The following is a 288,358-nucleotide window of genomic DNA, read 5'->3' as shown; positions in this document are numbered from 1 at the left end:
GTCGGATAACCTTGTAGGGTCCGAAATAGCGTCGGAGTAGTTTCTCACTGAGTCCTCGTCGGCGTATCGGTGTCCAAACCCAAACACGGTCGCCGGGCTGGTACTCAACAAAGCGTCGTCGGAGGTTGTAGTGTCGGCTGTCGGTCCTCTGTTGGTTCTTGATCCATAGGCGGGCGAGCTGTCGGGCTTCTTCGGCGCGCTGGAGATAGGTAGCGACGTCTAGATTCTCTTCGTCAGTGACGTGGGGCAGCATGGCGTCGAGCGTCGTCGTCGGGTTCCTGCCGTAAACCAGCTTAAACGGCGTGATCTGTGTTGTTTCTTGCACCGCCGTGTTGTAAGCAAATGTTACGTACGGCAGGACGGCATCCCAGGTCTTGTGTTCGACGTCGACGTACATCGCTAGCATGTCGGCGAGGGTCTTATTCAGCCGCTCCGTAAGACCATTCGTCTGCGGGTGGTAGGCCGTGGTCCTCCTGTGCCTTGTCTGACTCTATTTCAGAATGGTTTGGGTGAGCTCCGCTGTAAAGGCCGTTCCTCTGTCGGTGATGAGGACTTCTGGGGCGCCATGTCGAAGCAGGATGTTTTCGACAAAAAATTTCGCCACTTCGGCTGCGCTACCTTTCGGCAGTGCTTTAGTTTCAGCGAAGCGGGTGAGGTAGTCTGTCGCCACGACGATCCACTTATTTCCGGTTGTTGACGTCGGAAAGGGTCCCAGCAAGTCCATCCCGATCTGCTGGAATGGTCGGCAAGGAGGCTCGATTGGCTGTAGTAATCCGGCTGGCCTTGTCGGCGGTGTCTTACGTCGCTGACAGTCTCGGCATGTTCTGACATAATGGGCGACGTCGGCGGTCAGGCGCGGCCAATAATACTTTTGTTGTATCCTCGAGAGTGTCCGGGAAAAACCGAGGTGTCCAGCAGTCGGATCGTCATGTAGGGCGTGCAATACTTCTGGACGAAGTCCTGACGGGACAACAAGAAGGTAGTTGGCGCGGACTGGTGAAAAGTTCTTCACGAGGAGATTGTTTTGAAGCGTGAAGGAAGATAGTCCGCGCTTAAATGCCCTGGGGACAACGTCGGTGTGCCCTTCCAAATATTCCACCAGGCCTTTTAGCTCCGGGTCTGCCCGTTGCTGTTCAGCGAAGTCTTCCGCGCTTATCATGCCAAGGAAGGCGTCGTCATCTTCGTCATCTTGCGGCGGCCGGCCAATGGGGGCGCGTGACAGGCAATCGGCATCGGAGTGTTTTCGTCCGGACTTGTAGGTTACAGTGATGTCGTATTCTTGTAGTCTGAGGCTCCACCGCGCCAGTCGTCCTGAAGGATCCTTTATACTCACTAGCCAACACAACGCGTGATGGTCAATGACGACTTTGAATGGCCTGCCATAAAGATAAGGGCGAAATTTAGCTGTAGCCCAAACGATGGCGAGGCATTCCTTTTCGGTCGTAGAATAGTTGCCTTCCGCTTTTGACAGCGACCGGCTAGCGTAAGATATCACCTGTTCGACTCCGTTTTTCCTCTGGACTAGAACGGCACCGAGGCCTAGGCTACTGGCGTCAGTATGGATTTCTGTATCGGCGTACTCGTCGAAGTGCGCAAGTACCGGCGGCGACTGCATGCGTCGTTTGAGTTCTTCAAATGCGTCGGCTTGCGGCGTTTCCCAGTTGAACTCAACATCACATTTACTTAGACGTGTCAACGGCTCGGCGATGCGTGAAAAGTCCTTGACAAAGCGCCTGTAGTAGGCACACATGCCAAGTAATCTACGCACTGCCTTCTTGTCGGTGGGCTGCGGGTACTTTGCGATGGCAGCTGTTTTCTGTGGGTCGGGGCGTACTCCGGATTAACTGATGACGTGGCCTAGGAACAGAAGCTCGTCGTAAGCGAAGCGGCATTTTTCTGGCTTCAGAGTGAGTCCTGATGACTTGATGGCCTCTAGTACTGTGGCAAGCCGCCTAAGGTGATCGTCGAAATTTCAGGCGAATACAACGACGTCATCCAAGTAAACGAGACAGGTCTTCCATTTCAATCCCGCTAAAACCATGTCCATCACGCGCTGGAACGTTGCAGGCGCCGAGCACAGTCCAAATGGCATAACCTTGAACTCGTAGAGGCCGTCTGGGGTGATGAAGGCGGTCTTTTCGCGATCTCTTTCGTCGACTTCTATTTCCCAATAGCCAGACTTGAGGTCCATCGAGGAGAAGTACTTAGCGTTGCAGAGCCGATCCAATGCATCGTCTATCCGTGGAAGGGGGTATACGTCCTTCTTCGTGATCTTGTTCAGACGACGATAATCGACGCAGAAACGTAGGGTTCCGTCCTTTTTCTTCACCAGGACAACAGGGGATGCCCACGGGCTTTTCGACGGCTGGATGATGTCGTCGCGCAGCATTTCGTCGACTTGTTTTCTTATAGCTTCGCGTTCTCGCGGCGAAACTCGGTAAGGGCTTTGGCGGAGTGGTCGAGCGTACTCTTCGGTGATTATGCGATGCTTGGCGACTGGTGTTTGTCGAATCCTCGATGTCGTCGAAAAGCAGCCTTTGTATCGTCGGAGCAGACTTCTGAGCTGCTGTTGCTTAATCACTGGGAGACTTGGATTAATGTCGTAGTCTGGTTCGGGAACCATGGTTGTCGGGGTAGATGCGGCGGAATCCGAGAGGACAAATGCATTACTGGTTTCCACAATTTCCTCGATGTACGCGATCGTCGTGCCCTTGTTGATGTGCTTGAACTCCGGGCTGAAGTTTGTCAGCAACACTTCAGTTTTCCCTCCATGCAGTCGAGCGATCCCTCTTGCGACGCAAATTTCACGGTCTAGCAGGAGACGTTGGTCGCCTTCGATGACACCTTCTACGTCAGCGGGTATTTCGGCGCCGACCGAAATAACAATGCTGGAGCGGGGAGGGATGCTTACTTGGTCTTCGAGCACACTCAAGGCGTGGTGACTACGAGGGCTCTCCGGCGGTATCGCTTTATCTTCCGACAGCGTTATTGACTTCGACTTCAGGTCGATGACTGCGCCGTATTGGTTCAGGAAGTCCATAGCGAGAATGACGTCTCGAGAACACTGTTGGAGGATAACGAAGGTGGCAGGGTAAGTCCGGTCATGAATGGTTATCCTTGCCGTGCAGATTCCAGTCGGCGTAATCAGGTGTCCTCCAGCGGTGCGAATTTGAGGGCCTTCCCATGCAGTCTTAACCTTCTTCAACTGGGCGGCGATGTGTCCACTCATGACGGAGTAATCAGCACCTGTGTCCACTAAGGCGGTAACCGCGTGGCCGTCGAGAAGCACATCGAGGTCGGTGGTTCTTTGTCTGGCATTGCAGTTAGGTCTTGGCGTCGGATCACGGCTGCGTCGTGTTGACCTGAAGCTGGAACGTCGCGTCGTCAAGTCGTCTTTCGTCGGTGTAGTCTTGGCTTGCTGACTTCGTCGGGACGGCGGCGTGTCGTCATTAGGTCGTCGAGATGGTTTCTTCGTCGACTTCGTCGGTGGCGGAGGATCTTCGTCAGTTCGACGAACAGCAACCGCACCTCCATCGGTTGCTGCTTTTAGTTTTCCGGATATGGCCTCGCTGACCGGCCCCGGGCTGGGCCAGTGTATGGTCGGCGCTGCGGCGACAGGTAGCGGCCTGGTGATGGCGAACGCGACGGTCGTCGAGAGCTCCATTGAGTAGCGGCGAGGTAGTCGGCGATGTCACGTGGGCGCTCTCCAAGCTGTGGACGCGGCGCGTTGACGGCGAAACCTCGCAGTCCCATCTCTCGGTATGGGCATCGTCGGTAGACGTGACCTTCTTCTCCGCAGTGGTAGCAGAGCGGGCGGTGGTCAGGAGCGCGCCAAACGTCTGTCTTCCTCGAGTAGCTGCGCTCGGCGACGGGTGGGCGTGCTGGCGGCGGCGGTGGTGGTCGACGGAATTGCGGCGTTACGTGGCCCTGGCGCGGTCATGGAAGGGGACCTTGACGGCGGGCGACGGCGGCGTAGCTCATCGCTTGCGGCTGAGGCTGCGGCGGTTCTGGTTGCACCTCAGGAACTCCAAGCGATCGGTGCACCTCTTCTTTTACGATGTCGGCGATCGAGGCCACTTGAGGCTGCGACGAAGGCAAGACCTTGCGCAGTTCTTCGCGCACAATGGCCCTGATGGTCTCGCGCAGATCGTCCGTGGCCAGTGATTGAATTCCTGCGTAGTGGGTAGAGCTTGTACGGCGGTTGAATTGCCGGTTCCGCATTTCGAGTGTCTTCTCGATGTTCGTCGCCTCACGAAGAAACTCTTCGACGGTCTTCGGTGGGCTTCTTACCATCCCGGCGAAAAGTTCCTCCTTTACACCACGCATCAGTAGGCGGACTTTCTTCTCCTCGGCCATATCCGGGTCGGCGTGGCGGAACAAACGGCTCATTTCTTCCGTAAAAATGGCAACGTTCTCGTTTTGTAGCTGCACTCGGGCGTCCAGCACAGCTTCGGCCCTTTCCTTGCGCACGACGCTTGTAAAGGTGCGTAGGAAGCCGCTACGGAACAGGTCCCACGTTGTCAAGGTCGATTCCCTGTTCTCAAACCACGTTCTGGCGGTGTCTTCTAAGGCGAAGTAGACATGCCGCAGCTTCTCGTCGGAGTCCCAGTTGTTGAATGTTGCGATTCGTTCGTAGGTCTCCAGCCATGATTCCGGGTCTTCGCTGCTCCATGGAAGGTTGGTGGGTCCCGAGGTTGTTGTAGGATAACAGGGGACGCTGGGGCAGCCATTGGGGTTGTCTTGACCACGATCTTCTTTGTCGTCTCAGGTAGAAGTCCGTGCTCTGGGGGCAGTCCTTGCAGTCTGCGGCTAGCACGTTGGTCTTGGGCGATGTTGGTTCTGTCCTCGGGCTTCGGGCTTGGATCGCGGCTTTGCGGGGGCGTTCGGTACATGAACGCACTAGCACCTCCACCAGATGTCACGTGGTAGTGACGGTGAAGAAAGAACACAGTAGCAGTACTGTGAAAGACAAAACTAGCTTTTATTGGGCGAACCTGTGCCCACAAAACAGGCTACACTTAAAGCACAACGATAGCGGCGAACACAGTCGGCGATCGTCGAAAATCTGATCAGCGGGTCAAGCGCGTCGGCTTTTATAGAGCAGTCGTCGAATGTTCCAGACTAATCGTTCGGACCCGTGTGCCTTCCACAAAGTTCTACACCATTCGCGTTACGCGATGAAATCAGATAACACAAGGTTCGGCGACAACGGACAGCCGGGTAGAAGCATCGATAACTTTCCAGAAACATCGGATACATTCAGGCGCGTCCCTCGCTGTGCGATTACAGTTGTTAAGCGGTGAAACGTGGTCGCCCGATAAAGATAAGTACCCGTGTCAATATATATATATATATATATATATGTGATCGCTAATATCGCAGCTCTTGACTCCCGATGGCGTCCCATCGATTTATTATGAAAGTGTCTAGTAAGGATGATGTAATGGCGGTTACAAGTGTCGGTGACCTTATGATGCTGCAGAAGTCATAGCACTCTAGGATAGACACTACTGCGGAGCTGAATTAGTCGTCATGTCAACGTTTAAGCGCCCACCTAGTTGAAGCAGACAGCCGTCTTGATTTACGTATAACAGTAAGTTATCTAAAAAATCAAAGAAAGCAGTATGGCTAACATTAGGGGGTCAATAAAAACCTGAAATAGTGTCTTTTCTTTCTTTATGCATAAAACTTTCTAATTTTCTGCAGCTATCCTCTATTCTGTGAGAATATCATACCCTGTTAGATAAGTTAGAATTGCACCGCCATCATCTGTGCTTCCCTTGCGGTTCACGAAGAAATACTCGTATCAGTTCCTCCTACCACCCTCTATCCCGTTGCCCCCTTCCCTTTAATAAGGTATAAATAAAGTTTTTCATCATCATCATCATCATCATCACATCAGTGAAGTACATAATGCTCTGAGTCACCATTGTACCATGTTGGGGTAAACATGCAAACGTCGAATTTCAGGTTAAGTGATTCGATCTGCATAGCGATTTTAATCCTTTTTGTTCAACAGTGATCTTGCGCGTAGGTGCATGAATGTCAGCAGATTTTCTTCGTTGATAATTTTGTGCCTGGTAATGATGTCTCCAGGAATCACACAGCCAGAAGGCGCCATCTATATTCCAGGTACGACTGTACGAATGCCCGCTAACTCGATCTCCTCAATTTTATCTCCTGTACTACCTGGTGTGCCCCAAAGCTCTGTCCTTGGGCCTCTCCTCTTTCTCATATATGATAATGACTTTACACTTATCCAACATATGCCTTTTCGCGGACGGTTGCGTTTTATACCAACAAATCAATTCTTTACACTGCTCCGCTCTTCAGAAAGACCTCCTCCAAATCCAGGCATGGTGCAGCAAATGGTGCATGTCCCTCAAGGCCAGTAAGTGTTTTCACGTGTGCTTTCATCGACGTCATAAATATGTAGTACCTTCCTACTCCCTTGAAAACTGCGCTTTAACACAGTGTGAAACATTTAAATACCTAGGAGTACACATATCAAGTGACTTATCTTGGACCCATCATATCAATCAGTTAACTAATTCCTGCAACCAATTACTAGGTTATCTACGCCATAACCTGTCTTCAGCATCTCTCTCAGTCAAACTCCTTGTATATGAAACCTTAATTTGATCTAAACTGGAATATGCTTGCGCTATTTATGACAAATCATCAGGTTAATACGAGTACCACCATTAAATCGGTTCAGAACCGAGCTGCCAGATTCATTCTTTCTGACTACTCCTGTCACACAAGTATTTCAGCCTTAAAATCCCCGTTGCGTCTTCCCTCGCTCACCTGCCACCGCAAAAGTACTCGTCTTTTTTTTTTAGGTTCTTTCATTCGCAGCCCACAGGCAACCAAATGATCATCCCAGCCCATCGCTTCTTCCGCCACATGCAACCATAATGCTGTGTATCTACCACCCGCCCATTCCACTACGTATCAACGTTCTTTTTTTCTACACACAGACCGTGAATGGAATACCCTCCCTTCTGACATCGCCCTCATCACTGACAACATTTCTTGTTTCAAAGCCGCCATCGAAGACCATCTTTCAAGTCACACTACCTAACCTGACACGCCGTTTTTTCAATATATGCCCACCCCTCATGTAATGTCCCGTTCAGGGGTTTTTGAGGTATAATAAATAAATAAATAAATAAATAAATAAATATTTAAATAAATAAATAAATAAATATAAAAGTTTCTGTTTTTTAAACGCTCGTGATTTTGCTCATGTTGCTTTCATGCCTGATGGGAACAACAGGTGAAGTCTCTTGCGGCGTGCATGAATAATGACATTTTTCGTAGACAAATTTGCAGCTGTGTCCACGTTTGCGTGCTACTGCAATTCCTTATATTTTCTTCGCTTCGGGACAAATGGGTTCATCTACAAACAGAGGAGATTCAGTAGGTAAGCCGAGGGGAGCGTTCGCTAGCTTTTTCTTGAGTCACTTCTGAAGCAAATTGCCTCGTTTGTCACGGCGTTCAAACTTAACAATTATATTACAGCGAAGCTGGTAAGAGCTACTTTTCCTACTATGGTGTCGGCGTGTATAGAAAAAAAAAAATCTCGAGAATAGTGCAATGCCGAGCCGACCCGCGGAGCAGGTGAAGCAGGCGTTAAGCACTCCCCATACGTGGGCTGATACTGAAGATAGTGCAATACCGGGCCGACCAGCGGCGGAGGGGCAGTTCGCCATTAAGGGGCACACGTACACAGCTTTGCAGGTCATCCTTCTTCACAGAGTGGAAGGGCACTGAGTTTTTGTCTGATTTTCCTGCTTTGTACGAACTCTGTTACGAACATCATGCATGTCCCCGTGTGCTACAGGCCCGCCAACTACTTGTGATTGTCGAAGATGAAATTAACTGTTTGCCGTTGTCAGTACACGGAAACCTTCGGACTGAAGATGCGGTAAATGTATTGAAAGTAGACTACAAAGTTCGAGGCTTCATGTTCCTGTGCAACCAGTTTTTTTTTTTTTGTCACAGTTGGCACCATAAAAACGCAAGAAGAAATGTTTTCCTCTTCGTTGCAGGTGTGGATGGCATAATGTAGATATAAATAAATAAATAAATAAATAAATAAATAAATAAATGTACTGTGATTGTTTTTTTGGCACATAAGCTGGATGAGGCCGAGCAAAGTCCGTAGCCGCAGTTTGTGTTTGGTAATGCTGTGGAAAAGCCTAAGCGCTTGTTCTAAGCCATTTCTTTTAAAAAGCCTCCCGCAACCCTTCAGAAAAAAAAAAATCTGCACATTTTGCTTGAGTTCCCTGCTCAGCGATTTTCCGTTCGTCAATGGAGCCAAACATTCAAGCTCGCTATACCCGCAGACGTAACGGCCTGAATGCGATGTGTATGTACATCGAGACAGAACCAACTAATCACGAGAGATTCCGTGGGAGCTTGCAAACACAGACGCCATAGTGTGGACTTTCGATTCGGCAGACGAGAAACGCAAAGATGAAAAATTGCGACCATGACGTATAGGACCACAAGGCGCTGTGAGAGATTGAGTAGGCGCGTGTGTGGAAAATGGCTAGCATGGAGCGCAGGTGTGCGGAGAAGACGCGAGAAAACCCTTACAAAAGTATAGTTACAAAAGTTCTGTGGTCTTTTTCTTGTATTCTTAACACTCTCGGTTAAAATACAATGGAGTAACAAGGAGTGATTGTTTTACAAGAAAAACGTGCGTGTGAGACTTAAAAGGAAGACATTATAAAGCTCCGAAAACTTTACCAGTCGTGCAGGCGCTTATCTGTCGATTGCACGAGCTTTATAAAGGGCCGCTCACCAGGCCCCATAGCAAATTTTTGTTATACGCTGGAAGCTGTTACGTGTCCAATGTGATACTTTGCAGACACGACTGTTATGGTGCAATGTACGTTGTCCGGTTGTCAGCTCAATATGGACAGACGTGGTGGGGGGCCCTTTAAGAGGATGCTTTAGCTCGGGCCCAGCTCCGACGCGGCCTATCCAAATACATGTAAAACGCAAAAACGCTTTTCTGAGATAACCCCTCGACCAATTTTAATGAAATTTGTTGCATTTGAGAGATAAATTTAAAATGAGAAGGTAAAGCTGTTGGGAGCGGATTTTCAATTTAGGGCATACATTTTGTTGAAACAATTTTCAAAAATTCGGAAGTTCGAAAGAAATACAAGCATGAAGTTTACAAACTAATAGCTTTCCATCAAGGACAGATATCGCGATTTTGTAAACGGCGTCCATTAAATCATTCAAAGTGGACAACTTCAGTTTTTCAATTTATATATTACATGAATATTTTACGTTGTGTACAAGGGCTCTGCAGTAGCTGTATTTCGATGTTACTACATTTTTTTAGACTCATGCGATCACATAAATTTTGTCCGTTTTAGATGTACTATTAGTTTCAATTGACAGAACAGTGATATCATTTTGCGTTGCTGAGTTACAGAGTTGTAAACTTAAGTATCGCTTTCTGAATATCTGCGATTTTTGCAAATTTCAGTAAGATATTGACGACTTAAATAAAAAATTCGAAACGAATAGCCACTAGATTTTAAGTTTTTCTTTTAAGTGAAGCAAACCTCGTCAAGTTTGGTAGAGTGGTTGCAAAAAAATAACGAATTCTCTTTTTACATGTGTTTGTATAGCGGCACCCGACCTAAAGCTTCCTCTTAAGACAGTTTTTGGTTTCCGTCAAGAATGCGGGCCCTTCATAGTGCGAACTAAATTCTGCGAGCTCAGCACGCTAAATTTGCAAAGTTTCCGAAATAGAATAGAAACTTTGAACATTCAAGCTCCATTACGGCGCATGCGTAGTTCATGCTATCTTGCAGTTCTTACACGAATGGGCCTAAAAAAATAGTTGGACGAGTCGAGCCGAATCGTATTAATATTGTATATACGCATGAACACGTTAGTGTCCTTCTAGCCTCTTCATGAAATTACAGCGGCCACATTTATTACCTTTACAAGAAACCGAGCATGCATTGAGCAACTTGAGCATGCTCAAGTTGGTGGCTTGAGCATGCTCAAACACGGTGGCTTGGTGTGGCGGTGTCTCCTCGCGGTTGCAAGAGAGGAAGGCGGGAAGTGCTGCCTTCTCACGCTCGCAAAGGTGGCAGCGGGTAGATGTGCGCGCGCAGGGAGGGGCGGGGGAGGGGGAACGTTAGGCATCTCCTGTTCAATCTTTAAGAAAAAAAAAAGTTTGGCTGCAGGTGACTGCATTCGAACCTACGGCCACGTTCTAAGGAGCCGCACACCATAGCCACTCAGCCACTCAGTCACCGCGGCGTAAGGTGGTGAATTGAACGACGAAACAAGAGCTCGACATAAAGTTCATTACCTGTCTTCCTCGGCCTCCGCGGCACTGGACGTTACCTCCGTTTACATCAATACAACGAGAGCGAGAAATCGGGCTCTAACAATAGCCCTTACCGAATGCGTATAGAGTGCGTCGCCTTACCGGAATGGGGCGTCGAGGCCAGATGGCGAAGCGCACGAACAGGGATACCGGAGGTGCTATTCTTGCCGAACTCCGGCATCTTGGCATTCTGACGCAGTAAAAGAGGTCGCAGCAGCTCTCTCAACCAATCACAAGTGACAAGGTGACGGACAAGACAATCACCCTGCGGCACAGACTTTGCAAGGGCACCTGGTTAACACCCAGAGTATTCACGCCTGTACAGAGTTGACACACTTCTGCAGTTTTCGCAGAACCCAAAAAATTGACCACATGTTAGGCACGCCCCTCTATCACTTGCGCTTAGACGGCCTACACGCCGCACCTCTTTCTTCTTCTTTTTTTTTAATTGAAGTGAATGTTAGGAGAGGTTGACGCCTTCATAGGGGCACCGGCTACTCGTTGTCACTTGGCAAACGAAACAAATTTGCGTAAAAAGGGAGAATAGCGATACGAAATATGGCACTTAGTAGAACACTAGATGAACAAAAAATATACAGTTCAACAGTACATGAGTCGCAAAGTTCTGTGCATCAGTTCAGTCCACGTACGCATATATAAAGTCAGATGTTTTGAATTGCCAAAACGCACAACACATGCATTACACTGCAAGTACAGAACACAATTATACATATTGCGAAAAAGTTGCGATCACCACATAAACCAATTATGAAAAGAACAACGTTTATGTAACTGATTTAGCGTATTCGGATCATCTGATACTTAATATTTTCCCAAAATGTTGGTGTCCTCTAAAAACTTTTCAGAGCAACCTCTTGTGTCGCATCAAAAGAAGAGCGTCCCCACTTTTAGTTAGTGTGATAACACCGACGCCTCGGCGCACTTTTGTCGTATTCAGGTACGCCCAGATTGTACTGGAACAGCATTCTGCCAAATAAGCCAGATAGAGGTTTCAGTGTTCAGAAAGTTTGGCCGGCTTTGCTATTTCATAAACCTTCCCTCTGAAGAGCCCCTGAAAGCTCTAAGAAGCCATTATTATGTACTTCAGGAACTCAAGATACGGTGTGTTCTATTTTACTTCCCACTTAAGAACACACGCAAGAAAGTTACCCGAATCGCGTTAATGTACCGAGCATTTATCTACCTAAGTGGACATCATTTGCAAGAGAAACCAAATAATTCGATTCACTAATTAAACAAGTTACAACAATTAACATCTTAGTCGCAAACTTTGCAGCGCATATTCCTATTCGAAAGTGGAAGGCAGTCGGCATACAAGTATAGTTCCGTGTATCTACATCTCAAAGTGGCCGTGCAAACCGATATAAGTGTCCTCGATCTACTCGCTCAATTTGCCCGATTGCGCACGCACCACTGCGAAGCGCGCCTCACAGGGAAACGGTGCAGTCAACCTGCGGCCAAAGATAGGGTGGTGCAGAAAAAAAAAAGAAAGCCTGCCTAACCGGCACGATAAGGTGGTCTGTCTCGCCCATACTGCTGAAGGGACCATGCTTGCAATCGGGAGTCGTGCAAAGTGTCAAACGGGATAAGATCCCAGGAAGAGGGCCGTGCGACGGCAGCTTTACTTTAAGCCGCCGTGATCTTACGTCACACGTGGGCTGGACAGAGGGCTGCGTTTCGCGGTGCCGCTTGTGTAATCAGGCAAAGTGAAGGATTAATTTGATGCCATTTAGACTGAAACAACTGGCAATAATAAACTTTAGAAACGTGGAACTAGACTTTTATGACCATGCCCTTCTAATTTGCAATATAAAATATGTGCCCTAAAATTAGCAACTGGAAGTTAATCGATGATATTAATTTAATTAGTTAATGAATTACTTTTTTTTGCACACAATGTCCACCTGGGCAGATAGTTCGTGTGTAGTGACGTAATTGGAGTAAATTTTGCAGGATATTATTAAAAAAGGAGGTGTTGGCAGTAAAAAAAGAAACACTGTATAGGCGAATGAAGTACTTTATACAACATCCCACTACGTAAAGAACAGGCGGAATATGCACACAGAAATAATTAAGATCAGTGTAATGGGATATCAACTTGCATGGCATCTTGCTCAGAGGCACTTGCTCAAAAGAGCGTATGAAAGAACTTTTCCCGCCAGAGAGAACTGAAATAACCTTACGCCCACCAAGGCGTTTTTCATCCCTTTATCTCACGATTGCTCAGTTACAGAAGGCTTCTTTTCTGGTACGCTTAATTAACGAAGCAGTACACATAAAAAACACAAAAATAAAGCGCTTCTTTAGGCAGGAAATTCTGTAAAGCAGAGTGGTTTTAGTGTCATCTTTTCATCCACAACAAAAGTGAGGCTTTGAAACTAGTCGCATGGCCTTCGGCGACTTCAGAAGACAGACTCTTCGAATTCTGTAGCCTTTGCGCGAAGAAAACAAAAGCTTGCGACCATGATCGATCATTCTCGTTCATTGGAACCAGAAACCGCGAAGCATTCGGTGTTGAGTCCGAAGCTTTGCCTGGAGGAGGAAAGGGAGTTCCGGCACTGACACAAAGGACAAACGAAGCTTAAATCGTCGTATGGCGTGGAAGCAGGTACCAAAAACAAAGAAACGAAAAACTGGCGAGTGAAATTTCCTGCTTCTAGGTAGAAGATGGAGGAAGCTCCGTCCCAACACTTCTGGCAGTTCGTAACTGGCTCGGTGAAGTTTGAATTAAACCAGACAATTGGGCTAGTTGGTGCTTATTGCAGACTTAAAACACCATTAACAAGCGCGAAAAAGACAACGGACCAAAGCGAGCAGCACACACAACAGAACGCTGTGTGCGTCTCTCTGTGGTCCATTGTCCTTTTTCGCGCTAGTTAATGGTGTCTCGAGTCTGTAAGAAGTTTGAATGTTCGTGCGATAACAGCATCGTGTTTATCCTATTCCAGAACCGCTATGCCGCGTTTGACGAGAAAAAAAAATTACCGACGATTACGTTACTTCCTAATGCGAAATTTGAGCGCAGCAAATAAGCTGTTTCACCTTTTCGATAGATTGAGGCAAAGAAATCGAGCAACACATGTATGCGCTATCACAGAATTTTTTTTTTCACACGTATTCCTTTAACAAAGACTCCACTAACAGTTCTTGACAGTCATGAAGGAAGCTTTGTGGTCGGAGAAATAGACTGATATATGTTCGACTTGGTACACCAATGCTTGATTCTCAAAGACGAGATCTATACAAGTGCCTCGCGAGGTTGTCACAGCCGTGGGACGCGTTACGAGCGAGAGGAACGGGATGTTCTCCCGCATAAGTGTTAGGAAATTGCTGTTTGTCTTTATGTCAACATTAAAGTCCCCCACTACTAACATCGGTGTGGATCGATGGACGGTTAATGCGAGTTGCAGGAAGTGCACTGTTTGCGAGCCTTTGTTTGCGTTTGGCCTCGGCCTCGGCCGCGCGAACGGTAGAGTCTTCTCGGCGGCGGCGATGAGCTTCTGCTTCAGTCTCGCTTACTGCTGGTTGCTCTCGACGGCGGCGATGAGCCTCCGCTTCGGCGGCGCGAACTGCAGGGTCTTCTCGGCGGCGGCGATGAGCTTCTGCTTCAGCCTCGCTTACTGCTGGTTGCTCTCGACGGCGGCGATGAGCCTCCGCTTCGGCGGCGCGAACGGCAGGGTCTTCTCGGCGGCGGCGCTTAGCCTCTGCTTCGGCGACGCGTACTCCTGGATCATCTCGACGGCGGCGACGGTAAGCTTCTGCTTCGGCGGCACGCACCTCTGGATTCTGACGGCGACGGCGCTGGGCCTCTGCTCTGGCAGCTCGTTTAGCAGCAGCAGCAGCAGCAGCAGACGGAGGACTTCCATCGGTCGTCTCGCTCATGGCTCAGAAAGAACTGGCAGATAATGTCGCAGTGGCGAACGGCAGCGGCAATTTCGGCTCGGGCGGTGCACATATACAGATCCGCCGCCACCGATCTGGCTCTCTGATTGCCACCGCACAGGGCGAACGGCAGCGGCAATTTCGGCTCGGGCGGTGCACATATACAGATCCGCCGCCACCGATCTGGCTCTCTGATTGCCACCGCACAGGGGTTGCATTGGAGGAGGAGCGAAGAAAGGAATTAAGTTCGAGCCGGCGCTTTGACAACCGGAGACTCGCAGGAAGAGGGGGGAGGGGGGCGACGTGTACACCCAGCGGCAAACGATGGGGGCAGAAGCGCGCGCAGCAAGCGGACAACACGATAAAGGGAGGAGGGAAGAGATAGCAGCGACTGACTGATGCCGCTGACGCCGATAGTGAGTCAACCCCAGCTGCGGAGTTGGTTTCATGGACAACGCCGCCGATGCCGACACAAACAATATGATACCCTCGCTTCCGCAGCGCTAAGAACCAGGTCTAGCCGTGGGAAGGTGGTCACGTATTCGTCGACGTGCCGGGGCCTACGTGAAATAACCGGCGCGTCGGCAACTGAAGAGCACCCTATCCGCCACACAAGAACAGGGGGGGGGGACCCTTTCCTCCTCTTTCTGCATGGCGGCGACGGTGTTCTATGCAGTCACGTTATCTGACTCTCTAGCGGCGTCAGCGGCATCCAGCGGTATCAGTCGGTCGCTGCTAGCGCTGGGGGGATGAAAGGGGGCGGAGCTGGTTACGAGGCCGACGACAACGCCGACGACGACGCGAAACCCAGGAACGGACGCCAAAGAGCTGCGCTCTAAAATCTCAATGAATACGCAAGATATTGTAGCTTATATTGAGGGCCTCGTGCAGGACACAGTGAACTGTTTCTTCCCCACTAACAAATTACTGCAGAAACTCTCTAGCAGGACTTGTCAGATAGCGCGTAAACATTGTTTCCAGTCACTCATATATAGTCACTGCATATCACTGCATATATGTATATAGTGATAATCATAAATATCAGCAGTCACACGTAGTCACTAGGCATTCTTACCTATACCCCCATAGCACCCCATGTGTGCCTAAGGCGCCTTTTGGGTCACGCGTTAGAGACAGCCGCACGGATGGACGGACAGATTTCCGAGGGAAATAGCCTAGAATGCTTACGCATTAAAAGTGAGCGATGTCTCAGAAGACGCAGTTTTCTTCTGGTCATCTCAAATACCTTCAATTTCATTTTCTCTGCCGTATGTTAATGGTGAAGCTGAGGGTCAGATGATGGCCTTAATACGGCTACTCGACAATGACGACGACAACGTAACCAAAGAGACTGATGAACGCAGAAAAGCTGGAATCGAGAATTTGGCTGCTACGGCAGTAAACATAATATACGACCTTCGTCATATTTATTATGCTCAGGCCCAATGAGTGGTGTTGCCAACGCGACACCAGCGGTTCGTGTCATTCCTTGACCCATGCCAGGATCTCAGGCTAGACAGCAACGACGACCCTTCGCATCAATATATGGGCGCACATTGGAGCCCTAAGGGCAACGCCACTGCCTCCACTGCTCACCCAGGCCGCTACATCGATCATTTACGAAGCGACTCCCGTACGTTTGGCATCAAATACACGTGCGGCGTTAGGGTGTGGGTAGTTTACCTTTAAAGTAACACGCGCTTGATATCAGTGCGATGTTCCGCACACCACTCTCCATCTGCTGCCGTACCACTTCTCCAACAACGTGTCCGGTCTCACCGCCGGGCCTTCACGACGGCTCGCCTTCGCAAGCCGCGCTGGCAGTGAAATAGCAGTGGACGAGAGGGCCAGCTGATTGAGACTGGGGCATGCGCGCGAGAAAAGAAAGGAAGTGACGGAGGAACCTCTACATCGCGAGGAACTAATCAATGCGATACGAACGCTCCGCCGCCTTATAATTCGTTGCGATCGATCCGCTGTACGCCCGCACTGCGAGGCCGTTCCCGTCGTTTGCTTCGAACGCAATCAACGGGCGGAAGAGAAATTCCGGGGTGACGACTTTCGACGCACGAAAGGACAAGAAGAGAAATGTATGTACAAAGCAGCCGTCGCAAAACAAGCGAGTGGGAGTAAGACTTAATGAGGGCGGAAACAAAGTCCGATGACGGCGACGTCGCTGCCTGTTAGGCTAATGCAAGCTCACTTCAGGGATCGCCGAGGCATTCGGACGAGCGAGACATGAGTTGGACAAGTGCAAACTGACATCGTGTATATACGCCACGTCGCCGACGTCATTTCTCCGGAAAAAAAGAGGAACAAATTACGCCTTGAAGAAGAAGAACCAGTAACGGACATCCGCCATTATGCCTGGTGCAGGCTGCTCGATTTCATTTAAAAGAAGAATGTTTGTGCCCTTACTTGAACATCGTGCACAACTTAAGCATGGCCAAAGGTAATAGAAGAAATGGAATAGTTTAACGAGGAGAAAGTAGGCGCATGAAATAGAATGGTTAAAATAGCAGGCCCATACAACAACTAATCAGGCCTGCCTCTGTTCGGAAATGGCACGTCCAGAAACCAAAGGAAACTACGTGCTCACAACGTAGCTCACGTCAGCGAAGCGGAGGCGGTGGAGACAGAAAGACGCGACGTGCGACGCGGCCGGGAAAACATCCGGCCCACAACTAAAGCAGCAGGAGCAGGAGTGTTGCCGGCTGCAGACATCCTTGTAAACGTTGCCGGTGCGGACGGACGAACGGATGTTATGAGCGTCCCCTTTGGAACGGAGCGGTGGGTTGCGCCAACAAGCTCTTGCTATTATACTGCCTAATGTCCCACCTAGGTTAAACAAGAAAAAAGGAAAAAGAAAACACTATGAACTACCACGCCCAAATTTTCTGATCCCCTATTGCGAACTGTGCTTTTGTACGTCTCCGTCTTTTGTCGTTTCCCTACTTTTCTTCCACCAATCCTCCAATCGCCTCTTACTAATGTCTATTGCGGACATGTTTGCTTTACCACTGCTCTCGCTGAACCCAACGGCTTCAAGGAGACCAGTGGCGCCTAAATCGACCGCTGGGCAGACCTCTTCGCAATCGAATGAAACATGCTCCATAGTTTCCCTAGCTTTACCACAGCAAGCACATGCTTCTTCTTCTTTCTTGTATCTGGCTTTATAGGTGCGTGTTCTAAGGTATACCTGATCTCGCTTCGAAAAGTAATGAGCTTCCCTTTGAGTTATCGTAAATTGTTTCTTTCCTGATTTCGGCTTTCCTCTTAAGTATTTACTCATGGCAGGATTTTTTCTATTGTCGCCACCCATGAGATTATTTCAGCCTCTCTGACTTTCCGCTTGGCGTTCTTTGTTGCTGTGTTGCCCACCCTACAGGCCGCATACTTGCTGGTAAGCTTCCTAGTTCTTTTCCTCCACTGTGAATCAATGTTTTGCCTGTACAGATACCTGAACACTCTCCCAGCCCATTTAATTTCTTCCATATTCCTCAGGCGTTCTTCATACTCAATTTTACTGCGAGCTTCCCTCACTTCAAAACTAGTCCAGCCCATATCCCCCTGCACAGCTTCATTTTCAGTCTTCCCGTGAGCGCCCAATGCGAGGCGTCCCACTGACCTTTGGTTCCCATCGAGTCCTGATTCTACCCCTGATTTAAAGCAAACAACCGCATTTCCAAAAGGAAGTCCTAAAACCATTACACATTTCTACATACCTCGGAGCAACTCGTACCTATTGTATCCCCATAGCGCTCTGTGCTTCATTATGGCTGCATTTCTCTTCCCCTTCACTGTTATTGTTTTTTCCTGTGTTTCCATATATCTATTGCCTTCGTTTATCCATATGCAAAGGTATTTATATTCTGTTAGCCGAAGTATTTCCTGGCCCTGTATTGCCACTGTCTGTTCACTGTTTTCATTGAATACCATAACACCTGATTTTCTAACACTAAATTTCATACCTAAATTGTTTCCTTCCTGTCCATGGATAATAGCCATACGTTGAAAATCACTTTGCTTGTTAGCTAGCAACATGACGTCGTCCGCATAAAATAAACCTAGAAGCTTCTGCTCTACTACTGTACCCGCCTGTTGTGTGAGAGATTAAACTCGATATTAGTTCCTTCTAGCGCCCTCTTCATCCTCACCATGTACATCATAAACAGCAGTGGGGATAAAAGGCACCCATGCCTTGGTTATCACCCAGTTCCTTGGTGATATCAACTTTATCCTCATTCCTCCTCCCTTCCCATTCAACGCAAACGCAAAACGCAACGTTTTCTTGGTAAGTCTCTCTCAAAAGTTGTAGACAACGTCACCTAAACCTTGCTCTTCCAGAATATTCTACAAAATGTTGCGGTCCACGTTGTCATAGGCTCCTGTAATGTCTAAAAAGCCCACATATAACGGTCTGCTTTCTACTTTTCATATTTCAATACACTGAGTAAGAACAAATGAGTTAGCATCTAAACGCGTACCTATTCTGAAGCCACCCTGAAGTTCTCCCAAAATGGCATAATTCTCTGCGCATGCTTGCACCTTTAATTTGATTGCCTGCATTGCTAGCCTCTATGTTACCGATGTAATGGTCAACGGCCTACAGGAGTGAATTCCATCTTTGTCCCCCTTACCTTTATAAATTAAATTAATTCTTCTTTGTCCCCAACTGTCTGGTATTCGTCTCTCTTTTAAAGTTTTTTTCCATTGCTTTCACCAGAGCTTCCTTACTTTTTCGTCCTAGTTCATTAATCAGCCTAACGGGAACCTCGTCTAGCCCTGTGGCTGTGCGCTTAGGAATTTTCTCTTCGGCTTTTTTCCAGTTGAAATTTGACAGCACGTGCTCCTTCTCCACCAGGGTCTCTCATACTCTTTTTTTCTGCAAATACAATTTCGTCATTGCCTTGGAAAAATTCGGCTGTTACTTTTTGGATGTAATTTAATGCCACTTCCCCTGCCAGTTTGTTTCTACCTTCGTCTAGGATATGTTGCTGTATTGTTGTTGACTTCCTGATAATTATTTAATGTGGTTACAAAATATTCTAGTTGTGGCCTTCTTTTTCTCATGTATTTCTGACAACCAACGTTCACTTTCACCTTTTATCTTTGCTTGTACCAGTATTTGAACCATAGACTTTTTCTCACGGTATATTTCCCATTTACTGGCTACTTCATCCTGTGGCAACTGCGCCTTCTTTGCCTGCCTCTGCTCTCGGGATGCTTTCTGTCGCTCGGCGATCGTTTCTCGCATCTCCCTGTTCCACCAGCTTTTCGGCTTCTTTTTTCCTTTCCAACGAACATGTTGGTTCTCTTTCCGTATTTCTGTCTTTATTACACTTATAAGCTCACCATATTCCCACTCTTTACTTGGCCATTTGCCAAGTTCTTCCTCAACTCTAGTGACTGTATTTGCTATTTGTTCAGCGTTTAAATTTGGACTGGCCATTTTGCTCTCCTTGCTCTCTTTCCCAACTATATATCCCATTTTCAAAATGATGCGTTTATGGTCACTCCCTATGCTGTTAAACCCTTCCTCATCGATGTCCATTTCTCTCAACTTATCATCAATTCCTTCTGTCATCAGACAGTAATCAATGGTTGATTGCCAGTTTCCCACTTCCCACGTGATCTGTCCTTCACACTTAGGCCCTGTATTCACAATAACGAGGTTATGTTGCTCACAGAGGTCTAGCACTGACTTCCCTTTGTTGTAGGTATAGCAATCTAAATCCTGTATGTGGGCATTCATGTCACCTAATAGGATAATTTCAGCACTATTCCCAAAACCCTTAATATTAGCGCTTATGCTTTCCACTAACTCTTTATTCTTGTCTTTGCAATTATTTTGGGTACACAAATACGTAGCGCCTAGCAAAGTCCCCCCCCCCCCCCCCCGCGCCATTGTACCTGATAACAAAAGATGCTCTTGACATTTTGAATTTATTCTTTTGCATTTGGCTCCCTGATGGATGAGCATTCCGACTCCCCCTCCCTTTCTTTCCGACTTAATTCCGTTGGACCCCTCGCAAACATAATTCTCAATCAGTGGTGACTCTTCAGAGTCTCTAAGGTGCGTTTCTGTAACCGCATACACCCCTATTTGTTCTCTATTTAACTGATCCTCCATCTCTGCCCACTTTTCCTTTCTTCGGCCACCCTGCATGTTTATGTAGCCTATTGCATGGCGAGCTCTCTTTCTTGCTTTCCACCTTTTTCTGTTATTAACCGCGATGCTATACTGTGGCTCCCTTTGGGGACCTTCCTCATTACTGCCTACTCTGGCCTCCTGAGCGCCCGTGGGCCCCCTAAAAGAGCAACACCGTGACCAGCAAGTCGCCAGCCCACTTCTCGTGCAAGCCAGTAATTTAAGTGGATCGCGTCTCATTGAAAACCACCACACCTTCTCACTTCCTTGTTTACTTCGACAACCTTGAAGCCTTTCTCTAGGCTCATTATCCATATCGCCTCATTAACAGCCACTACGGCTCCTTGTACTTGACTGTCACGTACAGGCACCTCCGGAACCATGCATATCACAATCTGCACCTGCACCTGCACATGCAGGTGCACGTGCTTTGCTGGCACTCCCTCTCCTGTAACGTCGGGGGACTGTGTTCCATTGTCACGACCATTCTCGTTCACAATGGCGGCCCTGTGCATCTTTTTCTCGGCTGCTTCAAGTCTTTTTTCCACTACCTTCCATGCATCACGCTCCCTATTTAGCTCATTTTTTGAGCTCTTCAACCTGTTTTACAAGCTCTTCCTAGAAAGCCTCTATTTTCTCCAGCCTAGCATCAACATCACAGTGTGTGCCGATTGACTTGGTTCTCTCTCCATTCTCATCAGTCCCTCATCTGCCTTCATGGACCCCCCGCACACTGCACGCTTTCGCGGCTTTCTTGCCACGTATTGCATTGCCTTTTCTAATGCAAATACTATAATACTATAATAATGTTTTTTGGCAAGAACCGATATGCACAAGATCTAAATATTTATATGTCACGTATCACCATTGTTTCAAAAGCAATGAATGCCGAAGAGACTTAAGGTACGACACGTTTTCGCACGTGTTCAACCACGCGGCCACGCTCTCACTTTCTTACCAACACACACACAGTATAACCACTACTAGCTATTAGTCTTGCCACTTCCAAGCTACTATTTAAAGGCTATAAAGACTCAACGTCCCATCCAGTTGCACGTGCTGAAGCACGTGGCGCGAAAGGGTGCTCTGACTATCATGCATAACTAAATGTACACGAAACACACCCGCACACACGAAAGAAAGCGAGAGAGACAAAAAGAAAGCAGAAAACTATCCAATTATTATTTAAAGGCTAAAAAATCAGCAAATCAAAAACAGAAGCAAGCTCAAATCATGCAGAAAAACTTATGATTTCGTCACCACCACGGAGCCCTAAAAAGCACATACATACGCCACAAAATCTCGACAAATCTCGAGTCATTGCTATCGATAGCGGTCTAGCAGAGGAATTATCAAACGCGACACAATACAATATATATTACCATCCTATATTATCAAAGCGCAGCAATATATCAAACGCGATAAGGTCACATCCCATCTGGTAACAAGAACACCCGATGTTACAAGGAACTTCACACACAGTGCAACACTTATGGTGTTATCCAAACCCCATCGGCCCGCTCCCCTCACTATTCACACTCCAACGCCGTATCACGGAGGAACCTTAAGAGGAGCCAAAGCACTTCACCTCCTAAATATCCAATGTCTGCCCGGTCAACAAAATGTCATTTCTGCTTGAGCGTGGGACTATCTTGCGCTTCTGTACATCTAATAATAATTTACGTTCTGCGTCTAATTCAAGAAACTCTGTGTATTATAGCCAACGTCACCAAGAGCTGACAATAATCCAAGACCTGTAATTATTAAGTTGCTTGATTTTAGAACTAAAGTTGCTATATTAAGAAACGCGAGAAAGTTGAAGGGCACAAACATATTTATAAATGAAGACTTCTCTGTTCGCGTGAGGCAGGTGCGCAGGGAGCTGTGGCAGAATTCCGCGGAGATAAGGAAAAATGCGCAAAAAGCCCGGTTGCACTATGATCATCTGTTGGTGGACAACGTTTGGTACTCTTGGGATGATAGCAAAAAAGCTATCGTTAGAGAAAGCCGTCGCTTGACCGCTATAGACAACGATTGACAGTTTCGAGAGCAATGCTTCACGCTTTTGAATTTAAATGCACGTAGCCTCATTACCAAAATTGAAAACTTTAACTGGCTAATAGAATGTCATATTCCATCAATTATATGTGTGACTGAGACTTGGCTAAACGAATCCATTCTTGACCATGAGTTCTTGCCTCCTAGTTACATGGTTCTGAGAAAAGACAGGCCTTCTGGCCGTGGTGGCGGAGTAGCACTTTTTATTAAAAGTGGTATTGAATTCTCTTTACTGCCTCAACTTCCAAATGTTGAATCAATATGGTGTAAATTAAAACTTGATGGTCTCGCTATTGTTATCGGTGCTATCTACCTTCCGCCAAATTCCGCCCCTGACATTTTTTCGGCTATCAGTGATTATATTGTCCGACATAAGCTTAACTGTTCTAAACTGGTACTAACGGGTGACTTTAACGCACCCGCTATTGATTGGCATTCGTTATCATCAACTGGCCGTGATAGGATAATTTGTGATTCGTTAATTGACATGTCAGTAGCTTTCGATCTATCGCAGCTGGTTGTCGATACAACGCGCGAAGATGCTGTCTTAGATCTTGTTTTTGTCAATGATGACCTGGTAAAGAATGGATATCAGTGCCGTGTTGTTGACGGAATTTCCGACCATAAGGCTGTTATTGTTCGTCTAAATGTTGCTTGTGTACCAGTACGACCAACGTTTAAAACTGCCCTGAATTTTGAGCGTGCTGACGACACTTCTATTATTGCTAAACTTGCATCATGTTTTGATGATTTTGTGTCTTGTAGCGAACACTACAGTGTTGATATGTTGACTAACCAATTTTATAGTATAGCTAATGAGTGTATAGCGCAATTTGTTCCTCAAAAAAGTATAAAACGGCATGTTACACACCCGTGGTATACCAGACCAATTATACAACTCAAACGTCGCATTAAGCGACTGCGAAAACGACGTAATGCACAAAATAATGACGGGGAGTCCCTAAATAAATTACTTAAATCTGAACTAAAATCCAAAATGAGTGAGGCTATAAAGTTCTATTTCAATACCACATTATCCTCTTTTATGAAAAATAATCCACTTAAGTTTTGGAAAACCATCAAGCCTGCTACCTCCTGCCCGTCATCCTTCGTAATAAATGATGTGTCCTGTTCGGACCCTTCGACAATCTCGGAGGCGTTTAATGGCTATTTCAAATCTGTGTTTGGAGATGACAATGGTACCACCCCCGACATTGGTATTATCCAGGAAATGCCTCCGTTTCCAGTAATTGAAATGAGCTATACCGGTATTTATAACCTTCTCTTGAACATCGACATTACTAAGGGTGCCGGACCGGATGGTATACCAAACATGTTTTTGAAGCGCTATGCAGAATGGAATGCTCATTACCTAACCATAATTTTTTGTAAGTCATTAGAGACATGTACTGTACCGGCCATTTGGAAAATCGTCAACGTAATTCCTGTGTTCAAATCGGGTAATAAGCAACTAATTTCCAACTACAGGCCTATCTCGTTAACAAGCACTTGTTGCAAACTCTTAGAGCACATAATTCGCAAACATGTCCTTCAGTATTTAACTACTAATAATATATTGTCGCAGAATCAACACGGTTTCCGCTCTGGTTTTTCTACAACTACTCAACTCATTGAATTCACTCATGACATCGCTTAGGCTATAAATAATCGAGGTCAGCTTGATGCCATATTCATAGATTATAGCAAAGCGTTTGATATGGTGTGCCACAGACAACTTCTTCTTAGGCTCAGTAAAATTATTAACGATGATAAAATACTTGGCTGGATAGCTGATTGGCTACATTTAAGATCTCAGTATGTTACTTTTAATCACGCGCAGTCATCGTCGGCCACAGTCCCTTCCGGGGTACCACAGGCAGGCACGTACCCAGGATTTTTTTTCGGGGGGGGCCCACCACCTCCATCATCATCATCATCATCATCATCATCATCATCATCCTGTTTTATGTCCACTGCAGGACAAAGGCCTCTCCCTGCGATCTCCAATTACCCCTGTCATGCGCCAACCGATTCCAACTAGCGCCCACGAATTTCCTAATTTCATCGCTCCACCTAGTGTTTTGTCGTCCTCGATTGCGTTTCCCTTCGCTTGTTACCCATTGGGTAACCCTAATGGTCCAACGGTTATCTAACCGGCGCTTTACATGACCTGCCCAGCTACATTTTTTCCTCTTGATGTCAATTAGAATCCCGTCTATACCCGTTCGCTGTTTGATCCAAACCACTCTCTTTCTCTCTTAACGTGATGCCTAGCAATCTTCGTTCGATCGCTCTTTGCGTGGTCCTCAACTTGCTCTTAAGTCTCTGCCCCATATGCACTGGCAAAATGCACTGGGAAATGCACTGGAAAATGCATTGGCACTGGACATATTGCACTGGCAAAATGCACTGATTGCAGACTTTATTTTTCAATAATAATGGTAAGCTTCCAGTCAGGAGTTGGCAATGTCTGCCGTATGCGATCCAACCTATTTTTATTCTTCTGTGAATTTCCTTCTCATGATCAGGGTTCCCTCTGATTAATTGACCTAGGTAAACGTACTCCTTCACAGTCTCTAGTGGCCAACTGGCCATCCTGCTCTCTTGTTCCTTTGCCCGGCTATTTATCATTATCTTCATCTTCTGCATAACAATATTTAACCCCACTCTTACACTCTCTCTGTTAAGGTCTCCAATCATTTGTTGTAACTCGTCTGCATTGTTGTTGAATAGAACAATGTCATCGGCAAACCGAAGGTTGCTCAGATATTTGCCGTCGATCTTTACTCCTAAGCATTCCCAGTTTAATAGCTTGAATTCTTCTAGGCACGCAGAAAATAGCTTTGGAGAAATTGTGTCTCCCTGTCTGACCCCTTTCTCTATAGGTATCTCCCTGCTTTTCTAGTGTAGAATTAAGGTATCTCTAGAACCTCGTAGATATTCTAACGCGAAATTAAGACGAGTCAGTAAGACGACAAACTATTTACAGATTATATTTACAACAACGGTTGCAGCGCTGACCAGTTAGATTCACAGCGCGAGCCCAGTTCGTTCTTCTTCCTCTTTTCTGGAGTGATGGCGCCTACGCGCCTCGTTCAAACAAACAAATTCCTCACGCATGTAGCAATATTTTCCAAGCTTTTTACGTAAGCGTTCTGTACTCCTTGATTACGTAGTGCCTCTACGATTGCTGGTATTTCTAATGAATCAAATGCCTTTTCGTAATCTATATAAGCCACACAGAGAGGCTTATTGTACTCTGCAGATTTCGCGATAACCTGGTTGATGACATGGATGTGATCCATTGTAAAGTATCTCTTCCTGAAGCCAGCCTGTTCCCTTGGTTGACAAAATCCAGGGTTAACCTCATTCTATTGGAGATTATTTTGGTAAATATTTTATATAATACTGGGAGCAAGCTAACGGTCCCTTAATTGTTCAATTCTTTAACGTCTCCTTTTTTTGTGGATTAGTATAATGTCTACATTCGTCCAGTTTTCTGGGACCCTTGCAGTCGATAGACACTTCGTATAAAGAGCCGCCAGTTTTCCAAGCATTATGTCTCCTCCATCTTTGAGTAAATCGACTGTTATTCAACCTTATCCTCCCGCTCTTCACCGTTTCATGTCTTGCAGGGCCCTTCTGACCTCATCGCTAGATATAGGAGGGTTTCTGTATCCTGTTCATTACTGTTTCTAAGTGAACTATCGTGACTCCTCTGGGTACTGTATACAGGTCAGCTTAGAATTTTTCCGCTGCTTTTACTATATCTTCGAGATTGCTGATGATATTATCCTTCGTATCTTTTAGTGCATACATCATGGTTTGTCCTACGCCAGGTTTCTTTTTTACTGATATCAGGCTGCATTCATTTTTTACGGCTTCTTCAGTCTTTTTCATGTTATAGTTTCGAATATCAGTTATTTTCGCCTTGTTGATCAGTTTTGACAGTTCCGCGAATTGCGTAACGCTGCGCGGCCGCCAGTCCCATACAACCGCGTAGAGCGCAGGACTCTGCGATTCTAGACGCACTGCGCTCACTGCGAAAGGTTAGAAAAACACCTACATAAGCACAGCAGAGAAGTGGCTACGTGAGGCGGTTCGACCGATAACTGTAGAAGCGTCATTCAAAACAAGTAATTGTTCTCCACTTCCGGCGGCGATTTCTCTACTTCCTTTTTAAATAAAAAGATGTTGATCCATAAATATTCTCATATACAACGGTTAACTTTTTTTATTATTCTCTTTTGCTTGCAGTTTGGTTGTTGCCTTGGCTCTCTCCCTTAGTAGATCGCTTAATATCTCAACTCCTTGCGATTTTTGTTTCCAGTTGCGAATTTTGCACGAGAAGTGCTATACAGTTAGGGAAAAACAGACGAGGTAACGGGCGACAGTCATCTTGCTTATGGGTTTAAGGGTTATTGCAGGGTTTCATGATGGACGCTCTTTCACATTATCTTATTGCCCACCTTATCTAACCCATATCACGTGTATATGGTTCCGGACATCTGTCAGCGTCGCGGCGAGCCGTAACTCAAGGAAACAATGAAGCAAAGGGATAAGTTAAACGCAATTGGCATTTTCTCCGGCCGCAACTCGTTCCACGAGAGTACAGACCAGCTGAGCAACAGCCGCATCCCTCTCCTGGTCCCAGGATCAGCCTGAACAAAAAAGGTTGAACTAACAAAAGCAACAGCTATGTTCGTGACGGTTAAAGAGATGGTGACACCTGAACGCATCTCGAGTTAATCGCGCGGGTGCGGAATCTACGAGAAAACTGTCCTTCACATTACAAGAGATGCCGATAACTACCGCCATCTAGAAGGAGTGAAAAAGGCAGCATAATGCTGACCGATGAACAGCTGCGAAGTCTCAACATTGATCTGGCGGCGCTTTACGAATGTGTGAGGAGTGGTGGCGTGGGTGGGGAGGGGGGGGAGGGGGGGGGTATGCCATTTGATTTCGGGGGGGGGGCCGGGCCCCCCCGGGCCCCCCCCCCTGGGTACGTGCCTGACCACAGGGCTCAGTCCTTGGGCCCCTGCGGTTTATTATTGATATTAACTATGTCACACAGGTCATTAGGGACACACCAGTGAAACTGCGATTGTACGCCGACGACTGCGTGCTCTATACCACAGTAACTAACAGACGAGATCAAGAGGTTCTCAACAATGTATTTTCGTCCTTTTGTGGTTGGAGCAATGCGTGGCAAATGAGTATTAATTACCAAAAAAACTGTACAAATGACATTCACTAATAAAAAGCAGCCGTTCAATTTCAGTTATAGCTGTAATGGGCACAACCTAAATTCTGTGAATACCTTCAAATATCTTGGAGTTACCTTCACTCAAAACTTAAAATGGCATCTTCATATTGAAACAAGTTGCGCTAGGGCACTTAGGAAACTGGGATATATAAAGCGAACCCTCAAATGCTCAACTAAGGACTGCAAATTAACAGCTTATAAATGCCTCGTCAGACCATTACTAGAGTACGCCTCAGTGGTTTGGGCACCATACACTGCACTTGACATTAGTAAGCTTGAAGCCATACAAAAGAAAGCAATACGGTTCATTTTTAGTCGATATGACCGCAACTTTTCTCCCTCATCTCACGCATGCGCATTATCAATAGAACCCTCGGCTCATCGACGCACACTTGAACGTATCACTTTGCTACACAAGATTGCACACGGCCAAAGTTGCATTGATGCCCCGATTTCCTTCAGTCATCCCACTGGGCGTGCCACGCGCCGTTCACACCCACTTAATATTGTTCCTTTCCAGTCTTTTGTAAATTGTTTTAAGTATTCGTTTTTTCCAAGCACTGTTGAAATTTCGAACAACCTAGCTGGTTCCTTGCGGGAAAAACCTAATGAAGAGTTTGTGAAAGAATTGTCTAACCATATTTTGTAATTACGTTTCAAGTTCATTGTATGTTGTGTTGATCTAATCTCTGGTGTATCCACTCCTGCTATGTCTCATGTATTGAGACAGCAGTATCTGTAAATAAATAAAAAAATGGCTGTGGCTTAGGTAAGGTTAAGCCCAGGATGCGAAGCATACTAGCCTTTATTTTAGTTGTTGAACCACTGTTTAGCTTGGTGAACTACTGTTGCTTGGCTATATTTGGTTCGGCTAGACGAAGAAACAACTCATGCGTTAGTTACTCTGCTTCGCCTTGGACGCCCCGCATTGGACGCGGTGAGCGTCGAGCAACGCAGCGTTCGGCGCGGCAACGAAATGTGCGCCTGAGCAAGCGACGCACGCCTGAGCCTTAGAAACAGCTCGTTTCTAAGGCAACACCACATTCACTAGAGGCGCTTTTGTACCGCTTTGAAGCATAGTACTCGTGGCTCAGTGGTAGCGTCTCCGTCTCACACTCCGGAGACCCTGGTTCGATTCCCACCCAGCCCATCTTGCAAGAGTTGAGCCAAAGCCACTTCTCCTCTGTCGTGACGTCATGGTGTCACGTGGTATTCAAGGCGACACCGCCGCGCCTGAGGAGCTGGGTTGAGCTCTCGTAATATGCTTCGCATAATAAAAATAAATAAATGCAGGCATGGCGATGATGGGATAACCTCTGTCTTGCACCGCCATGCTGGAGCTTGCGCTGGTCATGTGCGGATGAGATTAAGCAGAGCAGCTTCAGTTCTTTTAAGTTACTTAATCACACAAGGTTAGTGCGGTGGAGATCCCAACGAACTGAAGTTGCTTAAGGTCATCTGCTTCATGTCTCTTCTTGCGTCCTGAGGAGCCTTCTTCGTTGGCCTGAACTGCAACGTACCCTTCCCTGCTATACGCCGCTATGGGAAGGTACCCACTGGGAAACGATAGTAAATCCCACGTTCTCCGACTATCTAACAGCAAGTAACGTATTCTGGGTGCCTTCGTCAAGAGGAAACCGGCGCTGTAATAGTTGCAGCGTGACCTTACTGTCTGAAAAGAGAACAGCAGGCTGAGGCAAATAGGAACCTGTAGTTTCCGCAAGGCTGTTTCAATGGCGACACTGAAGCAGCCTTGCGAAAACTGAATGCGAAGTGACAGTTGTCACAGTAGTACGCTGATGCATGCTTGGTGCCGAAGTGCTCTCGTAATTCGAAGTGGTATATTAGCTCAGGTATTAATTAGCTGTACCCATCAACTAAACACAAAATTAAGTCGTGGGTGTTTCTGCTCTCCATACTCACAGGAATGCTGTCGCTGTGCCCGGGCAGCGAACTAGTGATGCAGTACTCAACAGAAGAACGCGGTACCCAGAATCGTTGCATACTGTACCATTCTGGTATATACAAAATGGATAGAGGTGCGTGTACGTGGATCGCGATATGTAGATATTTTGGGTAGGCATCTGCAGACCTAGCTAACGTGGCGTCATATCGGCCGCTTGTAGTGATGTAAAAAAATCGAATGCGGAGTATAACTAGGCTTCACTGCTACGCAGTACCTTTCGTCTGAGTGTGATATGACTTTCTTGCGAGTATTGTTCAAAGTGTGCAGTGTAGAATGTATGAAGGAAAAGTTTTCTGAAGTAGCACACGTGCTTTCATTAAAAAAAGAAAAGTAACTTTCTTACCACTTGGCGAAATAGGTTGGCGACATTCTAGCCAACGGTAAGGGCCGGATTATCCGCTTTTCGGGAGCGAAGCGCACGCATACGTCAATATCAGGACGAGGAGCTAGCTTCTATGTCACGTTCTGATGCCACATTTTAAAGATTGGGAACGTCATTTGGCTTTTTTAACTGCGATCGACAGCATTTACTGCAAGTTCGAAACTGGGCGTCTTTTTGTCTCCGTCCGTCCCGTTACGCCGACAATGACAGCCGTCGTCAGCTTTCTCGTGTTGTCGTGAGCCATTTCATCTTCATCTTCACCTTCGCCATTGGGAGAAGAAAAATAAACTAAAACGTTGCCCCCCCCCCCTCTCTCTCTCCGCGGCATCGCTCGCGCTGCAGACAATTCATGCCCCAGCAATTCGGCTCATACATAAATGAAATCAGCGCGGAAATTGAATGCAACACAAAATTAAAGTTCGTTTTCCGCTTGAAAAAGGTGCCAGGGAACACCAAAGACAGCCTTTCAACGTAAAGATGTTTAACATATATATGCCCCTCATTGCCTATTTTCTCTATTATATAGCATGCCTCATTTTCACCCACAATGTAATGCCAGTGAGCACACCTCTGTTTTGCGTTACTAAACAACAAATCTCGACACACTACGTCTATATATGTAATAATATAACAGGTATTCCTAAAGCACGAGAGCGCATTATAATCACCGGTTTTCATTATAAAGGTTTAGAACAATTAAGTTGTTGCAGCGCGTTGCACGTTACATAGAAACGTTTGCGAACGCGCGAAAGGCGGTTAAATAAACGCTCACGCATTTAGGTGAAACTTCGTCCACCAGTAATATTCGAACTCACATTCCCGCAGCTGTGAGCATTTAAGAGCAATGCGTTATCGTGCAACATTCGAACGCGGTAGTTTGCGCAATGTTTTGCGCGTTACACATACTCTAAGAGTAGTTGCGTATTGCCTACACTTCGAAGTCGACGACACGCAATACTGTAGCCGGGGCAAAGAGATTTAGGTGTATCGCAAAAAAAAAATGTCGTTCTTGAGAAGACGTCGCTTTGCATGCGAGAGCGTGTTGCTGTTGCAGTGGCGCCAGAGGAATTGCTGGAACATGCTTATTTATTTTTCTACAAGGCACACAGGAAGTGCACAGTTCAACCTTTGCGCGTCTCCGCCCTCCACTGGGCCCGACGTGATCGGGAGTCAGTAACGAGGTCACGAATATCAGGAGGCATGGGAACTGTTATCACACTATGATGCGTATGTAGCTGCGGAAAGTTCCCCAGGTTGTCCCAAAATTTTTGCAAGGTCTCAGTAGATTCAAGTTTTCCTGGTCTGCATTGATGTGCATATCAACACGGCGTTTTCTTCTATCCAAATATCATTTATGTCCAGCTATGAACACTTTCTTTTGAAAGATTTAGTTTAATGCCATCAACACTTCAAAACGGAGAATATGCCATATTAAGTTCCCGTCAAGAGATGAAGTGCATGCTGATGACCTTAGTTTATCCAAAAATAAGATAGTTTTGCATATCCCCCAGAATAGGCTCTAAGTCATCACTAATAAAGGCAGACACGATGTGAATTTACAATAACGTTATTACGGCACATAATAAATAGGTAAGGCAAACAGTGACGAAAAAGCCCGGAGTACCCTTCTCCCGGTGGCTCTTGAAGTTAATGCGATTAGCTTTCATGCAATGTAGGGACACTCCGTATTTCCGAAGACATCTTTATTCAGAATGTAGGCGTGAATCTAAGATTCCCATTGCTTCGGTTATATGCGACACTCAATGTATACGTGATCGGCCCACTTTGACACGGCACTGGCTCGCAAGGGCCATAACTACATGACGACGACTATGACGATGACGTAGCGACGATGATGAAATGACTAAAAATGAATGACGTCAATGTAACGACGGACGCAGCATGACGACAGCATGGAGACAATGAAATGAATATTCTGAAACGATGACAAAGGGGGCTAAACGACGACCACGTGAGGACGATGGTACGAGGACAATTGGATGACGACGACCCAATAACGACGATGGCGTGACAACAGCAGCATAATGCCGATTGAATGACGACCGCATGATTACGATTTAATGACGAATAAGGAATGACATCGATAGAACGACGAAGATGGTATGACGACAATGACATGACGATGACTGTATGACAACGACGGCGCGACGAGAGCTTGATGACGAAAAGGGAATGATGGCATTGGAGCTACCACAAACATTTACCTACTAGTCCAAACTAACAGACGATTTGTCTCATTTGGCGGATTGCTTGGGTCACTTGTACATGATAAGATCCCTATTGACGACAAGATGTACACTCGAAGGAAAAAATCAGTCAAAAAACACAAAGGATAAGAGAAGTTCAAACCAGAACGACTGGTACATACTTGAAAGAAAAAAAACCTGTCAAAAAACACGAAGCACAAGAGGAAAAGTTCACACCACAACAGTCGTTGTGGCGTGAACTTCTCCTCTTGTCCTTTGTGTTCTTTGAATGGTTTTTTTCCGTCAAGTATGTACCAACAGGCCCGGATTTTAACCCATGTACACTCGCCCACAAAATATTGCGGGGCGCGCGAGCGCGTGGCGGAACGGCCTTTCTCCCCTTCTAGCGGCGCACCCCGATACCGATGCCTGCGTGCATGCGCGTTTCTCCTAGTTACAAGCGTGCATGTTTCCGCGCTTCCTCCTTGCGCGCCGGCGTTTTCCGAATGCAGCAGCGAGGTGCCTTTTTTGCAATTGGCGTTGTGGCGGCTTCGACGGGCAAAACTATGCGAAGTGCGAGATGGCACGCGCTGCTGCGGCCGCTTTAAACGCGACAGCGTCAAGGAGCTCGTGTCGGAGAAAAGCCGGTATCGTCGGGGTTGGCGGCGTTGGCCATGAGTGAAAAATCCCGGAAGGCAATTCATAAATAAAAACAACTTGCAAAATGGGCTGGGTGGGATTCGAACCAGGGTATCCGGAGTATGAGACGGAGACGCTACCATTCAGCCATGAGTTCAATGGTTCAAAGGGGACAAAAGCGCCCCTAGTGAATGCGGTGTGCCTTAGAAACGGGCCGTAGAAAGTTATAATGCGGTGTATATCGGCAATTATGAGCATGTAAATTACAGAAGTCGCAATTAAACTAGTAGCGAAGTACGTTTCGACTACATTTCTTCTGCGCTTGGCGCACACGCAGAGCCATCTTGCGGCAAACACAGAAGACCCCCTCCTCGCAACGTACGGCGCTGCCCCGATAGGTGTAGCGCCACTCGCCCGCTTCTCCCCTTCGTCTCGTCACGAGCCTGCCGAGCGAACGAGTGGGCGGTGCGAACGGGGTGCGATAACGCTATCGCGTTCCACTCCCGAGAAGCTTAGGGCCAAACAATGAAATCTTCCTTACCTCAGTAAGGAAGCCTTCATTGCGGTTAGGCTACCTTATGCCACTCTGAAAGCTTCCTTACTGAGGGGCCCTCGGTGAAGGCTTTTTTGGTGCTTCCTCAGCATAAGGTAGCTCCAAAGCTACCTTCATGCGTCCTTACGCCGCTCCTGGCCCTGAACGAGCGCTTCACCTCACTGCTTAACCACGTGACGTTTGCTTGCGCATGCGCGCTGTCACCCACCTGCGGAGAAGCGCGAGCACGGTACGTCTAAAGCCCCTGCATCTACGCGCCACCGCCGCTCTCTTAAGTAGCGCCAACCTTTGTGTGCGCCGCCTTTTCCCCTCACACCAAATCCGGTTCCGGCATTTCCGCTTCCGGTATTTCCGGTTCCGGCGTTTCCGCTTCCTGGAGTTGCGCTGCGAGAATTTCCGCTCCCATTGCAGACGATGGTGAGGCGCCCGTGCTAAGCAACCGGTGCAAATCTGAGTTGCTCGCACTAGCCATTCCACCAAGCGTCATTCGCGTGCATCTACGCGCTTGTTTGCGTACGCTGCGCCCACACGCTTTGCCTGTCGTCCTCTTTCGCTGACAAAGTGCGGAGAGCCATGGACTGTGGCTGCATCATCGGCTGCTGCATGTGTCCGGCACGTTGGAAATCACCCGCCCCGGCGCCTCTCGGCGATAACGACCTGTATGAACTTTCTTTTTACTGCAAGGTGGAGGACAGTTGGCCTTTACAAACAGAATATATACAAAATGTAGGCATATGAAGTGTTGACAGAGTGGTACATGCAACGCACAGTATTTGTTCATACAATAGCAGTAGGTGTAAGCCAATTTCACATTTACTTCACAAAGCTTGAATAACTCTGAAAGCATTCAGCAAATCAACGCTGCTCCACTTCACCAAACAAGTAGGTGTCTTTTCTACCAATAACTAAACTGACGTACATCAAAATTTGGACGCTTTGAGTAAAGTTCTGTAAGTAAGGCTAAACAAAACCCCTCCATCCTCGCTTCTGCCGGCATAAAACTTCGGTGGCGCGTAGATGGAAGTGCTTTAGCGCTTAGGCCAGGGACGGATACAAGCGCGACAACAGAAGTATGACACACCTACCGCCCGAAATACTGCCGCGTTCGCCTCCTGAACACTCGCAATAAAAAAAAATAGCCATGGTAATTTCACGTTGCAACACACAATTCGCCGTACACCTTTGCTCACGCCACAACACACGAACATAATTCGCCGTACACGCGAGCAGATGCTCGCGTCACAACACACAATTCGCAGTGCGCATCTGCTCGCGTCATCCACACAATTCGCCGTCCACCTTTGCACGCGTTACAACACGCGCACACGCACCAATTCACTGCACACCTCCGCTCATATCGCACAAGAAAAGCACACTTGTTTTCACCATGTCACTGAATGCCCTCCACGCAAATTTGGACTTGTTATATTTCATAGCTTCACGTCATTGCAGTCCTTCACGTAGTGCACGCACTTGGGACGTTCGCTACCTTCGATCGTACGAGACAAGTTCAACCTCAGAATCAACAGCATAAACTCTATGCGTCTGCCGTACAAATTGGCGTCGCGAACTCCTTCACTAAAGTCCCTCCATACGTGCTGGCTGGAGGGGATGTATGCTTCAAAACAAGAAGAATTCAAAGGGGACAAGCTGTTGTATTCCGCTGAAGTTGTAGTTTGCGGTCGCTGTTTTCCAAATGCACGAAAAACGGGAGCGGTCTCCAAGCACCCAGGCACTACATTCCACTGTACGTTGTCTCTCGTGGCACAACTCGTCGCAGGTTGACGCGAAGCAGCGAACACGACCAGGTCGCCGATTACAATAGGCGGTGGTTCTTGGGTGGAATCGCATTCACAGTTTCAACCGCAGCTGGTGCAATTAAAGCCTCTCTATCGACGCGAAAGTAAACAACGCTAAAAACATAGCGTCACTTCCACTCGGAACAGGAAGTTGAAGCTACGTAAGTTCCGCTTCATGCCGGAAGCTAAGGGGGTGAGAGGAGAGGAGCGTGGAGGAGGGTAGGTTGGCGGTACTTAGCTTGGCCGGCGGTGGCGCGTAGATGCAGGGGCTTTAGGTACGTCTTGCCAGGCATGTTCGTTTCAGTCACGCGTGCGGCATGAAAGCGTTGCTAGGCGATGCACGACGCCGGCGTGCCAGCGTTGATGGAGCACATCAAGTTTTGCACTGTAATGCGCTACATTTTTAAACTTTAGTAAACAAAACTAGAAGAAAGCGTCCACGCTTCTCTATATTAGCTCTTCAATTTAAATATTGTGCGATGATACAAAATTTTCTTATTGAATAATGGTGTTCGCGTAATGATTTTAAGAGATAATCTCGAACCCAGGCACGCTGCAACCACTGCTTACGTGAGGGAGGGTGAAGGAAGCTTTCAGAGTACGCTTGCTTCCTCCATCGGTCCTTCGCTGTAAGGAGGCCTCACGTAAGGTTAGGAAGCGCTCGAAAGAAAGGAACGTTTCATTGTTTGGGCCTTAGGCTTCCTCCAATTTTTTTTGTCGAGTCACGAGCGCTGACGTAAAGGACCCGGCGGCGAACGCAACAAGTGAGTGAGTGAGTGAAGAAACTTTGTTGTGAATGCCTGCAGAACAGTTAGCCTTCCCCTGTTAGGGAGGCGTTACCGTGACGCGGCCATGACGTCTCCGCGGCGTGTGGCGCCTCTACTTCGGCCGCGGCCGCACTATTCCCTTTGGTCGAGCGCGCCTGCCCCTTTTTTGGGGTGGCAGCCTCCCTCCAGTTTCCCTCGGTCGATGCCTTTCGAGGGCCGCCGAGATCTGCTGGACGGCCTGGGTTTGGACATCTTGGTCGTAGCACCTCGTTGCGGCCTCGAGCTGCCGCGGGATCGTTGTTATCGTTGCAGCTTCGTGCGGATTCTTAGCACAGTCCCAAAGCATGTGAGCTGCAGTGGCTCTTTCCTTTCGGCACACACAACACAGAACACTTTCATAAACACTTGGACACACGTGCCTCATCAGCACCGGGGTGAATAACGTCCCCGTTTGAAGTTGTCGATATAAAACCGCCTAAAATAAATAATAAAATAGACGCAACAAGTCTATTTTTCTTTCTGCGCTGCACCTTTTCGTGGCCAATCTTCGTTTTTTTCTTTGCCCGAACGGGGCGTTCTCCCGCAGAAGAGCGTGGCAGAAAACGCGCTCCATATAAGGAGACAGGCTAGACGAAAATGAACTCCTGATTTCCGTTGTATAAACGAAGTTTTGCCCGTCGAAGCCGCCACAGTGCCAATCCCAAGAGGGGCACCTCGCGGTTACATTCGGATATCGCCGGCGCTCAAGGAGAAAGTGCAGAAACATGCCCGCTTGCCGCATCAGAGGGACGCGCTTGCGCGCAGGCATCGGTCTCAACACCAGGGGTGGGCCGCTAGAAGGGGAGGAGGGCTGTTTCGCCACGCGCTTGCGTGCCCCGCGATATTTTGTGGGCGAGTGTAGAAGTGGAACGACACTTCTAATTCCCGTAAACTGATATCAAAACCGAAAATATCACCACCCGAAACCTAGCAGTCAGAACTACATCATCTTCGTCTGCTCAGTTTTACCGCTCGGGGCATGGTTAACAAAGTAGACGATTTGAAAGCATCGCTTTTGTTACATGTTCCGCATTTCTGCATTATCACTGAGACATGGTTACACGTTTTGATTAGCGACGACGAAATTGTTCTCCCGGGTTACCAGTTGTTCCGAAGAGATGGAGGGTCTCGACGTGGGGGGTCTCGACGTGGGGGAGTAGCAACCGTTGTAAAACATTTATTTTATTTATTTTATTTATTTATCAATACTGTAAGCCTTGAGAGGCTCATACAGGAGTGGACATACAAACAGTACAGGCGCTTTGTTATACAGGGGGTTTGCAGCAAACTCAAACAAAAAAGCAATGGTTACAATCGACGCGCCAGGTCAGCAATAAGTAAATACAAGGAAACAAAAACAACCTATACAGTGCACACGCCATGTAAAGTCTAAGAAGCAGTTAATACAGGAAAAAATACATTTGGGTGTGCCGTGTAATGTACAAACAGTGTCACGTGTAATGTATATTATCAGACGTGCTCTAGAACCAAGCGCAGTGAAGTACGAAAGAGCATATGGACACCGGCGTGTGAAAGAAGTTGGGGCGTGGCAATACGTCATTGATAACTTTTGAGGATAGCTCAGCCAAGACGACCAGAATGCGGTCATCATTCCGATAATGACTCGAAGTGCAATTCGAGTGTCGACACGAATGAATGCACAGATTGTGAGCAAACGATGTCACTTGGCAGGGAATTCCACAGATGTATTGTTGAAGGGAAAAATGAGTATTTTAGTGTGTCGCAACGCGAAAAGAATGGTCTGATACATTTTTCATGGTTAGTTCGACTGGAGAGACGTCCCGGGGGCACCAAGTAGTCGGATTTTGTTAAGTTTATCAGGTCATGGTAAAGAAGGTAAAGGAACTTCAAACAGGCCAACCTCCTCCGACCAGCAAGTGTCGGTATGCCTGCTTGTGTGCGAAGCGCAGTTACGCTGTCGTACCTTGAATACTTTGTGTAAATGAATCGGAGCGCCCTGCTTTGGATCTTTTCTAATGCCAAGTTTAAATACTTTTGATGCGGGTTCCATACTATGCTGCCGTATTCTAATATCGGCCTAACCAGAGTTTTATAAGCAGTTAATTTCACCGAGGTGGGGGCTGTTGCTAGCTTTCTTCGTAAAAATCCGAGTTGTTTGAACGCACGTGCGCAAACATTATTGATATGTACGTCCCATTTCAGCGATCTTGTTATTGTGACACCTAGATATTTGAATGAGTCTACTCGTTCCAAGGAAGTATTACTTAGTTTATATGTGAAATTTAAGGGCTCTTTCTTACGTGTTACAGTCATACACCTGGTTTTCTGTGTGTTAATTTGCATGCCCCATTTTTCGCACCAGGCAACAATGTTTTGCAGAGACTTATTCAGTTTTGTCTGTTCATCGGCTGTTCTAACAGTTGTGTATATGACGCAGTCGTCCGCAAAAAGCCTTATTGTGACCCCTGGTTCCATACATGCATACAAGTCGTTAATATATAAAAGAAAAAGAGTGGGCCCCAGAACCGATCCCTGTGGCACACCAGAAAGAACATCAAGATAGTCCGATTCAGTATTTTTTACGCAAACAAACTGGGACCGATTCGAAAAGTAGGCTTCGATCCATGAAACAGTCTTGGGATTAATACCAATTGATTTAAGTTTGAAGATTAGTAAACTGTGTGGAACGCGGTCGAATGCCTTCGAAAAATCGACAAAAATTGCGTCAGCTTGCAGTCTTGCATCGATTGTTACAGCAAAGTCATGTATAATTTCTAAAAGTTGAGTTACAGTTGAAAGCCCTTGCCTGAAGCCGTGTTGTCTGAAGTATAATAGGTTATTTTCTTCCAGATAAGTTACGATAGCTTTATTTATTATATGTTCCATTAGTTTGCAACATGTGCTGGTTAGGGATATTGGCCTGTATGTGTCAAGAAGTTGCTTGTTCCCACCTTTATGAATTGGCACGACCTTTGCGCACAGCCAGTCCGCGGGAAGCACTGCCGTTTCAAGTGATGCACTGAAAATTTTATGCAGGAAGGGGGACAACTGACCCGCGTATCGCTTGAGGAAAGTGCTTGATAAATTATCAGGGCCAGGCGATTTTTTAACGTCTATCTGTAGCAGCAAATTCAAAATGCCGGACTCCGTTATCAGGATTTCAGGCATTGCAGAGTCATACTCTGATAAGGGCATATTAGGGGCGTGGGCACGGGAGAATACCGACTGAAAATATGTATTGAATGAGTTAGCGATGGTACGCGCATCCTCAACCACTATACCGGCAATTTCCAACTTCATTGGAGGACTTTCCGGTTTTGACAGATACCGCCAGAATTTCCGAGGCTGATTTGTCATGAACTCAAGTAAAGTATTGGAAAAAAAGTTGTCTCTCGCGCTTTTTAACCTTTCTTTCAGTTCTCGTGAAAGCTGACTAACCATAGTGGGATTATGTTTTTTCTTGCGCATCCTTTGAACCCTTCTTTTGAGGTGTATGATAGTTCTTGTAATCCACGGCGACCTCCGCTTTATCTTTTTAAGCTTGGTAGGAATGAAATTACTTTCACAGTGCGAAATCCCATTTTTTAATTTTAACCATAGGTCGTTGGCGTCCAACATACCATCGTCAAAATCATCTTCCATCATTCCTAAAAAATCAATGATGCTTTCATCATTAGCCCTCGTGTAATTCTTAACCAAAATTTTGGTGTCAGTACTAGAGGGCCTTGCACCCATGCCAAGATCGTCAACCGTCAGTAAAATCATTTTATGGTCGGATATACCCGGTTCTATGCTAACTTCAGGGGTTAAAGATGTGGACACAAAGACAAGGTCTAGCACTGAGCACACTTGCCCTTGGACGCGAGTTGGTTCATGCACAAGTTGAGCTAGCGAGAAAGTCTGCATGATATCAAGAAGAAGATCACAACTTTTGACTTCTTTGTTGCCGATTAACAAGGTATCCCAATCAATGCCCCCTAAGTTAAAGTCTCCAGCTAGAATTAATTTCGTTCTTTGGTTGGTGTGGTTATATAAGAAGTCGTACAGTTCTACAAGGTAACTGTCCGGCGCGCCTGGTCGCCTGTATACACCACCTATTAGTGAATTGACATCATTGACCTTTATTGTACACCAGACGCTCTCATGATTAGTAATGCCAGTTTCTCGGTGGACAAACAAATTCCGCTTAACAGCAACAGCAACGCCTCCACCGTGACCGTCCCGATCTGTGCGCAAAAATGCATAGGAGGGAGGAACCACCTCAGAATCGTGGATATCCGAGTTCAACCACGTTTCTGTAATTACGATTACATCTGGGCCATACAACAGCAGCAGTTCCTCAAGCTTTTCAAGTTTATTGACAATGCTTCTCGCATTAAAGCACAGCAACGTCAGCCGTGCAGTACTTTCTGTTTGTCATTCATTGGAAGTGCTAGCGTTCGCTGTCACGTGGGGCTTCGAGCGGTGCAATGGCTCCATTTTTTTCTGATCATTATTCCATACGTACAGGTCTTCATTAATCCTTAATTTGTCAAAATGTAGGCTGACTTTATCGCCGTTATTCCGACAACCTGCCGCGGCTTGCCATAGCTTTTTGCGTATTTCACGAATGTCAGCGGAAAAGTCTTCAGAAATTGAAATTTTGTTTCCTTTCAATTTGAAACAGTTCCGAAGTACTGTCATTTTTTCGGTAAAGTCATAAAAGCGTAGTATGATTGGTCGATCTCGACCCGGCTTTTTTAAGCCAATTCGGTGTACGCGTTCCACAGTTCTGACCTGAACGTCTAGAATATTATGCAGTATATCTTTTGTTACAAACGATTCCAAGGCTGCGGGATTTTCCTTATCGTGCTCTTTCACGCCATATATGACTAGGTTATTGCGGCGGCTCCTATTTTCCAGCTCATCAATTTTTCTAGTCATTTGGGCAACTTCACTGCGCATGGCGTGCACAGTTGCCTCACACTTATCAACTTTCTCGTGATATTGCCTGAGTGACGAGAGGGTCGCTTCCATTTGTGAAAGCCTCTGCTGCACATTTGCTAGACCAGTTTCTAAGGTCGAGTGCGAAGTTCGGATTTCAGTTACAGCCCGCAATATTTCATCTAGTTTATCGGGGCCGGGCTTTGCTCTACGTCACCACTCCGTTGCAATACCATGAGAATGACGCGAAATGATTCCAAACAACAAAGCAGTGCGCACTGTGGGCTCGGCAGCACTACCAGACAGACATCATTGCTCTTAACGCAAGCGCAAAAACGCCATTTGTTACCAACCTGTACGAAGAACAGTACGAAGTAAGTCATAGTGCTCCGGGCGATGCTACCGAGCCCACTGAGTTGCGCGCGGCTGCTGGGCTTCCTTTTAAGCTGGTCCACCGATGTTCCAGGGGTCGCTGGTGAGCCAAATGAGCGATCCAGGTGTGACTCAGCCGGTCCTAAATCCATGTGACGTGAGCATGTCGGTATCAATGCTGGCGATACGCTCAGTGCAGTGGAAATCGGTTGTCGTGTGATCGGCGCCGTTGACGCCATCGCCTTTGCCGAGGCAGGGAAGGAACCAGCGCTGCATCCACGTAACCCCAGCTGGATCTGTACGAAGAACAGTACGAAGTAAGTCATAGTGCTCCGGGCGATGCTACCGAGCCCACCATCCATGGTATTGGATAACGGTTACAGATCAAATCATTGAACATGAAAGTTCAATCTTTAAAAAAAATTATTAGGTTTTACGTGCCATAACCACTTTCTGATTATGAAGCACGCCGTAGTTGAGGACACCGGAAATTTTGACCACCTGGGGTTCTCTGACGTGCACCTAAATCTAAGTAAACGGGTGTTTTCGTCTCCATCGAAATGCGGCCGCCGTGGCCGGGATTCGATCCCGCGACCTCGTGCTCAGCAGCCCAACACCATAGCCACTGAGCAACCACGGCGGTTAAGTTTAATCTTAAGGGTGTCATTTCTGGGAATCACGTTTTTTTCTTGGCGTTGTTTATCGACCACCAGATACTAGCGATGCCTTTCTGCACAAATTGTACGACCACCTTCTAAAACTATCCGGTAGAAACCTGATTGTTACTGGAGTCTTTAAGCTACCCTCTATTAACTGGAACAGCTTAAAATATAGATATTCCACTACCAGTGACATTCTGGTGCATACACACTAAACATTTTAACACCCTTAAGGGTGTAAATCAGTTTGTCGCCAGACGAACACCCTAAGGATGCTGTTGTCTACACCCTACAGTTGGGGTGCCACTATAGCACCCTAAAGGAAGGGTGTCCAGCAAAATAAATTTAGGGTGTAAGGCTGCTCATCCAAATTAACACCCATCTGTGTGGGTGTTGGAAGGGTGTAGACCCTTTTATTTCTAGTGTGTATGGAAGGCAGATTCGGCAGTACACGCCTTCAATTACTACTATGTACAGCGATCCATGCGCAACTACTGCGTGTGCCAGAAGGTTCAAGTTCGGCTACAAAACGCACTGTCGAACAGCCGGCCTTGAAGCTTCGATGGGCATACACAACACCTATACGTGTGGATCACATTACATATTAGTAATTCATGGTGTATATTGGAAAACCTGTCTTCGCTGCACAAATACAACCTAGCAAACTTGGACACTTTTGAGCATGTATATCAACACCAAGGTTATCACGATTTCCATATCCAAATAACATGCAACACAGACTGGTAAGATATATGCTGCATTTTCAAGAAAATGCAAATATATTTATTGCATGCTGCAATACAGAGTACAACATATACATAAATCACATGAAATATAATCATGCACAATCACCAAACACATCGGTAAGTACAAGAACATGTACATTCCCCACAAAGGTACCTAAAATATATGTATTGATCAAATCTGTTATTAGAGAAGAAACTATGTATAGCGGCACTGAAAGAGCCTGGGTTGATTCGCAGTGTTTTGGGCCACATAAAGGAATAAATTTTTAGTATTAGGCTCCAGTGAACGAAAATTCAAGTTTTGATGCCTTAAAAAAAGGCATATTGCAAAGGTGAATTAGGGAAGCAATTGAAATGCAGAGCAAACGCACTAGAAAGACACCTGTTATTTTGTACACTAATGTAATCGCAAAGCATTATGAAAAGTTTGGAAAGTCGATGTAAAGCATAACTGGCCAACATTTTTCAGACTGAAAGAATACTTTCCAAGCATAGACATGCTTTAAGTGAGGTTTATGCCAGGAGCCTTATTGCTAATTTTCTATTTCCAACAAGATTACTTGAGCACAAAAAATACGTAGAATTTTTTAGCGCCTACATAGTTTGTCCTCTTTTGTGAAATGAGAGTTCTCTGGGCTAAAGGTGCTGTGTAGCGGTTTTTCTAACTACAATACCAGTTTCTATAAATTTTTGTTTTGTAACTCTAAGGCACTGGTACATATACAATATGTAGTTTGAAAATAGGTTCTTTGCTTACTATAAATCAAAAGAGTGCATATTCCACATCTACTAGTGCCTGGGTGCAAAGTGCAGCAGGAGGCCTGATAAAAACAAACCACTGTTGATTAAACGATTTTGCTGAGCACAAAATGTGGACAGTGTTTTAAAATACATAGTAAATTTCTAAATTATTTGCACTTAGATGCAGTAATTCAAGATTAAGGCATGCTATAGCATGTGAGCATGCAAATTAGCAAATATGGTTTAATAAATTAGCCATACTCTGGTTACTAAAAGAACACAGGCATAGGCAGTCATGCAAAAGTTCAAGTTAAATATCACACTGTTAACATTTGCCAGCAAATGGTCATATCAAACATTATAATTATACTGAACAAGGGTAGTTCCTTGGGATAGTTTGCAATTAATGAGATAAAATTACGTACAGCTTGAATGACAAGAACTGCGAGAGATGACAGACTGCGCTGACTTCAAACAATATTTAATTACGTTGCCACATCGAGTATATTTGCACAAAAGCGGGCATGCGCAGAATATGAGTCACAAGGGGTGTCTAACAGCAAGTGACTGTACTAAGAACATCGTCCTTTGAAAAAAATAAACATTAGAATTTCTATCTGTTGAGATACAAGACTTCACTAGGGGTCAGCACGATAGAGGGGTCACTAACGCACACACTAACCAGTTTTCTAGTGAAATCTGCTTCTATAGTTTCCTGGATGACCTGTCTCACTAAAGCTTCCGTACCTTCAAAGAGGGGCATGCAGCCGCAGTCCCAGCAATGGATGCCGAAGTGGCCTTGAACAGTGTTATGGACGTTGTTATCGTGCTCTCCTAAATGATTGTTTAGGCGCCTGCCTGTCTGTCCAACAAAGTCAAATGAGATATTGTGAAGCTTTGCCTCCTTAACAGCCTCAATAAATCTTGCTCACAAGAGATGCAACATAGTGTTGCTGCACAGGCTGATTGCCTTTCTTGGGTTGGCTACCCTTTGGCCTTAATTTCAGCCATAGCGGAACAGCTTCTGAAGCGCACAAAACATGATGAGCACGCCCGGTCAAGGAACCAGCCGGTTGAAAGACACAGGTTTGCAGTGCTACCGTATGTTCATGATGTCTCCCATAGGCTAAAAAAGATTAGGGGACCTGCAGAAATCACAGTCCTTTTCTCAGCCCCGGAAAAGCTGGCAAGGCTCTGTAAGTGTGTAAACGCGCCTAAATCACGTCAGAGTTGTTGCTCTGCCGAGCACAGAAAACGTTTTGCGATGTGTGCAATGAATGTGGTTTCCCAAATTCCCATTTTGAGGCAGTAAATATATTGGACAGATAGGCTTGCGCCTAAATGATCGTTTAAGAGAGCACTATAACAACGTCCATAACACTGTTCAAGGCCACTTGGGCATTCATTGCCGGGACTGCGGCTGCATGCCCCTCTTTAAGATACCGAAGTTTTAGCGAGACACAGCTCACCCGGTAAATTATTGAAGCTGATTTCACCAGAAAACTGGGTAGTGTGTGCGTTAGTGCCCCCTCTATCACGCTGACCCCTAGTGAAATTTTGTATCTAAACAGATAGAAATTGTGATGTTTTTTTTTTCAAGTGACCATGTTCTTTTTACAATGACTTGCTGTTAGAACACCCCTTGTGTCTGGCTTTCATTTTCTGCGCATGACCCCTCTGTGTATACACATACGATGTGGCAACGCAATAAAATATTGTTGAAAGTCAGTGGAGTGTGTCTCTCGCAGTCCTTGTCCTTCACGCTGTACGTCATTTTTTATACTGAATAGCCAATATTGATTCAAAATTAGAAAAATATAGTACACATCTGAGCTGCAAAAATGCAAGTGATGCAGCAAATGGCCTTTAGCTTTCCAAAAGAAAAAGAAATGTTCACGGTTAACCACGAGGTGCAGGGACTCCATTCTCTGAGCATCTTGACCAATAAATGCAGCGCATGGCATTGCTGGAATCTTGCAGCCTGCATTAGCAAAATAAGAAGAGAATCATGAGAATTCAGTCCGTGCAATTACACATGTACTTTGCGGAAAATTTGATAAAGCCACAAGCTGCTCAAAGTAACAAACTTAATGTGACTGGGCAGAATGCACCGCTCAGGCAACTGGGCAAGACAAGTGAAAGGTAGGAGAAGTTTCTATTTTGCAAATTAAGGAATTGCATGTTACTGTGAATGCTAAACCACTGTGTCATTGTGCACACAAGGCACATACAGCAGCAAAAACATAAATTTACAGTAGCCTTTTCACCATAGAAAATAAGAGTGAATAAAGTTTAAAGACTACCAATGACATCTCTCAACAACAGACATTTGTCCAAGAGTGTGTATGTTACCTTAATACAAAATTGACATTATGAAATCTGCAATATATCTGCATTACACTTTATAAGTACTGCAGGTGAGAAGCTTACGGGATATTGCACATTAAGAGTGAAATGCACAAGGCATTAAAAAATGACTGTTTTTACACAACATTATTACACTAGGAGACAAAGAGAACTGTTTTACAGAGAGTGCACACAAAATGAAAATGAGGGAATCCCCACTGGCATTCTCATTTGCCCTGCAATACATGCATCCAGCCCAACAATATCCAACTCTCCAATGCGGTTTATTAGACACTTTCTGAATCCTAAAATTTATCGTGTATTTCTTATTTACTAATTTAGTAAGAATGGGCATTTTGGCATACTTTCCTCGAAAACTTAGCATGTGTTGTCAACTATTTTTCTTAGAGCACGCCCCCTTCTTTCAATGGGTTAGCTTGGCAATGCACTGACAAGTAGTATTCCCTTATTTAAGCTTATGATCCTTCCTCATGCTCCCACTTCATGCTCTAAACTGTGATGCCACTCCGATGCAGCTTATGTTAATCTGTGACTATTTACATGGTCCTTCTTTCTGTAGCCTCTCAACTAGAGCCTGAAATTTCTTGTCTCCTAGAACAATCTTCTTTCTTGCCCAAAACATATTGCACGGTTACCCCTCATAGGGGGGAGGGTACTGTATATGAGTTTTCACATATTCAATGAACCTCAGAGACAACCATTTCTCATCCTGTGTTGCTACTATCCGCATGAGTCACAATGGTTGTAAATTGGCTACCTGCCCTCTCTCGCTTAAAAGTACATTTTGCATGTGAAAAATAACCACAAGCATCACATTTCATTGAATGAGTGCTCCTGTGCATGTTTTTTTTCCGTCTGTAATGGCTAAGTTCAACATGGTCAAGTTGTTTGAAAACTGTCTAGCCTCAACCAATACTTTGTGTAGTTTCAAAATTATGATACAATCATTTTTCAAAACTTGTCCCAAATTAAGCATGAGACATTTTCTTGATGCAAATGAGGTAAGGTTGTGCTCAGAGACTATGATAGGCCTGCTATATCCTGCAAAACTATGTGAAATGAAATATGCTTGCAATTTTCGTGAGCAGCTAGCTCAGTATAATTAGGCACATTACCTGCGGAAACGTTTTTTTAACGCTCCCGAGAGGTCCTGGTTTCTTGTAATTTCTTCAAATCCCGTGCAATCTAGATTGCAATCCGGTGCATTTTGATTTTGATATTGTATTCAAAATAAAAACAGCTGAAATTTTAAGGTTTTGATAATTGTATGGGAATAAATTAAAGGTAGAAGAGTGTAATGCGATGAGCAAATAACAAGCTCATTGCAGAGAGTAAACAAATATTCCTTTCCTGCAAATAAATTGGTAGCAGGAAGGTCATACGAAATTAGCAGTTAATGCACAATAAAGAATATGATGCTACAATGCCCCGGCATTCTGTGAATATTCTTGCACAAAGAAAATCCTCATTATGAAAGACCATCAAGAAAATGCAAATGTATACTTTGGATCAGCAGTCATACCTGCAGTATGCACTGTACCATCGGCAATATTTACAACCACCGACAACTGCACATCATATCAAGCTTAGGCGGCCAAGGAGCCCGAGTTTTAAATTATAACTTGACTTATTATATTACACTACACAACTATATCTACTTACAATGTTGTCTTCTCAACCGCTTTCAAGAAGACGTTAACCATCTGTCTGAAGGCGAAAGCAAGTGGCTTGCTCTTGATGGGGGGCGCCAAGGCTGGGCATTGTGAAATCGCTGCTACCATCTGCATGACCTGCGAGAAACAACGCTCTAAGTACAAGATAAACAAATGCTATTAGAGCAAAAGACAAGATCATTGGCAATGAGCCTCGTTTTGGTTTGCACGAGAAAAGCCAAGAATATGGACTTTGTGCTGCTTACTGAAGAAGCAAGCCTCCTTCCAGATGTTGCAGTCATGCATTAAGATTGTCACACAGCTGCATGCTTGTATGCTGCTGTCGCCAGTATGCTTTGAAGTTTATTATTTCAAGTTAAATTGATTATTGTGTTTTCTTCCAATTCTTGGCAAACAGACCAGCAATGAAATAGCTCACACACATACTCCCTTTTGAGGAGAGAATTCACACACACGCACGCATGCATGGGCGCACACACACACGCGCACACACACACACACGCACACATGCTTCTACCACATGAGCAGCTTCCTGTGCCTGACACACATACATTTTTTTTATCCTGTGTCACTCCTACTGCTAAGGCATAAAAAATCCTTTGTGTTACCAACCCCAAACTCCTCAACCTACACCTCCAGCTTAAACACTTTCTCGAGAGCCAGGGCAAGCCTTCTAGCTTCCCCAGTGCTCCAAACTGTAGTTACGAATTTCAATAGGGCTATAGGCGACAGCTCTTGAAGGGCATGCAAATTACCCGGAGACCTAAAGCTTATATATGATACCTCTAAAGCACAACACTTCAAATTTTCAATATTCATTAAAGCTCCTGAAGACAATTGCTATATACGTAGAACGTCTCGAATAACCTGCCGCTAACAATTTCAGCGGTTGTCTGCATCAAAAGAAATGTGGGCTAATGGGAAATCCACGTCTTTAAGATCGGAATTATTGTAATGGCGAAACACACTACCAGATTTCCTAATCATTTATTTATGCTCTGGATGTAACGTTCCTTTCACAATAAAAAACAAGGATATCGATTCATTAGGGCATGGGAGGAAAAAGGACGAAGCGTATACTTGGCGCCTTCCCACTGGTCCCCCCGAGAAACGGCGCCTCATACAGCAGTTGTCCAGGGTGGCTTGAAACCAAACTCGGCTTTCAGGCGGGAACACTCGCTGCACCAAATCGGAAGAGTTTTATTGCGAGTAAAACTCTACCGGCCTCATGCAATACATACGCACGCACACAAAACGCATCCACACGCACACACAAGTATACGCACTCTCAAAGCGCAGACACAAAAGCGCGCACGCGCACATTGATGAACACAAACAAGCACACATACATGCATGCAGGCAGACACGCTAACACGTGCACGCACACACATCGACCCACAGACAACACTCACAAAACACGTACGCACTAGACACGCGCAAACACGCCGGCCCATACAAACCGGCATGTACTGAACGCACGCACGCGCGCGCGCGCGCACACACACACACACACACACACACACAAAGCGAGCTGAGCTGAGCGCACACACGCACGCACGCACGCACACACAAAGCGAGCTGAGCTGAGCGCACACACAAATCAAGCCGAGCGCGAGCACGCGCACACGCAGACAAAGCGAGCCGATAAAATGCTGAAGGCGTCCGGCAAGCAGCAACAGCAGCACGCGACCGCATCAGGGAGAACCAATACCGCGCCGGTTCCTTCGAAAGGTGGCTAAGCCAGTCCTTTTCTACGCGACGCAAAAGTGGTCGACCACATTTAACTGAAGCGCGAACGACCGCATTACAAGCAGCCGCGCTGAACGCACAAGAGAATCACATCAATGAACATTCAAGCGCTGAGAAACAAAGCGTAACTATGCAGGCGCACCACGCCCGATGTAAATTTGACAAACATTAGTCACACGGAACGGGATCGAGGTAGTTAACTTGCCCTAGTAGGAGTGCAGCTGCTCTTGCTCTTACATTAGCGAATTATGAATTATGCTACGAGATCACAGTGAGATAATTCTAAAGCGAACAAAACAAATACCAAATAAACGGGCACTTGCCTGAAAGTTTCGATCATGCCAGTACCGGGCACGTTGCAACTTCTCGTTTCAGCCTTCGTGGATCCATCTTCCAGTGCGTACGAACGCTTTGCTTTGAAGTGCGGCACGAGTAATACACAAAGCATGGGCCACATCTTTTTCTACCCCGCGCGCAAAACTAATCACACGTTTAAAATTACTTCGCACAGCGCGCGACGCGAACGCACGCGAAAACGAGCATGATGGCGCAGCTTCCGCCTTCCCGTCCTGCTGCGCGCCGAAGTGATGGTACAGCGTCGGCCGTCACTTCCGGTCGCTTTTCATTGGGCATGGGGCGGCCGCGCAAATTGAACGTTTATTCTGACAGGTTTGCTTGCTCGCATGGCCGCCTGTTTGCTGCTGCTTCGTTGTGGTCTCTAACTAGAGCGGTGAGGCGGGTAGTTGCTACTACGTTTTGTGCCGGGCATTTTATTTTGGGGTGGGGGGCGCAGTCTGTGCTGCATCACTGAGGGTACAGTACACAAATCGGGACCGTGAGCGAGACGATCGGCGCTCTTCTGCTGGTGCAATTAGATTATTCGCTGCGTCCGAACGAAGCAACTTTGCGAGGTCACAGCGTAGTTTCAGCGATATCATGGCTCGATAAAGACGCTCACATCTTGGTCGTGTGACAGCGACGCGTAAACATTCATGAGGAGACTGAAGACTGCGTTTGCAAGTGCGTATGCTCTGGATAAGAAATTACAGCGTTGACGACACCAGCCCTTAATATATAGGCTCAGCCTTACAAGCTGTATTTGAGGGTGCACTTAGAAAGCAGATCAGTAGCTTAGTAAACCTCTGAATGAATTAGGCAAGGTACGTGGAAATTCGGGTTTGAGAACTTCCAACGTGATCTCGCCTCTATAAGTCTTCTTTATGGATTCACCATGCAAATTGTACGTTGATGCCATTGTACAGCAGAGGCTCGTCCAACAGCACGTCCCTGTTTGTTCAGCAATGTATCCAAACAGCTTCTTCCATTTCACCACTTTTTGTTGGGCTATTAAGGGCACCGAAATATTAGTGCAGAATTGCGCAAGTTGCTCTCGTGTTTTCGCTCTGCTACTGCAGTTTTTCTAGAAGTGTTTAATTGCATGTTAATATTCCTGTGAGCACGAAAAATAATGATAATGGAATTGTAAGTGAAAGGGCGTTGTTTTTCTGGATGATACATTTTTGGAGTGGCCGTCATGCCAGTAACATCACAATCCTTGAAGAAATATCGACAGTCACTTAGGAATGGGAAAACTTAATCGCTTCACGCATCTACACTTGCAATTGTCACGTGACCATGATACGTTAGTTCATACATTGTCACGTGTTCTTCACAATTCTACCTTAATCTCCCGTAATCCACCGTGCTATAGTTTGTACGAACCTTAATGCAATTTATTCCACCCTTATTCACATTATTTCACATTATTTACCCATAATTGCTCATACTTAAAGTTGTTGTATTTACTACCTTCTGTATCACTACTGACGTCATAAAAGACGGTGATGACTTCACATTTTATTTATTTATTATATACATTCAAGGCCTAGTAGGCACAACAGAAAGAAGTGGTGAAAATATGCAATAATTGCAATGCAGCGCAAAAATAGAAAATCAAACCATACGATAATTTGAACGGCGACCTTGAATTAGTGGTGTCACAAATTGAGACTGTGGAGGCGGGAAGGCGGTTGCGTTCAGTGGCTGTTCTTGGCAAAAAGGAAGAATGGCACATCAATTTTGTGTTGATGGTCGATGCGAGACGAGAACTTGGTGTGGTGAAAAGATTTTCTTTACGAGAAGGGTTAAATTAGCATATTCTATGAAAAAGACAGAGACGAAAGTATTTGCGACGTAACCAAAGATCAGGTTCACCTAGTGTTCTTTTCATGGACGTGACGCTTGAATGAAGTGAATAATTTGAGAGAATAAAGCGGGCGGCGCGGTTCTGAATGCTTTCAAGGGAAATGACAAGATTGGCATGAGCAGGGTCCCGTATGGATTGTTGTTGCGGAGAACGCCACCTTTCCTACCTGAAAGGCCATGAAACGCTTTCGCATTAAAAATGCAATACATACACACATTGCTTAATGCGTGGACGTGTACACGTTACTCAGATTTATGCATCAATACGTTCAACACCCTTCAGGCGTCGATTTAACACCCTTCTTTGAGCAAAGTCACACCTTATGTGTGGTATCCACCCTTGTGATAGGGTGCTTTGGCCGAAAAGGGTGCTAGAAGGGTGTGGGCATGGGTGTAAATGCCGAAAGCACCCCTATTCACACCCATAAGGGCGTAAAAAGGTTTAGTGTGTATGATGTACTCTCTTAATCTTGAGCACTCGCGGAAATTCAATTCTGTATCTCTCATCTCTTGCCGAAATGTTTAGCAATGAAACTGTTTCGTGGACCTGGAATTTCGAATGATCAAATAGTATCTTTTAACTGCACTAAAAAAGCTGTTGAAAATAGGAAGATGTTTTCTTCTACTGTAATTAGAGATTATAACAAGGCTGACGACACGGCCATAATTGATTATCGGCACGCATCTTGATTCTGGCAGTCATGATGTCGAGCGTTTGTGGCATATTTTTCGCTCAACTACAGAATATTGCATTGGTCATTTCATTCCTACAAAATGAGGCAAAAATAAAGTGCAAGCATCGCAGAAATCCTTGGATCAGTAGGGCTATAATAGGAACGAAAGGGAAAATAAAGCGCCTTAGAAAACAGCACAAAACTTCTACGTCTCAGTTCAGTGCATTAAAATTTAATGAAAACAGTTAGACATGCCAGGTACAATTTCTTTAGCAACACTTTGGCAGAATTTGTTAAGGATGACCCCTAAAAGTTTGGCGCCACATACGTGAATCTAATGAGGAGATACATAAAAGTAAATGGTCGAATCATACATGAACCAAGAGAAATCGCAGAAATTTTTAATCGGTATTTTCAGACTGCATTTTCTGAGCGAGACGAATATGGCTATCAAGGATCCCTGGCGATAACGGAGATAACACTAGTACTAATTACTCGTCAACGTGTCACTGCTATGCTTCTTAATCTGAATACTAAGAAGTCAGCAGGCTGAGTCTGACGGCATTGCAAACGCATTTCTTAGACGCTATACGCTGAGCAGATTTCTGTATTTTTGACCAGAATGTTTAACCTGTCAGTAGCTACAAGTGTCATCCCAAGTGATTGGCGGACTGCACGTGTTACACTCATCCACAAGAAAGGTGACCGGCTTTCTGTAAATAATTACCGTCCTGTCTCAGTCATAAGCACTTGTTGCAAGCTGTTGGAACATGCTGTTGCATGCTACATTCAAGAGTTTCTTGGCGATCTAAAAGTGTTGTCATCACACCAACATGGCTTCAGAAAAGTCACTCAGCTGGCTTCAACTGTGCATGAGACTTTGGGTGTATTTGGTATCGCTGGATAGGTTGATATTCCTTTCCTAGACCTTTCGAAGACTTTCGACATAGTGTCACATGGTAAGCTATTGTTTAAATTACAATGCCTCGACCTGCCTTCATTGTCCAATGAATTAGTGCATATCTTTCCAATAGAAGCCAATTTGAAGAAATAAAAAAAAATGCATCTGTGCTTCCTCTTACCTCGGGAGTACCCCAAGGTATAGTTTTAGGCACGTTGTTGTTTCATATTTGTGTAAATGATTTAGTTGAGGTGGTTCCCGGTACGGCATCTATTTGGTTGTTTGCCGATATTGTGTCGTATTCAAAGATATATCATCTGCTAATTATCACATCTTGCTAAAAAACAGTATCTGTGCAATTGGAGATTGGTGCAATCACCAGAGAATCGTTCTAAACTAAGAAAAAATCAGTACTGCTTCGTGCTACTAGGAAAAAGCTTGTTAACGCAGTTACATATTTAATTCACAACAATCCCATTTCAGAAGTTGACATGTTTAAATACCTTGACGTTACGCTAACAAACAAGTTCGTGCGGTCAACGCATTCTGGCGAATTCGGAATGTGTCTGAGAGGCTGAAGCACTTCTGGCAAACCGATTCACCGGCACTGAGGATTAGTGGACATTTCTTGTGGCGCCATTTATTATCAGAATTGAGAAACGCACTTTGCGGCTCAGCCTCACGATACTTTTTGACGCTAGGTCCTGCAGTACAAAGCCTTACTTTGTCTACATGCTCCAATATAGTTTTAACGTCCTCCAAATATCTCACAGAGATTGTACATTTTAAATCCTCCAAAGAAAAAACTTTGCCCATCACCACTACTTTCACCTCCATTTTGTCATCAATTTCGACAACCTTGGCAGCCACCAGAGAAGCAGCAGGGCAGATGCCGCCCCACGAGCACGTGGCTTCATTCATGTCTGATGCGGTCATGTCGCCCGCTGATGCAGTACGTGAGGTAAACGACCGCAACTGGCTGGCAGATCTCTTGGAGCGTTTTAGTTGAAGAAAGACAACACTTTTGACTTCGTCCATTTCGAGCCGGTGAAAACCCCAGCATTTAGACGGTAGGCACGAGAGTGGACGGTATTCGAACAAGCTTGCGAATGCTGAGATCGCCGCTGTTGTTGAGCTGCAATCGGATTCTTCTTCAACCGCTGTCACGTTGCACGCATCAGCGGTATTCGGAGAGGAGCGCATGCTAGCTTCTTCTGACACTTGTACACAAGGTTCGGCGGTCCTCATTTTTTTCGCTTCTAGCGGTTGCCTTCCGGTGGGTCATTTTTAGCTTCTTGAAGTCTTCGAAAGGTATGCAGGGCAGTCAGGGAACTTCGTTGGCACCGTGTCCTTTGCAAACAACGCGCGTCGCGGGACGCTTTGCAGCAGATGCCCATTGTACCCTGCCGTCCAGGTCTTGGACACCAAACTGGGCGCAAAATGTCTCTCGCAAACGTAATCGGTTGTTTGTAGAGCTCGGTCCTTTCTTGGTATGGCCCGCCGCCACTGCTGCAGTCGTTCATCGTCTTTCGGCGCCGAAAAAAGCGAAAACTTTTCTTTGCAGGATTTGTAGCCCGTATTGCAGCGCGGCACAAAACACTTCTTCCCCATCACGCGAACGCAAAATGCGCCAAAAACGAAGAAAATGATGGAGCGTGGATATCAGCGAAAGGCACCGTGCACGTGCAGGAGAGAAAAAAAATTACCGACGATTACGTTACTTCCTAATGCGAAATTTGAGCGCAGCAAATAAGCTGTTTCACCTTTTCAATAGATTGAGGCAAAGAAATCGAGCAACACATGTATGCGCTATCACAGAATTTTTTTTTTTCACACGTATTCCTTTAACAAAGACTCCACTAACAGTTCTTGACAGTCATGAAGGAAGCTTTGTGGTCGGAGAAATAGACTGATATATGCGACGGCGATGAGCTTCTGCTTCAGCCTCGCTTACTGCTGGTTGCTCTCGACGGCGGCGATGAGCCTCCGCTTCGGCGGCGCGAACGGCAGGGTCTTCTCGGCGGCGGCGCTTAGCCTCTGCTTCGGCGACGCGTACTCCTGGATCATCTCGACGGCGGCGACGGTAAGCTGCTGCTTCGGCGGCACGCACCTCTGGATTCTGACGGCGACGGCGCTGGGCCTCTGCTCTGGCAGCTCATTTAGCAGCAGCAGCAGCAGCAGCAGCAGCAGCAGACGGAGGACTTCCATCGGTCGTCTCGCTCATGGCTCAGAGAGAACTGGCAGATAATGTCGCAGTGGCGAACGGCAGCGGCAATTTCCGCTCGGGCGGTGCACATATACAGATCCGCCGCCACCGATCTGGCTCTCTGATTGCCACCGCACAGGGCGAACGGCAGCGGCAATTTCGGCTCGGGCGGTGCACAAATACAGATCCGCCGCCACCGATCTGGCTCTCTGATTGCCACCGCACAGGGGTTGCATTGGAGGAGGAGCGAAGAAAGGAATTAAGTTCGAGCCGGCGCTTTGACAACCGGAGACTCGCAGGAAGAGGGGGGAGGGGGGCGGCGTGTACACCCAGCGGCAAACGATGGGGGCAGAAGCGCGCGCAGCAAGCGGACAACACGATAAAGGGAGGAGGGAAGAGATAGCAGCGACTGACTGATGCCGCTGACGCCGATAGTGAGTCAACCCCAGCTGCGGAGTTGGTTTCAGGGACAACGCCGCCGATGCCGACACAAACAATATGATACCCTCGCTTCCGCAGCGCTAAGAACCAGGTCTAGCCGTGGGAAGGTGGTCACGTATTCGTCGACGTGCCGGGGCCTACGTGAAATAACCGGCGCGTCGGCAACTGAAGAGCACCCTATCCGCCACACAAGAACAGGGGGGGGGGACCCTTTCCTCCTCTTTCTGCATGGCGGCGAAGGTGTTCTATGCAGTCACGTTATCTTGACTCTCTAGCGGCGTCAGCGGCATCCAGCGGTATCAGTCGGTCACTGCTAGCGCTGGGGGGATGAAAGGGGGGCGGAGCTGGTTACGAGGCCGACGACAACGCCGACGACGACGCGAAACCCAGGAACGGACGGCAAAGAGCTGCGCTCTAAAACGACGCGCATGACAGAAGACAAGAACTGACACGTTTCTTACAGCAACACGTGGGCTCTCAGCCACCTAAAGCCCAGCCGCCCCTACAGCCCCCTACACTACAGAGCCCCTGAATCTCCCAAAGTAGCGCCATTCACTTCCCTCCTCCTCCGCTCGGCGCGGCCTCGACGGTGGCGCCGCCGGTGGTGGGCCTGCCGTAGCAGACGACGGCTAACACGCTACGGGAGGAAATCCGCAGAAAAGTTCGTTCGAGCCCTGCGGAGCAGTTTTCTTCGTCAGTCAGTAACTGGCCTTTAGAATTTCGTGTTCGAATTACGGAATAAATAGAGAAAAGGACCATTATTCAAGGCGTATTTAAAGCGTAAAGCGCGCGACGTTGAGAGTTCGTGTTGCTGAAACACGACGCAAGCTCGCGGTGTACTCAAACACGCGCGTAATTACCAAAGTTTCAGGTGTTGACAACGTGAAAGTATGTGTACGTGGTTTGGTAGGTTCATTTACGTACCTGCAGGATACTTTTGTTCGGCCGGTGCGTGAGAGATTGCTGACCGCACACAGCCGGAATGGCTGTGTGCGGCTGTGTGAACAAGTACTGCTCCATGAGGGCACATGTAATGGCTAACGGAGGCCTCTGAAGAGCACGTGACATTACGATAATGCAGGCGTCGCAGGGAGTGTTCACATGCAAAATTGGCTGTCCGCGATCTTATACCCCCTTGGCATGCACAGGCTTCGGCGAGCCCCATCCAGCCCTGGTTCTAGCTTTGGTGTTCCCGTTACCACTTTGGTGCCCTTGAGGCACCGTCAATAATACGAAATAATGACAAGGTGTTACAACTAGTAAATAAATTTTTTTGAAGAAATACAATCGCGCCGAGGCGCCAACTTCTAAAGCAGCGCTAGCGCGCCCGCGCGAGTATTAGTACGAAACGCCATCGAGGAATTTGCCGGCCCACGTAAGACTCTACGATCAAAGTGCAGGTTAAACATCCCCAGGCGAGCTAGATAAAGTTATCCGGAGCCATTTACTACGACCTGCATCCTAGCTTTAGTCGCTTCGGAACGTTAAAAACGTTAATCACCACAAACCCAATCAATACATACGGGCGTACATTCGAAGCTAAAAGACTGCATCGTAAGTCATACTGAGCCTTGCAAAAGCGTCGAGAATGTGATAACTTCTGGTGGAGCTCAAAACACACCCTGAATAAAGTCGCTTTTATGTCACAGGCCAGCTGTAGAAGCGTGCATTTCACCGCAAGACGGAACTACATGAAACAAAGAGAGCACATTCGAAAAAAAAAAGTGAAACAAAGCGCTAAAAACCACGCGGAGCATGAACACACACTTTTTCGAAGCGGAATTAAGGCGTGAACTAGGCACGAAATAAGAGGTTGTGAGTAGCCGTGGCCCTTACTTCACTAAGCCGTGCGATCTTCGCCACTTCCTCGAAGTCAGCCCGCCTGATCCTGCGAATCCACACTTCTTTTTGCGCTGCGCCCGCGGGACGGCAAAGCAAAATGCTTTTTGCCCTCGCTGTGTCTGTTGCGGCAACCGAAGGCGCAGCAGCATGGCATCGCAATTAAGTTCTCGGCCCTACACATTATATTATGCTAACGCACTCCGTCAGTCCGCCTGCCGTACTTTCGTCGCGCAGGCCCAACAATGGAGGTCGGCGCGCGCTGGAAAGAAAAAATATACAGAAGCACGGCGCCTGCTTCCACGTGACACAGATTGGCCAATGGGGGAGCGGTGGAGGCCAGGGCGACAGAAGTCGTGGAGGAGGAGGCGCCAGGGTGAGCGGGGTAGCGGAAAGATCTAAGAATGGCGCTACTTTTGAAAAATTGAGGGGCTTTACAGCCCCCAACCGCCCCGCGCCATCTCTCGGCGGCCGGCGGAAATTCGTTCCTCGCTCTCGCCACTTCCTCTCCGCCGCGGCACGGCGCGTTCACATACCTAACCTATTCTAACACCTATTCTAACACCATGGTACCCAGTATTTGCAGGAACAGGGAGTGTGTACACTCTAAAAACTAGGAAGGGTATCGCAAGAGTGAAGCGGCCGGTTCACTCTTCAAAGCGTCGTTTTACTCTCGCAAAATGTCGAGGAGAGTGAAATGCATGGTTCACTCTCTCACCAAGGAGAGAGTGAAATGTGCTTTTCACTCTCCCCTTCAGAGAGAGAGAGTAGTTCTACTCTTGCGGCAATAGAGAACGAAACGTAGCGTAATCTTCTGCTTCAACTGTAGGTGGCTGGCCCCGAACGTGGCAATGTATCATTCATGCACGCTCGCTGAGCAAAGAACACATCGTTTTACTTCTAATGCCTGTTTCACATGCTGCGACTGGAACGACGAAAATCGGTGCTGTCGCACGCGTCGCAGAGCGATTTTTAGAGGGCCCATTTCACATGATTGCGATTTTAACAATGCGACTGGTGCGATTCCCAGGGTTGCTTACTGCCAGGTTTCATGGCACACGTTGCACAATTATTTTATTGTAATGAATAAAACGTTTAACTTATAATATCCCGCCGCGTTTGCTTAGTGGCTATGGTGTTGGGCTGCTAAGCACGAGGTCGCGGGATCGAATCCCGGCCACGGCGGCCGCATTTCGATGGGGGCGAAATGCGAAAACACCCGTGTACTTAGATTTAGGTGCACGTTAAAGAACCCCAGGTGGTCAAAATTTCCGGAGTCCTCCACTACGGCGTGCCTCATAATCAGAAAGTGGTTTTGGCACGTAAAACCACATGATTATTATTATTATTATTATTATTAACTTATAATATTGTTGACTTTTCTTTATTAGGAGCAAATAATATGCTTGTTTTGTAATTTAAAAACGTGTTGAAGTTAACATTTGTTTCGGAGTGCGCGACGGCGGTTTCTGTAGTTCAGTGCGACATCGCGCACGTAAACAATGGTAAACAGCTGTTCGCAGGTGGTTCAGCGATTCTTTATTCTATGGTTCAGCGCTGTGTGTTATTTTATCTACCTTCTATGACCGTTTCGTTCTGCCTGCGCTACAACAATATACAAGATGACCTATCGACAAGTTCATATAGCTACCCTCACCGTATATGCAGTATTCGGAATTCGGCTGCCACGAAGTTGTGTCAGCCCAACAAGATCCTCGCGCTACCCGTGCTCGGCGTCAGCTTCTGGAGAAATGATGCGTGTATATTGCCCGTCATTGCGCATATGTGGTGCCTGCTCCTAGCCATATTCTTACGCCAAACGCAACAAGAAGCACCAACCCGAACGCCCGCGTGTGCCCCTGAACGAAGCCTCAAACGATCTGTGTGATTACGACGTGGAATGAAAATTGTGTTGTGAAATTCAACCTTAGCGCTAGCCTGGTTCGTCCGTCGCCGCGCTCGCGCTGCGAATGTATATATGGGAGCCCTCTCTAAATATTTCTAAAGGCGCAAAAGCCGACGCATCAAATGTTTCGAGCAGTTACCGTCACTTTTGTAAAAACCTGTACGTTGTAACATAGCATTCTAAAAGACACGCTTCTCGTCCACTTTGTTGTCCCGTGTCTCGCGCTGGTAGTATACTAGGAACTTCTAACAAGAAGACCATATCAATACGCGCTATTCATAACGCAGGATCGTAGGCCCACGGCAGGCGGACTTGCCGTAGAATTTTTCAGCTTTCTGCTCAGCCTCGCACGCCTCTCAAGGTTAGCCTGTTTTGTGGAAATAAATATTATTATTATATTATGAATGTTATTAGATATTATAGCTTCTTCACTGTAATTTATAGCAATCATCCGGATTTCTTAAGCTAGTCATGCATTTAACCTGTATTAGATCAACATTGTTACGACGTGTTTACGGGAGTCATTTAAAACTAGATTGCTCAGCCAGAGAAAGAACAAATGCAAGCCTCAGTGTTTATTCCAATTTGGTATTCCTAAACAGATTGTATTGGCAGAATTTTATGCCTGCTTGCATTTCCTGCAATTCAATGTTCAGAGCTGGAGAAACTTATTCCTTTTCTTGCTGTCGAAAGGCTGCTTCAATGTCGATAGCAAGCTATAATTATTCATTTCGAAAGTGTTAAGCAATGACTATATGTCTAAGCTTATCAATGCATTTTTGTTCTACGAACACAATTAAGTTTTCTCTCTCCCTCTCATTGACAGCCATGGAGTGAAACTGTTCACTTTCATAAGTATCCGGATGCAAACATTCTGGAGTTTGTCCTGAGCATTTATCTGCATCCTATACTGTGCATGTATGTATCAAGTTTTTGTGTTACAATCGCAGTGATCTACACATATTGTTATATTGCAACAAACAAATTTATTTCACTTTGTTTTCAAATCTACAATGTGGCCATGCAGTAACGACTGCATTAATAAGCAAAGAAGAAAACTGCAGATTCAGTGTACGTGTTGGAATCTATGCGAAGTGAAGTTTTTGTCAAGTGGTCAATTAAATACTGTTAAAGTAACTGCGATATATACAATTTGTCTTATTTTCAACAATCCAACATGTCATCTTTTGCAAGGTTTGCTTATGCACCGCATAGGTCACAACCTTAATGTAATGTAATTTTTATGCATTACACTGTTCACAAACCATACCGAAACGCAAATGGCAGTTAATGTAGATGCACGCTGCGAGACATCAATGCAGTGACGTTTGTTGAGCAAGAAATGATGCGAGGTATATGCAGATAAATGAATGACATGTGCTTATATACATATTTATTTATATACGTCGCAGGCTGCAAGGTTGGAGTATTATGCGAGGGGGAATAGAAAAGTAGCTACAGAAGGAAGAAGGGCACAACATAAAAAAAACATCAAAAAAAGCAGTGCCAATACATTGCACCAACTAGTCCGTGTTTTACTGGCACAACATTATACAATACTTAACAAACAATAACAGAAAAAGTTACTGCCCGTGCACCCTGTACAGACAGTAAACCAGCAAAGCTGAAATGTGCAGCCCCGGTGTTTATCACTGGGTTAATTTCAATGGTTTATTCAAGTCTTTCTATATTATTGGTTATGTCTGTGTTTCTTAATGAGGTTATGCACATGTTTGGCTTGGGTTTATCACATTGTTTATTTGGAATGCCACACATTGCACTTTGCAAGATCACTATCATGGAAAGTGCAATGAGTGGTTCATTGTGGTATTCCAGCGGGTCCATCAAAGTCTTTCTGAATTATGTTACACACTTGTGTTTTTTAATGCATTAATCATAATGTTTATGACTCAGTTATGCACTGCAGTTACGAAGTGACACACCGGGGCTGCACATTTCATTTAATTAAATACAGGGACACATTTTCGAACCTATTGGGAAGTCGGAGAGAGACTGCTGCACGCGTGCTCTGCTGCTAGAGAGAAACGACGTCACTATCGGTCTAGCCAATGGCCCACCACACCTTTGCTGTGAGATAATAATGACATCATGATCTTGTCTTAACCCCGTCCCCCTCTGTGTCCCTTCCCTGCAATAATACGCAGATAAATGTATGTTTGAAATGCATAAGCATTTCTGTCTACCCAAAAAGAAATGTCGCCGTCCATCATGCAAGACGAATGCAATGGCTCACACCCCCTTAAACAATGGCTCATACCCCTACACTAGGGTTTTTGGGATCGGACCATGAGTGTTTCGCCTAGGCATATACAGCTTCACTGTAAAAAGAATGAACACCTTTCTGCTAGAAACCAAGGCAATCATGAGGTGTATTAATATATGAAAGTTTATTGAACATGCCGAGTAAATGCTGTTCGACAAGCAATAAACCGAATTTACACAAAAAGCAGAAGCAAGATCTGATGTGTGTCCATACAGATTCCAACAGGAAACGCATCCATCTCTGAAAGTGTAACAGTGGCCATGCTGACACAAGATTCTCCCAGTGTGTTTGCATCTACAACATCCATAATTTCTCTAGGCAGCCGATCTCCACAGAATGCTAGCTTCTTCCTCTACAATGCACTCTCCACATCTGAGCGTGCATTGTAGAGGAAGAAGCTAGCATTCTGTGCAGATCAGCTGCCTAGAGAAATTACGCAAGCTGTAGATCTAAAAATGCTGGGTTAATCCTGTCAGCACGGCCTCCGTTAGAAATGGATGCATTTCCTCTCGGGAAACACACATGAATTTTTGATTCTCCTTTTTGTGCATGTTCAGTCTATTGCTTGTCAGCGAGCATTTACTCGGTGTGTACATTAAACTTTTGGTTGTTAGATCATCTCGGTTTTCTTGTTTGTCCTATGTGTTCTCTGGTGCCATCTGCAGCCAGGCTATTCGTTTTTTTTTTTTTTAGACTGCAACAAGTCACTTTAATGGCCCTCATGATACCTTATAAAATCTTTTATTTGGCCAATGTAGCAAGAATGTACAGTGTGAAGCAGTAAGAACAGGGTATGCTAACTTCTGATTAAAAGGTTTATTGTGAAAATGCAGTGATCTATAAAGGTTACCACAAAGTAGTACAGCAATAAAACCTGATAAAGACTAGTGCTTGATGAAACCAAACATAAAAGCAGGAAAGGGAGAAAATACATATAGATATACAAGTCCAGGGAAAAAAAAACATTGTGATCATCAAGTGTGCATGTGGCTACCTTCCAGGAAACTCATTTTTTTCCCAGTGGCATGGAACTGGAAGTATGTGCTTGCATAAACAAGCTGTCAGTCCGTCTATTGGAATAACAACAAAGTTTCTTGAAAGGTGCTGGCATGCAGGATTGGCAATTGTAATGATTTTTTTCTTCTTGCACTTGGAATTTTTCTATATTTTCTTTCTGTAGCATCTTTATTTATGTTTGCCTGTATCAAGCACCAATTTTTATCTATCCTTCAAAGATGTCTTTCTTTTTCTGGGGAAAACTCGGGGAAGACAGGAGATGGAAATTCAAGACGATGAGCAACATGAGAACAAGGTGAAAGTAGGAGCCAACGTTTTCACACGTGGACCTTGAAGAAGACAAGTCCACTTGTCGAAACGTTGGCTCCTGCTTTCACCTTGTTCTCGTTTTGCTCATCGTCCTTTTTTTTTGTGCTAATTTATATAACTCGCCACATTTTTACAAATGAACCTCAGTTGAAAGTTCGTCCTCATCCATATCTAGTGTCATCCTGTTGATACTGCTTCATGCTATCCACTCTTGCAACATTTGTGTGTGTGTGTGCACACGCGTGGATTTGGATGTGAGATCGGGCCCTTGGGCAGAGGTATCATTCTTCTCCTGTGCAGCCTTATGAATTCATTAACTATACTGCAACAGAAATTCGATGGACAGGAACGAAGTGAACACACCGAGTACTTCTTTCTTGTCTGTTGTCTATCTGTAGCACTTTAGTTAATAATGAATATACACAAACTCATCTAGTTCTCAGTTATTATGTCAGGCTTATAAGCCCGCTTGTTTCCTGAAATATCTGCATGGCTATGTATTCTGTAATTTAATTTCTGGCTATGTGCTTGCAAGTCGCGTGTCAATCTCCTGATTTTCCCGACAATCTTGTGTGATGTGCAGGCCCAGACAGTTTCTGGTGAATCCATGCAGGGTGTAATCTGCACTACAAGTGCTGCTTTGATTGCCTTCAGTTCAGCTTTTCTAGGTGTAGGATGACCTGGAATGGTACTCACTTATATGGCGTTTAGTTTTATGTAGTGTCATACTACTGTTACACTGGTATTGCCAGATGAGTGTACTATATGTGCCTTATGTTTGCTTGCATTTTCATGATTAGCAACCTCCTCTGTGTGTTTGGCAGTTGCATATAGTCTCCTGCCCTAATTGTTTGCCCCCATATTCCACGGTATGGGCCTGTTGTGTTTCAAGTTCAGGTACTCCCGAGGTTGTGTTTCTGAAGGGAGGGGTAGTCATCTTTGCATCTCGTATGCTAGCTGGCATAGTATCTTGGGACGAGGTTCTGAGCTCTTGAGACAAAGAATTTGTGCTGCAGGCTGCAACTCTACTCCGTCTAGGAGCTTGTTCGTCAGCTCTTTTTCATAGAGGTCATCAAGCATGGTACAGTTGGAAAGACCTGTTATTACTACCCGATGCCTGTATTCGATGAGTTGTCTTTTTTGTGTGCTGCTGGTAATTCATACCGTGCCATACCTTGGAAACAAGCACAGCATCTGCGATTTTCTATAGTATGCACTAGTCCACCCCCATTATTTCGAGATTATTCTGTTCACCAGGTGTGGAAGTTGCGTCCAGGCATTGCATAATTGTTTCACCCACGTGCTGGCTCTGCCGTCACGGGCTTACACTAGCTGAGGATTTGTGGATGTTGACTTGCGGGCATATTTGTCCAGCTATGTGGATCACAATGTGCAATCTTGGGTAGTTCTTGATTCTAGTCTTTCTTTTTTTTTCCGACGTCCATATGAGCTGACTTATCAGAAAGCGAGAGGCCAGACTGGCCAAGAAAGTCTGCAGTGTTGTCGAGGGCTTGTTGCATCATTCTTGATTTCTGTATAAGATAGCTTTCCCATGGACTGTAATACACCATAGGCTGTAGTGTTTCTTGTAGTATGCCCGTGTTGTTGGTGTGTGTGCGCCAAATGTACCTCCAACTCTCACCTGAAATTTTCTGTCTTTCAGAAAGTTGCTGTTTAAGTGCTCTACCAGAAATGTTTTTGCTTATCGTTCCTCTTATTAGAGCAGCATGAGGTACTGCTGTTAAAAGCCTTTTCACTCTCTTCACTCTTTCATAAGCAGTATTACACAATGTCCTGCAATAAAGTTTCTGCTGCTTATGTCCCACTCATATCTGCCAGAAGGGACAACTCTCGAAAAAGGTTTTCTTTGTGCTATGTGTGCGACGTAGTATGAGCATTCATGCCTTTTATACATCTGTAGAACCAGCTTCCTGACAGAGTACTTGCTACACCTGCTCATGCTTATTTGTGCAGTGCTGTTGAACAATACATATCGATGCAATGAATATTTACACACTCGAATTATCACGAAAGATGGTTGGTTTACAATTCTGCCCTTTGCTTTCTATTGGTGTTAGATTTTGCATAAGCATGCCCCCCTATGCAATAGTATTTTGAAGTGTAAGGGTTCAATAAAAGGTGATGAACTAAATCTAAGTGCAAGAGCTTTTTTTCTCACCTACAACTCCCATCGAAATGCGACTTCCATGGCTGGCAAATCAACCCCTCGCCTTGTGTTGGCAGCAGAATGCTATAGCCACAGTGGCAGGTGAACAAATTGAAGAACAATATTTCTGTCTATAATTTTTTTTCTTGCCTGTATGTAAGTAAAGTTTGGAATAAATTTGTCATGGCAAAAAAGCCCAGTTTATGGTCTTTTATTGAATAAGCCACATATTGTGTATAGTTGAAATGCAGAAATTTGTTCTGAAATCCTTGGGTGATATATGTTCTTGCAAGTAGCATGGTATTTCATTACTTATAAAAATAATAATCGCAGCGGATATCGTTATATGGATTTACACACTAATATATGTGATCACAAACTTATTAGAAACTTACTAGAAACATGGAAGGCATGTTTCTGCACACTTGATCCGCTGTGAATGTGCAAGAACTGCTTGTACTGGCTGACTTCACTGCACAGTTTTGATTTACTTTTCTTCAGCGTGTCGTTTTGTACTGTTTTATCCCCACAAGAACAGGCCGTTTGCCTGCTTTTCGCATTGTTGCACGAGTTCTACATAATTGTGCTGGAGGGTACGTTGTCACTTTGCCTCTATAGCAAGCAATTTAATTAATCTGCTAGCTGTACAGTTGATTACCTTGCAGAGCAAGTGTTCATACAGATGCAGTAAGGATACAAAGTCCGCAACATAGCCTATGTTTATTGGTTTCTGTGCAAGAAAAAAAAAAATTTCCAGAGAAGAGGTGCAACTTAGCGTGCATGTAATATTTTATTCAAGCCACGGATTTAATACTACCGTAGCAAATTCATTACGATAGCCTACACTTTTGCTCTGTCAAATTTAATAAGAGGCAAGATAAGCTTTCAAGATGAATCGGTAAATTCATGCTTGAAAACCGACAAGAAAATGCAGCTGAACGGTACCGCGTTCAGCGCAACGTAGAAACTTCGGGTACTTTGCTGTCTTGTCATTTGCCCTTGCCGAGGTTGAAATAATTCAAGCTGCTCCGTAAGCGCGATTTTTGCATGCTACTCAACAAAAGAAAATTGTGACGACCTCGTCGTCTGCTGGGGATCGAACACCTCCTAGGACTGACAACTCGCAAAGGCGCACGAAGCAAAGGTGAAAATGCACTTCATTTGCTGTGTAGCGTGTCAACAAACGCATAGCAATAGGAGAATGCAATCTGTACAAGTTTTTTATTCTCCCTTAATTCGCGCACGTACCTAATTCGACGATCCACGTCTCCGCGATTGCACTGCTCGTGCGAGACGCCATCAAAACAAACCGGCGCAATAGCTCCGTTGACAGCTCTCCGCGCAATTTCGACGGAAAATCGCAGCGATCGGTGCGACGGTGCGACTGTGCGACCAACCGGTTGGTCGCAGCCGAAAATCGGGGGGTCGGCACTGCGACTGCGATTTTCATCGCAAACGACGGAAATCGCACTTCCGGTGCGACGAAAATCGCATCATGTGAAACAGGCTTAAGAGAACAGGCCGCCGCAGTTCAAAGGAATGCGTAGCGAGCGCTCTACTTTTTCACTCGGAGTTGTTCACCGCGCGCGCGCGCGCTCAAGACCGCGGAACAACACAGCAACGGAGAAAGGTGATCGGTACAGCGAGCAGCGTCGCAGGCCTGCAGCCAGGGGAGATCGTGTATCAGCGATCTCGCGTTGCCACGAAATCATGTCAGTCGTTCGTCATGCCTTGGATATAACAACAAATCCTCCACGGTAAGTGAATTCTAACTTAGGTGCACATTCTCCGTATATGTCATGTTATCGCCAGGAAGTCGTCGCTGCGCTTAGCCGACGCGATTGACAAAGGACTAGGCATACGCGCTGTGTCTCTCGATGTCAATCGAAAAAGCCAGTCGTGGCGATAACTGCATGTTATTTTATCACTTTGCCGTTGTCCGTAAGAGCTTTAAAGATCGCAAACGCTGCCAGAACTATGGTATGTTCAATAAGACGCCAGGCGAGAGGACGCTTAAAATGGTTCGTTCACCAGCCCGTGATTCCGAGCCTATGCGGAGCGTGATTAGCGTGCGTTTTGTGTGTTTGAATTTATTCAGTTTGGCAGTCTACTGTGTACGGAACGCTGTTGAACTAAGGACTCACATAACAGAAGGCGTCGTTTTGCTGGCAGCGTGCTTTTTTTATAAATAAACCGCGCGCTTGACGGTGTTTCGCGCAGGGGGAATCTGCGACCACTGAAGTTACGTGCAGCACCAGTGCTAGTTAGAAACTTTGCCGCAGGCATTCAGCTGCATGCTGCAAGAGGTCAGTTAGGCGCGTTATCTTGAACTTTCTGAAAACGCATGAGGAATCCATGTTTTATTCTGAAAAAAGTATAAACCCCATATATAAGCGATCTTGCGCGCGGCAGCTACAAGCGACGCGATGGAGATGGCTGTCGCGTTCGCTCGTCGCCTACAAGTCGTACTCCGTGCGAGCGACGATATTGAGCGACGCCTCCCCGGTGTTGCCGGCATGAGGGCTGCAATCACGCGTGACGCGTGCTTTAGTAATTTACGTTGATGTATTTTACTATAAAAAGTAGCATAAAATATTTGCGGAGGTCTTGCCGTAGGTTCTTATCCTTGCACGTATAAAAATGGAATTATTCGCTCGTTCCGCGCGACAATCGGTAGTATTTGAGCGATGTACAATCGCCCAATTTTTTAACCTGAACGCGCGAGCATCGACCGGCCAGTCGATAAGCGCCGTATAACGGAGTACAGCGGCGAAGTGTGCGAGAATACGCGCGTGCGCGCAATGCACAGTCCAATGCAGCTTCCCTCTGCCAGGCTGTTCCGGCAACCGGACCCCACTGTACTCCGTTATACGGCGCTTATCGACTGGCCGGTCGATGCTCGCGCGTTCAGGTTAAAAAATTGGGCGATTGTACATACATACATCCAGTTCCGGCTTCGCGCTATTGGCTAGTCGCTCATAGCACTTTCGGGCGACGAGCGACGATTTCTAGATTTCCAGAACCGAGCAATCTGTTCAAGCGACGGCCCGTTTTGTCGCTCGAAGCCGTCGCTCGTCGCCGTCGCGCACTAAATCGCTCTCACAGTGTTTATCCCTAAGACTGAACTGTTTTTGCTCATGTATTGAAATGGTGTGATTATAGGTAGGTCTGGTTTTGTCTCCTGTTGCGGTTTTCGTGCACGGTGCGAAACTGAAAGGATGCTTATGTCTACGAACTCGGTGAATTGTCGAGCAGCTAGTTATGCATCGGCATTGAATATAACGGCTGCTGTGTGGAATTACAATTGCAAGGGCGCTTTGCATACGCTTGTTGTTTTGGACATGCCTGTACATTTGCTAATATGAGTTGGCGTGTCAGAGTTATGTCATATGAATAGCTAAATGAGCCTTCCTCTGGGGGTTACAAGTGTAATGTGTGTATTTTGCTATTGCATGGCAGATCAAAATGTGTTTATCGCTTGAATATTTTTAGTAGAGAAATAATATCAAAATAAAATGTTGCTTTGATTCCGTGTTACCAGTCTGTCGTACACAGAACAACAGGTTGGTGTAATAAACTAATAACTGCGGTTTAACTGCAACTTTTACATGCTTTCAAGAATCTAAAATGCTAAATTTCAAACTGCAGCAGTAGTCGGGTCTGTCAAAAATGAACTCCATTGCGCACCTCATACATGAAAATAAGTTCATGCCTTTTAGTAAGCTTAGATGCCGGCTGCAGTGAGCTTTTTTGTTAGTATTGAAATGTGGGTAAGCTTGCCATAATAAGCCTTGTTTCCCTTTTTTATAGGCACATCCATATATCCATTGAACTGAAGGACAATATTTTCATCCCTACTGAGCATCATGTTTGCAGCTATAATCCTCAAATTATGGCTTCAGCAGTGGCACAACCAGGGATGGTGCGGGGGGCACACTGGGCACGTGCTTAAGATGTGTCACAAGTGGTGTTTGCGATACACCAGACTCGTGACAGACCTATGATGTCTGAGAATGACCAATATTCTATTCATTAGCAGGAGTATTCTAACATTCGTGCCAAACGAGGATGAACTGTCCGTTATTGTTTGTTTAAATCTAAAATTTAAGTTAATTTAGCAGTTGACTGTTGCAGTCATTTGGATGTTTTGCATGCATTTCACTAAGAAGACTAAGAGCTAAGACTTTCTTTTATTGCCATGGCCTTGACTGTCTTGATGTTGTTTTGCACCATGCCCTTGTGTTGACTTTTGCATACAATATTTTTCAGGCACCCGCTTTATATAACGCAAGAAAGCAGCTGCAAGGACACGAGGATGTGAAAGAGCCAGTGCAGAGGAGCCAATGCCAAAAAATCAAAACACATTGGCGTGCAATTTGGACAAGAAAACTAGTATGTGGGTATATTGGGTGTACCATTTGACCAAATGTAAACAAAATCAAGATACAGTATGTTACACCAAGATGAAAATTCTTACGTGCTCCAGGCAGTCATCTTAACATGGTATATTTATGTAATGTCTCCGATTGGAAAGTCAAATCAAGTATGCTCTCTGGAGACAAACACATAGCAGAAAGTGTCATTGAAAGGTTAGAAATGTGTTTTAAAAAAGCTGATTAGTTCTGAGAAGTGACTGCTTTTTGTCTTGCCTCTCAACAGATACATCCATATGATAAAAAAATAGTGGTACAATGAAATTGCATATTTGCTTAGTGACATGATACATACTTGCAATGAGCACGGTGCCTGTGTTTACTATAAAAAACAACAGCCCATGCTTGGTTAGGTTAGGCCCACTACAACATGCAGGCATGGGTGATTGGCACTTTTTTTTTATTTCTGTGTCGTGAGGTTTATTTACGTGCATATAGGTGCAATGGCACGCAGTATGGCTAGTACAAAAAAAGGGGGGGGGGGCTCAGATATATGTAGCTCACTGTACACGACACAGGGCAAAGGAAATCCGTGTTCAGCAACTATGTTAAATGCCATGTACGTAAATTTTACAACGCTACTCATTCGAAGCGCGCACAGGTGCATATTGAAGAAAAGTTTTCCAGGGTACATAATTTAGTGCGTCATTTACACTAATTTTGCTCTAACCACAAGACATAATGATTTGAATATACTGCACGGAAAAACCTAGAGCGAATTAAATTGTGTGTCAGCTTCGTGTGTATACATAAAGTCATTCCTATGCATTAGGTTTTTCGCGTAATGCATTACCTGTTGACAGCCTATCTTATCATGTGTACTCCGTTTACATTACAGTTGTTTATTAGTTTACTCATTTGTTTTGCAATTTATGAAATGCCGGTGTATGTATATTTTCAACATTTGACATAACCCTGTATGTTTTGTAGGGACAACCCAGGACGTGCATTTCTCAGCACCCAGTCAACTGCCAGAAGTGACTCGAACACAGGCCACCAGTAAGTGGACATCAGTTGCAATTTCACATTATGAAGTTGGCTGCTGCCTTGTACTGAGGCTTTTTTTTAATGAGATAGTGATGTCGTTCTAATGTACATTTTGACCACAAAGGTGCGATCATGTCTCACAGAGGTATATATGGTTGCTATTCTCTGCGAGGGACGTGTTCTCGTGTTCGTGAAGCATTTGTGTTTGGCAGTATTGTCGCCCAATGAGTCAGATATAAACACTGTAACTCGCCACTGCCGGCAAGAAGTTGCGAGAAACACAATATATTATGACGCTGTAAAGTTATTTCATTAATTCGAAGGAAAATTTTGCAGCGGGAAAAAAGGTTGCTATTCCAGGTAAACATGTCTTTTTCTCACAAGGTATTTAACCAAACTGTGGATGCGCGAAATTCGTGACTTATGAATAGATTTTATTTCATCCTTTAGTAATGCTTCAAAAAGAGACTAGAAATAGCATGTGACTACCTCTCCAATCAGCAGATCATACACTTACAGGCAGTCTCGCACTCTATATAACCTTTCCTTTTAGCACCATTGGAACTGGCGGCTGCGTTTTCAGAAGGAGGAGTGCACTTGGCACTGTATATGTATGTGTGAAGTCGGTTTTCTTTGTATGTGTTGGCTCACTGATACAAACAGTGCAAAAATCAGTTGTACCATGAGGCTGATGACGCCTTCTGCTGCTAGAAATGCGGCACTTCATATTTTATAGTACTGCATGACATTTAAATCAAAGCTAGCACATAAAATGATCAAAAAAAACTAACCGCTGTTATAGCTATTTTCCTCAAAGAAAGCTTGTCCTTTACGGGCTGTGTTAATCTGAGCTCTCCACCGATGTTTCAGTAGTGAATCCCTTAATGAGTGAGAGATTGGGGGCAATTAATTGTGTTAGTCTTTAAATGGTGTCCTAATTATGTGTATTTGTTCCAACAAAGTTGTCTAGATTACTTTATTGTGTAGTGTAAAGCTTATGAAACCATAAGCAACTAGTGAGTTACTAACATGCATATGCATTTGTCACTATACAGGTGGCACTCGGCTGTACCACTGCAGTGCTGTGGAAATTGCCAGCACCAGCGGCTTTGCAACAGCTGTTTCACAGCATGTCGGTATGTGCTAATTTATAGTTATGTTGGGATGGGTTAGTATTATGGACTACTGCTACTCTGTATTGTGACAGATCCATATGATAAGTGATGTAATGGGCACAGTGAAAACCTGTGAATGTTTTACTATGGTAAATAAAAAGGCTCTCCTTTTCGTCACTGGAGCAGGGGAGAAGAGCATGCAGGCACTCCTGAATGTACATATATTTCAAAACATGAGAGAGACACATACATACATATATATATATATATATATATATATATATATATATATATATATATATATATATGTACACATAAAATTAAACTAAAGGCAGGGACATTCCATCTTTCATTTTGAATTGACTTGTACAGCGCAAAAATACAACACTGACCACAGAGAAGCCCACATGTTAACAGGCTTGATACACACAATAATTCAACAGATTTGATACTTCAGGTGTGCTATTTTACGCCAGGGGAAGGGAAAGGGGACAAAACTAGAAAAAAGTGGAGTGGAAAAGAAAGGAATCGTGCCAAAAAGCATGAGAAACATCGTGCAGCCAGGATCGCCAGCAGGACATCTGAAAAGCACTCTGATAAAATTACATACAGGGCAACCTTACGTATTGTTTGTTTCAATCAACTCAGATCACATGCAGCCATTACTGCAATCAAGTTTCCTTATGTCATGAGGGAATTATGTGGGCCCAAAAAACTGTTTAGAGCTGAAGGATTATGTTCCATGTTTCCATGATTATGTTCCATGGATTATGTTCCTCATTACCTGCTTTTTATCATATTGTTATCAGCTGCTTATGTTAGGGACAAAAAGTAAGAGTACGAGGTCTTTCCTGATTCGCCATTCCACACAACATGTCTTTGTGACTATATGTACATGCAGATGATCCATAGATGAAAAATATTCAGTACCGTAGAATTACAAGATACACTTGGTTGTAAGAGACATATGAAAATGTTTTGGTTGGTTTTTCGATGTTTGCCACGTTAACAACACTGTACACAAGAGACACCTTTGTTACTAACGACTTTTTAAGTATTCACTACTTCGAAGGGACACAACCCAGACACATTCACTTCATGCACCTTGTGTGCTCTGAAGGGCATAAAGATCACGCAATCCTCACACAAGTCAATTGCGCATGTCTCTTTAGCATGGTCTAGAAAAGGAAGGCAACGAGGACAGTGCAGGGCAGAAAGTGTCGACAGTTGAAGCTGACGAGCGTCTAAGAGCACCTCAAAGGCACTGCGAGCAACAAGGCTTGCAAAGTGAAGTGTTTAACTTCCAGAAGTTAGGAAGGAAGCTAACACAATCTACAGTCACTAAAAAGCTGTGAATGTCTTCTTTAAAGGGCCCCTAAGCCACCGAGGTTGAAATTTATTTGCGGTGTTGCAGTTGTACATGTTAAGGCAACGAACACGTAGCCATGAGAGTTTTTCGAAACGGTGCAGTAATAGTGGAGCTACGTGTTTGATTATCAAAAAGTAGTCCCCGCTCATTTTACTCTTTCATCTGGTACACGCCATCTGGATAGTATCGTCTTTTCCTCGCCTAGTACACCTCCAAATGTTACGGGACAGGCCATCACCAACGAGCTCTGTTGCTGCCGCGCAGGCCCGTCATCCTGCGAGGGGTGGCGCTAATGACCTCGCCAATACAATGGAACTGTATGGTGACTCTAATTGAAGAGCCTCATAGGGAGACCCTTCTGTTGGCGTTTCTGTTCTTTGCCCCCATTGGCTGCCCACAATGGCATCGCGAGCAACGCGACGAGGAAGGAGTGTGTATTTGCTTGCAGGCCTTGCCGGCAGTCGTACACTTTCGTTCGACCAATCGACAGCACCGGAAACTGGTGAATCATCAGAGACAGCCTGGTGATGTCAGGACAAACTGGGGGGTGCAGGATAGGTCCAGAGAGGCGCACGGAGTCGTTTTCTTCATATTGTGGTGCTCCCACAGTGCTACGCACTGTGGCGTTTGGCATCGTCAATTGTGACGGCATTCTGATTTTGATGCGCGTGTTTACTTGAAATGTTCAAAAAATGTCGAGAAGTGGTTTAGGGGCCCTTTAAGCCACCCTGAGCAATTATTCCTTCAGATATATCTAAACATACTTTAGTGATGATGCATAATAAAGTGATCTAGTCTGGCTCCTCAGTGTTTTAAAATTTTTGGTATTGAGAGACATGTTTCCCGTGCCTCTTGAGTATCTCTTCTAATGAGGCTTTACTGTAATGTACATACAATTGTGTAACTCCTCCTGCAAGTATTATTCATTAAGCCTGGTCACTGATGTGCAAAGCTTGTGGTTAAGTTTTGATGTCCGTACTTTTTAGAGCTATGTTTATTAATTCACGCTGTTTATTGGTTCTTCGATGCAGGAGACAATGCCTACGAAATTATTGGCCCTGATGACGAGAGCCCTCAAGGGGCAAACGACATCTCTGTTGCAGAAGTGAGCCCGATACCACCTGAAGTTACCATGACAGGTGGCACGGCAGCAATAGATACAGAGACGGCCATGCCTACTGCAGCTGCAACAGTGTACGAGGCAAGCAGCAGTGTGTCAGCATCAGCAGCAGTGTCAGAAGGAACCGCACCAGGCCTGGTAGAGCAACATGTGTACTATCACTGTGACTTTTTTTGTAGTGCATACAACTCATTTGCTCAACATACGAAAGCTTTTCACCACGACTGTGAGCCATTGTTCTTGTGCAGCAAGTGCAAAGTGTGCAACAAGCATCACTTTAAGATATGAAAACATATTACGGTTGTTGCCTCCCCAGCCAGCCCACATAGCGACAACAATGTGGAACACATGGTGGGACACACCTCTTCCCCATTAGAAGATAGTAGAGACTGTCAGTGTTGTTGTTAGATTAACTGGTCTTTGTAGGCAACTAGAAGGACAACACAGGTGTCATAAGATTGTTCTTTATGTTGTTGTTGAAGAGGTAAAAAAGAAGTTTGATGCAGCTGAAGTGCCAACTGATATTGAGCAAATCGAGAACAAGCACCTGAAAAAGCAACACTATCGAAATTTGCGTATCTGTGTGCCGCCAACTCTGGTAAGGATGGCATTAGGACAGAAGTGTGATGAAAATCACATAGACACTGCTGTTCCATCACTGGTCACAGTGAGCAGTGACTTGTAGGGCAAGAGAGTCAACTGAAATGAACATTATGGCATAGTGTCATGCTCCCATGTGACCACTTTCCATGTTATTTTGCATGATACAGCTCAACCTCCAGAAATGAGACTGCAACTTGTCTGTAAAAAGCTTTCACAAAAAATTATAACACTATTAACACAGCAGTATCTTCTTTTTTTGTGGGTTCAAGGTTCCCGAGTGTCCATTAATGCAAAAATTGCGGAAAAAAGAACATGTGTCGTACTTGCACCTTTTTAACACGTACGAGGGGGACAGAACTTTTCTAGTCATGCATCTTCATCATACTATCAAGTTTTTAAATGCCTTTTATAATTATTATTACCAGTTATATCTGAGTGCATTGTATGCATTTAGCAGGTGTAAAATCAGGTCAGTTTGATCAGATGCCTTATCTGCAAGGGAGCCCTATATTCAAGAAATTTGAATTAATATAGGTACGTTAGAGACGCAGTCTTTCAGCACTTTATTGCGTGTGGTTTAAGCATTGCTCAATACTTTTGTGGATGGCAGTTTCAACCGGCACAGCACTGCGCTTTGTCACGGTCATGTATCTTCAAAGCGGTGTTTACCATTTGTGTTGATCTGTTTGTGTATTCATAGAGCAAGTTCTTAATTTAATTTTTTCCGCATTCTTGTGCTTGCACTAAGCTTGTATAAGGCAGGTACAAAATGGGCGTCACTATAACGAACTGTTCTGTTGAGCTTACACTTGCAAATTATAGTGTTCAGATGGCCGCACTTCTATGCAGGTGCACCGATAGCTTTGTGTATGTTCTCATGTTTGTATAAAGCTTATATAAGCTAGTTACAAAATGTATGTCACTAAACATTGTGATATTCTTTAAAGAACTGTTTGGTTGGTTTTACACTTGTGAATTAGTATTGAGGCGGTGGTATTTCCATGTAGGCCCACTGCTAGCTTTCTGTGTGCTCACGTGTTCGTATTAAGCTTTTACAAGGGAGTTACAGCATGTACGTCACTAAGCGCTGTGATATTTTTAAAGAACTGCTTTGTTGGTTTTACACCTGTGAGTAATAGTACTCGGGTGGCACTAGTCATGTGTAGGTACACAGGGACCATTTGTATACATTATGCTCATGTAAAGCAGTTACAAAGTGTATGTCACTAATCACTGTGATATTTGTTGAAGAATTGCTGTGATGGTTTTACACTTGTGAATAATAGTGGTCAGGATACAGTACTTGCGATGTATAGTTGAATTTATACAGTGCCAAGACATGGGCTGTATACGTACCAAAAGAAATGTATGTCATTATATTGTTGTGATTATTACTGCTTGGATTTTATTAAACTCTAATAACATTTTTTCTTGTATCTATTGAGGTATGGCAATTTGTCATGCAACCAAACTGAGGACCTGAACTTGTGCATACAAATAAACAGCTAATTTAAGAGTATACTGCTCATATTCTGCGAAACCAGTTTAACAAATCTTGTACTACAATGCTAAAAAAATGACAGAGCTGACAGGGATGTACAGAAAGAGTTCTGCACTGGCTGAAGGACTGCCCCACACTGGAGTTGGTAATGTTGCGTTTATTGGAGTAGAACAGTAAGTGAGCTTCTGTTAAAAATGTGACAGTCAATGCAGAAACATAAGGCAGACGAGCAGATGTGGCACATTTTTTTCAGGGCCCTCCATGCCTACTACTGCATTTCTAGTCTTCCTGTGCTCTTCGTATAAGCCACTGTTCAGCCAAGGTTTTTACTCCATGACAGTTGTTCTACTGGGTTCGTAGCAATATTGAAGAAAAAAATGCAATGGTTTTCAAGAACTTTCGAGGCCCCGACACAGTAACTTCAAGGACATCGTGTGATTTTATTAGTAGTTTGGACAGGCGATAACTTGTTCAACAACATCGTTAATTTTAATGCAAACAAAAGAATACAAAACAAATCGCAATTCACTGATTTCAAAAATTTGAAAGACTGCTAATTTGCCTTTCACCGCCCATCACTAAATGCACACAAGGAAGCATTTCAAGAAAGCGCTCAGTTTTTCTGCAATAGCACAATTAACTACTTGGACCTGCAACATTTGCAGTTTTTGAATACTGTTTGGTTTGACAGTGTATGGGATGTCATCTGTTGCCTCAGCTTTTCACCACCAAATAAGCAATAGTCATTTGTAATTTCCTTTTATTGTGTCTGTAGCTCTCAATTTACTCATCACGGCTTTTCTTTGAATGCCTCAACTGTTGAGCTTCCTGCTTCTGCTCCTCCAAGTACATTTGTCGCCGGTTCCATGTGCCTAAAACTGGTATCTGCAGCTCCTTTGTAATTTCAACTTTAAGGATGTCGCTTTCCTTCTATTACCTCCACAGACTATTTATTCTCTGTGACATGCGAAGAGTGTCACAGAAGGGAAAAAATAACACTTGGCAATGTCTGCTATGTCTAGCCAAGTGTACAAATTTAAGGACTTTCCAGTACTTCTAAAAATTCCAGGGTTTTCAATGCCTTGAAAATGGCATTTTAGAAATAAAGGGTTTTCAAGGATCGCTACAAACGCTGGTTTCTAGCACCTAAATAATTTTACAAGCTTATTTTGGCATGGAGTTAGGAAATTCATGCTTTTTAGCTAACGCTGCACTATCTCTGTACATTGAAGCCACGAGAGCGCAACCATTTTGGAGTAAAGAAAAATACTGAAAGCTTTTAATACCACTCTTTTTCTATGGAGCTTCGTATTGCCTAGTTAGGTTTACGAATGTGCCTGGTTTTGGTGGGCGTTTCTTCGACATTTTCGGTGAGAAGTAGATGACTAACTCCCGTATTCAGAAATGTATATTAATACAAAGCTCATGCTTGACTATATAAACGACGCCTGGTGCGAACGTCCCCCAGACGCTCACTGCCTTTCTTTTGGTGCGTTCACGACTTGCGTCATTTAGATCAAGTCAAGCATGGGCTTCAAGTTATGATGCATTTCTGAATATGGGGGTAAGCGTGCGCAATTCCGGGCAGCGCATTGTGCCATTGACACTGAGAGGAAACGGGGAAAACAAAGTTAACGCCCTATACTCCTAAACTTTCGCCTACCTGTGGTGTGCGTGTATCGTGGAAGAAAAAACAGCGCAAACACCAGGACGAAAAAAAGCATCGACCACACCAGCGCTTCGTGGTGTTGTCCATGTTTTTGCGTCGTCCTTGTGTTGCGCTGTTTCTTCTAAAATGCTCAACCAACTAGCCGGCAAGTCTATCCTGTGCATATATATTGAACACACGTATGAATGTAGATGGTCTTCGAAGCTTTTAGAACGAGCACTGCCACAGGATACGAGCAGCGCACGCGTAACAAGTGGACACATTAGTCCTTTAAACATGCGTGCCAATGCATGTGACGCGGCTATCGGCATAAGCAGTCTCCAAATGCTGGAATACATGCTCTTCAAAACGCTAACGATCCGCTGCTAATGCAGGACAACAGCTCACAGCGGACAGAACCAAACTCTAAACTAATGCACTTGAAAAGAACGCCTACACGGCAGCGTGAGGCACGTCGAAATGCCTGGTACTGGCGTCGCAGTTGACCACATACGAATGGAACTGGCGGAAAAAAACAGAAATGCTCACCAGTATACGCGCGACTTAAATTCACATACGTGGATGGTTGGCACGATACTTTGTATCCGCGTATTTTCGGAGAACATATAATGCATGAACTGGAAAAGCACTCGATCGTGAGCTGAACGGCACATTTGTTATTTTCCTGGGGTGATGACAAGCCGTGAATAGTTCTCACGTCGTCATCTACGTTGTATTCCTCCGTTAGTCGTAGCAAGGAATGGAAATGATGCAAACGCAAACGTATTCCAGTACACAACAGCACAGCACACTGCAGAGAAACTCCACCCACTGCAGCCGATTCCTCAAATACATTTGTTGTGTATATAAGATCTAAAACAACACGACTGAGCGTGGTGGCTCTGTGGTGTAATGGTTAGGATGTGTGCTTTGAATTGTATCGATGCGAGTGTACGCGGGTTCGAATCCACGTGATGTATAGAGCAATATGGTTCTCCAGATAAGTGTGTGATTCCCTCGACTACTGTGGTCTAATTAGACTATGTGTCTCCTGATTGTGAAATATGCAAAGATATTTGCGGATTGAATGTGCATTGGCTTTTTTTTTCTCCGCAGTGGCGTTCGGGAGACGCATAGGCCGATTCCGAGCAGTCACGACTCATGGTAGGCAGCAAATAGCCAGGAAAAATGACTTTGAAATCCTGCATAACATTGCTCACGCCTATTCTGAAGGCCGCTTGGAATTGGGCCACTGAGTCTGAGGAGCCGCCTAGGGAACGGTGTATCAGCGACCCTAATTTGATCTGATTTCCTGCCTGCATGCGTGGCCAGGACTTCGCTAAGAGGGTATTGGGAAGAGTACTAGCACTCTGTTTGGGGGAGTAGAAGTACTCGCTCTGGTGGAGTGCCATTACACCTACGGTGAGAGTATTACCACTCTGCGGAAGAGTACTAGCACTCCCTGTGGGAAGAGTATTATCACTCTGCAGAAGAGTACTAGCAATCCCTTGCGGTGGAGTAACAAAACTCTGTCAACAGGAGTTGACCTACTCTCTCTCAAAGAGGGTCGATCTACTCTCGAAAAGAGAGTGAAATATGGGACAAGCCGCTACTCCCTCAAAGTGAGTGCCCGGCACAATCTTAGTTTTTAGAGTGTATAGGTTCTTGCCTCTAGCGCCAGTGCTAAGTAGTCTGCTCTCAGCCAAACTGGACAAATACCTGTGAAAGCGCCTTCACGAATTTAAGGTTCTAAAAGTTTGTAGATATGTTGATGACTTTTTAGTTCTTGTTGATTGTACATCCTATTGTTTTACTAATCAACGTGCTCTCATTTTTACCACTATCTGTGACTGTCTTAACCATCTGGAAGTGACCTTTGAAATGCCATTTGACGCATGGATTAGAGTCCTTGAGATCAAGTTTGTGATCACCGATAACAAAGCCTGCTGGTGTTACGAACCCGGAGCAAGTAAGCCACTTTTACCATTTCATTTCGCGCGTACGAACCTTGTGTAGAGGGCAATCGCGAATCGTGTTTCAGCGAAGCACTGAAGTCATGCCAGCACCTAATGCACGATAGCTTCGGACGGCAAGCCTCACGTTTAAGTGGCGCTGGTTAGCCGAGCCATGCGCTTGTGTCAGTCGCACAAGGATTGTTAAAGAAGGCACACGAAAGCGGTTCGGAGCAGGCGCATGGTATAGGCACTGGCATAAACAAAAGGAAGGTTGCGGTCATACCCTACATACATAGGTTCTCCCACAGATTAAAAAACGATTGCTGGAAGGAGCAGTACCAACGCTGTATTTTGGGCGCCTAATAAATTGGTCAGCCTGTGTAGAAACACAAGGCCAGAAAGAACCACACGTACCTCATGCGAAAAGGAACATAAAAACAAACTGGGTTGATTGCATCGCGGGTGTGGTATACCGCATTCCTCTTGGGTGTGAACGATCCTACATTGGTCAAACAAGTAGATGCATAAATTAAAGGCTACGAGAACACAATTACAAAGTAAACAACATGGCTGCCGACAGCTTTCTTGCCATACATAGCCAGAGATGCAAATGCAAACCCAGATTTAGAGAAACAGTCATCATGAGTAGAACTTCGTGTGAAATGACGCGCTTCAAAATAGAAGCTATAGACACATACCAACATTTGGTGACACATGCGTCAGTAAGCCTTCCATTTCATTATCCACAAAAGAGCTCTATTATCTTTGTTCGCATTGAACCTGTGCATGTCTGTCAATCTGTGTGGCAAAAAAAGAAAAGTGCTTGCGTGTGGCTCCCTGTTTTTTGTTCATGTTTACCGAGATTTTGCACCTGTTGTATCACGTTTCGAGGGTGTATATATAGCGACGAGAACTGGAAATAAATCTATTGTTGAAAGTTAGCGCTGTGTGCATCAGATGTGCCTTTCTGTTGTCCTTGTCGTTCAGCTTGCTCACCAACAAAAGATATGCCGTACCGACAAGCCCGTATAGCTATCCTCATCATCGGAGAAGAACGCCTCGCCTTACCCCCGTGTTATGGTGTCTAGATAGGGGAGGTGTGATGACCGGCCAGGACAACCTGACCCCCGTTCGCGTGAATGCCGCGGGGCGGCGCTGTTGTCTGGGGCGCCGACAGCACGCGCGGCCGTCCGCTGCGTGTTTAGAGGGAATGCTGCAGTGGAAACGCATTTGACTGAGTTTTAGAAATTTTAGCTAATACTGCAGACCCCTAGACATCGCAAAGATGGCATTGCGCTACGGTTATCATGCGGTTTTCGAATACAGGCTAACACAACCGAGTTTTCTGCTGGCAGAAAGCGAGCACGCATTTTAGAAATTCCATATTAAAGCCACTAAATCAGCGGGGAGCTTATCTATCGTAGAATGCTCTTTGCACGATTTATATGCAATCGTATTCTTTCTTCTCCGAGGTCAACGCGATAACTGCTAGGATCCCCCGGAATGTTCATTCTCGCCACCCGTTTTTTTTTAGTTGTGGGCGTTATTACGTACGAAAGCGTTTAAGTTCGTTTACACCTGCCAAATCAGCATTAAACCATGACGTACTTTGTAGTGCAACGTCCAGGAGTCATATCATTCTCACTGCAATTCAAAAACCAGATAAACAAAAGCAACATGTTTCTGGACGAGCAAACTTTATTGCATACAGCAGAATGTAGTTCCACTACGGCGCAGCGACTACGCGCCCCGCATCGGACGCGGTGAGCGTCGAGCAACGCAGCGTTCGGCGCGACAACGAAATGTGCGCCTGAGCTTTAGAAACAGCTCGTTTCTAAGGCAACACCGCGTTCACTAGAGGCGCTTTTGTACCGCTTTGAAGCATCGAACTCGTGGCTCAGTGGTAACGTCTCCGGTGTCGCAGAAAAGCAGGTAACACCGGCTTTTCTGCGACACGAGCTCCTTAATTTAACGCTGTCGCGTTAAAATAAAGGCTAGTATGCTTCGCATCCTGGGCTTAACCTTAGCTAAGCCACAGCCATTTTTTCTCATCCATTTCCTGGTTGAGGCTCTTCAAATGAAAGTGGATTCTGGTAAGGAAGAAAAACCTGACCAGCGATTCTGTAAGTGCCAGGCAATGCTCCACACAACCAATTTGTGGCACATTTGTACTCGCTTTCTTGAGTATGCTGAAGGCAGCTTTAGAATGCAGACGCGTTCTGCTAAGCTGGAATCAGACGATACAATGAAGCCGACGGGTAGAAAGCCCACCCAAGTCCCACTCTTTGGAGGCATCAGCTGGGAGTTCTTTTGGGACACAGTCCCTCGGCACAAGGCAGGCATCCCTGCATGCTGCACAGCTAGTTGAGAGCACACGCTTCCTGGCCACGTAGCGTGCAATGTAGTATACCAAGCGAGCATCGCTTCGTTTTTCAACATAGTCCACATGGTCCACGGCCACTTCAACAGCTTCCATGGGTAATACATCATCTTGTTTCTCATTTTCCAGGAGTGCCTCTTCCGCAGAAAGAAGGGAGTCCAGAAGTCCTAGCGAGACGCTTCCACCTCTAGGGCTCTTTGCAAGACTAAAAGCTGAAGCACCTGCAAATGTTGAAATTACAGGAAGCAGTTCAGCAAAATTATTTTTACAGGCAAAGATATACAAGTACCTGATGATAAGGATGGACTGAGCCGGGATGGGGTGATCATTTGCACCGCTTGCCTGCCGTACTATCCCAAACGAGCGCTCAAGGCAGTCTTGGCTCAAGTGCGACGTCATCAGGTATCTGAAGCCGACCTTTTCGGTTAAGTACTTCAGGAGGGCCTTTGTGGAATGTATTGAAACACGTAGCGGTTTGTCGGCCCTTGGAATGGCACGCGCCCACTTCAAAAACAGTTCTTGGCAAGTCGGCGCACGGAAAAGGGACACTTTTTCCGAACAAGATTTATAATCGGAATCGCAACCTGGCACGAAGCACCACCTCTGAGTTTTTTTTTCTTTGAAGTTGAAGGCATCTTCGTCAGCCCACAGCAGTTATAAATAAGCAGCACACGCAACAATCTGCAGCAAAACACACCGTGAACATCCGGCGCCCAGGCGCTGTCTAGCCGGACTCGCTGCCTTCTCTGCGCAGTCTCCGCGGAAATGCACACGGCGCCCCGGGCCGCAGCGCTCTGTATTGCCCTAGCGGCAGTCACGCGCAAGGGGATCACCCCTCTCTATGGGAAGGGCGCCGCGGTCATCACACCTCCCCTATCTAGACACCCTACCCGTGTCTCGCGCGCGACAGAAGACGCGCGCTTCCACCCCGCCTTCCGCGCTCGCAGCCGCGTTCGCTGGCTCACCCTCGTACATACGGCGTGCGGCGACCATTTTCTCGCCCTTGGACTTTTTATGCAGAACCTGACGGCGACGGTACACATGCGTCTGGAGTGTCTATATAATTGCTACCGCAACAAAACGACAGATGAGTCGTCGATCAGGCGAACGCTCACATTCGCAGCCGGCCTCGGTAGCTTCGGTGGCGTGGCTGGTACATGGTGCATGCATCTGGCGCGTCTGGTGTGTCACTGGCTGCTCACTAATAACGCAAGAAAAATGAGTTGCAAACTATAAGTTCATTTATACGCAAGACTTCTCAGTTTTAGCGGGAAAGAATAAAAAATAGAACACTGTATGTTAACTTCATTTCACATCCTTTTCATATTATGTCAACTTCATTTTACTTCATCATTACCTGTGTGCATTAGCTCGAGAAGCGGCTAATCACTTTTAACATGCTAAAGTAAGGGAAAAGTCAGGGCGCGCTATAGTGTCGAAGCAGGGCCATGATAGAGCGTATGTTGTATGCGTATGCGTATGTATGTATGATAGAGCGAATACCGAGTCGAGTCGCACTCGCAGACTCTATTGAATGAATAGGTCAAGGCTTAACTTCATATACGACGTGGCGAAGTACGAAAAAATAATTTTGTGTGTTTCCATAACTTCAGATGTCGCTATTGCCGCACAGACAGGCACACACACGCACCCCCCCACACACACACACGCACGCACACATACACACACGCACACACACACACACACACACACACACACACACAAAGATATGTTCATTCACGCCGAGAACGTGTCCAGTAGCGTGCAACATTTGTCGTATATGAATATGAATACTTTTGCTATTGTCTTAAAGTAACAAAGCAAGAGTTCGGAAGCATGTTTCACTACAGTAACACGTGAATGCGAAAGCCTGCTGCACAGTTGGCGATGCGTTACACTATACGATCTGAGGAGTCAGTCTTCTTGCAATAAATAACGAGCCGCAGTGTGAAGTACACGCGTGGCACTTTAGGCCGACCTCATGAACGACACATGCGAACAATTAGTGCTCTACCTAAAGGTGTAGCATGCTTGTCGCCAGTAAGTGTTAAAAATGCGTAACACAAGCCGAACACAATTGCGCTGCATCCTCTCAGCAGGGGTGTGAAGTGTGAAGTGATTTTCGAAAAGGAGACGGAAGAGATGAGTGCTGTGCCGTAACTGTCTCTCACATGAGGACACCTCAACAGCACTGCACGGGGAAGGGGGAATGGGGAGAAAAATAGGAAGGAGAGAAAGACAGGAGGAACGTGGCAAGGGCAAAAAAAAAATTACCGACGATTACGTTACTTCCTAATGCGAAATTTGAGCGCAGCAAATAAGCTGTTTCACCTTTTCGATAGATTGAGGCAAAGAAATCGAGCAACACATGCATGCGCTATCACAGAAATTTTTTTTTTATTTTTCACACGTATTCCTTTAACAAAGACTCCACTAACAGTTCTTGACAGTCATGAAGGAAGCTTTGTGGTCGGAGAAATAGACTGATATATGTTCGATTTGGTACACCAATGCTTGATTCTCAAAGACGAGATCTATACAAGTGCCTCGCGAGGTTGTCACAGCCGTGGGACGCGTTACGAGCGAGAGGAACGGGATGTTCTCCCGCATAACTGTTAGGAAATTGCTGTTTGTCTTTATGTCAACATTAAAGTCCCCCACTACTAACATCGGTGTGGATCGATGGACGGTTAATGCGAGTTGCAGGAAGTGCACGACGTCTTTCGTGAGTGCGGTAGGGGCGAAGTAGGCAGCTACTACCAGCAAGCCGTTGGGCAACTTTGCGGCGCACAGTTCGCCAACTTCAAAGTTCGAGCCGGCGCTTTGACAACCGGAGACTCGCAGGAAGGGGTGGGAGGGGGGCGGCGTGTACACCCAGCGGCAAACGATGGGGGCAGAAGCGCGTGCAGCAAGCGGACAACACGATAAAGGGAGGAGGGAAGAGATAGCAGCGACTGACTGATGCCGCTGACGCCGATAGTGAGTCAACCCCAGCTGCGGAGTTGGTTTCAGGGACAACGCCGCCGATGCCGACACAAACAATATGATACCCTCGCTTCCGCAGCGCTAAGAACCAGGGGGGGGGGGACCCTTTCCTCCTCTTTCTGCATGGCGGCGACGGTGTTCTATGCAGTCACGTTATCTTGACTCTCTAGCGGCGTCAGCGGCATCCAGCGGTATCAGTCGGTCGCTGCTAGCGCTGGGGGGATGAAAGGGGGGCGGAGCTGGTTACGAGGCCGACGACAACGCCGACGCGAAACCCAGGAACGGACGCCAAAGAGCTGCGCTCTAAAAAACAGGAGAATGCGAGTGCGGGTCTCAGAGCCGCGCTCTCAAGTGCGTCGCAGTGCAGTAATATAGCACTGCCGAAAGTGCTTGCTTTACGATGGACGAGTGGGCTGCAGGGAATAGCAGCGCGGTCGCCGTATCGCAAGTTAGTCCCAGTCGTCGATACACTGTACACAAGTCCGTGCGCTCCATACCGAAGGCAGGGCAGTAAAGTAACAAGTGGTCGAGCGTCTCCAAATCGCCACAGTTGCTGCATGCGGGGCGGCCGATTCCCTGAAGCCTGTGCGTTCTCGCAGCTGTCTTGTAGCAGCCGACGCGGAGGCGAAGCAGGAAAGAGCGGTCCGCCCGGGAGAAGCCCACGCGGGGGAGGAAGCGAAGGGACGCACCTGCTGCGACGCGCTGGTCAGGGTGCTGCGCGCGGAGCGAGCGTCGAAACCGCTGACCCACATCGCCACTCCGCCACGCCACTCCGACACGTCGAAACCGCTGACCGAGATGGCGAGGGGGAAGCGACAGGAATGCGCCTGCTTTGCGAGAGCGTCGGCGGCTTCGTTTCCTTGCAGGCATAGAGTTAGTACAACTCTAGAGGAAAAGCTGGGCCGGAAAAGTGGGAACACGGAGGAAGGAAGAGGCCCTACCCCCTCCGCGCGCTAGGAGAAAAGTGTGGCGGAAATGACGTATACGTTCTCATTTTTTTTGCTGCTTTTTTACTTTTTTTGCTGCATGGCCACGCCTTTTGGGCCACAATGGCGGCGTTACTCTGATTTTTTGAGCGCTCACACGTGTTGCTCTGGTAGGTTTCGTGCCGTGGCAAAGGCGCTGTGTGGGCGGGTTTGCGTTAGTCACCGTGTCTTGTTGCGCTGTTACCTGCACCGTGCTCTGCCGGATGATGCGCGAGCGCAAGCGCCCCGCGCGCGAAACCACGCGCAGCGCGGCGTGGTTTCGCGAAAGAGGTAAACAAGAGAGGAGGGTGGCACAAAAGGCGGAGCATCGCCATGAGCAACGCCAATTTCCGGCTTCACTTTTGCTTCACAAAGAGAGACGTCAGGGCCTCTCCTTAGTTTCCTTCCTCCGTGAGTGGGAACCTTTAGGGCGCCGCAACTAAGGAGAGGCCCTACCCCCTCCGCGCGCTAGGAGAAAAGTGTGGCGGAAATGACGTATACGTTCTCATTTTTTTTTTGCTGCTTTTTTACTTTTTTTGCTGCATGGCCACGCCTTTTGGGCCACAATGGCGGCGTTGCTCTGATTTTTTGAGCGCTCACGCGTGTTGCTCTGGTAGGTTTCGTGCCGTGGCAAAGGCGCTGTGTGGGCGGGTTTGCGTTAGTCACCGTGTCTTGTCGCGCTGTGTTACCTGCACCGTGCTCTGCCGGATGTTGCGCGAGCGCGCGCGAAACCACGCGCAGCGCGGCGTGGTTTCGCGAAAGATGTAAACAAGAGAGGAGGGTGGCACAAAAGGCGGAGCATCGCCATGAGCAACGCCAACTTCCGGCTTCACTTTTGCTTCACAAAGAGTGACGTCAGGGCCTCTCCTTAGTTTCCTTCCTCCGTGGGCGCCGCCCTGTTGCTACTGGTCAATGTGGCCAGCGCAATTACTATTGAAAGAGCTGAAAACAAGTACAGTCACCTTATGCTTTGTCATCTAAAAACGCATACCTGATGGCTTTATGAAGGTGGTACGTTAATATTAAGTTTGCAGAAAGCGATCGCTAAGTCCGTGATTAGGTAAATCACGATGTACGCATTCATGCAATAAAGGATGACGTGAATTTCGGTTTCGAATCTGTTTTTTGGCGTAGTAGTTTCGTACAGTTTAGGTTTGACATGCGATCGCGCGTCGACATCAAACGCTATGGCACACTCGTGCCTTATGTGCCACCGAAGCCCCGAAGTGGTGTGGCATATACCTTCACATGTAATTAAACGAATGTATCTCTTTGTTGAGAATATCACGCGAGTAGGCAGCTCTCGTGGTGCATCACACTCGTTTGAGAAGCGTCACAGTAGAGCGTTTTTCTGCATGCGGAGCGGTGTTTTTATTTGCAGGTTTCCCTTCAGTAGGAAATTGCTGGACAGGCGGACCAGCGCACCGGAATTGTACTGGCGAAGCCACAAGCAACTCAAAGAATCTGTTTAATTGTTGCACTTTGAACAATCATGCTTCTACAAAGGCCACAGCAGAAAAACAGCCTGATGCCGAGTATTTCTGTGCCACGAAGTAATCAAGAGGCGAGTGCCTAATGCGGACGAAATCAAGTGCATCGAGACTTGGAACGACAGAGAGCTGAGCTAGTTGGTAAGGATTCATTATGCAAAACAGAGGTGAGGCGTGCAGACAGGACACAAGAGTAGAGAAGTGGGCGGCGCTCGTGTTGTTTGCTTGTAAATACTCTACTCTTGTGTCCTGTCTGCACGCCTCACCTCCGTTTTGCATAACGAGTGCATCAACCCACATATTAATAGCATAGGCGTTTTATTAACTGTGCAATATTTTCAACACTTCTTTCCATGCCATTTCATGTGGAATATCTTTCCTGGTCACAAATTTGTGCAGCGAATCTATTTGCATGATCGACTCCGGGCCTGTGGGACCGTTCACTTGCACTTGATGCCGAGTCTTTTACATGTATCCATAAACTGCAGATATGCACATCAGATCCCTGCGAGCATTTTCAAAATTCAATTATTTTCGACAACAGGCACATATGCAATACTGACATAATCCCGAATACCACTAAGCAGCTGGGACACATTTTTGTTGACCATACTCGCAGGTAAAATAAGTACATCATGTGGACAGCTCCAGCTCATTTTCTTTAAGTCAGTGTGTACAAGGGTTATGCAAAAATAATTTTTTTCTCGCTCACCGATTATTTTGCTGTATAAGCAAGAGAACCCACCACGTTAGTGTAACATATCTTGTGCATCACACTAATATGTGCTTTCATTTACCAAGTGAGATGAGTTACTTTTATGGCTCATTCAGTCATATCACACTGCAAGCTGCATTCATCAATCTTCAATTGGATTTTGCAAATGTTTTATGAAACATGTTTCCCTCTTATGCAGATATGCAATGGCAAGTGTTCATGTGTTCCAAAAGTAAAATTTAAGCTCTAAATTAAAGAAGACATTTCTAGTCAGAAACAAGCAAAAATGGTGACTGCAGAGTATCAGAAGCCCAAGGTACAGAAATTATGAGAAGTGACGAATGATTTTAAGGAAAGAGTCGTATTTGAAAATGCAAGACTCTTTAGTGTAGGTCAAGCAAGTCAATATAGGTAGAATACTCTGCAAAATTATGCGAGTGAGGGGATGTCAAACAATGGGTCAGGAAATGCATTGTTTTTCTGCAAAACAAAAGCTGATTTCCATTACATAAGTCACTTTAGCATCATGATAAATTCAGAAATAAACCAAAAAACAAGACGCGCAAAAATAAAAAAAAACATTTAATGATGCTCTCTGCACACTGGGATAAATAAAAACAAACACATCACATCTAATGTGGACATATCAGATACCTTGTGAAACACTAAAGGAACAATTCAGTTTCGAGCTATGGCACTTGCCGCATAGATGTGGGGGGGCCTTGCACCAATAGTGATAGTTACCACTGCATTTAGAAATTGAAAGCATTCGTGCAGACAAGGATGATTCTTTATATTTTTGGCTACCACTTAAAATGCCTCCACCAAGTGTTACAATGCTGCACGCAGCCATACTAAGGATCTCGCAGCAACACCTGCAGGTAAAAAGCAGAAGCAGTCAAAGTGCTGGTGTGTTCTGGACACTATGTTTGAAAACTTTTAGGCAAGAAGAGTGCAAGAAGCAGACATAACAACTGCATTTATTTCCATAATTCCCCATTTGAATGGCCTTTTCTTTTTGCTTAGACAATGCCTACGCCTAGCCACAGCAGCTCCCTCATACAGACTCCGCAAGCCAAGACGTCGTGGAGGCAAATGCAGGTAAGAGGCAATAAGCAATAGCGCTGGTATCAACATTCATCTAATTTCTTTTTATTTCGTTTAGGCAGCCAGCACACCTCGAACAGCCACCTTGACTGCGGGTGTGTCAGTAGATTCCTGTTGTACATATGCTTATAATAAACTTCAGTAAACTTGAACTTCATAATAAACTTTAAGGCAAATGGGACATTGATACATTGTATTTTTGAACATTTATTGTACACATACAATGTATGTTATACTTTGCAGTGCTACAGAGCGTATTTTGAAGCTTCCCCCTATATTTTGCACCTTTAATTACGTATGTGTTGTGTGGCCCTCAATGCAGTTCAGGTTATAGCAGCTGCTTTGTCTGTGTATCGCACATTGGCTTAAGCTCGTGTTATCCACATACTTCTCTCACATATAACAATTAAAGTTCTATGTAGTCCTCAGTGTTACAACAAAAAATAAAAGTAAACAATCCGATCGTGGAATTGTGTTTATTACAGTGATTCCTATGACAGTTACTGACAAGTTGACAACTTGAACTGGTCAATAGGTCCGTAGCCTCCTTTATTTTTCAAAAATAAAGGAGGCTATGATCCGTCATGGCAAGGAATTGTATGTATACATAAAAAAAGGGGGTATGTGTGTGTTTGTAGTGGGGGTATAGGATTAGGGCGGTATGAAAAAATGTACCAACACCGTCCTCTAGACCCATTCCGTTAAGGTACCGTAACAAAGCGTATTATGCATAAAGTTCATACAACCAACTCTGATATTACTACAGACGCCAGGCGACGCGAGCTACATTTGTCATGATGCATTCGCGACTGCACCGGATGCCCTCCACATTATTCTCGTTAATCGTGCTCACTGCGCCGAGGCAAAAGAAAGATCATGGGCGCAGGTGCCTTTAAAGTATCTCGACCTTGCGAGGCACCGCTGAGCGTGCCAGGGGAGCTGTCCGTGCGAACACTCCCTGGCACACACCTGCCTCGGCGGCCCCAACCTACGTACCGTTCTACTTCGAGCTTTGATCCCCCCACTGTCCCTCGGGTGCCCTGGAGTTCCTGCGCCGCCTGCTCTACTATCATCTCAGGTGCTCTCCTGAGACTTCCGTTTGTCGGTTACATGTGCCCTACAGCTGGATCATTACTTATAATAATAAAAAACCCGATCTATCGTCGCGACGATAGATCGCGAAAGCGGCTTTTGCAACATACCGCGCCCGTGCGAAGAGAATTACGGAACGCCAACGAGGAATCTAACCACAGCTTTAACGTCGTCGAGTGACACTCCTGCAACAGGCGTGACCGCTGAAAACCGCATACCGCCGGAAACTTGAACAGGATCATCCCTCGGTTGCATAACTGCCAGCTGTACGGCCAACGTGGACCACACCCACACCGTCCCGCAACATAGAATAAAGAACCAACTTATAAAGCCCAAACAAACGGCTGCACGCACACATCACAACACTACAAGCCAGACGCCATGCTGCTACGCTGCTACTGTTGCCGGATTAAAACTGACTACTGTCACCAAGTCTCAGGCGTCTCAGGAGCTGGCTAAAGCCCCTGCATCTACGCGCCACCGCCGGCCAAGCTAAGTACCGCCAACCTACCCTCCTCCTCACGCTCCTCTCCTCTCACCCCCTTAGCTTCCGGCGTGAAGCGGAACTTACGTAGCTTCAACTTCCTGTTCCGAGTGGAATTGACGCTATGTTTTTTAGCGTTGTTTACTTTCGCGTCGATAGAGAGGCTTTAATTGCACCAGCTGCGGTTGAAACTGTGAATGCGATTCCATCCAAGAACCACCGCCTATTGTAATCGACGATCTGGTCGTCTTCGCTGCTTCGCGTCAACCTGCGACGGGTTGTGCCACGAGAGACAACGTACAGTGGAATGTAGTGCCTGGGCGCTTGGAGACCGCTCCCGTTTTTCGTGCATTTGGAAAACAGCGGCCGCAAACTACTACTTCAGCGGAATACAACAGCTTGTCCCCTTTGAATTCTTCTTGTTTTGAAGCATACATCCCCTCCAGCCAGCACGTATGGAGGGACTTTAGTGAAGGAGTTCGCGACGCCAATTTGTACGGCAGACGCATAGAGTTTATGCTGTTGATTCTGAGGTTGAACTTGTCTCGTACGATCGAAGGTAGCGAACGTCCCAAGTGCGTGCACTACGTGAAGGACTGCAATGACGTGAAGCTATGAAATATAACAAGTCCAAATTTGCGTGGAGGGCATTCAGTGACATGGTGAAAACAAGTGTGCTTTTCTTGTGCGATATGAGCGGAGGTCTGCAGTGAATTGGTGCGTGTGCGCGTGTTGTAACGCGTGCAAAAGTGGACGGCGAATTGTGTGGATGACGCGAGCAGATGCGCACTGCGAATTGTGTTAGTGTTGTGACGCGAGCATCTGCTCGCGTGTACGGCGTGTACGGCGCGTAGATGCACGCGAATGACGCTTGGTGGAATGGCTAGTGCGAGCAACTCAGATTTGCACCGGTTGCTTAGCACGGGCGTCTCACCATCGTCTGCAATGGGAGCGGAAATTCTCGCAGCGCAACTCCAGGAAGCGGAAACGCCGGAACCGGAAATACCGGAAGCGGAAAGGCCGGAACCGGATTTGGTGTGAGGGGAAAAGGCGGCGGACACAAAGGTTGGCGCTACTTAAAGGGACACTAAAGGTTACCAGAAAGTCAAGTTAAAGTGGTAGAGCAATGTTCTAGAACGTCTAAGGCGTCAATATAATCGCGAACAGAGCTTTAGTAACCGAGAAATTGAGGTAAATGCATGACACGATTTGAGACCCCCCAGCGACATTCCGGTACTAAACCGATGACGAAAGGTCTCCCCGTAATTTATGTTACTAATACTCAACTACTCGTATTAAAAATATCATTTCATTCGATTATAAGACGGAAGAAAATGCTACTTGTCTACGTCTACTCGATTCTAACAAAAACTAAGATTTTGACGTTGCCCTTCAGTAGTATGGGTGGTCGAAAGGTTTCGTTTTCGCTCGACTCTGCGCGCACGACTCTGCGCCGCGCACGCTTTGGACTTTCAGTACTTTCGTTATCGCGTCGTGCTGTGAGGGTTCTGCTGGCTCGCGAAACTTTCATTTGGAACAAGCAGCGAGAATGCCACGTCCATGTGATGTCGTGGGAAGCCCTCGTTGCTTTCCCGCTCCGGAGAGCCGGTGTCGAGGCCGCCGTCGTAGTACGCAACGACGCCGGCAGTGCGAGCCCTCAGCAGCAGGTCGCGCTCGTCGGTGCTCAAATCGCTGAAGTTGAGCCCACCATCGCGAGCCAATCTGTCGGTGTCAGGGTCCATTGCGACGAGCGTCGAAGTTTGCGTCACAGAATGAAGTACCAGCTTATGGGCGTCTTGCGCTGGAGCTTGAGGTATAGTAGCGGCGCCTGGTGGCGGTGCGGGAAGCGACATCTGGGTCGGCTGTGGCGAAGCACGTTTCTAGGCCGAGTTTTGCGGCGATTCGCACTTTTTTATGCCCTGTTGCGAGTGCGGAAAGGCTCGTCACTTCTCACAGACCACGCCGACCACACTGCGAGCTCGCCGCAGCCTATAGTTTAACGAAAACGGACTTTCCGTGTGCCGTGGGACGTAATGTGGGGCGTAATTAGTTTCTCCTTCCGCTAGCCACCATACTCCCGCTTTCGCTCTGCTGTCGGCTCTGTCTTGGCCCTGTTTCTGGCCGCGCGTTTGCGTTTTGCGCAGAAAAGCCGTAGCGCCGTCTGCGGACGCCGTTCTACTCGCCGATGGCGCAACGTCACTATGAGACCATGATGTCAGTTCTCCTCGATCGGAGGGCGGGCGATTTGAACTGCGCTAGAGGTACGCGGACGTTTCAGAACGCATTTTCTCTTAAAATAAGTCTCTCCTTGCCACGAAACAAGCGTTTCGAGGTTTCTGTGATGGTATTTCAACAGTCCACGTTGACTTAATAGTAACCTTTAGTGTCCCTTTAAGAGAGCGGCGGTGGCGCGTAGATGCAGGGGCTTTAGAGCTGGCAACGTCGGCGCGTAGCAACATGGCGGCGCTCTTGCGGTTCCCGATTTTAATGCATGGGCCCTATGGGTAGCTTGTCCTCTAAAGTCAGTATAGTAACTCTATGTTCACAACAAATCCGTGCAGGGGCGGGGCCTCGCCTCGATGACGTTACCACGACCTACTGGAACTCCAGACCTGCACAGATATCCGGCTTCTATGGGAGCAGCTTGCGCCCACTTTCGTTCAACCGACGGCCGTAGGTGGCGCTTTTATAACCTGTTCGTCGGCTACGCGGTGGGTGGCTGTGCGGCCATGTAATTAGTACGGCAGCTGTTGTGTTGTGACGTACTGCTTGTCTAGTTGATGATTTTTGCTAACACAGTGACAGTGATGTCACAAGGCTTTGATCGGTCACTTTGCTCCAAAAGTTGACTGCCCGAACCCAAAAAATGTCGGAGCGTGTAGTCCGCTGCTCTCTAAAATAGCGTTAAATAGCCGCTCATATTGCCTTTTCAAGCAGATTATTATAAATCACATTGTGTATAGAGTTCGCAAAGTACACAACAGTTTTATTCTACACGTTGTAAAATTCGCTTCTGCGCTCTTTAGAAACTTGAAACCACCGTAATGTTCGACGACAGAACGATTACCACTCATTTTAACTCTTAAAAGTTGTCCGTGAATGCGTCGTGAGTTCAAAAAGTGAATTACACACACAGCTTCACTGCGTACGTATCTTAATCACCACCGTTATGCTGCCGCCGTACCACGCAGAAAAGCTAGCTTTACAGTTTGAAAAGAGTCCCGTGAGATGACACTGGGATCGCTTTATTTTTTGTGAGCTTTCTACTGAGCTAGGCAACCAACGACAGTAAAAACAAGGTATGCTCACCTTTCCTTGTAACAGAATCGATCAACCTATTGCACATATCGGGCGGAGGACTTATACTCGTGAATACTTTTACTATATAGTGTTACCAGGTCATATGCCTTTCATTACGGCACACAGCAGTAAATTCTCATGTCATCTACGACACTAGGCTATCTGTAAACAACTAAAAAAACTAGATTATCCTATGAATCTTTTTAAGACAATTTTTCCAGTCTCTTATGGAGGCTAGGAAAGGGAAATTCATGCCGTCGATCTAGCATTGCAGCTGCCACCTATGCTCGTTCTTTACATTTCTTGCTCCGCTCCTCCTCTTGTAGTTTCACTCTTCAAACGCGAAGCATTCGCAAATATCTTTTATTTATTTATTTATTTATTTATTTATTCAAAATACCTTACAGGCCCGAAGAATGGGCATTGGGTAAGGGGGGGAAAATTGACACAGTATAAAGAGCAGCAAACAATTATACAAAATTATACAGTTATACAATGCTTTGTTATTAAAAACACAACGAAGAGTCAAGCTTACACCAAGTACATAATTCTAAATAACAAGAAAAAAAAACATACAAGAAGCAACACAGACAAGTTTTTTTTTTTTTTAAAGTAAGAAATGAATGTTTATGTCGTGACGGAATTTTTCTTTGTTAGCTTCAGCTACCAGGATATCGGGAAGGTCGTTCCACAAGCGGATGACACGTGGAAGCGCAGATGAGTTAAAAGCGTCTGTTTTGCCGTAGATGCGCGTGAAAGAAAGATGATTATGCAATCTGCGTGAGGTGAAAGGAGAAACTTGCAGAGCTATTGGTGATGGCCTCGGTCCGTGAACGTACTTGTGAAAAAGCAATATAAGTGCTACATCACGACGAGTGGTCAAAGAAGGAATTGATAGATTGTTTTTAATTTGCGTTGCACTTTCGCTCCAGTTGTAATTTTGTGAAATAAATCTAGCGGCTCTATTCTGAACTGATTCTAGCATAGTGGTTAAATAAATGTAATGAGGGGACCATACTGAAGAAGCAAATTCAAGTTTAGGGCGAACAAATGTAAGGTAGGCTAATTTGCGGATATTTGTCGGCGTCTTACGGAGGTTCCGGCGTAAATATCCCAAGGATCGGGAGGCATTTCCGCAGATATTGTTTATATTGGTAGTCCAGGAAAGGTTTGTTGTCAGGGTTACGCCTAGGTATTTGTAAGAAGTAACTACAGACACAGGATTGTTATTAATATAGTATGGAAAGCTGGAAAGGAAATGTTTGCGAGTGAAAGACATTATTTTACATTTATCTGGATTAAGCGACATTAGCCAGGTCCTACACCAGCTGCTAATAAGGTCAAGATCATTTTGAATTTTTACGTGGTCATCAGTACTAGTAATTTCTCGGTAAACTATACAATCGTCAGCAAAGATCCGCACATGAGAAGAAATGTTATTCGGTAAGTCGTTAATATATATAAGGAAAAGAAGTGGACCGAGGACACTACCCTGTGGCACACCAGAAGACACGTACGAGAGCGGGGAAGAAAAATTATTAACCACCGTGAACTGCTGCCGATTGGTAAGAAAGTTCCGAATCCAAGATAGCGTTAGTGAATCTAAGGACAACGAAGACAGTTTAGAAATTAGTCGGCAGTGAGCTACGCGATCAAAGGCTTTCGAAAAATCTAAAAACATGCAGTCAGTTTGCAGGTTTTTGTCCAGATTAAAATGTAATTCAGTCGTGAACTCAAATAGTTGCGTGTCGCACGATAAACCCTTTCTAAATCCATGCTGGTTTGTGAAGAAAAAGTTATTATTCTCTAAATGATTGTAAATATGGGAGGTGATTATATGCTCTAGCATCTTACAGCAGATAGAAGTAAGTGAAATGGGTCTGTAGTTTAGTGGTGAATTTCTATTGCCAGATTTAAAGATGGGAATGACCTTCGCGATTTTCCAGTCTTGGGGAAGCATTCCTGTCGATAGCGATTGTATATTTTGTATATTGTATTTGTATTTCTTTTCGTATTTCGATTGTATTTCTTTTGTATATTTGTGAATTTATACATTTACCGCCAATACAAGAGCTTTGTGCCTGCCGAAATGGCAAGACAAACGCTGAACAGATCGCAGAAGCAGACGACAGCGAACAGGTTATAACTAGCGCCACTTCGCTTGTACGTCCTTTCCCTAGCGGCGAAAAGGGCGAACTAGACCAGGCGTGCTGGAGGAGGAAGATCTGTGCAGGTCTGGAGTTCAGTAGGTCGTGGACGTTACCATTTTCGTTTTTTCATAGATATGGTTTTTTCTTCCCCCCCCCCCCCTCCTCTTTGGCGGCGCGGTCGGTGTGCGGCGCGTCAGTTCGGATCAGCTCACTCCACGGGAGCGAGAAGTTGGCGTGCGTATCAAATTCGCGGCGTGCATTGTTTTGTTTCACACGGAATGCAACGATGAGCGAGCCTCCTGACCGACAGAAGGTAATCAAAAAGTACCGCCGAGGTTTACATCATCATGAAGACGGCTACTCCCATGGCTACCTGAAGTCAGACGATGAGCTTGAGGTCCGTGGCTGCCGTCAGCGAGAGGTATGCTGTGCGGACATCAAGACACCTGAACAAGCCGTCTAAATGTAAAGATGTATCGACTGCTTCTTAATGTTTCACTCTGCGTGTAGATTTATCCTTTTAAAACGCAGTAGTAATTCTAACCAGGGACTCAACCTGGCAGAACGACTTGTTTTCAGTTGCGGTTAGTGCGCAACACTTGACAATTGATTCATCTTGATTCGGTTTTTTGAAGATCGGGTTGTATATTGTTCTGGTTACCGGTTCAGAGTTCCCCTAGCACCTATTTAATTCGGTTTGAGTTAAGTATTCTACCGGTGCAGCGGTGGCGTAGAGGTAGAACACCCGCCTCGCGTGCAAGAGGTCCGTGGTTCGAATCCCGGTGCCGGCAATTTTCCACCGGAATTAAAAAAAAAAAATCCGCGTGTTGATGAAATTGCATAAACAGGCCTGGAGTGTGGCCTGATCCCGGTGACCAGAACCGGTAACGCACTCCCTCACCAGAGCAGGATTGGCCACCCTGGTGCAGTACTTGGCCACAACCTCCTATATGAACAACACAATCAAACCCCGGCCCTCAGTCCCCAGCAGCTGCGAAGCAACTGACGACGGCGGTGGTCAGACCTGCAACGCAGCAGAGGGTGCTGAGACTCCCTGGCTTCCGACAGGCCGCCATTGGAATATGAACCTGGCAATGATTAACGCTAGAACGTTATCTAGTGAAGCGAGTCTAGCAGTGCTATCGGAGGATTTAGAGGGCACTAAATGGGATAAAATAAGGCTCAGTGAAGTTAGGAGGCCAAAAGAAGCATATACAGTGCTAAAATGCGGGCACGTCCTGTGCTACCGGGGCTTAGCAGAGAGAAGGGAACTAGGCGTCGGATTCCTGATTAATAAGAATGTAGCTGGTATCATACAGGAATTCTATAGCATTAACGAGAGGGTGGCAGGTCTTGTTGTGAAACTTCATAAGAGGTACAAAATGAAGATTGTACAGGTCTACGCCCCTACATCCAGTCATGATGAACAGGAAGTCGAAAGCTTCTATGAAGACGTGGAATCGGCGATGGGTAGAGTGAAAACTAAATACACTATACTAATGGGTGACCTTAATGCCAAGGTAGGCAAAAAGCAGGCTGGAGACAAGGCAGTGGGGGAATATGGCATAGGCACTAGGAATATCAGGGGGGAGTTATTAGTAGAGTTTGCGGAACAGAATAATATGAGGATAATGAATACCTTCTTCCGCAAGCGGGATAGCCGAAAGTGGACGTGGAGGGGCCCGAACGGCGAGACTAGAAATGAAATAGACCTCATACTCTGCGCTAACCCTGGCATCATACAAGATGTGGACGTGCTCGGCAAGGTGCGCTGCAGTGACCACAGGATGGTAAGAACTCGAATTAGCCTAGACCTGAGAAGGGAACGGAAGAAACTGGTACATAAGAAGCCGATCAATGAGTTAGCGGTAAGCGGGAAAATAGAGGAATTCCAGATCAAGCTTCAGAACAGGTATTCGGCTTTAACTCAGGGAGAGGACCTTAGTGTTGAAGCAATGAACGACAATCTTGTGGACATCATTAAGGAGTGTGCAATGGAAGTCGGTGGTAACTCCGTTAGGCAGGATACTAGTAAACTATCGCAGGAGACGAAAGATCTCATCAAGAAACGCCAATGTATGAAAGCCGCTAACCCTACAGCTAGAATTGAACTGGCAGAACTTTCGAAGTTAATCAACAAGCGTAAGACAGCTGACATAAGGAAGTATAATATGGATAGAATTGAACATGCTCTCAGGAACGGAGGAAGCCTAAAAACAGTGAAGAAAAAACTAGGAATTGGCAAGAATCAGATGTATGCGTTAAGAGACAAAGCCGGCAATATCATTACTAATATGGATGAGATAGTACAAGTGGCTGAGGAGTTCTATAGAGATTTATACAGTACCAGTGGCACCCACGACAATAATGAAAGAGAAAATAGTCTAGAGGAATTCGAAATCCCACAGGTAACACCGGAAGAAGTAAAGAAAGCCTTGGGAGATATGCAAAGGGGGAAAGCAGCTGGGGAGGATCAGATAACAGCAGATTTACTGAAGGATGGTGGGCAGATTGTTCTAGAGAAACTGGCCACCCTGTATACGCAATGCCTCATAACGTCGAGCGTACCAGAATCTTGGAAAAACGCTAACATAATCCTAATCCATAAGAAAGGGGACGCCAAAGACTTGAAAAATTATAGACCGATCAGCTTACTGTCCGTTGCCTACAAACTATTTACTAAGGTAATCGCAAATAGAATCAGGAACACCTTAGACTTCTGTCAAGCAAAGGACCAGGCAGGATTCCGTAAAGGCTACTCAACAATAGATCATATTCACACTATCAATCAGGTGATAGAGAAATGTGCGGAATACAACCAACCCTTATATATAGCCTTCATTGATTACGAGAAAGCATTTGATTCTGTCGAAACCTCAGCAGTCATGGAGGCATTACGGAATCAGGGTGTAGACGAGCCATATGTAAAAATACTGAAAAATATCTATAGCGGCTCCACAGCCACCGTAGTCCTCCATAAAGAAAGCAACAAAATCCCAATAAAGAAAGGCGTCAGGCAGGGAGATACGATCTCTCCAATGCTATTCACAGCGTGTTTACAGGAGGTATTCAGAGACCTGGATTGGGAAGAAATGGGGATAAAAGTTAATGGAGAATACCTTAGTAACTTGCGATTCGCTGATGATATTGCCTTGCTTAGTAACTCAGGGGACCAACTGCAATGCATGCTCACTGACCTGGAGAGGCAAAGCAGAAGAGTGGGTCTAAAAATTAATCTGCAGAAAACTAAAGTAATGTTTAACAGTCTCGGAAGAGAACAGCAGTTTACAATAGGCAGCGAGGCACTGGAAGTCGTAAGGGAATACATCTACTTAGGGCAGGTAGTGACTGCGGATCCGGATCATGAGACAGAAATAATCAGAAGAATAAGAATGGGCTGGGGTGTGTTTGGCAGGCATTCTCAGATCATGAACAGCAGGTTGCCATTATCCCTCAAAAGAAAAGTGTATAATAGCTGTGTCTCACCAGTACTCACCTACGGGGAAGAAACCTGGAGGCTTACGAAAAGGGTTCTACTCAAATTGAGGACGACGCAACGAGCTATGGAAAGAAGAATGATAGGTGTAACGTTAAGGGATAAGAAAAGAGCAGATTGGGTGAGGGAACAAACGCGAGTTAATGACATCTTAGTTGAAATCAAGAAAAAGAAATGGGCATGGGCAGGACATGTAATGAGGAGGGAAGATAACCGATGGTCATTAAGGGTTACGGACTGGATTCCAAGGGAAGGGAACCGTAGCAGGGGACGGCAGAAAGTTAGGTGGGCGGATGAGATTAAGAAATTTGCAGGGACGGCATGGCCACAATTAGTACATCACCGGGGTTGTTGGAGAAATACGGGATAGGCCTTTGCCCTGCAGTGGGCGTAACCAGGCTGCTGCTGCTGCTGCTGCTGCTGCTGCTGATGATGATGATGAGTTAAGTATTGTTCCGGTCACCGCGACATGACCCATCTTCAGAAATTCTGATAAATGTAAAAATAACTGAACTGTTATTTTTCGGTTTTCACTCATGATTATAACCGCGCACGCAAGGTAACCACGACTACAAAAAATGAAAGGTCTGCCCCTGTCCTCTTTACATATTTGCTTTGAATTCAAGACAGAGCTGCGCTTGGGCGTTTGTTTTGTATGCATCTGCACTTTTTTTCACATTGAAAAAGCAATCGCGCGCAACACGAGACACTATTTGCGGTGGGGCTGTACTCCATGTCGTGACACGGCCGTGTGTGCCATCCGTGGTCCTGCTAGAAGTGTGAATTGGACGTCTAGAGCAAGGCATAGGCCTGATGTTGAACTCTGTATATGAGCTGAAGCTGCAGCGTCGAGCTTTTTGTCGTATTAAAGGGACACTAAAGGGAAACAATGAATCAGTTTAGACTAATAAAGCATTGTTTGAGAACCCTGCAGGCAGTCATTTCAAATAAATACTTTGAATATTAGATGAGAAAATGAAGGTCCAAGTATCCGCATTTGAATTTCGCGCCGAAACCCCAGCGCCGATACGTCAACGTGACGTCAGGGATTCCAAAGTATGTTTTTGCATTTGGGCCGCGTTGGCTGAATAGAGGTTCCCGAAACTTGCCATGTTTAATACTTGGTTCCTGTAGAACACAATGCAGTCAATCTGTACCGCTATATTTAATTAGTAGGCCCTAGAAAATGCCACCAAAATCTAAGACGTCACAGCCCCCACCCGTATTTCGTTCTTGTGCTTTTTCTGGCTTACCAAACGTCTTATCGTTGTAAGAGGGGTGTTTTTAGTTTTGTACAACTGTAATTTACTGATGCAGAAGAAATCAGTTTTCACTTTAGTGTCCCTTTAAAATCCCAAGGCCCAACCAAACTGTAGCATGTTGGTGCTGCTTTTAAGTTGTCACTTTTTAAAAGCATACAAAAAGTATGGGTAATTAATAATAATAGTGATAATAATTATTATTCTTGTTGAGGAGAGCCAGAATTTCTTGCTAGAGGCAGCGCATCTTAGTTTCTTTGCTGCCATTACATTACACAAACCAAAACTAGATTTGATATTGCCCTGTGCCATGCTTAAAACTATGCACCTTCATTAAATCGTCTTTATTGTTTATTTTCAGCCAATGTCGTCTTCTCTGTGATCCACTCCGTGTGTAGAATCTCTCTAGACAATGTACCGTTTGTGGTTGTCAAAGAAACCGTCAAAGTCTGCATATTTGGAACGGAATACTACAAAAAGACTCGAGAGAAAAATAAAGACCAGGTATGTTACATGGTGATGCACTTGCAAAAGTTTCAGTCTCATGCAGATATCCAGCAGCGTTCCAAATTTAAAGATTGTGTACAGGCAGTGTAAAGAGGATGTACTTTATGTTTCTTTAGGTTAGGTTACTTTAGGTTTACACCAGAAATATTCTTGATTTCATTTACAGGGTTCAAGCACCACTGACTGGCTGAAGGAGGTGTACGAGAAGAAGCGAATGAACATCCAAGGCACAAAGAAGAAAGGCTGTGCAGCAACAATGAATTTGAAGTGGATTGAATTGTACCCAGATTTCCAGGTCCGTAATATGCAACCACAAGTAAAAGATGTTCGCGGGTTATCCTCTGGGGACCTTTATCATGGCATTTAGGTCTGCAAGCAGACACGAAACAAGCAGTTTTCAAAAATTATTACATTGTCCTTGCAGTGCATGGCTCGTGAGAAATTTGTAGCTGATGTCTACTATCATTGCTTCTACTTCTGGTGATAGTAGGGAGTTTTGTAGAGGGACCCGATAAGGATGCTTCCTCTCCCCTCTGACAGCCTTGAACACACGTTGTGCATCGTTATGGTATCGTTATCGGGGCTAAAGAACGGTCTAATAAAACTCCCTAATATCGGCTTTTCCTGTTGTCCTTGGTGCGCAGTGCAGACAAATTTGTCGTGGCATAAGACGGGGCACATTAGACTTGGTTGACGTGTGCTCAATGAAAGGTTTCTTTGAGCTAGTTAACCAACTAGCTCAAACAGCAATGATCATTATGGTTTAAAACAGCGTGCCAATATGAGGACAAAGTAAAGACGAGACAGAAGACAGCACTGAACTAACCACAGAAAGTTTATTTCCACTATTTCCAGTATATATACGAGTACACCTGGGAAATAGCAAAAAAAAAAGCGTGCGAAAGATAAAAAGAGTACAACACATACAGTCTCGGCATCCAAGCCGAGACTCTATGTGTTGTACTCTTTTTATCTTTCGCACTCTGCTTAGTTTGGTATTTCCCACGTGTATATATAATAGACAAGTGGAAATAAATCCAGTTGTTAGTTCAGCGCTGTCTTCTGTCTCGTCTTCACTTTCTTCTCATCTTGTCGCGCTGTTTTAAACCGTAAAGTATGCTCAGTATACGTAACAATGCCTACTTTCTAGGTGGACCTTCCCCAGCCATGCGGCCAGACAAAAGAGGGTCGGCTGAAAGCAGACAAGGCCAAGCAGCTGCAGGAGGCGCTTGACGCAGAGCGGCAGGCTGTGGCCAAAGAGACGCGGACATACATTACAATTGCCAACTGCGGTTCCCATCGTAACCATGGTTTCGAGGACATGGAATCTTTTAGCCAAAATATGGACAGGAACATTGCTGAGTGAATTCAATGTTGGCAAGGGAAGGAATTACATCTGTATCAGATGTGAAAAAGTGCCTGCACTATTACGTGCACGACCTACTTTTTGCAAACAAGGAAAGCCTGATAGCAGTTGCAGGGCCTTTTTCCTAACACATCGTGATATCAGCAACCAGATCCAAGCTGTTCTTAAGAAAGACCACTTCAGCACAGTTGATCAAGAGAATGCTAGCATCCTTATTGAAAAGATCAAGGGTGAGCAACCCGAATCCTCCATTGTCTATCGGCCGTATGCAGCACGCAGCTGCGTGGGTAGCAACAACTCGAACAACGTGGAAGAGAGCATTACCAGCGAGTGTGAAGACACGTTGCTGTTCTGCTTCCAGACAAAATTCGTGAGAAACATGCTTAAAAAGTATGGAGGCTCAGTAGTTTGCCTGGACGCAACACATAAGACTAGTGACTATGCCTTACCACTTTTCTTGCTTGTTGTGAAAACGCCGTCGGGATACACACCAGCTGGTGTGCTTATCGTACAGCTTGAGACGACCCACTGTATCGCTGATGCTTTAGACGTTTTCAAGCAGTGGTGTGATAACTGGTCCCCACAGTACTGGATGGTAGATTACAGCATGGCCGAAATAAGTGCCATCAAGCAAGTGTTCCCAGAGAGTCAAATCTCCATATGTGACTTCCATAGACTACAAGCATGGCAAAGGTGGCTGCGCAGAAAGGAAAACAGCATATCCAATCCGTATGAGGCCCTGAGACTCGTGAAACGCTTAGCCAGTGCTTCAAATCAGGATGAGTTTGACAAGGCATTTGAAGTCCTTGTGGCCTCAGAGTAATGGAAAAACGAAAAACTCCGCAATTACTTTGAAGCAGTGTGGCTCTCTGTAAAGGAGCTGTGGGTCATGTCTTACAGGCTGGAGTTTGATGTTGTCTTGACCACAAATAACGTCATTGAGGCCTAAAACAGGGTGCTAAAGCCACAGTATGTGAAAAGTGCCAGTGTGAAGCGGTCGTTAACATCCCTAATCACAGCTGTCGTCCATGGTTACCTACCCGGCAAAGAAGTGAAATTCCATGAGGCAGCAAGGATGCAGTCATCAGTGTACAGACAGTACAGCGAAAATATTCCTGCATACCTGCACAACCGGCCTCACGGGTTTGTTTAGCATATGCTGAGACGGCTCGTTAACGCAGAGGAATACACCCACACAGACATAAAAGAGCTGCCCATTGAAGGCATGTTCTCGATTCATTCTGAAAGAAGTGATGATGATGTGTACACAGTCGACTTCACCAAGCCATTGTGTACCTGCCCTGACTTCAGAAAGCACAAGTACCACCCATGCAAACACTTTTGTGTTGTTTTTAAGTACAGCGACAGGTGGCGCTTTTCCTCTTCCGCAGAGTTACCCCAGTCGACCGCAAATTACACTTGGAAGCTGTCTAGAATCAGAAACAGGTTCTGAGATTCCCCTTGTCAATGAGCCCAGCCCTTCTGGAGTGTCTTCACAGGCTCTCGGTACAGCAGTATCAGAGCCGGACATTCCCTTTGCCAATGAGCCAAGCTTTTGTCAAGTGCCTTTACAGCCTTTGGTTGCTATGGTTCCTGGGACAGCAGCCCCCTAAGTCTCGGAGTTGCGCAAATATATAACCGAGGAACTTGAAAAGTGCAGTTCCCTCCTTTACTGCTGTCACGACGTTCAAACAATGTTGGAGGCTAGGGGCTTATTGCAAGTCACCTTCCGTAAGTTGGCTGAATCTGTGCCACAGAGTTCTGGCCTTCACATCATTCGGGGCTCACCGACAAAGGGATCGATGCTCGTCTCTGAAGCCTCTTCCAAAGAGAAGGCGCCTATAGTGTGCTGTCACTCTGCCATTGATTCGTTGATTCTTCACAGGAGCTTTGGCTCGGACTGCTAGGAAAGGATCAGGGGAAAACTTTAGAGATCAATTGCCACTCAGTGTTCTTTTTTTCATTTTTTAAGGAAGTGCGAACTTTACAAAACTCAATTTTTACCATGCATAACTTGGGCTTAAAGGGACACTAAAGTGAAAAATGATTTCTTCTGCATCAGTAAATTACCGTTTTACAACACCAAAGACACTACTCTTACAAAGATACACCCGCCGTGGTTGCTCAGTAGCTATGGTGTTCGGCTGCTGAGCACGAGGTCGCGGGATCGAATCCCGGCCACGGGGGCCGCATTTCGGTCGTGGCGAAATGCGAAAACACCCGTGTACTTATATTTACGGGCACGTTAAAGAACCCCAGGTGGTAAAAATTTCCGGAGTCCTCCACTACGGCGTGCCTCTTAATCAGAAAGTGGCTCTGGCACGTAAAACCCCATCATTTATTTTTTTTTACAAAGATAAGACGTTTGGTAAGCCAGAAAAAGCGCAAGAACAAAATAAGCGTGACGACGCCTACTTACGTTCCCGCACCTGGGGGCTAGCTGTGACGTCTTGGATTTTGATGGCATCTTCTAGGGCCTACTAACTATATGTAGCGGTACAGATTGACTACATTGTGTTCTAAAGGAACCAAATATTAAACATGGCAAGTTTCGGGAACATTTATTCAGTCAACGCGTCCCAAATGCGAAAACATACTTTGGAGTCCCTGACGTCACCCTGCCGTACCGGCGCTGATGTTTCGGCGAGAAATTCAAATACTGATACTTGGATCTTTATTTTCTCATCTAATACTCAAACAATTTTTTGAAATGACTGCCTGCAGGGTTCTCAAAGAATGCTTCATTAGTCTAAACTGATTTATTTTTTCACTTTAGTGTCCCTTTAAGCAGAGTGTTTGGACATCAGTAAATATGTGTGAATATTTTTTAGAATGTTTAGAGCTTTTAAAATTAATATGCTATGTTTCATATTAGACTCCATTAGAGTCATGTAATTGCGACACTGGCAATGCCTGTGTATGTGTGGAAATACTGCCTTAATGTTTCGTGTCGGTGGCTCTTCACTGGTTCACATGTAGGCTTGTAAGCACAAGCCTACATGTTTGTAGGCTTGTGCTTTCAATGTATGTGTATAAAACTGTTTGTAAAGTTGCATCCCTTCTATACTTCAATGAAAGTGCTTGCTTTTATACTTTCCTTTTAACATTTTATTATAGCAGCTATTGTATATGAAAACATGTTATTACATTTTTGTCTGGTGGTTACTTCAAGAAAAGTTCAGTAGTGTGCTTGGAATATGCATCGACTGTGAATAAAGCACATTTGAGAGAATGCCTAATGTGCACCAAGAGTTTATTTTGAAAATGTGAAGCATGGTTACCTACACAGTAGAGCAATTTCGCCAAGAGTGCTTCAACAGTTGTGACTAGAATTAGAGGCTGGGCAAACTGGCCATTTTCGAGGGCAATTATGAGAACTACCCTTTCAGCGAAATGGTTTAGGCATACATACTGATACTAGTGACTTGAGGGAGCTGTTTCATTATCCAGACTTAAAACATTTTTCAATGGCACCCTATGGAAATGGGGATACAAAAAAGGGGTTGCATAAGGAACAGGAATGCACAATAGGCAATCGTCTAAACTTAGCATTTATCAGCTAGTATTTTTCAATTAGTCTCAACATGTACTTTAGTATCGTGGAACTCGAAACAGTCAATGTTGAGCTGTCTAGTTTTTGCCCATCATGTAGCCAAAACATGCGACCTGATGTATGGTGCATCAGTCGTTAGTATGGTGCGTACTACATAGCCGTTCTACGGAAAGGGGAAAAGTCTCATGAACCCTCTTTTTTGCGCCTTCGAGGTTCATTTACTTTTTCTCGTACACCTCCTTCGGCCAGTCAGTCGTCAGTGGTGCTTGAATCCTGTAAATTAAATAAAGTATATTTATTTCTGGTGTTTTTACATGCATGTTAAAAGACACACTGGTCAACTGTAACATCATGCGGCTTTGGTAAGTACAAACAACAACAGTGACATGCATCCATAGTTCAAACCGGGCATGTAGCCAGGATTATGTTTGGCTCGCAACTACTGAATGAGGGAAGGGGGGATGGCGGAGGGGAAAACGCCACAGGTGGGAGAGGTGGTAAAGGACGTCCCAGCAAAACTGAAGATTTCTTGGGGGACTGGGCCACTCCAACCACCGGCTATGTGCCTGGTACACAGCCATAATGGTCTTTTCCTAAATATATTCATTTACTAGGAACAACCTGAGGGCCCTGAAAGGGGCATTGTATAAGGGAAAATAAGTTAGAAACAGCTGTCGCGAAGTATCCTCTTTACACTGCTTGCACACAACCTTTGAGTTGGAAGGCTGCTGGATATCTGCATGAGATTGAAGTGTTTGCAAGTGAATCCATGTAACATACCTGGCCTTCTTTTTCTCCCCGAGTCTTCTTGTAGCATTCCATTCTGAACATGCAGACTGACTGTTTCCATCACAACTCGAAATGGCACATTCCCCAGAGATTTGACATCCGCAATGGATTGTGGAGAAGACGACATTGTCTGAAAATAAACAATAAAGACGATTTAATGACGGCGCCTAGTTTTATGCATGGCAGAAGGCAATATTGAATCTGGCTTTAGTTCTTGTGTATGGGCAGCAAAGAAACCTTAAGATCTGCATGCCTCTGGCTAGAAATTCTGGCTCTCCTCAGCCATAATAATAATAATTCATTTTATTAATTTCCCAGACTTTTTTGTGTGGTTTTAAGTAACAACTTGCAAGCAGCGCCAAAAAACCAACATGTTACAGTTTGGTTGAGCCTTGGGATTTTAATATAACACGACAAAAAAAGCTCGACGCTGACGATTCAGCTTCTCATATACAGAGTTCAATATCAGGCCTGTGCCTTGTAGCAGGACCACGGATGGCACACACGGCCGTGTCACGACAGGGAATACAGCTATGGTGGCCGTTGTAGCCACCATAGTACAGCCCCACCGAAATTCGTGTCTCGTGTTGCGCACGATTGCTTTCTCAGTATGAAAAAGAAAGTGCAGATGCATACAAAACAAACACCCACGCGCAGCTCTGTCTTGAATTCAAAGCAAATATGTAAAGAGCACAGGGGCAGACTTTTTCATTTTTTTGTAGTCATGGTTACCTTGCATACGCGGTTGTAATCATGACTGAAACCGAAAAATAACAGTTCAGTTATTTTTACATTTATCAGAATTTCTGAAGATGGGTCATGTCGCGGTAACCAGAACAATATACAACCGATCTTCAAAAAGCCGAATCAAGATGAATCAATTGTCAAGTGTTGCGCACTAACTGCAACTGAAAACAAGTCGTTCTGCCAGGTTGAGCCCCTGGTTAGAATTACTACTGCATTTTACAATGATAAATCTACACACAGAGCGAAACATTAAGCAGCAGTCGATACATCCTTACATTTAGACGGCTTGTTCAGGTCGCCTGATGTACGCACAGCATACCTCTCGTTGACGGCAGCCAAGGGCCTCTCAAAAAGCTCATCGTCTGACTTCAGGTAGCCATGGGAGAGAGGCTCGCTCATCGTTGCAGTCCGCGCATTCACAAGCGAAACAAAACGCGCGCCGTGAATATGATACGCGCGCCGACTTTTCGCTCACGTGGAGTGAGTGAGTCCCTGATTTAAAGTCCCTCAATAATGTTATAGAGGGACCTTACCCTGATCTAGGGTGCCTCGATGCGCGCGCCCCCCTCCGCCGCTCCGAGTGGCGGAGGGGGGCGCGCGCATCGAGGCACCCTATACCCTGATCCGAACTGAAGCGCCGCACACCGACCGCGCCGCCAAACAAGAAAAAAAAAAGAAAATGATGATACGTCATCGCGGCGGGGCTCCGCCCCTGCACCCCACAACCACCCTTGCTGATGTCGGTGACAATTTGTACCGAACCGCTTTTCGCCCGAATGAATAAATGAATGAATGAACTTTATTCCCCTTTTAAGAGAGGGGAGGGGTCGGGGGGAGAGAGGGAGGTCCAAGCAACGTTACTAGATTAGTTTCAGTTGTCAAACTCCGCCGCGGCACCTGACCACCTGTTGGTGGTCACCTGTTGTGACACCTGTCGGCACCTGTTGTGACTGCATACACGTTGCACTGTTTTCTGGGAAATTCCCTCACTCATGTTTTTTCAGCAATAGATTGGACTAGTGCGTTCCTTCGATTGTGATGAGTCCCATCCTACTGTAATCAACTTCCCGCAGATTCCGCCTTCTAAGCCTGTATACACCTGTTAAAACAGCGCTACCTGCTAGTGTGGAAGGTATGTCAGGCCCTGTCTGTGCTCGTCGGCGTCATCGACACATTTAAGCAGATGAGAGAAGCCTGCCAGTAAAAAAAAACAAAAGTTTTCGCAATGCCATTGAGGCGGCTTTTATAAGTTGCCTGGAGCCAAGCAGCTCACCAGAATGTGCTTGCAATGAACACAATTATGCTCGAGGAAACCTAAGGGACAATGCTGTTTATTATCTGTGTGGATATGTCATTCATAAAGTCAGAAAGGGCGCACCATGTGAACTATGCATAGCGGACATAAGCTTTGAAATCCCAGCAGTTGGCTGCGACAGTTACTTAATTGACTGCAGAAGTTTTAAGCAAGGTTCCTTAAAGCACCCGACGCCAAAGATGCTGGGCTTTATGAAAACTGCTAACAAAAGTGTGTCAGCTTCCCTGGATGAGGCAGGCCTTTGCGGAGAGATATTTTGGAAGGTTTTAGATGATCTAGAGGGGTGCTGCCTTTCTCTTCTTGGTTGTGCCGAGCATCTGTTCGCGTTCACGTGCGAAGTACTGAATTTCTTCATTGTTATGCGGATGCATTTTTACTCCAGGGATACAAACTGTCATCTAGAAAGCAGTCACAAGGTAGCTGTAGCAACCAAGAAAGCGTGTCTTTTGTGAATATCGATGCATCATGCTTAGATTCATCAATCCGGCGTTGTACCGGTCCTATCATTTTTTTCATCTGTACATAAAACATGCCACAAATGAAAAGCCTCACTGTCCTCTTCATTCACCTATTAGCTGCTTTTTACAGAGTGCACAATGTAAAAATGCTATTCTTTGAATACTTAGCGCCACGAAAAGCAGCAAAAGAAAAGAAAAAACTGGCATTGAGTCGGCGGCGCGCTGCTGCCTTGGGAAGCTTCTGTAGCCAACCGGGCCAACCGTGGCGGCAGCGCCACCTCGCGAGAGGAGACGGCAGAGGGTCACGTTCTCGCGCCGCTCCCAGGCGGAGTTTTACAACTGAAAAGTATCTAGTAGCGATGGGTCCAAGTACTCCAGTGCCAGCAGGCGTCCGTCACCACATCATGTGGCTAGAAGTACGTCTACCAGTCGTGGTAGGCCTCCGCTACCTCCTCAGCCCACCTCAGGACTCGGTCCTGTAGGGTGGCATCGGAGCTGCGCAGGGCAGTCTCCCACAGCTCCTCGCTACTAATTAATGATTTGAGTATGCGGGGGGGGGGGGGGGAGTTTTGATGGGGCATTGCCACATGATATGGGAGAGATCTGCAATCGGGACAGGGCAAAAGCGACACTTGGGTGTCGGGTAAGTGGCGGGAAAGAATAAGTGCAAAGTGCGTGGGGTAAGAAAAGTGCGAGTTAGTAGTTGTCGCCACAGTATTTCTCTCTGGCGCGTTCTAGACACAGAAAGAGGTGGATACGTAAGGCGTTGGTGTCTGTAATGTGTGCAAATTTCATGGAATGTGACGAGTGTGTCTTTATTGGTGTGTTGTTGGGAGTCATGGGATTCTAGATTTAGGCCCATATTTGCGGCCACTCGGTCCGTGAATCCTCGAGCAGCGGCACGAGCCATTTCGTTGCCATGGAGTCCTTGATGTGCTGGAGTCCATACGAGAGCGATGTCGTTTTCTGGTGGGTGAGCTATAAGTAGAGAGTGCGCGAGGTTGTTAATGTAGCCGTTACTGAAATTCCGGATAGCAGTCTTAGAGTCACAAATGATGACGTCGCAATCGGGTATCCCCGATGCGAGTGCAATGGCGGCCTCTTCCGCGTTGCCCGCCGAGGTGGTCTTGAGTGATGCTGAACAGTGTTGCCCTGGTTGTCTACGACTGCTAGAGCATAACGATGTTTAGTGGTGTAGGCTGCAGCGTCCACATAGTAGACTCCTTCAGCCTGTCCATAGCTGCGTTGTAGCGCCTTGGCTCGAAGTTTGCGACGTTTGACGTGAAATTCGGGGTGCATGTTTCTGGGTGGGGGCTGGATGTGGTATTGGCCGTGTATGTTCGGAGGAAGTTGATGTCGCTTGCTCTCGTTGAATGGTGGAGCATGATGAAGTTGTCTCAGGATCTCACGCCCAGCTTCAGTGGTGGTGAGTCTGTGGTATTGCGATGATAGATGTGCTTCGGTTAATTCTTGAAGGGTATTTATTGTGGCCGTGGCCATCACCCTTTGTGTGGAAGCTCTAATTGGAACACCAAGAGCGACTTTGTGTATCTTGCGGATCAAGCAATTCACAGTATCCTATTCCTGCCTAGAGAGGGAGAGATACAGTAGTGCGAAGGTGATTTTGCTTAAGACAAAAGCCTTGATTAGCTGAATTAGCTTCTTCTCTCGAAGCCCTCCGTGTTTGTTAGAAATCCTCCCTATCAGGCGGAGCGTATTATCCACCATTGTTTGTAGTGCTTGCAAGGTATGCTGATTTGTTCGGTTACATTGGAGGTGTAATCCTAGGACCCTTATCCTGTCTACTTGGGGTATAGGGTGCCCTTCAATCGTGAGTTGGATATTCGGGGGTGACGTGGGGCGCAGAAGGAGAAGCTGTGATTTGGTGGGGGAGCACCTGAGATTCAACTCGTTAACTACTTGTTCGACCTGATCAATTGCTGCTTGGATGGTGTCTTGGATGTGCCCGTCAGAACCTCCGGTCATCCACAGCGTAATATCATCCGCGTACAGTGTGAATCGGAGGTCAGGAATCTTCTTGAGAGTGAAAGCTATAGGTCGCATAGCCAAATTGAAGAGGAGGGGGGAAAGTACTGCCCCTTGGGGCATGCCAGTGCTTCCTAAACTTATTTGGCCAGATTGCTCGCTGCCTAATTGTAGCGTCGCAGTGCGCTTCGTGAGGAAGCTACGTATATAGCGATAGATTCGCTCACCGCAGTTTAAACTGCTAAGTTCGCGTAGTATGGCCAAATGGGACGCGTTGTTGAAGGCGCCCTTGAGGTCGAGGCCGACCAACGCTTGTGTGTCACGTGCGCCGCTCGGTTCGATAATGTCTTCTTTGAGCCTTAGCATGACATCCTGACAAGAGATTTGCGAAAGCCAGTCATTTCCGAAGGGAACAAGTGATTATGTTCAATATATTTGGAGAGGCGTAGGTGGATTACGTGCTCCAAGATCTTCCCTATGCATGAAGGGAGAGAAATTGGACGGATGTTATCAATGTGAATTGGCTTATTCGGCTTTGGAATGAAGATCACTTTGGCTGCTTTCCATTGTTGGGGTATCTCTCCCACTTCGAGACAGTGGTTGTAATACTCGGTGAGTTTGCTTATGGATTGCTCATCGAGGTTCCGAAGCGTTTTATTAGTCACAGAGTCTGGGCCTGGTGCCGTGGTGGTTTGCACTTGGTTGAGGGCATGTCGAACCTCCGTTTCTGTGATGGGACTGCAAAGCTCCTCATTGGGTTCACCAGCATAGTCGGGCATGGGTATTTGCGTAGGAGGGGGCATATGTTTGAAGGCCAGGTTGCGGAACATGGTCGGCAGGTCGGCTGCATGTTCATGCAGCAGTTTATTCACCTGGTGGTTATTGTGCGTCCTAGATGTGGTGGGGTCGAGCAGGTGCTGGAGCAATCGCCAGGTCCTTTTAGTGCTGAGATTACCATGCGCTCCTTCGCAAACCTGAGTCCATTGCTGTGCCGCCAATTTTATAGCGTATTGTTGGATCTGAGAGTCTAATTTGGCGATTCTGATTCGGAGTTTATGATTGTAACGTGCTGTTAGCCATTTCCTAAGTAAGGCTTGCTTCTCTTCCCACATGTGTAGTAGCTTGGAGTCAATTGTGGCCAAGGATGTGTCTTGCGGGAGAGTGGTGGTATGGGCGTCTACGTCTGCCTGCAAGGCGTTCGCCCATTGCTCAATGTCGGTAATGGTTTCCTCGTTAGTGTTGCAGCGAGAATTTCTGAATTCCGTCCAATTGGTAAGCCTTAGTGGTTTTGTGGCTAGCGGTCTGTGCTTAAAATTTACACGGAGTTCGAGGATGTAATGGTCGCTTCCTAAGTTGTTTTGGAGGTTTTGCCAGGTCGCCTGAGTGATGCAGTGAGTTAGGGTGAGGTCAGGGAATGTATCCCTACTGACGCTATTTCCTAGCCGGGTAGGAAGAGTAAAGTCATTGTAGATGGTGAAACCTTGATTCTGTATGTGCTGCCATAGAGCTCTTCCCTTAGGAGTGGATGCGGAGTGGCCCCACATTTGATGGGGGGCATTGAAGTCGCCCGTTACGACTAGCGGCTGTTTATTAGCGTTAGCTTTGGCCTGAGCAAGCATGTGCTCAAAGCGGTGTTGTCGAGCATTGGGAGGGCTATAAACATAACACGCATAGGGTGGGTTGTTTGTGCCTTTGAGGTAGAATTTTGATGAAATCGTGGGGGATTCGAGTACTGCTGAATGTGTCCCATTTAACAGAAAGATGTCGTCTCGCTAGTATGGCAGTGTTGGGCTTGTCTATGCGAGGGTCTTGAAATGTGTTGTATCCAGGAAGCGTGACTTTCCCGTGTGTTTCCTGCAAGTTATAATGTCAGGGTGCTCGTTAAGACTATGTAGAAATAGTGTTAGGCGTGCGCGCTTGTTGCGGAACCCCCTGCAGTTCCACTGCTAAATAACTAGACTACGGGCTGGCTTCATCATTATTGTCGTTTTGAAGGATGGGAACTTGTGACATCGCGGAGCGTATTCCCCAGCTGTCGATTAGCTCTTGGAACCGGCAAAACTGTGCAGATGTCTCACAAATAAGTGCGTCAAGCTTGCCCTGAAGCCGATTTTCAAGGGCAACAAGTTTGTTTTCGAGGATGTCCATGCGGCCAGTGAGTACAAATACGGCGTTTTCAACGGTGTTCTCGGTGTCTGTTATTTCGGCACTCTTCCTTTTTGCCGGTGGGGGCTGCGTGTGTGATGAAGGCGGCATTGGAGTTGCGGCTTCCTTCGTAGCAGCGGATGCAAGAGTGTCCATTTGTTCTGGCGGAGGACGTGTGAGTGTGGGCGCAAGCGTTTGTGTCAGTGGTTTGGAAGTAGCAGCAGGAGCGTCAGTGATTTCGATAGGGGGGTGGAGCATTGTTTTGAGCTGCTTGATTTCGTTTTTAAGCATTTCGTTCTGATTTAACAAGTATTTGATGAGAGAGCTATCAGCATCTTGTGAGGACCTGCTATTGTGGGAGACTACTCCTGCCCAGCTCACCTTTGTATGGTTGATGGGCGGTCTCTCCTCGTTGCGTGGAGTCAGCGGAGGCCAAGCTTGCTTCGATGGTGGGAGCTGCGTTGATGCTGCAGTGTTCTTGCGGCCAGAGCTGCTCTGCGGCTTCTCTTGTCCAGTGCGTTGATTGGGGGCCTGTACAGTGTTCCTGGCCGGAAGAGTCAATCTAGAATCTGGAGGTGCCGGGGGCGGTGTCCGTGGTTTGTAACGAAGTTTGCACTCTGAGGAACCAGTGTCATGTATTCCGTTGCAGATGATGCAAGTGGGAGTACAGCTGTGGTCCTGAGGAGGATCTGGCGTGTCGCATTTTGGGCAGAGACATATGGTTACATTGGGGCAGACATCTTGGCGATGGCCAAGCTGCCGGCACTTAGTACACGCCTCCACTTTTTATGCGCAGCATATTACGAGAGCTCAACCCAGCTCCTCAGGCGCGGCGGTGTCGCCTTGAAACCACGTGACACCGTGACGTCACGACAGAGGAGAAGTGGCTTTGGCTCAACTCTTGCAAGATGGGCTGGGTGGGAATCGAACTAGGGTCTCCGGAGTGTGAGACGGAGACGCTACCACTGAGCCACGAGTACGATGCTTCAAAGCGGTACAAAAGCGCCTCTAGTGAATGCGGTGTTGCCTTAGAAACGAGCTGTTTCTAAGGCTCAGGCGTGCGTCGCTTGCTCAGGCACACATTTCGTTGCCGCGCCGAACGCTGCGTTGCTCGACGCTCACCGCGTCCAATGCGGGGCGTCCAAGGCGAAGCAGAGTAACGCATGAGTTGTTTCTTCGTCTAGCCGAACCAAATATAGCCAAGCAACAGCAGTTCACCAAGCTAAACAGTGGTTCAACAACTAAAATAAAGGCTAGTATGCTTCGCATCCTGGGCTTAACCTTACCTAAGCCACAGCCATTTTTTGTCGGTATGGTCGGCAGCGGAGGTCTGTGCGGAGGTAGTCAATGTGGAAGGGGACCTTTGTGCCTTCGAAAGTGACCAGGATGGAGTCTGTGGAGCCCATTCTTCGAGCAGCTAGGATGTGGATTGCTGGATTGGACTCTCGAACGTTAGCCAACACGTTAACTTCTACCAGGGAGGCCGGTAGCTTGACGATACCCCTACATGAATTTTTGGGGTCTGCCACGTGCGTGGAGACATCGTAGCTCTTGCCCATGAAGGTGAGGGTGGCGATCTTCAAATATCGATCAGCTCTGTCCATGCAGGGAGTGCTTATGATGATTGTGTTGTTAATCTCGTTGGCCCGGAGTCGATCTAGCGATGCTGCAGCCGTGGAGAGACCAGTGGACTTGATGACGATGTCGCGGAGAGAGACTGGATGTATGTTGGCGCAGTTGACGCCACCGTGTACACGAAGAATTATTTTGTACTCTGCGGCTGGAAGTGGAGGAGGACGAGGAAGAATGTGGCTTACTTGCGGTGGAGTTTCGAGGGTGCTGGGCGAGGTGGGCGAAGGCTTCTTGGTGTCGGAGTAAATAAATTTCTCGCGCCAAGCGAGCATCTCTTCCGGTGTCATGTCGACGCTGTCGACGACGCCGTCCTGACTCATGGCTGTTTTTTCGCCCGAATCTTCGCGACCAAGTTGGATCGACCTTGCTACAACCTTGTTTATTTTTTCTTTTGTAATGAAAATTGTGTAACATGTAGATACAATAGAGTTTTTATCACATTAAATTTATTCCACGCAAGTCTCGGTTACTAGTATTGATAGCAATTATATTCCTGAAATTTCGTATTATTAGTTTTGTTTTCTTTTTAACCATTGCACCACCCGATTTATGGCCGATCCCCCAGGGTTCTTTGCACCTGTTCAGTGAGGAACAACAACAAAAACAACTTCTGCTTTTATAAATTTATTACCTGAACACATACGTAAAGTCTGTCCGACTCTTGGGCAATCCCCGTGAGTGGATATGGGCCAAATTCATCAAGGTCATCATCATCATCGTCTTCGATATGGATGTGTCATGTACCGGTATCGAGAGCCATTCAGGCTTCATATGGTGTCTATTTTGTGCTAATGACCCACGCAGATTTACTGCCTTAGTTTGTCGCCTTGTATGAACTGCGACCTTTAACACGGCTATCAAAAAATCCACATCGAAATTAAGAAATTAATCCGGCTTTTTTTTTACTCCTTATTTAGTCATTACTCACCGCCCAGAAAAACACCCAAAACCAACAGAAAAGGACAACTTCAACTTGATACAAGTGCGAGCTTAAAGTATCAGACCCATTATTAGGACATGCACGTACTTGGAGAGCGCTGTCTGCGGGTTTAAAGAATAAATCACGTCATCACCGCGTACTTAGCCCCATCTAATGCAGGCCTCAAAGCAGTGCATTCACCTTAGTTGTAGCGTAATAACATTCTTTTTATATAGACGTTCTGAAATGTGCGTAGAGCACGCACTAACAGGATCTCCCGCATGCTAAAAGATGATGCGTTATTGCGGTAGGTGAAGCTTTCTTCTTCTGAAATTTCTACTTGCTTGTACGTCAATGGTAGACAAGCAAGGAAAATTAAATGCGAAGTGTAGTCTACCACAGCCTGCATCAGGCATGCTGTAGCGCCAAGTTCCTTGGAATGCTCCGCCGTTTCACGGATGTCCGCTGCTCAAATTTCGCAATTGGAGCACTTAACAATATTAGTTACAAGTACTCTTCAGGTAGAAAGCCCAGAACACAACATGCTCCATTCATCATTGGGCAGTAACCTATTGCCTCTCATATAACCTTTTATACAAGTTACTATGTCAATTTACCATTCAATGCGCGCTTTGAAGCGTTATTACTGGGTTACTGTATTTACTACAGCACTTGCTTGGAATTTCTGTGCCTTTTCTATTAGCTGTGGAAGGCGTTGTTTAAGTTTACTATGCTCAATACTTTTTTTTTAACAGCCATGAATGTCAGGCACGTGCCATTCCTGAAAGAAAACGACCCCAGCGTGCTGGCTCGAGCCACGCGAAGACCGTGCCACCAGAGCTGAGAGGCCCCATTTGTGCCGGACGGCTGTCCTTGCAGTAACATCGACCAGGAGCCTTCCACCATGGCCACCGCTGGCCAGTTCGGCGAGATACCATTGGAATGCACCTACTGGACTCCCGTCGAAGCAGGTGTAGTGCCTCCGGGGTCTGTCTACCCGCCCCCTCCGGAGTTCATTGGGGTGTTCATGGCTCCGCCGGTCCCCATCCTTGAAATTCCAGACCCGCTGGCTCCGTACGCCGTCGATGCGGCTGCGAGCGCAGCCCGTCTTCAGAAGCTCCTCCGGCTTCCACCATCGTACCCGTGGACTCCCGGTCCCACGCTTCCCACGGATGACGTGCCATATGCCCGCGGGTTAGGCTACACGACACCGCCGCTCCCTTTGTGGATAAAACCAGGCTTTGTCTACGGCCCCGCCCCGAACCTGTACGTGCCCCGTCCAGCCCTGGAGCCAATCATCCCTGGCAGCCCAATGGTGCCTTTTGGAACCCCTCCTTGGCACCCGCTACCCCAGGTGCAACGTCGCGCGCCACAGCTCCGCCACGGAAGCGGAAACAGGAGCGGTCCAGCGCCTCCACCGCCAGGTGGGCGACGTAACCGAGACTCGCCGGGCCAGCGGGCTCAGTCCGTACCCAGCGAGATAGCCGAGCAGCCAGCCGGCCCCAGTGACTACCGCGAGTTTTCGCCAGACGTTTCTGCTGAGCCGGATTCCGACATTGCCGACCAGCTTTTGCTGAAGAAAAAAGAGGCTGCCTCGAAGGCCGAACCGACCAACGAAGCAGCTCGGAAAGCTGAACCGAAAAAAGAGGCTGCCTCGAAGGCCGAACCGACCAACGAAGCAGCTCGGAAAGCTGAACCGACAAAAGAGGCGGATGTGAAGGCAGACCCCGGCACGAGCGTGGCCAGAAACGATACGCCCCCAGGCGACCCCAGTCTACGCCAGAAGATCATCCGCGTCTACAGCGCCGCAACTCTGAAGAGCCTGAACATCGGAGGACGGGGACATGGCTCACCGACTGCCAGTGGCGTAACGGGCAAGCCAACACTGTCAGAGCCACGCATCGAGTACTGCTGGCCAGATGAGACACCTTCCAAGGAAAAGCAGGAGCCGCCGGTGGCGCCACCTTACCGGCGCCAGGCCAGGTACAGCGCTCCCGCAAAGCCGAGCTTGCCACCGCGGGCCAAGTCAAGCCTGCAGAACGGCAGCAAGCAGGGCCCGCCGCGTGACCGTGGTCCGCGACGACGCAGCTCGGTGACTGCCTGGTGAAGCTCCTTGTCCTTCAACTCGCCCGGGAGGTGACGAAACACTTCCATCATTTTAACCTAGCGCAAGCACTCTTATGCTCAGGTGGCCAATGGAGAGCCTTCTCAACCTAGCCCGATTCAGAATGAAGCCCTAACGCCAGCCTGAATAAGAAGCCTCATCCACCACAAACCAAGCAGCCAGGCTCGCAGCACTTTTTTGAAGCAGTGCTCACGCTCTGAAGGCTGTAGCGGATGTCACACTCACAAGGTAATATCCGCAGGCGTTTGTGCCAGACTCCCGTACACTGTACAGGTTTGCACAGCGACGCGCCGTACAACATACTTGCGGAGCTCAACGACTCGTGGAAAGAACAACTGTTTTGCACATCAAAGTCTGGACTTGGAACTGATGAATAATTAGCAACATATTGTGCACAGGGTACTGGTGTCATTTCAATGTTCGAGCTGACTGTTGATCTACCACATCGAGACACGCGGTTGAGTTGTATGCCCCCGTTTCCGCCCCCTGGACTAGATCGTGCTTTGCGTGGTGGTAAATAAATGTGTTCAAAAGCAAACTCAGCAGCATTAAATCTTATTGGAGTATGGGCGAGAAAAGTGCGCAACGTATATGTTTATTTCTTTACATGTTCGCTACTTCACAAATTAACCCTTTCTTTTCCTCTGGTGGCGTGAAAGCTTGCGTCGAAATGTGGCTCTGCGAATGAAAGTGAAACAGCTCGACGCAAGCAGCCTTTTGGTCTCAAAATGTTCCCTATAAGATGAATACATCGGCGCCTTTTATCAAAGCGTCGACCTAGTAGTTGATCATACGCCTGCTTTTGCATGTTTCGGTTTTGCATGCGATATTGTGTGCACAACCCAAGTGAAGCGATTAAGAAACTACTGCACCAACCGCATCAAAGAATATAGAATATACAGCGCTGAATACTATATTAAAAATGTGAGCAAATGGAACGCAAAACTGCATTTAGGTCAACTGAACACGCTTATTGCCTCTGCCTAGAATTCATCGTCAGTAGGGGAACGAATGCGTCCAAACTAATTTATCTCTATTTTTGCTGAGAAAGGATGAACTCTTTTTGTTGAATTGGTGCTTGACAAGCTGCTTGATGTGAGCTTCCACTAGTCTATATCTACTGTATCAGCAACGGTTATTTACACAGTGAACGTGTTTTGTATAAGTGGTTCTTCCTGCTGGTTTCGCGGCCGGTCTGTTTCAATATGCTCGACTCTGCCCCACGTTGTCTGGAGCAATTTCGGCGAATCAAAGTGGCGTGATCAATGAACCTTAGTGATGCACTGAAAAAAAAAATGTGAACAGTCACGCTGTCATGTCGTTGTCTCAAGTGCCACGCAATCATTGTCTTCATAATCAGACAGAAAATGGACTAACATGACACTATCGTTGTGAAGTCATTCTCATCAGTCATCATCGTCATCATGCCGCAGTCATAGCCGCCGTCACCTGGAGCCTCACGCCACCATTATCATCGCCACGCTCCTAGAAAGTGGGGGAGCATCGCGCCGTCGTCATAGCGTCGTTGTCAGGAGTGTCGCGCATTCCTCCTCGAGCTCCGTGAAAAAAAAAAAAAGTGGGCGGCCACCGTCATAAGCCGTCATTGTCGTCATGCCGTGGTCGCTGACATCAGCGCACGCTACGTCGCGCCATCAATGTCATCGTTAAAAACTAAATTATGGGGTTTTACATTTTCTGATTATGAGGCACGCCGTCTGGAGGACTCCGGAAATTTCGACCACCTGGGGTTCTTTAACGTGCACCTAAATCTAAGTACACGGGTGTTTTCGCCCCCATCGAAATGCGGCCGCCGCAGCTGGGATTCGATCCCGCGACCTCGTGCTCAACATCAACAGTCCAACACCATAGCCACCCAGCAACCGCGGCTAGTGTCATTGTCATCGTGCCTTTGTCGTCACTTTGCCAGAAAAGAGGGAAAAATCGCGCAGTCGTTCTTGTGTATCGTTGTCGTCGACCATCATCATACCGTAGTCGCCGACATCTGGAATGCCACGCCATTTCCACGGTCGTCGTCCCCCGATCAAAGAGCAGCCGAGCGTTGCGCCTTCATCTCTGAGATGGTGTCGTCAGCTGCCCTCGAAGTCAAGCCGTAGACGTCGACGTCAAGAATGTCGCGCCGTCACTGCCATCATCTTGCCATCGCCCTGGGAAAGCAAGAGTGGGAAAAAGTTTTGCCGTCGTGCCATTAGCGTCAGCTGTAGTTGTCGCCATGCTGTAGTCGTAAACGTAGAGGATGCCACGCCATCGTTGCTGTCAGGTCGTCATCATGTTCCCAGAGAAGACAAAAGTGGGCGAGTACCGCGCCATCGTCTTCGTGGCACTATCGTCACCCAACGTTACTAGTAGCGATGATCGTCACCGTCGTCATGCGGTAGGCGCCGACTGGAATGTACCACTTTCGTTGCCGTCGTCCTGTCGTCGTCGTGCCGCGAGGAACATGGAAAAAGGCCTCCTCTTATTGTGTCATTATCATCGCGCCAGGGGAAAACAAAGTGGAGGAGGTTACACTGTCATCTTTGTGTCGTTGCCGAGAACCGTCATCGTCATTCGATAGAGAGAGGGAGGGTAAATGAAGAAAGCTTTGTTATAAATTATCTTCTAAAATTAATAAAAGCGTCATTAAGTAACACCATTTTGCAAAGTGCTCTGCAGTTCCCAAAGGACTTTGCAGTACTCGCATTTTTTTTTTCTTTCGGCAGGTGTGACTTATGGCTAGGTTTCCCAAAAAATGTCACACTTAAAACGCTACTGCCAAGAAAGAGAGACAGACAGAGAGAGGGCTCTTTATTAGAAAAACAGAGAATTTTGCCGGCGCGTATATAACCGCTGCCTTGCTACTCTGTATAGGGATGGAATGGGATTAAAAGATTCCAGAAGAGAGTGGGACAAAAAGAGGATAGAAATAAATCTGAAATGTCCGAGTGGACCTGATACTAATATTTACAGGTGACATGGCGGGTAAATTTAGGCTTTCGTATATGAAGGGTGCAATTTTTAAAGCTTTCCTATTAGACCAATTTCTGATAGGTATTTGAACAATCAATCCAAAACCCGTCGCTGTTTTGAAGGGCCGGGCATTGGACCTAAGATGCTCGGTAACGTTAACGGTTCGTGGCAAATATTGTCCATTTGTTGCTCAAAACATTCTCTCGTCGCGGTACGCGGGGCATTCTAGTAATATGTGCTCAATTGTCTCTAAGTTGCGACAGTTATCACAGTATGGGTTAGTGGTAAGCCCTATGCGGTACAGATAATTGTTCGTGTATGACACGTTCAGTCGAAGACGATGGTACAACGTCTCTAAGTGTCGAGGAAGTGGTCGTGGAATTTTCGGTCTCATTTCTGGGTCAATGTAATGCAGGAAGTTATCTTGGTGAAGCGGCAGATTCCAGATGCGGTCTTTTTCTTGATAGGCATACTTTTTTGCCATGTTTGAAGCGTCGGCTTTTGTAAAAAATGTCCTTTTGAACTTGCGGTATTGGAGTCCATTTCTGGCAGCTTCATCCGCTCTTTCATTTCCCGAAATGCCGGCATGGCCAGGTATCCACTGGAACTTTATGCAATGCCCAGCAATCTTAGCCCTGTGGTGAAGATAAGCAATGTCAAATGCTGCAGGTTGATTATTGCAACGCTTGTGCCTGTTCCACATACTTTGTAGGGCTGCTTTTGAATCTGTGAAAATCACCCGTGTCTTTGGCGGCTGCTGTCGAAGTACATACACAAGGGCCTCCTTAATGCCATATAGCTCCGCTGAAGTAGATGATGTCGCTCGCTCAAGACGAAACGAGAATCGTTGCCCTGTAGAGGGAACAAGAAGTCCGTATGATGAACGATGTGGAGTTGTAGAGCCATCTGTGAAAATGTGCGTTGCGGCTGCGTATTCTTTGTGCATATATTCCAAAGCTATCTGATAAGTCACTGCTTGAGGCATTTTCTTTTTCGCACCGCACTGATGCCAGATATATATGGCACGATTTCCAGTGAAGTAAGTGTCCATGGTGAAATGTTTCGTGGCATAATTTGTGACGCCTGAGCAGGAATCGAAATAGATATGTTTCCGACGGCCTGCCCAAAGTTAGATGTAGCACGGGTTCTAGAAATATCCTTTAAAAAGTGAGTCTTCGTATGAATGACGTGGCGGTGGTGAATCCGAAGTGTCTCCTGCGAAGATAGCACTTCCAGAGGCAGACATCCGGCTTCTGCTACAGTTTCTGAGCGGGACGACCCCTTCGGAAGGCCAAGACATACGCGAAGGCAGTTGTTTCGTGCTGCCTCAAGTTTTCTCTTGCTTGTGGGAGACATTTTCTGCAGGATCGGGAGGTAATAACGTAGTGTTCCTTCGACGTAGGCCTTATGGAGGAGCACCATTGATCGACAGTTGCTGCCCCACTGTGATCCGGCTAGAAATCGGAATACGTGCGACGCCGAAGAAATCTTCTCACTCAGTTTTTTTTACTTGGGGCGACCATGCGAGGTTCCTATCGATCGTCACTCCAAGAAACCTTTGCGTCTTGACGTATGGAAGGGCACGACCACCCAACACTAGTGGGTATTTTCCCATACACCTCCGCGTGAAAGCCATGACAACGCTTTTGTCGGGGGACAATTTCAGAACCCTTGGATTTAGGTAGGCCGATATAGAGTTACTGTATATATGCTACTACCTGTGGTAGCATATACAGTAACTCTAGGCCGATATATTTGCCAGCGCTCTCTGGAGACGTTGTTGGGTGGTACTGCGGGAACGCGCTGCACTCCAAATGCAGGTGTCGTCCGCATACATAGTGATTTTGACGCCGCGGGGCAGGTTTCTTCTCAGATGGATGAGGACTAAATTAAATAATACCGGGCTTCACACAGCTCCTTGTGGCACTCCCTTCTCGACGGCATAAAGCGCCGTGGGGCCATCCGGGCACACATGAAAAGTTGGCGTTCTTGAAGATAGTCTTCAATCCATGCGTAAAGCCGTCCTCCAAGACCAAGGGTTTCCAAAGAGTCAACTATTGCTTTATGAAAGACGGAATCATATGCTGCCTTAATGTCTAAAAATAATGCAGTAGGTATGTTTCCAGAGACCAATTCCTCTTCAATTGATGAGACCACGGCAATGACATTATCAATTGCCGACCTATTTTGCCGGAAGCCATTCATTTCCTCCGGGTAAACTTTTGCAGTTTCCAGGAACCAATTTAGTCGTTTGTAGATCATTTTTCGAATAGCTTCCCTACGCAGCTAAGCAGAGATGTGGGTCTGAAGGAGGCGTAATTTGTTGGCTGCTTCCCTGGCTTCAATATAGGAATAACTTTCGCAAGCTTCCATTCCGTAGGAACCTCCCCAGTTATCCATGAGGCGTTGTACTACTCCAGAAGGCGTAGGCGAGATGTGTGGCATAAATTTGCGAGCGCTTCATAACTCACGCCGTCACGGCCAGGTGATGATCGCTTGTCTACGTCGCCGATTGCTGCCGTGAGCTCTTCGATGGTGAATGGTAGTTCTAAGTCAGGCAGGGTAGCTCGAGGTGGACTAGGCTGATGACTTGCAATTTGCCAGAAAGGTTGTGCCCCGTTAGAAAGGAGCCTGCAGTACTGCTCTGCCACCCCTTTCAGGGATGCGCGCTCATGTAATGAGTGCGATCAAAGGATAAAGCTGTTGCGGCTCTTTGCGAATGCCTCTGACGACTCGCCTGATTTTGCTCAGCGGTTGTCGTATGTCCAGTGTCCCACAAAAGTCCCTCCTCCTTTTTCGGTCCAGTTTGGTGAGGTAACGTCGTGTGTCTTTGTGCCCGTCGACAAGTTCTGAGGTCTTCGATATTCTTAGTACGTAGAGCCTTCCTTTCGGCACGCCTTCGAATGGCACATAACCTTTCAAATTCCTCGTCGTTAGTTGGTACATTACAATGCTTAGTGGAAGAGCAAGTACTTTGTTTGAGGCAATGAGCTAGTGTCGGTATTAATTCTGCATTCGTAGTCGAGGCTGACTGCAAACCACCATGCATTGACAGTATTGACAGCTGTAAGAGTGGCGCACGGCTGCTGCACCCGCTAGCACGAAGCACTATCGCGAGCAGACGGGCCGTTCCTTCTCCGCCTACATTTAGGCTATACCATTACACGTAAATCACTCAAACTTGATTATCCAGCATATTGCATTAGTAGTTATCGGTGCACATTTATGGACTTGCCAACTCCTTTCTGTATAGGTCCACTGCTAGGTCCGTCATTTTTCTCCTGCTTTTCATTCATTTCATGTCAGTTCACATTGAATATTGACACGTGTACTTATCTTCATCGGGCAACCACGTTTCGCAGCCTAACAAATGTAATCGCACAGCGTGGGACGCACCTGTATGTATCCGAAGTTTCTGGAAAGTTATCGATGCTTCTATCCGCTGTCTGTTGTCGCCGAACGTTATCTGATTTCATCACCTGACGCGAATGGTGACGTAGAACCTTGTGGAAGGCACGCGGGTCCGAACGATTAGTCTGGAACATTCGATGACTGCTGTATAAAAGCCGACGCGCTTGACCCGCTGATCAGATTTTCGACGATCGCCGACTGTGTTCGCCGCTCTCGTTGTGCTTTAAGTGTAGCCTGTTTTGTGGGCCCAGGTTCACCCAATAAAAGCTAGCTTTGCTTTTCACAGTACCGCTACTGTCCTTTGACGTCACGACCACGTGACAATATTTTCATACCTTATGCCTATTAGCATTTTATTGATCTGGGCGAGATTTGTGCTTACGTCTAACGCTTATTTCGGGTCAGAGGCTCACTCGTACGCATACTGCCTCTCATGGACGGATGGATGGATAGATGGACGAAAAAAACTTTACTGACAGTCCTGAGATACGCGATTATCGCGCAGCGGGCCGCTCCGACGTTGGGACGGGGCCATCAGCAATGCACCCTTAGCATTGTGATCCAGTTGTACAACGGCAGCCGTGTTACTACCTTGTTACCAAAAAGTTATGCGTCGAGTACTGCGTGACTTGAATTGTGCAGCCCCAACATGGGGGCATCATAATGTAACCAAAGAGAAGTGAATTAAAGTAATACAGCTAATAAATATTGGTGATTATCACAAAACTTTTGGTGTGTGCCACTGCTATGAAGTTGGCAAGCAAAAATCGTCATTTTACATCAAATCCCCCATTTCTATAATTCTGAGACAGTCGCCGCAGAAAGATGCAATATATTCACCACCCGATTGCTCCGACATAATACTGTTGTTAGTCAGAATGTAGTGTGTTCCTCGTGGTGTCTTGTGTTTCAGAACAGAGCATCAAAACGCTGACAATTCATCTAGCTTTGCCTTATCATTGCAGAAAATCACGGTTGTACATCGCTGCCACAAGAATCCTGGCTATAAGAGGAGGACACTGTCAGTTTTTCATTTATTCTTTAACAAAGCAGTGTTCTTGTTTTATTTATACTATTTGTGGCATGTTGTTTTTGTTGGCTTTTTTGAATATGTGCTCTCATAAAAACGACGCAATGAAGAGCTATTGTGCACCTACCATGCAGCACGAATAAAAATGCGAGTACGAATTTAAAAGCGCACATTTAGCATTATATAATAGTGTTCTTGTCTTTCAAATATCCCATGTGAACGCTCTAGAACATTCAGAGATCTTTTATACGAGTCAAATCGATAGTTCCAATTGTATTTACACATCTCACATGGGACACACTCAGACGTCTAATGGACACTTACAATGGCTGTACCTCACGTCCTGTTGTGCGATCTGTTTAATATGCACTGATGTTGAGAAAAAAATAAACAAGCTTGTAAGCATCGTAATTACAGGGCTTTCTCGTTTATTTATTTTTGTTTTCTTTGTCTATATTAATGGAATAACGTGAAATGAGGTATTTCAAATAGCTGCAGTTGCTTCAACGGACAGTCATCCATTGCCGCCAACGGCAGAGTAGTCAAATCTTTTTTTGACATTGGCGGTGCACTTTTGCTGCATTGGCGTCTTCAGATGCTAGTCATTTACCGAGGAGGCATGGCGTCACCAGAGACAGCGTCCCCTCCAAGGTGCGACCTGCGTAAGAGCACCATATAAATCTTTGTCAAGGCGCATTGTTCAAACAAATCAGAGGCACTCTTGTAGAACCAAAATATATTATGTATCTGTAAGAAGTCATAAAATTTTTTTGAATGACTGAAGAATCGAAAGATACACACAACTCTCGTAAAGTCGCTTTGGATGCACATTGTAGTTCAGATGCAAAAATGCTGGCCATTTTGTTTGTCTGTTCCTCTTCGATGGAGTGCCCGCGATATTCACTGCCACTAAGCTAAATAATGTAAATGTAAAATTCCCGTGACGACCCAAGCCGTGACGTCGACCGCTGTGATTGACTAAGCGATTAACTTGTGAAGTGCCTAGATCAAGACAGCAGAGCCTTCGTAAAGAGGAAGCGGAAGACGACGAAGACTAGAGCTGGACGGCAGAAAAGAAAAAAAGAATATTATTAAAATGGCAGACTAAAGAGACTGTCTCTGTCACATAAACGCGACAGCATTAAGTGCCCCGTGTCGCAGAAAATCCGGTGTCGACGTCGGCGGTATTGACGTGAGCGTATATTTCGGTATATATTGAGGTATATGCACAGTAGAACCTCGCTCACACATTTTGGGAAAAAAGAATGCGAGAAAAACATACTAATCGGGAAAACGTACGATCCGAATAACTAAAAATATTTTACAGGCTCAACTATTGTTGACATCTATGTAAGGCGAAGCGTTGCGTAGATCGTTGTGGCACGAGACAGGCGACAGGCGTCGAGCTGGTGGTGCTCCGGAGGCCCGAGACGCGTTTTGTTGTTTTCCTGTTGCGTGGTGTTTTAAGGGGGCGACAGGAAACAGACGAAATCGAGCTGGTGGGCGACGCCGGATGCCGCCGAAGCGAAACATGATGCCTAGAGAACGGGGGCGCGTTTGAATTATTTCCGACTAAAAGTGTTCAGTACGTGACACTACGCACCACCACATGCTGTAAAACAGATAGGTAAAGGTGATGATGATGATATGTGGTGTTTTATGGTGCAAGGGCCAGGTTTGGCCAAAGAGCGCCATGACAAGTGGTAATGTTGACGATGTATTCTTGATTTATGATTTATTGATGGCGTGCACAATGAATTCCTCATGGTAGATGTCACATGGCTGTAAAAGGGCCTAAAACCTGTAGCTGTAAGTGGCGTAGGATTTATAGTTGCTAAAATAATGACGGTGACTTGGCAGTGATGTGGGCTATGGCAATGGGCTTTCGTTAAAACATTATGCAATAAAACAACACCGACACCAGAGTTTCAAGCAAGCCCTTGGATGCAGGGTTGTTAGTCATGTGCTAAAAATTGCCTGGCCAAATGATTTTCAGGGTATCGGTTTCGGCTAAAAAATCTAAGACTACTCTCAGTTTAAAAAATGGTTCGTCACTACGAAAAAATGCAGGATGGAGAGGTATATTTTCCCGATACGCAGAAGGGAAATACTTTTTCCTCTCTGTTTCTATTGCAGGGCACTGGTTAAGAACATGGAGGACAGTCAGGCTATCGCCGCACCTACTACAAGTAGGAGGATCCCTGCCAGTCAAGAGGTAGGAGTGAGTACTGTAAGTGTGTCCTATTCTTAATCAGCAAAGAAGTACTTCCTTGTACCGTGCTGTTTTGTCACTTATCCAATTCCGCAATTTTGGTTTTATAATGTGTAACTTATTCAATGTTTGTGTATCCCACTCTTCTTGCCAATGATTCCTCAATTTACGGCGCAGAAAGGGCTTTAGGTCTGTGGCAGGAATGGGGATATTTCCATCTGTGTTCCTAAAGCTCACTGACCTAGCGTTTTCGTCAGCAGCTACGTTGCCTTTTATGCCTTTATGGCCAGGTACCCAGCATAGTATAATCGCTTGGTTGCACATATATGCGGAGCATAACAAGCTATACAGCTCATTAAAAACCGAGTTCTTATGCTTTCGTAAGCTAATTAGGGCTCTCACTACACTTAATGAGTCTGTGAAGACAATAGCCTTAGCGATATTTGCGAGCCATATGTGTTGAATAGCCTTAAGAATGGCGCATGTTTCCGTTGTAAAGATACTGGTGTATGGGTTTAGTGGTCCAGATGTTGAAAGTGAGGGTCCTAGAGCTGCGTAAGCATAATCAGCTGGAGACTTCGAAGCATCTGTGTAAAATTCATCACATGAGTACTCCTCCTTGAGTTCCAGAAAATGCGAATATACGTGTGCCTCCGGGGCTCATTTCGATATTTCTAAGAAAGAGATGTCGCATTGGATAATAATAATAATAATATTTGGGGTTTTACGTGCCAAAACCACTTTCTGATTATGAGGCACGCCGTAGTGGAGGACTCCGGAAATTTTGACCACCTGGGGTTCTTTAACGTGCACCTAAATCTAAGCACACGGGTGTTTTCGCATTTCGCCCCCATCGAAATGCGGCCGCCGTGGCCGGGATTCGATCCCGCGACCTCGTGCTCAGCAGCCTAACACCATAGCCACTGAGCAACCACGGCGGGTATGTCGCATTGGATAGTCTGCCACTCCCAAGGCGGTGGAAGACGTGTAGGAGCCATTAGGACATAGTGTAAAATAGGGACCCCCGTTTTTTCTGAGAGTGCTTCCAACCGAAGGGACAGAAGAGGCCTAGTGGCTGGGCGGTTATGAAACAGCCTAGCAGTGGACAAGTCGCATATAGTGGAATGACAAGGATGTTTAACATCAGAGTTAACTTTCAGGGCGTAGGAGAAAGTTAAATATGTCCTTTGGTAGTGCAACGACCATTCGTTTGATTCGACGTAGAGGCTTTGCACAGGACTAGTCACCTGTAGCAAGGCGGATACCCAAGTGGTGAATAGGATCAAGCATCTTCAGAGCGCTAGGTCCGGCAGAATTATAGACTATTGCTCCGTAGTCAAGGCGTGTTAATATTAGACTTTTGTAGAGCTTTAAAAGGCACCGCCTGTCGCTTCCTCAAGATGTACGTGACAAGAGCTTCAGCAGGTTCATAGACTTGAGGCACGTTGATTTCAGATACTTCAAGTGTGGTACAAAAGTCAGCTTAATGTCTAAAAGGATTCCTAGAAATTTGTGTTCATGGCTCACAGATAGCCGTTCTCCATTTAGATCTATTGCGAGGTCCACCATTATGCCTCTCTTGTTAGAAAATAGGACGCATGTACTTTTTTGTGGGTTTAGTTTGAAACCGTTTTGGTCCGCCCACTTAGATCATTTATTTATGCAAAGCTGTACTTGTCGCTCGCAGATAATTAGGTTACATGATTTGAAACCTATCTGGATGTCATCCACATATACGGAATAAAACAAAGTATGTGGTATGGCAGTCTGGATCGCGTTTATTATGACAATAAAAAGAGTGCAGTTCAGCACACCACCTTGTGGAACACCAGCCTCTTGCGTAAATGGATGAGACTGAACGTTACCAACTCTAACACGGAACGCCCGATTGGAGAGGTAACTCTGAATCACGTTCAGCAAGTTGCCTCGAACTCCCATTTCAGACATGTCATGGAAAATTCCAAAGCGCCAGGTTGTGTCGTATGCCTTTTCCATATCTAAAAATACTGACAGAAAGAACTGTTTGTGGACAAAGGCATCACGGATATTTGTCTCGATGCGGACAAGGTGATCTGTTGTGGATCTATGCTCCCTAAAACCGCACTGAAAGGGATTAAGTATTTTGTTGCTTTCAAGAAAATGGATGAGGTGACGGTTAATCATCTTCTCATATAATTTGCATAGACAACTAGTGAGAGCTATAGGTCCATAATTGTTGGGTGAGGAAGGGTCCTTGCCCTCTTTGAGAATAGGGATTGATTGCTTCTTTCCAGACAGAAGGAATGTATCCGGCAGAGAACATGGAATTGAAGAGTGACAGTAGTGTTTTTTGGGTTTCAGGGTGTGTCTGATCATCTCTATAAATTATTCTATCACTTCCTGGAGCAGACTTGTTGCAACAGTTCAGTGAGGCTTGGAACTCAGCCATTCCAAAAGGACGATTGTATACTTCATTAGATGTGCCTTTCCCACCCAGAGTCATCTGTTCTGCTTGTTGCTGGAATTTTAGGAATGTATCTGTGTAATGAGATGTACTGGAAATGTGCTCGAAATGTGCTCCTAGACAGTCAGTCTGGTCCTCAAGAGTATCTGTTTGCGTGTTTACTAATGGTAGAGGATGAGTTTCGCGGCCTTTTATTTTGTTTACTCTGTTCCCGGCTTTTCTTTCGTCTGTATATGAATTAATACTAGAGATGTATTTCTGTCAGCTTTCCCTTTTGGCAAGGCGGCGTGTTCTTCTACCTTCCGATTTTATTTTTCTTGAAGCTGATCAAGTTCTCGGTAGTTGGGCAGTCGCGAAGGCGACTCCAAGCCTTATTTTGATTTTTGCAGGCTTCCTTACACTGCTCATTCCACCAAGGAATAAGTCGTTTAGAGGTTGATCCATTCGTTTGAGGGATACATATTGATGCAGCATCTCTTATAAACGCCGTCAAATATGACACTCTATCATCGATTGAGAGAGTACAGATGTCATCCAAGGTCAAATGTGTCAGCTCTCTATCGTTTTCAGTCAGCACAGTCGACCTTCCAGAGGGGCAGATGTGGAGAAAACTTATCGCTTTTTGTTAATTTTAAGACAATTGGGAAATGGTCACTCCCATATGGATTTTTGATCACGTTCCGCTCCAGGTATGGCACTAGTGTACTTGATGTTATGCTTAAATAAATAGATGAGAACGTTTTGTTTGCCACGCTGTAAAATGTGGGCTCTTTCTTGTTTAGTATGCATGCATTGGAAGATAAAAGGAAGTTTTCTAATAAGCACCCTCTCGTATCACAACGAGAACCTCCCCAGAGGGTGTTGTGTGCATTTAAATCACCTACTACAATGTAAGGTTCGGGGAGTTCTGCGATAAAGCTCTCGAATTCTGTTCTGGAAAGTTGATGGCTCGGAGGCATGTAGAGAGAGCAAGCAGTAACTAGCTTATCAAATAGCACAGCTCTGATTGCCACTGCCTCAAGGGGCGTTTGCAGATGTAAATGCTTACAGGCGATACCCTTATCAACTATAATAGCAACACCGCCTGACGAGGCGTCACTGATATCTTTGCGGTAAATGGCATACTGTTTGAGAAAGTTAGTATGTGATAGATTGAGGTGTGTCTCTTTCACACACAGCACCCTTGGATTAAACTTGCGAAGGAGTTCCTTAATGTCATCAAGATTGTGTATTAGAGCTCTCACATTCCAATGCATTACCTGTGTGGCCATATTGAAAGTGTTTTATGGTGTGTGTCAAGAGATATGAATTAGGTTGGCTCAAGGGACCTTTCCAGGCCCCTTGATGCGGGGTATTTCTTTTTTCTTGGCGCGCTCCAGGGAGCAACGCCGTTCCTTCGGCATCAGAGGCGCTGGATGACGCCCGCTCAGCGGGCACACGCGGGGGTTTTTCAGGCCTGTCTGCCCGAGCAGTGGCCCTGGGACCGACAGGCTCGGAAGTCTGCTGGCCCTTCGTGGTAGGGGCGGCAGAGCAGTGGCTGCTCCCGCTAGGGGGGCTGATGGCGTAACCGCCGTCACACTCCGTGTGACTTGCGCGGCTGCCAGAAGATGTGGCGCTGACCCCCGGCACGTCACATCACTGTAGGACGGATTGGATTGGTTGTGGACACTAAAACGCTTGCGCGCTTCTGGAAAAGAGATGTTTAGTTTTACCTTCAGTTCGATTATTTGTTTTTCTTTCTTCCATGACAGCACGATCGCGAATAGGCGATCACAGTTACAGTTCCGTCACAGTTAGCGCAGTGGGTTGTGGAAGAACAGTTGTCTGAAGCGTGGTCTTTAGATGCACATCTTGCACAAGTGGCACGCCCTCAGCAGCTCTGAGACCCATGCCCAAAACGATGACACTTGAAGCATCGGCGCGGATTGGGAAAGTACGGTCGTACGCGTAGTTTATAATATCGCGTCTCTAATGAATCAGGTAGTTCACTTGTTCCAAATGCTATTATTAGATGCTTTGTTGGAATTTCCTTGTCGTCACGCCTTAACTTAATTCGCTGCACCTTTACCATGTTTTGGTCTTGCCATCCTTCCAACAGCTCGCTCTCACTAAGATCAAGGAGGTAGTCATCAGAAATGACACCACGCACAGTGTTCATAGACCGGTGGGGGCCCACAGATACAGGAATGTCACCAAATGCAACAAGTTTCATCAGTTTGCTGTATTGGAGCTTGTCACGCACTTCCAGAAGAAGGTCCCCGCTTTCCATCTTAGTTACTTTGTAACCAGAACCGATTGCTTCTGTCAGGCATTTTGTGACCACAAATGGGGATATTGTACGGACTGTCTTGGTTTCGTGTCGACTATGTATTACGTGGTACTTGGGAAATATTTCTTTTGGTTTGAAGAGAAAGTTGAAGGTTTCATCGGTGCGCCCCGTCTTCAGGGAGCGATCAGGGAGTGTGGGGAAATTTGAAGCCATATATAGGATAACTATTCGGCAGGAATGCCCGCCGCCCACCTCAGAGCCCAACCTGGGGACGTCACAGGATTAGAAAAATTCTATTCTGCATACGCCAGCGGTACGTTCCCACTATAACCTAATATATATATACCCAAGACTGGATATATTACGCAAGGTTAACCCTTGCCGCCAGGAAATAGGAAGTTAAAAGAAATGAACAGAAGGCAGGAAAGATGGGAAAGTGGGAGAGAAAGACAAAGAATGGAGAAGAGGACAGGAAGAGGCGACTGACGGTTTCCTCCAGGTGGGTCAGTCTGGAGGTGCCGTCTATGTGAAGCCGAGGCCGAAGGGGTGCGTTGCCTCCGCCGGGGGGCCTTATAGGTCCAAACACTCAGCATCGGCTCAACCTTCAGGATCCCCCTTTCCCCAGACATGGCTAAGCCGCGCACGGCTACATGCGGGAGGGTCCAACCCTCATGTGCGATAGGTAAAGGTGCTTGTCGCAATAGGTTTGGCGGCAATAGCTGTGACTTCCGCATGCGACGATGCGGGCGGAAATTAGCTGTTAACGGAATAAGAAATTGCGCGCGCCTTCGTTTTTACGTGAGACGGGCGGCTATGTACCGTTCTCGATTGCGCGCGCCTCGCGCCATTTTATTGCTTACATGGGATCTAGCGGCCAGAAAACGTATCATACGATCGCAATTTGGCGACATACTGAACGTTGGTGCTGAAAAATCGTGTTTTCCAGGAACGTATGAACCGGCAAAAAAATTAGCGTAACTTTATTGGGTCATTTTTCGTGTTCTCGACTGGGTACGTTGGCGCCGGGAAAACGTACGTAACGGGTACGTATCGGGATACATTCCCGTTATTTAGCATGCGTTATATGCGGGTTATATTGCCACACCATTCTATCACTAACGTTGCTCGCACCTTGTCTTACATTGTTGATAAAGGAGAAGGCAGGAGGTGGAAATTCAAGACGATGAGCGAAACGAGAACAACGTAAAAGCAGGAGCCAACGTTTGGACAGGTGGACTTGTCTTTTTCAAGGTGACATATGCTTTCTTCGGCACAGCATATATAGACCGTTTTTTCGTAGGCGCCGCCATATTGTGAGCTCAGTGGCGCCGCCTATGAGCAGCGCCATACAAAGCTTGGGTGAAAGCGGTCTTTTGCATGGCAGGTTTACGCTCGGTGGTCGGTTCTGGCGTTTGTTTCCACGGTCGTGCGCTCTGTTTACCGTAAAAACCGGAATATAGGTCGAACTTTTTTTCAAAAAACCATCGCGAAAAGTCGACCCTCGACTTATATACCGGACATTGGCGGAAAAACTACGGAAGTCTTGCAACAATGGGCGGATGAAGTAAACAGCCGCCATCGCCATCAGCAGCAGCGCGGCGTCTATGGCGGCATGGCGACGTTGTGGCACCGGAATTTCGCGTTTCCATTGTCGCAATGTTATATTAATTAAAGGCTGCATTTTCATTTTGTTTCAAAATGAGTGGAAGCCGACATCAATTCACCGTCGCCTTCAGGAAAAAGGCGATTGAGTAGGCGGAAGCCCACGGCAACCTGGCGGCACAGCGCGAACTTGAAGTATCCGAAAAGAGCATTCGGTAGTGGCGGAGGCGAAAGCAACGTATTGCAACTTGCAGCAACCAAAAGAAAACGTCATTTCGTGCCGGATCGCAGCGGCCTGCAGAACTGGAAGGCAAGGTTGCGGAGTCCGTCCGCGAGCTGCGTGTAAGATCGCTGCCTGTGACTGCCGAATGCATCCGTTTGAAAGCGGTAGAGATCGCACGCGCCTATGGACTGGGCAGCGAGAAGCACTCGTCATCCGACTCTGATCAAAGGCGTTGCTCTGATTCGGAGTAGCGCTTGCGCATTTCGTGCCCTTCTGTGTACTGTACACCCGACGAATTTCTAACAGTATCGCGCGACCATCGACCCGCGTGTTTATCAGCACCTTATCATCACTGCACGGAGCGGCGAAATAGCGAAAGTAAGGGCGTGTGTACACATGCGCGTATCTCGTTTGTTTCGCTGCTCAGCGCCGTTAATAAGGTGTTGACAAGCACGCGTGTCGACGGTCGCGCGATACCGCTAAAAACTTGCCCAGGTGCACTTGCGATCAGCATTTAAATAAATACTGTCACCATTGTGCAACCCCCTGAGTCGCATTTGTTTCAAGGTAAGGGTGTCATATCTTTCGGTACTTTTGCCATTGAATTTTTTTTTTTTCATTTTGAGAATTCGTTAGTTGGGGGATCGACCTATATTCCGGTCCGACCTATAGTCCGGTTTTTACGGTAGTATGACGTGCGTACCCTACGTGGTAAACGGTTCTGTGAGATGTGCTGAAGTGGTTTAAGGCGTTATGGCCAGAATTCCTGCTGGCGTTGAGGTGGACGGAACACGCAGCGCCATGTGTGCGCGCATATTTGAGCCTACAATCAGCCTCGGAGATCAATTGTGTATTTCTGAATGTTCTAGTCATTAATGTGACCTTATTGCAATATTATCCTCTAATTCTAAGCTGCGGTTTAGGAGCCATGAAACATACGCGACGATCGTAACAGCGTGGGTACATTCTGCTACGATAGGAGCTGTGATGTTATACTTTGACAAGCATTCAAACTGTTCGCTGCAGGTTACATTGCGTGACTACTTGGTTCGATAGATGAGGCTTTTGCCCCTGAATGAAATAGTTTTGGCAAGTAATAGCAGCATATCTTACAGTCTGAATTAGGCTTGTCCAGCAAAGGGACTGTTTACGAACTGCGCGAGCGTCCCAAGCAGTGGTAGGTGCTGGATTACATATATCTTTGTTCTATATACCGCATGGTCCAAGCATACGGCATCAGCGGTTATATATTTATAAACGTTGTGCGGCGTGACTATGCGAGGTCGTATTGCGGCGTTATCCCGTTCTCTCTTTTACTTTTTTGAGAAAGAGGATGATAACAGAATTTTTTTTCGGTTGTGTTCCTTCCGTTCTCTACGACGCACTCACACGTATGACGAAAATTTTGTCTTCTGAAATAGGCATCGCATTCTTTTTATGCGATCCGTCTCATATATTACGGCTGTATACAGGCCAAAGAGGTAATGCCAAAGCGCACAGCTTACATATGTATCGTGCTGGTTCACCAACCGCAGTGATCGCTGTGCTGAGCAGCGCCATCGGCCTCATGCAGGAAGGCTAGCGTAGACACATGGTAATTTGAAGCCTACTAGACTTGAAATGCGCGAGAACGATGCCGGCGCATCACAAATATTTGATAGCGCCTGCAGCTTAGGTGTTTCGTGGTTGCCTTAGGTTGACCGTGCACGAGCATGCGCTCTTATGCTTCATGTTTTACTCCCTATGCCAAGCGATCAGATAGTGGGCAGATTTAGCATTTCATGCTGCTAATACAGAGACACCGCTTTCCTTTGTTGAATTAAAACTGATATAAGCAAAATAATTCACAACACATACACACACCGCGACTGATAATGTGTGTAACCGCGGCTGATAAAACGCGTCACATTTTTGCGCCCCCAAGAGATATTTTCCACCTACTGTAGTTCCCGATGCACCGAAAGGCTTCCCTGACGACCTTATATGAACGGACATGGCATAAATTTCACAAAGTACCATCGAAAACAACTCGAAATCGTTCCGCAGCATGCGACAGCAATACTTTCAAGCAGCGCCGCGCCAGATCGCCCAAGCCAGAGAGGAGGAAAGGCTCTCCGCGCGCCCTATCCTCCTTGCCCGATGAAACGGTCTATAGGTAGGGTTCTTCTAAATGGGAGAGGGGGTAAGGCGGGTGGGTGCGGCAATGAGCAAAGGTGTGTTAGCGGCGCCGGTGCAGAATTGAAAAGAAAGTTGTTCAACGTTGGTGGAGGAATGTGAAGAAGCGCCGAGTGTCAGTCGGTCATGTGTTTTTTCGTGGAAGAGGCCTGGACGACAGGGGGAGGTATCCGCTCTGCTAGAGGTATGACCTCCAGCCGAGCCGATAATCTTATAGTTGCCCGGTAAATCTGCATGTTGAACAGAGTGCCCTAATATGTCTATTAGTGCCAGCACTTATACGCCCACTTGAGTAATAGAGGCTATCGCATGGAGGAAGGAAAAGGATAGGAGGGAGCATTACATCGTGCAGCCAGCCATGGCAAGCGAACACTCCGTGAAGCCACAGTGGTGGCCCAAAACGTGACCTCTTGCGTCGAGATCATGAAGCAAGTCCAAGATTTGCCGAGACGTTTATTTACCGGTAGTTTTTATTCGGTGCGCGCTGGGCCGGCAGCTGCTAGCTGCTCAGATGGAGGCCTCCGTGGCTGCTCAGCTGCTCCGCCTGTATCTCTGGTCGCATTTTTAACTGAATGCTTGTTTCGCTTCGGTCGTTTTCTGCAAGGCGTGTGTTCCGTATTTTGGGCGAGTTGTGAGAGGTTCACAAGCCAACGTCAGCGCATTTAGGCTACAGGTTATATACTTCGGCCGAAGTGAACAGACCGTCGTGAGCGATAATAAGCGATATGTATTTGCCACATTTTTGACCGAGGCCTTGCCCGTGTGTATTCTGCCCTGTTATGCGAGCTTTATTGATCTGCACTGTCGCTGGATCAGTGGCAGCTTACGCGGAAGGTTTGGCATGCATGCGATTGATCGCATTGCGGGAGCGGAGTCATCCTTGCAGGCCAAATGCGGTGGAGCTTATTGCCTCATATGACGCTGACTCCCGCAAGAAACGGTGAGTTGTATTAGCTGCGTACGTGCTGCTTTCTCCAGAAACGCGGTGAGTTGTGAATTTATCTGCTCCCATGAAAAGCAGCAGCAGCAGCAGCAACTGCGAACAGTGCTTGTTCCAGCTTTTGGCGTTTGAGACCGATATACGGCCGGGTCGTGTGGTCTTTGCTATGTTCCCAAGCACTGACCCTGCTTCGAACACTGTGTACTACGAACACTAACAAGCGGTATGCCATCGGACGCATACGATCTCATTACACAAAATTATGGGGTTTTAAGTGCCAAAACCACGATCTCATTATGAGGCACGCCGTAATGGAGGACTCCAGAATAATTTGGGCCACCAGGAGTACTTTAACGTGCACCTAAATCTAAGTACACAGGTGCTTCCGCGTTTCGCCCCCGTCGAAATGCGGCCGCCGTGGTTGGGATTGGATCCCGCGATCTCGTGCATAGCAGCCTAATAGCATAGCCACTAAGCAACCACGGCGGGTAAAGCATAACATGTATCGGCGCACGAAAGAGAAACGTGCACTCCAACTCGTAAACTAAACTTTGCTGCATCCCTAGCACGAGAACTGACTAGAATACATATCAGTTTTTAACCCCCCCTTTTATAAGTGAAGGATATGCGTGCTTAGCTCCTGAAATGATAACAGACATTACTATGCAATTTACTGCTGCACAAAGCGCAGCGCACACTCACCGCAAAAGCAGTGCAGCAACACCGCGCACCTTTCGGAGAGGCCTGCAACATTTGCCTTCAACTTCCGACACACTTGAGAGGCTTTCTCTCTGATGCGGCTCTACGAACAGACACGCATAGTGCAACACCGCGATTCGACGCCATAATCGAGAAACTTGAGCGCGGCATTAAGCGAAAGTTCGGCGGTGGTAGACATGTTTTTATTTATTTGAAGAGTTTGAAATAGTTTCAGATGTGTATCGAAAAAAAAATGAGCAGGGAGTACTAAAACCTACCGCGCGTCCTTACGTTTTTACCACGTGTTGGACCTCCCCATCGGCTTCAATCGCGCTGCAGCATGCTCCGTGGTATTATTTCCTTCCTTCATGGGCTATTGGTCTAGAACTACTATTCATACTCTATTATACCCCTGTCAAGCGGGCAAGTGCCCTTACGGAGAAGCGTAGTCGGTTTTAAGTGCACTTTCCCAAATCTAAACCTTTCAAGCGGAGTGTACTTCGCAGAAGAGTGCACTCCGGTTGGAGTGCATTCACGGAACGCACTTTGCTAGCCGAGTGCGTAGCCTCGCCGCCAGTGGTTTCAACGGTACAAGATGTAATGCGTAAAAAAGGACACAGAATTATAGCTGTTGAACAGCTTTTAACAGAATAATCAGAACAGAACTCGCTATTCTGTTTTAGCAGGATCAAATGCCGTCTCGTTGCACGCCACCATCTTGTTCGGGATTGGCTAGGCATTCGTCTTAGCCGGCCTTGACTTGTAACGCTGTTATGATAAAAATATTTTCGTTTTTTACTGAGTAAATATAGATTAAGATTGCTTTATTTTTATTTATAATATACAACTAAGGCAATCGCTTTTTAGAAGGTTTCTTTATATTAATCTACACCTCCAAACTACATGCTTTTAGTCCGTCGCCATTTTTTAGTGCGAGTGCGCTCCATTTTCCTGTTTAGCACCACGTAGCCTAAAGTGTCACCCAAGGTCCCGAAGTGCACTCCCCGTAAGTGCACTTGGCCGCTTGACAGGGGTATTGCTTTCGTCTTATTAGTCTAATACTAATACACCAATGCATGTCTCAATAACCAGATAGGCTACTAGCTTTGTTAGAGATGGGAGAAAATTCAAAGTTTCGAACATGATTCAAATACTAATATTCGTATTCGAAACGGAGCTGTTTGGCATTTCCGAATATTCAAAGCTAGCCACATATTTCACACTAACGAAATGTTAAAGGTCTGGTTATGGTTATCCGAATGCTGTTTAAATAAAGTACTGCAAATTATCAGAAGTGACACAAAGATGAAAGTTTTCAAAGCAATGCAGAAACAAAATTGCCAATGCAAGCTCCCTTTTCAGTTTCACGGCAGAAGCCTATGTGACCGCCTATGATTTTTGCTTCTAGTCTGTCATTCAGTGTTTTGGCATTCTAGTTATGCAGCAGTTTTAACTTTTAGGCTGCAACCTGTGATGTTTGCCTTGCAAGAGACACTTTTACATGTGTCTACGGCAGGCACATACCCAGAATTTTTCTTTGGAGGGGGGGGGGTTGCCTTTACTGGTATAAATATGAATAATGCTGCCATTCGCCAACACAGGGAACTAGGGAAAGAAGTTATTTAAGCGCAGGTTTTTAGACCGAGCTAAGCAGTCTAGAAGGTGAGCCTACAATCTGCTGAAAAGCGTCAATGAGCTAGTGCCGCCCTAGCTGCGTCTGAAGTGCGAGTTATACCCTAGTTACACGGGCGTGCTAACCACACTTAAGATGCACCTCAGTTCCGGCTAACCGAAGTTACACCCAGTTAGACGGAAAGCCTAACTGCGGTTATTCCACTAACGGCGGCACCCATGCAGATGGACGAAGGCGGCGCGACTCCAACGAAGGTGACGGCCGAAATGTCTTCCCAAAGGCGTGTCAACTGGTCTGTTGCAACAACAGAGTCGTCGATACGCATTTGGGAGGATAATCTTGCCGCGCTGCATTCTAACACGCGTAATGCGCGCATTTACCAACAAATGACGGAAGCACTAAATGCACGCCTGCCTGCCGGCGAAGTGCCGTACACGGCCAAGCAGCTATGCTAGAAGCTGGAATACTTGAATAAGCAATACCGGCGAGTACGGACACTTCAATAATCACGTTGTGATAGTGTATAGCAACTGTGTTTGCGTATGTGTCGACTAAATCCGATGCACAAACTCAATAGCATGCAAAATAAGCGCTCGCACGCTGCGCCTGCCGGTGCAGTTGGGCCTAATCTTATGTGTGTGTCACACGGTGCACAATCGATCGCGGTTGAGTCCGATCGGGATTGAATTTCTTGGTCGCGATTGCCTCCTCTGCGAAAGCTATGAGAGTGTCAATCGTGGACGGGAATTTCAGTCCAGATCGTGCTCGATCGCAAACACAGCATTGCTTCGACATATGATTTGGCCGAGGCCGAGGCACCAACAAGGAGTCTTGGATCCGGCCTTAGTTGAAACGTGATAATGTATGTGCTCGCACGTTCACGACACGGTTATTCTATTGTTTTGAAAAGGAAGCTGGCCAGCAAAAATCAAGCGACTGACGCTGCATAATCGTGTGCCCGTGTTATTCTCGGCGTCACCGCACGTTCGCCGACCTTTTTCCTACATCTGTTTGACTGCTTCAAAAGATAAGGCAACAGACCTCACAAAGTCTGTGTTCCTTCCGAGTTCACACTAAGCATTTGGCATTGTAAGCATTGTTTATGGGCATAAAAAGAGGCATGCGAAGGAAGGAGATACATAAAGTCTGTGTGGGTTCTTCCATCATATGTCTCTTTATGCAATCCAAAGTGATGTTTAGCAGAACCGACGAACTTGCCCAGGAAGAATTCCGATTGAGCTATATTGACACTGCACACATTCTCAGTCCGCCGAATGTTCAAGTGCATCGCAGTGTTCTCTCCCTTCCTGTACCTTTTCTGTGCACAGTTCCAGAGAGGTGGGCGATATGTAACTTGCGAAAGCAGTGCCTGTCTGTGTGCAATTTTTTATATCTAATAAATAGCACTGTATGTAATTCTTTTTTCCCCTAATAAGGGGGGCAATTCCATTAAAAGTACATTTACATGCTGTGAGAAGTTTTGCACACTAAATGAAATTTTCTTTTAGGAAGCTGAGGCGCACTGGCACATCAACAGGCTCAAAAGGTGTTGAGTGGCCTTTTTATTGGCAGCTACACTCATTTTTGGGGACGCTTCCTGTCAACGACACTAACCTTGTGGAAGAGAGCGTGGAGGTAATTTGAACTGTTTATCATTACAGCGCTATACATAGTTGGTGTACTCACTAATGAGTACTCTCTCATACTTGCTCCCTACTCATTTCACAGGAGTGAACACTGGTGCTTGATTGGGACTGATTAGGATGAATCTTAATGTGTGCTAGTTAGAGTATGAATGAAATTCAGTGACGGTGATTTTGAGTGGACCGAAGTATTAACGGGGGTGATTGTTGGCGAGTGTGAGTGGGTGCATGTGAGTGAGTGTCAGTGAGTGCGAGCAGGCGCAAGTATGAGAGTGAATGGGTGCTAGTAAATGTGAATTGACTTTGAGCGCAAGTCAGTGTTGGTGAACATGACTGGGCGTGAGTGTCAACTAGTGTCTGTGAGTATGCAGCCTGCAAAAATAGTTTCTACATGCATTATAGCATATAAAATAGTACTTTAATTGCAAATTTCCAACAAATGTACAGGGGCTTCTAGACTAAACGCATGCAGCTTTGCTTGGCAAGGCACACAGCAATGTGAACAAAGTGCCTCAGAGTTATGAGCACAGCGACAAACAATGCCAGTGTAATTTACAATTTATTAATATAATGTGAGAATATTGTAACACATGTAGGCACTTTAGTACCTGATGATCCAATTAGACATTTAAATAGGGTAGCTGATTTCCCATCATTAGACACAAGATATTCAAAGGAGAAACAATAAAAATGGCTACTTATAGCACATTCACTTGACTGAAACATGTACCTCAACTGTGTGGAACAGTGAACATCTCCCTGAAGTTGTAGGTACTTCATCATGCATTTTTGCACAAATGCATTGGAGCGTACGAATTTGAGTGAAAATGCACACAAAAATCTTAAGCTGTATTATATTTTGAAAGAAAGTATTGTTAATCAAATTAAATATGGCATAGAATGTCCACACATGTGTAAGCAGTAGATAGCACATTTGTAGTATGTGAAGAGCAGAAATGTTTTTTTCAAACAATGTTGCAGTATTCTATATATCTGTGCTAACAGTATCTTAAGTGGCACTGGAAGTGAAACAGAAAAACGGTCATCCACCTGACTGTAGCATGAAGTTGCAGAGTTGATGACAATTTTTCCCATTTGTGAAATTTTTTCCACCTTGCGGGCATCCGCAAACTAACTGATTTGCCAGAATGCACTTTGCATTGAAAACTTTCATTTGTTTTCAGATGTAATCACTAGAAGCAGTAGTTGCCATAACTGGAGAGAACTCTTGATTCTGACATGTAATATGCTGCATATAACATGTGAGAATGCAGCTGGTTGGTCGACTGGTTTTCAAGTAGACATGCTGCTGATCCAGCAACTAGTTTGCAGAGGTGCATTTTGAGTTTACACGTGTGTGCCGTCATCTTTTCCTGCCATACGCAGGTGCCAGAAGTTAATGAAGCGCCTGATGACGCTGAAGTCGTCGCTTCATGGGAAGCAGAACAAGAACATTTCACGAAAGGAAGTGTGGAAGGCAGCCCTGCGCCACCAAATGAAAACTGTGAAGACGAGAACACTGCAACCCCTGCCGCCAGCTGCCCACCTGGCAGCAGAAAGCGAAAGCGGCCGTCATCGCTTTTGCAGGATGTGCTGGCGCTGCACAGTTGCGCAGAAGAGAGAGCCAAGAAAAATGCTCAGCAATCCATTGAGCTGCGCAAAGAGCTTGTGCAGCTCCAAAAGGAAGCAAATGAGATAAACAAAAACACCCTTGAGGTGATAAAAAACTATTTTGCATTCAGACAAAATAAAGATTGAATGGGAGGAACCAAACATGATTTTTGTTTTGCTTTCGTCAAACTCGTTCATAAAATACTCATTTTGGATGTCCCATACATCCACCTGTACTTGTTTGCACTAAATGTCTAAACCAGACCTACCGGTATCACTTCTGAATAGGCGAGGCAAAGTTTCACTCCTGCATTCATTTGTGTCAGTGAGAAAGCCACAAGACAATTTTGCTTTAATTATACAAAGCACACTATGTGCAAATCAGCCTTTCAAAACGATAGGTCCACCTATCAAAATGCCAGCCAGCCTTTATGAGGCATTTTATCTCTGTTTATACAACTTCTATACACACAGTGTACTTCTATCTGTTGGTGCCTTTCTTGACTTTGTATATAAAAAGCAGTCACCTACTCCAGCCTTCTGTAGTCTACGATTCATTCACAATACAAAAGATACCAAGAGCAGAGCCATAAGTGACACACAAGCGAGTGCAAGAAAACCAAAGCAGACAGTACATTTACACTGCACGCTAAGTAATGTTCACAACACATTGGAAAAGGAAGGAGTAATGTCCATGGTTGGTCTAAGAAAACTTTCCTCATCGAGCACTGCACTGAAAGCGAGACCTTGCTTGTAGTAGACACAACTTCTTGCACAATTCTTTCAAACTGTGCAAATGGAATTTGTGCAGCATATAGATTGTAGACCGATGCTTGTCACTGCCTCATGGTGTCTCCCTAAAAGTGTCGTGAGTCGAAAAACTTAGCTGGTACAGCGCGTGGCAATATGCTTTGCAAGTGCATCTCTCACTTCCACTCCTAATGGCTCATTATGACTGCTTGTACATACTGGCTGAGCCCGCCTTGACATAAACTGTTTACAGCGCAAACACATACAACCACAAAGTAAGGGACAGGACACAAGCGCTGACTGTCAACTAACTTTTATTAACGGAAGACGGGTGCCTTATATAAGGGGAAAGGCAGAAGTGAAAGGGGAAGGGAGTGGTACAATCGGGGAAAATGACGATGCGCATCAATAAACGAACGTGCCAGCAGTCAACGCATTCAGGCGCGAAGAAACAAGAAAACGAAAAACCAGACAAACTAACAAAAGACGAGGGATACTAAGATACAATTAAAATCAGAAAGCAGCCGCTTCCAAAAAATGAAGCTCTGCAGCAAAAAGCGATATAGAAAGGGTGCTTACGCACTTGCTACCATATTTGTGTATGTAGAACACTTCCAAACTGACGCGCGCCGTCGCGTCGGCACTCTTGCCGAGAATCTTCCGTCTCTCCCAAACGAGCCTCGCATCCTGTGCATCCAATTACGTGCGCGACCAAATGTGCGTACTTGTCCTTTAAGTTGCTTAAATTTCGGGCATGTTCCCCCAAGCGTTCATTAATGCAGCGGCCAGTTTGGCCGACATAAGCCTTTCCACACTTCAAGGGAATGGCGTAGACCACTCCTGTGGAACACTTGATGAACGGCTTCTCATGTTTTAGCTGGCAACCTCTTTTTCTAGAGTTGCAGATGCGTGGGCATAACTGTGCCAGCTTGTTGGGTGCCGAAAAAACAACGGAAACACCATGCCTGTTGGCTACCTTCTTAAGACTGTGCGAAGTCTTGTGCAGGTACGGCACAACCAAAGGCTTGTCGGTCTTCCGACGGTCATCTTTTACTCGTGTTCCCAGTTTTAGCTTCTGAAGGAGGGTCTCAGACACCGCAATCAAAACTGAATGGGGGAACCCCGCCGCCACAAGTCGGCTGGCCTGATTCTCAAAACTTGTCTGCATCAGGTGCGGGCACGACTTCTGAAGAGACGAATCCAAACAGTGCGATGGTATAGCTCTTTTTACAGTTTTGGAATGCGCTGAATCATATGGCAGCAAGTCCTTTTTTGCGCGAGGGAAGTAGCCCCAGCAAACATGTTCTTCATCAAAGGTTAGTCTAAGGTCTAAAAACTGTAAGGCATTTGCGTCAGGTAGTTCGTGGGTAAAATTTAGCCCAAGTGCATGCTTGTCAAATGCGTTTGAAACTTCACCTACTGTAGAGAGGTAGGTGAAGGCTGTCTGCTTTTTTAAAAGCACTAAGAAGTCATCTACGTATCTAAAAACCTTTAAAACGAAACCCCCCAAAAAAGACCTATCTAAAAATCTATCTACCTTTGCTAAAAAAAGTATCGCAAAGAATTGGAGCCACGCAGGACCCAATGCAGATACCGTTGCGCTGCAAAAAAGGCAGGTTGTCATAAACAATAAAAATAGATTTGAGGTAAAACTGCAACGATATAAAATTATCTACTGACAAGCCTGATGAATTCCGGAATGACACTTCGCCATTTGCTTCTACGCATTCTCTAACAGCCAACAAAAGCTGATCTTGAGGCACAGAATAAAACAAGTCTTGTACATCTATGGAAAAACCAAAGCCAATGTTGTCTGTGCTCTCAAGAAACCGCGCGACATCCGTAGATTTCTTTGTTAAGAACGGATCATCCAAAGCAAGCGTTTTGAGATGCTTTTGCAAAAACCGACTAACGTTTATTTGCCACGAACCTTCTTCACTAACGATAGTCCGGAATGGAATATCTGGTTTGTGGGTCTTGGCTGTAAAAAATGCGTTTAGGCTACTACCTCTGCTATTAGCAATATCCCTCGCAAGTTTGTCAAGATTTAATTCCCCGCAGAAGTTAATAAACTTGGTCTTGACCCTAACGGCACTCTTCTTAATGGGCTCAAAATTCTTATTGATTGCCACTTGCGCTTTTTCATTGAACATTCCCTTTGGTAGAACAACAAACCCTGTCTCTTTGTCTGCTTGAACAAGCATAAGGTTTTTTCTTTTAAGAAAGAAACCACACCATTTAACACATTTCTATGATTCTGCGCGTCAAGAACGTTTTGTGAGCACTTTCGCAGACAGTCTACACCCTCAAGAAGGCAGCGGTCCCGGTCCTCTTCATTTCTCGCTTTCATGGCCAATTTCCTGTTCGTTGCAATCAGCTCATGGGCTGAGACACCAGGCTCCAAACCATATTTTGGGCCCTTCTGCAGGAGACGTGTTACATTCTCAGGCAGGGAAACATTTCCACGGACGGTTACACTTCTTTTACTCCCTTGTGTAGTGTCCCTGTTGCCTAGACAAGGCCTAGATAAAAGTTATACCCGTGTCACACGGGCACATTTGGAAGGCCTTCCAGTCGACGGCCTTCGAAACGCCAGAACTCTATCGACTCAAAGGAGTTGTCGCGCTGCTACACGGCACTTTTGAAAGGCCGTTGAGTGGTTCCGGCGTTTCTCGCCAGATTGTGTGGCGTTGCGTATCTTTATTTTCGTTTTCATGTCACAAAAAGTTAAACAACATTAAAACCACTTAAAAGCACTATAATTTCTTTTGTATTTGTTTATAGATTAAAACAATTGTTTATACATTCCCTTACATGTATGTTTAGTTTTTAAGTTGTTGAGTAGCGAAACTGCGGCAACGTTTGCATCGCTACACGTCACTGTTGTCGAGAGTGTGTGTAGTTCGCGCATATCAAGTGGCAAAAATACTTCATTGAATAATTGATAACGCTCATATATAGTATTTTTAGAGCATTTTGGTTTGGTTTGTTCTTTCTAACCGTGAGTTGGAGCACACTGTGAACGAGAGGGCATGTTCGCGCCGTTTCCGTTTCCGTTGCTCAAAGGCCATCGAGATTTCGATAGAGTTGTAAGGTGCTCCGTTGACTCGATAGACTATTGACTCGGCGGCCGTCGAAACCGCCCGTGTAACAGCTCGAACTTGACCTTTGAGTCAACTGACTATCGGTTGGAAGGCCTTCCAAACGCCCGTGTGACACGGGTATTAGTTGACAGTCAGCGCTTGTGTCCTGTCCCTTACTTTGTGGTTGCATGTGTTAGCGCTGTAAACAGTTTTTATGTCAAGTATGCACCAACTCGCCCAGAAAGAAGTTTTAATGAGCCCGCCTTGCATCTTCACTGCGCGCAACTTCAATCCAGCTTGCATCACAGTGATCTGTTAGCAGCTCACATATGTTGTTCAGAACACAGTAAGCACGGATGATGCAGTTTACGATATCGATCTCACATTCCAGGCCCTTATGCATGATTCGGAACCCCGCTTTCAGTCACCCGAAGGCGTTTTCCACAACACGTCTAGCGCTTGACAGATTATAATTGAAAATATGCGATGCTGAGCCACTAGGACCTGGCCTTGCAAAAGGTTTTATCAAGTGAGGCTGCAGCGGGAATGCTTGGTCAGCCAAGAGAACAGACCCGACCAATACTCCTTCAATTGACTTGGCATTCAACCTGAACAAATTGCTGCTCAGTACACTTAGCAGACGTGACCGCTCGAACACTGCCGCATCATGTATTTGACCCGGGGATACAACGTTCGTGTACATAAATCTGTAGCGGTGATCAACAGCGAGAAGAATGGTGCTGTACCACCCTTTATAATTGAAGTAGTCAGCGGCGTGTTCTTTCGGAGGGCAGACTTCAATATGACAGCCATCCAGGGCGCCAATTCCTCGAGGAGCCCCTGTAACAGCGTTGAACTGACGCAGATGCTCTACTAGCCCTTGTGCCGAGGAGAAGCGCACGTACCGCAGTTCTAGGCGCCGCACAACAACACTGCAAAACTCGCGGAATATTATATTAACGGACGAACGGCTGACGCCAAAGAGATTGGCCACGGTTCTCACTTCAGCGGATGTAGCCAGCCAATACAAAGCAATCGCCACGCGCTTCTCCAGAGGGATGGCTCTGCGCATGTTCGTGTTTTGTCGTGCCATCGATTTGCACACACTCACAATATATAGAAACGTGCCCCTATTAAGTCGGAAGTTTTCCTTAAATACCCTTTCAGGAAAGTGCGGGAGCGTGTCTTCATACCAAGATTGTGCCCGCAGGTGCGACCACACATGCCGCTAACAGGAACAAAGTCGAACAGCCGTGGCCACGAGTAGATGACACTGCCTTTCAGCGTTCTCTCTGTCATGTTCAAGTTCCTCAATGTCTTCCAGTACACGGAGCACTTCCATCTGCTTATTGTGCAGCGCTGTTCGCTGAGCGGCAAGCATAATGAAGAAGTCGTCGAGGTCTTCGTCCCCATCACAAGATACGAGGGCCATTTTTTTTCAACCTCCGATAGGCTATAAATAAAAGACAAATTCATCTAAAACAATAATTTTATTACCAAAAGATTAGTACAGTTACGGTTACTTTTCGACATAATCACCGAAGACATTGAGGCATTTGTCATATCTGTGGACAAGCTTTGCAATACCCTCTTCAAAAAAAGTTGCCGCCAATGAATTCAAGTAGTCCTTGACGTTGGTTTGAAGGTCGCCATTGGTTTGAAAGCGCTTCCCACCAAGCCACATCTTCAGTCCAGGAAAAAGATGAAAGTCACAGGGTGCTAAGTCTGGACTGTATGGCGGATGATCGAAATTGTCCCATCCAAATTGTTCGAGAAGCCGTTGAGTTGCTCCAGCAGTGTGTGGACGGGCATTGTCATGGATCAGAACAACTCCAGCGGTCAGCTTTCCTCTTCGTTTGTTCTGAATGGCTCTACGCAAACGTCGTAAAGTTTCACAATAAACAGCTGCAGTGATTGTGGTTCCGGGCTCCATAAACTCCACAAGTAACACACCTTGTTGATCCCAAAACACAGTAGCCATGGTCTTTCTGTTGTTGTATGTTTTTTGAATTTCTTTGGTTTGTTTGGTGAATTTGAATGCATCCATTGTTGTGATTGTCGTTTTGTTTACGGTGTGTCATATTGAATCCAGGTTTCATCCCCAGTCACGATTGATTTCAAAAGGTTGTCTCCTTCATCCTGATAACGCTCAAGGAACTCCAAAGCTGACGCCATTCGTCGAGTTTTGTGGCCGTCCGTCAACATTTTTGGGACCCAACGTGCACAAAGTTTTTTGTAGCGTAACCGTTCAGTAACAATAGAGTACAAAACAGACCTTGAAACTTCTGGAAATTCCGTAGATAAAGCAGTAATGGTGAATATGCGGTTTTCTTTAACCATTCTGTCAACTCGTTGAACCAGGTCATCTGAAACGACAGATTTGCGTCCTTCGCTCCCTTCATCATGCACATCATTACGTCCATCTTTAAAATTTCGACACCATTCACGCACAACACAATCACTCATGAAGTTTTCCCCATACACTCGACTCATTCTCCGATGGATTTCTGCAGCACCATGGCCTTCAGCCTGTAGAAAACGAATAACACTTCGCAATCCACACTTGGCGGGAGCAACAATAATGGCAGCCATGTTTACGTGGCTGTAGCACAATGCCGACTGACGCCTGAATGTCAACAATGGCGGAGTGTGTAGTGCGAGAGCTGCGCAGTTGCCTACAGCGCATGTCCGCTTTCTGCTGCCCGCGTAGCGCCTGCACAGAGCGATCGGAGGTTGAAAAAAAAAACGGCCCTCGTACAACGTTGCTCAATGCCATTGAACAATTCGTGTCACCAGATTAAAGCTGGCAGAAACTACAGAAGAAAAAACGTCCAGCAATAACGTACACAGTCTAGCAAAAACACCAGAAACACAGCTTATCACAACACACGCGCTCAGGCATGGAGGAAGGAAACTGAGGAGAGGCCCTACCCCCTCCGCCCGCTAGGAGAAAAGTGTGGAGGAAATGACGTAGTAGGTTCTCCTCTTTCTTGCTGTTTTTTTATTTCTTTGCTGTAGCGGCCACGCCTTTTGGGCCACAATGGTGGCTTTGTTTAGGTTCTGTGCGCTGACACGTGTTGCTCCGTAGAGAGAGAGAGAGAGAGAGAGAGAAGGGAAGACGGAAAGGCAGGGAGGTTAACCAGACTGAGTCCAGTTTGCTACCCTACGCGTGGGGAGGGGAATGGGGAGTGAAAGAGAAAGAGAGAGAACTTAAGTGTAGGTTGTCTATAGTCGGGCACTCAAGTCCGTTGCCTTCAGGTAGCGAAAAAGCGCTCTAACTGCTTTCTGGGCCAATGAGCTGTGAGGCCAGGCTCCCAAGATCTTCACTTCCGTGAATGGCCTGTCATCCAGTCTATTTAATGCACACTGGAGAGTCTCACGTTGATTATCGAAGCGAGAACAGTGGCACAGAAGGTGACTGATGGTCTCTTCACACTTGCACTTAGCGCACATTGGTGAATCCGCCATTCCAATGCGGTAGCTGTAGGAGTTGGTGAATGCTACTCCTACCCACAGCCGACACAGCAGTGTTGCGTCACGTCGTGGAAGGTTCGCTGGTAATGTAAGTTTTAGTGATGGGTCGAGACTGTGTAAACGACACTTAGAGTTCTGTGGTGTATGCCAGCAACCTAACGTGATTGCACGAGCAAGACTGCGAAGCTCTCTTGCAGCGTCGACTCTGGATAAAGGTATAAGGACTGTCGGTGAGCCAGCCTTGGCACGTCGGGCAGCGTCATCGGCGAGGTGATTACCAACGATGCCACAGTGTCCCGGCAGCCACTGAAATATGATGTCATGTCCTCGTTCAGATGCGCAATGGCAGGTTTCGTTGATTTGTGACACCAGCTGTTCATAATTGCCACGTCGTAAGCTTCGCAAGCTCTGGAGGGCTGCTTTCGAGTCACAAAATATTGCCCATTTGTTGGGCGGTTCTTTTTCAATGTATTCGACAGCAGCGCGAAGAGCGGCCAGTTCAGAACCTGTAGATGTCGTTACGTGTTACCTGTAGATGTCGTTACGTGTTGCTCCGTAGGTTTTGTACCGCGGCAAAGGCGCCGTGCGGGCAGGTTTGTGTTGGTCTCCGTGTTTTGTTGCGCTGTGTTTTCTGGACCGTGCTCTACCGGATGTTGCTGTGGCCAGGTGGGACAGGAGGAACTAAAGTTCGTGAAATGAACGCGCATGCAACGCTGTACGCAATGTACTGTGCCACGGCAATGGCTACGGACAAAGGAATATCCGCGGGAAATGTTGCCCTCTTTCGCGGAATCATGCTAACGTGCTAACGATTGCTTAGTATTGCTGCGGAGTGCGTGGGTCCAAGCAGCACATTTGCGCGCAGCGCGGCGTGGTTTTGCGAAAAATGTAAACAAGATAAGAGAGCTGGCCCGATAGGCGTAGCAACGCTATGAGCAACGCCAACTTCCGGCTTCACTTTAGCTTCACAAAGAGTGACGTCAGGGCCTCTCCTTAGTTTCCTTCCTCCGCACGCTCAGGTAACCATACCGATACAGCAATGGATTGCCTTGGCTTTCGCACCGACCGTGAAATAGACTTTGTCCCAGGGTTGACTGACTGGCTCTAACTGCTGCCAAACCCCGCTAAAGCAATTGCATCAGTATACTTAGAGAGTGCAGATGTTAAAACGAAGGACACATTTTAAAGAAAATCGAGTTTTTATGTCAATATACTTAGAACAGCTAAACGAATACATTTTCATTCACAGTAATGAGTATCACGTGACCTGCTTCACAGCGCTGCAGCGGCACTAACTGAGGACAGGTTTTCCCGTGCAACATATGTCCATCCGTAGTTACCGGTAACTATAGTTCCGCCCGGTAACTGAGGTGCATCTTAACTGTGGTTAGCACGCCTGTGTAACTAGGGCATAACTAGGGTATTACTAGTTCGGTAGTTCCCCTCAAGTTAGCTCAACCTGCTCGAAGGAAGACGTCAGACCTAGACTCCCGGGAAACCCAGCCCAGCAATCGCATCCACCACAACAAGATCGGCTTGCCAGCATTCTTCGGGAAAGCTCTGCCGTCGACTCCACGCTTTATGGACTTGCTGCAGCTGCCCGGCCATGCGTGTGCAATCATTTGCTTTCTTTTGAACACTGTAAGGTGTGCTTTGGGTAGTATTAATTTCTATATTTACTGTTAACTGTTCTTTGTATTTAAATTGTGTGTCGTTGTCAGTCGATTAATATATAGTTTTTTCTCTCTATCTCCCGACTCTGACTTCTTCGCTGTGTTCGCTCGAGCACAGAACGACCAACCGCCTTGTATTAGAGCTGTGCATGGGCCGCAATTCTGAGCCCGCGCTCGGCCCACCCCCTACACTACCACAGGCGGCCTGGTCTGGCCCGACGCTAAAGAAGCCCGAGTTCGCCCGGCCCGGCTTGGCCTTAGGCTGGGTTAAAGCCCGGCCAAGTCCCGGCCCGACCTGCCCAACCATTCATGTAGAAGGGGCTCCCCTAGCACACCTTTAAAGGGACATTTTCGGTGGACGGCCCCCGCCATTGTTGCTCGCAACTAGCATGGCCGGACTGGAGGAGCGGCGGCGGCGCGCGCTTTCCGCTCCTCGTGCCCAGCCGTGCAACTAGCGACTTGCTCCGACCGGGAAGACAAACAAGAGATAAGGCAAGCGCTTCCGGGTGCGCGTCTTCGGTGCTTTGTGAAGCCTCGTCCTGAGAATGCGACAAAACACCCGATCGTCCCCTTTTTTGGGTACCGACAGCGGCGAGTTGAAAAAGTTCACCCGTTTCTAAGGTGCTGCTGAAAGAAAACAGTGACCTTTCTAGCATGGGCAGTGACGACATGTGCTTCCTGTCAACTTCGGTCAACGACCAGTCTTCAAGCAATACCACTGCCCATTGGAAAAGGCCCCTATATGCCGCCGCTTGGCTAATTTGTATGTGTGGCAAAGGCGATTCCGCGTGCGCCGTACACAGACTTACCTTCGCTTCCCAAACGCTTCCCTTCTCAGCCTTTTTGCTGGGAGGCGCCTGCAAGCGGCAGATTTTCCACAGCGTCAGTACTTAGTAGAACCGAAAACACATTCCGAGCCTCCGCTAGCTTTCGCTTGTCTTTTGTTAGCGTTTGTACTTTTCTCCCGTCCCTGTAGATTCCATTTTTGATGAATAAATACATTGCACTTCCTGCTGTACCTACATGCGAGGTGACAAGCATACTTTTGCATAAGGTACGCAGTTGAGATCGGGGAGACCGACCGGTCCGCTCGAGACATAGAAAGCCTGGCCCGGGCGCGGCCCACGGGCCAGGCTGGGTCCGGGCTTTCGAACCGGCCCGAGCCCGTGCACAGCTCTAGCTTGTATACCCCGTCGACGACGATCGGGTGACAAGCCGTGACAATCTCACAGGTACGCCTGTGATACACACCTCTCCTTTACTTGACAAACAAGGAACCGCATCAAATGGACTCACGCAAGAAAGAAGCGCACAAAGAACAGTGCCAAAAAGAAGTGATCAAGCGAAAGTGTAAAATAAAGATTTCTAGTAGCGTTCTTGAATTAGCTCTGGAAAAATTATAAATATATATTTGCGGAATGATCACAGTTATTTTGTATCCCTCATTTACCGCTCTACCAAGTGCCAAAACTGATTCGTATTGTTATTTGCGAAGTTGCGTAACGATGCCATGACCGACAGTCCCGTACAACCACGCAGAGCATAGGTTGCTACAGTTCTAGACGTACTGCGCCCACCACGGAAGGTTGTAAAAACACCCACATAAGCACAGTTGGCCGACAAGTGACTACTTCAGGCGGCTCAACTGATAATTCTAAAAGCGTCATTCAAAACATACGGAATCATTCTTCACTACCGGCGGCGTTTTAACTGCTTCCTTTTTAAATAAAAAGATGTTAATTCATTAATATTTTCACAAACTACTGTTAAATTTGTTAATTTTCACTTTTCCTTCCTGTTTGGCTGTTGCCTTGGCTCTCTCCCTTGTAGATTGTTTAATTTGTCAAGTCCTTGGTGCTCTTGTTCTCAGTTGCCAATTTTCACGAAAAGTGCTGTACAAATAGGGAAAAACCAGATGAGGTAATGGGTGACATTCACATTGTTTATAAGTTTAACGGTTAATGCAGGGTTTGATGATGGGCGCTGTTTCACAATGATTTTATTTTTCACCTTATCTCACCCATATCACGGGTATATGGTTCCGAGGATCTGCCAGCGTCGCGGCGAGCCGCCACTCGAGGAAACAAGGAAGCAAAAGGAAAGGTCAAACACAACTGCCGTTTTTTCCGGCCACCTACAGACCAGCTCACTACGAATTGAATTCCTTTTCTGGTCCCTCGATCAGTCTAAACAAAGAAAATTGAACTAACGAAGGAACAGCGATGCGCGTGACCTTTGCAACAGATTGTGAACGCATCTCGAATTATTCACGCGGGAACTGAATCGATGAGAAAACCGGTCGGCACATCACAGATGCCGATAATTACCGCCATCCAAAAGGAGATAAAAGGCAGCAAAATTTTAACCGCCAAATAGTTGTCGAGTCTCAAGATTTATTTGGCGGGGCTTTAGGAATGTGTGTGATTGGTGGTGGTGGTGGGGTTTCTGCCTCCTTCTCCCCCCCCCCCCAGGCACCCCCTGGGTACGTGCCTAGTCTACGGCCCACAAGCACTTAGCAGTTTTTTTTTTTCTTCTAGAACCTTTGGTCATCTTTCGGCAGCCATTTATTTAGCCTTATTGGTGAGCTAAGTCATACACCAGCCATTTATTATTGGAAAGCTTGTTTGCGACCAAGCTTTAAAGTTGTTGAGACGCTCGCTATTGGCCCATGTAGATTTTTTAAATAACAATTAGTGATTGCATTGCATTTTTTGCATTGGTCAGTATAGGCGTGGAACCTAATTATATCGAAATAAATATTCTTGCAGTACATCCGTGCTTAACCATTCGACATTTGATATTTACCATTCGTATTCGATTTGTATTAAAGAAAGTTTATGTTCTCCCACCTCTAGTTTCTGTATTAAAACTTTTTGAACGGTGGCTTCCCCTCTGACTCACTTCCGTTTTGTCTTCAGGCCGAGGTCATTGGCCTCATCAAAGGTGTCTGGTAGTGGCTTTCCCAGAGTTTCTGGAAGGAAACAGGTAGCAGTGGCTCCACACAGACCGGCACCGCTGAGCACGATGGTGGGCGCAATGGTGTGCACATGGATTCCCTGTGAAAACATGCCGCTTAAGCAACGCTGCCATGTACAGCCAAAAGAAGCAGACACTCATAACACGAGTGTAGTGTGTGAGCTCGGCATTTTCTGGCACAAGACATGCAGCCATGTGTAACAGCACACTGGCACGATGAGAAAAGGAGAACAAGGTAAAAGTGGGAGCCAACATTTCGGCAAATGGACTTGTCTTTTTCCATCTCCCGCCTTCCCAGCACACCGGCACATGTCAAGCTACTCACACAAAGGAAACCACGTATGACACCCATTCCATGTGAAGATGGGGAAAAGCGAAGACGAAGTTAACTGTTATGTCACCCTCCGCCTTAGCCAAGCGGCTATGTCATTGCGCTGCTGAGCTCGAGGTCGTGGATTCTCGATTCCAGCCATTGTGGCCGCATTTTCATGGAGCCAAAATGCAAACAGTGCTTGTGTACTGTGCATTGGGTGTGCGTTAAAGAACCCCATGCGGTCAAAATTATTTCTGAGCCCCCTACTACGATGTGCCTCAATCAGATCATGGTCTTGGCATGTAAAATACCAGAATTTGTAATCAGAGAGCATTATTTGGCTCACTGTGCGACCCTGCCGTCACCAGAAAGCCGTGGCAGAGAAGCACCACACAAATTACGTCATCTTCACTTAAGTAAAAAAGAAAAAGTGGCCACGGTGAGGATTTCATTAGTCGTTAGCAGAGTATGCTAACGACTGCACCACCATTGAATTACGCCACCGCTGCAACAGGCGACAGTGATGAACACCTTTGAGACTGTGCACGTGGTTGGGCTCTCTTTGCCTGACGGGAAACTCACTAGATTGCACACGACAGGAGTGATGCCACTGTCGGCGTTATGGAGTCTTCATTGTCCGAAGTGAAATCGCTCATGTCTACACAGTCAGGTGAGATGGCGAAGCGTGGCCAGAGGCACCAGTTCACTGCTGACAAAGTATGAGACCATCGCAACACAGGGAAAGGTGCAAAACGAGCTGCTGCTGCATTCTCTCCGCAAATAAAACTTAGCTGAAAGATCACAATACGGTCGGTTTGTCATCTTGCATCGTCGGGACCTCATAAGAAGCAATATTATACTCGGAAACATAATGCAGCAGCATTAACCTCTGCGCATTACTCACCGACACACTCAGCGACAGGTAAACTCTCGTACTGACATATCATAAAGATTACTTACGTGCCCCTATAGTTTTTTTTAATTTGTACGTTTAATTAAAGTGTAGAAATAATAAGGTAATGGGAAATGCAAGTGGATGAAACGATAACCTGCCGCTGGTGGTTAGCTAATGCATTGTTAAAGCACTGCATGCGTAATGCGAAAGATCTGGCTACGATCCTCACCTCCGTCAAGATTTTTTCGCCCACTTTTACTTCCTTTTGTTTATAATTTCTAAATTTCAATGACACACAACACTTATGTGCTTTCTCCACTTTCATTCCCTGTTAATTAATTTGTATGGCTGTGACTACCGTATTTACAAGATTGTAAATCGACTCCCCCATATCAGGTGAACAGAAAAAAAAATGGAGCATACCAGAGGGAGCACTCTATAATGAAAATTTATTAGTAGCTGGCATGGTCATTGAACTACTCGTCTTCACTTATGCCATCGTCCTCACTAGTGCTGCAGTCGTCACCGCTGCTGCAGTCCCACAGCACATCGTCGTCCAGCAAAATTCCACATTTGGCAAACGATCACACTACGACATCTTGTGGAATAGCAGCCCACGCCGAATGCACCCAACCACACGCAGCCGTCAAGGAGGCCCTTTTGACAGGTCCGATTGGCGTAAGTTCGCGGTCTAGTGCCGCCAGCCACTCGTACTCGCGGTGGAGCAGGTCCTTAAAAGGTGAAGATCCGGGCTTCTTTCATGACCAAGTCGCACTTCACTGGCGATCACGAATTTCAGCGAAGTACCCCACAAGTTTGGCCTACAGCTCCTGAAAGCGTCCCGACTTCGGCCCGTGGGAAATTCTTCGCTTGCAGTCACAGGTGAAAATTTTGCTTCGCTGCAGTCGCCACTCTTGCACCACCCATTCAGAAACATCAAACTTGCCGCCCGCTGCGCAGTGATGTCTTTCTTCGGCGTAAAGGATAGCAGCCCTCTTTGACACTGCTGTCAACGAGGGCCGAATGTTTAGAGGGCCTGGAGCACTCATGACGACTGAGGAAGCATGGAAGTAGCACGTAGCTGGCAGTCAAGTCGAACACGTCAAACTAAAAGTTACAGGGAAATAAAAACATATGAGTGCTGTCTGCTCTTCTATGAACTATCGACACTCCCTGAAAGCGCCGCTGTTTTGGTGTGCCGCCGCGAATGAAACGGCCGCACTTCCATCAACTATCGACACACCCTCATGAATGTTGTGTGTACTGTAAAACTCTAAAAAATGTTGAAAAACCCTTCTGAAAAGCGAACAAACGTGCGGGATAGCAAAAACTATGGGTGGGGCCATAAAGCAAACACAAAATTGTAACTGCATTGTAGCTCCCCTGATATCTCGTTGGTTTCGCTTTTTTGGCGGTGCCATGTGTTGGTTTCGATTGTAAGTCGACACCCCCCCCCCCCATCAGATTTTCAAATGAAAAAAAAAAAAAAAAGTCGAGTTACAATCGTGTATATACGGTAACAAAAACTGAACCCTTCGGATCCTCATACTCGTGTCGCTGTTCCAGATGTGCCTGTTAAGCGGTAAAATATCAATGCTCTCTATAAATGGCGTCTTACCGAATGATCCATGTGGTGCCAGCCTACATTAGACTAGATACCTCATGCCTTTTTCCTGCCTCTAGAACCTTTCTTGATGCTTTGGACATGTTTTGACATGCTTTATGATAACCTGCATGACATTCTCGCAATACCCTTGCGCAATGCCCTTGTTCTGGCTTCCTCCCCTTCGCTTTAACCAGTTTAGATAAACTTGGTTTCCTTGCGATACAACACTTCTTATATTGCCTTGAATATTTCGTTGCATTAGGAAAGAATGCATTTTCAGAACAATCGAATACGGACTTTCAAGACTTCAGAATACAATTTTCTGGGGCAACGCGCCAGCTTTAGGGACGGTGACCAATAAAATAAGTGATCTGAAGACTGTATTGGCTGTCAGCTTTAACACCATCGCGTAAATACGGTATCGTCTGCTTGCATTTGGTCCTTCATCAATACAGCACTTTTGCAATCTCTAAGCGCTACACTATTGTTTTCAGTCTAAACATTCACTGTGACCACTTTCCTTGTTTAGTCATTTCTTTGTATACACATTTTTAGCAATGACTCATCATTTCTTCGGTTCCTACCTTAACTTGTGCCCTGTGTGTCTTGCCTTCGAAGTCTTAACAGCACAACAAAGGAATTGCTGCGAGCGTCACTTACTCTATATCGCATCATGGTTGCACAGGTATAACATGACACTGGACTTCCTCCTTACGCTTTCGACGGACATCGCATGCAAACTATTTCACCATAGTACATGAACGGAAGGAGTTAGCATCGTTCTTGTATGCTGAACGACGCATAAGACTGAAGATCACAACTTGTATTGAACAAGCCTTGCATACACATACGCACAGCCCTGTTGAGGTGCTGCAAAAACTCACCAGGTCTCTCATAAAAGGAGCCACGATTCCTCCAATGCGTCCCATAGTGAAACAGGCTGCGAAGCCAAAGCTTCTCGTCGCTGTGGGGAACAGCTCCATGGTGAAGACCCACTTGATTGCGCTCGAAATGACGAGGAGAAAGCGAGACGTCATGTTTAGGCCTAGGCGTAGCCACAAGTTTTCTGGAAAAGTGTAAAAGAACCCATCAAGCAGACTGAGCTAGCCCAAGCAAAGGTCAAGAAAGCATTAGTGCTTCTGCTGCCCGTGCTCCAGCGCTTGGAAGTTGAAGGCTCCTCGTTCACTCTGTCTTGTGACGTTGCACCTCAAATATATCATCACGGCCTTATCGTGGAGAGGAAAGCTTTTATTAGCTATGGTTAGCATCTCGGTACAACACAACAAAGTGTTAGGGCACATTCACACAGGCAAGTGAGAGAGGTCCACCAACCGACTACGAGTGCGACGCTAAACCGACAAGGGCCACCTCGATTGACATCATATAGCCACTATTTCAGAGCAAAAATGAATGGCTAGGATTGCCACGACTCTTCTATAGATTAAATTTTAAAGATATCAGGGGCGGTTGACTTTTGCAGCGTCTATCAGCCTAGAGAAATACGTGTCGTATGTTCGAGTGCAAAACTCCGTGAAACGTCAGTGGGCCATCGTTGTGCTCAACAAAGATTGCTCACGTAAAAAGCAAAGCTAACAATGCTGCTTACTTATTTTTTGTTTTTTTATTTCCATGTACACAAGATTCATTTTAATGAAGTGAAATTGTCCTCCCAATGGATAGAACAAACTAGATTCGTCTCTGAAACAAAAAAGCCCTGACCGTTGCGCGCCGAATACATCGCTTCCCGCAGGGTTGCAGCCCTTGACTGCCGCGGCAGTTCAAAACTCCCACGTCTCTGCATCGAATAAGTCGTCAAGCAACACTGGTCCTTCTCACCGCCACGCGGAGCGGCGCACCTCCGCACAAGCAGCTCACTATCGCACTTCACCACTCACCTCTCTCTCGTGCGCAGCTACGCGCGGTGGTGCGAAAGATTAGTGCATTCACTTCTGAGCGACGCGCCGCGCAGGCAAGCTCAGCTCGGCATGGTCTCCGAGATCTCACACGTCAAATCTCGGGGGTCACGTGCAAATCTGCGCTATTTGCGGCATGCTGTGCGGCTATGCATGGCGGTGCAAAAGTTTAGTGCATTCACTTCTCTCTCTCTCTATGGCGTGCCGCGCAGGCAGCGGCAGCTGGGTTCGGCAGCTCGATGTGGCCTCCGAGATCGCATTGGCATCGGTGCAATCTTGAAGACCATGAGCCTGCCGAGCCAAGCCAGTCCAGCGAAGTTCGCTTGCCTTCTGGATCACACAGCGGAGCATTGTGTTGGGTGCCATGTGCTGCTTGACCGTGACGAGCCAAGCGGAAAGCGGACACGAAAGCCCATCACAATGGAACAGACAGCAGCTATCTAAAGGCTGTCGCGTCTAGCGCTAAGTCGTGCATTGCACAAACTGAACATTGTTTTGTTGTTTTATCCAAATTGCATCATATGCATGAATGTGTAACGGTTCTGCACGCCGCAAGGCCGTCATTTCCATGCTTACCATTGTGCTTCCAATTGGGCATATATTGCAGTCATCATCATCATCATCATCAGCTTATTTTATGTACACTGAAGGTCGAAGGCCTCTCCCTACGATCTCCAATTACCCCAGTCCTGTGCCAATGGATTCCAACTAACGCCCGTGAATTTCCTAATTTCATCGCTCCACCTAGTCTTCTGCAGTCATCAACTGCATTTCCCTTCTCTTGGTACCCATTCTGTAACCCTAATGGTCCAACGGTTATCTAACCTACGCATTACATGACATGCCTAGCTCCATCTTTTCTCTTAATGTCAATTAGAATATCGTTTATACCTGTTTGCTCTAATCCAAACCGCTCTCTTTCTGTCTCTTAACGTTATGCCTAGCATTCATCATTCCACTGCTTTTTGTGCGGTCCTTAACATGGTCTCAAGTTCTTTGTCAATCTCCAAGTCTCTGCCTCATATGTCAGCACTGGTAAAATGCACTGATTGTACACCTTCCTTTTCAATGATAATGGTAAGCTTCCAGTCAGGAGCTGACAGTGTCTGGTATGCGATCCAACCCATTTTTTTCTTCTATGAATTTCCTTCTCATGATCAGAGTTCCCTGTGATCAGTCAACCTAGGTAAACGTACACCTTCACAGACTTTAGAGGCTGACTGGCAATCCTGAACTCTTGTTTCTTTGCCTGGTTATTCATCATTATCCTTGTCTTCTGCTGCCCATGCTCCAGCGCTTGGAGCACCCCACTTTTACACTCTCTCTGTTAAGGTCCTCAATCATTTGTTGTAACTCATCTGCAGTGTTGCTGAATAGAACAATGTCATCGGCAAGCTGAAGGTTGCTGAGATATTCGCCACTGTTCCTTACCCCTAAGCCTTCCCTGTTTAATAGCTTGAATAATTCTTCCAAGCATTGGAGAGGTTGTGTCTCCTAATCTGACCCCTTTCTTTATAGGGATCTTCCTAGTTTCCTGGTGTAGAATTAAGGTAGCTGTGGAATCTCTGGATATTTTCCAAGATATTTACCTAAGCTGTCTGTACTCCCTGATAGTGTAATGCCTCTATGACTGCTGGTATCTCTACTGAATCAAATGCCTTTTCGAAATCTATGAAAGCCATAAAGTGAGGCTTATCGTACTCTACAGATTTTTCGATTACCTGATTAATGACATGGATGTGATCCATTGCAGAGTATCCTTTCCTGAAGTCAGCCTGTTCCCTTTCTTGACTAAAGTCCAGTGTTTCCCTTATTCTATTGGAGATTATTTTGGTGAATATTTTATATAATACTGGGAGTAAGCTAATGGGCCTATAATTTTTCAATTCTTTAAGTCTCCCTTTTTGTCGATTAGTATGCTTGCATTCTTCCAGTTTTCTGGGACCCTTGCAGTCAATAGACACTTCGTATAAAGAGCCACCAGTTTTCCAAGCATTATGTCTCCTCCATCTTTGATTTAATCTACTGTAATTCCATCTTCTCCTGCTGCTCTTCCTCGTTTAATGTCTTGTAAGGCCCTTCTCACCTCATCACTAGTTATAGGAGGAATTTCTGTATCCTGTTTATTACTCTTTCTAATGGAGGTATCCCGACTCCTCTGGCTACTGTACAGATCAGTATAGTATTCTTCCGCTACTTTTACTATACCTTCGAAATTGCTGATGATATTACCTTCGCAATTGCTGATGAATCGACTGGCAGTCAATCTTCCCCGGCCGCTTTTCCCATTTCATGTCTTGCAAGGCCTTTCTAACTACATCGCTATAGCTATAAAAGGAGCCTCTCTAACCTGTTCATTACTACTTTGAATGAAGGTATCGTTTCTGCTTTGGGTACTGTACAGGTCAGTATAGAATTCTTCCGCTGCTTTTACTATATTTTTTGAGATTGCTGATGATATTACCTTGTCTATCTTTCAGTGCTTACATCTTGGTTTGTCCTATGCCAAGTTTCCTTCTCACTGATTTCAGGCTGCATCCGTTTTTTACGTCTTCTTCAGTCTTTCGCATGCTATAGTTTCGAATATCACTTATTTTTGCCTTGTTGATCAGTTTTGACAGTTCTGCAAATTCTACCTTGTCTCTTGAGTTTGACACCTTTATTCTTTGTCCTTTCTTTATTAGGTCCTTTGTTACCTGGGAGAGCTTGCCTACTGGTTGCCTTGATGCCTTGCCTCCCACTTCAATTGCTGCCTCTGAAGCCAGCCTCGGTACGGCCTCATTCATTACCTCTATGTCATCATCATCTCTCTGTTCTAAGGCTGCATATTTGTTTGCAAGTACAGTCGCCCACCGATTTTCCGGACTCCGAAAATTCGGACATGCCCGATTATTCGGTCAGCTTCGCGGCACCGCCATTCACCCCATAGACCATAATGTATAACAACTGCTGAAAGTTCGGACGCCCTGCAACCCCTCGTCTGATTTTTCGGACACTTCTTCAGCCAACTCGATCGAGGGCATCATGCACAGACTCTGACCGCGGCGCATAGTTCGACTTGCTGAACGCCATTTTTGTTTTGAACGGAGCCTCCTTGCTGCCCCACGAAGTGGCGCTACTGGAAATCCCCGCTCATCATCATAGTTTCTGCCTGGTTCGATAGAGTGGTCGTACAGTAGTTCCGGTTTCAGCTTAGTAAGCCATGTCAGGACAATCTAGCAGCTGATTTCATTCTTTCACGCACGACACTGCGAGCAGCACGTTTTTCGTTTGTGCGACTGGTGTCGGCACGGTGGTGTTTGCTTTGTGTGCTGTGTCGAGGTTTCGGTGATCCAACGTGGTGTACGGAAACATCGCGTCAAGTGTCTAATGGCGCCGACAGTGCCCGCGCAGAGTGCGCTGGGGAATGCCGGCAAGCGGGTGTCGAGAGGCCTAAGATTTGTCGCCTTCCGATGTGCTCCCTACTGACGCGGAAAATATTCTGCCGAGACCTGCGCAGTGGTTGCATTGCGATTCCGGACACCGTCTAATTTGACAGTTTCACAAGTGCTGACACTGCTGTACTGACATGCGCAGAACTCGACGACGGCGAGATCATTCGTCAGGTTTCTGCTGCTCCGCCGGACGATGACTCCGAGTCGGAAGATGATGCACCATGTGCTACGCTGCCGTCGCATGCGGAGCGTGCACAAGCAGTGACTGTGCTTTCAGTCGCCTATAGTGACCGTACGACCCTCTCCGAGATTCAGGCTTATCTGATTGCGCATAAACGGCACAGCATGCAACGGCGCACTCACGATTTCTTCAAGCCTACTGCCGAGCCCGAATAAGTGCGTGGAAATAAAGGATTTCATTTTTTTTTCTTAATCTGCTTTTTCGGACACCTGTTTATTCGGACATTTCCGCAGTCCCCGTGAGGTCCGAATAAACGGTCGGCGACTGTACTAGCCTGAATTTGTCTGCTTTTACCCTTATTGCTTCTAGGTTAACCTCTTTCTTCTTGACCAAGTTTGCTCTTTCTCTGCTCAAATTGAGGTGAATCCTGGCCCTCAGCAACCCATGATCAGCACTTTACCCTACCTATCACTTGTACATCACTATGCTGGGGTCGGCAGAAAGTATGAAATCAATTTCATTTCTTGTTCCGCCATTAGGGCTTTATAGGTCCACTTTCTGTTGCTATGTTTCCTGAAAAAAGGTGTTCATTAAATGGCAATAATAGATATGATGAAGTAACGGATATAATGAAGTGATTTCCGGTCCCTCTTCAACTTTGCTATAACGAGGTTCGAGTGTGCTGGAAAACTGCAATTTAAAGAAATAGTTAAGAAGCAGACGCTAGTAGCCGCGGCAGAAGCAGATGGTAGACAGCTTTAGCTATTTTGTGTTATTATACCGAAAACACTTCCCTATACGGTAAAACGTCCAGTCCAGCAAAATGGAAAATGTGCCAGGCATACTGTTGCTGTGTTACCAAACTGCTGATACAATTAAAACTCTGTGGTAAAACTCTGATCATCATCTGAAAACAAGCTTTATTTCTTCGTGATCTCTATTTTGGGAAGACGGTCTGTCACTCCGAGCTTCTCGCCCTTCCCGTGGCTCTACGTGTCACGCGTGGAAAAGTTTGCAGAAGCAAACAGGCTTCACAATGCTGGAGATGGCTCGACAATGTAAAGCAACCTAAATAATTTAGATGCGTTCAGCTTTTGGTACCACAGTGCGTTTAGATGGCTATAGCTAGTCTCTTATGAAGAAACAGATGCGCTTTGGACACTACCTGATCATCAGTTGGCATCATTGTGACATCGCACGGGGTGGCAAGACAAAATCTGCGCATGCTGATAGCTGTTTGCCAACAAGCTATTACTATAGCTATGGAAAGCTGGAGCAAATGAGGCTTCTTGTTGTAGTTGCAAGGTCGAAAGCTGCTTGATGAAGTATGTACTACAAATGTGACACAAAGGTTGTGCGTCAATTAGATGATGCATAAATTTAACATAATTGCATTAAAAATCATAGCCAGACCTCAGATTCTCTTGAGGCACCGGCGGTAGGCCGAGGTTGCAGCATAGGAGGTAATCAAGGTTACTTGCACTCGCCACACTTCACCGTATTGTGAAATGGGCTGCGTGCCTTTAGTTGTTTTTGTAACTCTTTCAAACACCAGCACACTGCCACCACTAAGAGCCATACCTGCATGCATTGCTATGTTTTCTAACGCTAATTAAGTTGTCGTTTCCAATAATTACTATGGATATTCTGAAGGATGGGATTCCCGGTAGTGGGAGCATACAAGTGTAGGTTGAACTAAGTCGCACCCACCCTGTTGCATACGCCTCTCATCCGGGCCTTTCATGGCCACACTTGACTGAAAGTGAAGAGCGACTGAAAAGTGATTGAAATGAGAAGCTGGGGCTCACCAAGTGGCAGCAGAGAAATAAGTATGGCGGCAAAACCGGCTAGGAGCAGCAGTGCCGCCTGCGACCTCTTGCGGCGACAGTAGCGCACTATGGGTAGGCTCACCAAGCCTCCAGGAATCTCGCCTGCCGCCGAAAGGGCAAAGTTGACGAACCGGCTGCCACCCAGGTCAACCGATGACAGAGTAGTGGCAAACAGCAGCAGGTTGTCACAGAACCTGCAGTCAAAAACCATGGCCGAAGAAGAATATTTGCACGGATGCATTGTTGTCCTTGCATGCAGAAGCACACAATTTCTGAGATTCCTGCAACAACTGGCGTCAAATTATTTGTTCATTCTACCTGATTATGCATGCAGCATCGCACGCTGCGCTTCACAGTGCAACCCTCCGGCCACGTAGTACGGCTGCGTAAAATGACGATTTGCCATGTCGTGCGATAAAGCAGTCTGTCTCATCCCTGCTGCCACGTCAGTGACTGTGCAATGAATGGAGAGTTGTCAAAAGCACAAATCGAAATAAGCTAGTGAGAAAAGGGAAGTGCAGCGGCAAGTTCATTTTACACCACACTTCTACATCACAGGGGGGTTCGGAAGAGAGAGCCGTGCTTTGCAGTGTAGCATGTGTAATCAGCTAAATGTACCGAACAATTTCATGCAGCTCATTTCCGTCTATGTGGCCAATTTGATAAGTAGAAACATGTAACTAAAATTTCAACACGATTCCCTCAAATTTCTCAATATAAACATGTGTCGTAATGTTTGTAATTATGGAGTCAGATATTATAATGAGTTTAATCAGTGAGTGAATTTATTTGATTTTTAGTGCAAATGCACTAGTACTTGGCTCCTTGGGCATTTTGGCAGTGTCCCATGGTGATGGTACATTCAATGGTAGGAACGCTAAAATATAAGTGTAGTATATACAAGATTGATGTAGAGTATAGAAAGAAGTCACAATGTATGGAATATAAGAAAAGCATGGGGAAGGCGGGAGATGGAAATTCAATACGACGAGAAAAATGAGAGCAAGGTAAAAACGGAAGCCAAAGTTTCGACAAGTGGTCTTTCAAGACAAGTCCACTTGTCTTGTATAATGTATGGAGGGCGGTTATGCAGACATATCCAGGTATAATAAACTAAGACATTTGAAATTTGAAAAGAAAATTCGGAATGCACTTGCCCGAGGTGGATTCAAACTCAGGCCACCCCGAGGAAGCTTTGCAGTGAGAGACAGAGGCGTTATCACTACTCCACACCAGCAGGTGTTATCTGCAAGATGAAGGAGCGCCTAGTTCGGGCAGCGCGCCTAGCGGTTCGTTACAGTTCCTGGTTTTTGCTGCCTGGAACTCTCGTATGTGCCACCTCCCTCGACGCCTCAATGGGTCATCGATCCTCAAGGGACTGAAATGCGCCTTGTGTGGTGAAGCCCATTGTGGCGCTTTTTCTTTACGCAAGGAGGGTGGGCTCAAGAACAAATTTTCCAAGCATTTCACTCCAGAGAAACCAAGCACCAGGCCAGGGGGTATCTTGCACCCATTGTATCACTGGTGGTTGCACACCAGCATTGGGAATGAAACCCCACAAATCCTTTAGCTTGCCCTGGTTGAGACACTGCACCTGTTAGTGTCAACATGCCGGCAAGCTTAACCAGCATCTACGCATACACAACATCCTACTTCATCTCCTCCTTGACCTGCAAGGCAATATGAGACACGGCCATGAGGGCTCCACTGATACCACCTCCTGAGCCTACTTGAGCATCACGAACCACGTTGGAGACCCCTGAAGGCACAAACTCGCTTCACAATGTTGTCCAGACAGTGTTGCCCACATTCGTCTCTGTAAGTGCACACTGTGCCCGTCAGTGGCACCCCTTCGGCCACTCTTCAGTGGTGTGAGTGATGCAACTGTAGGAGGGTACAGTTCGTCTCTATTCGGTGATGTGCCATGTCCTGCATTACTTACTGAGACTAGGCTACTGCGATCATCTCTGAAACCAGAAAGCTCTTTACCAAAGCACTCACCATGTTCTTGCTGAGAATGGCAACTCAACAGCAATCATAGCCAGAAGGCAGAGCCAGGCAGAACCGTTGCCCGCAAAACTGGTTCAAGGACTACATCGAAAGTAGTTTTTTCCTGTTTTTCAAAAATGCTTTCTGAATGTCCATGACTTCTTGCTTTCTTGAACTAGAAAAGTGCTATACAAGTAGAATGTAATTGTAAGGAATTACCTTTCTTTATAAAGTGTATGGCATAAAATAAAAATGGGCCCAAAATTTTTCTTTTTCCAAAAATTGTAGTGTACAATGTATGTGAAAGGGTACATTACTCACACTCGGGTTACTTGTCACTGAAATCTCCAAAACACGTCTTCACTCGAAAGACTACAAAGTGCTCAGCAGTTTCTTATGTAAGCCAGTCAGTGGGGAGGTCTGAACATGAGTGCTTGACATACGTGAAGTGCTTTCTTCCATGCACACAGTAGTTGAAGACTACTGTTAAGTACTGCATTCTGCAAGAAATCATTCCAAATGGATGTGAAGTGCTATACAAGATGTACTGTTTATGAGTTTTTTTTCACTGATGCATGTAAATTAACTTTTTTATCCATACAGGTCTCTTTCACATGCAAAAGTATTTGAAAGGGTACATTACTCGTACTGAAGTTACTTGTCACTGAATTGCCCGAAACATGCTTTCACTCAGAACATTACAAAGTGTTTAGCAGGTTCTTCTGTTACCACAGCTCTGGCGTAGTAGTTTAAGCATCTGTCTGGCATGCAGGAGGTGTGGGGTTCTATCCCCAGTGCCAACAGGTGCCCATCGATGATGCAATGGGTACAAGCTTTCTCCTGGCCTGGTGCTCGGTTTCTCCGAGGTTAAATGCTTGGAAAATGGGTCTTTAACCCCTCCTTGTGTAAATAAAACTAATAAGCTAGAGGTGCCCTTGCACCGTAATATTCAACATCATCAGGTGGTTCTGTTGTTAACTAGCCAATGGTCAGGTATGATCAATTTGTCCCTCATTTTTGTACTGGTTTTCACCTTTACAAAGCCGCACCATTTTCAAGCGTTTCATAAAGCACAGCCAAGGCTTTGGGCATACGAGTGCTGTTTGTCAAATGTATAAAGCTTTTTTCCATGTATATAGTAGTTGAACAATACTGTTAAAGGGACTGACAACCAATTTTCATGGCTACCATTTTTTTTTAGTGCAATGGAAAGCTTACCAGTCAGAGTGTCTAATTATGAAGTGCCAATGAGGAAAACGCCGTTGAAAATTTTTTATCAGAATTTCTTGATCTTCAGTGAAGATGTAGTCATTCACTGGAAGCATGCTGAAAATGGTGATAGGTGAGCGCAGTAGCGATTACACGCCGACGTTAGTAGGAGGCGAACGACAAGTGTGGCCGTGCTAAAAAAAAAACATGATATTCTTTGTCATGTTGATGTCCCTGCAATTTATGTTTTCCGAATTGTTAAATGACTTCTGTGATAAAAGCTATGTCCTTGCATAGTTTCCTGTCTAACTGCTTTGGTATTTAACCACTTGACACGAAACCAATCGGATTGAAAACGAGACGATGCTTTACACTTGATATGGAGTTCAGCATGTTGCCATAGCCACACGTGCGTTTTTGATTTCTGAAGCATACAATAACGCGCGAGTGTCAAATAATATACCAACTGCAATGTTAAGCAATAGTTCACCATCAGTCTGGTTATGCCCACTGCAGGGCAAAGGCCTCTCCCACACTTCTCCAACTACCCCGGTCATATACTAATTGTGGCCATATTGTGCCTGCAAATTTATTAATCTCATCCGCCCACCTAACTTTCTGCCACCCCCAGCTACGCTTCACTTCCCTTGGAATCCAGTCTGTAACCCTTAACGACCATCGGTTATCTTCCCTCCTCATTACATGTCCTGCCCATGCCCATTTATTTTTCTTGATTTCAACTAAGATGTCATTAACTCGCATTTGTTCCCTAACCCAATCTGCTCTTTCCATATTCCTTAACGTTACACCCATCATTTTTCTTTCCATAGCTCGTTGCATTGTCCTCAATTTAAGTAGAACCCTTTTCGTAAGCCTCCAGGTTTTTGCTCCGTAGATGAGTACTAGTAAGACACAGCTGTTATACACTTTTCTCTTGAGGGATAATGGCAACCTGCTGTTCATGATCTGAGAATACCTGCCAAATGCACCCCAGCTCATTTGTTTTCTTCTGATTAGTATTTCTGTCTTATGATCCGGATCCGCAGTCACTACCTGCCCTAAGTAGATGCATTCCCTTACCACTTCCAGTGCCTCGCTACCTATCGTAAACTGCTGTTCTCTTCCGAGACTGTTAAACATTTAGTTTTCTGCAGATTAATTTTCAGACCCACCCTTCTGCTTTGCCTCTCCAGGTCAGTGAGCATGCTTTGCGATTGGTCTCCTGAGTTACTAAGCAAGGCAACATCATCAGCGAATCGCAAGTTACTAAGGTGTTCTCCATTAACTCTTATGTCCAATTCTTCCCAATCCAGGTCTCTGAATACCTCCTGTAAACACGCTGTAAATAGCATTGGAGAGATCGTATCTCTCTGCCTGACGCCTTTCTTTATTGGGATTTTGTTGCTTTCTTTACGGAGGACTACGGTGGCTATGGAGCCGCTATATATATATTTCAGTATTTTTACGTATGGCTCGTCTACGCCCTGATTCCGTAATGACTGCTGAGGTTTCGACTGAATCAAACGCTTTCTCGTAATCAATAAAAGCTCTATATATAAGGATTGGTTATATTCAGCACATTTCTCACCTGATTGATAGTGTGAATATAGTCTATTGTTGAGTAGCCTTACGAAATCCTGCCTGGTCCTTTGGCTGACAGAAGTCTAAAGTGTTCCTGATTCTATTTGAGATTACCTTAGTGAATACTGTGTAGGCAACGGACAGTAAGCTGATCAGTCTATAATTTTTCAAGTCTTTGGCGTCCCCTTTCTTATGGATTAGGATTATGTTAGCATTCTTCCAGGATTCCGGTACGGTCGAGGTTATGAGGCATTGCGTATACAGGGTGGCCAGTTTCTCTAGAACAATCTGACCACCATCTTTCAACAAATCTGCTGTTACCTGATCCTCCCCAGCTGCCTTCCCCCTTTGCATAGCTCCCAAGGCTTTCTTTACTTTTTCCGGCATTACTTGTGGGATGTCAAATTCCTCGATACTATTCTCTCTTCCATTATCGTCGTGGGTGCCACTGGTACTGTAAAATCTCTATTGAATAAATCTATAAAGCAATAGTTATGACGTACTTAATAACAGTCGACTTGCATACAGTAATCTCATAGAATACATCCGAAGTATTAAGATTTCACTGCCAGGTCTTGCCATTTACTGGTTTTTGAGACTTTCATTGCCAATTTAAAATTATACGTACTAATTCCTACTTAAACGGCGAACAGCATGCTGGATTCTATCACTATAAATCATTTCATTTATATCAACGTCTCGCAACACATTCTGGCCAGTTGTCAGTCACTTTAAGACTTGTATTTTGAAAAGCAAAACATTCCAAATGAATTTGAAATGTCTTACAAGATGGATTATGTATGGGCTTTTTTTCAATAATGCACGTGGATGAAATTTTTGATCCATGCATAGCATACAATGCTTATGCAGACTTCCTTCAGTAGCTTCTGTTTTCACACAGCCACTTGTATATATTCTCTTGTGGGTATTATCTTCAGTAGCTAACTACATTGGCTCAGTGGTCCTGGACAAGTGGCAACTGTTGCTGCAAGGGACGATCAAAAGTGAAAAATTGGCCAGTTGGTATGGAAGCATGGCTAAATTCAGAGTGCGAACTACTAGGACACATGGTAAGGTACAAGAAAAGACAGGACACGGTGCTACTCGCAATGGAAGGCTTTATTCGAAAGGCTAACGACTTTACAAATCCGACGCGCCCTACTTCATCACACGTCATCAAACGCCATAAAAAGAGCAAAAGAACACACAGACACAAAAAAAGACAAAATGGTGGCTATTAATCGGTGTTAGCACAGCAAAAAACACTACTGCGCTTCATGATGATGTGTGATGAAGTAGAATGTATCGGGTTTATAAAGTCGTTAACCTTTCAAATAAAACTTTCAGTTGCGAGTAGCGCCGTGTACTGCCTTTTCTTGTGCCTTAGCCTGTGTCCTAGTAGTTTGCACTCTGAATTTAGCCATGCTAGGGACGCCCAGTTACAGAGTCCCTGAGGGCACCCAGTGGGTCAGCTGTTTCTACAAATACGCAAGTGCATACCTGCCAACCCTCCCGATTCGCCCGGGAGACTCCAGGTTTTTTACTGAACTTTCCGATTGTACGATCACTGTCTTTTTTCTCCCGAAAAGTTGTCTCTGTTCGCGCAATAATGCTTTTGCGAAACCGGTACTACGGAAACTGCAGCCACATCGTAATCATCAGTATCACCACCACCAGCTGCACTAGCGCCATCGGTATCATCAACTAAGGTCGACTTCCCTAATGAGGGAGTGCAGGGGGACATGGGATGGACGTCATTCGAAGGTAGAGAGGCAATGAGTAAGCTGAAATATGAACAGAGACTCCCAGCACTGGGGGAAAAAAGGTGGGTGGGAAAAGTGTACAAATATCTATACATGAAAAGTTTGAACACAAAGTGGACACTCAGAACTAGGAAGCTGAGGATTAGATACCTACAGCCGAGGGAGGGGCTCCAACGTGGTTCTAGTGTGGGAAAGGAGGTGAAGGAGACGGAAAGAAAAAAGTGGGAAGAAAGAATGCTCGGAAAGCCAGCGCTAGCTATGTATAGGAAACAAAAACAGGAGATAAAGAGAGAGGGCTCTTATTTGATAACTCGCGGGGCAGCTCACTATTCGAAGCTAGGACGGTGGTTTTGAGAACGAAAACATACAGGCCTAAATTTGAAGACTGGGACCTTTTATGCACAGCTCGCGGAGCCGAAATTGAGACCACAGAGCATATAGTGCTAAGATGCACAGACCTTCGCCTGAGTCTGGCTGCGGGAACAGTGACAGATATGGAAGGGGCATTAGGTTTTCCCGGGGAACGAGGGCAAATAGACAAGAAAGGAGTGGCAGAAACGAAGGGGAGGCTAGAGGATTGGTGGAGGAAGTCAAGGGAGAGATAATGCCATAAATCGGGGAGTTAATGTTTTCTATACTATTTTAGATATTTATTTGGGGGGGGGGAGGGGAGTGAAAACTAGTTTAAGGAGAAGGGGATATAAAGAAAAAAAAATAGGAGGGGGAGCAAAAGGCTAGGTAGCGCCAGCCGCCGCCCGTTACAAAGGGTGTAGCCGTCCGTCCGTCCGTCCGTCCAACTACGGTGCCTAGTAAGCCGACCAAAGCCAGAGCCAATGTAGCTCTTGCGTTTCATGCATGCTTTCCTCCATGGTACATTGTTACCAACGTTTTTAGATTTTTGAGTTGGCAAACTGGCTGTGAGAGGCGGCCCCATTTTGTCGCCGTTACGAGAGGTGGCGCTGCTGTTGCATTGAGATCTAGTCTGAAGAGCGCGGCTTGCCTCGGCCATGTGTTTTTGTCGCGTTGTTGGTGCTCACGCATTTATCACACCTGTATTTCTTGCTTTAACGCGTTCCGCAAACATATTAACTCTGTGCAGTGAGCGTCCTTAAGTGTTTGAGTGGATGCCGTGAAGTGTCAGCGCGGATTCTCAACATGCCGACATGCAGCACGCCAGGCTGTTGTTCTAGATATGCTTCGGCAGCGGCAAGTCCTGTGCTGCGACATTTTTTCAAGCCGCCAAAGGACCCTCACGTATTGAAGGCGTGGGAAAACGCGATCCCGCGGAAAAACTGCAAGGTGACGTCAAGAACATACGTTTGTGACATTTATTTTGAGCCTGCAGACATCATAAGCTGTTATGAGCACATCGTGAATGGTGAAACTGTTGCAATACCGCGAGGCAGGTGGACACTCAGGGAGTGCGCGGTGCCTCGAATTTTTCCAAACATACCGGAGCATTTGTCAAAACCAAAGACGCCCAAGTCAGCAAGAATACCACTCAAAGTGAGAACAGTGGTTCCTGCCCAAGTTGCTTCCTGCCAAAGTGATGGGAGTTTGTACGACGAAAGTGACACAAGTGACGGCGTGGATGGCAGTGAATGCGCCGAAGTAAGCACGCTAGAAGCTGCACCCTGGTTTGCTGTTATGCAGGACGGTCATGCGTTTGAGTCGTGGCATGTGAAGGCTTCGACCAACCAGGTTAAATTCTACAAGCTGGAGGAGTCCGGGGGCATTCTACTCATTGAAAAGTCCGTAGTAATCAAACAAGACTTAACGGTTGAAGTTAGTTCAAGAGGTGTGCTTGTCACGCTGTGCAGCTACATCATCGACATCGGTAAATATGGAAACATTCAGACTCAACTAACAAGCCGGAAAAATGTAGCAACATTTCTTCGATACATCGATGCCCTCAAGATTTGTACTGGGTGCAAATGTAAGTTGTTTCCAGGCATTTCATCTTCAATGACGGCTGTGAAAAGGCGGGGTGTGTGGCGAAACAAGAAATAAATGGTGCTGTCAGATCAAAGCTCGTGCCATCCATGCAAGGAACAAAACAAAAAAAATTGTGGATAGAGTTAAGGGCCACCCATGAAAAGGGGAAAGAAGGACGAACTTTTATCCCATGAAAGACTCCAGGAGAAAGCAGAAGCAAAGTTGGCGGAGATATGTTCTACTATGCAGAATGCAGCACTGATAGCACCTGATCATGGATACTCCACACCAGCAGCACAGGACTCTGTTATTTACTACTTGTGCGGCTACCTTGTTCGCTCTTTCCTCAAACATAATAGATGCTCTGACTGTATACGTAGCATCCAGTCCCAAAATGCAGAGTGCCCAGAGGCATTCCTTGCTTTGGAGAGGGAACTTAAGCTTGGATGCCTCAAGTTGCCATCATGAGAGCTTTTCTGTACGTTTCATTCAAGGCATTGAAAAGCTGATGAGCTGCGAAGGAACCGGCTCTGTTCTGACACTTTTTGGGCCCTTCTTGACGCACTTGGGGACTGCGATGTGAAAAGTGTCGGTTGTCCCATTCACAAGGACACCACTACTGCAGAGCTTCATTCATACGTTGTGCTATGAATGCATTTTGTCTCAAAAGATGCCTGCAAGAGCCTCAGCTCTCCAGAAAAGGTCGCGTCTGCCAGAAGGAAAGTCAAGCTAATGTGAAGGCTTCCTGCACAGCTCCTTCACTGTAAACAGTTTTCTGATTATAAATATGTCCCTGTAAATAATTTACGTGCTGCATTCCCTTTCACAACATCAAATAAATCTTGCAAGGCATTTTTTCTTGCTTCCTTGCTGGTTGTTGAATTTGTAAGCTTTCCCACAATTTTTTGCCCGGGTAAGACGTGTTCAGGTAAGATTGGCGTACGGTTGAGTATTACGGGATCTTGGGCTGATTTGTTCAGTATACTGGTGAAAAATAAACATCAGTTACAACAGGAAGTGGAATGAAAGCGAACGCAGTGCCCATTGGTTGCCTTTTTTTTTTGTCCTGTCTTACGAGCTGTTTCTTTTTTGTTGTAATGTTCAGATACAACTAAAAGGCTCTTTGCACTAAAGCCAAGTAACATGAGAGCGAAGTTGCGTTTCTGCTTCTCGTATAAGAGGGCGACTACCAATAAATGTGGCAGTCCCTTGCCGGCGCCTTTCAGAAAGTAGCAGACGACGCGTAGAGACCGATCCCAATGCTACCACAGCGCCACTGCCTCGGTGGCAATGGCGCGGACCCGCTCCGCGCCACTGGAAGGCCGCGCTCTTTGCCAACTGAACCAATCTAAACACGTTGATTGTTACTGCTGTTTGTGTGTATTAGTGTTGGCTAGGCCGTGTGCGCGGTGTACCATGTAAAGTTAGAAACCTCGTGTGCTTGATGCCATGGCGCTATCAAAGCCCAAGAAAAGGTATTTGCAGAAGTTTTTGCGATCTTACACTTCTGAATTTCTGTGCTTTTTGGCATCAAGAAAAGAACATTTTGCATTTTGTAAACGTGTGGATGCGACGTCAGCGTACCTCACGGTGGCAAAGGTGACTTCAAACTGCATGTTTCTACGGCGAAGCATCAAATCTATGCTCGCATCGCTGAGCAGCAAGACAACATAGTGAACTTTCTCCGGAACCACTGCGACGACAGTGTCATGTGTGGAGTGCCGGTTTATGAGATTCCTCGCCGCACACAACCTACACCTTTGTGTCAGCGACCATGTTGGGCCTCTTCTACGGAAAATGTTTCCAAAATGCGACGAGGCGAAGCGTTACGGATGTGTACGCAACTCTGAGGAATGTGGAGGTGGCCAACTTCACATATATTTCACAGGCATCGCTTTCGAGTCTTCATTTCTTTATTCATGAGTTTCCCTCAGCTGCTGCACCAAGATTCCAATGAATCTCCTGAAGATGCTTTAGATGCTCTCGAAGCTGAGTTTGCCACTCTACAGGCATACAGTCTTCCAGAGGACACTCTGAATGAAGAAAGGTGGGATGTGCAGTGGTCTATGGTTTGAAAAATGAAAAACACTGCTGGAAAACATGTTTCACAGAGTTACTAAGCTGATGCTGGATTTACTTGCGATACCGCATAGCTACGCAGTGTGTGAGAGTATTTGTAGCACTGCGCCAAAAACTAGGACTGAATTCCGCTCATCAATGTGCAACACAACCCTCCAACACCTTCTGCTAGTGAAGGACCGTCAGTCTGGGCCATGTTTTGATAGATAGATAGAATAAACTTTAATGTCCAACGGAAAAGGTGATCTACCCACCCCCCGACACGCAGGTCAGGGGGCGAGTGCCGCCGCCTCAGATGCAGGCTGGGAGGTCTTGGGTCCCAGCAGCCTCTTCAGCCAGTTGGACGAGGCGGAGCTGGAGCTCAGAGTCTGAGCTGCGCAGCAGGGTCTCCCAGGTGTCTCTACTATTTATTTTGTGCGTTCCCCCGGGAGAGTACGGGCATTCCCATATTATGTGGTCGAGGGTCCCTCTCGCCCCACAAAGATTGCATTTATCGCTCCTGGCCTCGGGGAACATGTGGTTCGCCATAACCGGGTGCGGATATGTATAAGTTTGTAGTCGTCTCCACGCGACTGCTTGTTTGTTGTTTAATTTTGGGTCTGGCGGGGATACCAGTCTACGAGCCAATCTATAATGCTGCGTGATCTCCCCATATTTTAGCATGCGCTCTCCGCTCCCTCGGTCATCGAGGGGCCCCGTAGCGGCTCGGCGGTAGAGGTCTCGAGCCAGCTCGTGGGCCGCCTCGTTGCCGGGGACGGCTTCGTGCGCCGGAGTCCAAATTATTTGAATTTTTCTATCTAGCTTTCTCTGGCCTAGGATTCTGGCCACTAAGGGCGAGATCCTTCCCTTATTAAAATTTTGTATGGCAGTTTTGCTGTGACTGATCACAAATTTCGCGTCCGTTCCAGCGCAAGCTAATGCGATCGATATTTCCTCGGCAACTTCTATATTGCGCCCGCGCAGAGTGACAGCGGTCACGGGAAGACCCCGGCTGCTGACGGCCGTTGCCACCGTAAAACTGCCGCTACCTCCCGCTGCGTCTACGTAGGCCACCTCATGTTCCGAAATATTACCGAATCTAATTTTTAATGCTTCGGCTCGTTTATGCCTCCTGTCTTTGCTATGTTCCGGGTGCATGTTTTTTGGCAGGGGGGGAATAATCAGATTTTTTCTAACTTCCCTATCTACTTCCACCTTTTGGGTGGGGCCTCTGTCCGGATTTATTCCAACTTTGGCCAATATGGCTCTTCCTGTCCTCGTGGTGCTAAGTCTCTCAATTTGAGAGGTTCGCAACGCTTCCGCCAGTTCCGCCCATGTGTTGTGCACTTCTAAAGCCATCAATCTCTCTGTTGATGTACACATGGGCAGTCCCAGCACTCGTTTTACGCATTTTCTCATTAGAGAATCAATCTTTTCTTTTTCCACCACTTTCAAATCGAGATATGGCGTTGCATAGCTCACCCGGCTGAATATGTACGCCTGTATTAGTTTAATTAAATTTTTCTCCTTTAGCCCTCTGCCTTTGCTGGCCAACCGCCTAATTAGACTCATAGTCTGCATTGCGTGATTCTGCAGCCTCTTGACGGTCTCGCCATTGTGGCCGTGTGACTGGAGAATCAGGCCCAAGATTCTAATTTGCTCTACTATTGGTACCTCTTTACCCGCCACTTTAATTTTAATCTCCGACGGTGCCTTGCACCTTAAGTGTTTCGGATTCTATATAAACAATTCTGATTTCTGCGGTGAGCATGCTAGGCCTCTCTCGGCCGCGTAATCGACTATGATGTCGGTGGCGGCCTGGAGCAGGCTTTCGACGGCTGAATCACTTCCCCGGTTGACCCAGAGGGTGATATCATTCGCATATATACTAAATTTTAATCCCTCGAGCTTTGCCAATTGGTTGGGGAGTTCTCTCATAGCCACGTTGAAGAGTAGGGGAGACAGCACTGATCCTTGGGGCGTACCCTTACTCCCTAGCTCAATTGTGGGGGATTCCAGCGTTTGGAACCTCATGCAAGCAGTTCTTCCCGTCAGGAAGTCTCCGATGTATCGATATGTCCTGGTACCTACATTAATCTTGCTCAGCCCTTCCAGGACTGCCTCATGCTTTACGTTGTCAAAAGCCTTCGTGAGGTCCAGTTCCAGAATTGCTTTTGCATCTTTAGACCTTGAGTCTATTATATCATGTTTGATTTGGAGCATGACGTCCTGCGTACACAAGTGAGGTCGGAACCCGACCATCTCATGTGGCCACAGATCGCCCTGCTACTCCGACGAATGTTTGAAGTGAGCAAAGTTTGCTACTGCAAGGTCCCTGCAAAAGAACTCGCCGAACACTGCCTGAAAGTTTGAACAAAGCCTCCCCCCCCCCCCCCCCCTGGCGCGAATAAAAGGTCTCCCGATTTTTGATGTCGCCAGGTTGGCAGGTATGCAAGTGCTATGGGACCCATTTCTCAAGTTCTCTTCAGTAGCATGTAATGAATGCTGGCTTTGCCAGTGTGTGACATGACACTGCTCAGGATGTTTCGTCTCACTACAAGGTTGCTTAATTCTTTTGCAAAGGTTACGGTTGTACAATAATTTATGGTTATGGCTGTATCATAATTGTACCATCACAATTGGTCGTAGTTATAAATTTTATAATTCAGCAAGACAGCACAAAGCAGTGATTGTGCAGAATCAGTCTCCAGCTAGTGTGTGAAAGACTGAAGTCAGTACTTTAGTCAATATAATCAATAGGTAGAAGTGGGTCAACGTCGACAAATTTATTTTATTTTATTTTACAAGTACTGCCAGCCTTGTTACCAGGCCTTAGGCAGGAGTAGGCATTTGAAAAACAAACAAATATGAAATAAGATCAAACACGATAACAGACACTGAACAAGAATCTGCATAATAAACAACATAAGAGAAACCTTTCATAATCATGATTTGACTGGTAAAAACGAGGGATGAATGCTATGGCTTAGTCACAAAGTACAGAAAGAAAGGATGAAACCGTTGGAGAGTTGACAGTTGTGGCAGGTAGTGCGTTTCATTCAGAAATCATGCGCGGGAAAAAAGAATTCTTAAATGCGTTGGTCCTGCAGGAAAAATCTCTAACCTTTTTGTTGTGATAAGAGCGCCTGCAGCAGTGACTAGCCGGTAGCATTTATGATGTTTTATCTATTCCTAATTGATTGTTATACAGTAAGAAGAAAAATTTCCTTCTGTCCCAATAACGCCTTATTGCAAGGTTTTCCAGTTCTGCAGCTTCTAGAAGAGATCATGGGGATGTGTGCCAGCTGTACGAATTGAAAATAAACCTGGCTGATTTTCTTTGGACTTTCTGAATTTTAGTGATGTTGGTTTGTGTGTGCGGATTCCAAACAATCGCAGCGTATTATAGAATGGGTGGGATGAATGTTTTATATGCTAAGAGTTTTATTTCAGGTTAAGCGTTTCTATTGATTGCCTTAAAAAGGCCAGTTTCTTCATTGCTTTATTATAAATGTATGTTACATGTTAATTCCACCTAAGATCTGATGTTATTACTACTCCCAGGTATTTGTATGTAGAGACGACTGATAAAGACTGGTTGTTAATGCTATAAGTAGGGGTTAAGAAATTCTTTTTGCGAGTACTGGTCATTGCAACAGTCTTTTTGAGGTTAATACTCATCTGCCATTTCGAGCACCATGTTTGTATTGTAGACAGCGCAATGTTTAAAGCTTCCTGATCATTTTAATTGTGTGTTTTGTTGTACAAAATGCAGTCATCTGCAAAAAACTTTATTTTGATGCGTATGTCACTGATGACGTTGTTGATAAAGATAAAGAGGATCGGCCCTAACACTGATCCCTGTGGAATGCCTGAGTCTACAGTTGCAGGTGTCGAAGCTGCATCGTTGACCTGAACACTTTGCTTCCGTAATGAAAGGTATGCTGTGATCCAATTAACTAAGGCGTCATTCTTTAAAATGGGTTTTTGTTTGAGAAGTAGTTTGGAGTGAGAGACGCGGCCAAATGCTTTTCCAAAATCGAGAAATATTAGGTCTATTTTGCCTTGTCTATCTAAAGCTGTCGCTAAGTCGTGAACTGTTTCTACGAGCTGAGTTACAGTAGAAAAACCTCGCCGGAAACCATGTTGTCTTGCATCAATTATTGTGTTGTCGTTAAGAAAGGCAAAATGTGCTTGAAAATTATGTGTTCGAGGGTTTTCGCGCATATGCATAGTAAAGATATTGGCCTGTATGATGTGAGGACAGACGGATCCACTGTTTTTGGTATGGGGATGACTTTCGCATACTTCCAGTCGGTTGGAATTTCCGTGCATGACAGTGATTTCTCGAATATTAAGGTTAAATACTTTGAACACCATTCGGCGTACCGGGAAAGAAATGCATACGGGATTCCATCAGCTCTGGGCTATTTTTTAGCATTGAGATAGATTTTTTAGCATAGAAAAAAAAAAACATGACAGAATTGTCCCAGATTTCTCCCGTCGACCACGGCGGCCGCATTTCGATGGGGGCGAAATGCGAAGGTGTGTTAGCATAAGTGCTAACACACCTTTCTCAGTAATTGTGGCATCACCAATCGGCACAATGTGTTCATAGCAAGGGAACTGTAGGCTGATATCGTCGTCACGCGTAAACACTGAGCAGAAATATCGGTTAAGCGCATCTGCGGTTTCGGCACTGTCGGTTAAAAAGGCATCACCGATACAGAGTTTGGGTGCAGCTTTCTTTTTTGGCGATAAATGCTGCCAGAACTTTCTTGGGGATGAGACGAGAAAATTTTTTAGTGTTATTTTTTGATAGTATTCTTTTTCTTTTTTTATTTGATCAGCTAATAATGTACACAAGACAACAAACTGATCGCTTGCGGGAACAGTCGGGCGCTGCTTAAGTTGTTTTCTTGCCTTTTTCAGTTTCTGTTCTATTCGTACTATTTCTTTTGTTACCCAAGGATTGCGCTTCCGCAGCACTTTTCGCTGCACAGGTACAAAATCACGGATAAATCTACAGACATGACAGGGATTCTCGTGGTGACCGCATTGCGATTCTCTGCCAAGAAACATTGAGTGTTGCTAGGATGCCTGATATTACAGGAATTGAATGTGTTATGAAAATTTTTCTTGACGAGCATAATCTAATCATAGGAGGGTTCTATCGGCCTCCAAATTGCGACACCACCTTCTTTGAAAATCTTAACGAGTTCTTGTGCGCCTATAAGAATAAGCGCTGCAGTATGCTACTTGCGGGTGATTTTAATGTTCCTTCTGTAAACTGGAATAACGATTTCCCTGAGCCCCTCTCAAGTGCTTCTGAACCTTTCATTATATAGTAGTGCTTCACAACCTAACAGCTTGTCAAAGAACCTACCCGTATTCAAAACAATACACTATCAATTCTGGACCTTTTCCTTGCAAGTACTGTCGTAGTCCACCGCAACTCACAAATTCAGGTTTTCGAAGGTATATCGGACCACAACATGGTAGACCTTACGTTGGAAGTGAATTTTGCTCCACAAATTGAACAACAACAAAAAAAAAACATGAAATAATTGTCCTAGATTTCTCTCGTCGGCCACGGCAGCCGCATTTCGATGGGGGCGAAATGCAAAAACACCCGTGTACTTGGATTTAGGTGCACGTTAAAGAACTTCAGGTGGTCGAAATTTCCGGAGTCCTCCACTATGGCATGCCTCATAATCAGATAGTGGTTTTGGCATGCAAAACCCCATAATTTATTTTTTTTAGATTTATCCCGTGCCAGTGATACTGATGTATTGGACGTCCTAGATGGTGCATTTTCGGAATTTTATGCCATGTGTGAATCAAACGAACATTCTATTGATGATATATGGGGCTATTTCAAGTTCCTGGTGCGAACGTCAGCCAGGGTTTGGTTCACAGCATAATTCATGAAAATTTCTGTTATGGGCTCTTGTGTGTGCAACACATGTCCAAGATTTTGAACCTCCGCCAGAAGACGGTGAGGTTCGGCGCTGCCTTGACTCATCTAATCCCGTATCACAATGAGGGTGACAACTTTTTGTCTGCAATTGAGACAGGGGACGAATCATGGTGCCACTACCTCGAGCCTGAAACATGATGGCAAAGCTTACAGTGGAAACATACGAATTCACCCCTCTAAAGAAAGATTTCTGCCGGAAAGGTGCTCTTGACTTTTGTTTCGATCGTCAGGGGCCATTACTGATAGAATTTGCTAAACCTGGAGAGTCTATCAATCATTTCCAATATTGTGAAATGCTGGATTGGTTGCGTGCCGCAATCAAGAACAAACAACACGGAAATTTGACGAATGGGGTCATATTGCTCCATGACAATGCCCGTCCCTACATCGCTGATGTGGTTAACAGAAAACTGGCAAAGTTGAAGTGGGAAACGCTGCAACATCTGCCATACAGCCAAGGCCTGTCTCCTTGCGACTTCCACATTTTGGGGCAATCGAAAAAAAAAAAACTCCTAAAGAGAACCAGGTTCGTGTCGGACGATGACGTAAAAGAGTCATTTACAGACTTTTTGAAGCAGCAACCCAAGGAGTTCTATAAGGTGTGAATCACGCGACTCATTAGTCAGTGGGACAAATGTCTAAACGGACAGGGAGACTACCTTTAAATGAAGTACATCATTTGTCATATATTCGTATCAGCTCACTTTCCCTTTGACTCGCCTTCATACATATTGCAGAACTCCTGCTTAGTGTATGTGCTCTCTGTTCCGACTATAATTTCGGTGCAATTACAATACATGACTGGTGACAGCCGCTCCTGCACAATACATTGGAACAAAGAACAGCGTCATTTAGATTTTTCCCTGGCCATTGCATTTGTACGGAAATGTAAACAAGGTTCTTCAATGACAATGTGTCATTAAAATGTTTGTCCTCAACTTGTTAATTTCATGGCCTTTACATTTTTCATATCAGTGGCATGCACTGATTTGCTGGTTTTGAACTGATATAGTTATAAACTTCGTGGGATGTTTTCTTTACTTGTTATACAGACAAAAACCATGGAAGCATTGATATTAGTTGTTTTGGGTACAATTTTTGGGAAATGCGAGTACAGTGAAACCTCGTTAAACCATAGTTGGCCGGAGCTTGGAGAAAGTACGTACTAAACGATAGTACTGTTTAACTGAAATAGCATGAGATCGCCCACTTACCTGTCAAAAACGGAACTCAGAGAGAGTGTGATGAAAGGGGAAAAAAACATGCAGTATTTGTTTGCTACGCGCGACACAAGTGTTATTTTCGTTTGATGCTGCGGCGCCCTAGCAGTGACAACAGCGGGCTCAGACTTACTGAAGCTGCGAGCCAGCTTTTCAGCCAGCCCCCCCTTCTTGGCAAACATTCGCATGGCAGATTCCTCGTTGGCGTTAGGTATTCTCCGGGCACGCACGCGGTAGACTGCAGAAGTCGCGGGGCGCCTTCATTTCGGGGTGCTGTTCTCATCGCAACGATTGCATTCATGAGGCTGATGTAACGTGCAGCTTCTGCCACTGTCAGGCCTGAATTGCCCGTGCTGTCGCTTTCTGTGTCGCCCTCATCACTGTCGCGGGTCGACACTTCGGCAACAACAGAGGTGACTATGGCGAAAACTGGAATCTCGTAGCCGAGATCTCTTCGCGGTCACAGCAGCGCTGGCGAGCAACATCTTCGCATTCCAAATGCCACACACCGTAGTCAACAGCAGATCCCTGTCACGTGCCAGCGCAGACTTCTTTGTGTCACGTTTGAGAGCACGAACAATGTCCAATTTTTGTTCTATGCTGAGCACCCAGCGTCTTTTTTATCCGAGCTTCGGCATAGCGCAAGTCCTCGCTTGCACGACGCCACAACGCTCTCTGGCACGCGGCCGAAATGATGCTGATGTGGCTTCATGGACAACCATGCAGGGCGCTTGGACGCCGTTGTTCCGATCTCCGAGGCCTGTTGTTCTGCCGGGCCGCCAAATGGAGATGACGCACCGTTGTGTTTGCGCAATGACAAGTGGAAACACTATGTGTTAACCGATACGTACGCAATGAGCTGGTACGGTTTATACGGATACAAAACACGTTATGTTCAAAGGCTGCTGAGTCGTGGATGTGACTTTAGTACTTTTAAAACGAAACTACTGTTTAAGCGGGTACGGTTTAACGAGGTTTTACTGTATATCCTTTAATGAAAAAAATATATATTTTACTTGTCTTCACAATGCATAGCGTTCATATTCGTTTGCAGCATATTTAGCAATGCACTTATTATTCATGTATTTGATCCAACAAATTCCATAAGGAGGAGGTACCTCAACAAAAAAAATTCTGCGTCTTCAGATTCTGTGTGTTCTGCGTGCAATCTCTGAACAAGCACGGACGACGCTGGCCAGAAGAGTTCCATCAGCTTGACCTTAATCAGCTTCCTAGCCTTGCCAAATTCCATTTGTGCCAAGTATTTTTTTTTTTCAATTAATGAAAACTTTTTCATTCCCCATTCTTGTTAGAGATCATTCCTCTTCCTCATCCAAACATAAAGGTCAACAGATTCTACACCCATACTTAATACCAGTCACTGTCTAGTAGTATATCACAGGGTGTCTACCAAGTTGACATTTCCAAATTCCCTGAATTTTCCAGGTTTTCCCTGAGTGCTTTTGCAAAATTCCCTGAGTGATGCAGAACTATGTTTTATGTCAAGTCGCGCTGAAACCATATCGCCCTATGCTGTTACTCTATAGTAAGCATATGAAAAAAATTTTAAAGAAAACTGACTTAATCCAATTTGAATACTAAGGAGTAGTGTTTATGTTATTCAAAAAAAGAGTATAAGGGAGGGGTTATTAAAATGCACAGCAAATAAAACGTCTTCGAAAAAATTTTCAAATCGAGTTGGACATTCTATAGTACAAATAAAAAGGAGATGCATACAGAAGCAAATATTTTCGAATATGAGCTATTTCTATCAACTGATAGCATGCTCAGTGTCATGCAACTGTCCTGACATACTCTCAGCTCGCGCAAGATGCCTCAGTGTTGTGTTTCACTGCTTTAAAGAGTTTATTTTGGTTTGGATGAGGGACACCTGCATCTCAGCATCAGCCAACAATTTGTTTTTTGAGCGCAGGCTCCTTCAAAGAAGAGGCCGCATACTTAATTCCCCGTTCATTGCGTCGATCCTTTCTGTTCTCGTCCTCCTTTCGCCGCGCGTTCACCCCACGGACCATTTGAAGAATACTCTTGGTCAATTTACACTCAACGTCCAATTTTTCGGACCCCCCAGGGGCCGCGAAAACTTCCGAAAAATCAGGCAGTCCGAAAAAATAAATTCATGTCTTTTACCGCCCTTAAGGGCTAAAATCGACACATGTACGTCTGAAAAAGCTCTGAATGCCTGTCAGTGCACTTATTAGGCATATCGGTGCTCCTACTGTGACAGGTGAGGGCGGGTGCACATGTGTAAAATTAAGGAATACATACGGTGTCCCGCCACAATTGCCCCTTCCTACGCTTGTTACGCTTCGCCGCGTTACACGACTGTAATGAGGCGAAGCAGACTTTCGGGAAAGAGCATTATGCAATGCGCCGTGCTTTCCGAGCTTCGAAGACAAAATTATTGCTGTCAGCGGAGAAATGAAGAAACACCGCACCGAACAACAAGAAGCTTAACAGCGAACGTCGAAGCCGCTAGGCCTAGCGTTGCCGCAGTGGTGGCTACGGTTGCCAGCGGATCTGCGTGCGAGAGCACCGGTTCAAGGCGGCGAGGTAATCAAAATAGCAGCGGTGGTGGTTTTCATTAATGCCGTCTCGGACCTGCGATCACGCAAAACGTTTAGAAAATTGGACGGCGAAGAGTTCTTGCGTCTGAAATTTCAGACATTAAGATACATTGACTCTTTGGGGTACGTGGTGGTGCCGCGAAGCCGCCCGAGTTATCGGGAATCCGGAAAGTCGGCCGTTGACTGTACACTGGCAACTCCTCCAGCCGACGACGATTCGTTACGAGTCCTGTCTGTTTCTCGAGCCAGCATTACCGCGACTTTTGACCCTCTAAAAAAATTACGGCTAATTTTCCCTGATAGAAGCACAAATTCCCTGAGTTTTCCCTGAGTTTTTCCAGACTACTCAAAATCCCTGAGAATTCCCGGTTTTCCCGGTTGGTAGACACCCTGATATCATATCTGTAGCAGTATTTTCTAGTTTACATTGTCATGTGCAATCCCTCCCCTGAAATAGCTGATGTGGCATTGGCATGTGTCTTGCATTAACCTTTGCACCATGTGCTGTGTAGCATTTGACATTTCTTAATGTCTTTGGCCTTCAGTGCTTGCAGGGTAGAGTGTCTTCTTTCTTGAATGCAAGCTTTCTCATTCCCATATTTAATTCCTAGTCTCATTCAGGATTGCTCTCCTTGCTCAATAGCCTGGGTTCTTGTGCAAGCTACATTGTAGTGATTGACTGAAGAATCTGGTTTGGCTGCTGTCCTACTTGGTCCTGGTCGCCGTGTTACCTTTCTCGTATGTGGGAGCCTGGTCAGTTGCATTGGGCAACAGTCTCTTAAGGTAAGCACCTGCTCCTGCAGCCCACACAGCAATGACTCCCTGTTTACACGCACCATGACTGGTGCTCCCTGTTCATCCTTTCCCGCGTCAGCCGTGGGCAAAGTGCACTTGTGGCCTTTCTCGGCCATGATGTGGCGTGAAGGAGACAGGCATATGTGATAACATGGTACGAAGTGTATGAAGTTGATAGCCATGTGGGTGGAAAGGCCCACAAAAGCGGCTGCCATAGGTGATGCCCACGAATTAAACCGACCATGTCCATATTGAATGAAAGTGGGGGGCCACGTGTGAGTGACACATTAGTAGGCCCTGAAAGAACCACAAGAAACTTTTAGGTTGGAAAACAGGTAACGTTAAAACGCAGGGCAGTGCATGTCTCTGTATTGACTGCGGCAGCAGATGCCCGAGTCACTTGATTGCTTCGCAATGCAAGTTGCTGATCTTCAACGGTGACTGTCGGTGTCAGCAGGTGGGACATTGTCCAATCTGCTTGCGCTGCTGCTTGTCGTTCGTTAGGAGGCCGTCATTTGCAATGCCGAAAGTGAGCAGTTTATGAGCTCGCGTTAATGGTTTCAGCGTACTATCTCGATATGCAAATTTTATTTCTGCTTTTGTACGAGAAGGTGCACTACTTGTCTTCTGCCAATAAAGTTGCACATTCTGTTCACTCACTCATGGCATGCGTGTATTTGCATCAGTAGAGGCTCTTCGGTCTCCTGGCAATTAGAATGCACCAGCTACGCGGCAGTTAAGGCAATGAAGCAAGCCGTAAAGCCAGGAGGATGAGCACGGCACATACCGGCATACGCTACGACTAGAAAGGGGCCATATTAAATTTTGCACACATAAGAAAAAAAATGCATTTTCACTTCATGTATGAGCAGTGCCATCTGTCGGGCCCCCGGTAGGTTTCATGCACTGCCGCTTCTTATTTTTGTACCACTGTGGAAGGCACAGTTTCCCTTCTCTAAAGTTGGTTCTTTATTCTATGATCCCTATTCCTTCATTTATATATATGACGTTAGACTGAACAAAATTTCGCAAATGTGTGGGCGTGAGTCTATAAAATACATACCACAGGATGAAGAGGCAGAGGGTGTTACGCAGCAGCCGCTTGTGCCTGAAGATCTCAACAGGACTCGTGGAAGCGAGTTGGGCATCCGCCTTGGATTTCTCCACCAGCTCTCGCATGGTGGTTTCCATGTCGGGCAACGGGCGCCTGTTGATGCGTAGAATCTTGAGGATGGCTGCGCGGGCCTGCTTCTCGCGGTGGGTAGACACCAGCCAGCGTGGAGACTCCTGCAGAATGCTACTCGGGAGCCAAGAGGTGACGGGACGCGGTATAAGGTCACCATTCTGGGCTCATTTGCATTGGCTACTTGCAACGGTCGCATGACCAAGTTAGCCGCAAATAGCCGCTTCGGTCGAAAAGCGTCCGTTGTGGGTCAGTTGCTCGCTGCTTACTCGATTTTTCAGTAGTGCAACTGCCAGTCGCAAACCTACAGAATCGACCAGCAGCACGGAACTAGCACGTTGATATATGCCAACACTTACTGTATGTTGCAATGGCGGTGCATGCAGACGTGAATGGCACCATGTGCGAGACATTTCCATATGGCAACGGGCAGATCGCGCTTGTCGGTGTGAACATCATTCGTCATGAGTCGCTCTTTGGTCGCCAATAGTGGTCGGTCGCGCAATCTCTGTCAATTGCCCGTGTGAATGAGCCCTTACCCTTATGTCCCCGATGACCTGCTTTAAAATGAATTCTGGATTCAGTGCTAAGGCACAAGGAATGAGAAGAGTAGACACAAGTACCCCGTGTCAGTTGAAATTTTTCCACGCACAATTTCAAGCTCTACATAGATTCTCAAATCTGGGCAGTGAAAATGTAGCGATTCTACAGAATTTTTTTTCTTTCGCACTTTCTCAGTGGTTCGAGCAGTGCTCCGTCCACATTGTCAGTGGAATCAGCTGGCTGTGAAAGGTGGATAAGACAATAATTGAATTCGTAGACTATGCTGGTCCCGTGCATGTGTCAACATGTCATAGTATTTAAACACTGCATATCAACTCTGCACATACTAACGAGTTCCGCAGAGACACCGCTGCCAAAAATCATAATCTTTATCATATATTGCAAATGATGAGGTCCTTACTAATGCTTCCTCTGCTTTTATAATCCCAGAGGGATAATCTAATCCGACAAATATTCTTTATTTCTGCAGCGGTATTCGCAGTGCTGCAGAAATAATAATAACAAAAAATGCACAGGACACTATCAGCCAGTGTTTACTAAATGTTATAAGTCAAAACTTGCACAGCTCTGAAGATTTGTGTAAAGCTTGAAATTGTTACGTTGTAATCTTTCAATTGATGTCCAGTGCTTGTTCTGACTACTCTCCCTGTCCCCTATGTTCTAGCACTGAACCCATGATGCATTCTGAAACAATGCAACAATTCGGAGTATTTGTGGTTATTAGCAACTCTGCGATAACGCAACCAGCAAAACGATAAATTGTAAAACAATGCATGCTAGATAACTGGCTCCTACTTATAAGCATTTCTCCTTCAGTCACGGTGTACTCATCTGGATGTGCAACATGTTTCTGCTAGTTCTGTCCATCGGTGGCAAGGGAAAAAAAACTGTCATGGTGCAGTGGTTAAAGAGAACCCTCTACAGTCGAAGCCCGCGGTAACGAAATCCTGAGGGAACGAAATTCTCGCCGCAATGAAATATTTTCGGATCCCCCGCAAACAGCCATAGGAGTCGATGCATTTCCTATCTCGCGACAACGAAACTTTTTTCTATAGCAATCCCTCATCAATGAAATTTTCTGAAACGACAGTCCGCAAATAATCTACTCATGTAACACTAGTTGTGTCTGGAAACTGCTCAAATGCATTCGTTGTGCGCTTAAATTGCATTAACTACCGCCACAGCACACTTGCGTGGCCGCCGCCATCACTGTTTACAATAAAAAAAAGCCTCGCACCACCTCTCGTGACAGACAGTGATGATGATGATGGTGGTCGTTCGCCCGTCGCAACGGGTGACTGCGCAGTGTCCGGGTCAAAAATGCAATTAGCATTTAAATGATACAAATAAAGAAAGACAAGAACCGTAGGCGATCTCGCAGTGAGCACATCTTATTTAATCCTGTGTGCCATTACAGCTTGTGCTAAATGCGGAGCGAAACGCCTGCGTGTGTGGCAGCCAAATCGACATCTACTACACGTGAAGGCTCCGATAACCCGGATGACGCTTTAGTATCAGTGGGCTTTGTGTACCGCCGCACATGGTCGTGTGCTCAGTGTCGTTGGTGCTAGAGTGCGTCAATTGTGTGTCTCTGTGCCAATCGGACCATTTGCTTTGACAGCCTGCTAAGATGCCGCCTCCAGCCAAAAAGAGGAAATTTATGACACTGCAGGATAAGGCTGCAATTATTGCCCAAGCTGCAAAGGGCAGGAAGAAAATGGATATCACCGAAGAATTCGGAATTGCGTGCAGTTCGATATCGACGATTCTGAAAAACAAGGCCTCCATTCTCGGCGCGCTCAAAAATGGTGTGAGTGCGAAAAACAAAACAGTGAGCGCTGTGGCTTTTCCAGACGTTAAGGCGGTGTTTGCATGGTTTTGTGAACAGCGTGCCAACAAAGTGCCGCTGTCTGGCAGAGTTCTTCAGCAGAAAGCGCTGGACTTCGCATGCATTCTCGGGCACGCTGATTTTAAGGCTAGCTCTGGCTGGTTGAGCCGTTTCAAAGCCCGCCACGACATACTGGCCAAAGTCATTTCCTGGGAGGCAGCAGCTGTCGACCCTGTGACAACATCGTCGTGGCTGCTGACCAACAAAGCATTGGACCAGTACAAGCCCTCGGACATTTACAACGCAGATGAGACGGCCTTATTCTACGAGATGCTGCCATCGAAGACCCTGGACTTAAAAGGCCAGAAATGCCGCGGGGGGAAACACAGCAAGCGGCGTGTAAAAATTTTGTTGTGCACCAACATGGACGGCACAGATAAATGGCTACTGCTTGTAATCGGCAGAAGTAAGAAGCCCCGCTGCTTCAAGGGAAATCGTCGGCTGCCCGTACAATACACCGCGAACCTGAAGGCATGGATGACCCGGGCCATATTTGGCAGCTGGCTCGAGACCTTCGATACGGACATGTGGAAGGCAGGCAGATCGGTCTGCCTTTTTTTGGACAATTGCAGTGCCCATCATGTCAATGACGTGGAACTGGGAAACGTGCGCTTGTTTTTTTTTCCACTGAACTGCACTTCCGTGCTGCAGCCGCTTGATCAAGGCGTCATTCGTAGCATCAAGTGCGCCTGCAAGGAGAGGCTGATTCAGCGTCTGCTGCTGAACCTCCAGTTGAAGCGTCCCACCGCAGTGGACATGTTCATGGCGCTTGAGATGATGGCCGCCGCATGGGTTGCGACGTCGCCAGCCGTGATAGCTAATTGTTTTAATCGTGCCGGCTTCATTGCCACTTGGCAAGCATCATGCGCTGATCCAGTGGCATCGCAAGAAGATTCGCCTGAAGGTGCACTAGTTGACAGTGCTGACGGCGCAGTGCCGCCATCGCTGGCCCACGCATGGGATGAACTTTCTGCCTTGACAGATGGTGTACCGGATGGCCTCAGCATCGATGAGTTCGTTCGTGAGGATGAAGGTGTTGTCGTCCATGAAGAGATGACTGATGAGGTCATCATAAGTAGCGTTTGCCAAGGTGCCGACGCCGCCGCCGACCATCAGACACCAAATCAAGAGAGGACTGCGAACCCGTGGGATGTGTTGAATGCCTTCGATGTAATTCAATCATTTTTCGGTGAGCATGATGACGACGTGGCAATGGACCACTTCTTGCAGTGCGAGTCGAGAGCAGTAAAATTGCTGCAAGGCAAGGCTTGGCAAAGTAGGCTGACTCACTTTTGGCAATAATTTTTTTTTTTTGCAAGCCAATTTCCTTCCCTGTCTTTTGTGCCTCATTCTTGCGCTAACGAAATTCCCGCAAAAAAATGTTTTGTTTTCCCCGGCGATTTCGTTATTGCGGGTTTCGACTGTATACATTTTGAATATGGCTTCATTTCAGTTCGACGCACTGAGCATAGCTACACACATCACTTTGTTGAAGGCATTAACACGTTTGATGGGGTGTTCGACGTGCTGAACAATGACGAAAGAATTGTTTTTCATTTTTCTTTTCCGTGAAATTTCCATCCATTGACTAACTTCTTCAAATGCTATAAGCTGGTGAGCCAGTTCTCCTTGTAAAAAATGCGACATGATATCAATACTGAATTATACCTTCTGTTCAACAAATGTGGTTTTAAGTAAAGCAAATCGAGCCCATCGATTCCCCTTGTCCTTCTTGTTCATGGTAATTATAAAGTACAGCGACTAGAAAAAAAGAATCCAAGTAAACACTTCTTATGAGTTGCGAGTGTGAAATCATTAATGTACAATTGAACGCCCATGAGTTGTCCTTCAAGTTACGAACTCCTCGCGAGCAAGCGAGCACGTTCAGATGCTTAGGCCTAGCCAATGCATCCTAGACAGCACAAGGAAGGTGCACTTCGATCCATGACGTCGTGCTGCCTTGCCCGACTGCCATAGGAACTAATGGGCATGCTCCTGAGTAATCCGCGGTGATTTTGATGTTACTGCTTTCATCACGACGGGCTTGGCAACGGAAATTTCGGTCCAAGCAGCACGATGTCATAAAGCAGAGTGCACAGAGTACACAGGCCTGCCATCTAGGATGCGCTGGTTCAGCCCAGTGGGTAAGACATTTGGCTTCTGAGCATGGGGTTGTAGGCTCGAAACCCATGTCAATGTTCTTCCTTTCAAATTTATTTAGTTTTTTTTTAATGCAATAATTTCTTTATAGCGATTACCCAAGTGAAGTTAGAATGTAGACAAGAGCTTGCGCGGACAAAGAATGCACGGATGACACAGGCCTCCAAGAGTGAGAATGAGGGTGACACGGCATCGCGGCGATGGCCTCTCCCATCACGCAACACCAGCGTGGCAGCAGTGTACCCTTTCGCACGCACTGCTTCACCGAGGTGCACGTTACCTGTTTTTGCAGTCAATGGGAATTTAGGTGCTGTTTTGCTGCTACAGACACTAGCTTTTTTGCCCAATGGGCCATATGATGTTTTCGCATCAAAATAGAAAATGCACAAATTATCATCCTACTGTCTTGCCTTTTCTTCAGCGCCGTTTCCAGCATGTTCTAATAAAGCTATGTAATTATATGGAACATTTATGGGCAGTGAAAAGGCAAAGTTCACAAGAATTTATAGTAGAATCATTACAGGCTATCTATGGATAATCTGTAGAAATAAGCCTTAGGTGATATGCAGAATGCCTGAATTTATCTTTATAAAGAAAGATGTTGGCTGACATTGCCTTTCGCATATATAAACCAACTGCTTAAAATAGAACCTAAAGCACCCCAAAACATGAATGTAAGAGGACACTCCCACGTATGAATCTTTAGGAGTCTAATGCATTATCATCAGCCTATCCATTTACTGAAAATAGTGTAGAGCCTACACACTTTGTGTATAAGACAGGATTGCATAATATCGCACACTCGGGACAACACGTGCTGCAATGCGGGCTTGTTGGTATGACATCTTGGAGTACGATTGTAGTGCATATAGGCGAGGATGCAAGAAGGCACACAAAGGGCACAGACACGGCACTATGTCATTAGTGTGCCTTCTTGAGTCCTCCTCTATATGCGCTACAGTCGTACTCCAGGATGCTACTGGACAACATGGCAATGTGAAATTTGCACTCTAGTTCACTCACAGCTGTACGCGATTCAGTTTATGTTGATTCTATATGCCACAAAGCAGCGTGAAGGCTCCTTCTAACAAACCCTTCTCATACTTGATAGCATCTCAGTCACATCAATTCAAGCATTAAATCGAAACTCATCAATAAGTAGAGAAGATGGAAAGTTTCCCTAAAAACAAACTAGGTGAATGGACCCTGCTGGAGAATTTATACACAAAACAATATTCATATTCAGCATTGCCCAGTGTAATGGCAATGCCATTTATAGGAGCCCACGCAAAAACTCACAACATGAACGGGATGAGCACGAAGCCGCTGAGACCTGCGATGAGTTGGAGATACTTCCAGCTGCCCACAAGGTAAGCCACTCCCGGTAGAAGTAGTGTCGGCAGAGTGAATCCCAGCGAGAAGCCCACATTGAGCAGAGTGCGGTGACGCGGCTCAACGATTTCTGTGACTGCACGTCATGCACCGCACGTTGAAACATGTGAGGGGCAGAAGATAAGTGCAATAGAAAAAGGAACACATTGAAACCTTCATTTTATATACGTAGATGGCACCCTACCAAGAAGCTTCTATTAAAAGCAGAGAACCAGGAGCCTAATTCACGAAGGTTTTCGCTTATAAGTGAACTTTGCCATTGGTCGGCAGTCTTCGCTAGTAATGTGCCCAGCATCAGGATTGGCTAGAATTTGCTCTAATGAACGATTCCTATAGTACGGGCATTTTGGGATATTTGCACCCAGGGGTTGAATTCACAAAGCTCTTCATTGCTAAGCAATAATTTTTTATTGCTATCGGGTGGTTGCCTATGGCAATATGTCAAACATCACTGCTGGCTGAAATATTCTCTTACGGTAAGTCTTAGCGCAAGACCGTTTTTGCAAATGTGGGCCAGGAATAATGCAACACATACTCGTATAAGCGCGAAAGTTGCATTCACCAACTGCACTTGCATATGATGTGTTTGACGGATCTGCAGAGAGGTACTGATACATTGTAGATCACAATCAAAGTAGTTCTAATGGCGAATGCCTTGCTCGCGGAAGTGGTCTTAATTTTGCCCTTTGGATCTCAAGGCCCACATTCCCGGAAAGGGTTCTTATGCCATAACTGTTTGTAAGAACAGGTGGTAGCCAATCGTGATGATGGGCATGTTATTAGCAAAGGAAAACACCCTCAGCAAACCGATGTTACAAATGAAAAGTTGTATGAATTTGGCCGCAGATTATAGAGAGAGAAGTGATGGACAAAATTGGCTTAAAAGAAAGCAGACCTCCATTAACTACATGAATTACGAAATTGCAGACAGAAGAGAATGGCTTTCAAAAGTTGTATGAATTTCGCCGCAGATTATATCCCGATATAATCTGCGGCGATTATATATACATAAAATATATATATTATATATTATTGCGGTGATATATATTACAAGCTTGGAGACAGAAGAGAATTGCTTTCATAATATACCTCTCTTTTCCATTTTGTTTTATTTGCTCTAAATACCAGTTAAGGCATCAAATAGCCATGGGAGAAGGGGAGGAGGTGGAATTGAGAAGAATGCAGTGCATTGAAAACACACAGAACATTTTTATACAAGAAACAATAAATGAATAACAAGTACAATTTACAGTCGAGTCGATATGAATTGTGAGAGAAACCTTTTGCATTGTGACATACTGCAAAGAAAGCAAACATATACACAAACAAAAAAAGGATACAAAACCCACCAGAATATACAAAATACAGGAAGTGAAAGGCAAACAAAGCCAAGTGTTTCATTTGCATTGGAATAAACATGATTAGTAAGCACATTACACGGCTACTGTAAATATATTTATGCATAGGTACTTAAAAGATGCTACTGGTTCAACTGCATGACTGCTTTTTTCTCATTTATACGTGATCATGTCATTGCATAAAAACGAACACCAAAAGGTCGGTCTTATTATGTGTTAATAGAATACGGGCCCGTATTCATGGAAAGCAGTTAAGATAGAATTGTTCTAAAACCCAATTCCAGCTTGTCCTGATACTGGTATACTATTAACGAACATGGTCGACCAATAGCAGGGACCATCTATGAACTGAAATCTTTGTGAATATGGCCCCTGATGATCAATGCACCATTCACTTCTTTGTAAGTCCTTCCGTAATTCATTTATGCCCGTTCAGGTATGTTACTCGGCTAAGTTATACAGTAATCCCTCGTTATGCAGTCGTGAACATAATGAAATCGCTTTACTCGAAATATCACTTTATTCGAAGTTTCTTTTGGTCCCGACCCAAACTCATGGATTTTAAGCCGCATTACTCGAAGCGCACAAAGAGCTTAGGGCAAAGTGGTGAGCGGAGGCATTGCTATGCCGCCGAGCAGCGATGCCTCCATACCAAATCTACGACCGATGACCGCCTAGTAACGGGTACCAAGCGAGTGCCGAGTGCTCCCAGTTGCTTACTGCGGAGAAAACGGAAGCTGTCAAATTCTGTGGCGCAGCACGCCCACACCGTTAATCTCGGTCGCAATCGGATTGCTGGTTTCCCCCGTGATATAATTCATACGAAAATAAAGCTTTCCTGACGCTTTGCAGTGCCAGAAAAACCATGGTCTCTTGAATGCCGAAAAGTGGCCAGAAGACCACGGGCAGACTTGCACTGTAGCATTCCACAGGGTGCGCTCAATGAGCAATGATTTCCGCTCTAAAGGGCCCTTCTGGCAATGAAACGGGCAGAAAAGCAAAAAAGAATTGTCCCTCCGATTATAAGTGCCATGTTCGACGCGAGGAGCTAGTAGGTTAACAAATCGGGAAGACGACTTTGCGGAAGCCTTTCTAGAAATTTGCTCGCCGCTCGCCCTAATTGGCCTGCATCACAATAAAACACCGCCCCTAGCTTGATTGCACTTTTGACGGTGCCAATCAACCGATAACTTGCCGAAAACACGAAAAATCCCAGCGTTGCTAGAGGCAAGTGAGGCTGTCATCATGGCGGCTCAACACAAGCTGGTGTTTTCCCGCCGATTTGCTCGAGCCGGTCATGCTCGATTTGCGCCATCTGGCTTGAGACAAACGCTCTAAATGCATGGTAGAGTTGTTGAATTTTGTTCCTAGACATTTGTAAATGGCGCGGATGTGACGGTGTGCAAACATCAACACTCGAACCGTAGAATTGGCACAGTGTCGTTGACAATGGTGCGCCCAAAAACTCGTTTGGTACCTTCACGGCTGCATAGCTCGGGGGAAAAAATTGCCCAGTTATTATGCAAAGCCTCTACTGCAAAACCGTTCAGTTCTCACGATCGCGCTGCGTACCCACGTTGAGCAGCTAATCACAACAAACACAACACAACCTCAGACTCGACCCACAGCATTTGTGGTGCTTTTCAGCGCAATAATCGAGTAGCATGAGATTCTGTGACAGATGGACGTGTTTTTCGAGGGCTCCGTGGTGGCGACAAAATCATAAGTTTTTTGTGCATGTTTTGAGTTTGATCCTAGTTTTTATTTGCCAATTTTTTTAGACTTTAAATAATATTTTGGTAATTTCCTTTTTTTTTCTCTTTCTTAAGTCATGTAAGCAGGTGTGTTTCATATATATTTGGTTTTGCAGGATAGTCAGAGCGTCCTTTCGCGCCACGTGCTTCAACACGTGCAACCCGGTGGGACCTTAAGTCCTTATATAGCATTTAAATAGTAGCTTGGAAGTGGCAAGACTAATAGCTATTAGGTAGTTGTTTTACTGTGTGTGCTTTGGTATCGAGAATATTTCTTTGGTAGGAAAGTGAGAACGTGGCCGCGTGGTTGAGCACGTGCGAAAATGTGGAGTACCTTAAGTCTGTGCAGCATTGATTGCTTTTAAAACATCGGTGAGAATTACTTTACACCACCTTAAAGATTTAGATATTGTGCGTATCAGTTTTTGCTAGAAGACACGTGCTCTGCATAATTATAGTATTACAGTACTATATTACTTCCATTAGAAAAAGCCATGCCATACATGGCAAGAAAACTGGGAAAGCGTGCAGTGTGCGGGGAGTCCCTCAAGGCAGACGAGGGGACGGATGAGAATGGAGAGAAGCCAGTCAATCGGCACATACTGTGATGTCGATGCGAGGCTGAAGAAAACGGAGGCTTTCCAGGAAGAGCTTGTAAAACAGGTTGACGAGCTCAAAAATGAGCTAAATAGGGAGCGTGATGCACGGAAGGTAGTGGAAAAAAGACTTGAACCAGCCGAGAAAAAGATGCACAGGGCCGCCATTGTGAACGAGAATGGTCGTGACAATGGAACGCAGTCTCACGACGTTAAAGGAGATTGAGTGTCTGCAAAGTATGTGGAATGCGGACAACGCGGTGAGGGGTTAGCTGGAAAGAGCGGCACCTACCTTGAGGCCACCACACGATAAAAACTGGAGCGCAGGGGTCCATGCCCCTTGTCAAGTCTGAGTAACACGGAAAAGGACAAAGGGAAGCAGGGAGAGGAAGGAGAGAGTGAAATGGTGATTATCACTTGCAACTCAAACCTGGCTAGGTGCTCACAAGCAATTGTGCAGAGGGTGAAAGGCGACAAAAGAGTGGTGGTAGGGACACTTCCAGGGCAGACACTGGGGTGTGTCATGGAGCGAGCAAAAGGAAAGCTCACGGAAAATGCCCATGTGAGCAACCTTGTCATAGTAGCAGGTGGGCTAAATGACGTCCTAAACAGCAAATGGACAGAACTAGCCCAGCGCTTGGCGAAGGGGGTGGACGACTTGCGCGAACTATATCCTCAGGTGCAGATCGTGGTGTGCACGGTGCCGGAGGTGCGTGTATGTGACAGTCACGTACAAAGAACCGTAGTGGCTGCTAATGAGGCGATATGAAAAATGAGCCGAGAGAAAGGTTTTGAGGTTGTCGAAGTAAACAGGGAAGTGAGAAAGTGTGGTCATTTTGAATGAGATGGGATCTATTTAAATTACAGGCTTCGATAAGAAGTGGGCTGGCAACTTGCTGGTCGCACTGTTCCTTTTTTAGGGGGCCCACAGGCGCCTAGGAGGACAGAGTAGGTAGTAATGAAAACGGTCCCCTAGGGGAACCTCAGAATAGCATCACCGTCAATAACAGAAAAAGCAGGGAGAAAAGAAAGAGAGATCACCATGCAATAGGCTACATCAACATGCAGGGCAGCAGAAGAAAGGAAAAGTGGGCACAGACTGAGGAGCAGTTGAATAGAGAACAAATAGGGGTGTACGTGGTTACAGAAACGCACCTTAGAGACTCGGAAGAGCCGCCATTGATTGAGAATTAAGTTTGGGAAGGGTGCAATAGAACTAAGTCGGAAAGAAAGGGAGGGGGAGTCGAAATGCTCATCCATCAGGGAGCCAAATGGAAAAGAGTAAATTCAAAATGAAAAGAGCATCTTTGGTTATCAGGTTAATTGAGTGGAAAAAAAAAACATGGCTAGGCGTAACGTATTTATGGACTAGAAATAATTGCACAGAGAAGAATCAAGAGTTAGTGGAATGCATAAATGCTGATATTAAGGGTTTCGGGAATGATGCCGAAATTATCCTATTACGTGACATGAATGCCCACATACAGGATCTAGATGGCTATACCGGCAACAACGGGAAGTCAATGCCAGATCTTTGTGAGCAACATAACCTCGTCATCACGAATAAAGAGCTTAAGCATGAAGGGAAGACCACACGGGAAGTGGGAAACTGGCAATCCACCATTGATTACTGTCTGATGACAGAAGGAATTCACAATAAGTTGAGAGAAACGGTCATTGATGAGCAAGGGTACAGCAGCATAGGGAGTGACCATAAATGCATCATTTTGAAAATGGGATATGTAGTTGGGAAAGAGAGCAAGGAGGGCAAAATGGGCAGTCCAAATTTGAACCCTGAACAAATAACAATTGTAGTAACAGGAGTTGAAGAACTTTCAAAATGGCCAAGTAAAGAGTGGGAATACAGTGAGCTACTAAGAACAATAACGACGGGAATATAGAAAGAGAAACATGTTTGTTGGAAAGGAAAAAAGAAACCGAATAGCTGGTGGAGCAGGGAGATACGAGAAGTGATCGCCGAATGACAGAAAACATCCCGAGCACAGGCAGGCAAAGGAGGCGCAGTTGCCGCAGGATCAAGTAGCCAGTAAACGTGAAATATATCGGGAGAAAAGGTCTATGGTTCAAATACTGGTGCAAGCAACTATAAAAGGTGAAAGTGAACGTTGGTTGTCAGAAATACGTGACAAAAAGGCAGAACTTAGACTATTTTGGAACCACATAATTATTAGGATGGAATCGACAACAATACAGCATATCCTAGACGAAGATGGAAACAAACTGGAAGGGGAAGCGGCAATAAATTACATCAGAAAAATAACAGCCGAATCTTTCCAAGGCAATGACGAGGTTGCACTTGAAGAAAAAATGAGCATGAAAGAGAACCAGATGGAAAGGAGCTGGTGCTGACAAATTTCAACTGGAAGAAAGCCGAAGAGAAAATTCCTAAGCATACAGCCACAGTGCTAGACGATGTTCCCGTTAGGCTGATTAATGAACTAGGACCAAAAAGTAAGGAAGCTCTGATGAAAGCAGTGGAAAAAACTTTAAAAGATAGACGAATACCAGACAGTCGGCGACAAAGTAGAAGGAGTTTGACTTATAAAGGTAAGGGGGGAGAAAGACAGAACTCAGTCGTACAGACCGTCGACCATTACATCGTTAATATACAGGCTAGCAATGCAGACAATCAAATTAAAGCTTCAAGCATAAGCAGAGAATAACGGCATTTTGGGAGAACTTCAGAATGGCTTCAGAATAGGTAGGCGTTTGGATAACTTATTTGTTCTCACGCAGTGTAATGAAATATTGTCACGTGGTGGTGACGTTGAATAAGACAGAATCCAGTTTCCAGAATCGTTCAAACCCGCGTGCCTTCCACAAAGTTCTGTACCATTCGAGTAACGCGATGAAATCAGATAACACAAGGTTCGGCGACAGCAGACAGCCGGGTAGAAGCATCGATAACTTTCCAGAAACGTCGGATACATGCAGGCGCGTCCCTCGCTGCGCGATTACAATTGTTAAGTGGCGACACGTGGTCGCCCGATAAAGGTAAGTACACGTGTCAATATCAAAAGTAGAAAGCAGACCGTTATATGTGGCCTTCTTAGACATTACAGGAGCGTATGACAACGTAGACCGCAACATTTCGTGGGATATTCTGGAAGGCTTAGGGAGGCTTCTGGGAGGCTTAGGTGACGATTGTCAACAGCTTTGGGGAAAGACTTACCTAGAAAATACCGTTTGCACTGAATGGGAAGGGATGAGGAGCGAGGAGAAAGTTGATATCAACAAGTGACTGAGGCAGGGGTGCCCTTTATCCCCAATGTTGTTTATGATGTACTATCAGTGTCAAATGAAGTGTGAACAGTTGAGCGCGTGGCCCAAGCGTAACTGAAAGGATAGTGCGCGCTGTCCAGTCATCACCATTGACAGGCGTGCACATCCGGTTTGATCGCACAGCGCTCGTTTGGGAGTCAAACAAATGGCAAAACGCGCTTGGCACACCCATGCCGGCCACCAGCGATACCATGCTGCGCAAGCTGACCGATTGAAAGAATGAATGTAGTGCACAAGCGCCAAACCACATGAACGAAGGATGACAGTGGAAACTGCACAACACACATCGCTGTTCGTGCTGATAGCACTTATGGTTTCAGTGAACTCTGCGACAATACACGCCGCAAACAGCAATGTTTAAGGCAATGTTCTTTTTTATTTTTATTTTCTCCCTTTCAAATGCAAGAACCAGAACTGAAGCAAAATTATCTCACCATAGAGGGATCGCACGGTGCCGCTAAAGCAGATGTGCGTGCCTGTCAATGGTTATTACTGGACGGCGTGCTTCACTTATGCTTCTATGCTACACTTATACGTTTCATTTGATGCTGATAGTACCTGGTGAGGATGGAGAGGGCGCTAGAAGGTAGTAATATCACGTTTAATCTCACATACAAACAGGCGGGTGCAGTAGTAGAGCGGCAGCTTCCAAGTTTATTTTATGTGGACGACATTATGTTGCTAGCTAATAAGCAAAGTGATTTGCAACGTGTGGCTAATATCTGTGGACAGGAAGACGACAATTTAGGTTTTAAATTTAGTGTTAGAAAATCAGCTGTTATGGTATTCAATGAAAACAGCACACAGAAAAGACAGTGACTACACAGGGCCAGGAAATAACTTGGGTAACAGAATATAAATACCTTGGTATATGGATAAACGAAGGCAATAGATATATGGAAACACAGGAAAAAACAACAACAGTGAAGGGGAAGAGAAATGCAGCCATAATGAAGCACAGAGCGCTATAAGGATACAATAAGTACGGGTGCTCCGGGGTATGTGGAAAGGTGTAATGGTTCCAGGACTTACTTTTGGGAATGCGGTTGTTTGCTATAAATCAGGGGTACAATCGAGACTCGATGGGAACCAAAGGTCAGTGGAACGCCTCGCATTGGGCACTCATGGGAAGACTACAAATGAAGCTGTGCAGGAAGCTGTGCAGTTTTGAAGTGAGGGAAGCTCACAGTAAAACTGATTATGAAGAATGACTGAAGAATATGGAAGAAAGTGAATGGGCTGATAGAGTGCTGAGGTATTTGTACAGAAAAAAGATTGATTTGCAGCGGAGGAAAAGAACTAGGAAGCTTACCAGCAAGTATGTGGCTTGTTGGGTGAGCAACACAGCAACAAAGATCAAGCGGAAAGTCAGAGGCTGAAATAATCTCATGGGTGGTGCCAATGGAAAAGAAACCTGCCATGAGCAACTACTAAAGAGGAAAAAGCGAAATCAGGAAAGAAACAATTTATGATAACTCAAAGGGAAGCTCATTACTTTTTGAAGCGACATCACGATGCCTTAGAACATGCACCTATAAAGCGAGATATAACATGGAAGAAGAAGCATGTGTTTGCTGCGGTAAAGCTAGAGAAACGATGCAGCATGTTTTATTAGAATGTGAAGATATCTGCCCAGCAGTCGATTTAGGCACCAATGGACTCCTTAAAGCCCTTGGGTTCAGCGAGAGCAGGGGCAAAGTAAACATGTCCGCAATAGAAATTAGTAAGAGGCGATTGGAAGATTGGTGGAAGAAAAGTAGGGCAATGACAAAAAACAGAGATGTAAAAAAACAAAGTTCACTATAGGGGGTTAGAAAATTTGGTTATGGGAATTCATTGTGCATTTTTCGTTCTTTTTTTACCTAGGTAGGACATTAGGCAGAATAATAGGAAGAGCTTGATGGTGCAACCCACCGCCCCGTTCCAAAGGGACGCTCATAACATCCGTCCATCCTTTCGTAGTCTTTTGTGACACCCCCCCCCCCCCATGAAGGCACCCATAAAAGCGGCCCCACTGCCTACCGCTCCTCATTCGCTCTCCAGTCTGCAAGCGGTTTGGACAGCTGTCACTCCTCTCACTCGCCTTCATGTCTACTCGCCCTCCTCGCTGCCAGTTTCGGCGTTGCTGCTCCTCCAAAGCTGCCCTCTTCCGGCCTGCCCTCCCGAGCACAATCTTCCACAATGGGTGCCCTTCTGCGGTTCTTGCTTTTTAGTCTCCACAACTCCAAGCGCCTTTCTTCCACTACACGTGAAGCAGATGCCAAGCCCGCCATTGCAACTGTCACTCTCACCAGCACGCACTTATGAGGAAAGCGAGATGCACTGACATTATGAAGCTCCTGCCTTCTGCGTCGGCTGCTGCATTCAGTCACTTTGGCACTAACGGCATGTGCGTGTGGATCCGTGCTGCATGCCATGTGATTGTGTGTTATTCGGAGTGCTTCATTAGGCATACTTCGCATGTGCTTTTGCAATCTACAGGGCTGACTCCGTCAGCCTCCGGGCGAAAGTATCTGCTTTAGAGCAGAAAGTTCTGCTGATGAAAGAAGTTGAAAAAGGCGACCGGCAGAAAACTGACATGGTGAAGGAATTCAGCATATCACCACTACTTCATCAACTAAATTGAAAAATAAGGAAGCTGTGCTGGATGGCTTTGAAAAGAGCTTCTCGGCAAAGAGAAAGAGGAATTGCAATTCAATATACCCCGAAGTGGAAGGTGTACTTCTACAGTGGCTGAAGAATGCCAGGAGAGCAAATCTCCCCTTACATGGACCTGCAGTTACTGCAAAAGCCGAAGCTCTCGCCCTCCAAATAGGCCATAAAGATTTCAAGTCCGGCAATGGCTGGCTTGAGCAGTTCAAGAAATGACACGGCATGAGCTCAAAGTCGATCGTTGGAGAAAGCGCAGCCATGAACCGTGACACTGTAGACGTATGGAGCCAACATTATCTCCAAGCTCTACTTGAAAAGTATGAAGACAAAGAAATCTACAACATGGATGAGGCTGCATTTTTCTACAAGATGCTATCGAATCACAGCTCACTACCGCTGGCAGATCCTCACCTGGAGGAAAACAGAGCAAGGAGTGTGTCACGGTGCTGTTTGCTGCCAATGCTACAGGCTAGGACAAGCTTCCCTTGTTGATAGTGGGGAAGGCGGAGAAGCGGCGGCGCTTCTGAAATGCAACTATTCCCAAAGATTGCCTCTACAGAAGTAACAAGCAAGCATGGATGACTGCTGCTACTTTTGAAGACTACGTGCACCTTCAGGGTAGACGGTTCGACGCAAACAATCGGCAAGTGCTTTTCATAATTGACAATTCTCCGAGCCACGGGAAGATCAACAACCTCAAGGCAATTACTGTGGAATTCTTGCATGTAAACGAAACCGCACTACTGCAACCGATGGATACCGGCATCATTGAGACCACCCGGAAGCTGTACCGCAAGGCTCTTTTACAGCGCATGCTCACAGCGTACGACGCCAGCAAGCGGTACAACAATGATTTGCTTGGTGCAATTCATTTGCTAAACTTCTCATGGAAAGAACTCGCAGCTTTGAAGGTCACCAACTGCTTTGCATACAGCGGCTTTTCCTGCGTAGTCGTCAGCAACGCTGACGATGATCGGACTTGCAGTGATCTGTACGAGGCTGTTCATAAAATTGCTGGCCAAGAGGTAGAAGGCGACTCCGTGACATTTGCATTGACTGAAGCTGCTGCTCACATGGTCACCCCAGCGGCGGATGCAGAGATACTAATTGACACTGTTGGTGGACCCGACGAGGACAAAGAGCCGGCAGATGAAGAGCCACGTGAAGTGCCAACTATGGTGCAGATGCGGGAGCACCTACGCCTGCTGCAAAATAAGGTTGAATGCATGGGTGGCAACTGGGGCCTCGTACAATGCTTGGTCACATTAGAGCAGTGGTTGCTCGTGCTCAGCAAGAACTCGAAACAGCCAAAGCACACTGCTTTTTTTGCACCTGAATAAAGTTTTGCTCTACTGAATACATAGTATTTTGACTTCCTAGCAGTTGTGGCACAATTAAAGCTCAATTGCTTTAGCTTTTCTCAAGTGGTTGCTTATATCGAATTGCCACTTCAGCATGTCTACCAAGTTGACATTTCCAAATTCCCCCGAGTTTTCCAGGTTTTCTCCGAGTGCCTTTGCAAAACTCCCCAAGTGAAGCAGAACTATGTTTTATGTAAAGACGAGCTGAAACCATATCGCCCGATGCTCTCACTCTCCAGTAAGCATATGAAAAAATAAAAAAAAACAACTTAATCCAATTTGAATACTAAGGAGTAGTGTTTATGTTATTCAAAAAGAGAATAGAAAGGAGGGGTCAGTAAAATGCACAGCAAACAAAATGTCTTCGAAAAAAATTGCAAATCGAGTCGGACATTCTCAAATACGAATAAAAAATGAGATGCATACAAAAGCAAATATTTTCGAATACGAGCTATTTCTGTCAACTGATAGCAAGCTCAGTGGTATGAGGCCCGAACGTTTTCGCAATTGAGATTCTCTCTTAGCTTGCAAGTCAACCTCAACTGACCTGACATACTCTCAGCTGGCGCACGATGCCACAGTGTTGTGTTTCACTGCTTTAGAGAGTTTATTTCGGTTTCGATGAAGGACACTAGCATCTCGGCATCAGCGAACACTTTGTTTTTCGAGCTCAGGCTCCTTCATAACGATGGCAGCACCCTTCCTATCCTGTTCATTCCTCAATGCGTAGGTCCTTTCTGTTCTCATCCTCCTTCCGCCACTCGTTCGCCCCATGGACCATTTGAAGCATCTTCTTGGTCAGTTGCACAGTCCACGTACGAGTTTTCGAACTCCTTAGGGGCCGCAAAAACGTCCAAAAAATCGGCCGGTTGGAAACAAATTATAGCATGTCATTTACTGCCCTTAAGGGTTCAAACTGCCAAAGACACTTTCGAAAACGCTCTGCAGGCCTGTCAGTACACGTATTAGGCATATAGGTGCTCGTACTGTGACAGGAAATACCGGGTGCACGCTTGTATAATTAAGGAATACATACTATGTCTCGTGGCAATAGCACCTTCCCATGATTGTTATGCTTCACTGCAATACTTTTGCGTATGCTTCACCATGTAACATTCCTGTACAAAAGGCGAAGCTGACTTTCGGGAACCGGCATTATGCAACGCACCATGCTTTCCAAGCTTCTAAGCCAATCGCGAGGATTGCAAAGGTGGAGTCTGTGCCATTGCTGACAGCAGCGAATTCTTTCAATAAATAACACGGCACTTAATGGCGGCAAGAAGCTTCATAGCGAACGTCGAAGCAGCGTGCGCGAGTCGGATCTGCGTGCGCGAGTACCGGTTTCAGGTGGCAAGGTAATCAAAATGGCAGCAGTGGTGGCTTTGATTAATGCCATTTCGCACCTGTGGTCATGGCAAAACGTCCGGAAAATCGGCCGGCGAAGAGTTCTTGCATTCTGATACATTGAGTCTATGGGGTACGCGGTGGTGCCACACAGCCGTCCAAATTGTCGGGAATCCGGAAAATCGTTTGTTGACTGTACATTGGCAACTCTTCCAGCCGACGACAGGACGTCAAAGACGACTCATCACAATTCCTATCTGTTAGTCGAGCCAGCATTACCGTGACCCTTTCAATAAAATTACAGCTGATTTTCCCTGATAGAGACACAAATTCCCTGAGTTTTCCCTGAGGTCTTCAATACTACTCAAAATCCCTGGGAATTTCCGATTTTCCTGGTTTTCCTGCTTGGTACACACCCTGCGAATTATTTCGCAGTCCCGCTGACTATGTTATAACGAGGGATTACTGTATATGTCTCTAACAGCCTCGAATAGTTGTGCAATGAGTTGATACCAGCATGAATGCCATTCATATTGTAAATAAGAAATTTTTCAGGGGCTGAATTCACAAAATTTTTTTTCGTGTTTTTCGCCATTGGATTTCCACCTTCACTAAGGATATGTCCAGCATCAGGATTGACTGAAATTTTCTCTTACAAACCATTGGAACATAAGAGCTTCTTCTGAATATGGGCCCAGGCCCTTAGACTGATCTGTGGGGAGTGGTTGAAATAGTTTCAGAGGTCAGAACTTGGTATTATAAAAAAATGACTCTGCTTATGCTGCGGGAACTGAAATACAGGTGAATTCTAACCGCTTTATACGAGTGAAAGCGACAGGCACTGCTTAGGAACACTGCAACAATAGCGTAAAGACGAGCCACCGCGCCCATTGCATCGAGAACTGGAGGTAGGGTACAGGAAGCTGTAGCACAAGGCCTTCTGCAGCTCATGCTCACAGCATAGTAGTTGCAAAAACGCTGAAAAAAAAAAGAAAAAAAATGGGCGCATCTCTGCATGCTCTGCTGCAAATCAAAGCATGTATAACGCGGTGGCACTACATCTGTACACTGTGTGGACTTCAATGGCGGCCTCATAGTAATGCCGCAGTAGCATATAGTTTTGGTTGTCTAGTGCAGATGATGAAATTCGCAGAAAAAGCATGATAAGCTTATGTACCCGAACGCATGACTTGAACATTAAATTAGGGTACCTTTATCGCAAGTGATTTACAAAGGTGTAAAGTTGCACACCCATGTCTTTTATTAGACAAACGTTTCATTTTTCAACAAAATACAGTATTCCAGACAAAACAGATACATAGTGTCTGCTATGGATGTGCAGCTTTGCACGCAGAGTCAAATGTAGCTCATGTGAGCGCAGTCTTTCTTCTTTAGGAGAACTACAGAACATCATGCATTATAGCTCCCTCCTGACGTTTCTGCAAGCAATTGCTGGTAGGCAAAATGCACGGAGGGCAGCCAGAGAAGCTCTTACAAAATTAGTTGTGTGTGAATCCAAAAAGTCGCCTTATAATCCAGCATCACTGCTACTCGGCTATTAATGCAAAACTGTGAATGGCATCGCACTAAAATACGAGTCATACAATACTGGGCATGTAGTGCTCATGTGACAATGATTTTATATAATGGGCCTACATTCCCTCTATACACGTACACAGCTCAGAATCGGAAGTCATCCCCGTGCAAGCATTACTCGCAGTGCAGCCAACGAAGCCAGTGAATTGGCTTTTATGCGCATCTTTTTCCACCACAAAGTAGAGAGCGAATGAGCGCCGAGTATACATATGTATGTATATATCATAGTCATCATCAGCCTGTTTATGCCCACTGCAGGACGAAGGCCTCTCCCTGCAATCTCCAATCTCCAACCCCTGCCCTGCGCCAACCGATTCCAACTGGCGCCCGTAAATTTCCTAATTTCATTGCTACACCTTGTCTTCTGCCGTCCTCGACTGCGTTTCCCTTCTCTTTGTACCCATTCTGCAACCCTAATGGTCCAACAGATATCTAAAAGGTGCATGACATGACCTGCCTAGCTCCATTTTTTTCTGTCAATTAGAATATTATCTATACCAGTTTGCTATATATATATATATTGTAACGGACAGTTAAGGGAATCCAGATAAAACTATTTATTGTGGGCAAACCTGTGCCCTGGAAAAAGCACTGCCGCGTTCTAAACGGTAGATCAGGAAGGCACTGCCGCGTTCTAAACGGAAGATCAGGAAAGCCTTCTTCTTCTCTCTCGAGCGTTGCTTCACCTCGTCTTCTTGTAGACGCCGACAACGGCCACCTGCGATGCGAGTGCGTGCGGCGAGAACACGTGCCCTTATTTCGTCGTCTTTTCCTCCAATACGCCGTTGTCTTGAAGGGGCGCACGAACCTGCGCGTGTTGTTTAAATGTTTCTGCCTTGTATCAATATATATATACTTGGCACTCAGGTATTTCTAAAATGCACTGACCTGTTAAAATAAGACCGCATGGTGTTCAATGGATTCATTACAAAGATGTGACATCTTGTTGTTGCAACTCTTTAGGCATTACGTCCAAACTCACAAATAACGTGTAGTTGGTATCCAACTGAGTGCCACTTCAGAATGGCAGGGGATTCAAGTGCATTGTCACAGTAGTTTACCATGGTGTCAAATGAAAAGGATGCGACCAAGGCCGTGTGGAGCTCACATAGTGATGCAGCGGTTGTCTGAATTCCGGCGACACAGATAGCAGTGATGAAGCGCAGGCTGTTGTAGCAGGTCACTGAAGGGGATGCCGAGGACACGGATGCAAACAGAATGAAACCAAAGCTGGAAGCAAAGAACATGAAGCGCCGACCGTACCTGCGCATGTTGAACAGGGAAAAAAGAAACTGCATTAGAACGACGGCCACAAGTGAAAAGACAAATGAAGACAATCCGTAAACATCATCTATGCTGCCGAGGGATTCGAGCCTGCAGCACTTGAGGTACACATTTGACAGCGTGTGAAAGCAAAAAAAAAAAAAGAAAAGGTAATAATAATAATTACGCAGGAGGAAGCACACTGAAAGTAACTGGATGTGATATTTTAGGACGCAATCACAGCTTCCTCAGAGGAACTCACTCGCCTTGCTTTATTCAACAAATTAAAATTTTGAGTAGTTAATCTTCTATAATTAGCCAAGTAATGAGTGCTTGAATGGTATCTTGATGACATAGAGGCATTGACAACTGTACACCGTGATCATGTAATGCAGTTTTAAAGCCTTTCTTGCCGCGTTTGAGGCATTTGGCCTTGAATGCCACAGACACATGCTTTGACAGACACCCTTTCTCGCGGGCAAGCCAACACACCGAAACACTTGTAGCGTTTCAATCCATAGTTGCACTAGAAGAAACCAACGCATGAGAAACACGAGTGCAGCACGACACCCCCCAATGGATCTAAACTGGAAATTCAAACAAATGATACATGTACGATACACTGCATGTAAATATGTTTATATAACATCCAGCCTACCTGTATTTCACTGCAAATAAAATTATTAGAATAATATGCGGCTCTTTAATACTAATGTATTTATACCTAAAAAACCACTCACACACACACACACACACACATGGTTCATAAGCCAATCACACAAAGAATGCTTCACTTTAAGTAAATGTCGACTGGAGTCTAGTCTGCCCAATTTTTTTTAACAGCTTGGCTTGCGCTGCCTGGACAATCCGCTTATGCTATTGACCTTTTCAAGCAGAGGCTTTAGGGCAAATACGTAACTGCCCAGTAGTAAGCAACTGTTCTTAAACATTGCTACATGAGGGCTCCTGAAACTAGCCTATGACTGCATGCAGACAGCAGACATAGAATTTCTATGGAGGATCATTGGTGCTCGACAATACCCTAAATGCATCCTTGCATCTTTGCAAGTTCCCACTCTTCCACTCCCATTCTTCCTGCTGGAAAAGTTACGTAAGTAACAGTATCTGCAGGACTAAAAGCGACGTTCACATTTTTCTCAAAGACAACAGCGCATTAATGCTTGAAGAAATGTCGAAATCTACCATCTGCTCCCTAAATGTAAAATTCAATTTCACTTAATTTTTGCTGAAGTCCGACATATTTCACACAACATTTCCTTTAAAATTTAAAGCTTTGTTCAGGAATTTCGTGTTCAATGTCTGCAATTTACATTGTCATTTATAGCCACTATCATATAAGTGAGAATATGATGATCAAATACGCACTACCCTCCACGGTAGCTTAGTGACTATGGCACCACGCTTCTGAGCTTGAAGTCGTGGGTTCAATCCCGGCCGCGCCGGCTGCATCTTCAAGGATGTGAAATGCTAAAATGCCTGTGTACTTCTCCCATATTGATTCCGGTCGTGCTACGAGATGGATGGCAAACAGCTTTCAAGCTATATTAGGAGAATAGCTAGGTATAGAAGTAATGATATTACTTCCTTAAAGGGACCCTGAAACGCTTTTGACGATTTTCTACAAACGTATTGCGTCGTTAGAGTAGGTCCTTCTGATCATTAATTGACAGATCTAAGTGCTCCGCGTAAAGCGTGTAATTTATTATAAGGTTTTAAATATGCACATCGCTGCCGATCGCAGCACACTATTTGGCGGATCTTTAAGCCGCCCCTACCCATATGACCGAAATCACCCATACGACGTCAGTGGGGCGAGCTATCCGATTGGCTGACCAGGGCGCGTGATCGATAATTTTTCCAACTTTATGGTAAACAAATGATCTTCGTAATAGTTGGAATGTTAGTTAATTTGTTTTTATAAAAAGAAAGTAACATAAAGAGAATGCACAAGAACAATTTTTCAGTACACTTAAGCACTTCCGGCACATAGCAAGTATCGTCTGCTTGTGTTACAACGCACTCCATTTTGACGAGAGCTCCGCGGTCAGAGTTGGTCTCAGTCTTTTCGCGAGCACTATGATTCGACTTTGCCTTGTGGACTGCAAATGTAGCGACTGGCAATATGTCAAGGGAGGCCTTTCCTGTGCAGCCGACAAGTCCGAATTGCTCCTCGTGCACAGGCGGCGCCGCAGAACCGACGAATCCCCTAATATCTCCCTGTTCTTACACGGCAGCTCCATCCCTCAGGTAACTAGACTCCGCATCTTGGGCCTCCACATTCAGTCGGATGGCAAAGCCTCGCACACTACGCACCTTTTGAGTCAGCAGATAGCACAAGTCACACATATGATAAACCGCATTACTAATCGTAGAAGAGGCCTTCGCGAGAAAGACGTCCTACACATAGTACAGGCTCTGATAATCAGCCGGCTCACATATCAGCTCCCCTATCACAATCTCACCCTCACTCAAACTCAGAAGATGGACGCCCTTCTGCGGAAGGCAGTGAAAGCGGCTCTTGGGCTGCCTCCACATGCTTCCACAAAACGGCTTCTTCGGCTTGGTATCCACAACACCGTAGGCAACCTTTTGGAGGCTCATCGCAATGGTCAGCTCCAACGTCTCAGATGCAGCCGTCAGGGCTGCGCTATACGTTCTCGCCTTGGCTACCCTGTCCCTGCGCAGCCGTCAGGGCTGCGCTATACTTTCTTGCCTTGGCTACCCTGTCCCTGAGACACCCACACCCGTCCCACAAGATCGCCTCGCTCCTGCTCTACGCGCTAGCATACAAGTAGCTCCAATTCCCCGCAATATGCATCCCGAGCGACACGCCGGCCGTAGACGCGCCCGAACTCAGGCCCTGGCACGCATTTTTGGAGACCGCACCACAATTACACCGGTTTTGTACACGGATGCGGCCCGCTACCCAGAGAGGCGGGCCATGTGTTTAGCTGTAACTGACAATACAGACTCGCTTAGGGTGTGTGCCACAGTTCTAACAACGCACAGCTGCTCAGCAGAGGAAGGGGCAATAGCCCTGGCCATTGTCTATGCCTCGACCTTCTCCGCACAAGACACCCCCATCACCATAGTTACAGACTCGCAGGTTGCCTGCCGGGCCTTCGCGCAAGGACTCGCGACTGCACACACACATCTAATTCTCTCCTCTGTCCCCCCTCCCACGTTACACAGGGTGCATATCGTCTGGACTCCTGGACCACCTCTCTCCATGGTAATGAACGCGTTAATGCGGTAGCCCGAGGTCTGACAGGCCGGGCACCATCGGAAGAGCTGTCCAACCCAGACGACGCACCGCCAGAGCCCCTACAGTACACTGAGACGCTCGAGTACTACCGACAAAGTCGTCATAACTATCCCCCTCCTCATCCTTCGCTTAATAGAGCCAATGCCGCTGTCTGGCGGCAACTGCAGACCAATTCATTTCCTTGTCTCCACATGCTACATATCTTTCATCCAACCCTGTACCCTTCCTATTGTCCCCACTGTGGGGCCAAACCCACGGTGTATCACTCCATATGGGCATGCCCTAACCCTTCAGGTGTTCCTCCTATACCCTACCCTTTCCTCTTGGGAGTCTGTGCTGCTCAGCACAAGCCAGCAGGAACAGCAACGGCTGATCCAGCGGGCTCGCGAAGTCGTGCATGGCAATGGAGCCCTGGACTGAGGGCCCCACTCATCGAGGAAATTTTCTACTCGCTTTATGAAATAAATGTTTATTCTCTCTCTCTCTCAAGCTGCGACATCGTGTCCCTCTGCAAGGCAGCGTACGAGCGAACTGGCTGCTGCGCATCGGACTGCAGCTATCCGATCGGCGCCAGGATTTATTTATTTATTTATTTATTTTCAATACCCTAAAGGCCCCGAGAGGCATTACATAGGGGGGGATACAATTCACACGATATTGTAATAAAAATGACTGAAGGCAACAAGCACAGATTTCGGTAGAAGAAACACTTTGTAAAAGAAAGATGAAAAAAAAGAGGGAAAAAAACGAAAAGTAATTTGGGCGAGAGTACATGGTACAATTCATATTTGCTGTACATGGCACTTTTCAACAATGCACAAGTGGCAGGTGGGTGCGGGTAAATGGAAATTTAGAAATTATACATATATGTAACACAGGCCAGTCAAGAAGTGGCAGCTGAACACTTTATACATTTAAAAATGTGCGCAGGGCTGATTGGAAGGTAGACGGGTCAGTGATTGTTACAATATCTTCAGGTAGGGCGTTCCATTCATTCACTGATAACATGAAAGGGGAATTTTTGAATTTTTTGGTCCTAGCAAATATGGGAGCCACTTTGCACACATGGTCATTGCGGGTGGACAGATAATGGGCGGGTAAGATGGGAGCAGACGAAAAAGATGAACCACAATAGTAAAGGGAGTGAAAAAAAGACAGACGGAAATATTTCCGTCATGTGTCAAGATCCGGAAGATTAAGGGTCTGCTTTAATGCTGACACACTTTGATATGGAGAGTAGGAGCGCAAAATAAAGCGGGCAGCCCTATTTTGAATTGATTCGATGCAATCAGAAAGGTTAGCTGTGTGAGGGTTCCAAATAATTGAGGCGTAATCGAGGGTTGTTCTGATAAGGTAGATGTATGCACGAAGTCTTGTGTCACTGTTTGCAAGGTACAGATGGTGTTTTAAAAAGCCAAGTTTTTTTATTGCCTTGTTAGTAATATGCTCAACATGCATGGCCCAGCTTAAGTCAGATGTAAGAATAACGCCCAGATATTTAAAGGAAGAGGTTCGTTCGAGTATGCAATTGCGTAGAGTGTATACGTTAGATGGAAAGGTTAGCTTGAAAGAAAATGTCATGACCTTAGTTTTATCTGCATTAATTTCCATCTTCCATACGCGACACCATTCAGCTAATGTGGTTAAATCTTTTTGTAATATGGCAACGTCATCAGGGGTGGTTTTCTGTCTATAAATTACACAATCATCGGCAAACAGCCGTATTGTTGAAGTTATATTCGTAGCTATGTCATTAATATATATTAGGAATAATAATGGGCCTAACACTGACCCTTGAGGCACCCCTGACCTAACGCGGCAGAAAGTAGATTGGTTGTTATTAATAGTTACCGATTGAGAGCGACCAGATAAAAACTCCTTAATCCACTGGGTAGTTTTCTCATCTAACTTAAGGCTGTTTATTTTCATGATTAGCCGTTTATGGGGCACACGATCGAAGGCTTTCGAGAAGTCAATAAATATTGCGTCAGTATAAAGCAAATTGTGCAAAGAGTCACGTAGGTCAGTGGTTAGTTCGAACAACTGTGTTTGGCAAGACAGTTTGTATCTGAAGCCATGCTGATTTTTGAATAACAGATTATTTGCATTAAGATGACTCATAATGTGGGAGTAAATTATATGCTCAAGGAGTTTACAGCAAACTGATCGGCGCGTTTGCGCGTTTGTGGCCGTCACTTTACACCAGAAGATTACTAATGCAATAGCGTTTCGCGAGTCCCGTATTAGGGCAAACGTAAGCGCAAGGGGGCAAGGTCTGGCCGTTTGACTGCCGTAACGGGATGAGCCGAGATGAGCAGAAGGGCAAATGTGAATGGTCTGCACGGTGCAGCCACCTGGTGGCATGGAGCTCAACCATACGCAGTAGCAGCAACGAAGCGTATTCTTCTTTGCTGCTGGTGCGTATTTCTCGCAGGAGTGTAATCATGAACACGTTTTTATAAATGTTTAAAATGTTTTACACTTGGTTAGAGCAATATTAGCACTTTGTTTGGCTGGTTAAGCGCTGCGCCAACAAGTGTCTGGACCGTGCAGACCGATCAGGCCGCTCACGTACGTCTACGCCAAAGTTCCTTCATCAGCTTCAGTTTATGCCTCCAGTCATTTGCCGAAATGACCAGCTTGCCTGTGGTTACCGGAATACCAGACACGTTCGGAGCTACGACAGAATGCTCGCAACACACGCTGCTTCGATAGCTCTCGCTTGGGGTCGACAGCCAAGCGGCTAGTGGAGAGGTTTCGCGAGGGCGGGGGCGGGCTCCAAACAACCGGAAGTGGACGATGTGACGTCGCATCGTGACGCAGGACCAGTAAAGGCGGAGCTTAGCCCCGCTCGCTCGGTGAACGAGTTGAGCAGGAAAAGCATGGCTGGGGAGGAGGGTAACTTCTAATCGCTTGTAGCTCCATTAATACGTAACGCTTCACTTAAATTGTGGTGCGAATGTTCTACATAGGCTGTACCCTATGCGTCTACAAAATTTGTCCGAATCGTTTCAGGGGCCCTTTAAGCACTTCCGGCACACAGCATGTGTCTGCTTGTGTTACAACGTACTCCATTTTGAAGAGAGTTCCGCAGTCAGAGTCGGTCTCAGTCTTTTCGTGAGCACTATGATTCGACTTTGTTGCCTTGAGGACTGCAAACATGGCGACTGGCAATATGTCAAGCTGCGACATCGTGTCCCTCTGCAAGGCAGCGTACGAGCGAACTGGCTGCTGCACATCGGACTGCCGCTATCTGATCAGCGCCAGGATTTGCGCGTTTGTTGCCGTCACTTTACACCGGAAGATTACTAACGCAATAGCGTTTCGCGAGTCCGGTATTAGGGCGAACGCAAGCGCAAGGGGACAGAGTCTGGCCGCTTGACTGTGCCGTAACTGGATGAGCCATGAGATGAGCAGAAGGGCCAATGCGAATGGTCTGCACGGTGCAGCCACCTGGTGGCACAGAGCTCAACCATACACAGTAGCAGCAACGAATTGTATTCTTCTTTGCTGCTGGTGCGTATTCTTCGCAGGAGTGTAATCATGAACACGTTTTTATAAATGTTTAAAATGTTTTACACTTGGTTAGAGCAATATTAGCGCTTTGTTTGGCTGGTTAAGCGCTGCGCCAAGTGTATGGACCGTGCAGACCAATCAGGCCGCTCACGTACGTCTACGCTAAAGTTCCTTCATCAGCTTGAGTTTATGCCTCCAGTTATTTGCCGAAATGACCAGCTTGCCTGTGGTTACCGGAATACAAGACACGTTCGGCGCTACGACAGAATGCTCGCAACGCACGCTGCTTCGATAGCTCTCGCTTGGGGTCGACGGCCAAGCTAGCCACCCTAGCCAAGCGGCTAGCGGAGAGGTCTCGCGCGGGCGGGGGCAGGCTCCAAAACAACCGGTAGTGGACGATGTGACGTCGCATCGTGATGCTGAACCAGTGAAGGCAGAGCTTAGCCCCGCTCGCTCGGCGAACGAGTTGAGGAGGAAAAGCATGGCTAGGGAGGGGGGCAACTTCTAATCGCTTGTAGCTCCATTAATACGTAACGCTTCACTTAAATTGTGGTGCGAATGTTCTACTTAAGCTGTACCCTACGTGTCTACAAAATTTGTCCGAACCGTTTCAGGGGCCCTTTAATATCAGTGAAGCCTGCTTATGCTAACAGTAATGCTTTGTTGCTCTTTCACATTATTTTTGTGGCATGGTTAGGGCGCTCTGAAACGACCGCCCTAATATGAAATATACAGTCGCCGACCGATTTTCCGGACTCCAAAAATTCGGACATGCCCGATTATTTGGTCAGCTTCGCGGCACCGCCATTCTCCCCATAGACCATAATGTATAACAACTGCCTAAATTCGGACACCTTGCAACCTCTCGTCTGATTTTTCGGACACTCCTTGAGCCAACTCGGTCGAGCGCACCATGCACCGACTCTGACCGGTGCATGGTTCGACTTGCTGAACGCCATTTTTGTTTTCAACGGAGCTTCCTTGCTGCCCCACGAAGTGGCACCACTGGAAATCCCCGCTCATCATCATCGTTTCTGCCTGGTTCGATAGAGTGGCTCTGCAGCAGTTCCGGTTTCAGCTTAGTAAGCCATGTCAAGACAATCCACCAGCTGATTTGTTTCTTCGCGCACGACGCTGCGAGCAGGCCGCGTTTTTTCGTTTGTGTGACTGGTGTCAGTACGGTGGTGTTTGCTTTGTGTGCTGTGTCGAGGTTTCGGTGATCCAACGCGGCATACGGAAACATCGCGTCAAGTCTTTAATGGCGCCGACAGTGCCCGCACAGACTGCACTGCGGAATGCCGGCAAGCGGGTGCCGGGAGGCCTAAGATTTGTCACTTTCCGATGTGCTCCCTACTAACGCGGAAAATGTTCTGCCGAGACTTGCGCAGTGGTTGCATTGCGATTCCGGACACCGTCTCATTGACAGTTTCACAGGTGCTGACACTGCTGTACTGACATGCGCAGAACTCGACGACGGCGAGATCATTCGTTTGGTTTCTGCTGCACCGCCGGACAATGACCGAGTCGGAAGTTGACGCACCATGTGCTACGCTGCCGTCGCATGCGGAGCGTGTACAAGCAGTGACTGTGCTTTCAGCCACCTATAGACCTTTGCACCAAGGCTTCCAGGGGCGCCACCATATTTGGACTACTGGCGCCGCCTAGCGTCTGCTTGGCGGCGACGCCATACTGGACTGTCGTTGCTCAGCCTCAGCCGGCTCAGCGCTGCTGTTGCTATCAACAAACAGATCTAAAAACGTTGGTTGCTATCTACATCTGTGCCTCTCTGTATCTTTGGCCTTCACAGAGTAGTCTTGCCACTTTCGTGCTATTCTGACCAGTGTCAAGAGGCATCGGCTACACATCGAGACGGAAACTTTCCTGCTGGCAGCGGCCGTACGACTGCACGTGACTGCTGGATGGCGCCAGGAAGCGTCAGCTCAACGCTGCAGCTGCTTTCACCCATGATTCTCCATGTCTTAAGTCTCCTCAGCGTCGTTTTGGACCTTTAGTGCAAGTATCACCAGTGTTGAGAGGTGTCGCTTTACGCATTGCGGCAAATGCTTTCCTGTTTTGAGTGCCCGTGGCTGTGAATCAGTCTATGCGATCACGGAATGGGGTCGACATCAGCCACTGTCGGCTTGCCGCCTTGAGCCAACATCGCATCAAACGGGCTCCTTGCCCGGCTTGCTCCTGTGGCCACGACGATGAGAATGTTCGCCATCTACTCCTCGAATGCCCCATATACGAGATACAAAGACAGCAGCTAGAACAAGAGCCCCACTCCATCCATCCTCACCGGCCTTTCTCACTCGCAAAATTGCTGGGCCCATGGCCACCGAAAATAGCACAGCGAAAAGCATTGAACGCAATTGAACATTTTTATGAAGACACAGGCGTCCTCTACAAATACTAGGCATTGCATTAAATAATCACATGATGTCACTAAAACATTCTTCTATTACCGTATTTACTCGCATAATGATCGCACTTTTTTGTCAGAAAAATTGAAGCAAATTCAGGGGTGCGATCATTACGCGGGTTAAATTTCCCGGGAAAAAAAAAATTTTTTTTTTCATCCGCGTTTGCTGCGGGATGCGAGATTGCGGGTGCGGGACACCAAAACAAAAATGGCGGCTAGCGGAGCGAGCCGAACGCGCCGAACGCGATTTTTTTTTTTTCTTCTCGTGAGTACATTACGTGCATTGAAACAGTTTCTTCCGTATTAGTGATGAATAATATCGTTAATATCGGCAAGTTTGCGGCAATAACGTAGCCATGTCCACTTTGAGGGGACAGTAATAGGTGGGCGCGCTTAGCTGCCAGTGACAGAAACACATGACGGGCATGCTGCGGAAACTGCGGCATCTGTCTTCACTACTTTCCGCTAAGGGTGGGCGAATATCTTAGCTGTGTTACAAGCGTCGGCGTATGAATAGGGCACACTTTTAACGTATCAGAGTAAACGTGGCTACTATCATTGCCGCGCGCGATTTGTTGCGTGCTCACGAGTGCAAAAGCAGATGAAAAGAATCGAAATGCGCCTTTATTGTTTTTGTTGACATCAGCCATTATAAAGCCAACCCATAATAAAGGCAAGTTTGGTTGTACCTCATTTTGTCATGGAAGTGCGGAAAGTGATGAAAGTAATGAAATGAGGCATCTACTTAAGAATGTTTAGTGCGTGCAGGCCGCTTGGCTTGTCTTGAAGAGTCGTTCGCGTAGCATTCGACAGGTGGTAAGCGCGATCATTATTCGCTAGACTTAGCATACGACATATCGCTGCGGCAAGTTCGGGGTGCGATCATTACGCGGGAAATAAAAAAAATCGAATTTTGACGACAACTTTTAGGGGTGCGATCATTACGCGAGTGCGATCATTATGCGAGTAAATACGGTATTTGTAATTATTAGTGCTTGTATATTACGTGTTATACATTTTTTGTTGTTGTGCATGAATTATTTAATATTTGATTTAAAACATAATTTCATAAAAAACTTAATGATGTTGAATTATTTTAATGTGCATGAATTCATCTGTTTACAGTCGCCGACCGTTTATTCGGACCTCACGGGGACTGCGAAAATGTCCGAATAAACAGGTGTCCGAAAAAGCAGATTAAGAAAAAAAAAAAGAAATCCTTTATTTCCACGCACTTATTCGGGCTCGGCAGTAGGCTTGGAAGAAATCGTGAATGCGCCGTTGCACGCCGTTCCGTTTACGCGCAATCAGATAAGCCTGAATCTCGGAGAGGGTCGTACGGTCACTATTAGCGGCTGAAAGCACAGTCACTGCTTGTACACGCTCCGCATGCGACGGCAGCGTAGCATATGGTGCGTCATCTCCAGCGGTGCAGCAGAAACCTGACGAATGATCTTGCCGTCGTCGAGTTCTGCGCATGTCAATACAGCAGTGTAAGCACCTATGAAACTGTCAAATGAGACGGTGTCCGGAAGTGCAATGCAACCATTGCGCAGGTCTCGGCAGAACATTTTCCGCGTCAGTAGGGAGCACATCGGAAGGCGACAAGTCTCAGGCCTCCCGGCACCCGCTTGCCGGCATTCCCCAGCGCAGTCTGCGCGGGCACTGTCGACGCCATTAGACCTTTGACGCGATGTTTACGTATGCCGCGTTGGCTCACCGAAACCTCGACACAGCACACTAAGCAAACACCACCGTGCCGACACCAGTCGCACAAACGAAAAACGCGGCCTACCCGCAGCGTCAGCGAAGAAACAAATCAGCTGCTGGATTGTCTTGACATGGCTTGCGAAGCTGAAACCGGAACTGCTGCAGAGCCACTCTATCTAACCAGGTAGAAACGATGATGATGAGCGGGGATTTTCAGTAGCGCCACTTCGTGGGGCAGCAAGGAAGCTCCGTTCAAAACAAAAATGGCGTTCCGCAAGTCGAACCATGCACCGGCCAGAGTCGGTGCATGGTGCTCTCGACCGAGTTGGCTCAAGGAGTGTCCGAAAAATCGGACGAGAGGTTGCAAGGTGTCCGAACTTTTGGCAGTTGTTATACATTATGGTCTATGGGGAGAATGGCGGTGCCGCGAGGCTGACCGAATAATCGGGCATGTCCGAATTTTCGGAGTCCGGAAAATCGGTCGGCGACTGTATATGCTCATCGAAGTCTACATCATGGACGTTTGTGTGTGTTTGTGACTGTTTACGAACTCATTGTGGTGCAACTTGCAATTGACTTTCACACTGTTATGTTCATAGGCGTATAGGACTGTGCTGTGGCTTTCTCACCCTATGAAGTGATATTTTTTCATATTTCTTTTTCATTTTTCTACATTATTTCTTTATATTGTTGTTTCTGCTATGAGGAAAGGAGTAGCCGTCACCATTGTAAGGTGACTATGTCTCTTTCTTTTATTTTCATTTCAATAAAAAAAAAGAGCCAACAAGGCCAAAACTTAATTGACCTTGGTTCATATTTGCATATCTATAGCCCCTCTAAGCATTAGGGGCTGACGATGGAGACACACACAGCGCATCTTACCTACCTCACGTATCCGAGCTGAAGCATCGGCTCTGGATTATCAGATGTCCGCTTCCCGTCGATAAAATGAATCGAGCAGACGCGCGACGACTCCGTAGGGAGGAATCCTCTACTATTTACAGCGCTAATCCAGCGATGCTTCAGTACCGCGTCGCAAGGAAACCGATACAACAGGTACACGATGCAGCCACAGTCCTCTTGCAGAACATTGTGCGTGCTGCACTGCACTTTTCTTGCTGCATTACACTTACAGTCGCCGACCGATTTTCCGGACTCCGAAAATTCGGACATGCCCGATTATTTGGTCAGCTTCGCGGCACCGCCATTCTCCCCATAGACCATAATGTATAACAACTGCCTAAATTCGGACACCTTGCAACCTCTCGTCTGATTTTTCGGACACTCCTTGAGCCAACTCGGTCGAGAGCACCATGCACCGACTGACCAGTGCATGGTTCGACTTGCTGAACGCCATTTTTGTTTTGAACGGAGCTTCCTTGCTGCCCCACGAAGTGGCGCTACTGGAAATCCCCGCTCATTATCGTTTCTGCCTGGTTAGATAGAGTGGCTCGGCAGCAGTTCCGGTTTCAGCTTAGTAAGCCATGTCAAGACAATCCAGCAGCTGATTTGTTTCTTCGCGCAAGACGCTGCGAGCAGGCCGCGCGTTTTTCGTTTGTGCGACTGGTGTCGGCACGGTGGTGTTTGCTTTGTGTGCTGTGTCGAGGTTTCGGTGATCCAACGCGGCATACGTAAACATCGCGTCAAGGGTCTAATGGCGCCAACAGTGCCGGGGAATGCCAGCAAGCGGGTGCCGGGAGGCCTAAGACTTGTCGCCTTCCGATGTGCTCCCTACTGAGGCGGGAAATGTTCTGCCGAGACCTGCGCAGTGGTTGCATTGCGATTCCGGACACCGTCTCTTTTGACAGTTTCACAGGTGCTGACACTGCTGTATTGACATGCGCAGAACTTGACGACGGCAAGATCATTCGTCAGGTTTCTGCTGCACCGCCGGACGATGACTCTCAGTCGGAAGATGACGCACCATGTGCTGCGCTGCCGTGGTGGCATGCGGAGCGTGTACAAACAGTAACTGTGCTTTCAGCCGCTAATAGTGACCGTACGACCCTCTCCGAGATTCAGGCTTATCTGATAGCGCGTAAACGGAACAGCGTGCAACGGCGCATTCACGATTTCTTCCAAGCCTACTGCCGAGCCCGAATAAGTGCGTGGAAATAGAGGATTTCATTTTTTTTTTCTTAATCTGCTTTTTCGGACACCTGTTTATTCGGACATTTTCGCAGTCCCCGTGAGGTCCGAATAAACGGTCGGCGACTGTATTCTGGTTGTTCAAACAACCGCACACAGCGCAGTGCTGCCCGGACGTTCGCATAGCCTGTGCGGATAAGCATAACATCGCCAAAACGTCGCGCAGTCAATGCGGGAACTGCGCGCGTGACAGTGGTAACTATGAGACGCTAGCTACTCTCGCTACCGGGGGCCTCATATCCGTTTCCCACTCTCTGTTTCGAGGCTTCCCGTGCAAAGGTCTATAGTGACCGTACGACCCTCTCCGAGATTCAGGCTTATTTGAGTGCGCGTAAACGGAACAGCGTGCAACGGCGTATTCACGATTTACTCAAGCCTACTGCCGAGCCCGTATAAGTACGTGGAAATAAAGGATTTCATTTTTTTTTCTTAATCTGCTTTTTCGCACACCTGTTTATTCGGACATTTCCGCAGTCCCCGTGAGGTCCGAATAAACGGTCGGCGACTGTATGTGCACGTTAAGGAACCCCATACAGTCCAAATAATTCAGGAGTCTCTGACTACAGTGTGCCTCATGATCGTATGATGGTTTTGGCACATAAAGCCACAAAATTTCATTGATTTTAATCAAACGTGTGCTGTCATCCTAAAGGAGCAAGTGCACCAACCTGTCTGAGAGACAGCCCAGGAGAAGAGCTCCTACCAAGGATCCAGCGAACACGACACTCTGCATCAAAGATCGCTGCCAGTCGTGGGAGCAAACAAGGTCCCACTGCACAGGCAAAACAAAAATTCGGTATTCCTTGACATTCTACAAGAGTAAAAAACAAACAGGTGGGTATGCTGACAAGATAACATTCAGCATTAAACGTTGTTGCGCAATGTCCTTAGCTTTAGATTACAATCATTTATATACAGCGTCATCATTATTAATTCCAACACAATTTTTAAAGATCGTGCCTCTTCCACACTATATACATATATTTTTTTCTGTAATATGCTACCTGACCAAAGGAGTGTTTGTCAAACCGTTGACTGTGTCTTCACAGTGTCCGTGCGTGCAGTGCTATGTATTTTCTGCGTCTGAGCAATGCAGAGGGATAACGTTTCCATGTGCACATTCAACTATGATATTCCAGGCGATACTTGACATAAAAATTGTAACAGCGCCAACACATGCAACCACAAAGTACGAAGGACGAGACACAAGCGCTGTCATTAAAACTTCTTTCTGGGCGAGTTGGTGCATAAGGAACTGCAGTGCTTGTATCTCGTCCTTCGTACTTTGTGGTTGCATGTGTTTGCGCTGTTACAATTTTTATGTCAAGTATGCACCAACTCGCCCAGAGAGAAGTTTTAATCAGGCGATACTACCTACAAGATTTGTTAAAAGCTTCATTAACCCTTTCACTGTCATGGACGTACCGGTACGTCATCGTGCTTCCCCTCCCACAAGGCCACTGACGTACTGGTACGTTCTCTATAGTGCGTTCAAAATTTCGCGCCTGAGCGCAAAGCTGGCGCTCCTGGATTGGCCATGCCATCTGTTGACTCTTTCTACAAGTTCGTATATTCGCCCCGACCTGTGTTAGTCAATGTATTGAAGAGTACGGTGCGACTGCCACTCCCCACTTTCTCTTTGCTGAGTGGCGCGGTGGCTCCACGTTCGCTGGATCATGCGTCGCGCGTGTGTGGCTATGGGTTCAAGGGTTGTTCTGCAATCTCCGCTGGTTTGAAGGTTTTTATTTTTCTTCTGTTGGTGTGCCTGCTACGGCGTGTCAAGTTCAGGCGCACGTGCCGTTGCCTCTCCAAAAAGGGTGACTCGATTGCTGCTTTCGCTCTCTCGCCGAACCCTCACTTCCGACTTGCAGCAGTAAACGTAAAGCTCTTCGAACTTTGTTTTAGCCTTTTTCCATCTCCCTCCGTCTTCTTGATTTCGCAACGTCCCATTTCTCTCCATTGTGCGGGCGACTGAAAGCGCATCCTCCCTGCGCGCGGTTACTTTCGGATGGCTCGGCGTGCGGGACCTTCGTCTGCTCATTGGAGCGGTGGCTCAATTCCGATTCAGAATACGAGCCGAGCTCGGATTCGGACTCGGACAGAGTCGCATGCGAGGAAGAGGGTTCCACATCGTCAGATTTGGATGTTGAACGGATTTTAGTCAAGCTGGTGATGATGTTGATGCTTACTAACAATAGCTGCAGAACACTGAAATGTGCATATTGCATTGACTATGCTATTTGTATACCAATCATAATAAAAAATAAATTGCTATGTTCATTCCCTGTTATGCTCGTTCCCTGAAACCAAGCCGACACTGGGGGTGCGTCACGGCCAGAAAGGTCCGACAGCGAAAGGGTTAAGTGACAAAATGTGTCATCATGACCTGTGGGTCATGCCAGGTGCATGCCAGGTGCGCCCATCCCGAAGGTTTATCTGATACTGGTGCTCCCGATGGTATCGGTACTCGCGATACCACCGTGCAGTACCACTGGTGGTGCCAGTGGCCTCAGTGGTATCGGTACTGGAGGTTGATGGGGAAGCACAGGAAAGGCGGGAGATGGAAATTCAAGACGATGAGCAAAACGAGAACAAGGTGAAAGCAGGAGCCTGCTTTCACCTTGTTCTCGTTTTGTTCATCGTCATGGTAAGATAGGGAATTTCTGCATTCTTTTATCGTGACGGCTACCATTTCGAGGCATTGTCAATGAGATGCTGCGCCTCAAGCCTAAGACGCAGACACTGCAGGCCTCAGAATAAATTATATGGTTAGTGCTGCATATTCTCGCTCCAAGATTGCCAAGGAAGACATTGGCATTCAACTTCAAATAGACGAACCGCTTTCCAATTTACTTTTCTTTATAACTTTTCTGGTATGAAATGGAGTCTGGCCGGCACGGCCTTCTGGAAAGCCGCCTATTCTTTGTGCACACTAATATGCAGCACAATCAGCCCTAAAAGGTTATAAAACAGGGAAATTCTTAGAGATGCAACACACAAAAGGCTTCTGCACTGTGGCTGTGTTTTCTTTCCTTCTGTCTATGTTATTTTGCACTGGCTGACTAGGACAAAAAGGAACTGCAGAACCACCAGGAAAAGCTAATTTTATCTTAGCCAAGACATGTATTGTGCACGTAACTTTTATGTGGACTCTGCACATGCTGGGAAGGTGAGTACGGTGCAGCATACGTTTACAGACATCACTTCCATGCCCTGACACAATCTAACTTTTCACATACGGCCAGTGCTCTGCAAACTTTGTGCGTATGTGCATAAGTATGAGTGTTTCTTTCTTTGAAATTAATAGGAATGATCGCTGTGTAACAATAACTCACCTCAGGTACTGCTGATGATCCTGGTACAGTCTCGTTGTAGGTCCACGTGTTGCATACTAGCAGTGTCTCAGGGTCTACAGTGCCATTCTTGAAGACAGCTCGATAACGACAGTGCTCGAACATTGCTGCTTGTGGAACACCCTCGGCACTGGTGTTTGCATCCGCTGCCATACCTTTCATCTAGTGTGAAGGAAGATATCAACAGTAAGATACTGGGTGCATAACAATGGCCCCCCTTTTCAGTGCAATCTATGAATAAATTATTTACGTTCTATATTCCACTCCCCTCCGATGCAAGCGTACAAAAAATTGTTGAAATGTCGTTGGTCAACATCAACAAATGGCATTAAAAGCACATTGTGGTAGTGTTGAAATATCATTGATGTAGTTGTTGGCAAATGTTCATAATTGGCCCACGACATTTTTTCAAAACACCATACAGACATTTCATTGCACTTCATGTCCTAGCATTATCTTTGATGTCACGTTAATATAGTCCTTGAAGATCGGGGGCAAGCACCTCTGACAGGCACCTCTGCATTGCAGGCCTGGGTCACTTTGGCCTCAAAAGCATGCTCTAGATAGTCTGTAACAAACCATATCATGGAGCTGCTAGTAGAAGCAATATGCCAGTTTTTCAATTGGCTTAACGCAGCAAAGTCAGTGATACTTCATGAAATCAACAGGGTAGAACTGATGTAGACAAAACCATTTTTCTAGGTGAAGTGGTTATTTGTAACCAAACATTTGTGCAAATATACGACCATTTGTAGTTTGAGAACATCAGAAACTTCTCAAAAAAGATGGAGGACGCTTAAGCTTCACCTTTAAGAGTGGAATGTGATAGCATTCAAACATTAAAACTGCGTCACACGCTTCCCAGCAACTGGAGCGTATGTAATCGTAATATTTACTGGGAAATGCTGGCCACGACGCGGCGGAAGCAGGCGCCATCTAGAGGTGTTGCAAAATACCGGGCACACTGCTCCGTGGCCCCTTGAGATTACTCACGCGCCGGGGCGCACAAATGGCGGATGCCGTGGCCGGTCTATGAATGGTAGAAATGCTGTAAAATGGGTTTATTTGAGTTTGCGCGTAACAGAATTATACTTGCACGTATCGTCAAATACAATCCGCTGCTATCATGTCTGTAGGTTGTGTGTGAGTCGCACTTTATAATTTTTCTAGGTATTTTAGCTTGAGAAATTCAATTCAGTAGGTCCCTTGTGCCACATGGAGGGCCTGGGTATGGGTGGTTCGAAAATCTTTTTGCCGAAACGACATCCGCGCCAGATGCCGACGCCGGATTTTCTGCGACACAGGGCCCTTCACACTGTTGCGTTAAAATAATTGCGAAGTACAAAGTGCCTGCAGCTTGACACCCTAACAAAACTGAATACTGACAGACAATTAAAGGAGTACTGACACAAAAATTTGAAGTCGAGATAACTTGTGAGATCGATTTAGTGGGTCACACACACATCGTGTGTACAATATCAGCGGCGAATATCGCTTAGAACAAATTTAAAATCAATTTTAAAGTGCGTGCGCGCAGCCAACCGTAAAACAGAGCACCTCGCGACATTGACATCACCCAGGTCTGTAAATAGCCAAGAAAACGCTACGTCATGTGGCTACGTCACGAATTTTCGTTGGCTGCCATGCGGCTTTACACGTGCTCTTTACACGTGCTCGCCGTCACCGGCAGCAATATCCGAGTTGCTGCTCTCCAGTGGGTCAAATTGAAACTGATTGGCCTCGTCTAATACGGCGGCGACTCCCACATGCAGGAAATCGTCGCCGCTGGACGACGAAAACGAGGACGACGAGGACGATGATGGCGAGGACATGGCAAACCACGTGCAGACGTAGCAGACGACTAGCAACACGAAGCTCGCGTGCCGGCGCGCCGCACGCTGGCTGCGCAGCAGAGCATACGTCATGGCTTTTTGCGAACACGTGACCACCTTGTTTACACTCCCGGTGGACCGTTTCGTTGCTCTCTGAAACCGAAACTTGGACTGGTCGCTACAAAAAAGACTGCAGATAATTACCTGTCGCGCTCTGAAGTAAATGAGGTCTCGTGCCGTGATTACGGGGTCATTAACTACTTATTAAAGCAGAAAAAACCACATGGATTTTTTTTGTGTCAGTACTCCTTTAAAAACACTAGGGTAAAAAAAGAAATGAAGAGAGCGCAAGGGCAGAAAAGGGAGCACGGCATAATCATTCGGGTGTCATTCTAATTAAAGGTGTGGCCGCGGAAGTAGCGAGGAACCAAGACCTCGAGGAGCACAATGCACGAGACTGACGTAGTGGCCGCGTCACGGTAAAAGCTTGTCCTCCCTGCGTGGAGGGAGCCTAACCGACTCTGCAGGCACTTTCACTAAAGTTGTTCTCTCTCTCTCTCTCAGCAGTTTGTACGACCCTCAATTAAGAAACATTTCCCAAAAGAAGTATTAAAAAATAAATAAACGCACAAGCAGAATGACATGACAGTGAACAAGAACATTCAAAAAAGGTACTTGCTTTCTTTATTAGATAGCCAGTATAACCATGGCATGATTCACATGAGCCCACGGCGGACACTGATATGCAGAGCAGTCATCTTTAAGCTTCACGAAATTTTCAGACTGGCTGTTGCAGCTAACATAAATCTTGATCTTGAGCTGGATTATACAGAGGCACAGACATTTCTTGCATGAGAAATCAAAACACATATTCAGCTAATTACCAGAAATTCAGTTAATTTCCTAATTATTTACTTTACGGCACCAATCGGCACTTTACTATCGCAATTTACAAATCGTAGCTGGTGAGTTTACAAGGCGTATGCACTCAGAATGAACTTCCAGAATGACAGCAGTGACGAGATACATGCCATTAAACTGGCTGTAAGAACGCACTGGTGTTCCACTTACTTTTTTTTACAAAATGTGCTGCCGCACAAAAGTAAATTGGAATGCCTATGTATTTAGTCCCATATTTCTGGAAAGATCGTGAAACTGGTGTGATCCAGGAAATTAATTTCAAGTGGATACATCTTGCAAACTCACGGCTACAATTTGCAAATTCAAATATGTGCCATAATGTAATTAAGTAAGTTAGTAAGTTTGTGAGAATCTGTTCAATATTTACCATTTCTTGCACTAGTAATGTCCACCTCTGAATAATGCAGCTCAAGAAAAAGAACTATGCTATCTGCCACAAGCAACTTTAAAAAAAATTCTGTAAAACTGAAAAATGATTCCTCTGCATAATCCTTATTTATTGTTCGAATGGTGTGTGCCAATTTTTGCTAAACATTATCTACTTTCGAAACAACATGGCCATTGCAATAAGTGATGCCATGGAAGCAGTTTATTGTGCTGCATTGCTTGTTGCATGATCCAGTTGTGTTTTATGCTATGATAACTAGGTGCCTGAGCAGGTCACTCCATATCAAACGATTTATTCATTTTGACTTCAGATTTTTATATGAAAAACCATAGCTATTAGTGGCCTGCTGGAAGACTTAAAAAATTATTCCTCATGCGAGTTCCATTTCAATTTTGTTCCCCGCCACAAAAAATAATGAAAGAATTCACAAAAAATCAGGTTTTGTGCATACATGAAAGGCACATCATTGTCATTACTGAAGAGCTTTTCTTTCAATTTAAATTTAAGCTAATACCTCTTAATTCTTACTCATGTATTTTTTATAGCAAATTAAACCCTTTTTGCGAACTTACGTGAACTGCAGTTTTTATTGAACAGAACCACTCTGACAATGGCACAGATGCACTTGCAGGTGGGCTATTCCACACCAAATTGACCACCGTTTTTTCAATACCACAGATATAGCTGAAAAAATTTCCACATCTTTACTGGAGGTTGAAACACCTTCCACACTTTTGTTTATTTTTGCTAAAAATTTAGTAGCATTTTGGTGAGTTTATTTTTCCTGCCCAGCTGAGCTAGAAGACATCAATCAAATTTTTTTTTTTCGAAGGCACATGGCATCAGTTGAGGCCTTCAAATGGTGTGCATGGAAAGACAGTGAAGTGATGTGACTGCCAAAACAGTCAATTTCTCAAATATTTGAATACTTCAAGTGCTTTTGGCACCGACAAAAATAAGCAAAATTCCAGTGTGTATTTTTTTCTCATAATGCAGAAAAATTCAGAAAACAAATTAAATATAGTGTGGTAGTCCAGTTGACATAGTAAGTAGAAAAATATTTGAAGCTTTGAAGGTAAAGCTGATCACTTGTAAACAAAGTGTAAAGTTCTAATCTTCTGCACGTAGCTTTATGTTCCTAGGTAAAAAAAAAAGCAACTATGGCGGTAGGCGTAAAACTATATGTGATACATCTAATTATGATAGCTCTACATTTCTGCTATGCATGTGTGAAGTTAAAAAAAAAGTACTTTTAAACACGAAAAATTGTTTTTTGAGTTGTGTGAGCACCGGCTTTTTTCCAATGTGCGCACAAGCTTGCCAGTCGAGAATGTAGACGACAAAGCTGGCTTTGTCTGCAACACAGATGACAGAGAAGCAATGTTATGGTCTGTCTGTTATTGCCAAAAGAGGCATGCCCTGATGCAACGCAGCTTGTGCCTGGTGTAGGCCCGGTAAACCATACAGCCATTGCCCATAATATATCAATCCGTGTTAAATCCGTGAGGGAGTTCTGCAGTGTTAAAATATATGTTTCATGTAGTTTACAAAAGAAATATTTGCTTTTACACAGCTAATGAATCCAGAAAGAACACTGACATCGTTCCTGCAAGGCATATTAAAAGACGTCGCACTGTAATGCAATGCGACATATCGACATGCATTAAATCGAAGCATTGAAGAAATAAAACAAAGGACACCGACCAACAGAAATGCGAAAAAATGAATAAATCTAAAGGACGTTTCGGCTTCCGACGCGAAGCCGAAACGACCTTTAGATTTATTCATTTTTTAGCACTTCTGTTGGTCGGTGTCCTTCGTTTTATTTCTTCAATCGACATGCATTGAGACACACAATATGGAGTGACATACAGGGAGCAGGACACTTTGTGTCCTGTTTCCTGGAACCCAAAGACTGTCCTACTTTGCGTCCTGTTTTCTAGAACTCAAGGACTGTCATATGACGATGGAAGTAGAAAATTACTTCATAATTACAACTGAAAGCCTACACAAGCATGAACAAATTCTTGTGGTGTTGCATGTTACCACTGACAGCCTGAACATGCTCGGCTATAAAAGTCATATGTGCCACATTCAGTCTGATGTGGTCGGACGTGGTTGGCAACCACTTTTCGCACTCATGTTAAAAATAAATGAGACTCCAGCACTTGAGGTCGCTTGCCTTTGCATCGATAACAAGGCAGTCACAGTTTGTTGACTGACTAGCTTTTGCGACTAATTTTATTCACAATCTCTCCTTGCTAGACAACAAGGCTTCCTATATTTATGTTGTATGTGCGATCCACAAACGAACATTTCAAAAAATAATTTTTCACATATTAAGAATAATACCCTTTCGTAAATTCTCACATGCATAGCAGACATGTGGGACTATGTAACAATGTATCACATACACTTTTATGCCGACCACCAAAGCTACTTTTTTTTTTTTACCTTGAACACACATATTTTTGCAAAAAACTTGAACTTCAGTTTTTTTAGGTGATCAACTGAACCTCCATGGCTTCAAATAATTTGTGGTTATACTATGTCAAACAGGCTGCCATTCTATATTTATTTTGTGCCTTCTGCGTCCCGAGAAAAATATTCTAACTGCAATTTTACTCGCTTTTGCTGGCGCCAAAAGTACTATAAGTGTTGAAATACTTGAAAAATTGGCTATTTTGGCAGTAGCACCACTACATTGTCTTGACATGCACACCAGCATCTGAACATCCCATCTGAACATCTGGATCAAACAATTTCCCTTTGAAAAGAAACAATGATCAGTGCCTTCTAGCTTAGCTGGGCAAGAACATTTTAATTTTTGCGAAAATACAGGAAAATTTTTGCAGAGATATTAATGGGGAGAAAGAGTTCTGAACTTCAACAAACATATGAAAATATTTTGAACTATATCTCTGATGGTAAAAACCGCTGGTTGATATGGCATGGCATAACACAGGTATGAAACCTGCATTATGTTAAGGTGTATGAAACCAAATTTTCAGGAAAATTTATCATTGTACCTACTTTTCTTTATTAAGCGAACTTGAATTGCTGTTCCATCATGGAACAGTTTTTAACAAAATTAGGTAGTTTGCCATGTAATAATCAAAGATACTTAAAGAATAACATAGCAAAGAATAACTATCTTTGGTGGAACTAGATAAAAAAGTTACATAATAATGTAGTGAGAAAATCAAAAGGTACAACACTTGTATGTTGGTTGAGCCATAACAACATGGGCTTTTGGGGAGACCAGCATAGTTATTATAAATAAAATCGCATAAAAATGTAAAGGTTTACAAAGGCACAATATTTGTACGCTCGTTTGAGAAATCTGAATGAGGCTCTTCAGGAGACTAACATAACAAACATAAATGAACATAAAGATGTCGAGAGTTACAAAAGCACAACACTTGTGCTTTGGCCTGAGTTGTCCAACTTGGGCTCTTTGGAGGCTTTAGGTCCGACATGAGAAGCGAGGCTAGGGTGTTCTTTACATAGGGCATGTTGATACCAGGAAATCTGTGACACGTGAAGCCTGCAAAAAACAACAAAAAAGCCAGAACATGTTTTAAAAAACAAAGTTTCCCAAGCAAGAGTGTGGCGTACAGTATGCCCTCATTATAATTAAATTTATTTATTTATTTTGCTTCATTCTAACTTTTCGTGGGTACACCTTCAGAGTATGACCACTTTATTCAAAATGGCACAGGACTCCACTAAGTGTCAAATGCAGAAAAGGGCAAAGAGGAGCAGCACAGTGCAGCAGAATAACTTTATGAATATCCTCGATCGCAAAGATGAGAACTTTGCTTGCTTAGAAACAAAATGGTGAAGCAAGCTTCATGACATTCATGAAGAAACCTAAGGGGGAAACTACTGGCAACTAAATTTATTTCCTGCAACTTTCATAATTAAAATGTGCAGCACTTCATTGCGCTTTTCCATGCTCCAAATACAACACTGTCATGTCACTAGAATTGAGTGTGGCTAGATTTGAAGTTAAGTTCTACGAGTTCACATGCAATTGGAGTGCACTTCTCACCTTACAGTGGCTGTTCTTTGGACCCTCCACATTAAAGAAAATAGTGCCTATAGCAAAGTGTGTTTTCTGCCTCAATGACTGATATAACGAGGATTCTCAGTAGTGGTGCGTCAAGCTGGTTACACTGACACATGCAGAATGTGACAGTTATGAAGAAATGCTCAGTGGACTGACTTCTTTAATCCTTTGAGGTTGACTGTCATACAAGTGTGGCAGCGACGGAACATTTGAAGAAAAAAAAAAACGCACCTTTTCAGAACAAAGTGTCGCCTAGGATCACACTGGAGGTGCTGCAATCTTCTGGGACTTCTAGGAAAAATTTTTATTCTGCTGTCTCCCCTTGGCATTCTCTAAAAGCGATTTTTCTCTTAGCTCTTTGGTGGCTGTCAGTGCAGTAGTCAGAGTATTGTCACTTCACCTAGTTTACTATAAAACAAGGTTTGCAAGTTCCATTACATAAAAAAAATTATGCTACCAAATCCTGCATACAGTAAACTACCGCATTTTCGCGATTCTAAGCGCCCCCCCTCTATTTTCGCAAAAGAACTGGGAAAAAAGTTTGCATGCGAATCTAAGCACCCCCCCTATTTGTTAGGAAGCGCGCGTGGCCTAGGCCGCAGGGCGCTTGCTCACTCTGTCATCGAGCCGGAGCCGTCGGAGTCCCGAGGTAGCATGGCGTCCGCGGCGCGAGTATGCCGTACAGCCTGACTGTATACGGATGTATGGCAAAAGCTACAGAAAGCGTCCCCATCAACCATCGCAAAGAGGATTTTGGACGCTTGGAAGCGGGTTCAAGTGGACGTTGTGGTCAAATCATTTAAGAACTGCTCGATCACAAACCACTTTGACGGAACGGAAGAGTACCTGCTGTGGGATACCGAGAGCGGCAGTTCAAGCGGTGCGACGAACTCGAGTGGCAGTGATAGTAACTGAGCATCCAACACAAGTGGTGGGTTCACTGTGTGCACCGATTTTTCTTTTGAATGATTGCAAAATAAAATGTTATTTCTTGCACCCGTGTCGTCGTGATGTCGCAGTGAAAAGAGGGAGGGGGGGGGGGTCATTTTAGATTTTTCGAATCTAAGCACCCCCCCTCACTTTGGGCATCGCGATCGTGAAAAAAAGGGGTGCTTAGAATCGAGTAAATACGGTATCTGTAAAACTGGAAATACTAAAAAGGTTTTGTCATTAAAAAAAAATTATTTATCCCTCTTTTCCTCAAAAGGTAACTCCGAAAAACTTAAATCTACAATAAAAATATTAGGGAAGTGCGAATAGTAATTTTTGAGATCGAATCAAACACGAATCTAATAATGCCAGAAGCCAATTAAACATTGGACAGTTTTTTTTGTATAATGAACAGCTGATATCACAATTAATATAAAAAGTTCACATCCTAGTATTCTTAATGTTAGCAAGTTTCTGTCATTGCATACTACGTTATGAAAAGCTGTCTATTAAAAGCACTAATGGAGCAGCAAACAAGTAGTTTCTTCACATGCACAGGACTCTTCAGTAAGCATGAATGATTGCTGTACAGCCCCTAAAGCACATCTACTTAATAACGTAGCCTGCTCTACTACACAAGTTCTCACGTTTTATGTCTATATTGTGCCCATGAAGGTGAAAATTTACCGTACTTTTGCTACAACTCTAAGTTTTATTGGCGTTTTGAGATATTCTAAAGAATTAAAAAAATATTTGCATTTATGAATAGCAACTACTCGATTCGAAGACTGAATCGAACAGGACACTATTCACCTTGTTATTCGAAAGTTTCGAGCATTTGCATACCCATAGAAAATGTATAACCCTTAAATTGTGAAGACTTATTTTCCCCAAAAATGTGATCCTCAACGTGTTAAACAAGAGCAACTGGAAAGCCCATTCATCTTTTCGATAAATTTAAGCCCATAAGCTACCTAGCAATGGTTTATAATAACCCTGTAAACAGGCAAGTGCTCACTTGCCTCTCCCTCTCTCTCACTTCAAGTCAGGAGGCAGGAGACACTTCCAACAATTTCAGAATGGGAGTTGTGTTGGATATGTCCTTTGGTCTGTAAGAAGATTTAGGCAGTAGTCGCCAAGGGCCTATTCAGTGCTGCTTAATTTATTTAAACATGTCAGGAAAAGCACAGATAAAGGCGCTTAGAACAAATAAGCGTTTGCTAAACACAGTTTTGTTGACAGTGATGCTGGCAATTCTGTCCCTGTTTTTTCTTTGATTGAAAGAAGCAAAAGAAAATTGCCACACAACTCATGTTCCCTCTGCTGAAGGGTACTGTCTGGCATCATGTGGACCACCCCAAAAACAGGAGCAACATTAATTCAATGTGGTCCTTTAAAATTGGAGAAACCTCTATGTTTTATGTTAGAGAACCTGGAGGGCCATATTGGTTGCTGAAATTTGGTGGTAGTCCTGTGCCTTGAGTTGAGCATTAACTGCACTTGAGCATAGCTTCCCCACAATTCCTGTATTATTACACTTTCAGGCTACTTAAGCATGTGCTCCATGCCACTAGATTAGTAGCGTGCTTCACAGGCAACTATTTATTGCAATGACAGCCAAGTAGCACTGCTAATGTGCAAATGCACCTCATTTTGTCTGGGCAGAGACGCCAAAAACTTCTGCAAGTTCAGGCAGCTTTTAAAATTTTGAAGCATTTCAATGTGGAGGCATTAGACAGTTAACATCATATGAAGTCATTCCAAATGGTAGGCTATTGTAGGACACAGTTGCAGCCACAGGCTAATTGAAAGTCATTTGTTATGCTAGTGGCAAGTTATTAATTTAAGATACAAAATGTGACTGTAAAAATGCAACAAGAAAGGATGTACGTTACTTGCCCATACAAGTGGTGACCCTGATTGGGTCACGAGCCCCTTTTTGCCCCTTAGTGTTATTTCTAAAGGGTAAATAGCCCGTGAGCTCCTCCTCTGTGAACATACAGTGAAGTAGGGTCCTTGCAAGCTTTCCTGGTCCATCATGGCAGGCTATGGCAAGCTGTGCCAGGATAACCTCCTCAATGCACACTTCTCCAACCTATGTGAACCTGCGCGATTCAGTAAATGTTAGTAAGGCTGTTTTAATCCTTTTAAGCACATTTACACAACAGTCACACTGCAAATAAATCACAACAATAGTGCCTGTTGCAGATCTAGAATGCATATCTTACTTGACTAGTTTCATAGCTTCTTATGCTGTTTGGATGCCAAGTGCTTCAGAAAAACAAGCATTTATCCAGCACAAACAAGAAAAATAACAAGTAAACCAATGTAACCAATATGTCCTGGATTATTTAATGCTATTAGCATTCTTAAAATACTTCACATACTTTCGGTTGTCTGTCTCTAGCCATTTTACTTCCGATCTGCGTCACCACTGGTTGGAGTCCATGGTCTAATGGGCAGAGTATCAGGCTGCTATGTTGAGGGAAGTGGATTCATAATCAAGCATAGGACAAACTCGTCACTGGGTACCAGTGGCATAGCCTGAAATTTTGTCCGGGGGGGGGGGGGGGGGAGCTCACATTGCAGCTCAGCCTCCTCCCTATAGGATTTGTTGAGGGATCCAATACATTATTAATACCTGCACAGCCATTACCAAAGATGCCGCAAACAAATTCTTGAGTGCTACACACTGTCAAGTAAAATATGCATTCTTTCATAAAAAAAATATACTCGTATGTCTCAGAAATTGTGCCCGAAATAACTTATATCTATGCTTCAATGTTTTCCAATGCTTCCATGTTTTCTATCTATTTATTAAGTAAAGAAAACATCACATGAACTTTAGAACTACATTACTTTGAAACCAGCAAAACAGTGCATGCCGTGGACATGGAAAATGTAAAGGCCATGAAATGAACAGGTTGAGGGCAAATAAAGTATTTTAATAAAACTTTGTCATTCAAGAACCTTGTTTACATTTTTGAACATATGCAACGGTCAGGGAAAAATCTCAATGATGCTGTCCTTCGTTACAACGGATTGCACAGGAGCCACTGTCACCGGTCATGTATTTTGAGTAATTGCACCGAAATTATAGTTGCAACAAAGAGCCCATATAAAAACCAGGAGTTCTGCAAAATATACAAGGGTGAGTCAAATGAAAATGAGCCAACGCGAATATATGACAAACGGGGTACTTTGTTTAAAAGTAGCCTCCATGAGCATTTACACATTTGTCCCACTGACTCTTTCACATCATCGTCCCACACGAATCTGGTTCCCTTGAGCTGTTTCCTCAAGTGCTCCAAAATGTGTAAGTCGGAAGGCGACAGGTCTGGGCTATATGGCGCATATTGCAGCGCTTCCCACTTGCAGTTTTGTATTAACCACATCAGCGACATAGGGACGAGCCTTGTCGTGGAGTAAGATGACCTCATTCCTCAATTTTCCCCATCATTTGTTCTTGATTGCAATACACAGCCGATCCGGCTTTTCACAATGTCGGAAATGATTGATAGTCTCTCCAGGTTTAGAAATTCGATCAATAATGGGCCCTGACGATCAAAAAGAAGTCAACAGCACCTTTCCGGCGGAAATCTTTCTTTGGAGGGGTGAATTCGAATGTTTCCATTGTAAGCTTTGCCGTCGTGTTTCAGGCTCGTAGTAGTGGCACCATGATTCGTCCCCGGTCACAATTGCAGACAAAAAGTTGCCACCCTCATTGTGATACCGGATTAGATGAGTCAAGGCAGTGCCGAACCTCTCCGTTTTCTGGTGGCGGTTCAAAATTTTGGGCATCCATTGCGCACACAAGAGCCGATAACCGAGATGTTCACGATTTATGGTGTGACCCGAACAGTGAATGATGTTCACATGCCTTGCCAATTCATTGATGCTTGTCCTCCGTTCTTGTGTAATCAGCTCATCAGCCTTTGCAACTGTGTTGGGGGTAATTGCATGGTGGCTTTGGCCACGTCTTGGATCATATTTGCAACTTTCACGTCCTTTTTTTTTGAACCGTTTGCTCCAACGCTTCACAGTGGCCAATGAAATGCAATGTTCAACGTACACGGCAGTCGTACAGTGACTAACTTCTTTTTGGGAAATACCTTCAGCTGTTAAAAACCTCACGACACCACGCTGTTCAACTTTAGGAGTGTCCATTATGTCACGCAACCATGTTCAGTCCAGTGTATGAGAGCATTAAAGAACGTTTATCCTCACACCTGCGTGTCACCTTTTTAAATGATCGAGAGATGCCTCTGTGCTACGTGTATATGCCTCGCAGATAATGAAACGAATTAATATTGAGGTGGGTTGGTTGGCTCACTTTCATTTGACTCGCTCTCATACCTTAGAAATGCGAAGATACAATGGAATATACGAATGCAAAGATACAGCTTGATAAAGGGCAAAAAAGTGCCATTGGAAACAAAGTTCACTGCACTTATACACGAAACCTCGCAACAAGATATTGAAATATAAGCGTAAGTCGGCAATAAATCTACGTATCTAGGAAAAAGTCCCTGTATATAATGTGTCAAGCAAGGCAAATAAACATGTTGCGCCACCACAGATTCAGAGCACCCCTCCCTCCACACCCCCTGCTGTATCGCGCGCGAAAGGACGCGGCGCGCTTCCTTCCCGCTTTTTCTCCCCGACGCACACAAGACTGAACAACCATCGTCGACTCATCCATGCCCTCCCCCACTTCCCCCCTCTCTACGCTTTCGCTCATACATACACCATGTGGTGCGCAGTCACCATGTTATCGGCCTTGGACTTTATACGGCCCATGAGGGCGACGGCAGGAATGCGCCTGAAGTGTCCATATAGTTGCTAGAGCAACAATATGTTAAGAGTATCCGGCAAATGAAGCGTCCCGTGTCCCATTACTTTCCGCAAAAGAAGTAACAAAAATGAGCTTTCACCATGCGACAACGTGTTTCATTCTCTTGTGGGGCAGGAGCATGTAAACGGAAAAAAAAAAACGCAAAGGAAAGCATGTTGACCCCAATCGAATGCCTACTTTGGGCACCTAATGTGGCTACCGAAGGAATATCGAAGAAAACCTGAGACGCTTGGTCCACAGAGAACCATATGTACACTGCTCGGTATCCTACACCGGCCGGCGAGACAAAACATTGCGGAGAGGTTGCGCTCAAGCGGACGCGTTGCAGTCCGTCGAGTCCCCGGCATTGGTGGCGGCGAGCGACCATGCATTGTTTCTTTTTCTCGTCTGCTATAGCCAGAAAGCGTCCAAAACTCTGCCAGGCGAAAATCCCTTCGGCCAGAGAAAAACGAACGCGCATCGACGCGCGCCGCGCTGTGGTTGGTGCAACACGAGCAAAATGCATGCGCTCTGGCTGGCTCCGGCAGACCGCGGTTAGTGAGAAGAAGAAAATTGAAGAGGCTCAATGTGTCCTCGAGAATAACACTCAAAGTAGAAAAAATAAATAAGAACGTAGTTACCTTATCTGGCTTTAGTGTCTTGACATGGATACTTTGGCGCAGGTGAAAAAAATGTTCATATTCTTTTCTGTGACACGACGGCAAAAAAGAACCACCACAAAGCTTCGTGGCTTCGTCATAGAATAAAGAAGCTTCGTCTCATGGGACCTCGCTGCGTGCTTTGTCAATTTGTCTGATAGTGTGTTGATTTGGCTTGTCTCGTTGTGTGGTACGATGTACGCCTTTAGAAAAGTCAATGCACCTTTGGCGTCAAATGTTTATATAAACCACGACCTACTGTATAAAGGGCGACCTGCGCATCCCGTGGTCGCCTACGGCAGCGCGCGGCCGAAGAAATACCACGTGATCCTTGAGTAGGGACCAAGCGTGCCGGTAGATGCCGCCAGTGCTCACCCTCACAGCAACGCCCGAAACGCTCCGGCCCTGCCTTCAGGAGTATGGCGATGACGGTAAAAATTCGCAGCGGAGCTGCAGTAAACTCGGCTTTTCACATTATTGACAGGGTGCGGCTAGAAGAATGCGCGTCGATACATGCGATACATGCCCCAGATATTTGGTATCTTCGCTGTGCAGTGCAATGAAATTTTAAACTACTTTGAAGGCGCGGCCGCGCGGCTGCTAGGATTGAAATAGTGAAATCCCTTAGAGCTTTTTTTTTCCTCATTGTCTGCTAAAATGTTGGTTAGTGCTGTGGTGTTAATATGGTCTGGTGTGCACTCTCCGCGCTAGCCGAGGCCTGAGCGCGCCCGCACTTCATTGTCCCGTAGGTTTCGCTAGTCCCGAGCCGGGCGCAATGAACGCACTACGTACCGCTTTGCAGGGCCCACGCGTTCCTTTGCTGCATTCGGCACGTTCACTGAAGTTACGTGCCGTTGAGAGCGCGGCAGAACGTGAGTAGTTTTAATTGCAGTGCATGCCACGATCGTAAAAATGTTCTGTTATTCACGTATTTATTTATGCCGCTTTACCAAATGATAACGAAAGTCTAGCTTGAAAAATTCCAAGGGCGCTTTGTTGTGCCATCACACAGATACTACACTTTAAGCACTTTTTTGGAGTTGGGCTTTTGAAACGAAAAGCTTCACTACGCTATAGGTCAACACTGCGCTTCGCGCGAGCCGGCGTATGTCGGAATTGGCTCCGTAAGCGTTTTCGGAGTCGGCGCAGGAGGCCACTGTCGTGCGCTATGCGTCGTCGTTTGACGTTCGCCGCAAGCGCGTGTTTATCGCGGAGGCCGAATATATAACCGCTTGCCAGAGAAGAGGCGTGCGCATTCAACATGGGAGAAGAGAGTGATATACTACCGAAACAGAGAGCTGTGTTTATGGCTGTACAGAAATCGCAAGACAATGTGCCCAACAACGATAAATAAAGAAGATTAATAATCCTGCATAACTTATGGTATATGTCATTCATAAGCAATTTGCATCACTACACAAGGCGCACGTATAGCATAACCATAAGCTTACCAAATCTTAAGCATATCCATAAGTGAAACCGTATGCATAGGCTAAATCATAAAGCATAAGCTAAACCGTAGGCATATCCATAACTTAAATCATAAGCATATCCATAAGCTAAACCGTAAGCATATCCATAGGCTAAATCATAAAGCATAACCATAAGCTAAACCGTAAGAATAATCATAGGCTAAATCATAAAGCATAACTATAAGAAACCATAAGCATCAACGAACCTTTTCGCTTCGAGATATCCAGGCTTAACCTTAGCTAAGCCCCAGCCATTTTTTTTTGTTCAGGTTTCAACCATTGGTTTCTAATATCGGTCATGGGGAACTCATGAAATGAAATTCCTCTTGATGCTCGGCCGCTTGACTTTCACAACGGTATGCAGAAGTAAACCATCGTGCATGAAGAAGCCGCAAACGCGAAAGCCGGCACCCACGGGACTGAGAATCACAGTGTCACTGAAATAGAATCTGGTAATCAAGATCTAGCGACACCAACAGATCACCAAGCACTCAGCTAATCGATTGTTACGCGCGCGTGCGTTTGCGTCCTTCCGTGCTCTCGCTGAATGCTTGCTGCCCGTGCGTGCGGCCGGCCACGAGATTGGGGTAGGTGGGGGTGAGCACTAGCGCCACTGTTCGCGGCGGCGGTTTGGAAAACTAAAAAAAGACCACACAAGCAAAAGCAAATCAGCGGCGCTGGCGCAGCGCCGCACGCGCAGGTCGCCCTTTATACAGTAGGTCGTGATATAAACCCAGACAGTTTCGGAATTGAAAATCTAAAGCAACGATTTTGAAAATGTCAACTCAACTTTCGCATCAAAAGTTTATGATAACTTTACACTCAACAAGTTTCAGAATTAAAATTCATGCGCTCCGTAGATTCCGCGGCCTTCGCGAGATGCCGCGACGAGCCCAATCGCCATCAAAACACCCTTGAATTTTGTGCACGGGTGGGGGGTCCTTACGTGATCCCAAGTAACCACGGATATCCGTGGGACGTCCACCAGAAGTCCCAACGTCCATCCATCCGGATATCCAACATGGACGTCCGTGGGACGTACAGGAGAAGTCCATATCCTGTTTGGATGTCCGAAGGACATCCCTAGGGGGTGTCCATGGGACATCCCATTTTGAACGTCCGCTGGCTGTCCATAAATAGGCATGCCCAGGATATACACTAGTGAGTTATATATAAACTAGCATAAATATATTGCCGGAAATTTTAGTTTTTTCATATTATATGTGTTTATTTTTGTTCTCTATCGGACACAGTTCATTCTTTTTTCAAAGCAAAATAAATATATTTCCAACTTGATATAAATTCTGCCCACTTTAACATCGCAATATTAAAATACGATTTTTTTTTCGATCGGTGGGTCATACAAACAATTTGTAGTTTGCTTTAAAAAAATGCTTGTGGATGACTAGCAGAATATATAAGCGCCCATTTGAAGCCACTTATTCGACCTAGAGCCAAGCACTCAAGTTACCCCTCATTATGAAAAGTTCCTGATCATAGAGTTTTGGTCCTGACCTCCGAACATGTAACTTGGACTTAGGCTATGTAGGTTCAGGTTTATCATTGAAACAGGAAGTAAAACACGTTGTTGGGCTAGTTGGTGCATTGTATTAAGAAAAAACCAGCAAAAAAAAAAGACGGACACAGGAAACATACACAAGACAGGCCTCTTCCAGCCTCTTTTCTGTCTTCTCGTATGTTTCCTGTGTGCGCCTGTTTTTGGCTGGTTTCTTAAAACAGGAAGTTGTCTGCAGTGTTCAATTGTGCATACAATAATATCATTATAGGTAACAAAAACAAATCTCAAAGGCTACGCTTTTGGTGGCTGCGTGCGTTGAAAGCGATTACGAAAGCTATAATGCGTCAGAGCCACCATGCATTGACAGTAATCTCAAAGGCTATGTTTTTCTGGCGCCGACAGCTTAGCAGAAACTAAAAACTCGAAAATCAGATACCGAATATTCCCAGAATAAGTAAATATTTCACTGTGTAATAATAGAATATTTTAAAAACCTATTTATGTTTGCGTAGATGCACGTGGAAGTGTTAGAACCTTGGCAAAGCAGAACGCTGCACTCATCCAATCCAATCCAAGCTCTAGCCATCGTCGCCACGCCATTTTTCATTCTGCGATCGTTTTAAGGGCAGCGGAGCAGCGTTTGTCACCTTCCGTGCCTGCTGAAGTCTCCTACTCAGCTACCAAGGTATGACAGCTACATCGATTTCTTTTTTAATTCGTTTGGGTATTGAAATGTGTTTTCTTCACAGGTGCCAGGATGCCTAGACTGCGGGAGAAGCCGCACGCGCGAAAACGAGCGTCGCTGGAAACAAAGACGATATTCGAGGACTTCGGATCTCGCACCGGCAGCCAGCAGTCAACAGCTCGAGAATTCGCAAGTCTAGAACTGTGCAGTGGCGCGTATACCCCGCACGCATGCATTAACATGTGCGGTGGGGCTGTCCCTGCAAACATTTGTACGCCTTGTGATGCTGGTCGCTGCACCGAGGCGACATCGGAAGTTCAGGACGGTGGTTGTGAGACTACGCGCACTAAGGACAATGTGCCTTGCTTCCCTGATGGATATACTCTACATGACGCTTCGGATGGTTCACTTCGCTCTGAGAACGTAACAGGATCCCTTAGGAGAGGTGTACGCACAAGTCAATGCGGGTTTTCTGGTAAGCAGGACCCCGGAGTCTACATTTGCTTTAGCTACCGCGGACTCTTCATCGGCGCCCTTTGATTCTCCTGGCAAACAGCTTCTCCTGGCTAATGCGCTCATGATCAGAGCTGTAGCCGTCAGTAGCGGCAAGATCGCCTGCTGATCTCTACGAAAATAAAAAGCTCCTTTTAAAAAATTGAAGAATATATTAGTTGTTTTTATCTACAAGTTTGTTTAATATCGTGAGAATATGGTTACTACGGCCACGGCGGGGACATTGTAAACGAGAGTACGCATTCGATGGCCATGTGATTTTTAATAATTGTAAGAACGCACTACGCCACGAGAAAGAGCTATTGTTTAAAGAAAGTGAAGAATATATTGATTGTTCTTCACTAATAGTTCGTTTAGCCACGTCAGAATGTGGAGACATTGGGAACGAGAGTACGCATTTGACGGCAAGTTGACTTACGAGAACGCACTGCGTCGCGAATAACATTTAAGCTGCAATACCATTAAGCATGTCCGTGTGGCACCCCGCGAATGACATTAAAGTTTAAGGCATTAGCCAGTTAATGTCATTTTTTGTGCCCGTGTCGCAGAGTGCTAGTGAAGTGATGTAGTCAAGATTAATTCCTTCTTGTCATTTCTGTTGCTTTCGCTGCTTAATAATGCTAATTGATGTATTTTTGCTCTTTCTTTTTATTCCATGCTGCAAACTCAAATGTCAAAGCAGGGTGGGCAATAAGTATTTTTGTTCTGCTGTTCTCTACCTTGTGTTATGCTATTGAAATTGCAAGTTTTCTTCTTTATCCGTGTATTTATTTGTTCTTTGAACAGTACGCATATGTCTGCTTATTGGTCTTTTTATGTATATGTATAAGGTGACAATAAACGTTTAATTGCATGTGGAAGTTGGTGTAAGTTCATTTCTCGTTTATTTAAAACAAAAATGCATTCAAGTATTAGACCAATGTAATATATATAATGGTCCGGTGCTTGAATGTGTCCCGGCCACTATTGTCGCTTCAAGGCATGTCTATATCTGGAATATCCCCGGGAAGACACACACACACACACACACATATATATATATATATATATATATATATATATATATATATATATATATATATATATATATATATATATATATATATATATATCCTGAACGTCCCCTGAATGTCCATGCTGGATGTCCGCGTCGGACGTACTACGGATGCCAAAGCGATTACCTTTGGATTTCCCAGGGACGTCCCTCGGACGTACGTCGGACATTCATGGATATCCCACGGACATCCCGAATATCCAGAAAGGATGTCCGTCGGACGTCGCCCGGATATCCGTGGTTACTTGGGATGTGACTACCGGTGCATGGGCGTCGCCGCAAAATCCAGCCCGATTTCGCAATGTTCGCGCTGAAATGTCTTTTCGTTCGTATAAAAGACTGTCTAGACAAAATCCGGCCGGAATGATTTCCGGCGCGAGGGGTTGGTCGGCGGCGCGTGACAGCGCGAAGAAAGTTCGGGGGGGGGATGAAGTTACATTTGCGCCCCCCCCCCCGGCTACGCCCCTGCTGGGTACATGACCTTGAGTATGTGCCATTCTTCAATGAAGCTCTTTCACGTCATCTTGGGCAACTGCTGCTGCTTGTGTTGGCAAGCAGCAGTAGGAGCTCGAAGAGGAAGATGACTTTATGTTAATGAGACAACCACTTCACATCAGATTTGCTTGCTGTGCTCCAACGTAATCTGCAAGATTCTACTCCGGTGTATGAAGTGTACATAAGCCTTAAAGAGAGCGCGCACCAACCACCACCTCATCAATTAAATTAACGAACTTGCAAAGCACAGAGTGCACAAGATAACACAGCGCGGACTCGGAAGTTTGCGGACAAGCAAAACTTTGAGAAGCACGTAACCTCTGCCGCCATCAAGTTGCAGTCAGTCGTGATGTCCATAGCAGGAACTTCGAGGAGGACACCGTCATTCCGTCGGCATGCGTCACCGGGCCCCCCATTTAACGTATCACAATTCTGCCTTGTTTTGTTAATTCCACCAACATAAGAATGCTCCTCACGCATCACCACTAATTACCATCAAAGGTATACTTATATCTAGTGCGTTTACTAAATCATTATGATGAATACTTTGAGCACGAGTTTCTGCAAGATAATGATGGCTACAGCTAAGGAGCACTAAAGAGAAATTAAATTGATTAAATTCTGGGGTTTTACATGCTAAAACCACAATCTGATTCTAAGGCACACCATGGTGGGGAACTCCGGAATAATTTTGACCACCTGGCGTTGCACGGTACGTACACAGGCAGTTTTGCATTTCAGCGCCATTAAAATGCGGTGATTTGACTGCGTGCTTAGCAGGCCAATGCCAAAGCCGTTAGCAACCACGGCAAGTGAGCACTAAAGAGAAAAATAATTTCAGACGCCATTTGTAAATGACCTTCCTACAATACTAAAAGAATTCACTTGTACCGTGAGTAAATTGTAAAAGAAGCAATAGGAGTGATTGGTGGCACTGCTGCCTTGAAGTTTTCGCACCGGCTTGCTGACGTCATGAATTTTGATGGTGCCTGCTCAGGTGTAGCTAATTTTATTGCGACAGCAATTATATGGTCACTCCAGACGCATGTCTGCAGCCGCCGTGATGTTCAGCATAATGGCTACGGGCGATGACACCGCCGCCGCGCGTCGTATGCTGTACGTGCTAGTGGAATCACGCGAGAGAAGGAGAGGATCACGGCTGACTTGGGCGCGCGCGTAGGGAGAAAGCGGAGAACAAACGCGCCCTCTTCAGTAGCGTGAAAGGCCGTGGGATGTACGTTGTACGTACATGCCCTGTACGTACGTATATCGGCAGCAACTGCGCATTAAGCGACCGCGCGCAAGAGGAACTAACGGTCGCAGCATATGGGGCAGATGACACTCACAAACAGGAGTCGCGCCTAGTGTTCGCCCCATCCGTTAGCTGACGCGAGCATCGGAAAAAAGAATGCGAAAGGAACTCACAGACAATGGTTTCATTCTTGTTCTTTCCCGCTAATAATGAAACGTTTTGCGTATGAATGAACGTATACTTTGCGACTTATTTTGCTTGCGTCACCTAGCAAAAAGCTAACGGCACGCCAGACGCGCCAGACCAAGCGCACAACCTCACTCATGCGTCATATGCGTCAAACATGCCACCGAAGCGAGCGAGGCCGGCAGCGCGTGTGAGCGTTCGTCTGTTCGGCGACCCTGTCTGTCGTTTTTGGATGTAGCCTAATTTGCTGGGGCGCGATAGGAGATATTTTGTTCGATAGGCGTTCTGTTCGGTTGCTGCAACGTCACAAAGTGGCAGTATGCAAAATTTGTGACAACGGGGCGGAGAGAGCAGTCAATCAGGAAGCGGTGACCTCCCCGGAAGTTTACGTCCGTCGTTTGTCGTCTGCTTGCAGACAGTATGCCACAAAACGAAATGTTTCTCGTCTTCCAAATGAATAAAATTTTTATCTAAAAAAATGTATTTTTTCTTCTCAAGCCCAAACACGTTTTCAAATAGTAGTATGTACGACTACTGCAATTTATAACTATTTGTTTCTTTGCGTCATCCCTAGATGGTGGCGCACACAGCGAGAAGAAAAAAGAAAAAGAAACGACGGGAAGTGTGGCGCACTTTTCAAGAGGTAGCGACAACATTCCAGTGGTTCGCTGGCACCGATGATGGCGTCGATTTCGCTGTACAACCAACGAATTATTTGTTACGAGAAACAAGAACGACGCCGGAATTCACTTTCTGCCATTTCTTCAAACGCGTTTCGCACCGCCACCCGCTCTTCTCCTTCCTCTAGAAACGCCAGCGCAACAACCTAAGTTCCCAACGGAAGCGCCATTTTCTCGAATTAAACTATGGGTTGGATCCAAACGTACCATGCCGCAGCCGCTGGTTGGATCCAATTCAATCCCCCAGACGCGCCATGCGAAGCTGTATGATCGCTCCAAACTTCCCAACTCCCGCCGGGTTCTGCGCCTAGCAGACGAAATGCTCGGTGGGAGGATGATTGACAGGAGTGTGTCGTCATTTTGACGTCACCAAAAACGTGGCCGCGCCCCGCGGCTGGCGACGTCGGCGCGGAGTAGGCCAATCGCGCGCGCCGGTAACCGAACGAACGCGCCGAACAACCATCTCCGAAGTGCACTATTTGACTACGGCAAGGTGAGAAATATTTTTTGCTAGTCTGCGACGCACTTAAGCCCTACGGCAAGGAACCGAAACGTGACGCATTTAGCGAAGAACAGCTCGGCCGTCCTAGCGCAGTTAATTTGAGTTAGTAGACAGTTTTAGTACTGCGTACGTAGCGCACGCAACGGCGTTGCGTACGTAAGATCGCTACGTTCTGCAAAGTGCGCATGTGCAGAACGCAACACGAACGGTGCGTGATGCGTACGCGGCCGCTGCGTACGCAACCATCCGATTCTTGCGTGCGTACGCTGGGAGCCTATCGTGCTGCGCTCGTGGTTCTTGTTTGTTCGGGAGAGCGCGAGACAAATGAGTTTCCCAAAATGGCAACGTCAATAGCGACCAGCGGAAGGCTGTACTTTTCACTGGCCCACGATTTGGCTTTGCTGCGTGAAGTGAACGCGCAGAAGCCATTCCCGGATCCTGCACAATGGGAATGCATAGCAAAAATAGGAAATTTGTTTTTGAGAAAGCGTTCAGTGTGCTGTTTGCGCGAAAGGCTCGGCCTGCTTTTGATGCAGTTCGTCGCAAATGACCGTGCCAGCCTCAGAAAGTACTCGCTTTTTATTTTTCTCGATATGATTCGTGTATTTCATCCGTATTTAAAGTAGAGTCTCTTAAAGGCCTAAATATAGTATAAACGCGCCCACACGTTACATCAGGTTAGCGAGATCAACAGCGTCTTGTTCCACCGACGGTTCGACATACTGGCGGACGCGGCCAGTGAGCTTCGACGCGCCCGGCACTCGCCCTCTTACGTACGTAGGCATTTCGCAGTACTAAAAGCCCTAACGCTTCACGCGCTTCTATAGACCAGAACACGCTAGTCTCGCGCCCAGACTAACCGAACGCATACTCTCGCACCCGGGTTGCCCGGTCGACCGGCGCTATTTTGTACTGGGCTGCCAAAGTGTGTTCGCCGGCGACCAGTTGACATGGCAAGCGCCAGCTCTAGGGCTCCAAAGTGCGGAAATGTGCCCGTTCACACGGATCCAAAGTAGAAGTCATCTGGGCATCATTGCGTCGTGTTTGGATGCCAAAACAACCAGCGGAAAAGGAGCAGGTTGCTTAGCGCTGTTTGCGAAGAGCGCAACACACGTAGGGAATCGTGCCGGTGCGGTGTTTTCAGCCTGCGCCGATTTCCATCCGCAACGAAGAATGCCAAGCTGCGCCACCGGTGGATAGCTGCAGTGAATAGGAAGAACTACCAACCCAGTGAAAATGCACGAGTGAGTATTCGATCTGTGTATATTTTGGTGCCACGTTCAACTTTGCGCCCTACAAACGTAATACGCAGGTTTGCTCCGAGCACTTTCTGGGCAACAAGCCTACAGAGCAGAATCCCGCGCCGGTGCTTCGCCTTGGCTATAACAAAAAGGCAAGCCTTTTCGTGTTTTCATTCAGGCAGAGCTCCCGATGGTTAAGCGGAACAGTTGAGTTTGCGGTTAGCAATACTTGCAGCTGGTGCACGGAATGACCATTAAGCGTAAACGACAAGTTGTAGGCCTTGCTGGTGAGCGTTATTGCTAATGAAAGTAAACCGAAGTCTGCTCGTCACGTAGCATGCGTCCACAAAAACGTAAACGACGACTACTCGTCGCCGAAGGTGTTCTTGCAGCGCACCTACCTTTACGAGCTGGTGTTGCAGGTGTCATTTGTAACGAATTCATTTGAGCCTCCTGAGCTCTAAACTGCGTGCGGGCTGTTATGCGGGGCAAAGCGCAAAATATTTCCGTTCATATGGCGAGGAAAATAAGGTGCTTAATTATTCTTGTATTTTGTAACGAAATTTTGATCGTTCTCACTAGTTTTTTTTTACTGTTTTCTTTTCTAAGGGAGCGCCAACAATCCGATGGCCTCGCACAAGCGAAACAGGTCTGGTACCAGGTAGCTGCAGTTGGTGGGGCTAATTTCTTGGAATGCAGGTGCGGTTGTCTTGTACCAAAGGGGTCCTGATGATGCAGCTTTAAGTAGGGATGGTAATTTTACGTGCCCTGTCATGGTTTGTGCAACTGTACAACACCTGCATCTGTCATGCTCGCCCTGTTATACGGGATTTGACTGCACATGTAGTTAAACATTATAACTACTGTAGTACCTCATTTTCCAATGAGTGCAGGTTTAGCATCATATGCTGCTTGTTCGAGTGCTGTAGGCTTTTGTTCTGAATGTTGTACTCTTAAGTGGTTGCACGATACAATTGACCTGGTGTATTTTCTATTTCATTTTGAGAGGACTTTATATCTTCGCAAAAGTGATGGCATGGGAAAGAACTACAGCGCTTCTTACTATAACATCTATTTTGTTTTCAGTGTGCAGGTGGTGAAGGGCAGGCGTCTGCTAACCAGGCAGTCAAACGACCTCGCCAGTTGGTTGCCAAGCGCGGCCAACCCAGTAGAGACCATTGCAAACAAGACCAAACTGAAAGTGTAGATGACAGTGTTCTGCGTGCTTTAATAATATATGGCACCAACACAGTGCTGTAAATTCCTTCACAGGTTACGTGCCAAAAAGCTCACAGGTGTTCTAGCATATAGCGCGCGGTTTGTACAAACGTATTAGCGTACCTATCCGATGTATTCGCTTCTGCAGTCTGCACAGCACTCAGTGTGTCCATTGCGGACTTGCATGAGGTCTTGAAGTTTGATTGAATCCAGACAGCGAAGATGACAGGTTAGAAAAAACGCGAAACACGCCTTCCGCCCAGCTAAAAAGCCCAAGTTTCGCTTTCGCGCCGGGTCGCATCTCCCGGCGTGGCAGCCCAGGCCTGCTACTTCGCGGCGCTTGGGATAGATGGCGCGACCGGCGCTCATCAATATGGCGGCGCCCTTTGAATTCACGGTGTTCTGGTGTATAGACAAGAACGGCACCGAGAGCGGCGCTGCTGCGCCGGCGTTGAGAGCGCCGCATGCGAAGAAAAATTCTATTCGCGGGTGGTACCCCTCTCCCATCTCTCGTTCGCGCCGCCTTGATTGCCTCCTGCACTGCGCGTGTTTGGGCACGTTTCGCGCCGCGCGCGGTGTGTGCGCGTGGACATTTCCTTCGAAGGGCGGTGTACAGTCTCTCTCACATTTAGGGGAAAACTCGAAGCGCATTGCATCGCGATGCGGCGAGCGCTTGAGTCAGGCGGCGGCAGCAGCCCGCGCAGATGCTCGAGGGGCGGGATCTTGAACGGCGTCGTCTGCTACGGCGGCGCGCGCTGGCCGCATTGTCGAGAAGCGTTCTACTGTCAGGTGCAGGGCGCCGATCACATCGTTACTGCGTGAAATGAGCCGGTATTCTTTGCTAAGCGTTGCGCGACGCCCACTGATACGCCTCGAATGTAAGTTCATCGCTGCATGGCAGGCATAGACGACGTACTGATTCCATACATTCTTGACGGCCCGTTTCTGGAAGGCGACTATATATATTCTAACGCGATAGGACGCCGATCCACACTGCTCGTGCTGTGCAAGAACTGCTAGAAGAGCGCGCAGTCACTCTCTTGGAGCGGCCGCCTCAATCCCCGGGCGCCAACATCATTTAAAAATGTCTGGGGCTCGTTGAAAGTATCGCTGGCGCAACGTCCCCTCTGTCAGTCGCCCGAGGATAGGCTTCGATCCACCGTCGTCAGCGACTGAGACGTGCAGCGAATGAACACATCCCTGATCAAGTCATTCACACTTCACTGCTTTCCAGGATGAGCGCTGTCATCGCTGCCGCTGGGGACATGACGAGATACTAACTGAAGTTCCGAGCGTGACGTGTCCAATTCCCCACCGGCGGGCAGGGTCTGTCTGGTATAGCGAATGATTGTCGAGAAAATCACTTCCAGCTCATTGTCTGAACCTAAAACGCTCATTTAATCGTGTCCGTTTGTTTCACCGTGTTCGACTCCCATTGTTGAGTGCTTTGTTGTTTTCCTTTCGAGTCAAACAAAGACTGAGCACGTTGCGCGCACATCTTGGTGCGTTTTGTCGCTGCTCATTACGGTAGCACACACAGTGAAGAAATATACGTGCACACGCTCAGTACTCCGGCCTTTCGAAAGAACAAATGAACCATGTTGTCAAAAGAAGTTTGTGGAACTCCATTATCGCCAATGAAGGATCAGAGTTTGGCGACGCACAACGTTAAGTAAAGAATATCAGCTCAGTTCCTGCAGTACCGATGAAATCGGTGCACTGCCCCTGACAGTACCACGCTTCCTGAAAATGCGGCCAGCGCGCGCCGCAGTAGCAGACGACGCAGATCACTACACTGCCCCACAAGCGTGTGCGCCTGCTCGAGCTGCTGCTGCCGCCGCACGACTCCATTGCTTGCCGCATCGCGACGCAATACGTTCCGAGTTTTCCCCCTAGTGTGAAACAAACTGCACACGCTATATTTGCCTTTAAGAAGATCGGTACGCTTGACGATTATTTTTATGGCTGCAATGCGGCGAAAGGTCAGCGTCTGCTTAACCATGTAAGGGACGCTGAGCAGGTAATTGGAAACGACATCGTATGTGCCGCCGGAAAAATCGTCAGCACATACGATGCGGCACATATATACGGCACCTACGAGCTAAAGTCATTTTCGCAGCTTCTCACATTATGTTTGCTACAAATCCGTGTTGTCTCTGATGGCGACAACGGACTTCTATCGACACTGTGCGGAAATAAACAAGATATATCGCCGCATAGCACAAGTACGACATGCGCACACAACTTTAACTAGTACGCCCCCTACAATATGGAATAGAGGCAGCAATGTAGACAGCTTGGTAATTTTTTAACAGTACTCAAGAGACGGAAGTTGAAAGTATTATTAATCATTCCTGCTTCAGCAATGCCGGCGCGACCAAGACGCGGGTGTGTATCGTCCAGTAACCCGATCGATCGGTGCAGTGGTGAAGCGGGAATGAACTCCGGTCATGTTCAATGCATCATGCACATATTGAATTTCTCGGCACGCGTGAACTTCGGCCACTGCTAGCGCATACAACAGACGTGGTTTCCATTCTTAGACAGCGCACACACAAACGAAACACGAGAAAGAAGACAGGACAAGCGCTCGTTTAACTTAGTTTTTATATGAATAAAAGGATTATGTACCGAGTAATTATTAATTTCACGTGGGTTACATATAGAAACCGTCATACACTCAGGAGTGTTCAATGAACGAGCTCGCTTCGTTTGCCAGATGTTTATTTCGCTCGGCGCACCGCAGTAATCCATGTCTGTCGTCTGCTTCTTTCGTACCATTTTCTTGTGAATCGGCAGAATTTCACTGGTGGCATCAACCTTTTCATGTTTACATTGCTGTCGTGACAGTTAACAACACAATAATAATTTCCGGTCATCCGAAGAGGTGCCGTCGCAAAGAAGAGACGTTTCGCGCGCAGCGCGAACTCAACGCGGGCGCGACCGTGAAGGGAAGCGGCGACGGAACCCTACACCCGTTGGAGATGAAATCGCTCCGCCAGGGGAGAAACGAGCGCTGGCGTCTAGGATGAAACTTGGCGTGCGGTCGTCTATACGTTCCGCAAAGCACTTGCGTCGCGTTCTGCGTACGTATCGTCATGACGCACTACTAAAACTGTCTAATGACTCGTACCGCGAGACGTTTGCGACGTTCTCTGTAGGCCCCAACATTATTGTAACATTTCGGTAGTTATGGGGCACGCTCGCCGCGCTCGGCCTTGTGACGCAGTTACCGAAAAGAAGCTCAGCCGTGTGACGCTAACGTGTTTCTGCTTGCGTACGCAAACGCACCCAAGCGCTAGGGGCCCCAACGTCTTGCGTCCCCTAAACTAAAACTCTCTAATCTCATGGGTGGCGGCATGGAAAATAAACCTGCCATGAGTAACTACTTAAAAAAACGAAATCAGGAAAGAAACAATTTATGATAACTCAATGGGAAGCTCATTACTTTTCGAAGCGAGATCGGGATGCCTTAGAACACGCACCTATAAAGCGAGATATAAGAAGAAGCATGTGCTTGCTGCGGTCAAGCTAGGGAAACGATGGAGCATGTTTTATTAGAATGTGAAAACGACTGCCCAGCGGTCGATTTAGGCACCACTGGCCTCCTTGAAGCCCTTGGGTTCAGAGGGAGCAGTGGTAAAGGAAACATGCCCGCAATAGACATTAGTAAGAGGCGACTGGTGGAAGTAGGGAAACGACAAAAAACGGAGATGTACAAAAGCAAAGTTCGCAATAGGGGATCAGAAAATTTGGTTGTGGGAGTTCATAGGGGTTTTCCTTTTTTAACCTAAGTAGGACATTAGGCAGTATAATAGCAAGAGCTTGGTGGCGCAACCACCGTCCCGTTCCAAAGGGGACGCTCATAACATCCATCCTTCCGTTTACTGCCTGTTGGCGCTCTAAACAGCCTCCGCATAAAGCCCCTTAAGGCTTTACCGCCGCAGAGCACATGCCACGCGCTCGCGTGTTCCCTTTCACAAAGAACCACCCTGTACAAGAAGTGCTTGATACAACACCAATTTACTGGTTACCTTAAACTCGAGTGCAATAAGAGACTGCAAAATACTTAGATTTAAGCAATTACAATCGTTATAAATCATGGACAGTATTCCTAAATAGAGGCACCATGACCACAAAGCTTTAGCGTCTTAGTATAAAAATTACTTCAGATCATGCTTAACCCACACGCCCAACTATCCGCCCGAACGTCGTATAAAAAATAAGTTACAACAACATTGGGCGTCACTGAAAGCGCCACAAACAGATTCAGTACACGCCAAACTGCATCACACGTCCGAGCTGCTTCTCGCTAACTGCGTCACAAAGCCGTGTGCGGCCGGCATGCCTCAAAAGTATATAAAAATAACGTAACGAAATTTATTACAATACTACCGGGGTCAGAGAAAGCATCACGAACTTGTCCCAGTAAGATTCAGTGGACGCGAAATTACGTAACAGGCCGAGCTGCTTTTCGCTAACAGCGTCACGACGCCGGGTACGGCCACCATACTCTAAATGTATTTAAAGAAGGTACGAAATTATCACAATAATATTGACGTGAGAGAAAGCATCGCGAACTTACGTCTCGCGACACTTGGCGAAAGATTTGCGAGATTATCTACCCGCTAGCTACTCGTAAGTTCTCCTACACCGCGAGAGTCACTTGGGTAACGTGACCACTTAGGGGCAGCGGTGTTTTCGGCCAGCCAAACAACACAACGACTCAAGTAGACGTAGCGGTCTGCGCATGCGCAGTACCGTCGCCCGTTGTTCTTACGTACGCAAGCCGCTTGCGTCCCCTAAACTAAACCTCTCTATTATTTCAGCCTCTCTGACTTTCCGCTTGACGTTCTTTGTTGGTGTGTTGCCCACCCCACAGGCCGCATACTTCCTGGTAAGCTTCCTAGTTCTTTTCCTCCACTGTGAATCAATGTTCTTCCTGTACAGATACCTCAACACTCCCCCAGCCCATTTACTTACTTTCATATTCCTCAGTCGTTCCTCACAATCAATTTTACTGCGAGCTTCCCTCACTTCAAAACTAGTCCAGCCCATATCACCCTGCACAGCTTCATTTGTAGTCTTCCCGTGGGCGCTCAATGCGAGGCGTCCCACTGACCTTTGGTTCCCATAGAGTCCCGATTGTACCCCTTATTTAAAGCAAACAGCCGTATTCCCAAAAGTAAGTCCTGGAACCATTACACCTTTCCACATACCTCGGAGCACCTCGTATCTATTGTATCCCCATAGCGCTCTGTGCTTCATTATGGCTGCATTTCTCTTCCCCTTCACTGTTGTTTTTTCCTGTGTTTCCATATATCTATTGCCTTCGTTTATCCATATACCAAGGTATTTATATTCTGTTACCCGAGGTATTTCCTGGCCCTGTGTAGTCACTGTCTTTTCTGTTCGCTGTTTTCATTGAATACCATAACACGTGATTTTCTAACACTAAATTTAAAACCTAAATCGTTGCCTTCCTATCCACAGATATTAGCCAGACGTTGCAAATCACTTTGCTTGTTAGCTAGCAACACAATGTCGTCCCCATAAAATAAACCTGGAGGCTGCTGCTCTTACTGTACCTGCCTGTTTGTATGAGAGATTAAACCCGATATTGCTTCCTTCTAGCGCCCTCCCCATCTTCACCATGTAAATCGTAAACAGCGGGGATAAAGGGCACCCCTGCCTCAGTCCCCTGTTGATATGAACTTTCTCCTCGCTCCTCATCCCTTCCCATTCAGCGCAAACGGTATTTTTTAGGTAAATCTCTCTCCAAAGCTGCAGACAATCGTCACCTAAGCCTTCCCTTTCCAGAATATCCCACAGTATGTTGTGGTCTACGTTGTCATATGCTGCTGTAATGTCTAAAAAGGCCACATATAACCGTCTGCTTTCTACTTTTCATAGTTCAATACACCGAGTAAGAACAAATAAGTTATAATCCAAGCGTCTACCTATTCTGAAGCCATTCTGAAGTTCTACCAAAATGCCATTATTCTGTGCCCATGCTTGCAGCTTTCATTTGATTGCTTGCATTGCTAACCGGTATATTAGCGATGTAAATTAAAAAAAAAAATAGGGGGTTTTACGTGCCAAAACCACTTTCTGATTATGAGGCACGCCGTAGTGGGGAACTCCGGAAATTTGGACCACCTGGGGTTTTTTAACGTGCACCTAAATCTAAGTACCACGGGTGCTTTCGCATTTCGCCCCCATCGAAATGCGACCGCCGTGGCCGGGATTCGATCCCGCGACCTCGTGCTCTGCAGCCCAACACCATAGCCACTGAGCAACCACGGCGGGTGATTTTTTGTCGATGTAGTTGTCTATTCTTTCTCCCCGTTACGTTTATAAATTACATTCTGCTTTGTCGCCAACTGTCTGGTATTCGTGTATCTCTTAAAGTTTTTTTTTTCCCACTGCTTTCACCAGAGCTTCCTTACTTTTTGGTCCTAGTTCATCAATCAGCCTAACGGGAACCTCGTCTAGCCCTGTGGCTGTGCGCTTAGAAATTTTCTCTTCGGTTTTTTTCCAGTTGAAATTTCTCAGCACCAGCTCCCTTTCCACCTGGGTCTCTTTCATGTTCTTTTTTTCCTCAAATATAACCTCGTCATTGCCTTGGAAAGATTCGGCTGTTTTTTCGGATGTAATTTATTGCCGCTTCTCTTTCCAGTCTCTTTACATCTTCGTCTAGGATATGTTGTTGACTTACTGCCTAATCATATTTTACGTGGTTCCAAAATATTTTCACGTATTTCTGACAACCAACGTTCACTGACACCTTTTAATTTTGCTTGCACCAGTATTTGAACTATATACTTTTTCTCCCGGTATATTTCCCATTTACTCGCTACTTGATCCCGCGGCAACTGCGCCTCCTTTGCCTGCCTGTGCTCTCGGGATGCTTTCTGTCGTTCGGCGATCCCTTCTGGTATCTCCCTGTTCCACCAGATTTTCGGTTTCTTTTTTCCGTTCCAACCAACATGTTTCTCTTTCCGTATTTCCGTCGGTAATACACTTAGAAGCTCACTATATTATCACTCTTGGCCATTTGCCATCTTCTTCCTGGACTCTATATAGTGACTACATTTTTTATTTGTTCAGGATTCAAATTTGGACTGATCATTTTGCACTCCTTGCTCTTTTTCCCAACTACATATCCCATTTTCAAAATGATGCTTTTATGGTCACTCGCTATGCTGCTGTACCCTTGCTCATCAATGACCATTTCTCTCAACTTATCATGAATTCCTTCTGTCATCAGACAGTAATCAGTGGTCGATTAATGTTGAAGCACGTCCGCTTTTAGCGTCATCTATTGGTGGGCAGAATAAACACACACGGCTGATAGGCAAGCGGCTGCTGGACTGCCTCCCAGGCCATGTGGATGCACAACAGGCGGGGCCTGCAACGCGGCGTCTGCTGCTACCAAGCCGCACTCGGCACGCTAGCACAGTGGAAACATGGAAGGACTAACGTATGCCTGCTACTTCATAGGCACTCCCAGCGTACTTTAATGCGTGAGCATTCTTTGGCAAGTACCGCAGCAAGATGTGTCCGCCACGCGGAAAGTGTAATGCCTTGTATCTGCACGAAAATGCGCAATGTGCGAAGTTTATTCCTTAAATAATCATTAATCATTAAAAATAATTAAATTTAGTCATTATAATATTGTAAATGTAGATGATTGGTAGCTTTATAAGCGATCAGGAACAATTGAGAAAAAAAAGAATGGAATAACCATAGAGATACGTAGGGTCCACAGAAAATGCATGGGGAAGCCAAGAGTAGGGGTGGGCCAACTTAAATTTGGTGGCGGTCTAACTGAAGTTTGAGGATGGGCCAACTTAAATTTGGTAGTGGGCCCAGTTAAATTTGGGGGTAGGTTTATGCACACTTTGATAACTCCAGTAGAGTTTCTGGGTACTTTTTTTTTCAGTACGGAGCTCTGGCTCCCTCCATAGCGTGAATAAACCTCACCTGATTTGGAGCGGTTTAGGAGAGAAGTGAACTCAGATGTAACTTTACCTTACGTAAATAAACGTATTTCATTAATTATACAGGCTGTTATTTTTATAAGGGCAAAAATTGCTTAATTATTTAATTAATCAGCTTACTTAAAAGTTACGGTGGAGACATTTGTATCTGTAATGAATTAAATATAATTACGTATATCTTATCTCATCATCATTTATCATCATCCATTATTAGCCTGGTTAAGCCCACTGCAGGGCAAAGGCCTCTCCCATACTTCTCCCACTACCCCGGTTATCTAATCTCAAGGTACCCTTAATTACTGATTAGGCTCCGCTGATACAACCTTAGTAAATCTAGATTAGCTTAATTTAACATACCTTGATTTTAAATAGCCTCACTATTCCTAATTACCCTCAATTATTCATCGTTACACTTAATTTTTTCGTAACTAATATTATTAGTCAACCTTAATTACTTATACCTCTCAGTATTCAATATAGTCATAGTCATAAAATATCACTACTCATACACAGTGGTAAGGCATTCTATATACCTCCATAGGACCTCCTGTATACCTGTGCATGCAGTGCATCGTGCCACGCTTTACAAACGGACGGACCGACAGAGTTCCGACGGAAGTAGCCCTAGAATATGTTGGCGCTTCCATGTTTCCAGTGCGCTTGCGCACCCAACGCGGTTTGCTAGCAGCAGACGTTGCGTTGCAGGCCCCGCTCTTGCGCAGCAGTCATGCGAGAGGGGGGGGAGGGGGGGTGTCCAGCTAATTCAACCAGCCGCAGGCGTTTGCCTATCGGCTAAGCCTGGTTATTCTGGACGCCAATAGATGACGCCACGAGCGCACGTGCTGCCTTGCTGCAACTTGCTGGCGCTCTAAGCGGCCTCCGCATACAGTCGCTTGATAATTTGAAGGTGGCGACACTCCTCCGTGCGGCGCTTTCCTCCTCGATTCTCCTCGCCCGCCGGCTGCGCGCGCTGCACCCGGCACGCTTTTTCTCCTGGGCTCCCGCGGACAGGCCGCAGTATTCTATGGAGACGCGTTATTTTGGGCCAGCTGCGCTCCCTAGTGGTGTTGAACATTTTGAGAACTGTTACATCTATACAACGTATCTTGGAAAGATGGCGAAGAATGGAAGACAAGCCGCTTGGTCCCGCTCCTGAAGCAGGACAAGTCCCCACTTGAACTCACCTCATACCGCCCAATAGCGCTGGCCAGCTGTGTGAGAAAGATAATGGAAAGGATGATCCTTGCCCGCTTGGAGTGGTACCTGGAACACTACGACCTGTTACCAAATTGCATGGCTGGTTTTCGCCGAGATCGCTCATCAGTAGACAATGTTGTTGATCTCGCTACGTATGTCCAGCATCAAAAGTCACGCAGAAGATTATCTGCAGCTTTGTTCTTGGATGTCAAGGGGGCATACGATAACGTATCTCCCGAGGCTTTCCTCGATGCCGTTGAGATGGTTGGCCTAGGTGGTCGAGTTTTCCGAATAGATTTCTCATTACCTTTTTATGCGATCTTTCTATGTGTGTACCGGCGATGGTAAGACCGCACGACACTTCACCTATCGAGGTGTTCCTCAAGGCGGTGTACTAAGCCCTACGCTATTTAACCTCACACTCATTGGTCTCGTTGACCATCTGCCAGCAGCGATCGAGATATCAATGTACGCAGACGACATGTGTATATGGACGTCAGGTGTGACACGTCCTCAGATACATGCAAGACTTCAAAAAGCTGCTACTCTGACACCTATATACCTCCGCAACCAAGGTCTTGAAATCTCGTCAGACAAATGTGCACTGATGGCATTCACTAGCAAACCAATGGCACCCTACGCAATCTCAATAAATGGCCAGGTAATTTCTTACGAGAAGACTCAGATTTCTTGGAATAATCTCGATAGAGATCTCTCATGGAGCCCACACGTGACCTACTTGAAACAGCGTTTGACAGCAATCTCCCAGCTTTTCAAGTTTCTGGGCGGAAAGACTTGGGGAATGTCAGTGCATGCACTGTTGAAATTGTACAGGGCTCTTTTTCTGGGCTTCTTGAGATACAGTTTGCCCGCACTGACCAACACTTGCCAGACAAATCTTCGTGCTCTACAGGCTATTCAAGCTCGGGCTCTCAGGGTTTGTCTTGGTTTGCCAAAATGCACATCGGCAATAGCGACTATTGCGATCGCCCGCGACCAACCCATACAAACACACATTGCGGTGGAAGTGTTGAAATTGCACATTGGGCACGTTGCCCGTGCCCGTTCCCACCATCTGGCAACACTACCGTCAGAAAGGCCGCAGGCATCATTTTGTACCACAATTTCGTATTACATCTGTCTTCCATCAGGCTTCACCCCCGCAACGAGGCCATCGACTCCTCCATGGTGTTTGGCTCGACCTGCAGTGCACCTCACCATACCAGGAATCAGGAAAAAATATGTACTGTTATCACCTACTCTTAAAGAACTAACTCCGTTCTTTTTGCACGAGAGGTACGCCGACCACGTACATATTTCTACTGATGGATCGGCAACTCTCCAGTGTTCCTCTGGAGCCGTGGTTTTCCCAGCGAAAGCCACCACCATCAGTTTCAAGACATGTCACCCAACGGCACCGATGGCTGCGGAACTTGCAGCTCTTCGCACTGCACTTCCTCTCGTCAGCCAAGAACCTCGAAGATGGTCAATATTCAGTGACTCGAAGGCAGCACTGCAGTCTTTGCAATCAGCCATGTGGCGTGGACCACACGAAGTGGTATTCGAGATTAGAGAACTAATCCATACCTTGACTGAGAAAGGACACCACGTGACATTTCAGTGGCTTCCAAGTTACTGCGGCGTCAGAGGAAACGAACACGCCAATAACGCGGCTCGGTCGGCTCTTCAAGGCGACGAAGAGGAGCCGATACCATTATCAAGGACAGATGCCGCAAGAAAACTTCTAATGCTCAGCCGTGATATCACATTCTCCTTGTGGAATGCAGGAAGTTTTCAAAACAACCAGCTGCACAACCTACACTCTTCTCTACGCCTTTGCATTTCAGCTGGACTCTGCCGTCGCGAAGCTACTCTGCTTTGTCGAATATGGCTAGGGGTGGCGTTCACCAAATCTTTTGCTTCCCGAATGAGATGGTCCAACGACGCCTCGTGTGATAAATGTGGTAACGAGGAAACTCTTTAACATCTTCTCTGTGACTGTCCTCGCTATAATTTACAGACACGATCGCTCGCAAACGCGATAGGGCGCTTTGACCGAAGACCTCTAACAGAGGAACTTATTTCAAAATGCCGCCATCACAAGCCATCCCAGCAAAGGGCGATGAGGGCACTGTTGCAGTTTTTAAGGGCTACAGAATTGGTCAAGCGGCTGTAGCATGACCAGATGTTCATAGTGCTGCAAGTGCTACTGTGCTGTGCGGTGACAGTGTGCAGCGACAGTGACCAACTGTGATTGTGTCTGTGCTCCCTTCTTTATTTCTACTTTGTTATCACTTTACCTCCCCCTCCCCTCTTTCCCCAGCGTAGGGTAGCAAACCGGATCTTCACCTCTGGTTAACCTCCCTGCATTTTCCCTTTCCTCTGTCTCTTCCTTCCTTGAGAAATGTTGACAACAGCATCGATAATGCTGAAGGCAACGTTTATGAAGAGGTTGGTTATTGCTTAAAGGCGTATGAACGGGGTATACTGATAGAAAAGGAGCTTTAAAGCTAGTTCTATACTCCAGACAATTTTTCTGCCACATAACGAGATGCTTCTCCCTGTGCATTTGATCTAGTATTGCTTGTGGCACATCCCTAAGCGAAAACCTTAGATCATTGTTTCAAGGTGGCGTTGTGAGGTATAGAAAATATCACGTGACCCGAGGAAGGCCGGAAGCGAATCAAAGCATGCCCAGCCGTATATGAAATACCATTACTGATTAGCAAGGTTAATTATTCAATAGTGATTGTATTAAGGTGTATTAAGGAGTAACGTGTATTAAGGAGAATTAAGGTGGAATAAGGTCGATGGAGCTGGATTATTAAGGCGCATAAAGGATTATGGTGACTTAGGGTGGATTAAGATCGATTAGGATGGATGAGTTAATGAAGGAGTATTAAGACCAATTAGGGTAGATTAAGGAGGATTTGCGCGTATAAAGGAGGATTACGGAGCATTAACAAGAATTAAGGAAGATTAAGCTCAATGAAGAAGGATGAAGGCGTATTCGGATGGTTTAGGGTGAAATATTTTGCCTGCAGAATATTCTCTGCATTACTACATCATGACCGCAATCATGATTGATTGCTCAACCTTCGTAATCAATGCGCATGGGTGCGATGATTTCGGCTCATGTTAAACCAATCGAAAAAGCTTCCCCACAGAACAAACCTACGGAACAGTGGTTCTGAAACATTCGATTCGTTTAAAACATTCATTTTAAAACAGAAAATGGACCTGGAGGTGCCCGAATGACGAGTCTAGAAATTAAATTGACTGCATACTCTGCGCTAACCCTTGCATCATCCAAGATTTGGACTTGCTCGGCGAGGTGCGCTGCAGTGACCAGCGCTACAGTGGCTAGGCTAATTCGAGATCGTAAGATCTCGAATTAGCCTAGCCTTGAGGAGGGAACGGAAGAAACTGGCACATAAGAAGCAGATCAATCAGTTAGCGGTAAGAGGGAAAATAGAGGAGTTAAAGATCAAGCTACAGAACAGGTATTCGGCTTAACTCAGGAAGATGACCGTAGCGTTGAAGCAATGAACGACAATCTTATGGGCATCATTAAAGATTGTGCAATAGAAGTCGGTGGTAACTTCATTGGACAGGATACCGGTAAGCTATCGCAGCAGACGAAAGATCTGATTAAGAAACGTCAGTGTATGAAAGCATCTAACCCTACAGCTAGAATAGAACTGGCCGAACTTTCCAAGTTAATCAACAAGCGTAAGACAGCTGACATAAGGAAGTATAATATGGATAGAATTGATCATGCTCTCAGGAACGGAGGAAGCCTAAAAGCAGTGAAGAAGAAACTAGGCATAGGCAAGAATCAGATGTATGCGTTAAGAGACAAAGCCGGCAATATCATTACTAATATGGATGAAATCGTTTAAGTGGCTGAGGAGTTCTATAGAGATTTATACAGTACAAGTGGCAACCAAGACGACAATGGAAGAGAGAATAGTCTCGAGGAATTTGAAATCCCACAAGTAACGCCGGAAGAAGTAAATAAAGCCTTGGGAGCTATGCAAAGGGGGAAGGCAGCTGGGGAGGATCAGGTAACAGCAGATTTGTTGAAGGATGGTGGGCAGATTGGTCTAGAAAAACTGGCCACCCTGTATACGCAATGCCTCATGACATCGAGCATACCAGAATCTTAGAAAAACGCAATTCTTATCTATAAGAAAGGGGACGCCAAAGACTTGAAAAATTATAGACCGATCAGCTTACTGTCCGTTGCCTACAAAGTATTTGCTAAGGTAATCGCAAATAGAATCAGGAACACCTTAGACTTCTGTCAAGCAAAGGACCAGGCAGGATTCCGTAAAGGCTACTCAACAATAGACCATATTCACGCTATCAATCAGGTGATAGAGAAATGTGCGGAATATAACCAACCCTTATATATAGCTTTCATTGATTACGAGAAAGCGTTTGATTCTCCATAAAGTCCTCCATAAAGAAAGCAACAAAATCCCAATAAAGAAGGGCGTCAGGCAGGGAGATACGATCTCTCCAATGATATTCACAGCGTGTTTACGGGAGGTATTCAGAGACCTGGATTGAGAAGAATTGGGGATAAGAGTTAATGGAGAATGCCTTAGTAACTTGCGATTCGCTGATGGCATTGGCTTGCTTAGTAACTCAGGGGACCAATTGCAATGCATGCTCACTGACCTGGACAGGCAAAGCAGAAGAAAGGTGGGTCTGAAAGTTAATCTGCAGAAAACTAAAGTAATGTTCAACAGTCTCGGAAGAGAACAGCAGTTTACGATAGGTAGCGAGGGACTGGAAGTGGTAAGGGAATAGATCTACTTGGGACAGGTAGTGACCGCGGATCCAGATCATGAGACTGAAATAATCAGAAGAATAAGAATGGGCTGGGGTGCGTTTGACAGGCATTCTCAGATCATGAACAGCGGGTTGCCATTATCCCTCAAGAGAAAAGTGTATAACAGCTATGTCTTACCAGTACTTTCGTACGGGGCTGAAACCTGGAAGCTTACGAGAAGGGTTCTACTTAAATTTAGGACGACGCAACGAGCTATGGAAAGAACGATGGGTGTAACTTTAAGGGATAAGAAAAGAGCAGATTGGGGGAGGGAACAAACGCGAGTGAATGACATCTTAGTTGAAATCAAGAAAAAGAAATGGGCATGGGCAGGACATGTAATGAGGAGGGAAGACAACCGATGGTCATTAAGGGTTACGGACTGGATTCTAAGGGAAGGCAAGCGTAGCAGGGTGCGGCAGAAAGTTAGGTGGGCGGATGATATTAAGAAGTTTGCAGGGACAACATGTCCACAGTTAGTACATGACCAGGGTAGTTGGAGAAGTATGGGAGAGGCCTTTGCCCTGCAGTAGGCGTAACCAGGCTGATGATGATGATGATGGTGATGATGATGATAAAAACATTCGCTATTAAAGCAAAGATTCCCGGCATGCGCCTAGATATCGATATCAACAGCGAGCGTGCGCGATCATGTGAACCCCCCCCCCCCCCTTGCCTGTACCATTACATTGCCTCACGGATACATTGCCTGCATCCGTGAGAAAACAAAATAATCGTCGCTCACTCATGCGTGCGTGGAATTGCAGTTCAAAGCAAATTCCAAGACTCCAAGGTGTCCTTACGTATCGCCTGAGACGCGAATGCGAAAGCCTTGTAATGCCTATTGTAATTCACTTTAGTCCACCTCCATCAACCCTAATCCACCTTAATCCTCCGTCAAAACTAATCCGCCCTAATCGACCCTAATCCTTCATCTACAGTAAACCTGAATGTACCTTAACCCTTGTTCATACACCCTAATCCTCCTTTACGCACCCCAATCCACCTTAATCCTCTTAATTCATTCTAATCCTCCTTAATGCACCCTAATCGGTCTTAATACACCTTAACGAACCCTAATCCACTATAATCGACCTTCTCCACCCTAATTCATCTTATTCCTTAATGGACTCTCATCCTCCTTAATATTCTTTAATACAACCCAATCCACCTTTATATATCTTAATCAACCTTAATCCCCTCTAATCCACCTTAGTTCAATCACTAATGAATCATTAACTTGGCTAATCAATAATCTCTTATACACGGCTGGACATGCTTTGGGTCGCTTCTGGCCTTCCTGGGTGATGTGATATTTTCTGTTCACAACGCGACTTTGAAACTGATCTAAAGGCTTTCCTTAAAATTAAGGGGGGAAAACGCACTGTGGACTAGCTAGCACTCATCACCTGCAATATATACCACGGGTATACTTGCCATTATTCTTTTCAGGGCCTGCACTCATTGTATGACTGACGAACACATCGACGTAAACTCAAAATTGTAGCGCCTCTACAAGCCGCTATTTCAATTTTCAGTAATACAGGCAACATATCCTAACAATCGCGAAAAGTGCGATCGAGAGACTGTATCTTCGCACATAAATGTTGACAGCGCAAAACAGAATCTATAGTGCTGCATTTCCGACCGAATAACAGTTGGCGACGTGCAAGGTGATGGAGTCCCAGCAGAATATTAAGCATACTGAGGACGTGCACATTTTTATGCAACGTACAAATTGCCGCAGCAAAAAAATTGCTGGTGGGCTGGTCGGAGGAATGAAAAAAAAATGCTACATTAGGGCATGCTTTGATACGAACAATAAGAAAAAATCCTCACCTCGCAAACAACACTGTTCTTAGTCGAAACAATGTTCTTTCGGCCAATGTTAAGCAGCCACTGCTTCCTGCGCAAGGTGTCACAATTTCCTTGGGGTATCATAAAAACGGCATAACCATCTTCAGGCTTCTTGCTGCAGTTATATGCGCAACAGCACGGCATAGCGCTAGCACAGAGAGCATAGAACTGAACGTGCAACGTTCGCTACGCTGAGCTAGCCGAGCTGAGGAGAAAAATGCGCGAATGAAAAAGAAAAACACAAGCAAAACGCAAGATCTACGCGTTTCCAAGGACAATGGCAGGGAGATCAATCGTCGTGCAGAAAAACGGGGGCAAGCTTTCCCGCGGGGAGGGGGGGGGGGACGCGCAAGGAGCGAGGAGGCGGCGAGGAGGTTGCGTGGCGGCGGCAGAGCTCCAAGAGTGGCAGTACTTTCATATTATCGATGGATTTTACCTCCGCAGAGCACGGACCATGCACTCGCATGTTCCCTTTGATAAAGGACCCCCCTGTAGATATAGCTTTATTAATACATGTATATTGCTTGTTGCTTGCAACAGCGCAGCAAGGGGCTCTCCATCAAAGAAATTGAGGAGGACCATCCGACGACTGCACTCTAAGATAGAAAGCTGCCAGCCGACCGCACAGTTGTGGAAGCACCAGCGCAAGCTAAAGCCCCTGCATCTACGCGCCACCGCCGGCCAGGCTACGTACCGCCAACCTATCCTCCTCCTCCACGCTCCTCTCCTCTCACCCCCCTAGCTTCCGGCGTGAAGCGGAACTTACGTAGCTTCAACTTCCTGTTCCGAGTGGAAGTGACGCTATGTTTTTTAGCGTTGTTTACTTTCGCGTCGATAGAGAGGCTTTAATTGCGCCAGCTGCGGTTGAAACTGTGAATGCGATTCAATCCAAGAACCACCGCCTATTGTAATCGGCGATCTGGTCGTGTTCGCTGCTTCGCGTCAACCTGCGACGGGTTGTGCCACGAGAGACAACGTACAGTGGAATGTAGTGCCTGGGTGCTTGGGGACCGCTCCCGTTTTTCGTGCATTTGGAAAACAGCGACCGCAAACTACAACTTCAGCGGAATACAACAGCTTGTCCCCTTTGAATTCTTCTTGTTTTGAAGCATACATCCCCTCCAGCCAGCACGTATGGAGGGACATTAGTGAAGGAGTTCGCGACGCCAATTTGTACGGCAGACGCATAGAGTTTATGCGGTTGATTCTGAGGTTGAACTTGTCTCGTACGGCAGATCGAAGGTAACGAACGCCCCAAGTGCGTGCATTGCGTGAAGAACTGCAATGACGTGAAGCTATGAAATATAACAAGTTCAAATTTGCGTGGAGGGCATTCAGTGACATGGCGAAAACAAGTGTGCTTTTCTTGTGCGATATGAGCGGAGGTGTGCAGTGAATTGGAATTGATGCGTGCGCGCGTGTTGTAACGCGTGCAAAGGTCTACGGCGAATTGTGTTAGTGTTGTGACGCGAGCAGATGTGTACGGCGAATTATATTCGTGTGTTGTGCCCCAGCCCATGGCTCTCCGCACTTTGTCAGAGAAAGGGGACGACAGGCAAAGCGTGCGGGCGCAGCGTACGCAAACAAGCACGTAGATGCACACGAATGACGCTTGGTGGAATGGCTAGAGCGAGCTACTCAAATTAGCACCGGTTGCTAATCACGGGCGTCTCACCATCGTCTGCAATCACAGTGGAAATTCTCGCAGCGCAACTCCGGGAAGCGTATACGCCGGAACCGGAAATCTTAAAACCGGACATGCCGGAAGCGGAAACGCCGGAAGCGGAAATGCCGGAACCAGATTTGGTGTGAGGGGAAAAGGCGGTTGGCGGTACTTAAAGGGAAGCTGAAGAGTCTGTCGAATTCAATAAGACGCTCATATACGGATGCGGGAACCTTATAAACCATGTAGGTCAAATTTGGGGATTTTTTTTTCAAATAGGAGCGGCGTAATCGTCGGTTGAAATTGCGCTGTAGCTCCGCCCCCCGTCGAATGCCGCGCGCTGCTGCTGACGCTGACGATGCGAGCGGAGACCGGAAACCGCGGTGTTGTGACGTCAACTTTAGTGTTTTGCTCCTTCGCAGCCTGCGCGACCGTGCCTGACCGTGCTTGTTTCTGCGTGCGTGCCGTCGTAATCTGCTTCGATCGACCCTGCATTTCTTTGTTGGTGTGTCTGTGTGTATGTAGAGTGGTGGTCAACGTGCGCAGCATCAACTGATGTGGTGGGCCGATCATGCAGTCTTTCTGTGCAGCCTACGGTTGCACGAACACCAGCGGCCGCGACGATGTTGTCTTCCATTGCTTCCCACAAGACAAGAAGCTTTTAAGGAAGTGGGAGGCTGCTGTAAAGCGAAAGAATTTCAAGCCCTCAAGAACAACACTGCTGTGCTCCAACCACTTCCGTGACGACGATTATCACCAGAATTTCCACTAGCAGGCTTTCTAAACGCAGCGCGAAAAGATCGGAGCAACGAAAACAAAGACGGCACGAGTGCGGACTGACTGATGATAACTGGTGTTGGAAGGCCTTATGAATACACGAACTCGCCCAAACCTGGATTTTGATTTACTGCGAGCTCCTTCATGTTAGCACGCTGAACGGAAGGTGCATGTTTATTTCCCGCCCTCGACGCAGGTTTCGTCGCAAAGCGCCGCGAATTTTCTATTTGCACATGTGTTGTAAAACAGCCTGCACGCAGCTACCATAACGCAGTGCAAATGTAGAGTTTGCATGTGCTGGAAAGCCGGCGCACGCCAGGACGCTACGCTCCCCCCGTCTCTCGCGCACAGCGAGAAACCGACCGTTTCACGTAGCCGACGGAATTCGCCGCCTTTACGACTTCGGTTACGAGTAGTATGCGGATGGCGCACAGATGAAGGTCACTACACGTACTGCATGAACCGGGAAGCTTTTCACGCGTTTGAACCGTCTTTGTAGGTTGCCGACAGCTATGGACAGCGCACAAATGCCGACGATCGCATCCCCGCTTACGTTCCACGAGGAGGCATGCAGGAACACAACACTGCAGTTGTTTGACCGGAAACGAGCTCACTAGATCGGCGAAAGATCGGCGAGATCACTAGATCGCTTGCAAAAAACATACTCACCAAAGAGCATTTCCAACACGAGGAGATCCTAAGACTTTCGTTCGCTTTCGCTTTCGTTCTCGTCGAAAGCACTGCTCGCACCAGCATCGTTTGCTTCTTCGAGAGGCCGGCTCTTTGCAATCGGCTCGTACATGTAGGGAGCAACGCCGAACTCTTCAGAAAAACGCAGTCTCTCTAAATTTTCTATTACCTCTTAATTTTCCATTACGGCACCAAACTACCTGGCACCGCGCTTCATGTGGAGCAGCAGCGGTCGGTCGCTAAAGTTGACGTCACAGGTCGCCCGACCAATCACAGGCGGAAACGAGACGCGCGAGCTGGGCGTGTCCGCTGCTGCACTTTTCGTCGAAATAAAATATATTTGCGCTTTCTTTCGCTCAATTTCGATACGATATTCGAATTCGGAGGGTTGAAAACCATTATGTACACATGTTCACTCATTTTTTCTGGAAAACCTTTCAGCTTCCCTTTAAGAGAGCGGCGGTGGCGCGTGGATGGAGGGGCTTTAGCGCAAGCTACCACGACCCATTGTCAAGACACCAGGTATTATCCATCCTTGTTTGACAGAGGTTTTTAAACTTCTGTGTCCGACACGTACCGGATCTCTGGTGTACCCGGCTCCCCCTGACGACACGTGTAAAGGAGTAATACGGGGTGTCGACGTGGATGTCAACGAGGCTCAACTCCGAGCAAGGATCGTGAATCGCCGCAACCCAGGAGCCATCGAGGCCAAAAGAATCAAGAACACCACGGCTGTGGTAGTATTGTTCAAGGGTATGAAGGTGCCCAGTTATGTGTCTTGCGGCGCCAGCATGTTTCGCTGCACGTTATACAGGAGACACACGGAGGTTTGTTACGGCTGCGGAGGTTTAGGACATCGTGCCGACGTTTGCCCTAACCCAAACAGCAAGTGGTGCCGCACGTGCGGACAGAAATCACCAGCGGATGATCATGAGTGCATTCCAAAGTGTTCGCTATGCGAAGGCCCACATCCCACGGCGGACAGAGTATGCAAACACAGGTTTCACGTCCCCTACATCGTCAGAAGGAGAAGACGCCAACGTCACCGGCGTGCCGAGAAGATGCAGCTGGCCCGAGGAATGCAGTCACGCGACTCCAGCGTATGTCCCAGCGTCGCCAGCACCCTTGGAAGAGGTCGCTCCAGGACGCCATCTACGCGGTGGCGCGACGCCAAGCGGAGCCGCTCCCGTTCCAGAGGGCGCTCGGCGTCTCGAACGAGATTTCAGGAGGAGCTCACCTGGGCGGATCGAGTGGCGAAGACCCCCAAGCCCAGAAAGGTAACGCGGTCGGTATCGCCAGAGCATAGTGCAGAGCGGGAAATTCAACTACTACGTCAGGAGATTGCTAGTCTCAAAGAAGAGCTATGCAAGCAGAAAGTTGCGCAGGCCATCCAAAGCGGGGTCGAGGGTGCGAAAGCGGCGGATAATGCCGTGCAGAAAAGCACGCAGGAACCCAAAGTCGAGGTCAGCAAAGCCAAACGTAAGGCCCCCCCTCCACTTGAGGACGACTCGGAGATGAGCGAGTCGGAGATAGCCGGTGCGGAGAGCTCGCAGAACAAAATGCTCCAAGAGTTACTTAGGATTTCCAAAGAAAATCAGGCAAGCATTAACCAGCTCGCGCAGCGCATGGGAGCACTTGAAAGTAAAGTAGGAGCTATAGAGAATAAAGTAGTAGCAGTTGAAAACAAGATGGCTATAAAGGCCAATTCAAAGGTTCGTAGGCAAGCTGCAGCTAATGACGGCACTGGGATAGCCCCGAAGGGTCATCAAAATCTAAACTAGCAAAATGGCGGGCACTCAAAAGGATCTAGTAATTTGGCAGTGGAATTGTGCTAGCTTTCAAAGGCGCAAGACTTCGCTGCAACAGTACATTACAGCTGAGGCCAAAAGACCGCAAGTAATTTTGCTACAGGAGACACTGTGTGTTACACCCAGCCTCGCGGGCTACAAATCGGTGGCGGCAAGGGGGGAGTCCAAGAGAGGTGTAGCTACGCTAGTGAGCAAAAAGCTCGCATACGTTGAACATGATATTCAGCCAGGTCGCGGCAGAATGGAGGCGCTTCTGGTTGAGGTTATCCCCAACAGCTGGCTTAAACAAAGCGTGTTCATCCTCAATGTTTACAGCCCACCATCCGATCAGAGACAGTCTTTCCACTCCCTGTTTATGAAGGCGGCTTCGCTCGCTAGAGAGGCACGGTTAGTAATCGCGGGAGACTTCAACGCCCCACACAACGCATGGGGGTACATCAGGCAGACAGCTAAGGGCACAAATCTAGCGCGGTCCATCGATGACCTAGCGCTAACAGTCATCACCGATCCCCGTTTCCCCACGAGACTGGGCACGTCGGTGGCTAGAGACACAACCCCCGATCTTGCCCTTATCAGAAATGTAGAGCAAACAACATGGGATAACAAGCAAGAAAACCTGGGCAGCGATCACTTCATCATTAGTGTTACCCTTCAGGTCAGAGCCCCACAGGCCAGGGAATTTAAAGTTACGGACTGGGATGCTTTCCGTCAGCTCAGAAAGGAGGACACTGGCGAATACGCCAGCTTCAGCGAACTCGTCGAGAGACTCAGAGCAGACGTTGAAAAGGCTACAAAAACTATTCAAACCGAGCTCGAGGTTTCCAGGATGGACCCGCACCTCCACATCTCTTGGAAGCTAAAGCCTCTATTTTGAGGCGATGGAAAACACAAAGGCTTAACCGGAGGTTGCGAAAGAGGGTTGCCGCACTTAACAGGGAGATTGAACAGTACTGCACCGAGTTAGCTAGGCTACAATGGGATGAAATCTGTTCAGCAGTCGATGGGCGCATGCGCACAGGCGGAAAATGGAATCTCCTCAAGCACATGCTAGATGACACGCAAACCAAAAGCAATCAAAGACAGACATTGTGCCGCCTCATTCACAGGTACAAACAAGAAGGAGGAACCGAACAAACGCTCTTAGACGAGGTAGCCAATAGATATCTCCCGCTAGGCGCAGCACACTCAGAGGAATATCCCAACATCGAATGTGACACGGTAAAGGAGCTCGATGACCCTTTCACGGAGTCCGAAATCAGAGCAGTACTTCACAACTTAAATAGCAGGTCGGCCTCAGGTCCGGACGGCATCTCAAACAGACTGCTAAGGAACTTGGATGATAGATCAATTGAGCTGCTAACGAAAGAGGTCAACAAAACTTGGGAGAATGGGTGCGTCCCGGACGAGTGGAAAGCGGCCTCGGTTGTGCTTATCCCGAAACCGGGTAAGCCCCTAAACCTTGACAACCTAAGGCCGATATCGCTAACCTCTTGCGTAGGCAAGGTAGCGGAGCATGCGATCCTGCACAGGATATCGGATTACATAGAACGCAACGAACTGTTCCCGCACAACATGGTCGGCTTCAGGCCCGGCCTTTCCACACAGGATGTAATGCTACTCCTTAAGAAGCAAATTTTCGATAACAGCACTAGGGATGTTAGGGGCATCTTAGCCCTTGACCTGACCAAGGCCTTTGACACTGTATCTCATCGATTTGTCCTGCAGGCCACGGCCAGCCTAGGTCTGGGAGCAAGGTTTCAGGCTTTTGTTAGATCATTCCTCATGAACAGAACAGCCACCATCAGGATTGCACAACTCAAGTCAGATGAGTTCGCGCTAGGGGCCAGAGGCACTCCCCAAGGAGCAGTCATCTCCCCCTTACTGTTCAACATAGTCATGAAGGGCTTGTCAGAAAGGCTCAAATCCCTTCCTAATATAAGCCACTCGCTATACGCAGACGACATCACGATTTGGTGCCCCAGAGGATCACTTGCAGAGGTAGAGCACTCGCTACAATCAGCCCTAGACGCAATGGAGTCCTACCTGGAAGACACAGGCCTCCAATTATCACCAAACAAATCTGAACTGTTACTTTACAGGCCAGCCAGGCAAGGTGTTCGGGGGCTCACCCCCTAAACCAACTTCCCATATCCCTCTTTGCGAGAAACGGGCAGCCCATTCCTCAAGTCGAATATATCCGAATCCTAGGATTACTGATTGACGCGCGGGGATGTAACGCCAGAACGCTCACGCGCATCACGGCGAAAACCGAGAGCATGCTGAGACTAGTTGCTAGAGTATCCGGACGAAAGAAGGGACTAAGTGAAGACAACCTCCTCAGGATCCATCACGCTTTCCTAATGAGCCACATCACCTATGTAGCCTCAGCCCTTAACTGGACCAAAACCGAAAAGAATAAGCTGAACATTCTCATGCGCAAGAGCATAAAAAAGGTACTGGGGTTACCTGTAAGCACTTCCTCGGACAGGTTAAACAAACTCGGTATGCACAACGACATTGATGAAGTGATCGAAGCGCAGGTCACCGCTCAGGTAGTCAGGCTCTCGTCAACCAGGGCAGGGAGACGCATCCTAGACGAGGCCGGCATGGCTCCAAGAATACTCAATGAACGGAAAATCACCTTATCCAGGGAGGCACGGTCAACCTTTGTGGTCAGCTTATTCCCTCGGAATATGCACCCGCAATACAATGTAGGGAGACGAAAAGCCCGAGCACGGGCGATTTTACAGAAGGCCAGTGAGAATCAGGATTCGACTGTCTTTGTCGACGCGGCTCAGTACGGCAACTCTAGCACGTTCGCTTTGGCAATCATTGACGGCAAAGGGGAATTACGCTCCGCGGCGTCGGTTAGGTTTGCTTCAAGTGGAGTCGCGGAACAGGTCGCCATAGCCCTGGCCATGACCAACCCCTCGCGCACCAACGTTTTCACCGACTCACGAGCGGCCATCAAAGCTTTCGAATCGGGTAACCTAGCCCACGAGGCTGCCTCCATTCTGGAAAAGAGAACAAACCCTGGCACTCACTTCATCTCTTGGTTTCCCGCCCATATGGGTGCGGACGTTCATCAGAACATACCTAACCTCAACGAGCTTGCCCATGACCGTGCGCGAGATCTAACACGCCGCGGCGGCATGGAGGCCTTATGGGGACAGGATGAAATCCAGCAGAACGATCCGCTCCTTACTTTTCACGAGATAACATCTCACTATCGGCTTAGCAGAAGGGCCTATCCTCTTCCTCACCCGAAGTTGGACAGGTCTCAGACAGTTTTACTTAGAATGCTCCAGACGGGCTCATTCCCTTCGCTGGGCTTTCTCAGCCGTATCTACAGAGACGTCGATTCAAGCTGTCCGGACTGCAATGAGATCTATTGTTCCTTAGCGCACATGCTCTGGCAATGCCCCGCGTTACCTAACGGCCCTCTCTCCAGCGAAGCCGACTGGGAAGAAGCACTCCGGAGCCCATCGCTCCAGACACAACTAGAGGCAATCCAGAGGGCCCGAGAAAGGGCGGAACATCACGGCGTTCCTGCCCCGACTTGGACGCGGCCAGCGGCTTCCGCGGGTCCCCGATAGGGGCCTCCGCTGAAGCTCCTCAGGATCAAATAAAGTTCGTTGTCTGTCTGTCTGTCTGTCTGTGTATGCATGCAGTTGCAGCCGAGGGGCAAAGACAAGTGCTTCCCTGTGTGGCTCAAGAAGTTTGCTTTGCATTTGAACTTTCGTGGACGACGAGTGTACCCTTTTTTGACACCAATTTTCTCTCTACCTACACAGCATTCTCTGAGACGGTGGTTGAGTAACGTTAGAATGTCACCAGGCGTTATTCCCGAATTATCGAGAGTATTTCAGCTAGCACTCACGCATGGAATACGCGCGATCAAGTGTGCACCCTTACGTTTGGTGAAATAGCTTTAAAGATAACTTTTGATGCGGGTAAAGATATTGTCCATGGATTTGTAGACGATGACATGGAACGGTCGTCGAGTATTGTCGACAGAGCCATGGTTTTGCACCTGGCTGGCGTTTCTAAGGGGTGGGTTCAGCCACTCACGTTTACCATAAGACACGTATTGACATCTGTAAGTGTTATGGATAACTTACTCATCTCGATTATTCAGCAACTTAATGCCATCGGAATTTTGTTGAAGTAGTAATTTGCGACCAAGGTACGTCAAATGTCTACTCAAATGTGCGCCTAGCTCAGCAATTAGGCACCACTATTCAGAAACCGTTTTTTGAAGTTCTGGGCGAGCGAGTATATTTCATCTTTGATGTGCCTCATCCGATTAAAACCACTCGCAACAGTATCTAAGCTCATAAGTTGCTCATTGGGAATGAGGTTGTGAATTGGTCGCACGTTCTAGAGACATCGAACGCCTTTGCAAATCTACGCATGAATTAAGATTACGATTAGCTCCAAAGCTAACCGAGTGGCACATCTACTAGAAGCCATTTTCTAAAATGAAGTTTAGTAGAGCTGCACAAGTCTCGATTTTATCAGTTAGCATTGACATAATGGCATTAGTCTATGTAAATGAGGTTGCTTCTTCAGCTACAGCTACAGTGAATTTTTGTGAGCATATGGATAAGCTGTTCAACACAGCCAACAGCTCCAGCCTCCAAGGAAATGTTCAGAAATGCAGATGTGCAATTTAAAAGGGCCAAAATACATTACTAATTTCTTAAAGAACAGCTTCCGTGGATTGCGTCTTGGAAATTTTCTGGCGAACGTCGGCCACGAACAGTCATTGGCTGGCAGACCACAATTCAGGCAGTCATTCATCTTTGGGAAGATCTCTCTGCAAATTACAACTTAATCTACTTAAAGGGCCCCTGAAACGGCTCGGACAAATTTCGCAGACGCGTAGGGTACAGCTAAAGTTAATCATTCGCACCACAATTTGTGTGAAACGTGTCATATTAAGAGAGCTACAGACGATTACAAGTTACTCTCCTCCATAGTCATGTATTTCCTTCTCAACTCGTTCGCCGAGTGATCGGGGCTAAGCTCCGCCTTCACTGGCTCTGCGTCATGATGGCACGTCGTGTCGTCTACTTCCGGTTCTCTCAGCGAGCGCGCGAAGCCTCTCCAAACTCTCCGCCAGCTGCATCGCAGTCGACCCCGAGCGAGAGCTATTGAAGCAGCGTGCGTTGCGAGCATTTTGTCGCAGCGCCGAACGTGTCTCGTATTCCAGTAATCACAGGCGGGCTGAGCCTTTCGACGGATGGGTGGAGGCATACTCAAGCTGATGAAGCAACTTTAGCGTAGACGTATGTGATGATGATGATGAAAAACGTTTATTTGCTCTATTTTGCAGTGATGTTTGCGGCATCAGATGGAGTCTTCCATCTTCTCTCCAGGGTCGGTTCCCCTAGTCCAGGGCTCCGCTGAGGGTAGCTGCCCTGCGTGAACGCCTTACTAGTCCTTGTTGGACTTTCAGGATGTCGCTGGATAGCATCCTCTCCCACTGTTCCGCACTCGGGTTTTTTATTATGGCTAGCCCTTCTGTTTTCTGGCAAGCCCATGTGGTATGGTATAGAGTCGGTTTGTCTCTACGCCATGGGCACTTGCTCTCGTACTGCGTGGGGTAGATCTCGCTTAGCATGTTTAGGCACGGGAATGTTCCCGTTTGTAACTGCTGCCATGCTACGGCGTCTTCTCTGTTTAGTTGTTTGTGAGGGGGCGGGTATTTTCGTCTGATCCCCCTGTAGTAGTTTAGCATCTCTGAATAGCTTTGGGCTACCGGCTCGGGTTCCTCAGTGGGGTCGGGATTGTTGGATGCTCGGTTTGTTGCGTGCCCTCGAGCTATCCTATCGGCCTCCTGATTTCCCGTAATGTCGGTATGTCCCGGCACCCAAACTATCGTGTGTTTGGCCTGGTTGTTGACGGTTTTGCCACTTGAGCGGAGGATGCGGAGCGCGCTGTGGCTGATTCTGCCGTTTAGGTAGTTGCGGCATGCTGCTTGTGAGTCTGTGAGTATGGTTAAGGACCTGTTGGATCGGTAGCCCTCCGCTGCCGCTAGAGCCACGGCTGCCTCTTCGGCATCAACTACCGTACAGTTGCGAATTGATGCGCTGGTGATTTCTTTTAGGTCCGAGGTCATCACCGTTGCGACTTTGCTTTTCTTGTGGTTTCTGTCCTGAGTGTAGGTAGCGGCGTCTACGTACACTGTGTCGTGTCTAGTTGCCAGTGTTCTTTGTACATACTCTGCTCTTGCTTGTCTTCGTGCCATGTGTAGGTTCGGGTCCATATTGCTGGGTATCGGTGCTACTTTGATGGTGTTTCTGTATTCGTCCGGTATGTCTCCGTGTTTTGTGTCTCCTTTATGGTAGCTTCACCGCCGTATCTGCTCAGGAGTCTTCTGCCCGTTGCCGATAGCTTTAGTCTTTGCATTTGCGCGATTATCTGCGCTTCTTGGAGCTCCTCGAGACTGTTGTGTAGCCCCAGGGCGAGCAGTTTGTCGGTCGATGTTGACTGCGGTAGGTGGAGCGCCGTCTTGAGGGCTTTCCTCAGGATTGCGTCCGCTTGTTGCATTTCGTGCTTCGTACAGTGGTAGTACGGGAGGCTGTACGTCACTCTACTGACCACCAGGCTTCTGACCAGTTTGAGTGTGTCTGCTTCCTTCATGCCGTGTCTTTTCCGCGAGACCCGCGTTATCATGCGGGCCACTTGGTTGGCTGCAGTTTTAAGTAGTGTTAGGGTGTGGGTACATCGTTGGTTCGATTGTATCCACATTCCTAATATCCCGATGAGCGTCTTCTCCGGGATTGGCTGTCCCTCGAGGTGGATGTTCAACTTCATGTTTACTTCCTCTGGGACGGTGCGATTCTTCTTGACTCGCCATACTCTTAGGAGCTCGGACTTCTCCTTTGAGCAGGCTAGACCTCTTGCCTTGACATATTCCTCTACGCATGTCGCAGCTTCTTGTAATCTTTCTTCCTTTTCCCTGAGTGAGCCTTTGGTGACCCATACAGTGATATCGTCGGCGTACATGGCGTGGCGTACGCCGTCGATTTGGTCTAGTTTTTGGGCCAGTCCAATCATGGCAACATTGAACAGGATGGGTGCATGAGATGACCGATCCCTGCGGTGTGCCTTTATTTGGGGTGTTGATCTTTTCGGATCTCAGCTCGCCCAGGCCGATTGTTGCTGTTCTGTTGGACAAAAATGCCTTGACGTAGCTGTGTATTTTCATGCCGCAATTTAGGTTGTCTAGTCCTGTCAGGATGGCTTCGTTGCTTACGTTGTCAAAGGCGCCTTTGACGTCCAGTGCCATGATGATGTGCTCTCCGTTGAGCGGGATATTGCTCAGTACCTCTTCTCTGATTTGCAGCAGTACATCTTGGGTAGAGAGCCTGGCTCTGAAACCAAACATGCTGTGGGGGTACAGCTCGTTTTCTTCCATATGATTTTGCAGCCTCCTCGTAACCACTCTCTCATAGATCTTGCCTAGGCATGATGTAAGAGAGATTGGTCTGAGGTTTTCCACTTGAAGTTTCTTGCCTGTTTTCGGGATCATGATGACTTCCGCGTGTTTCCATTCTTCTGGTACTGTTCCCGCTTGCCAGTGTCTATTGAGGTATTCGGTTAGCTTTTCGACTTGCTCGTCTCCGATGTTGCGGATGAGCGCGTTTTTGATCTTGTCCGCGCCTGCGGCTGTGATCTTTGTTGCGCTTCTTATCGCCGCGTACACCTCTTCCCGGGTGATGGGTCTATCCAGCCTTCCATTTTCTTCTCCTTTGCAGCGCTCTGTGTAGGCTGCTGGGTCGCCGTCGCCGTAGCACTTCTTGCGTACTTTGCCCAATAGTTCCGAGTCTGTTCCCTCGTACTGGTGCACCAGTCGGTATATGACTTTGTTGTTTTCGGTCTTCGATTTTGCTGGATCTAGGAGTGCCTTGAGTATGCGCCATGTTTTTGAAGTGCTCAAGGTTCCGTTTAGAGAGTCACTAAATTTTGCTTCGCCAGCTGCGCCGCGTATTCTTCTGCTTTTTTCGTGATTTCCGCGATCTTTAGCTTGAGCTTTCTGCTGTATTTCTGTCTTTTCCACCTTTTTGTGAGCCCCCTTCTGGCTTCCCATTGTCTGAGAAGTCTAGAGTCCACGTCCGGCGTCTGCGGCGTACGCTCAATTTCTTTGGTGAATTTGCGTTGTGTTTCTTTGAGCATGTTCCCGCAGTCTGTTATAGATTCGATGCTTTTTATTCTATCGCCACATGCTTCTCTGAACGCTTTCCAGTCCGTTATGTTTGCTTTCCCTATTTGTCATCTAATTTTGTCTGCTATTGTGATTTGCGTCTTGAGGATATAGCGGTCGCTACCTAGGTTTTCCATTAGGTTGTCCCACTCCGCTTGCCTCGTTCTTTTGACGAACGTGAGATCGGGGCAGGTGTCCTTGTTCACGCTGTTCCCGATCCTCGTAGGGGTATCGACTTCCGTGATGAGTTCACACTCGATATTGTCAGCTGCCTCGGTTACCGCTCTTCCCTTTTCATCCGTTCTCGTGTATCCCCAACTCTCCTCTCTGGCGTTGAAATCTCCCAGTATGACTAGTGCATTTCCTTTAGCCAGCTTGTCTGCTCCTTTGAACAACGCGTCGAATTTCACCCTGCTTTGTCTCGGGGGGCTGTATATATTTGCGATGAATATGCTTCCTCTCTTCCTTTTGTTTTTTGGTATGATCTCGACTATTACGTGCTCTACGTCTGTGTCGGCTATCCTGTCATGGCTTATAGCGATGAGGGTTTTGTTGACTATGATTGCCGTTCTTCTCCCTTCCTCCGGATTCTCGCAGCACGCCGGATTCTCGTAGATTACCCCTGCAGTGTTGGGGTAATCCCTGTTTCTTGTAGAGCTATTACGTCGGTCGGAGTTGTGTGTTCATGTACTGTTATAGTAGTGCTTGTTTTATTCTATATCCTATGCAGTTCCACTGCCATATTTCTAGTTTTTCTTCTTTTTTAGTTCTTTCGGTTGTACTGTCCATGCTTAAATTTCGGGGTCGTCGTCTCTAGTACTGTAGTTTTCTAACGCCGGACGTCTCTGGTTGAACTTGTCTTTGACGCCTTCGGTAATTTTCTGTTTTCGTAGGGTGCGGATTTCTGTACCCTGCATGGTTATCTGCTGTTCCATTCTTTGCATAGCTTGCTGTATTTCTGCTATAAACTTGGTGAGGTTGGCCTGAGTCATTTCGGTAGGTTGACTTTGCGAGGGTGTTGATGGCGGCCTGGGAGCGCTACCTGAGCTGAGGTCCTGTATTTCCTGCATTAGTCTATGGATTTTTGCGTCTTGCTTTTCGCGCGCTCTACGGCTAATTTCTAGCTCTCACCTGAGTGCCCTGTTTTCTTCCTCTAGCTGTTTCTCTCTATTGTTCTGGTTATTACCCGAGTGCGGAAACAAAGTTTTGGAGGGGGCCTGCTTCCCAGCTCACCTTCGTGCCACCCTTGGGCTTCTTTTTCTGCTGCTGCTGCTGCTGGCCCTCGATGGCCGGGGGCGACAGGGGTGGGAAGGACCGGGACCGGCTCCGTGAACGGATCCGTGACTGGCTCGGTGACCCTTTCCGTGACCCGTTCCGTGACCGGCTCCGGGATCGGCTCCGCTCGCCCTCCAAGCTGAACCATCTCGGATGGCGTTGCCTCCGTTCTTTCTCCCTGCTGCGGCGCTGCTGCTGCTGCGACTGGTGCTGTCGACCTCGCAGTTCTCTGGCTTTCTTTAGGCGATCCTTGCAGTCCCTGGATCCGGTGGCGTGGTCGCCTCCACATATCAGGCACTTGGTTTGCCATTGGTGATTTTCCGGCGGATTCTGCATTCCGCATTGCCTGCACGCCTTGGCGTTTGGCGTCGGGCAGACGTCGGAGCGGTGGCCCTGTTGGCAGCAAATGTAGCACACCTGCCTCGTCGGCCGGTATAGGTAGCATCTAAACTTTGCGCCCGCGAAGATCACGTATTTGGGTATGATGGAGGCGTCAAAAGTGATGACCGCCGTTTCCGATTTTCCTAGCATTCTTGCGGCGAGCACCACAACCCCTTGGGTGCGGACTCGTATCTTCGCCTTGAGCATTTCCGTCGGCGTTCCCGCGGGGACTCCGCGTATTACGGCTCGCTTGACGTCCTCCGGCATCGCCACGTATCTGTTGACCTCGTAGGCTTGGCCTCTGACTCGCAGGTTGGTTATTCCGAGCATCATCCTCGCTACTTCCTCGTTCGAAGTACTTGCTATGATGATGTTCGACCCTGTCCTTAGTCTGACTATGAAGTCTTCATCCTTGAATTTGTTGTTGCATGCCTCGATGATGGCTTGCACGATTTCTATCGCCTTCAGTGCTTTGATTGGTAGCCCATTCTTTGGTCTGATAATTTTGGCGTCGCCCTGCGGCCTGATCGGTCTGCACGGCCCAGCCACCCGTTGGCGCAGAGCTTAACCAGATAAAAAAAGCGCTAATATTGCTCTAACCAAGTGTAAAACATTTTAAGTATTTACTAAAACAGCATGTTAACGATTACGCTTCTGCAAAAAATTTAAACCAGCAGCAAAGGAGAATATACTTCGTTACTGCTACTGTGTTTGGTTGAGCTATGTGCCATCAGGTGGCTGCACCGTGCAGATCACTCACGTTTGCGCTTCTGCTCATGCCAGGTCCTGTTCCATCGCTTGCGTTTACCCGAATACCAGACTCGCGAAACGCTATTGCTCTAGTAAAAAAAAAGTGATGGTGGCAAACGCGCAAATTCTGGCGCCGATCGGATAGCGACAGTCAGATCCGCTGCAGCCACTCCGCTTGTCTGCTGCCTTGTAGAGGGACACGATGTCGCAGCTCGACATTGCCAGTCACTACGCTTGCAGCCCACAACGCAACAAAGGCGATTCATGGTGCTCACGAAAAGACAGATCGACATTGACCGCGGAGCTCTCGTCAAGACCGAGCACGTTGTAACACAAGCAAACGACGCTTGCTGTGTGCCGGAAGTGCTTAAGTGTAGTGAGAAATTGTTCTTGTGCATTCTCTTTCTATTACCTTCTTTTTATAGAAACAAATTAACTAACATTCCAATTATTACGAACATCATTTGTTCACCATAAAGGTGGAAAAATTATCGATGATGCGCCCTGGGCAGCCAATTGGATAGCTCGCCTTACTGACGTCAATTGGGTGATTTGTCATATGGGTAGGGGTGGCTGAGAATTCCGCCGGGCAGTGTGCTGCGATCGGCAGCGATGTACAGTTTTTAAAACTTTATAATAAATTACACGCTTTACGCGAAGCACTTAGATACATAAATTAATTGTCAGAAGGACCTACTCTAACGACTCAGTGCATTTGTACAAAATTGTCAAAATCGTATCAGGCTTCCTTTGAAGGGGCCCTGAACCACCCCTCGGGCTTGGTGAAACAACAGTCCGCGGGTAGCATACGCTCTTGTGAACATCTCGGCCAAGTTCTGCTGTCGTACGCGGTCCGTGGAGCTCGCAAGTGGAGCGCGAAGTCACGTTTTTCTCAAGCGCTCTCGTTTCAAAAACCCCATGATCCTCGCTCTCTTCTGTGTGCTTTATTTCGTCATAAAGCACACTCCAATACGCGGCTGCCATTAGTCGCTGCGCTCGGCTACGCCGCGGCCGCCGCGAGGTGCCGCCACGACGCTAGTCGCTAAGCGCACTGCGGCTCTCTGAGGAAAGCCGCGTTTGGCTTACGTTTAGCGCGGCATAGGCTGCACCAAATCGGAAATTTGAACTGCGCGCCATGGTGACGTCTCCGCCGTAGCCTTCGCAGTGCAAGGCATTGGAGGAGGAAGGGGAGCACAGCTGAGGCCGTGTTTGATTGCCTATAACTCCGCTTCTACTGAACGCATTGAAGTACTTTTTGCGGCAAAGTGCTTCTGAAATAGCCTATCTTCACTTCAAATGTATTTCTCCATTTCGATAAAAAGTGGTTCAGGACGCCTTTAATAACATCGACTCCAGCAGGATGCACTAGAGAACATGTTTGGGCACATTAGACAGAAACAAGGATTTAATACTAACCCAAATGTCTCGCAACTAACTTCTGAGTTGAAGCATATTTGCATTCAGAAAGCATTCCAACTTTGAGCAGGCAAATGTAGAAGATGAGAGATCTGAGCTCGTTCGCGACGTGTTGCCATTCTCTCTGAATAGCACATCTCTATTTGACGTAGATAATCAATTAGGCCTGATGACTTTCCGTATCTCGGACATATCAAAACTTGCAGGAGACATTCAGTCCCATATTATCGATTAATTGGCTGCTTATTACGTGGCAGGCTCTTTTGGTGAGTGTTCCTTGCAACGTCTGTCGAACGGCACCCTTGCCGACAGTTGTTGCAAGGTGATGTAAACTCGGTGAGTGGTGAACACCGATATTTTACAATGCTAAAGGCGTATCACGTAGCAAGCAAAATGTCTGGGAATCTGACTGTGCCATCACAATGGGTTTTTGCTTTTGTTCAAGAAATCGGACCCACTTCTTTGCCTTGAATGAGGCTGCAGCGCATCTTGCAGGTGTCTGTAATGTTTTTTACGAGTAGCTGTTTCATGTTGAGGAAATAAAATTTTACTCCATTAAATGTCGGTAGAGGTTTGTGAAAACGTATTGTCGGATGTGTTTGTGCTGGCATGCCCGATTTGTGAACCGTAATTTTCCATTAAATGTCGGTAGAGGTTTGTGAAAACGTATTGTCGGATGTGTTTGTGCTGGCATGCCCGATTTGTGAACCGTAATTTAGATAAAGTTCAGTTTCGCTCATCTGTTTCTGGCGTGCAGCTTGAAAAAGGTAAAGTTTAATGCAGAACTTCCTTTAAACCATTGAACATGTAATTGCCATTTCGGGTCTGCTACTGGTCCCTTGTTCACAATGAATAACAATTCGGCAGGGTCCAACTATTTATGCATTACAACTGTGTGGTGGTGGTAGAGGTGGAGGAGAATGTTGGGCATGCCATTAAACCGATATGCCTTTAAAAATGATCAAAATTAAGTTTCTTTAAGATTACCTTCTGTGGATTGAGTCGAAATATTCTGGGAGGCATCAGCCACGAACAGTGACTGGGGCGAGATCACCATTCAGGTAGTTCTCCATGTTTGGGAAGATCTCAACAAATTACAATTTCTTCTACTTGCTAATCGTCGGCTCCAGCAGGATGCCCTGGAGAACATTTTCGGGCACATTAGGCAGAAGCAAAGATGTAGCACCAACCCAAATACCACTCAATTTCTGGGTTTGAAGCAGATTTGCATTCAAAACGCCTTTAATCTCACTGAGCAAGCTATTTTAGATGATGATGGATCTGAACTCCTTCAGGAAGTGTTAATTTCCATTCTCTGTGAGCACCGCATCTGTTTGACATGATAGAATCTATCAAGCATGACGACTTTTTATCACTTGAAGACATTTCGGAACTTGCCACCGATATTCAATCTCATATATTTATGAATCCACTGCTTATTACGTGGTAGGCATTTTTAGCGAGTCTGTTGCAAGTCTGTCGAATGTTGTACTTGTCGACACTTGTAAGGTAGTGGAAACACAAAAAAGTGGCGCACACCAATATTTCGCCATGCTATAGGCATATCACGTATCACTCAAATGGTTTGGGAATCTGACTGTGTTATCACGAAGGGTTTTTGCTTTTGTTCAAGAACTTGAGACGAACTTCCTTGCCATGATTTAAGCTACAGCGCATCTTTCGAGTGTGTGTGATGTTTTGAGTCTGTCTGTCTCGCGTTCGGGACATGGAATTTTGTTCCGCTGAATGTCGGCAGAGGTTTGTGAAAATGTATTGCCAAGTACGTTTGTGTTGGCATGTCCGATGTGTGAACCGTAATTTAGATAAAGTTGGTTTCACTCATCTGTTTCTGGCGTGCAGCTCGAAAAAAGTTAAAGCAGGACTTCCTTTAAACCAGTTAACATACATATAATTGCCGTTTCAGGTCTGTTACTGCTTTCTTCTTCACATTGGATAGCAATTCGGCGTGGTCCAATTATTTATGCATTACAGCTGTGTAGCGGTGGGGTGGTGGTTCCCTCCGGAGGTGACACAGTACCTCCGGGGGAGGGGGGCAATGTGTTCGTTCGAAATACTATTCATTGCGACCAAGGCACCCGCAACAGGTTTGAAACTGTTTTTCTTTTTACCTTCAACGAGTGCCTAAAGGGGAGGAGGTACAAGTACGAAGCAGTCTCGGGAAGGTTACTCGGCCTGCGTCCGGTTTAAACGGATGTGCACGTGCCTTCATTAATTTTGCACACGTGACAGAGTTGATATGAATGGGCTGGGTAAGGATGCAAATGCAAAGCACTGTGGTGGTCTCAGGAAGACTGCTTTGTGTGTTGACAATTGCATACGTAATGTCAAGTATACGCCGGTGTGGAGGGGGGTATGCTTGTGGAGTGAGGGTTAGGGCGAGAGGGTGCAGATTTTAGGTGAAAAGCACTGTGATGGTCTTGGGAAGACTGCTTCGTGTGTGTTGACAATTCGATACATAATGTCAGAAGTGTATGTGGGTGTGCATGTGTGTGTGTAAAGGCAGGGGTACCGATTCAAGTGCAAAGCAATATGATTAAATGGACCTCGCGAGTTACTGGTAGTAAACGCGGGAGCAGTAGCGGTCATGAATCGTCAAAATTTGCGACAAAAATAGCCTTGTGCCGTAAGTGGCACAAGTCTACTCACATATGTCCACTCGTGTTGTAAAGGATGTTGCCAAACGGCGTGGACGCTGAGAGGTCATTTCCCTTCCTAGAATTGGGGGAGGTCGCCGTTTTCGGGCTTAGCCGAGAGTAAAGCCAGCCGGGCGCTTTGGTAACGAGTCGGGAGACGCTCTTTGACGGCAGATAGCCCGCGCCGACGCGTCGGGACATTTTAACCTGTCACGCGTGCAGGCAAAGCGTCGTTAGGGCGTCTATGGTCATGCCGGGGGGGGGGGGGGTACAAAGCGGCAGCTTAAAACCCGAGGGATCGGTGACCCGACGCGCAGTCTCTTGAAAGGTAGGCTGGCGCCACTGAGACAAATCCATCGGTGCACTTAGCTTTACGGGCCCGCCGGACGAGACGAACAATGCATAAGACGGCATTGTTAATCGGCGGGCGCACGTCGGCAGGGGTGTCCTTTGCGGCACGCAGTGCGCGATGGGATTAGTTAAGGCGCGAGGACGGGGCGACGCAGATGGCCGTTTCCCCGTAAGTGTTTTTCAAGGTGTCGGGAGACTTTTCCATATATGTCGCGGAGGCGAAACGGTTGGGATGTTATTTGTTTATTTGTTGTTTGGTGGTTACTGTCTCTCCCTCTATCTCTCTGAATGTTCCGGAGAACGCAGGGAGAGGGTGGGAGAGAGAGTGCCCAATGAGTGACAGCCCAGTTGACCCAATCAGGTCACTGGGGTGTCGTGATTTGCCATGAGGGGATTCGGGAGGGGCAACCGAAGGTTTAAAACCGGGCTCCCGACCTCTCACGAGGGTTCCGGGCGCAAGAAAGGTGCTCTGCACTTTCGGCTCTGCCGAGTTAAGGCGCCGGTCCCAGTGTAACCCAAGGGTCTTGACGTACGAACGGTGCTATGTACTATCGGCTATGTCGAGTTGATACGTCGGACCCACTGTAAATAGCTGTCAATGTATATAATGTGTACATAAAGTCTATTCTCCAAGTTCAACGTCTATGGCGTCCCATCTCTGATGGAAGAGGAGAAACGGCGACAGCTGAAGCAAAGTTTTCTCTACCAAGTAAGCTGGTTACGCCAGCTTGGAGGCACTCTGTGCCACGAAAGTAACAAGAGAAGGTAAAGAAAATTCACTCGTGTAATTTTTTTTTCTTGCATAAAGTATGTTTTGTTAAGTCTTTTAAGCTACAACATGTGATTTTTTCCGACCAGGTTCAATGTTTTCATCGCCTAATGGTGTTTTAAGTTATGTATTGTTGATTGCCTTATGGTGTTTTGTCAGTCTGTTCGCTTGTAGTGTGCAAAATGGGCCGCACATGTATTAAGTTTTGCATTTTTATGAAGTGAAACATTACTTGGTGTTGTCCCTGCAAGTTTCTGTATTACAATCATTGCCTGATGTTACATCAGTATTTATAAGCTTTATCATGCGCCAAAGGGTGACATGGGGTGACTGTATACTGTGCCAATGTTTTTGTATTTTACAGAGTGAAATAAATATTCAATTAAACGGTAATCTATCGTTTGTTTTGTGGAATGGTAGTTGGACAACCGTTGTTGGACAGCTGTGTTTCCGTATATTTTCATACCTTGCAAAATGCTACTTCCCGCGTTGAACAGTGCGCGCACGGCGGAGGCGGCGTGGTGTGTACTAGAGTTACTGTATATGCTACCACAGGTAGCAGAGTTGCGCGTAGGTCCGCCATCTTGCCTGGCAAGCAACCAAATCTATGCGGCGAAGCCGCACTCTGTTTTTGCAGGCGACTTGCCTACCATATTGTCGATCGACCGTGGGCGCTTTTGCGTCGCTTGTGGACTGCTTTTCCGCCTAATCGCAAACAAAGTGCATCGAAACAGCTTACTGAATAAGATCGTCAAGAAAAGGCGCCGAGATCGGTCCCCACCGAAGCTTATGCCAAGCGTATCCGCCGAGTCCATCTGCACGCTCTCGACGCGTTTAGGCTCAGGAATCAAGAAGTCTAACAAGGATAAATCACCATATTTCAGCTTTCGCATCAGTGTCCTTAAATAAACACAAGTAACATGAGCGCACAAACAGCACAAGTAGCGATGAGCGCCGATGTGACGCGTCATGAACACAGATGTGCTGTCGCCGAAGGATCACAGTCCTAGCCTGCGCTTCTCTGACGAAGATATATGAATAGACAGACGTGCCGACTGAAAGGCATCACTGAACTAAGAAAACGTTGCATATCCTTCGCATGAAGAACAACAAACGGCTATCCAAATCGGTAGTAACAGCCCATACAGCGTCCCGGGTCGGTGGTTCATTTAGGACTTTTTTCGAAGTTAAAATGCAAATCGCAAGTGAAAATCGGTGTTGTGGCACTTCCGAGCAAGCTACTGAATATGGACAGCAAAATTTTCTTTGTGGTACAGGAGTGAGCTTTAGTTGCTGGGCGATAGCGCATCTACTATGACTGAGCGAGGCTTCTCTCTGTGAAACTAAAACTGCTTCT

At 46.2% G+C, this 288,358-nt stretch overlaps 3 protein-coding genes and 3 long non-coding RNA genes across 8 annotated transcripts; 4 read left to right on the top strand and 2 right to left on the bottom strand.

Annotated features, from left to right (window-relative positions):
• Positions 1 to 37,308: 37,308 nt before the first annotated feature.
• On the bottom strand, positions 37,309 to 49,870 carry LOC135913901 (uncharacterized). 2 transcript variants are annotated; one of them, XR_011510007.1, is made up of 3 exons: positions 49,635 to 49,870; positions 47,552 to 47,679; positions 37,309 to 45,503 (listed from the first exon to the last, which is right to left on the bottom strand). It is a non-coding gene; the product is annotated as an uncharacterized lncRNA (long non-coding RNA). The 2 variants fall into 2 exon arrangements; XR_010568153.2 differs by lacking the exon at positions 49,635 to 49,870 and adding an exon at positions 48,643 to 49,600.
• A 16,944-nt stretch (positions 49,871 to 66,814) lies between these two features.
• On the top strand, positions 66,815 to 76,406 carry LOC135913887 (uncharacterized). Of its 2 annotated transcripts, XM_065446566.2 has the most exons (5): positions 66,815 to 67,017; positions 69,530 to 69,652; positions 70,624 to 70,692; positions 71,736 to 71,816; positions 74,196 to 76,406. In XM_065446566.2, exons 2-5 carry the CDS (start codon positions 69,604 to 69,606, stop codon positions 74,570 to 74,572), a joined length of 576 nt encoding a protein of 191 aa, XP_065302638.2. In that variant the 5' UTR covers positions 66,815 to 67,017; positions 69,530 to 69,603; the 3' UTR covers positions 74,573 to 76,406. The 2 variants fall into 2 exon arrangements, 1 of the variants encoding a protein (XP_065302638.2); XR_010568141.2 differs by lacking the exon at positions 69,530 to 69,652 and having other exon boundaries at positions 66,975 to 67,017.
• Positions 76,407 to 101,788: 25,382 nt separating this feature from the next.
• Positions 101,789 to 103,287, top strand: LOC139052631 (uncharacterized). Its single transcript, XR_011509997.1, has 3 exons — positions 101,789 to 101,918; positions 102,088 to 102,216; positions 103,072 to 103,287. It is a non-coding gene; the product is annotated as an uncharacterized lncRNA (long non-coding RNA).
• A 14,448-nt stretch (positions 103,288 to 117,735) lies between these two features.
• LOC135913875 (zyxin-like) lies at positions 117,736 to 118,938 on the top strand. Its single transcript, XM_065446556.1, has one exon. The coding sequence runs from the start codon at positions 117,736 to 117,738 to the stop codon at positions 118,936 to 118,938; it is 1,203 nt and encodes a 400-aa protein (XP_065302628.1).
• Positions 118,939 to 126,758: 7,820 nt separating this feature from the next.
• On the bottom strand, positions 126,759 to 236,073 carry LOC135913902 (organic cation transporter protein-like). Its single transcript, XM_070529705.1, has 12 exons — positions 235,948 to 236,073; positions 232,467 to 232,593; positions 226,899 to 226,953; positions 225,888 to 226,067; positions 223,221 to 223,324; positions 209,316 to 209,470; positions 194,151 to 194,319; positions 188,120 to 188,353; positions 165,921 to 166,135; positions 159,469 to 159,650; positions 155,696 to 155,850; positions 126,759 to 127,022 (listed from the first exon to the last, which is right to left on the bottom strand). The coding sequence occupies exons 1-12, from the start codon at positions 236,045 to 236,047 to the stop codon at positions 126,971 to 126,973; spliced, it is 1,728 nt and encodes a 575-aa protein (XP_070385806.1). The 5' UTR covers positions 236,048 to 236,073; the 3' UTR covers positions 126,759 to 126,970.
• On the top strand, positions 137,341 to 143,868 carry LOC135913888 (uncharacterized). Its single transcript, XR_010568142.2, has 3 exons — positions 137,341 to 137,472; positions 142,069 to 142,195; positions 143,590 to 143,868. It is a non-coding gene; the product is annotated as an uncharacterized lncRNA (long non-coding RNA).
• Positions 236,074 to 288,358: the final 52,285 nt, after the last annotated feature.

The sequence above is a fragment of the Dermacentor albipictus genome, unplaced genomic scaffold, assembly GCF_038994185.2.
Source record: "Dermacentor albipictus isolate Rhodes 1998 colony unplaced genomic scaffold, USDA_Dalb.pri_finalv2 scaffold_28, whole genome shotgun sequence".
Classification (NCBI taxonomy): Eukaryota; Metazoa; Arthropoda; class Arachnida; order Ixodida; family Ixodidae; genus Dermacentor; species Dermacentor albipictus.
This window is presented reverse-complemented; position numbering and strand designations above follow the sequence as displayed.

Coding starts and splice junctions, on each gene's coding strand:
- LOC135913887 (XM_065446566.2), top strand. CDS start 69,604: ATGCCAAAAAATCAAAACACATTGGCGTGCAATTTGGACAAGAAAACT. Junction 69,653..70,623: donor CAATTTGGACAAGAAAACTA/GTATGTGGGTAT, acceptor TATGTTTTGTAG/GGACAACCCAGGACGTGCAT. Junction 71,817..74,195: donor AGCTGTTTCACAGCATGTCG/GTATGTGCTAAT, acceptor TCTTCGATGCAG/GAGACAATGCCTACGAAATT.
- LOC135913875 (XM_065446556.1), top strand. CDS start 117,736: ATGGCCACCGCTGGCCAGTTCGGCGAGATACCATTGGAATGCACCTAC.
- LOC135913902 (XM_070529705.1), bottom strand. CDS start 236,047: ATGTTCACAGAGGAGGAGCTCACGGGCTATTTACCCTTTAGAAATAAC. Junction 166,136..188,119: donor CTCTGCCTCTTCATCCTGTG/GTATGTATTTTA, acceptor TTTTGACTGCAG/GTTCTGTGACAACCTGCTGC. Junction 127,023..155,695: donor GGCCTGAAGACAAAACGGAA/GTGAGTCAGAGG, acceptor GCTCTTACGCAG/GTCGCACCTTGGAGGGGACG.